Source organism: Pan paniscus, chromosome 6 (assembly GCF_029289425.2).
Source record: "Pan paniscus chromosome 6, NHGRI_mPanPan1-v2.0_pri, whole genome shotgun sequence".
NCBI classification, from domain to species: domain Eukaryota; kingdom Metazoa; phylum Chordata; class Mammalia; order Primates; family Hominidae; genus Pan; species Pan paniscus.
The window spans coordinates 49847920-50130935 of NC_073255.2; the positions used below are offsets into that span (position 1 = coordinate 49847920).

At 49.4% G+C, this 283016-nt stretch overlaps 7 protein-coding genes, 1 long non-coding RNA gene and 4 other non-coding genes across 31 annotated transcripts; 2 read left to right on the plus strand and 10 right to left on the minus strand.

The window, feature by feature from the left end:
* Window positions 1–27638: 27638 nt before the first annotated feature.
* MYO1G (myosin IG) lies at window positions 27639–44082 on the minus strand. 2 transcript variants are annotated; one of them, XM_003805213.6, is made up of 22 exons: window positions 43851–44082; window positions 41844–42052; window positions 41545–41638; window positions 40465–40630; window positions 40155–40208; window positions 37090–37200; window positions 36647–36763; window positions 35809–36033; window positions 35566–35711; window positions 35014–35128; window positions 34679–34849; window positions 34387–34457; window positions 32858–32932; window positions 32579–32711; window positions 31646–31812; window positions 31047–31254; window positions 30611–30834; window positions 29920–30064; window positions 29390–29494; window positions 29024–29137; window positions 27944–28098; window positions 27639–27869 (listed from the first exon to the last, which is right to left on the minus strand). In XM_003805213.6, exons 1-22 carry the CDS (start codon window positions 43943–43945, stop codon window positions 27713–27715), a joined length of 3057 nt encoding a protein of 1018 aa, XP_003805261.3. In that variant the 5' UTR covers window positions 43946–44082; the 3' UTR covers window positions 27639–27712. The 2 variants fall into 2 exon arrangements, with proteins under 2 accessions (XP_003805261.3, XP_034819942.2); XM_034964051.2 differs by lacking the exon at window positions 29390–29494 and having other exon boundaries at window positions 43851–44075.
* Window positions 44083–48010: 3928 nt separating this feature from the next.
* Window positions 48011–65704, minus strand: LOC100972281 (uncharacterized). 7 transcript variants are annotated; one of them, XR_010112752.1, is made up of 9 exons: window positions 65326–65623; window positions 61277–61400; window positions 60323–60438; window positions 57910–58148; window positions 51527–54025; window positions 51020–51096; window positions 49359–49427; window positions 48824–49048; window positions 48011–48307 (listed from the first exon to the last, which is right to left on the minus strand). It is a non-coding gene; the product is annotated as an uncharacterized LOC100972281 (long non-coding RNA). The 7 variants fall into 7 exon arrangements; XR_010112753.1 differs by lacking the exon at window positions 61277–61400 and adding an exon at window positions 64888–64981 and having other exon boundaries at window positions 65326–65622; XR_010112751.1 differs by having other exon boundaries at window positions 51527–58148; window positions 61277–64981; window positions 65326–65704.
* On the minus strand, window positions 50382–50514 carry LOC112440581 (small nucleolar RNA SNORA9). The gene has a single exon (XR_003028611.1). It is a non-coding gene; the product is annotated as a small nucleolar RNA SNORA9 (small nucleolar RNA).
* A 113-nt stretch (window positions 65705–65817) lies between the features above and the next one.
* CCM2 (CCM2 scaffold protein) lies at window positions 65818–142417 on the plus strand. 7 transcript variants are annotated; one of them, XM_034964052.4, is made up of 11 exons: window positions 65818–65981; window positions 104254–104427; window positions 129883–129966; window positions 130428–130611; window positions 134392–134528; window positions 135786–135921; window positions 137720–137842; window positions 138695–138752; window positions 139423–139534; window positions 140233–140371; window positions 141742–142417. In XM_034964052.4, exons 1-11 carry the CDS (start codon window positions 65952–65954, stop codon window positions 142020–142022), a joined length of 1458 nt encoding a protein of 485 aa, XP_034819943.1. In that variant the 5' UTR covers window positions 65818–65951; the 3' UTR covers window positions 142023–142417. The 7 variants fall into 7 exon arrangements, with proteins under 7 accessions (XP_034819943.1, XP_034819945.1, XP_034819946.1 ...); XM_034964054.4 differs by lacking the exon at window positions 137720–137842; XM_034964055.4 differs by lacking the exon at window positions 104254–104427.
* A 1353-nt stretch (window positions 142418–143770) lies between these two features.
* LOC129398307 (uncharacterized) lies at window positions 143771–144721 on the minus strand (the record flags this gene model as incomplete). Its single annotated transcript, XM_055115280.2, has 1 exon — window positions 143771–144721. A coding segment is annotated over one exon (663 nt), but the record flags the coding sequence as incomplete, so codon positions are not given.
* On the minus strand, window positions 143771–145850 carry LOC117981222 (DNA-directed RNA polymerase II subunit RPB1-like; the record flags this gene model as incomplete). Its single annotated transcript, XM_055115281.1, has 1 exon — window positions 143771–145850. A coding segment is annotated over one exon (891 nt), but the record flags the coding sequence as incomplete, so codon positions are not given.
* Window positions 145786–155507, minus strand: NACAD (NAC alpha domain containing). The gene is made up of 8 exons (XM_034964058.2): window positions 153761–155507; window positions 147457–151044; window positions 147104–147216; window positions 146950–147021; window positions 146466–146612; window positions 146225–146371; window positions 145989–146111; window positions 145786–145872 (listed from the first exon to the last, which is right to left on the minus strand). Exons 1-8 carry the CDS (start codon window positions 154482–154484, stop codon window positions 145858–145860), a joined length of 4929 nt encoding a protein of 1642 aa, XP_034819949.2. The 5' UTR covers window positions 154485–155507; the 3' UTR covers window positions 145786–145857.
* Window positions 155508–165052: 9545 nt separating this feature from the next.
* On the minus strand, window positions 165053–177562 carry TBRG4 (transforming growth factor beta regulator 4). 7 transcript variants are annotated; one of them, XM_055115912.2, is made up of 11 exons: window positions 176625–177562; window positions 173781–174241; window positions 170396–170719; window positions 169493–169664; window positions 169052–169209; window positions 168286–168396; window positions 167300–167444; window positions 166778–167023; window positions 166456–166567; window positions 166211–166325; window positions 165053–165379 (listed from the first exon to the last, which is right to left on the minus strand). In XM_055115912.2, exons 2-11 carry the CDS (start codon window positions 174189–174191, stop codon window positions 165278–165280), a joined length of 1896 nt encoding a protein of 631 aa, XP_054971887.1. In that variant the 5' UTR covers window positions 174192–174241; window positions 176625–177562; the 3' UTR covers window positions 165053–165277. The 7 variants fall into 7 exon arrangements, 6 of the variants coding, with proteins under 6 accessions (XP_054971887.1, XP_008967065.1, XP_003805258.1 ...); XM_008968817.4 differs by having other exon boundaries at window positions 169052–169239; XM_003805210.5 differs by having other exon boundaries at window positions 176604–177562.
* LOC112440572 (small nucleolar RNA SNORA5) lies at window positions 169304–169437 on the minus strand. Its single transcript, XR_003028602.1, has one exon. It is a non-coding gene; the product is annotated as a small nucleolar RNA SNORA5 (small nucleolar RNA).
* Window positions 169861–169997, minus strand: LOC112440574 (small nucleolar RNA SNORA5). The gene has a single exon (XR_003028604.1). It is a non-coding gene; the product is annotated as a small nucleolar RNA SNORA5 (small nucleolar RNA).
* Window positions 170923–171054, minus strand: LOC112440573 (small nucleolar RNA SNORA5). Its single transcript, XR_003028603.1, has one exon. It is a non-coding gene; the product is annotated as a small nucleolar RNA SNORA5 (small nucleolar RNA).
* A 45301-nt stretch (window positions 177563–222863) lies between the features above and the next one.
* On the plus strand, window positions 222864–249636 carry RAMP3 (receptor activity modifying protein 3). Its single transcript, XM_057302867.2, has 3 exons — window positions 222864–223259; window positions 242707–242839; window positions 248543–249636. The coding sequence occupies exons 1-3, from the start codon at window positions 223202–223204 to the stop codon at window positions 248796–248798; spliced, it is 447 nt and encodes a 148-aa protein (XP_057158850.1). The 5' UTR covers window positions 222864–223201; the 3' UTR covers window positions 248799–249636.
* The last annotated feature ends 33380 nt before the right edge of the window (window positions 249637–283016 follow it).

Below are 283016 nucleotides of genomic sequence, written 5' to 3' on the forward strand. Positions count from 1 at the left end.
CCTCCAGGACCTACTGGGAGCCACCATTGCAGCCAACCAGAGCCAAGAAGGAGTCATCCTCCTCTCTATAATGACAGGCAAGGGGCATGAGACAGGCTGACCACGGAAGAAGCCTAGTGGTTAGGAAATGGGCATTCTCTGAGGGCAAGGGAGCAGGGAGCCACCAGGAAAACCACTCCTAAAATTGGGGTACCTGTGAGGAGAGAAAATGACATATCTTTCCCTGGGAAGGGGTCTTAACGTGAGACGAAAGGGTCTGGGGCATGGAGGGGGCTGAGGAGAGTGGACAGGGATGTTGAGTGGCAGGGACACTCCATGGAGACCCCTGTCCCCAAGGAGCTAGGAAGATGGACCCACCAGTGCTCGCCCACCCCGGGCTGGTGCTGAGGATGGTTGATGCTTGGGTCTGTGTGCCTTCACGGGAGATGCTCCAGTAAGTGGGGATCCCACTACCACTGTGGGGGTATCCTTGGCGCAGGTCCTTTGGTTGCAGCAACATTGCAGCCTCCACTGTCCCCTCTGAGTCTGCAGGTGTTGAGCTAAACTGGGTGATGGCAGTGGCCTGATTGAGCAAGAAAGCCTGCCATCAACTCCCTAAGGGGCAGGGAAGGAAGGAAGCAAAGAGGATACTGACCACAGACCCCTCCCACAGAGTTCTGGCAGGGCACAGAGAGAGGGAAACATAAGATCCACATTTGAACTCAGCCAATTCGCCAAGAAATTCATGACACCAAGAAGGCTGCTGTCCATAACAGTGAACTGTCTCTGATGGAGGTGATCACAGGTACATGCAAATAGATATCTCTCTGTCTACACCTGGGCCTAGTGTCAAGCCAGTAACTGTTACACGAAATAGTTGTTAATTGTGTTATGCTTTTATTGATAAGATGACAATTATCAATGACTATGATCTCAAACGTGATGTGTGTAGAAACAGGGGCGTGAGTTAAGGAATGGCGATAACTGCTTTTACTCCCATGATATCATTCTCCCAAGGTGAGTCTTTAGAATGGATGCTTTTGTTGGATTGGCTTCTTCCCTGTTTATTTGGGGGGAACCGTTTTAGAAAAGAGGTTATACTTTCTTGTAAGTCCTGGGGCTGGCATCTGTGCTTCGCAGCCCTCTTTGCAGCTTTAGGAATTCTCAGGTTTGACACTGGCACAGCAGCCCTTGCAGAGAGACAGCCCAGGACCGCTTGTCCCCTGTTCTTGGGTCTGGCAGCCTGTGACTGGCCTGGTGTCCCTCATGCAACCTCACAGAACAGAGTCAGGGTCACAGCACTGTCATGGCTGCACCACGACCTGGCAGTCATTCTGAGAATTGTGGGTGACCACAGGAACATGCAGCAGCCTTTTATTTCAAATAAGCTCCAATAAGCTCATTGCTTGGAAAGAGTAAACTGTGGGGTCTGCAGCTCAGAGGAGACATTCTGGGCTCCTTCACTCACTGTCAGAGAGCAGACTATCTGGGAGCATCGAGTTTGATTGCTTTTTGTAGTCTAATTTTTTTTTTTTGAGATGAGGACTCGCTCTTGTCCCCCAGGCTGGAGTGCAATGGTGCAATCTCAGCTTACTGCAACCTCTGCCTCCTGGGTTCAAGTGATTCTCCTGCCTCAGCCTCCTGAGTAGCTGGGATTACAGGCGTAAGACACTGTGCCTGGCCCTAATGTTTTATTATGTTTTAGTATTCAGTGATTTTACTGAAATCTATCATAGTTTAAAAGTTTTGTGAGCATCATCTCTTAACAGACAACTGTCTTGCAAATAGAAAAATAAATAAATGTAAAAAAAATTACTGAATTGATTCTTTGAATAGCCAAGGAAACTTTGTGGTTGTGTTATAAAATTACATGTGACAAAATAAGTTGAAATTCTGAAGGCTGTTTTCTCTGGGCTGGTGCTTGGCAGTCTCCCCAGCACATTCATGAATGCCATGTCAATACTCCAGGCTGTCTCCATATTTTAGAAATTCCAAAATCGATTTGAGATTTGTAACTACATTCTATAAGAAGGCTCCTGTGAGAGTAGAGTCAAAGAAAAGACTTTCTAGAAGCTTGAGAATAATGCCCTTCTCCCAGCCCTCCCCTGCACACCTGTCCCATGAAGTCAGGAGGGTGAGACTTACAGGCATTGATCATCTGGAGACTTCTGAAGGCAGGAGCAGGGTAAGAATTGAGGCAGAGTGCAAAGAGAATGGGAAGTACTGTTCCCTAGAGACAAGGACTCACTCCAATTTGAGTCTTGCATTTCTCACTGGGCACAGGAGAGGCCCTGGTGTTTCTCTGGCCTAAAATGATGGAGCATAGGGTGTAGCCAGCGGAGCAGAGGACCTGCTGCCCCATGGAGGGCCTCCAGGCTGAGCAAAGGGCTCCCCAAACAGAAAAGAGCTGGAGGCACACACGTCTCAAGGGGCCCATGGGCCGTGGCTGCTCTATTCTGGTGAAGGGGGTCCTCCACATGACAGAGGTCAGCCCCCCAAATAAAACTATGCATGGTCACGTAGCAAGCCCCCTGCCAGCTGAGACTGCTGCATCTCCCACCCTCTAACAGCGTCAGTGACAGATGGGGCACAACCAGGCAGGAACCAGAATCATCCCCTCTTCAGCCACAACATTGCTGGGCCCCAGGTGGATGAGAGACCCTGAGGGGGTAAGACATTGGAAAAAAGATAGAGGGGATGAGATGGCATATCACCCCTCACAGACACATGCACATTAACTCTTCTCCAAGACACAAGTCTGAGCTGAACGGCAGTGGGAGCAGAAGTGGGGACCTCTGAATAAGTATAAAAATGGATTTTCTTAATTGTCTGGATTAGTGAAAATGACCAAAAAGCAATGGCCATGACTTATAGATATGTGTGTTCCCATTACCTAATGATACCATCTGCTATAAATTTCTTAGCGGGTATTGTACCAATAAAAGCATTATTAGAAGCCATTAGAACAATGACTAAAATAATTATGGTATCAATCCTAGGACTGAGTGAGTTGGGCAGCCTCCCAGGGTCTTATCTACACTGTAAAAACAAAACCTCTTACCCTGCTCTGAGTTACTAAAATGGAAACTGGAGACTTCTTTCTCCACTCCTGAATCTGAGCCACGTCACAAAGTGGGACCCCTTGAAGCAAGGTGACCCTGGGGCATGTCCACAGAAATGGGCTGTGACTCACTCTCCTAGGTGTTTCCAGAGATGCTTGCAAGACAGCTGTGCTCTGGGGAAAGGGGAATGAGCAAAGACCCAGAGAAACCTCTGTGGACCACAAATCAGAGAGGAGCAGGTGGAGGTTGAGGAAGGTGGTGCTGTAGTGGGCCCAGCGTTCTGCAAACCCACCTTCGGTAATTTCCCAAATTCTTCATAGATGTCTGGAATAGACATACTTAGTTACTTGCCAGAAACTCTGCATTAGGGGCTGATGAGCTAGAGCTCTTCAGCTAAACTGGTTATATGTATGTAACATCTATATCTATGTTGCTATGTATGTCTATATGATCATATATACATGTTGCATGTATATATTTGTGCATGTACATTCATGTGACAAAAGAAATAGAAAGATCAATTTGACCTTTTGAAGACACAAAATTTAAAAATACAATGCATTTGTTGGAAAGAATCTAGTATATAAGAAATGTGTAATGTTCAGGGGAATTAATCAACACAAGCTGTGGTTTGTGTCACGTTTTAAACTTAATGATATCTGTAGACCCAATGGATGGCAGAAATAGAAATGAATATTGTCCATATTTAATGATGAGGAACTTGAAGCTTTCCCACTAAGATCAGGAACAAAGCAAGGATGTTCCCTCTCACCACTATTTTTCAACATTGTACTGGGCAACCTGGCTAATGCAATAAGACAAGGAAAGAAAACAAAAGGTATACAGGGTGACTTTTTTTTTTTTGAGAGTCTTGCTGTGTCACCCAGGCTGGAGTGCAGTGGCGTGATCCAAGCTCACCACAACCTCTGGCTCGCGGATTCAAGCGATTCTCCTGCCTAAGTCTCCCAAGTAGCTGGGACCACAGGTGCCCACCACCATGCCCTGCTAATTTTTTTTTTTTTGTATTTTTAGTAGAGATGGGGTTTCACTATGTTGGCCAGGCTGGTCTTGAACCCCTGATCTCGTGATCCATCCACCTCAGCCTCTCAAAGTGCTGGGAATTACAGGCATGAGCCACCGTGCCCAACCAGGATGACTTTTTAAAAAAGAAATAAGGCCGGGTGCAATGGCTCACGCCTGTAATCCCAGCAATTTGGGAGACCAAGGTGAGCAGATCACCTGAGGTGAGGAGTTCAAGACCAGCCTGGCCAACATGGTGAAACCCCATCTCTATTAAAAACACAAAAATGAGCCAAGCGTGGTGGCGGGCGCCTGTAATCTCAGCTACTCCGGAGGCTGAGGTGGGAGGATTGCTTAAACCTGGCAGGTGGAGGTTGTAGTGAGCTGAGATTGTGCCACTGCACTCCAGCCTGGGCAACAGAGCAAGACTCCATCTCAAAATAAATAATAAAAACTAAAAAAGAGATAAAACTTTTTAAAGATGGCATGATTGTCTATGTAGTGAATAACAAAAACAAAAACAAAAACAAAACCTCCTGAAGCTAATAAACAATTATAGCAAGGTTGTAGGATACCAGGTTAATCTATAAAAGTCAAATTGCTTTCTTATATACCAGTAATGAACAATTGAATTTTTTAAGAGACAGGGTCTTACTTTGTTGTTGCCCAGGCTGGAATGCAGTGGTGTGATCATAGCTCACTGTAACCTCAAACTCCCTGGCTCAACCAGTCCTCCCCTCAGTCTCCCAAGTAGCTAGGACTACAGGTGGATGCCACCATGCCCAATTAAGTTTTAATTTTTTCTGTAGAGACAGGGTCTCGCTATTTGCCCAGGCTGATCTTGAACTCCTGGCCTCAAGCAAGCCTCCCAACTAGGCCTTCCAAAGCACTGGGATTACAGGTGTGAGCCACTGCACTTGGCCTGAAATTTTAAATTAAAAAGACAACATTCATATTAGCACCAAAAAAAAAGGAGGGGGGGGGAGGGGAAATAGGTATAAATCTAAGAAATATGTACAAGTTCTATATGAGAAAAACCATATAACTCTGATGAAAGAAATCAAAGAACTAGATAAATGGAGAGATACCCCATGTTCATGGACAGAAAGAGTCACTATTGTCAGGATGTCAGTCCTTCCCAATTAGATCTATATATTTAATGAAATCCAAATCAAAATCCCAGCAAGTTACTTTTTAGATATAAACAAATTATAAACTTTATGCAGAAAGGCAAAAGACCCAGGATAGCCAACACAGTATTGAAAAAGAAGAACACAGTCAGAAAACCGATACTACCTGACTTCAAGACTTACTATAAAGCTAGGTGGGGCGCAGTGGCTCATGCCTGTAATCCTGTGCTCATGCCTGTAAAGTGCAGTGGCACTTTGGGAGGCCAAGGCAGGTGGATCACCTGAGGTCAGGAGTTCGAGACCAGCCTGGCCAACATGGTGAAACTCTGTATCTACTAAAAATACAAAAGATTAGCTGGGCGTGGTGGCAGATGCCTGTAATCTCAGTTACTCTGGAGGCTGAGGCAGAAGAATCGCTTGAACCTGGGAGGCAGAGGTTGCAGTGAGCCAAGATCGTGCCACCGTACTCCAGCCTGGGTGACACAGCAAGACTGTCTCAAAAAAAAGAGACTTACTATAAAGCTAAAGTATTGGTGAAAGAATAGACAATAGATCAATGGAACAGAATATAGAGCCCAGAAATAGACCCACACAAATATAGTCAACTGATCTTTGACACAGGAGCAAAGACAATATAATGGAGCAAAGATGGTCTTTTAAACAACTGGTGTTGGGGCACGGTGGCTCACCCCTGTAATCCCAGCACTTTGGGAGGCCGAGGCAGGGGGGTCACTTGAGGTCAGGAGTTTGAGACCAGACTGGCCAACATAGCAAAACTCTGTCTCTACTAAAAATGTAAAAATTAGCTGGGCATGGTGGCGAGCACTTGTAATCCCAGCAAGAGGCTAAGGTAGGAGAACCACTTGAAACTGGGGGCTGAGGTTGCAGTGAGCCAAGATTGTGCCACTGCACTCCAGCCTGGGCGACAGAGTGAGACTCTGTTTCAAAAAACAAACAAACAAACAAACAAACAAAAACAAATGGTGTTAGAACAATTGGACATTCATATGCAAAAAAAAAAAAAGAATCTAGACAGATAGATAGATATCTTATACTTTTCACAAAAATTAACTCAAAATGAATCATAGACCTAAATATAAAATACAAAACTATTAAACTCCTAGATGATAACATGGGAGAAAACCTATATGACTTTGGGTATGGTAATGATTCTTTAGATATAACACCAAAAGTATGAACCATGGAAGAAATAATTAATAAGCTGGACTTCATTAAAACTAAAAATATTTGCTGTGTGAAAGACATTATTAAGAGAATGAAAAGACAAGCAACACACTGGGAGAAAATATTTGCAAAACACATATTTGATAGAAGGCTTGTATCCAAAATATAGAAAGAACTTCTATAGAAATAAAATGTAATATAGAAATATAACATAATAGGCTGGGCACGGTGGCTCACGCCTGTAATCCCAGCACTTTGGGACGCCGAGGCCGGCGGATTACCTGAGGTCGGGAGTTTGAGACCAGCCTGACCAACATGGAGAAAATCCATCTCTACTAAAAATACAAAATTAGCCGGGTATGGTGGTGCATGCCTGTAATCCCAGCTACTCAGGAGGCCGAGCAGGAGAATCACTTGAACCTGGGAGGTGGAGGTTGTGGTGAGCCGAGATCCCGCCATTGCACTCCAGCCTGGGCAACAAGAGCAAAACTCTGTCTCAAAAAAAAAAAAAAAAAAGGCAAAAGATCAGGACACCTCACCAAGAAGATGTACAGATGTCAAGTAAGCATATGAAAAGATGCTTAACATGATATACCATTAAGGAGATGCAAATTGAAACAGCAATGATATACCACTTCAACCCTGTTAAAATGGGCAAAATCCAAAACACTGACAATACCAAATGATGGCGAGGATGTGTAGCATCAATAACTCTCATTCATTGCTAGTGGGAATGTGAAATGGGGACAGCCACATGGAAGACAGTTTGGCAGTTTCTTTAAAATCTAAACATATTCTTACCATATGTTTCAGCAATTGTGTTCCTCGGTATTTACCCAAATGAATTGAAAACTATGTCCAGACACAAAAAACCTGCACACAAATGCTCATGGCAGCTTTATTCATAGTTGCCAAAGCCTGCAAGTAACCAAGTTATTCTTCAGCAGGTGAATGAATAAACAAACTGCGATACAGCCATAAAATGAAACATTATTCAACACTTAAAGAAAAAGAAGAGCCACCAAGCCATGGCTCTTAATCAAGATCCATGATCAAGCTCTTGATCACCCAAGAACCTGGGTGATCACGCCACTACACTCCAGCCTGGGTGACAGAGCAAGACCCTGTCCCAAAATTTTTTTTTAAACTTTTTATTTTTTTATTTTTATTTATTTTTGTTTTTGTTTTTTTGAGACAGAGTCTTGCTCTGTCGCTCAGGCTGGAGTGCAGTGGTGCAATCTTGGCTCACTGCAAGCTCTGCCTCCCGGGTTCACGCCATTCTCCTGCCTCAGCCTCCTGAGTAGCTGGGACTACAGGCGCCTGCCACCACGTCCGGCTAATTTTTTGTATTTTTAGTAGAGATGGGGTTTCACCGTGTTAGCCAGGATGGTCTCAATCTCCTGACCTCGTGATCTGCCCGCCTCGGCCTCCCAAAGTGCTGGGATTACAGGTGTGAGCCACCATGCTCGGCTAACTTTTTATTTTGAAATAATTGTAGATTCACATGTAGTTATAAGAAATAACACAAAGCCATGAAAAGACATGGAGGAAACTTAAATGCATTTTGGTAATTGAAATAAACCAGTCTGAAAAGGCTACATATTGTATTATTCCAACAATATGACATTCTGGAAAAGGTAAAATTATGGACATAGTAAAAAGATCAGTCAGTGGTTGCTAGGGGTTTGGAAAGAAGAGGGGAGGGATGAATAGGTGGAGTAAAAGGGATTTTTAGGGAAGTCAAACTATTCTGTATGACACTGTAATGGTAGGTACATGACATTATGTGTTTGTTAAAACCCATAGAACCATACAACACAAAGAGTGAACCTTAAGGTAAATTGTGAACTTTAGTCAATAATGTATCAATATTGGTTTATCAGTTGTAACAAATGTAGCACACTAATGCAAGATGTTAACAATAGGAAGCCATATGCGTAGTAGGGAGAGGGAATACATGGGAAATCTGTACTACCTGTTCAATTTTTCTATAAACTTAAAACAGAAAATCTATTAACAAAACATCAGCTTGCCACTGTAGCTCATTCCTGTAATCTCAGTACTTTCCAAGGCTGAGGCTGGAAGGTTGCTTCAATCCAGGTGTTTGAGGCTGCCATGGGCTATGGTCCCACCACTACACTCCAGCCTGAGTGACAGAGCAAGATCTTGCTAAAAAAAAAAAAAAAAAAATTGTATTCTCACCACCAACATCTGAGAGTGCTTCTTTCCCAACAGCCTCACCAACAGAGTGCGCTGTCATATTTTTACAATTTTTAATCTGATGTGTGAATGTAGTTTTCATTTGCAGTTATTTAATTTTGAGTGACATTGAACATCTTTTCACATATTTATGTCTTTTTATGTATGTGTGAATTGTCTGTTTATAGCTTTTGCTCATTTTTCTATCAGATTTTTGGTCTTATTTTCACCTAATTTTTTCTTTTTTTTTTTTGAGACAGGGTCTCACTCTGTTGCCCAGGCTGGAGTGCAGTGGTGTGATCACAACTTACTGCAGCCTCAACCTCCTGGGCTCAAACAATCCTCCCACCTCAGACTCCTGAGTAGCTGGGACCACGGGCATGCACCACCACACCTGGCTAATTTTTAAATTTTTTGTAGAGGCAGGATCTCCCTGTGTTGCCCAAGCTGGTCTTGAACTCCTGGGCTCAAGTTATCCTCCCTCCTTGGCTTCCTAAAGTACTGGGATTACAGGCCTGAGCCACCATTCCTAGCCCTCCTTTTAAATTTTTAAATTAAGGGTGGGCATAGTGGCTCATGTCTGTAATCCTAGCAATTTGGGAGGCCAAGGTGGGAGAATTGTTTGACCCTAGAAGGTTGAGACCAGCCTGGGCAACATAGGGAGACCCCACCTCTACAAAAATATTTAAAAATTAGCCAGGCATGGTGACGCGTGCCTGTGGTCCCAGTCCCAGCTACTTGAGAGGCAGGGGTGGAAGGATTGCTTGAGCCCATCATGCCACTGCACTCTAGCCTTGGTGACAGAGCGAGACCCTGTCTCAAAAAGAATTTTTTAAATTAAACTTTTTATTTTGAAATAATTGTAGATTCACATGTAATTGTAAGAAATAACACAGAGAGATCCTATGTCCCCTTTACTCTATTTCTGGCATTGGTAACTTTTTACTTTTTGAGATGGAATCTCACTCTGTCACCCAGGCTGGAGTGCAGTGGCATGATCTTTGCTCACTGCAACCTCCACCTCCCAGGTTCAAGCGACTCTTATGCCTCATCCTCCCGAGTCGCTGGGATTACAGGTGCATGTCAACACATCCGGCTAATTTTTGTATTTTTAGTAGAGACGGGGTTTCACTATGTTGGCCAGGCTGGTCTGGAATTCCTGACCTCAAGTGATCCACCCGCTTTGGCATTCCCAAAGTGCTGAGGCGTGAGCCACCACGCCCAGCCCAATGGTTAACATCTTGCAGAGTGAGAGTACAGCATCACACCAGGACACTACAGTGACGCAGTCAAGGTACAGAATGTCCATTTCCACGAGAACAGCTCCTGTTGCCCTCTCCAGGCAATCATAGCCCCTACAGGATATCGGATACAGATTAGTGGTTTCCAGTGAATAGGGACTGGGAGGAGGAATGGGGGTGGGAGGGAGGTGGGTGTGCATATAAATGGGCAACACGAGGGATCTTTATGGTGATGGAACTTTTCAGTATCTTGACCATGATGATGAATACATGGACTTATACAGGTGATAAAATTGTATAGAACTTAATGCACACACAGACACACGCACACAATGCAGAAATAAAATGAGGAAAATCTGAATATGATCAATGGATTCTATCCATATGGATATACTGGTCATGATGTTAGATTATATTTTTGCAAATATTACCCTTGGGGGAAACTGGGCAAAGTGTACAAGAGATTGCTGTATTATTTCTTACAACTGATTGGGAATCTCCTTTTATCTCAAAATAAAAAGTTTAATTAAAATGAGAATTTTCATAGCAGCTTTATTCATAATCACCAAACACTGGAAGCAGTTCATGTAGCCAGAGAATAGATAAACACTCTGTGGTTCATCCCTATAGTGAAATATCACTCAGCAAGAAATATGAATAAACAACTTATAAACATGCTTAATCTCAGAAATATGCTGAATGAAAGAAACCTCAGAAAAGAGTACTTAATGTGTGATTCCATATGTGTGGCATCTAGAATGGCCAAAAATAATCAGTCTATGGTGGAAAAAAAAATAGAACAGTGGTTGCCTGGTGAAGGGGCAGGCACGTTTGGTTTGGGAATGCTCTCTAACCCCCTTGCTAAGGGTTAGGTTACAAAAGTATACACACTTGTCATCAAATAAAAAGTGGGGAAAAAACATAATCAAATGGTACACTTAAAATTTGTGTACTATGTTATATGTAAATTGTACCTCAAAAGAAAAACAAGAGCCACAAACAAATAACAAACTTCAGTTAATAATGTGCAAACAGAAGTATCTGAATAGGGGAAGTATACTGTTGCCTTCAACTTAATTTGAAATGCCCCAGAAAACAAAAGCAAGATGGCTAGTAGAGAGGATAAATGGATACATATGTGATAAAGCAAGTAGAATATAAAATATAAGTCTTTTCAACTTTTCTGTGTGTTTGAGAATGTTCATAATAAGATGATGGAGGAAAAAGTTTTTGATCCAGCAGTTTGAGACACCATCATGATCAGGTACTAAATTTTCATGTGAATTTGGGTCTGTTCCTGTACTTTCTTTTTTTTCAAGACAGAGTCTCACTCTGTCACCCAGGCTGGAGTGCAGTGGTGCAACCTCTGCTCACTACAACCTCTGCCTCCTGGGTTCAAGTGATTCTCCTGTCTCAGCCTCCTGAGTAGCTGGGACCATAGGTGCGCGCCACCACACCCAGCTAATCTTGGTATTTTTAGTAGAAAAGAGAGTTTCACCATGTTGGCCAGGCTGGTCTCAAACTCCAGGCATCAAGTGATCTACCCGCCTTGGCCTCCCAAAGTGCTGGGATTACAGGCATGAGCCACCGCGCCCGTCTCTCTACTTTCTTTTCTATTCCACTGGTAATCATTCTAGTACCATACTTTTCATTTTAAAGGCCTTTGTAGCATGTTTTAACGTTTGATGTGGCTAGCTGGCTCTTGTAGCTTCTCTTTTTCAGTGGTTTCCTGGCTATTGTTTCCTTCTAATTTTTCTATATGAACTTTAAAATAACTTGTTTATATTTGGGGCCGGGCACGGTGGCTCACACCTGTAATCCCAGCACTTTGGGAGGCCGAGGCAGGTGGATCACAGGTCAGGAGATCGAGACCATCCTGGCCAACATGGTGAAATCCTGTCTTTACTAAAAATACAAAAATTAGCTGGGCGTGGTGGTGGGTGCCTGTAATCCCAGCTACTTGGGAGGCTGAGGCAGGAGAATGGCTTGAACCCGGGAGGCGGAGGTTACAGTGAGCCAAGATCATGCCACTGCACTCCAGCCTGGTAACAGAGGAAGACTCTGTCTCAAAAATAAATAAATAAATAAAATAACTTGTTTATATTCATAATTGGTGTTTTTATTGGAATTGTGTTAAATCTGTAAATTTGCTTAGAGAAAACTGACATCATAATGATATTGACTTGTCTGTCCAAGAACAAGGGACAAATGTCTTCCATTTATTCATACCTAGCCTTGTATCTTACAGGCTTATATAGGTTTCGCACATTTTATTTTATTTTTATTTATTTATTTTTTGAGATGGAGTCTTGCTGTGTCACCCAGGCTGGAGTGCAGTGGTACAATCTTGGCTCACTGCAATCTCCACCTTCCAGGTTCAAGTGATTCTCCTGCCTCAGCCTCCTGAGTAGCTGGGATTACAGGTGCCCGCTACCACACCAGGCCAATTTTTGTATTTTTAGTAGGGATGGGTTTTGCCATGTTGGCCAGGCTGATCTCAAACTCCTGACCTCAAGTGATCTGCCAGCCTCAACCTCCCAAAGTGCTGGGATTACAGGCGTGAGCCACTGCACCCAGCCAGGTTTTGCACATTTTAGGTTTATTCCTAAGTATTTGACCTTTTTGGGCTGTTACATATACAGTGTTTGCTACCACTGTATACTCTGACTGGTTGAGATTTGTGTATATGTAGGGCATTATTGATTCCTGTGTGTCAATTTTATGTGTTTATTTATTTTTAATGTTTTCCACTCTGTTTTATGGTACTGAACTGTGTGTTAATTTTATATCCCAGTTATGTTCGTGAATTCTTTTGTCTCAGTAACTTTATCATTGACTCTCCAAACACAATTTTAATCCTAAACCTAACTTTCACTGTAATTCTAGCCTAACAAGACCCTAACTAGCATCAACCCAAAAGCTAGGTCTGTCATTGATTTTAATCCTAACCCTATTTCTATCCCTAATCATAAATCTAACCATAACATTAAGCCTGACTCAAGCCTAATCTTTTACCTTAAACCTAACCCTAGTCAAACCCCAAAGTTACCACCTATATTAAATAAAACATAACCTTACCAGAACAGAACATAAATCTTAATCCAAGAGCTCTCTCTAAGCCTAACTCCTGACCCTAACAACAAATAGCTCTACTAATAAACTTTATCCTAATTATAACAATAACCTACATCCACACTCTAATCCTAATTCTGAATTTAACATAATCTGTCACTAACAATACTCCAACCACACCCAATCCCCAAATTAGCATTAATTCTAAACCCTAACACTAAGCCTAACCCAAATGTAATTTAATCCTAACCTGAACTTCAAACCCAAAACTAACCCTAACCTTAAATCTAACCCTAAACTAACTGTAACCCTAACTCTAACTCCAGCTCTGAGAATCAACTTTACCTCAACTTTACCCCATTAACCTAAACACTAACAATATCCTTAACTCCAACCCTAAGTCTAAAGGTAATCCTCATACCAACCAAATATTAAGCCTAACCATAATCATAAATATAATCATATTGCCAAAACTAATTCAAATTTAACTCTAACACCAAATTTAGCCCTAACCCAGTACTAATTCTAACTCTAATATTTGAACTAACCCCAAATATTACCTTACTATAGTCATGGACTTCATCAAATTGCCAACTCTAACCCTAACTCCAACACTGTCATTAACCTTCAATTTAACTGTTAATAGTATCACTAAACCTCGGCACTAATCTTTACCCTCATATTAACTCTATCATTAAGCAAACCCTGGATTAACAAAACTCCTATGTAAACCCTTACTCTAATTCTAATTCTAACCCCAACTCTACAACTAAAAACAACTCTAGTCCTAATGCTCCTTTTAATAACCCTAAGCCCAGTGCCAACTCTAGCACTAAATTTATCCTGAAACCTAATACCCCAAAACAAGAAACAGAGCTCTAATTTGAATAAATAATCCAATTCGAAATCTGTCACTGTTTTTTTTTCTTTTTTTGAGACAGAGTCTCACCCTGTCACCCAGGCTGGAGGGCAATGGTGTGATCTCGGCTCACTACAAGCTCCAGCTCCCGGGTTCAAATGATTCTCCTGCCTCAGCTTCCTGAATAGCTGAGATTACAGGTGCCCGGCACCACACCCAGCTATTTTTTGTATTTTTAGTAGAGACAGGGTTTCACCATGTTGGCCAGGATGGTCTTGAACAGCTGACCTCGTGATCTGCCCTCCTTGGCCTCCCAAAGTGCTGGGATTACAGGCATGAGCCACTGCACCCGGCCACTGTTTTTATATTTTACTGTCTAATCAGATTCAAAGACCTGTGTCATCTGACAGGCACCTTTCCCCCTAATTTGCTATGAATATTAAAATTCTAAAGAGAAATCATGTGATGGTTTTCAGAGAGATTGGTGTCTATTCCAGTAAGGCCCCTTCTCTGACACCTGGATCTCATTACCAGATCCTAGGCTGTTTCTTGTCATTTCTGGAACTTGTCCTGAGTATTTGCAGAGTTGGTCAGACTTTGGGGGAGTAACTCATACTAACCCAAACCTATCAGACAAATGTATAATGCAAATCACCAATGTATTGTGAGTGTGGAGTTGTATACAAAATGGACAACCAGCCCATTTGTACAACTAGAACTCTGAAGTACAGCCTGCAGCCACCTACCCAGGAAAACAACCTTTTCTTTTTTTTTTTTTGAGACAGAGTCTTACTCTGTTGCCCAGGCTGGAGTTCAGTGGCGTGATCTCGGCTCACTGCAACCTCCGCCTCCCAGGTTCAATCAATTCTCCTGCCTCAGCCTCCTGAGTAGCTGGGATTACAGGCATCCGCCACCATGCCCGGCTAATTTTTGTATTTTTAGTAGAGATGGGGTTTCACCATGTTGGCCAGACTGGTCTTGAACTCCTGGGTTCAAGTGATCCACCTGCCTCGACCTCCCAAAGTTCTGGGATTGCAGGCGTGAGGCACCGAGCCCAGCCACAACCTCTTTTATCTACAGTAACCAGCCTGGGGTGCCAACCTGCTGTAAGTCAAACTTGCAGGAAGCCAGGTGCTATCTCTAGTGACAATCTAGGAAGCTAGTAATTGGCACGGTGGCTCACACCTGTAATCCCAGCCCTTTGGGAGGCCGAGGAGGAGGATCTCTTGAGACCAGGAGTTCAAGGCAAGCCTGGGCAACATAGCGAGACCCCATCTCCACAAAAAATTTAAAAATTAGCCAGGTGTGGTGGTGCTCATCTGTACTCCCAGCTACTGAGAAGGCTGAGGCAGGAGGATCACATGAGCCTGGAAATTCAAGGTTACAATAAGCTATGATTGTGTCACTGCACTCCAGCCTGGGCAACAAGACAAGCCCTGTCTCAAAAAAAAATTAGCATCTTAACAATTTTCAAGTGCACAGTTCAGTGGTGTTAAGTACATTCACATTGATGTGCAATCACTACATCCATCTCCAGAACTTTTTCATCTTCCCAAACTGAATTTCTGTCCCCATTAAACACTAACTCCCCATTTCCCTTCCCCCAGCCCCTGGCAGCCACCATTCTACTTTCTGTCTGTATTAATTTGATGACTCCAGGTTCCTCATATAAGTGGAATCAGACAGGATTTCTTTTTGTGACTGGCTTATTTCACTTAGCATAGTGTCCTCAGGGTTCATCCATATTGTAGCATGTGTCAGAATATTCATCCTTTTTAAGGCTGAATAATATTCCACTGCGTGTATATACCACATTTTGTTGGTCCATTCATCCATCAATGGACACTTGGCTTGCTTCCACTTTTTAACTATTGTGAATAATGCTGCTATACGTATGGATGTACAAATGTCTCCTCAAGATCCCTTTCAACTCTTTTATACATATACCCAGAATTGGGATTGCTGGATCATATGAGAATTTTAAAATTTTTTTTTGAGGAACTGACATACTGTATTCTATAGAGACTACTGCCAAATTTTTATTTTTAACTCCTCTTTTTAAGATCTGTGAAGAGCTTCTGTCTTAGTCCATTTGTGCTGCTATAAAAAATATCACAGACTTCCAAACACAAAGAAAAGATAAATGTTTGGGTGAAGAATATCCCAATTACCCTGATTTGATGATTAATATTGTATACTTGCCTGGATGTGGTGGCTCACGCCTGTAATCTCAGCACTTTGGGAGGTGGAGGCAGGTGGATCACTTGAAGTCAGGAGTTTGAGTCTAGCCTGGCCAACATGGTGAAACCCCATCTCTACTGAAAATACAAAAATTAGCCAAGCATGGTGGTGGGCACCTGTAATCCCAGCTACTCAGGAGGCTGAGGCAGGAGAATCGCCTGAGCCAGGGGGGCGGAAGCTGCAGTGAGCTAAGATAGCACCACTGCATTCCAGCTTGGGTGACACAGTGAGACTTCATCTCAAAAAAAAAATTATATACATGCATCAGAATATCACACGTACCCTCCAAATATGTACAACTATGATATATCAATTTGAAAAAGAATACCACAGACTAAATAATTTATAAAGAAAAGAAATTTATTTGTCACAGTTCTGAAGACTGGGAAGTGCAAGATCAAGTTGCCACCATCGGGTGAGGGCCCTCTGCTGTGTCATCTCATGGCAGAAGGCAGAAAGGCAAGACAGCAAGCTAGCCAAGTACAGCATGAAGCCTCTTTTTTAAAAGCCTTAATCTCATTCATTTATTTATCCCATTTATGTATTCATTCCTTATTAGGAAGGAGCCCTCATGGTGTAATCACCTCTTAAAGGTCCCATCTCTTAATGTCAGCACACTGGTAACATCTGAATTTTGGAGAGGATACATCCAAACCATAGCATTCTGCTCCATACCCTCCCCAAAACTTATGTCCTTCTCACATACAAAATGCATTCATTTCATTCCAATAGCCCCAAAAGTTTTAACTCCTTCCGGAATCAACTCAAAAGTCTAAAATCAAAAGTCTCAGGTAAATCAAATATGAGTGAGACTCAAGGTGTGATTCTTCCTGAGGCAAATTGTTCTCCAGCTGTGAATCTACGGAATCAAACAAGTACTTGTTTCCAAAATACCATAGAGGAACAGGCATAGCATAAACATTCTCATTCCAAAAGGGTGCAATAGGAAAGAAGGAAGGAGTAACAGGTCCCAAGTAAGTCCAAAACCCAACAGAATAAATAACATTAAATCTTAAGACTTAATAATATTTGGCTAGGTGTGACAGCTCACCCCTGTAATCCCAGCACTTTGGAGGCCAAGGTGGGAGGATTGCTTGAGTCCAGGAGTCCAAGACCAGCCTGGACAACACAGCGAGAACCCACCTCTACTTTAAAAATAAATAGGTCGGGTGCAGTGACTCACACCTGTAATCCTAGCACTTTGGGAGGCCAAGGTGGGCAGATCACCTGAGGTTGGGAGTTCGAGCCCAGCCTGACCAACATGGAGAAACCCCGTCTCTACTAAAAATACAAAATTAGCAGGGCGTGGTGGCGCATGCCTGTAATCCCAGCTACTCAGAAGGCTGAGGCAGGAGAATCGCTTGAACCCGGGAGGCGGAGGTTGCGGTGAGCTGAGATCGCACATTGCATCCCAGCCTGGGCAACAAGAGCAAAACTCTGTCTTAAAACAAAACAAAACAAAACAAAATTAGCCAGCCATAGTGGCAGGTGCCTGCAATCCCAGCTACTGGGGAGGCTGAGGCAGGAGAATCGCTTGAGCCCGGGAGGTGGAGGTTGCAGTGAGCCGAGATGGCACCACTGCACTCCAGCCTGGGTGACAGAAGGGAAACTCTGTTTAAAACAATTTTTTTAAATAAATAAATACGTAAATTTTAAGTAAAAAACAAATGTATAATTTAAAAATATTTTTTAAAAATTAAAAAAGAAGAACAATCTTCTTTGACTTCATGTCCTGCCATCTGAACAGAGTGGGGCAGGGGTTGGGCTCCCAAGGCCTTGGGCAGCCCTGACTCCATGGCTTTGTTGGCCACAGACCACGCTCAAGTTTCATGCATTGAATTTTCATGCCCGCTGGTGACTTTACAGGTCTGAGGTCTTAGGGGCAGCCCTACTCCCATGGCTCCATTAAGCATTGCCCTAGTGGATGCTCTCATCTGTGGCTCTCCTCCTGCAGCAAGTCACTACCTGGACCCTGAGGCTGTTTGAGACATCTTTTGGAATGTAGGTGGAGGTAGCTATGCTTCTACAGCTTGTGCACTCTGTGCACGTGCAGAGTTAGCACTATGTTGATACCACCAAGGCTCACTGCTTGTGTCCTCTTGAGTGGGCAGCCCACTTGTGGTATGGCAACTCAGCCACACCCGAGCCCACCTGAGCCACAGCTGGGGTGGCCAAGGACTGCTGTGCGAGAGTGGGGAACAGAGACCTGAGGTGGCCCTGGACAGTAAGCCCCAAGGTCCCTTGGGCATCTTGGACCCCTCCCTTGAAACTGTTCTGCCCTCAAGGCCTTATCACTCTAAGCCTGTGATGGGTATAGCAGCCCTGAAGATATTTGGAATGCCTTCAAAGTCACTCTCCCATTGTCTGGATGAATAGTACCTGGCTTCCTTCTAGCCACAATCTCCCGATTAAAGGTTGTTTGGCCACACCCTTAGTTTTCTTTCTTAAACACACTTTTTTATTCTTTCTATTCTGACCAGGCTGGGAATTTTCCAAATCTTTACATTCTACTTCCCTTTTAATTAAAAACTCTGTCTTTCATCTTTCTCTGTCTTTCTTGCATCTCACTTTACCATAAGCAGGTAAGAGAAGCCATGCACCATCCTAAACATTTTGCTGCCTAGAGATTTATTCTGCCAAATACCCTAGTTCATAGCTCTCAAGTTCTGCGTTCCATACATTAAGTCCTAGGACACAAACACAGTTCTGCAAAGTTCTTAGCAATTGTATAACAAGGATGGCCTTTCCTCTAATTAAAAAAATTTTTTTTATTAAAAAAATTGTTTTTTGAGATGGAGTCTCGCTCTGTCACCCAGGCTGGGGTGCAGTGGCGTGCTCTCAGCTCACTGCAGCCTCCGCCTCCTGGGTTCAAGTGATTCTTCTGCCTCAGCCTCCTGAGTAGCTGGGACTACAGGTGCACACCACCACGCCTGGCTAATTTTTGTATTTTTAGTAGAGACACGGTTTTGCCATGTTGGCCAGGCTGGTCTCAAACTCCTGACCTCAAGTGATCCACCTGCCTCAGCCTCCTGCTCTTGGTACCACCCCACTTCTGGTATCAATTTCTGCCTTTGTTTGTGTTGCTATGACGGAATACCACAGGCTGGGTAACTAATAACGAAAAGAAATTTACTTCTCACAGTTCTGGAGGCTAGGAAGTCCAAGATCAAGTTACCAGCATGTAGTAAGGGGCTTTCTTGCTGTGTCATCTCATGGCAAAAGGTAGAAGGTCAAGAGAGCAAACCAGCCAAATGCTGCATGAAGCCTCTTTTGTAAGGGTCTTAATCCCATTACTACTGAAGAAGTCCTCATAATCATCTCTTTTTTTTGAGACAGAGTTTTGCTCTTGTTGCCCAGGCTAGAGTGAAATGGTGTGATCTTGGCTCACTGTAGCCTCCGCTTCCTGGATTCAAGTGATTCTCCTGCCTCAGCCTCCCGAGTAGCTGGGATTACAGGTACCCACCACCACACCCAGCTAATTTTTTGTATTTTTAGTAGAGATTTTCTCCTTGTTGGCCAGGCTGGTCTCGAACTCCTTGCCTCAAGTAATCCCCCTGCCTTGGCCTCTCAAAGTGCTGGGATTACAGATCCACTGCACCCGGCCAACCTCTTAAACGCCTCACCTCTTAGTACCAGCACATTGGCAACACCTGAATTTCAGAAGGGATACAGTCAAACCATGGCACTATCACTTTCCTAAGAACACATTTTTTCCAGACAAGCCCGGAACAGCTGGGTGGTCACAATCACCTAGACTAGCCTGGCCTTCCCAAGCCTCTGCGCCATTCTCTGGTGCTCAGCCTCTTACTCCACACTTGGTCCTGTCCCATCCACCCATGTGGCTTGTCACCAGCCTCATTCATGAGATTAATGGGTTTTCACACTCAGAGGCTGCTTGCTGGCTCTGCGCTCTCACCTCCACACTCAGCCTGTCCTTGCAGCAGCTGTGGTCAATTCCTTTCTGCTCTGTCTCCCTCTGCTCAGGCTGGGGTCACAGCAATGTGGTGAGGTCAGCCCTGTGTGGGGAGGAACACTCAGCATGGCTTATTGTTAAGGAAGAGCTGGGAGGTTTCTGTCCTGTTTTGTTCACTTGGAAAATGTATTGATTGCTTGGTGGCACATTTTTCTGATAAACAGAGCAGAGTAATGGATGGTGTATGGGAACTGGACCTGGGGAAGCTAACCTCACACTGCTATGATATGGACCTTGTGATGTGCAGCATTTCTCCATCTGCAGGATTATTCTTCTGTTTGCTCAGCTCAGTGAAGATTTAAACTGAACAGATGGTCAAGTTCCTTCAGATTTGCTTTCTAGAATATTCTGACCTTTTGTAGCCTGTAAGGATTTTTTTCTCCAAGCAAAAGTAAAAGCAAGAGCATATCTTGGTTGCATTGAGTGTTACTAAAGTGATTTGTGCAGGCCTCTCAGTGTCAGGACTTCTCCCAGCCCCTGCTCTGTGGGAGCCAGTACCCTTGGACTTCTCTACCAGGTGCTGGAGGTGGAGGCCTCACACCACAGATGAGGCCTATTCCCACCCCATTATATGCATGTTGACCAAAGCCAGGTTGAATTTCCCAGGTCCAGCCTCAAAAAGTACCATCTCCCAACTGACAGGGATGGAGGCAACTGTTTTGGCTAGCTTAAGGGGCAGGTAGGGGTCAACAGAAAGCTGCCTACCCCCACCCTGCTGCTTATCTTGGTCCTGGGTGGCCTTGGTCCAAGGCTGCTTATTTTAGTCCAAGACGGAGCTGGCCTCAACCCCTGATGAAATACTGCCCTCCTGCTGAGAGCTCAGCACATGGGGGAACCATGGGAGCACAGACAACCCCTGGCCTACAGCCACTCTGTACCCTGCCACCTATAAACTGGCATGACTTGGCAGCATTCATTGTAGCAATTTGGGGGAAAATAGGAAAATACCTGCAAAAACAGGATAGAAACTCCCTGCAATCCCACCAGCAGGACACAAGCACTCTCAATGTTATATTCCATCTTTTTTTTTTCTACCTACACAGACAGAGAATGGATTCTACGACAGTTTTGTTTCTGATTACCCTGGCCTGCAGCGCCTCTCTCCAGCCCCTCCCAGCATCTTCCCTAGATCCGTCTCACGCATCAAGATGGGGTCTGGGCTCCTGGGAGGGACAGTGTGTCACAGTGCTCTCTGTGGCCTCCAGTTCAAGTATCTTGTGACCCTGCAGCAGAGTGACAGCAAGCCAGGGGTTACTGCTCCATCTGTTCTTCAGGAGCTCCGGGGGCTGAGCATCACTTTAGGCCGGGACAGAGCTTCCAGAAGACATGGCTGCATTCTAGGGGAGGGGGGCTTGTGGGCAAAGCTCTGACCCTTCTGGGGCTCAGGAGCAGTTTTTGGAGAGGATGAGTTTGTCAATGCCCACCTGCGGTGCTTACGCACCCACATGGCTGTAGAACCTGCTGTCTGGCCAGAGCGCTTGCCCCTCCTCTCCAACCAGGCAGGGAGGGGGTCACAGCAGACAGAGGCTAGAGCAAGCCTTTCCCTGCATGGAAAAGGAGCACCCTGGTGACCACTGGAGAATGGCCTACAGTCCATGAATTAAAAAAAAAAAAAAAAGGGGGGGCGTTGTTGGGGGAGGCCGGGCGTGGTGGCTGATGCCTGTAATCTCAGCATTTTGGGAGGCCGAGGCAGGTGGATTGCTTGAGGCCAGGAGTTCAAGACCAGCCCGGCCAACATGGTGAAACCCCGTCTCTGCAAAAAAATATATAAATTAGCTGGATGTGGTGGCACACACCAGTAGACTCAGATACTTGGGAGGCTGAGGCATGAGAATTGGTTGAACCTGGGAGGCGGAGGTTGCAGGGAGATACAGATTGCAGTGAGCCAAGATCGCACCACTGCACTCCAGCCTGGGTGACAGAGTAAGGTTCTGTCTAAAAAAAAAAAAAAAAGAAAAAGAAAAGAAAAGAAAAAGTGGGGCGGGGGCAAGGAATTTTGAATAAACTGGCCAGGTGCGGTGGCTCATGCCTGTAATCCCAGCACTTTGGGAGGCCGAGGCAGGTGGATCATGAGGTCAGGAGATCGAGACCATCCTGGCTAACACGGTGAAACCCCGTCTCTAGTAAAAGTACAAAAAATTAGCTGGGCGTGGTGGTGGGTGCCTGTAGTCCCAGCTACTTGGGAGGCTGAGCCAGGAGAATGGCGTGAACCCGGGAGGTGGAGCTTGCAGTGAGCCGAGATCGCACCACTGCACTCCAGCCTGGGCAACAGAGTGAGACTCCATCTCAAAAAAAAAAAAAAAAAAGAATTTTGAATAAACATTCCTTCAAAGACAATATATGAATGGCCAATAAGCACATGAAAAGTTGTCCAACATAATTCATTATTAGGGAAACGTGCATCAAAACTGCAATTAGGTAAGACTTCACATCCTTTAGGAAGGCCATTAAAAAAAAAAAAAAAAAAAAGAAACACTTTGGGAGCCTGAGGCAGGCAGATCACCTGAGGTCAGGAGTTCGAGACCAGCCCGGCCAACATGGTGAAACCTTGTCTCTACTGAAAATACAAAAATTAGCCAGGCATGGTGGCGGGCACCTGTAATCCCAGCTACTTGGGAGGCTGAGGCAGGAGGATCACTTGAACCCAGGAGGCAGAAGTTGCAGTGAGCTGATACTGCGCCATTGCACTCCAGCCTGGGCGACAGAGCAAAATTCTGTCTCAGAAAAACAAAATAAAACAAAACAAAAACACCAAAACTTGGCTGGACACGGTGGCTCATGCCTGTAATCCCAGCACTTTGGTAGGCCGAGGTGGGCAGATCACAAGGTCAGGAGATTGAGACCATCCTGGCTAACACGGTGAAACCCCGTCTCTAATAAAAATACAAAAAAATTAGCTGGGCGTGATGGCAGGCGCCTGTAGTCCCAGCTACTCGGGAGACTGAGGCAGGGGAATGGCATGAACCTGGGAGGCAGAGCTTGCAGTGAGCCGAGGTCGTGCCACTGCACTCCAGCCTGGGCCTCAGAGCGAGACTCCATCTCAAGAAAAAACAAAAAACAAAAAACACCAAAACTTCAGAAAATAACATATTGGCATAGATGTAGAGAAGTTGGAACCCCATATATTAGTTGTGGGAATGTAAAATGGTTCAGCCACGTTGAAAAACCATCTGGTGGTTCCCCAGAAAGTCAAACATAGAATTACCATTTGATGGCCGGGCCCAGTGGCTCACGCCTGTAATCCCAGCACTTTGGGAGGCTGAAATGGGCAGATCACCTGAGGTTGGGAGTTTGAGACCAGCCTGACCAACATGGAGAAACCCCATCTCTGCTAAAAATACAAAATTAGCCAGGCATGGTGGCGCATCCCTGTAATCCTAGCTACTTGGGAGGCTGAGGCAGGAGAATCACTTGAACCCAGGAGGTGGAGGTTGCAGTGAGCCGAGATCACGCCATTGCACTCCAGCCTGGGCAACAAGAGCAAAACTCCGTCTCAAAACAAAACAAAACAAAAAACAAACAAAAAAAGAATTACCATCTGACCCAGAGATTCCACTCCTAGATACATACCAAGAGAATTGGAAACGTGTTCACACAAAAACTTATACACAAATGTTCCTAGCACCACTGTTCATAATAGCCAACCCAGATGTCCATCACCTGATGAATGGATAAACAAAATGTGGTGTCTCCATACAGTGCAATATTATTAGTACATAGAAGAGTGAAGTACTGACAGATGCTACGATATGGTTGAGCCTCGAAGACACTATGCTCAGCGAAAGAAGCCAGACAGATGAGGCCATATATTGTATGATCCCATTTATACTAATATCCAAAATAGGCATAACTGAAGAAACAGAAAGTACATTAGTGGTTTCCAAGGGCTGAGGGTAGGGGTAGGTAATTACTACCAGGTAATGAAGAGTGACTGCTGATGGGTATGGGTTTCGTTTTGGGGTGATGAAAATGTTCTAAAATTAGATAATGGTGTTGGTTGGTTGCACAACCTTATGAATATACTAAAGATTACCGAATTGCACGTTTTCAAATGGTAAGTTTTATGGTGTGTAAATTACACTTCAGTAAAGAAGCCGGAGGAGTATATGTGAGGATAATTAAAATAAATTAAGTCTAAGCATTTTTTGAGGGGAGAACAATTTAACTTTAAATGTAAAAAAGAAAAAGAAAAAAGGTCACCTTTATGGTTCTGCTTCCTCATCTGCAAAACGGAGATAGTCACTCCTGCTCCCAGAGCTGCTGGGGGACCGGACACTGCAGTGAGGGAAGCCACCCCCAAGCCCATGTATGGGATCTCTTCCCGCATGCTGGAAAAAGGATCTCCTCTGTGTGTGTGTCATCGCACGCCATGTCATGTAGTCCTTGTACCAATTTGAGGAGAGGGTTCTAGTAAACTCGTTCTGTTGGTGGAAAATGTGGATAGACTGGAACAAGTGGTTAGAAGCTGGGCTCCTATATAGGCACTGTCCAACACAAGCCAATGATGCCATCCCAGTGCTCAGGCATCGCTCCCCATCTGCAAAGTGAGTGCACTGGTGTGACATGGAGGGCGTGTGCCTGCACGTGCGGCCACAAGTCCTGACATCATCCCCCTCAGTGCCTCAGGCACGTCATGGAACCTCTGTTTTCTTACCAGTAACTAGGCAATGATGGTAACTCTCACCTCAAAGGTATTGGGTGGGGGATATTTGCAAAGTGCTGGAACTATGGTGCTTCGTGAGTTTTTCTATTCACTATAGTGAATGCTATGTATGGGTTTGTCAAAGTGGTGTGTGATGCATATGAACCTTCTGTCACCTTCCCCTTCCTAGCATGTCATCCCATCCCTTGGGCTGGATCTCAGGACCCCAGGAACCACCTGTCAATTATGACCTTTTCCCCTCGAGGCTGTGGGCATGAGCAGGGAGTGCCCACCAGCAAGCTGGACCCCAGATGTGTCTCCCACTCTGGACTTCCCTGAAGTTATCACTTGTCACTAAGGCCCTCCACTCAGCCTGACAGTGGGGCTTCCTAAAGATCTGGGGGAGCTTTGGGCTCTCCTCCCACTCCTAGTGCACTAGGGAGGAGAATGTAGACAGGAAATGGGCAGATGCTGCTGGGCTCTCTGATGAGGTCACCTGCAGAGGGCAGAGGACCCACCTAATGTCTAGGACTGTGTAGGATTGCGTGATTGAAAGGTACCCTTCATGTCTGATTGCCCTGTGAGGGAGGTGCCTGGCCCAGTCCTGAAGCCACCTAAGCCAGGGACAGACTCCGGAGCTGGCTGTGTGGAGGCTTCTGGGGGCTTTTGGGTTGGGCTAGGAGACAGCTGCCCTCCCCAGGACAGGAGCAGCAAGACATTGACCTGCAGGCCGGAGGTGACCCTGAGCCCCTACACCTGCAGGTGCCTAGCCATTCAACAGGAGAGGCCCCAGAAAGTACAGAGACTGGACAATCCCAAACTTTCATATGCCACCCAAAGGCCCTGGTGGAAGATGTGAACCTGCCCACACAACAAAGTGGCAAACCAAGCCAGGGTGCTCTCTGAATTTAGGTTGCCCCATAAGAAGGAGAGCACAGCTCTGGGGGCACAGAGAACACCAACTGATGGAAAAAAGGAAGGAGCTAAAGGGCTGAGGGCTGAGGGGATTGAGGGGTCTGAGGGGGCTGAGGGCTGAGGGGCTGAGGGCTGAGGGGCTGAGGGCTAAGGGCTGAGGGGCTGAGGGGGCTGAGGGCTGAGGGGCTGAGGGGGCAGAGGGGCTCAAGGGGCTGAGGGCTGAGGGGCTGAGGGGGCTGAGGGGGCAGAGGGGCTCAAGGAGGCTGAGGGGGTTGAGGGGGCTGAAGGGGCTGAGGGCTGAGGGGCTGAGGGGTTGAGGAGGCTGAGGGGCTGAAGGAGGCTGAGAGATGAGAGGCTGAGAGCTGAGGGGCTGAGGGGTTGAGGGGGCTGAGGGCAGGGGGGCTGAGGGCTGAGGGGGGGTAAGGGCTAAGGGCTGAGGGCTGAGGGAGCTGAGGGTTGAGGGGCTGAAGGGGCTGAGAGGGCTGAGGGGCTGAGGGGGCTGAGAGGGCTGAGAGGGCTGAGGCGCTGAGGGGTTGAGGGGGCTGAGGGCTGGGGGGCTGAGGGCTGAGGGGGGTAAGGGCTGAGGGCTGAGGGAGCTGAGGGTTGAGGGGCTGAGGGGGCTGAGAGGGCTGAGGGGCTGAGTGGTTGAGGGGGTTGAGGGGGCTGGGGGCTGGGGGGCTGAGGGCTGAGGGGGGTAAGGGCTGAGGGCTGAGGGAGCTGAGGGGGCTGAGGGGATGAGGGGTTGAGGGGACTGAGGACTGAGGGTCTGAGGGTTTGAGGGGGCTGAGCACTGAGGGGCTGAGGGATTGAGGGGGCTGAGGGATTGAGGAGGCTGAGGGCTGAGGGGCTGAGGGAGTTGAGGGGTTGAGGGGGCTGAAGGCTGAGGGCTGAGGGGCTGAGGGGCTAAGGAGGCTGAGGGGCTGAGGGGCTGGGGGGCTGGGAGGGCTGAGGGGGCTGAGGGACTGAGTTGTTGAGGGGGTTGAGGGGGCTGGGGGCTGAGGGCTGAGGGGGTTAAGGGCTGAGGGCTGAGGGAGCTGAGGGCTGAGGGGCTGAGGGGGCTGAGAGGGCTGAGGGGCTGAGTGGTTGAGGGGGTTGAGGGGGCTGGGGGTCGGGGGGCTGAGGGCTGAGGGGCTGAGGAGGCTGAGGGGCTGAGGGGCTGGGGAAGCTGAGGGGGCTGAGGGCTGAGGGGCTGAGGGAGCTGAGGGGTTGAGGGAGCTGAGGGCTGAGGAGCTGAGGGGTTGAAGGCTGAGGGGCTGAGGGCTGAGGGGTCTGAGGGTTGAGGGGTTGAAGAGGCTGAGGGGCTAAGGGGCTGAAGTGGCTGAGGGGCTGAGGAGCTGAAGGGGCTGAGGGGCTGAAGGAAGCTGAGGGCTAAGGGGTGAGGGGGATTGAGGGTGCTGAGGGGCTGAGAGAGCTGAGGGCTGAGGGGGCTGAGGGAGGCAGAGGGGCTGAGGGAGGCAGAGGGGCTGAGGGAGGCAGAGGGCTGAGAGGCTGAGGGCCTGGTGCCATGAGGGCCCCTGAGGGGCTGGCGGAGCTGCTGGAGGCTGAGGCTGGGGTAGGCCTGGAGATGGGGTGGTCAGCCCGGGGGCTGCAGGGGTCTCCCAAGGCCTCCCTGTGGGTCTTTCGAGGGCACAGGCCCTGCTCCCGGAGGCTGGGAGTTCTGGCCGCAGGGCCTGTCCTTCAGTTACCAGGCTCCAGAGGTCGGTCCCAGCGCCTCAGACACCCACATCCAGCAGGGACAGGGACAGCTCGCGGCTGGGATAGCGTCAGCCCTGGGCCACGGCGGCTTGGCACCACATCCCGTGACAGCTCTGTCTCCAGGCGTGCTCCCCAGCCCTGCCTGAAGATGAACCCCAAGCCCTGGCCAGTGGCCAGGTAGGAACAAGGCCAGGAGCCCTGTGGAGAGGAGCAGGGGACCACTGCGTGGACGGGGCAGGCTGGGGCACAAAGGGCACTGCTTCCTCTGGATAGCGCTAACTCCGAGAGCTCGGGCTCCTATCCCTAGCCGGGGCGCCTGGCCTCCTGCAGTCGGGTCCCCAGCGGGTGAGCCGGGCGCAGGTGGACCTGACCGAGGAGGCGGCCGGAGCCCCTGCGGGTGAGGCGGGAGCGGCGAGCAGGAGGGCTGACTCAGAAGGTTTATTTGCAGCGCTGGCGGGGCGGACAATTGGCGGCCTCGGGGTGCGGCGGGTGCGGGCGCTCAGCGGCTGGGCCAGAGCAGGGTGAAGGAGCCGCGAGCGCAGCGGAAATCGGGCTCTGGCTGCTCCGGCCTGGGCTCCACGGAGATGAGGCGCCGGACCCCGCGATGGCTTAGAGGGATGCAGTCGGAGACGCGAACCTCCAGGGTGCGGCCCTCCCTGCGGCAGGAGGAGGGGTCAGGGCGGCCACGCGGCCGGGGCTTCGTGCCCGCCACCCCTCAGCCTGCACTCACCCCTGGCAGTGTGCGGCCAAAACGCCCACCAGCTCCCCAACGCGGTTGTCCAATGGCGGCCGGGAGCGGTGCAGGCACACCACGAGGTCGTCCTGGCCGCGGGCGTGCAGCACCACCAGCTGGTCTCCTCCGCTGGTCACGCTCAGCCCCGTCACCTGAGCGGAGCGCGGGGTCAGAGTGCAGCCGCCTCAACCCGCACCCCAGCCTAGCCGGACTCACCCCCTCCCCAGGAAGCCTCTCCCGAACCCCCAACCGCACCCGGGGAGCGCCGCCCTCGCCAGGGCCACCAGCCCCCCACCGCCCCCTCCTCCCTCTCGGGGCCCTGCTGACAGGGGGAAGCTTGGGCCGGACGCTGCACAATACGATTTTCTCCAGGACGGATGGTTCTAGATCCTTGCTGTCCAACAGGGCCGCCACTGCTCACCTGTGGATGCTAAGCCCTTGCATGTGCTACTGCCTGGAGGAGCCGTTTTTAGTTCTAGGTCACTTTCACTGCATTTAAACAACCACGCCGGCTTTGGGCTGTGGCATTACACAGCAAGGCACTCACCGCCCTTTCTATTGGGACAGTCATGGGACCCCTGAAACTGTGGGAGACCCAGAGGTAGCCTGGCCTTGATCCCTACCCCCATCTTGTGGGAAAGAGAATTTATGGGAACAGCAGCTGCTAATGAAGGGAGCAAGTAGGCCACAGAGCTCGGCAGAAGGTTCCGGAGTGGCCGGGACGGTATCCCACAGGAGGCCCAGAACATTGTGGCGGGTACTCAGGTCCCAGAATGCCCAGGTGGGAGAACCCCCAGTTGGGCACAAGTTGGAAGAGGGGACCATTTGGCTTGGCTAGAGTGTGAGAGTGGGGGTGGGGGGTGACTGGGCTGGTGGGGATCACAGGATGGGACCTTTCACTCTGTGGGCGTGGGAAGCCACTGCAGGATTTTCAGCACGGGTGCCACCATCGCTGAGTTTTAGGATGGTCTGGGCCATCTCAGGTAAACAGGGGAGAGAAGACTGAGGCAGGACTCTGAGCAGCCCAGCAGTGCCCCTCACAGATGCTGCACCCTACTCCCAACCCACATTGCTCACCGCCTCAAGGGGCACGGCCCGCATCACCCGGTACTGCCGGTCAGGGTCCAGCTTGTAGAGGTGCTGGTCTGTGAGCAGGAGGGCCCGGTTCCGGATCTTGTGGAAGCGGTTCACCTGTGGGAGAGGTGGCTGGACCCAGGCTGGTGCTGCCCTGTCACCCACCAGGGCCCCAGGCCTCGGCAGTCCCTACTGCCTCCCCTCCCCGCTGGCGACAGTTTCGGGAGTGTCAGGAGCAGCTGGGCCTGGGCTGGGGTTGCCTCCATTTTCTCCCAAGTGCCCCCCCAAAACTCTGCACCAGCTTCTAACCTTGCAGACGTGGCTAGAAAAAGAGCACAGCCCTGAAGCCATCCTTGTCCCTTGTCTAACCTTGCGGACATGGCTTGAAAAGAGCACAGCCCCGAAGCCATCTTTGTCCCGAAGTGTCTTTAGTCGCTGAGCAAACAGGCTTGATGCTGTGGGATTGTCAGTGGGCTGAGGACAGATGGAGGGGAGGGGGCGCTGCTTGGGATTGAGTCATGGGACCAAACTCAATTGATAGCAGCTGTCTGTGAATCAGCATAGCTATCCTTCATCTCGGGAAACTGAGTCACACAGACTTGTGCGTGAGCTGAGCAGCCCTGGATTTCCTGAGGGCACAGAGCCCTCTTGTGTTGACTTCTAGGCTGCATCTGAGCCTGGCCCTCCTGTCATCCACACCCACCCCCGAAGGCCACTGCTCCTGAAGCCCAGGATGAGACCTTGCAGAGCTCTGGTGGGGGCTGAGGTGCAGGGCCACCAGGACAGACAACCCCAGGCCTGGGAGAGGACATCTGAGGGGACCTGGTCACAGCATTAGCCGAGAGCCCTCTTTGGCAGCCCACTTCCCCCTGGCAGCCCTGGACTCGCCTGGCACTTACAGAGGACAGGTAGTCTCGGGCCCAGGCCCGTCGGCAGCCCCAGTCCTGACGAAGCCCTTGCAGGGCCCCCATGGCGGCCACCTTGGCCTTGATCTGGGGCATGTCTGAAGGGGGGATGTTCTTCACCAGCTGCCGGGCCCGCCACCTGGGAGAGGGCATGTAGTCAGACAGATGCTGGCCATGTGTTCATGTGCTCCCTGAGCCCCCTCTCCACAGAGGAAGCTGAGCCCTCAGCCTGGTGCTGCCTGCCTTTCATGTCCCAACCTCTGCCGGCCTCTCTGGCCTTGGCCCCTTGTGCCTAACGCTTGTTCCTGGAAGGTGACCCAGGGACCAGCAGTCGCCCAGTGTCCTCCTGTTCTGAGCATGCTCTGTGCCCCTCCTTCTGGAGAACTCCTACTCAGCCCTCAAGACCCCGCTCAGATGCAGAATCCCCTTACTTCCCAGCCCCGATGGGCCTCCCCTGCAGGCTGCAGCCCTGGACCTTGAATGCCCACCACAGTACCCAAGATGGTCAGGGCTCTGCACCAACTGTGGGACATGAGCAGTCAGCTAATGTGGCATAGCATCCACCTTCCCACCTATCAAGGGGGCTGGTGTATCTCCCATCCAGGCACTGCAGGCCTGGGATGATGGGTTAAGGTATTCAGTGGATGCCAGCTGAATGGAATGTGTGGTGGGCTGAGAGTAGTACCTGCAGAAGAGTGCGTGGCAGGTGTCCTGGAAGGGTTGCAGCACAGCAGGGGGCAGCGGCCACACAAGGTCACGCCCGTAGAGTGGCGGCTGCCTTGCAGCCTGGAATCGCCGCTGCAGCTCAGCCAGGTGAGCCCGCACCTTGTGTCTCCGGAACCAGCGCATGATGGTGTAGATAGCCCTCAGCCTCCGGCAGCGCCACCTCGCCAAGGTGCCCCGCCATGCCTGGGTGGGCCAGGCGGGATGGGATACGCAGTCAAATTCAATCAGGCCCTAACCCTTAGACCCAAACCTGGCCCTGAGCATTTATTGAGCACTCCCTGGCCTGTCTCCATCAAGCAGAGACTCCTGTGAAACTTACAAGTGTGTTTGTGGCCCCTGGGACACAAGCTTTCCCCACCTCCATAGTGGATGTCTTCCTGCCCCACCCACCTCACCTTCTGCAATAGCAGCACAATGATGGGGATGAGGCGGGCTCGGCTCTGCTCCAGTGTGACCAGTGTCCGGGGCGAGCGGATGAACAGCTTGCTGTGGCCAAAGGCCACATCCCCCTGCAGCCCGTGCTGCTCCAGGAGAGCGCTCACGGCTGCCTTGTCGGAGCCCAGCAGGTGGTTGGGCCATGTGTATTCACAGGTCATCTTGTACCTGTCACCACAGGACAGGGCAGTGTGGCCCAGGCCTGGGGGAGAGATGATGGAGCCCACCCTGCCCACCCCACACCTGGGGAGATGGCAGGGATACAGAGTGTGTTCCTGGAGCACTTATGACACCTGTGCACATGTGTCTTCCCATACACATGTCCTCACATACATGTCCTCACACAGCCCTCATACCCATGTTCCCACCTGTATGTCCCCACATGCATGTGCTCACACACATGTCCTCCCAGATATTTTGGTGTCTTGAGGCCAGCAGCGTGCTGGTTCCTGCTTGTATCGATGTTTGCGACGTGCTGTTTGGGGACCCTCTGCTCCTACCCCTTGGACTCCACACAGGGACTATGGCCCATGGAGTGATGGGTGTCAGGTGCCAGTACCTGAGCAGGAATCGAGAGTAGGGCTGGCGGGAAGCGAAGCCAGCCCTGCGGACCCTCACGTTCTCCAGCAGCCCCAGGTATGCGACCTGGTGGCGACAGTGGTTCTCATCCAGCTTCCCAGCTACCTTGTCCTCATTGGGCTTGATGCAGCGGACGTAGAAGGGCTCCTGCGGGGACAGAGGGGACTTGGAGAGGGTCTGCGCCAGCAGCACTGTGCACCCTGGCCCACACCAGGGGCTTCCTAACCCCTCAAGGTCCCAGGCCAGGAGAAGAGTTGGGAACAAAGAAGGGAAATCAGCAGAACAAGGGCCCTGGAAGCCCTAAGTGCTGGACAGAGGCCAGCAAGGCCAGGTTCAGAGCCAGGTTCCAGCCCCTGGTCGGGGGGCGGGGAGGTGGGCGTGGCAGGGGCAGGAGCAGGCCTCGCCCCATCTGCCTTCCTTCTCTCCTTCCAAAAGGGGCTGACATCTCTGGAGGTTCTGTTGTTAAGCTCACCCTAACATGTCCTCTCCCCGACCCTTCACCTGTTCCTCTTCTGACTTTTGACCCAAAGCTCCCCAAGAAAGCTTGTGCCAGTTTCCTGTCTCTCTGGCCCCACCTGCCAGAAGAATCCTGGGTTTTTGCCAAGAGCTGGGCTGGGCCAAGCCAGCCTCTCGGCAGGGTCTCCCCAAACCCCTCCCTGTTCAAGAGACAATGGGGCGAGGAGAAGCCTGGGTTCCCCATGATTGATCAAGCCTCAGCCCAGCCCCTGAGGCCCCACATCTCACCTGTGCAGTGGGTGGGGTCCACTGCTGGAGCAGATGTGGCTCATACAGACAGGACAAGAACCCTCTCCCCACCACTATGATGTACAGAGGTGGTTGGGACCCTACTTGGCACCGAGGGCACAGAGAGAAGGATCCGGAACAGCCAGAGTGGGAGAGGGGTGGAACATACCTTGGAGGCAAGGTTCTCCACCAGGGCCACCATGGAGTTCTTGAAGAGTGTGCCAGCCGTCAGGGGGCGCTTGGTCACCTCTGTGATGTCCTGCTGCCCGTCCGGCCACATGGCCCGTAGAGTGGGGTCCGTGCTGCAGACACAGGCCGAATTCCCAGCCATCCTCTGGGAGAGCAGCCCCGCCCACCCCCGTCCTGACGCTAGTCAATGCCTGACCCCAGAGTCTCTGGGGCCCCAGGGCCCTGGCCCTCCCTATGGTGCCCAGCAAGCCGTGCTCACCTGTTGTACAGCAGCCGCTTGAAGTCCTGGAAGAGGAAATCTCTGTTCTTGTCGATGAAGCCTTCCACGGAGTACCTACCAGAAGCCAGGGCTGGTGAGGGAGCAGGGGCGGGGGCTGCCAGGCCAGAGTGCTAATGACCCCAGCAGCCCCCACTCTCTTCCCATCTGCCTCTGTTCCCATAGGTCAGTCTCTCTTCCTCCCTCTGCCTTGGCTCCTCTCCTCCTTCCCCCTCACACCTGCTTTCTCTTTCATCATGTAAGACTCCCTCCCTCAGGAGACATTTCTCTCCTGGAAGATGAATCGAGTGGTTAAGCCCCCAGCTCTGAAGCCAAATGTCCTAGCACCGAGCCCTGCTTCTACCACATGCATGCTGTGTGACCTTGCCTAAGCCACTCAACCTCTCTGTGCTTCAGTGTACATCAGTTGCTCAGAACAGTGCCTACTGAATTTTGATAAACATCAGCGACTACAACTATGACTAGGAACTCCTGAGTCCTGGGCCTATTTTGATCTGTGGGCACTGAGAGCCTCAGAATCACTGTCTAGTTCTTGGACTGCTAGAAAGGTCAGTGCCAAATCTTGGCTCCAACTGCAGCACCTATGAAGGCTCAGGGAATGGATTTTTTTTTTTTTTTTTTGAGAAATAGTCTCACTCTGCTGCCCAGGCTGGAGTGCAGTGGTGCGACCTCAGTTCGCCACAACCTCCACCTCCCAGGTTCAAGCAATTCTTGTGCCTCAGCGTCCCGAGCAACTGGCATTACAGGCACGCGTCACCATGCCCGGATAATTTTTATATTTTTAGTACAGATGAGGTTTTGCCATGTTGGCCAGGCTGGTCTCGAACTCTTGGCCTCAGGTGATCCACCCACTTTGGCCTCCCAAAGTGCTGGGGTTACAGGCATGAGCGACCTCATGGGTGTAGATTTTGCGAACAGATAAAGGTAGATGATATTGGGCTGCTTTGTCGTCATCATCTATTCTATTCCCTCTCCTTGAGAAGTTCTCATGAAACACTTATACCTCGATGTGAGTCACCTTAAATCGTTTTGGGATGCGGCAAGCAACACATAAGTTAATAGCCATCATGACAACCCCTGAAGACACCTGGGCTTTGGCACTGGGAGCGTGGTCCAAGTATGGTAGCGAGGCCTCACCTGGGAGCTTGTTAGAAATGCAGAATCTTGGCCCCCCTGCACCTTCCACTCCCTCCCCACCCCCACATCACCAGCCTGAAGCCCCCCACCCCACAGATGCTGGTATAGGGTTGGGCCCAGACATGAGACGTGGGTATTTTTTAAAGGCTCCCAGAAGAATGCAGCCATGGCTAACCACTATCCTCAAACCCTGTTTCCTGCTCTTCACTTGTGAATCTGCTGTCCGGCATGTTTCAGTGTCTTAAAGGGGTGGGGGTGGCAGAAGGGGCCATAACACCTGTCTCCCAGCCACTCCCCTGAAGTGCTCCTGCCCCATGACACATGCCATGGTGCCTGTGGGAAAGCTAGGGATGTGGGTGGGAGGGGGCCCTTACGTGACGTCCCCTGCATAGTGCTTGATCCGGAAGTCTCGGCCAAACTCCATGGTCTTGTCTGTGGGGCAGAGCTATGGGGACAGGCTGAGGTCAAGGCACAAAAGGTATGTGGAGGGTCTGTATGAAGGGATAGCCCTGCCTCCCCACCTCCAGGGCAGAGAAGGTTGCCACAGTGACGACAATGGCACCAAAGCTGGGTCCCCAACCAGGCCCCACGAGGCATGGGCAGCGTGGTGCCTGTGGGGCAGGTCCCACCAGCCCACTGTGGTGGCACTGGGACAGCCGGGGGCACCTGGCGGCTGGTGTAGTGTAGGTGATGGCGGTGGTGCGTGTCCAGGGTCTGCAGGAAGATTCGGTCAGTGATGGTGCCAGCAGAGCTGCAGGCCTCGTCCAGCATGGCCAGGATGCCACGGTGGGGCCGCTCCACCAGATCCACAATGGTGGCGTTGTTGAAATACTCAACCTGGGGCAAAGGCAGCCAGCAAGGAAGCTCCCAAGGTCTTTCAGGCCACCTCCCCTCCTCCGCCCCACACTCAGCCACCTGTCAAGCCAGCCTGGGCCCCTCCCCATGGGCTGAGGCCCCTCCACACCCCACTGCCTGGCCTCCCTCCAGGCCACAGTGCTCACGCTCTGCCAGGTGATGCCCTCGCGCTTGTACTCTTCCTGTTCCTGCTTCAGGATGAGCTGGATGAATAGCTGCTGCAGCTTCTCGTTGCAGTAGTTGATGCAGAACTGCTCGAAACTGGGGGTGGGGTGGGCCTTTCAGAGGGGAGGTCGCTGCTTGTGGAGTGCATGGTAATGGGTGGCTGCTCCCCTGAACATCTCTGCTAATGTTCATCGAGGGTTCTGGTGCCAGCACCCTGTGTGGCTTCCCTGTGGCTTATGCATCCCTGCCCTGGACTCCTTTACCCCACCCACACCTCCTGCATGCACGTTCTGGAGTGGACTTGGGAGTCACAACCAGGAATTACTCATGCCCCGTAATTCTGCCTTCCATCAGGACATCAATGGTCAGAGCGTGCAGGTGAGGCAGGTTTGGGAGGCATGAGCCTTGGGCCCAGGGACCAGCCGGGAGAAACCCCAACATTCCTGCTGCCCAGCCCCAGCCGAGCTTTCCAGAACTAAGTGGGCAAAGCTGCTGGGTGTCAGAGGTGGAGATGTGGCTGGCCAGCCACCCACCTGTTGACGGGAAACACCTCGAAGCCATAGATGTCCAGCACGCCAATGACTGTGTCCTTGCCATCACGCCGAGGATCCCGGCCCCGGGGTTCCATGACACTGTTGATCCTGTTCACCACCCACTCAAACAGCCGCTGGTACACTGCCTGGGGGATAGGAACACCCTGCTTCCTGCTGCCTCTGGCCTGGCCTCCCCCATGAAGGCCTCCTGGGCTTCCCTCCCTGTGCCTGCCCCCAAAGTACCTTGGCACAGGCATCCCGGGCATAGCTGGCCTCAGCTGCAGTGTGGCCCTTCTCTATGAGTTCCCTGCCTCCTGAGGCAACTGTGCGAGCCAGCAGGGAGTGGAGCACGAGGTCCCGGGGTGTGGCCGTCAGCTCAGCCACATGGTCCACCAGTGCCTCCTCGGCCACTGCCAGGCCCTCCTTCTGCAGCCCACCCTCCTCCGTCTCCACAAACTCGATGTTTCCCTGGTGATGGGAAAACCATGAACAGTCCGGGCTCCATGTCCCAAAAGAGCCTGGACAACTTTGGACAAGAAGGAGGAAGGAAAGCAGGGGACATGGATGCGGTAGAGTACAGCTCCTTCTCAGACCAGCATGGTCAGCTGCTCACCATGCGCACAGACACAGCCAGAGACTGGGGGAAGGGGGCATGGGCACACCAGAGTCTCTACCAAGGCCTCGAGGCCTCGAGTCCAAATGACATGTGAATGACCCCATCGCATCCTCCCACAGCCAGCAGAGCCCTGCACTACTTACTCCTCATGCCGCTTAGAGAGAACTGAGGCCAAGAGGCACTGAGTAAATGCAACCAAAGCCACACAGCTCATGACTGCACTAAGAGGCAGTCTGCATGATGCTCAGCTTTTACTGTGCTTGGCTGACCTGGCCCTAAGAATGGGGTCTGGACCATGTACCAACTGAGCTCATCACTCAAGCAGCTCAGCTTCTGCAGGAGAGGCAGTCAGCCTAGCACATTGCTGGGGCATCTCCAGCCAGTCTCCTCCTCATCCCTGGGTGCTTCCCAGCCGGGAAACCCTTGTGGGGAGGTAGCCCTCCCAGGCTTCTGAGCCAGGCTCACCAGGTGCAATATGGCAGCCAGGATGCGATGCACAGACTCCACCTCTTTAGGACTGAAGCCGATGACCCTCATGGCCTCGGTCACTGCCTGGTGGCTCTGCTCATCACTGTCCAAGGCCTAGGGTAGAAGGGATTCATCACTCCAAAGCCACACTGGGCCCAGGACACCTGTCCCCCTTGAGGCTTGATTCCTCCATCCTAGGCACCTGCTCACCCCTGTCCCCTGTCCCCTTCCTGAACCCTGATTACTCCAGCCTAAGCACCTGCTCACCCCTGCACTCTGTCCCCTCCATCAGCCATTTTCCCTCCACCCCGAGCACCCTCCCCACTCACCCAAACAGTTCACTTCACCCTGGCCTGTGCTGAGTGCTGCCCATTCCCTACCACCACACTCAGGCCCTGACACTGAGCCCAGTTTGAGCCCTTGGAACCCCTCACACTCACACTGTGCACAGTCATGTTGAGTCCTGCTCCCTGGCGTGTGAAATTGTATACAGCAGGGTTTCTCTCCAAGTGCAGTTCATGCAGCTGCTTGTCCTCACTGCCTCTCAGCAACTAGAGGACACAGGCATCCTTTAGACAAATAAGCTCCCAGGATGTCCCCCTGTACACACACAGAGGCAGGAGAACAAACAGACTTGCGCTTCCTTCCAGTATTGAACGAACAAACGTGGGGGAAGGTCAGACAGTGTGAACAGTTTCTGTGTGCCAGCAAGCTCCCCATTCAGCTGTTCAGTGGGTCAGGGAGCTCCACTTCAGTGGGAGCTATGACTCCACCATGAAGTCACTGTTCTTGTGCCAGACCTCATCTTGGTAGGGAGCTCAGTCCCTGTGGAGACATTGCCCTCGACCCAGGGGGATCCCACCTCAGTGGGTAGCTCAGAGTATGTGGAGACACTACCCGGGTCCCAAAACCTCCCACTGAGTGAGGAGGTAAGAGTTTGTGGAGAAACTGCAGAATCCTAGGGAGCTCCACTTCAGTGGGAGCTCAGAGTTACTGGAGACCCTGCCCCTGTCCCAGGAAGCTCCCACCTCAGTAGGGAGCACAGGTTCCGTGGAGACATTGCTCTCCACCCAGGGAGAGCCCATGTCCTAGGGAGCTCAGCATCTGTGGAGACACAACTGGTGCCACATGAACTCCCACCTCAGCAGGGAGCTCAGAGTCCATGGAGACACTGCCTGTGTCCCAAAAGTTCCCACTTCACTGGAGGTGGTAAGAGTCTGTGGAGATCCTGCTGTTATTCCAGAGAGCTCCACTTCAGTGGGAGCTTAGAGTCTGTGGAGACCCTGCCCTGTGTCCCAAGGGGCTCCCACTAGTGGGAAGCTCAGATTCCACAGAGACAATGGTCATGTCGCAGAGAGCTTCCACCTCATAGGGGAATGGAGAGTTTGTGGAGACACCGCCCATATCCGAGGGAGCTCCCAGCTCCGTGAGGAGCTCAGAGACCATAGAGACACCGCCAGTGTCCCAGACAGCCCTACTTCATGGAAGCTCAGAGTCTGCATGGACACTCCTTGTGTTCCAGAGGGCTCCCACCTCAGGGAAGCTCAGAGTTCTTGGACACTGACTGATTCCCAGGGAGCTCCACTTCAGCGGGAGCTCAGAATCCGTGGAGACGTTGCCACTGTCCCAGTGAGCTCCACTTTGGTGGGAGTTCAAAGTCCAAGGAGATAGTGCCCCTGTCCCACGGGGCTCTTACCTCAGAGCAGAGCCCAAAGTTGATAGAGACACTGCCTGTGTCCAAGACACAGCCCATCTGAGTGGGCAGCCCAGAGTCCGTGGAGACACTGCTTCACATGTCCCACTGAGCTCCCACCTCGGTGGGTAGCTCAGAGTCCTTAAAGACACTGTCCATGCTCCAAAGAGCTCCATTTCATGGGAGTTCAGAGTCTGAAAAAAACTCTCTGTGTCCCAGGGAGCTCCCACCTCAGTGGAGAGTTTATAGTTCATGGAGACCCTGCCCAAATCCTATGGAGCTCCCACCTCATGGGGAGCTCAGAGTCTGTGGAGACCCTGACAACGTCCCAGGGAGCAATCCCCTCAGCCAGGAGCTCAGAGTCATTAGAGACAATGCCCATGTGCCACTGAACTCCCCCTTCAATAGGGGAACTCTGAGTCCATGGAGACCCTGCCCATGTCCCAAAATCTCCCATTTCAGTGGGGAGGTAAGAGTCTGTGGAGATCCTGCCGGAGTCCCAGGGAGCTTCATTTCAGTGAGAGCTCAGAGTCTGTGGAGACGCCCTCTGTGTTCCCAGGGGCTCCCACCAGGGGGAGGCTCAGAGTCTGTGGAGACACTGCCAGTGTCTCAGGGAGCTTTTACCTCAAATAAAGGTCAGAGTCCACAGAGACACTACTGGTTTCCCAGTGAGCTCCCACCTCAGCGCAGACTCACTGGAAAGACAGCCCAGGGGGCTCCCACCTCAGTGGAGTTCAGAGTCCTTACAGACACTGCTGTGTCCCAGAGAGTGTGACTTCAGTGGGAAGTCAGAGTCGTGAAGACACTGCCGTGTCCCAGGGAGCACCACACCATGGAAGCTCAGAGTCCTTAAAGGCACTCCTTGCATCCCAGGAGGCTCCCACCTCAGCGGGCGGTTCATAGACCCTGGAGACCCTGCCCGCTACCCAAGGAGCTCCTGTCTCATGGGGAGCACAGAGTCTGTGAGACACTATGCTTGTCTCAGGGAGCTCCCACCTCAGTAAAGAGCTCAGAATCCATGGAAACACTGCCTGTGTACCAGGGAGAAACTGCTGTGTTCCAGGGAGCCCCCACTGCACTGGGGAGCTGAGAGTTGGTGGGGACCATGTCTGTGCTGCAGGGAACTCCTAACTCAGTGGGGAGCTCCAAGTCCCTAGAGACACTGCTCCAGTCATAGGGTGCTCCCAATTCAGTGGGGGAGTTCGGAGTCTGTGGAAACACTGTCTGTGTCCCAGAGGACACAGTGGGCAGCCCACAGTTTGCAAACACACCGCTGGTGTGCCAGGGAGCTCCACTTCAGTGTCAAGCTCTGAGACTGCAGAGACACTGTTTCCAGGGAGCTCCCACCTCAGTGGGGTGTCAAAGCTTGTGGAGACAGTCCCTGGGCGCGCCTATCTCGCAGAGGTGCTCAGAGTCAATGCCCGTGTCCCCAGGAGCACCACTTCAGTGTTGAGCTCTGATACCACTCTAGTGTCTCTAGACACTGCCTGTAATCCCAGGGGAAGCCCACCTCGTGGGGAGCTTATTGTTCACAGAGACACTTATGGGTCCCAGAGAGCCCTCATCTGGAGGTGTCTCAGATAAAGGGGACATCCTGCTTTTGTTCCCTGCAAGCTCACACCCTCTTGTTTGTGGGGTGTGGGGTACTGGTTGGGGTGAGTGTGGTGGGGAGTGAGGACGATGGGCTAGGTGGGGTTGAGTGGGCAGAGAGGGGGAATTGGGGTAGTGACGGAAGGGTCACAAGCTGGTCCAGCTTGCTGCCCTCCCTTTCCCCACCCCATTTTTCCACCTCCCCTTGCCCTCAGGGCTTACTTGGTAGAAGGCGTGGAAGTTTCTTTCACCCATGTGCTGCTTGAGGACCCGAGACTGAGGAGAGAGGGGCAGATGGACTCAGGCCTGGGAAGGAGTCTGACCCCGGGGACCCCATCTGAACATTCCCAGGTGCAAGGCAGGCTGGGGGTCAGAGAGTCCTGACTATGAGGACACTGAGGCCCAGAGAAGGGCCACAGGGAGAGACAGCCCAGCCCTCCTAAGCTGCACCGTTGGGATGGGTACCTTCCCAGGCCTGGGATGGGTCTCGGCCAGGGCTCCCCATGGAGGTCTCCTCAGCCCACCTGCCCACCTTCTCCAGTAGGTAGCTGTGGATGTGTCCTCCGATCGGGTCCCCCTTGAAGTCAAAGTTGATGTCCATGTACTTGCCAAAGCGGCTGGAGTTGTGATTGCGGTTGGTGCGGGCATTGCCAAAGGCCTCCAGCACACAGGTGGACTTGAGCAGCACGTCCTTGACCCTGTCAGGGCAGAGGGGCTGGGGCTTAAGGCAAAGACTTCCCATCTGGGGAATGCTGTCCCTGCCCCTGAGTCTTCCCAACAGAAATCACAGCATCTCAGGATGAGTTCCTCTGAACTTCTTGAGAGGGAACCAATGGCCTGGCCTCGCCCAGTGTTGCCTCTGAGGTTGTGTGACGGTCACTTCACCTCTGAGAGGCTGGGAAATGCACTTGCCAGGCTGGCTGTGCTCAGCATGGTCTGTGTAGCATTGAAGTCCTTGTTTCTCACAGCCACCTCTTCCCCTGCCAGGCCTCAGCTGCAGCCTGGGGAGGAGGGGCTGTTCTGACCACTGGGCTTTAGACCTCCAGCTGCAGGGGTGGGCAGTGGTGCTGGCCATATGTGCTCAGGAACTGACATTGCTTGTCCCCCCTGAATCCCATCTCGCTGCCTCTTGATAGGAAGAGACAGGCACTGACAGAGGAAGCTGCTTCCACAAGGGACAGGTTTCCTGGTTTCAAGGCTCCTGGCCATCACCCACACAGCCACCTGGCATGCTTGGCCATCTTGGCCAGGGCCTGCCAGCTTCTCCAGGTTTCCATGGAATCCGCCTGCTGCCCTGTCCATGAGCCATTTCAAGCATCTCTGGGCCCTGCTGCACTTCTCCTCATCCTACCTGTGGCTGCTGCCTCCTCCCAGCTGGTAGGCCCAGTACCTTGGCTAGGTCTCACCCACCCAAGGAGAGGTCCTTGGCATGGGTCACCCTGTCTCACCTCCGGGTGTGTTGGCATTATCTGGAAACTTCCCAAGTTCCCACTGAACTTGACCTGAGCTAGACTCCAGTTGCCGTCTCTCACTCCCCAGAGCCAGCCCTTCCTGCCACACTGAGGTCCCTGGCCTGCCATGCTGAGGCCCAGGGCTGCCCATTGCCACTCACCTCTCCACCTCAGCCCTCTGGCTTGGATTGGTGACAGCAGCGATGTACTGCATGATGTGCTTACTGGCTTCTGTCTTCCCTGCCCCACTCTCCCCTGCCGGAAAGACCAGAGTTGAGAGAATCAGCCAGGTTCGCTCTCTTAGCCCAGCTCCTGGTGCCCACTCACACCCCCAAGACTGGCAAGATGGGGTCCTAGGGCCCCCATCAGGACACAGGGCACAGGAGATGCTCTAATGACCCTCCCAAATGTTCACAAATGAAGATGCCGAGGGTGGGGGCCCGGCGGCAGGGACAGGTACCTGAGATGACGATGCAGGTGTCCCTGGACCGGTGCTTCATTGCCTTGTAGGCGGCGTTGGCCACAGCATAGAGATGGGGTGGCCGCTCATAGAGCTCACGGCCCTGGTACCTGGTGATGGCCTCAGGCCCATACAGGGGCAGCTCCTGGTAGGGGTTCACGGACACCAGCACCTCACCGATGTAGGTGTAGATGCGGCCCTTCTCGAACCTGGACACAGCAGGGGTAGGCCTCAGCACTCACAGGCTTACAGGCACCCACAGGCCTTTCGCCAGAGCCCATATCAGGGCCTGGCCCCAGTAGGCCAGCGCTCCCACCCTGATGGGCTGAGAGTGGAGAAGGAAGAAGGGGGCAGGTGTTGACCTTGCGTCTCCCTGGTGCCATCCTGGGTGAGCTGAGCCACTCAGAGACTGTCTCCATTGCGGCATAGAGTTTGGGGTCCACAGTGGTCTCCCCAGGGATCCCAAGGTCACTGGAAACATGACCACTCATTTTGCAAAGGAAACAGACTTGCCCAAGACTGCACTGGGTGCCGTGAGTCAGGGCTGGCTCCTGGGGTGAACCCCGCAGGGCAGATGGGGAGATGGGGTTGAGAAGAAGTGACTGGGCTGGGAGGGGAAGGAGGGGCCTCCTCGGCTGTTTCCTGTCTCAAGGCCTGGGCGGGAACCCAGAGACAAAAGGGGACCCCACCCAGCCCCACCCAGATGACAGGGAGGGGGTTGATGTCGTTGTCTTTACACCCCCCACCCCCCAGCCTGTGGCCAGTGGCTGCTGCCTCTCCCCTGGCACAGCCTCAGACTTCTTGATCCTTTCCTTCACAAACCTGGTCACCAGTGGGGGTGGATGTCTGCCCTTCTCTTGACCTTTCTGCCCCTGGGAGGAGGACTGGCAGGCCTGCCCCTCAGACCCATCTCCCCTTGGTGTGTGGTACCCACCCTTCCCTGGATGGCCCTGTCTTCCGGCAGCCTGTCCTGGGTGGGCCTGTCCTGAGGTTCCTCTTTCTCCACCACCTCTGACATGGGTTTTCCTGGGCCTAGCTCCCATCCTCCTACAAGCTGGGGATGAGGGCACAAGTCACCCACGTCTCCAGGGCTCAGTGTTCTCCTCATCAAAATAGAGAGGACAATGTTTCTTAAGCTCATTTTATAAGAATGAGGTAGAACAATGTGCACAAAGTGCTTAGCTCACGTCCTGGCTAGCCCTCCTCTTTGGGCCAGGCTCGTGGTCTCTTGACTTCGGTGCTTAGTGGGGATCCTGGTCCCCAAGCTCTCCCCAGGGAGCTTCCGGAGCACACAGCAAGTGGCCTTCTGCCCCTCCCTGGGAGTGCTGGCAGGAAGCCCAGCTGCCTGCATGGCCACCCTACTGTGCCATGCCCCTACCTCCCGGGCTTCTCCCTGCCCTCCACCTGCCCTCCTTGATGGTAAATTGGGCTCCAATATCACTTCTACCAACTGTGTCCTGTGATACTCCATGTACCCCAGGAGAATGTCACCTCAACTTGGTGGGAATGTTTGGACCCTAGGGTGGAGCCTGACTGCTTCATCTCAGTGTCCCCAGGGCTCAGGCCAGGCCCCATGGATGAGATGCATCGAGGGAGCATCAATAACTGGCTGGGAAGTGGCTGGAGGGAGGTGCCCCTGGTCCCTCCTGGAAAGATAGTGCCTGGTATGTATCTGTCCAAGAAGTGTCATGCCCTGGCCCCGTCGGGCAGGAAAGAAGGGGCAGAAGATGCCTGGACTGTGTGGGAGGCAGGGGTGGGTTGAGGTGGTGGGCAGCTCCGGTGCTGACTTGCCAGCCCTGACAGGGACAGTTGCCTCCTTGTCTGTTCCTGTCCCCTGGGGCCGTGTTTTGAGGCACTCATTTCAGCCCCATCTGGTCTGGGTGGGTGTGTGCCACTGCCCCCTCCCTTGGACAGCAGCGTGCCTTCCTCTTTCCCTCAGGTCTCTGCGAGGACGCAAGGTGGGAGACCCTGGAGGAGGGGAGCCACTGCCTCCTGCCCTGGGCCTACCTGAGCTGCAGGTTCCTCATGAAGTCCTCCATGGTCACTTGGTCCAAAAGCACAAAGTCAGGTTTGCCATACTCAGGGCCTTCCTCGTCCTCCATCCTGCCGGCTGGAAACACCTTGCCTCACCTTCCTGTGCCTGCTGGAAGGACAGTGAAGGAGAGGGGGAGGGAAGGCTAGGGGAGGCCCCACCGCCCCCGCCCTGTCCCACCAGCCTCCTCCAGTGCTGGTGTAAAGTAGGAAGTGGGTTCTAGTCCTGGGAGGGGCTGCCCTCCGCACTTGCCACTCCTTCCCCCTCGAGGTGCTCTAAACCCTGCTTCCTGTCCCTGCGCCCCACAAGGAGGCTGTGCCTAACGGTCTGACCCGTTTGCACGCCAGGGGTGAGGGGCCGGATGCTGGGTCCTCCCCGCTTTGGAGGGTTCTTCGCTGGCCTCCTTCGGAAGCTCCCCTCCACCCACAAGCAGGAGACAAGACTCCGTGGGTTGGCTTCCAACCCTGGCAGCACGTTAGAGTCACTTGTGGGACTTTAAAGAAAGATTTTTTGACGTGATCTTGGTTACCTGGCTGTGTGTGTCTCTCAAGTCAGAACTGAACACTAGATGCAATATACTGTATGTACACTGTACATTAATACAAAAATGAAAAAGGATCCTAATGCCCAGGCCTTTGGGGTGGGGGCAACAGCCTTCTTTGCAGTGTGAAGGCCACACTGGGGTGTAGACGAGCAAAGCTTCTTGTGTGACCTGCCAAGGGCCAGTGGTCCTAGCACTGCAATTCCCCACCCCAGCCACGGGGGAGGGACAGAGGACCCCAGAGCATCCTCTGCATGGGGCTGGCCTTCAGTGGGACCCCTGTGCCCCTAACTGTCCTCTGCCTTGTACTTGTGTCCAGCCGATCCCCCATAAACTGCAGTGAGGACCAGGAACATGCCTGGAGCCCTGTGGCCTCATCTCAGAGCTGCTGTCTCTGCACTTTGAAGATGAGGCAGCGCATTTGGGGAGCGGCTGCATTTAGGGAGTGGCCAAAATCTCCAGACACTGCATTCCTGACACTTAGTGCTCCTGGAAGAAGTGGGAGGGGTGCAGTTCTCTTAGCTTCCAGGCAGACTGGAAAAAGTTCTTTTTCATCCCAGGACAGACTGGGGCAGGTCACACCCATCCTCTAGGAACACTGGGGCAATTCTCTCATCAAAGGTCAAATGGATGCAGTTCTCTCTCATCCTACAAATAGACTGGTGACATTTCTCTTTCACCCCTTCCCTCATACAGGGAGGTCAAAGGGCAGACTCCAGAATTCCCAAACTTCAGTCATTCATGTGCTGCCTTTGAGATTTGTTGTACTCATAAGCACTAGTTTAACTATTGTCTTTCAGTCATCCCATTTTTTAAACTTTGAAGTAATGGATAGGCAAGTTAAGGTTATTTTTTTCTCTCACATACCTTAAAGCAAATGCATTCCTGATAAAACTGAAAGTACTTATTCAAGTACCTAATAAAACTGAGTCATGCACCACTGCGATAAGGGGCCACTGGCCTGAAAAATCCCCAAATTTGTAAGTGGGCAGCCTCTGGCTCCACCCTGGGCCAGACCTGGGGCTCCTCTTGGGCAAATTCAGTCAGTCCTTCGGAACTCTGACAAGTGTGGCCTCCTCCCCACCCCCAGGCTCTTGGGCTGGTGCTTTTGAAGGGTTTCCCAAACCTACACTCAAGTCTGGGAATTCTCACCCAGACTCTTGCCAGCTCATCTGTCTTTTCAAGTTTCACTTCCCCAACCCCCAGGGAGTCAAGCCAACCAGTGGAACCAAGATGGCTGTGTTCCAGTAAAACGTTAAGGACACTGAAATCTGAACTTCGCAAACTTTTCATCTGTCACGTAATCATACTATTTTGGGTATTTCCCCCACCACTAACCACTTAAAAATGTCAAGACCACTCTTAGCTCAGAGATTTGGCTGGTGGGAGGAGTTTGCCCGCCCTTGCTTTAGCTGCTGCTGGTTGCTGGGACCCTGGGCGTCCTTCCTTGGTAGTTTGCACAAATTTGCCATGCATTGCCTCATTTGATTCTCATGACACATGTAGGAGTTACTGTTATTTTCATTTTACATATATTAAAACCGAGGCTGAGATGACATCACTACAAAGGAAGTTCCCTCCTGGGTCAACAGACCTCTGGGCCCTTATAGCACTGAATTCAGTGGGTCCTACTCAAATCCCAGGGAAAAGTCGGTCAGTCAGAGTCACGGCCTGGTCCTCAGAAGGCAGGACAAATGGTAGCTCTATCTGCAGCTTCCCCAGGGCATGCTCCTTACAGGGTATGACTGGTAGAACAGGTAGATGAACAAAGGCAGAGGCTCCTAATGGAAGGACAGGCTTGAGTTAAGCCTGGCAGGGGCTGAGGAAACCATCCTGGCCCTGGTGAGTTTCACTCTCATTATCTCATCTGGATCAGTTTCACAATGCCTGCCTCCACCAGGGCTCCTACGGCTGCACCTGCAGGTCCCTTGCCCTCACCCTCCTCATTGCAACCTTCAAATCCCAGGCTTGCTCTGTTGGTGCTGACCTTGCAGCAAATCCCCAGCCCCAGAAAAATGTCCCCTTTCAGGGGAGTTGCTTTTTCGGCTCTACACAACTGTACCATAACTTAGTATTTCTATTAAAAAATTTTTTTTTACCTCATCTGAGATGATACCATTGGGCTAATTGTAGGGGAATGGCTCTACCTAGGGGTATACTCTCATAGGCCACAGGCCACACAGCTCAACTGAGCCTCCTGGAACTGAGAGTGGAGGCCTAGGAGGTGCTGCCATAAGGCCAGCTCCATTCCCCGCTTCATCCTCCTGGGAGGCTATCAGGAGTTACTGTCTCCTGGGATTTTTTTCTAAGCAGGGGTGTGAGACTTCCAGTTCGTACCCCACTCCCCCCATGGTATAGCTGCAGACTAGACAATCTGCTCAGCTGCAGTCTAGAATTGGCTCCTCAACAAGGGGAGATGCTGTGCCTCCTGTTGCAGGCCCCTTTGGGTGCTTTTCCATTCACTGTCAGTAGTAAATTGGATGTAAGTCACTGGAGGCTGGGTGTGATGGCTCACGCCTATAATCCCAGCACTTTGGGAGACTGAGACAGGTGGATCACCTGAGGTCAGGGAGTTCGAGACCAGCCTGACCAACATGGTAAAACCCCATGTCTACTAAAAATACAAAAATTAAGGCATGGTGGCATATGCCTGTAATCCCAGCTACTTAAGAGGCTGGGACAGAATCGCTTGAACTCGGGAGGTGGAGGTTATAGTGAGCTATCATGCCACTGCACTCTAGCCTGGGCGACAGAGCAAGACTTCGTCTCAAAAAAAAAAAAAAAAAAACGCTGGGCCTAGTGTCTCACGCCTGTAATCCTAGCACTTTGGGAGGCTGAGGTGGGTGTATCATGAGGTCAGGAGTTCCAAGACCAGCCTGGCCAAGATGGTGAAACCCCGTCTCTACTAAAAATACAAAATTAGCTGGGCATGGTGGTGGGCGCCTGTAATCCTAGCTACTTGGGAGGCTGAGGCAGGAAAATCACTTCATCTGGGAGGCAGACGTTGCAGTGAGCTGAGATCATGCCACTGCACTCCAGCCTGGATGACAGAGACTCCATCTCAAAACAAAACAAAACAAAAGTCACTGGTACTTTAATGGCTCTATTTGTCAGGGCTTGGCCTGGCCTGCTGCAACATTCCTTGACAACATCCCCAACACCAACTTGGGGCACATCACACATATTAAGGGTATTACTTCTGTAACTTGTTTGAATGCTTAGGTGAATACCTAAGACTATCTGATGAGACAGAATGTCTTATCGAGCCAACCATCAAATGTTCCTGGAAACCACTCAGGATCTCAAGGTAAAGCTCCTGATGACAGTGCCTTTGTGCACCATCACCTCACTGTAGAACTCAGCCAGTTGGCCTTGGCTTGTGAACTCTCACCACAGCTTGCCACTGTCAGTTGAAACTGGTGGCACATGCACATAAGATGATCAGAGTTCCAAGTGGCTATCTACAAGCATGAGCATTGAGAATGGTGAAATACTTGGGGATCCCTTGGACTTAGCTGACAACTCCTTCAAGAAGACGCAGGGTCTTCCTATCTTTGCATCTGGCATATGTAAAAAAGAGGCAAGACTAAATCACATATTTAAATCCATATTTATTAAATATCCCTTGTTTTTCAATCAGGAGATACCAGAAGGGCCCAGGTCCTGGTGCACAGCAAAGCTTCTCATTCTGGAAGCAGAGAACCTGGCACCCAAACCTAGGGCCAGAGGTCTGTCTGTCAGACCCACAGCCCAGGCCCAGAACTGGAAATTCCTGACTCCTTCCAGAAGGGCAACAAGCGAGGTTTCAAACTTGCTCAATTAAGGTGCCAAGGCTTGCATTCAAATTCAGCTCCACTCCTCACTAGGTGTATTAACACAGGCAGGCCTCATCTGTAAAAATGAGATGAGAAACACTTCAGAGACCTCTTGTGAAAATTAAGTGACATAATTGACACAACTAGGGATTATTACAAACCCCTGTTGCCATCGGTGGCAACAACAGAACTGAACCCTACTTACCAACTCCTGAACCCACTCCCACCATGAGCTGAGAGGCCTGTGACCAACCTCAGTGGCAGCCCATGCCGTTTCCAGGGGCTGAAACACTGGCCACTGACCTAAGGTAACTCCGGAGAAAAGACTATATATGTTGAAACCAAATCACAAAAGCAGTAAAATACCAACCTCAAGAATCAGGGTTCATGAGTCCAAACACTAGACAACTGTTTGTCCCAAAATAGTATTGTGAGCTTGAAGACAATGAACCTTTCTGGGATTCAATCACCTGACTTACCATATGGGAAGGTCAAAATAAGGTGACGGTTTCTGAACTTTTCCTTAGCCAGGTGACTCTAAATAAAACAGGAGTGAAGTGACTTGCCAGGTCAGACCTTCCTGCACACTTACCCCTGCACAGGTTCCAAGGAACAGCCTGGCAGCCACTGAAGGTATCTTCTCTCAGGTCAGGTCCCCTCTAGCTCCAGCATCTCGGGATTGCTGCTGTAGAAACACTGAGGGATGGCAGGCACTCTTGTGCCATGTGCTGGGTCAGGGACACAGAGTGAAGCCACTGGTGAGAGGTGGCTGTCAGGAACTGGCAGCTAACACGGTCACTTCCCAGTTTCATGGACACTGGTAGAAAATACAAAATTCCTCGATTAGGGACAAGGGACCACTGATTAGTCAAAACAATAGCAATAGCCAGAGCATCAGCATTTTCCACCACCCTCCCAAGCCCCAGTTCCCATAGGGGAGTCAGAGGCACCTGCATGAGCCATTGGACTACTACAAGAAAGGAGCGCAGGACTCTACCCTTTCACAACGCACAGCAAGAATGCCTGCCCTCTGCTCTGGAAGAAGGTACTAACCTCTTACCTTCCAAGGTGGTAGAACATGCTTGAAAAGATAGTAAGTGAAAAGGGGTAGCCAGTGCTTTACTCACAAGACTGCTTGAACATGAGACTCAAGGAGGGACCTCAGCATCCTGGGGTGTTCAGCAACTATTCCTGGCCTGAAAAGACAGAATCAGCTGGAAGCCTCTACCTTTAAGAGAGGTGACCCCACCACCCAGAGGAACACAGGAGCTGTGCTGCTCGTGCTATGCTCAAGCCAGCAACACTCTTCTCATCCCAGCCAGTCCTTTAACACACCTAACACCAAGACAAGAACTTGAAGGCATCCATCTCCTTCCCATCCAAACTTCCCACCGGCTTCTATATTCCACTCAGGCTGCAGGGTTAGAGAGGCCTGGCATCAAACCCTGATCTGCTGGTTTGTGGCTGGGCAACCCTGGACACGTAATTCTGACCTTGGGCCCCTCATCTGTACTGAACTTAAAAACGACCTCATGGTGATACCTCAAAGATTTAAAACAATTAAGAGGTCTGGCGCAAAATAGGTGTTCAACAACATTAGCACCTTCCTCTTCCATGAGTTTTTCCTTTAAGATGAGCATACATTGACCTCATCCTCCACTAGCTCCTGGGGCACTCAGCTCCTCTGCAGAACTGAGACTTGGGTTCTCTTTGCTTTGCCTTGTAAATATCCTATTCCATGAGTCTCTCAGGGCAGGACTCTTCCCTGTTATTCCTCTTCACTGTTTCAACTCCTACCCTTACCACCTCTCTTGGCTTCATCCTCAACTTTTATAAGACTTTTGCTTTAAGTGTATAATAAAATAAAATTTGAACTGAGCCTGGAGCACAGCAAACACTCAGGATTCCCTTCACCTTTCACACCAGCATTGTCCAAAACAACTTCCACAGCGACAGAAATGCCCTCTAATCTGTGCGGTCCAATATGGTAGCCACTGGCCACCTGTGGCTACTGATCATCTGAAATGTGGCTAGTGTGAAAATGAAATACAACTCCAAATTTAATTTAATCATGTGTGCCAAGTGGCTACCACATTAGATGGCACAGATCTATACAAGGCCCAGGACACTAGATCCAGGAGGGAGGAAGTCATTGTCTGAAATTTCTATAACCTTGCTCTGGATGGAGCAGGGCAAGGCCTCAAACCGTTTCAAAACTGTTCTAGCAAGCACTGAAGGAATGCATGGGGTCACCGCAGACCCAAGCACGCTGGAGGCTTGCTAACCTCATTCACCCAAATCCCCCACACTTAAGGAATCTGGCAGTCCACTCTCACTAAGCACCAGTCCCTGCTGGGGGCTGTGGGAAGAGACCAGAGTTCAATTAGGCACCTGAGCTTGGTTCCAGGAGCCCAGAGCTACTGATGACTCTCAGGGAAAGATCCTTTCTGGCTAAGGAAGAAGGGAAGGTGTCTTGGAAGAGATAACCTTATTAAATTATTAAATAGATCAGACAACACGAACTTCCACATTAGTCTATGACACTACAATTCTAGCATGGCTTTTCACTGTGACCAGAAACATCCTTATCATCATGTAGTTAATATAAATACTGCCTTTTCCCCTTCATTTTTTTCTCATGTATCTTATGGCTCAGAAATCACTTCTGAAGGAGTAAGTAGACCAGGCACATGAAGTAGATTTCATTTTCCCCATGAAATAATGGTTCAGAGAAAACGCAGGCCTAGTTCCAGGAAGGCAGAGTTGGGGTCTCTGCAACGTGATTTACCGGGGCATCTTGCAAAGGAGTTGCTGTGACAGTAAGCTCTTCCACTTTGAGACCGTCACCTCAGCCACGGCTCCCACCTAGAAGGGAACAAATGCAGTTAGCTCCAAACGCAGTTAGCTTCAGCTTGTGCCTCTGAACCATTATCCAGCTCTAGCTCCTTGCAACGCCTGGCCCACTCTACAGCCTCTCTTGCGGCAGGTCTACACGCCACCCCATGCCTTCCGGTGAGGTCCCTCCTGACCACACGTCCCACCCCACCTACTGGGGTCCACCCAGGTCATGCAGGAGAAGCCCCACTTCTCTGCTGAAAGAGAAGCACGAGGTTACTCATCACGTAATCCCCGAGTCTCCTCCGGGTAAAATGTTCCGAACGCGCTCAACCGCCTCTTGAGAGGAAGTAGCACGTGTAGTGAAGGCTTGGTCTCCAAGAACCACTGGTGCCCCCACTCACTGCGGCCCAGCCTCCCACGCCGCCCGCCACTGTACCCAATCCCCCAGGACCCCTACCTGGGCTCAGGAATGGTCAGGCAACACGTGGGGCCCAGGATGGCGGTGGATGACTAGACTGCCGAAGACCGCGCCGCTGCGACTACGGAGTACGGAGTACGGAGTACAGGTCTCCCAGCCAAGACTGACGCCGCGCGCTGCGCCGCGCACCTCGACGTCACCGCGTAGTCCCGCCCCGAGGCCGTGCGTGGCCGGGGCCACAGCGTTTGGGGTAGATGACGTCACGCGGCCGCGGGCGCTCGCTTGGTAGGGTGTGCTGGGGTGTAGAGTTTAGGGTCCTGAGGCTGCGTCTGCGTGTCAACTCAGTGGAATCTCTCGACCGCCCTTTGTTACCCTCCTTTAGTGGCCAGAAGGCTGGAGTTACGTAATCTGCCCCTACAGCTAAAAGGACGGAGGCCTGACGGCGTGGCCTGGAGGGACGCGCTGAGCCGCTAATGGGTGGTGCCTTCCTGGTGCGGCGGCACAGGCGGGGCTGGGCGGAATCCAAGCACGATGTGGACACGGAGCCTTGGGAATGAACAGGAGCCTGCCTGTGGGAGCATGTGGGAAAGGTGATGCAGGTGGAAGGGCAAATACAAATTATACATAGGGTTTAATTTTCCCTGAGGAAAATAAGGGACGAGAAACCATCCCCTTCCCCTTTTCTTTCAAAATTTCAGCCTCTCTCCTTTCCAAATGTACTCAAGTCTTTTTCTTATATGGCCAGGTTCAACTCAGGAATGTTTCTTGGGAGCCATCTCCTTGAAGTGTAATTGTTGGCTGGGTGCGGTGGCTCACGCCTGCAATCCCAGCACTTTGGGAGGCTGAGGCGGGCGGATCACAAGATCAAGAGATCGAGACCATCCTGGCCAACATGGTGAAACTCTGTCCCTACTAAAAATACAAAAATTAGCTGGGCATGGTGAAGCGTGCCTGTAGTCCCAGCTACTCGGGAGGCTGAGGCAGGAGAATCGCTTGAACCCGGGAGGCGGAGGTTGCAGTGAGCCGACATAGCGCCACTGCACTCCAGCCTGGAGACAGAGCGAGACTCTGTCTCAAAAACAAAGAAAGAAAAAAATGCAATTGTTAAGGGACGAAAGGGCCAAGAGTCCAGCTTCTTAGGAGGACAAAGGCTTAACTTGGCACCTGACTCCAAATTGCAAAACCTACATAATGTGATGGGCTATCTCTACTTAGCTGCATAGAAAAAGTGAGTTTCTGTCTTTGTGTTGCCTTTAGCAGGTTGCATGTGATGTACGGCATCACAATCTGGTTTAATACTTATTCAATAATGGTTTTCTGTCTCTTCTACCTTTGTGGAGAGGTTTCATGGGTTGGGAGGAAACTACCCTCCACCCCCCACCCACTCCCAGGCAGAGGAAAGCACATTGAAAGGTCCTGAAATTGGGAAGGACATGGTTTGCTGGTGATACAGCTAAGTATTACAAGTTTGTAGTGTTCTGGAAGGGTCTCAATGAGGAGCGGGAGATAAGGACGATGTGTTCAAGGGTCTTGAATGATCAGGCTAGAAAAGTGAGAACGTGGTTCTATAAGTAAAAGCAGAGCAGTGCTTGAAACTCGTATTTTATGTATTGCACCTAGTAAATACATTCAATCACTTTACAGTATACAAATCCCATACTTCACTAAGTGTCAAAACCCTAACAGACAGATAAGGCAGAACTGTTATTTCCAGATTACTAACATGGAAACGAAGCCCCACCCAAACAAGTTAAGTGGTTTGTTCAAGACCTCCTACAACAGGCTGGGCGCGGTGGCTTATGCCTGTCATCCCAGCACTTTGGGAGGCCGAGGCGGGGAGGCGGGTTGATCACCTGAGGTCAGGAATTTGGGGCTAGCCTGACCGACATGGAGAAACCCGGTCTCTACTAAAAATACAAAATGAGCCGGGCGTGGTGGTGCCTGCCTGTAATCCCAGCTACTTGGGAGGCTGAGGCAGGAGAATTGCTTGAACCCAGGGGGCGGAGGTTGCGGTGAGCCGAGATCGCGCCATTGCACTCTAGCCTGGACAACAAGAGTGAAACTCCATCTCAAAAAAAAAAAAAAAAAAAAAAAAAGGACCTCCTACAACAGCCAGGGCCTGGTGCAGGTTGTCCTAGCACAGGGTTCACTGGTCTGTCCATTCTGCCACTGCTATGAGATTGTAATGGCCCAACAGGTTCACCTTGCCTGCTGCCTAGGCAGAACCAATTTATCAAGACAGGTGAATTGCAATAGAGAAAGAATAATTCATGCACAGCCAGCTGTGTAGGAAACTGGGACTTTTTTTTATTACTCAAATGAGTCTCCCCAAGCATTTGGAGGTCACAGTTTTTAAGGATAATTTGGAGGGTGGGTGGCATCCAGTGAGTCAGGAGTGCTGATTGATCGGGTCAGAGATGAAATCATAGGGAATTGAAGCTGTCTTGGGCTTGAGTCAGTTCCTGGGTGGGGGCCACAAGATCTGATGAGCCAGTTTATCGATCTGGGTGGTGCCAGCTGATCCATCCAGTGCGAGGTCTGCAAAATATCTCAAGCACTGATCTTAGACTTCAGTGATGTTATTCCCAGGAGCAATTTGGGGAGGGTCAGAATCCTGTAGCCTCTAGCTACATGACTCCTAAATCATAATTTCTAATCTTTTGGCTAATTTGTTACTCCTACAAAGGCATTCTGGTCCCCAGGCAAGATGGGGGTTTGTTTTGGGAAAGGGCTATTATTGTCTTTCTTTTAAACTATAAACTAAGTTCCTCCCAAAGTTAGTTCAGCCTACACTCAGGAATGAACAAGGACAGCTTGGAAGTTAGAAGCAAGATGGAGTTGGTTCGGTCAGATCTCTGTCACTGTCTCAGTTATAATTTTGCAATGGTGGTTTCAAGATGATGAAAGAGTACTGGAAAAGTAAATAGCTACGAAGGGCCGGAGAAGGTGTGTTACTGAAGAAAGTGGGCTCTCCCAAGGGACTGAAAGAGAAGAGCTTTTTAACACAGTGATAACCCCAAAAAATTCACTAGAGAAGTGGGGGATGCGGCCAGGCGCGGTGGCTCACACCTGTATTCCCAGCACTTTGGGAGGCTGAGGTGAGCGGATCACCTGAGGTCAGGAGTTCAAGACCAGCGTGGCCAACATGGTGAAACCCCATCTCTACTAAAAATACAAAAATTAGCTGGGTGTGGTAGTGCATGCCTGAGGTCCCAGCTACTCAGGAGGCTGAGGCAGGGGAATCGCTTGAACTCAGGAGGCGGAGGTTGCAGTAAGCCGAGATGGCGCCGCTGTACTCCAGCCTGGGTGACACAGCGAGACTCCAGCTCAAAAACAAACAACAAAGAGCCAGGCGTGGTGGCTCACACCTGTAATCCCAATACTTTGGAAGGCAGGTTAGGAGTTCAAGAGCAGGCTGGCCAACATGGTGAAACGCCATCTCTACTAAAAATACAAAAAATTAGCCGGGCGTGGTAGCACACGCCTGTGATCCCAGCTACTTGGGAGGCTGAGGCAGGAGAATTGCTTGAACCTGGGAGGCAGAGGTTGCTTGAACCCAGGAGGCAAAGCCAAGTTTGTGCCATTGCACTCCAGCCTGGGCAATAGAGTGAGACTCTGTCTCAGAAAAAAAAGAGAAGGGGAGATGCTTACTTATTATCAAAGTAATTAGAGGCCAGACATTGTGGCCTGTAATCCCAGCACTTCAGGAGGCTCAGACAGGAGGATTGCTTTAGCCCAGGAGTTCAAGACCAGCTTGAGCAACATCACAAAACCTGTCTCTACAAAAAGTTTAAAAATTAGCCAGTCATGGTGGCGTCCGCTGATAGTCCCAGCTACTCAGGAGGCTGAGGTGGTGGGAAGATCACTTGAGCCCCAGAGGTTGAGGCTGCAATGAGCTGTGATTATGCCAATACATTCCAGCTTGGGTGACACACCCAGACCCCGTCTCAAAAACAAAACAAAAAAAACAAACAAAATCAGAAAGGATGCCAAAACATAAAAATCACATTATCAGTTTAATTGTGATTTTGCTGGGAAACTACATGAGACTGGCACAAAGAGAGAAACATGACAGCAGTATTTTAACTGCTTATCAGAATACTAAAAATAACTTTCTTCAAACCCACATCTCAAATGAGTAATTCCATTGTTCTTCCAGGCCAACTAGTGACGCACGATATTTTTCTTCTTAGTTCAGCTAAAATCTGGGCTCTTGTCTCCCGATCAGGAAAAATTAGGCACATGGACACATTGAAGGGTCAGAATGTATTAAGTGAAAAGAAAGCCCTTAGCAAAGAGGCGGTCCTGCCAACAGGCTCCCACTCCACAGATTGAATATCAGGCCACCATACTGGAGCTGAAGAAGCCTGGCTCCCCTGCATAAAGCATGAATTCCTGGTGGCTCCACCCCATTTCCCCAGTGCACATGTAGGCCTCTAATCTGAGCCACTCCACACTGATTTATTTCCCTTACTGCACATGTGTTAAGGGATAGAATTTTTCACTGTAGGCATGTTTAGGCAAGCCCCCTGTGCATAATGACCTGGATGGCATTTGGCTGTCTCCTGCCTCTATCAGTAGCATATTTAGGGGAGGAAAGATGAATTTTCTTGCTACCCTTCTAAATTCTCAGCTAGAGTCCTTGTAACAAAAGATAGATTTTTTTTTTTGAGACAGGGTCTCACTGTGTCTCCCAGGCTAGAGCACAGTGGTGCTATCATGGCTCACTGCAACCTCCACACCCCCAGGCTCAAGTGATCCTCCCATCTCAGCCTCCCAAGTAACTGGGACTACAGGAGCTTGCCACAACACCTGGCTATTTATTTATTTATTTTTGAGACAGAGTCTTGCTCTGTCACCCAGGCTGGAGTGCAGTGGCATGATCTCAGCTCACTGCAACCTCTGCCACCCGGGTTCAAGCAATTCTCCTGCCTCAGCCACCCGAGTAGCTGGGATTACAGGCGCTTGCCACCATGCCTGGCTAATTTTTGTATTTTTAGTAGAGGCGGGGGTTTCACCATCTTGGCCACGCTGGTCTTGAACTCCTGACCTTGTGATCCACCTGCCTCGGCTTCCCAAAGTGCTGGGATTACAAGTGTGAGCCACTGCGCCTGGCCCTAATTTTTTAATTTTTTATTTCGTAGAGACAGGCTCCTGTCATGTTGCCCAGGCTGATCTCCAGCTCCTGGGTTCAAGCAATCCTCTTGCCTTGGCCTCCCAAGATGTTGGGATTATAGGCGGGAGCCACCATGCTCAGCCCAAAAGATTAACAAGAGAAAAACAAATGGAGCTATATTAACATGTATACTTTGCATATACATGTGAGATGCCCAAGAAAATGAGTAATTCTCAAAGGAGTGGCTTAGAATTCAGGTTTAAGTACCATCTTCAGCTAAAAACAAAGAAGGGAGTGAGGAAGGCCAGTTTTGGGAAAAAGACCCGGAGAAGCACAGAAAACAAGTTGCTGCCTTCTCCATTGATAAGGGTCTCTGGTGATTTAGAGTCAACTTTCTCTTCCTGGTACAGAGAGGGAGACACCCTTACAAAGAGCGATTTCTTTTAAGACTGTGAATTTCTCTTTTTTTTTTTTAGTATTTATTGATCATTCTTGGGTGTTTCTTGGAGAGGGGGATTTGGCAGGGTCATAGGACAATAGTGGAGGGAAGGTCAGCAGATAAACATGTGAACAAGGGTCTCTGGTTTTCCTAGGCAGAGGACCCTGCGGCCTTCCGGTGTTTGTGTCCCTGGGTACTTGAGATTAGGGAGTGGTGATGACTCTTAACGAGCATGCTGCCTTCAAGCATCTGTTTAACAAAGCACATCTTGCACCGCCCTTAATCCATTTAACCCTGAGTGGACACAGCACATGTTTCAGAGAGCATGGGGTTGGGGGTAAGGTTATAGATTAACAGCATCCCAAGGCAGAAGAATTTTTCTTAGTACATAACAAAATGGAGTCTCCTGTGTCTACTTCTCTCCACACAGACACAGCAACAATCTGATCTCTCCTTCTTTTCCCCACATTTCCCCACTTTCTACTCGACAAAACCGCCATCGTCATCATGGCCCGTTCTCAATGAGCTGTTGGGCACACCTCCCAGACGGGGTGGCGGCCGGGCAGAGGGGCTCCTCACTTCCCAGACGGGGCGGCTGGGCAGAGGCACCCCCCCACCTCCTGGACGGGGCGGCGGCCGGGCGGAGGCGCCCCCACCTCCCGGACGGGGCGGCTGCGGGGCGGGGGCTGCCCCCCACCTCCCGAACTGGGCGGCTGGCCAGGCGGGGGCTGCCCCCCACCTCCCTCCTGGACGGGGCGGCTGGCCGGGCGGGGGCTGCCCCCCACCTCCTGGACTGGGTGGCTGGCCGGGCGGGGGCTGCCCCCCACCTCCCGGATGGGGCGGCTGCCAGGGAGAGACGCTCCTCACCTCCCAGACGGGGCGGCTGCCGGGCGGAGGGGCTCCTCATATCCCAGACGATGGGCGGCCAGGCAGAGACGCTCCTCACTTCCCAGACGGGGTGGCGGCCGGGGTGAATTTCTCTTTCAAAGGGGTAGTTTATGCTGTTTTCATAGCTTCTGTTTCTCAAAATTACTAGCTCAAAATAATCCTTATGCCAAGGAGGCATATTTTGGGGTGGCATATTCTGGTCTCCTACAGATGTATGCCTGAAAAGAAAATTAGCAATTTGGCTCTAGAAGAATAAACAGTGTTAGCTAATGAGATGTCAAAATGGAACTTGCAAGGTTGCTTCCGTTGGGGGCCACACAGTGTGGCTGTATTTCTGAGGGGTCATTCTGATCCAGAGTTGATTTGGTCCTTCATGATTTATAGGCCTGGAAACTGGATATTAAAATTCACTGATAGTTCACTCTAATCAACTCTAAAGTGTCTTTCCTTCACTAATGAAGTCTATATGGTTTTATCATGTGCACAACAGTCAAAGTGTTGCATGTCATACGTCAAAGAATAACTCAGAGAAGGCCAGGCGCGGTGGTTCATGCCTGTAATCCCAACACTTTGGGATGCCAAGGCGGGTGGATCATGAATGAGGTCAGGAGTTCGAGACCAGTCAGGCCAATATGATGAAACCCTGTCTCTACTAAAAATACAAAAATTAGCGGGGCATGGTGGCACACGCCTGTAGTCCCAGCTACTCGGGAGGCTGAGGCAGAAGAATCGCTTGAACCCAGGAGGCAGAGGTTGCAGTGAGCCAAGAGTGTGCTACTGCACTCCAGCCTGGGCCACAGAGCAAGACTCTGTCTCAAAACAAACAAACAGAAATCAGAGACATCTAGTTAGTTATTTGCAAGCCAGTTCTCATATGAGGGAGACAATTGATAGACTCAAGGACAGATGGCTGAGAGGCACAATAAGAAAACAACTACAGTCAGTTTCGAGACCAGTGAAAAGATTCACTTAAAAAAATTGGCTGGTTGGCTGGCTGCAGTGGCTCACACCTGTGATCCCGACACTCTGGGAGGCCGAGGCTGCTGGATCACCTGAGGTCAGGAGTTTGAGACCAACCTGGCCAACATGGTGAAACCCTGTCTCTACTAAAAATACAAAAATTGGCTGGGTGTGGTGGCGCATGCCTGTAATCCTAGCTACTCGGGAGGCTGAGGAAGGAGTCACTTGAACCCAGGAGGTGGAGGTTGCGGTGAGCCAAGATCATGCCACTGCACTCCAGCCTGGGCAATAGAGCAAGACTCTGTCTCAAAAAAGAAAAAAAATTGGCTGGAAGGCTGGGCACAGTGGCTCATGCCTGTAATCCCAGCACTTTGGGAGGCCAAGACAGATGGATTGCGTGAGTCCATGCGTTCAAGACCAGCCTGGGCAACATGGTGAAACCCTGTCTCTACAAAAAATACAAAAATTAGCCAGTGTGGTGGCATGCATCTGTAGTCCCAGCTACTTGGGAGGCTGAGGTGGGAGGATAGCTGGAGCCTGGGAGGTTGAGGGTGCAGTGAGTCGAGATGGTTCCACTGCATTCTAGCCTGGGTGACAGAGTGAGACCCTGTCTCAAAAAAAAAAAAAAAAATTGGCTGAAATCTAGCAAAAATGCAAATCTGGGAACACTGTCTTTGAATAGGCCAATTAAGTGTAAATTTTCAGTGTTTAGGGGTTTTCTTAAAACCAGGGAAACATTACCTGAACAGGGCCTAGCTGGGAAGCATCTATGAGAAACTATATTCAGGTAATGTTGCCAGTGCCCCTCCACCTCAGTCTCGCTCAGTGTACATAATTTCCCTTATTAGAGTTTATTTCAGATACAAGGAGGAATCCCACATAGTCCGTACCTTCAAAGGAGCTTATTCTAGTAGAGGAAATGTCCTAAACCTGGTTAACTCTAGCATCACAGACATACAGATACAGTTATCTGGAAACTGGAGGAGGGAAAAATTGCATCCAGAAATTTAGTGGAAGATGTGATTATTGAGCTGGGTCACAAAGCTCAACAGCCAAATTCACCAGCAATCTAAAAGACTTGGGTTTAAGCCAGGCGCGGTGGCTCACACCTGTAACCCCAGCACTCTGGGAGGCCGAAGCAGGCAGATCACGAGGTCAAGAGATCAAAACCATCCTGGCCAACATGGTGAAACCCCGTCTCTACTAAAATACAAAAATTAGTTGGGCAAAAAGATTTGGGTTTATTAACCTACCATGACCAGGGAGAGCACCCCAGAGGAAGAAGGGCTGCTTCTCATTACAAGGGAATAGGAAGGGGACTTTGTAAGGTTTGGGCTGGCCCTGAGTAATTCTGAAGAGGGGACAAGGGGAAGTGAGTATCATGGCTATAAAGTTGCTTTCATGAAGTGTGGGCAGTTTAGTAATTGGGTACCTTGGTCTCTTTTGTTCAAGATGTAGGAGCCACACAACAGGCTGGGGAGGTTATTGGTAAGAAAGCAGTAATCATAAGTAGGTGGCTGTTAGGACACTTTACAGCCAATGTGTGACCTGGAGAGAAAGAAAAGATTGTTTTATGTTACAATTGTCTCATTGGTGTCTGTTATGAGAGACTGAATATACAAATAGACAATGGCTGGACCATTTGTACAACTAGAACTCTGACTGACAACCTGCAGAAACCTCCTCAGGAAACCAATTCGTTATCTACAGCAACCAGCCCAGGAAACAAGCCTGCTGTAAGTCATACTTGCAGGAAGCCAGGTGTTATCTCTAGTGACAATCCAGGAGTAACTTTTCTAACAGCCCCTAAAGCCTAGGACTTAATTAATAACTGGCACCCTCTCACCAGATACAAAAATCAACTCAAAATGGATTAAAGACTTAAACATAAGACCTGAAACTACAAAACTACTAGAAGAAAACAGGGGAAATGCTTCAAGACATTGAACGAGGCAAAGATTTTATGGCTAAAATTTCAAAAGCATAGGCAACAAAACCAAAAATAGACAAATGGGACTATATTAAGCGAAACTAAAAAGCTTCTGCACAGCAATGGAAACAATCAACTGAGTGAAAAGACAACCTTTAGAATGGGAGAAAATATTTGCAAACTATTCATGCGGCAAGGGACTAATATCCAGAATATACAAGGAACTCAAACAACTTGACAGCAAAAAACCACAAATAATCCATTAAAAAGTGGGCGAAGAATCAGAGTAGACATTTCTCAAAAGAAGATGTACAAATAACAAATAGGTACATATAAAAAAATACTCAATATCATGAGTCATCAGGGAAATGCAAATCAAAACCACAATGAGATACCATTTCACCCCATTTAGAATGGTTATTATCAAAACGGCAAAAAATAAGGGTGTTGGCACACCTGCAGTCCCAGCTACTTAGGAGGCTGAGGTGGGAGGATCCATTGAGCCCAGGAGTTCAAGGCTGCGGTGAGCTAAGATCACGCCACTGCACTCCAGCCTGGGTAACAGAGGGAAACCCTGTCTCTAAAAAAAAAAAAAAAGACAAAAAATAAGGTTGAGCGTGGTGACTCAAGCCTATAATCCCAGCACTTTGGGAGGCTAAGGCGCGAGGATTGCTTGAGCCCAGGAATTTGAGAGCAGCCTGGGCAACATAGAGACCTCATCTCTACAAAAAGTAAAAAAATTAGCCAGGTGTGATAGCAGACACCTGTGGTTCCAGCAACTGGGGAGGCTGAGGTGGGAGGATCTCTTGAGTCTATGAGATCAAGGCTGTAGTGAGCAGTGATCATACCACTGCACTCCAGCCTGGGTGACAGAGTGAGCCTCATGTCAAAAAAAATTAGTATATATACACAATAGAATACTATTTGGCCATAGGAAAAAAAATGAAAATGTCATTTGCAGCAACATAAATAGAGCTAGAGGTCACTATGTAAGCCTGTAATCCCAATACTTCGGAGGCTGAGGTGGGAGGATGGCTTGAACCTAGGAGTTGGACACCAGCCTGGGCAACATAGTGACCTCATCCCTGTAAATTTTTTTTTAAACAAAAAAACAAAGACAAGTATTGCATTTACTCACTCATATGTGGGAGCTAAACAAATATTCATCTCATTGAGATAGAGACTGGGATGATAGACACCAGAGGCTGGGAAGGGTGTGTGTTGGGGGAAAGTAGGGGGCTGAAGAGAGGTTGGTTAGCATGTACAAACATACAGCTAAATGGAAGCAATAATTTCTCATGTGGGGTGTGTGTGTGTGTGTGACAGATCTTGCTTGTTGCCCAGGCTGGAGTGCAGTGGTGCAATGACAGCTCACTGCAGCCTCGACCTCCTGGGCTCAAGGACCCCACTTCAGGCCCCTGAGTAGCTGGGACCACAGGTGCACACCACTATGCCCAGCTAATTTTTGTATTTTTTGTAGAAAAAGGATCTTACTATATTGCCCAGGCTGGTCTCCAATTCCTGGGTTCAAGTGATCTTCCCAGCTTAGCCTCTCCAAGTGCTCAGATTACGGGTTTGAACCACCACACCCAGCCTAAATTCTAATGTTCCATAGCAGAGTAAGATGACTATAGTTAACAACAATGTACTGTATATTTCAGAATAGCTAGGAGAGATCTGAAATGTCCCCAACACAAAGAAATAAGTGTTCAGGTGATGAATATCCTAAATACCCTGATTTTATTATTACACATCATATGCATGTATCAAAATATCACATGTATTTTGGCCGGGTGCAGTGGCTCATGCCTGTAATCTCAGCACTTTGGGAGGCTAAGGTGGACAGATCACATGAGGCCAGGAGTTCGAGACCAGCCTGGGCAACATGGTGAAACCCTGTCTCTACTAAAAATACAGAAATTAGCCGGGCGTGGTAGTGGGTGCCTGTTATTCCAGCTACTCCAGAGGCAGGGGAATCGCTTGAAACCGGGGGGTGGATGTTGCAGTGAGCTGAGATTGCACCACTGCACTACAGCCTGGGCAATACAGAGTAAGACTCTGTCGCAAAAAAAAAAAAAAAAAAAAAATTAGCCTGGTGTGGTGGTGCATGCCTGTAATCCCAGCTACTTGGGAAGCTGAGGCAGGAGAATTGCTTGAACCTGGGAGGCAGAGGTTGCAGTGAGCTGAAATCATGACACTGCACTCCAGCCTGGGCGACAGAGTGAGACTCTGTCTCACACACACACACAAATCACATGTACCTCATAAATATGTACAATTATTATGTGTTAGCTGGGTGCGATGGCTCATGCCTATAATCCCAGCACTTTGGGAGGCTGAGGAGGGAGGATTGCTTGAGCCTAGGAGTTTGAGACCAGCCTGGGCAACATAGTGTGACCTTGTCTCAACAAAAATATACTAAAATTAGCCAGGCTTGGTGATGCGTCCTTGTAGTCCCAGCTACTTGGGAGGCTGAGATGGGAGGATTGCTTGAGCCCAGGAGGTTGAAGCTTCAGTGAGCCATGACTGCATCACTGCACTCTAACCTGAAGGACAGAGTGAGACTTTATCTCTAAAAATACAAAAGAAACAAAAAATTATTTGTCAATAAAAAAAAAACTGGCAGCTTTCCTAGTTTTTGGTCCTGCTTCCAGCTTAGGAGCAACCAGAGAAAGACAAATATGTGCCCCTAACCAATCACTTGGGATGCCCTGCCTCTTGCTTCCCCAGGCCAACAGCCTCAAATGAGGACATCCCTGGAGGCTTCCCTTTTTTCACTATAAAGCTTACCCACTCCTCTGCCTGACATTGAGTCTCATCCAAATACAAATGATGGTGGCTGACTCCCTTGTTATAGCAAGCTAACAGCCTTTTTGCTTTTCTCATTTTATTGTCTTTATTCCCAGTTATCACCATCTGATCATTAGCCAGTGGATTTTTACTTGAAGCATGAACCTGTGTATGCAAAGACAGGGCAAAGGTATTCTGATGGATAAGAACAGCCTGAGGAAGTCAGCACATCCAGAGTTAGGCTAAGAGAAGTTTTAGTAGTGTTGTTTACTGTATTATGGAGTGATAAATATGCATTTGTGGAAGACGGTGGAAGACTTTAAATATCAGGCCTGTGTTCTGTGAATGGTGGGAAAATAATGATAACCAGATGCGCTACATCATTTGTGTGTGCAAATGTGGCAAGCTGGATTATTGCAGAAGGCAGATTGAAAGGGTGTTTCCACTATCTCTGCTTTATCTTGCAGAGAATGGAATACTCATGCCTTTGGAGAGGTCTAGAGACCAAGTATTTCTTTTGAATATCAGTATAACATAGGCCCAGTCAGGAGACAGAAACACAGTAAAGAAAAGTTTAATATAAAGAATTATTAGGCCGGGCGCGGTGGCTCACGCCTGTAATCCCAGCATTTTGGGAGGCCGAGGCGGGTGGATCACTTGAGGTCAGGAGTTTGAGACCAGCCTCAACATGGAGAAACCCTGTCTCTACTAAAAATACAAAATTAGCTGGGCGTGGTGGTGCATGCCGGTAATCCCAGCTACTCGGGAGGCTGAGGCAGGAGAATCGCTTGAACCCGGGAGGCAGAGGTTGCAGTGAGCCGAGATCTCACCACTGCACTCCAGCCTGGGCGACAGAGTGAAACTCAGCTCTGTCTCAAAAAAAAAAAAAATTAGTTGAGACAAATACTGGTTCTCTTTGTTAACAGTTTACATTCTGGCCGGGCGCGGTGGCTCACACCTGTAATCCCAGCACTTTGGGAGGCCGAGGTGGGCGGATCACGAGGTCAGGAGATCCAGACCATGGTGAAACCCCGTCTTTACTAAAAATACAAAAATTAGCCAGGTGTGGTGGCTGGCGCCTGTAGTCCCAGCTACTCGGGAGGCTGAGGCAGGAGAACGGCGTGAACCCGCGAGGCAGAGCTTGCAGTGAGCCGAGATCCACGCCACTGGCACTCCAGCCTGGGCGACAGAGCAAGGCTCCGTCTCAAAAAAAAAAAAAAAAAAAAAAACCCAAAAAAAACACAGTTTACATTCTAGCTGTGCTACAAAGTTCTTACCGGCAGATTGGTTTAGTGGCAAAATAGCAGACCTGCTGGTGACTCCAATTTGTAGTGTGCTTTTGGGCGAATCACCTCATTCCCCGGACCTCATCTGGAAAATGTGGAAATTATACCAGATGACTGGTAAGGTTCTACGATTTTATTCTGATAGGGTCTGCACATCCTTGTGGTTGCACTTCTATTTTCCAAATGTGTTTGTCTAAGGCAGGCAGACTTTAGAACAGAGAAGTACTAGAAAACGGATTCCCTGTGGCTCAGGGAATAAAGTGGGACACAAGAAAAAAGAAAACCGCACCGCACCCAGACTCTTGGCGGGACGCCCTGCCCCTCAACAGTGGCCGCCTCCTCGCGCCCCTCCTTCGCCATCTGCCGGCCGCGTCCCCTCCCGCCAGCCCCCGTCCCCCGTCCCCCGCCCCCCGTCCCCTTTTCAGAGACCTGAGCTCCGCCTCCCTGGACGCGAGGCAGGCTGGGAAGTCGGCCGCCGTAAAGATGGCGGCAAATTGAAAAAGTTGGAGCTACTCCCGCGCGCGCTCCCGCGCGCGCTGAGTGGGCGAAGCGAACAGGGGGCTGGACAGGTGCGTTCTCGCGGCCGTGCAGAAGCGAAAAGCGGGTAGGAGCGTTTCCGGCTCTCCTGAAGGACGCGGGGCGGGGTGGGGGTGGTGCAAGGCAGGCGCGTTCTCGGCCGTCCTGAAGGGGCAGGATCTTCAGCCTGTGGGCGGTGCTCTCGCCGTGAGCGGGGCCAACGGGCCGTGTTCTCCCTGAAGGGGCGGGGTCTGATCGCCGCGGGTCCGATTCCCTTGGGCCTGAAAGTGAGGATGAGCGACAACCGTGGGCGGGGCCTGCGCTGGGGAAGGTGGGGCCTGGGCGGGGCGGAGTGGGGGCCTGCTCTCTCGGGCCCGGAAGTGCGGGTGCGGGGCGCGGCCGGGGCGGAGACTTCGGGCCCGGCTGGCGGGCGGCGCCGGGAGCGCGGGGGCGGCGGGCCCGGGTCGAGCATGTAGCGGCTGCTGGCGGCGGGGCTCCCGGGGCGGGCCGGGCGGGCCGCGGGAGCCGCACGCGGCGATATGGAAGAGGAGGGCAAGAAGGGCAAGAAGGTGAGCGTGCGCGGGGGCGTCCTACTGCTGTGGTCGGCGGGCGGCTGGGTTGAGGGGCCAGGGTGGGGTGGGCGGGTGTTCCTTGGGGCCCGGAGGGGGGTGCAGTGGGCCAGCTGGCGGGGCGAGGCGGGGCAGGGCGAGACCCCGGACAATGGTCAGGTGGGCTTTCGCGGCCGGGCGGGCAGGAAGCGCCGCGCCTTTCCTCTGGCCCGGGCAGCGGCTCGCCCCGACCTCGGCCCCAGACGGCCTTCCCTGCGCGTCGGGACCTGGGGCTGCAGAGGAAGTGGGCCCGGCGAGGGGCCAGAAAGCTGTCCAGGGCTGAAACTGGAGCTAGTGGGCTGTGTGGTTAACGTGGAGACGTTTGCTGCTCACTGGACTTCGTTTTTGGATATCCAGTAAAAGCAAGGGTGGCCTTCACCTTATGGCCAGCTCACTCGTCCACTGTCACTCAGACCTAAAACCATTGATTGATTTTAGTGACGCTAGCTACATTTGGCAGTGGGATTTAGGACATAGTTCAATGTTTAGGACATAGTTTAGGACGTAGTTCATAGTCAAACCCCAGTTTATGTAGTTTTACAAAATGTGGCTTTAATTACAGTAAAGGGTTATAGTAGTCGATAAAGAAACATTTTAAGACTGGAAAAACGATGTGGATTGAACTACCATTAAAGTGGAAAATGGATTTTAATAAAATGTATCTTTTTCAAATAAATGCTTTATAATCTTCACGTCTTGGCTATCATTTTCTTTTTGATGTGTGTGTGCGCACTTTTATCCACAAGTTTAAAGCAGACCTCGATAATTCCTAACTATGATTTTACTACCCTGAACTCTGCAGGGCAGTGTCCTTTAATTGACAGCTACTCACCACCTTGTTTGACAGAGTGCCCCATTTAAAAGTCCTGTTTGAAATAGAATGTAGCCAGGTGGCCTTCAGGGAGTCCTGTGGTGCTGGTTCTCTACTTTCTCAACTCATTGTTTCATGTTAGCACCATGCATGTCTAATTTAGGTGCAGTATAATTTGCGGTTATCTACAAAGATGTTTTAAGTCTGGAAAATAGCTCAAGATAGTGATTCAGCCTGCAGGTGTTAGATTAGAGATGCGTGCTGCGCACAGAAGAGGGAGGAGCCAAGCAGTGTAAAGGGAGTTAGCTGGAAAGGAGAGGTGCTAACCCGGTGGCTGCTTAGCAGGGACCATCAGGCCCTAGTGTGGATGATGCTGAGCTTTGCGGAAAGTGAGCCATCTGCTCTGTGGAATGCCGGGATCCAAGAGCGCGCTAAGGACTGATGACCTCATTGTGCACCACTTACAGGAGTACCTGGCCCATCTACCTGTGTGTGATAGGCAAGGATGGAATTGAGTGATTTTTTTTTCTAGAGCTGTCTATCAGCTTTGGTAGAAACATGAAACACCCAGCAATAGAGAGAGAGAGAAGCAGTAAGACTGTTTTTGGGGTACAAGTGAAAAAACAGTAAAATTATCAAGAATTTTCCAGTTGGGTAATGAAAAAATTTAGGCATAAACAGGTTAATTATTAATTTCATTTTCTCACTAGAGGAGATAATCAGTTGTTATGTAGTTGCTTAAGCCAGGGGTTTTGTGTTTTTTCTGTATTCTGCCACTTGTCTTAGCTTGTTTCCTGTAGACAAGCCAGACAAGGAGCTTTGGGGCATGGATTCTTCTCCAGGTCATGACTTAACGCTACCTCGTGTACTCTGCCAGTTGCAAGCTGGCAGAACCTTCCTGCTCAGCTACCACATTCAATGTGAGATCACCTCCAGTTTAATAACTTCGGTGATTAAATCATTCTCATTAAGGTAAATTGCATTGCTCTAAACTTATACACAAATTCAGACATAAGTAGCAGAAGTACTGACAATAGTTTTATGAAGGTACAGTTTGGACGTTTAAATTCTTCTAAGTTAGCTTCTTCAAAAAATGCAGAATTAGGCTGGGTATGGTAGCTACGCCTGTAATCCAGCACTTTGGGAGGCCGAGGCTGGATCACTTTAGCTCAGGAGTTCGAGACCAGCCTGGGCAACATGGCAAAACCCCATCTATACAAAAAATACAGAAATTAGCCAGGCGCGGCAGTGCTCGCCTATAGTCTCAGCTACTTGGGAGGCTGAGGCAGGAGGATCACCTGAGCTCAGGTGGGCCTTTTTTTTTTTTTTTCTTTTTAATCTCAGACACTTGTCTTGGTGTCTGCCAAGCAGTGATTCAGGCTTTTTTTTTTTTACCTCGGCCCATTTTCCTCAGGACACAGGAATCAGTGAGTTGGCAGAGAACCTATGGACCAAAGTGAGTCTCACGGAAACTTGGCCCCAGTGTATCACTGCCCTTTCTCAAGTCACCTCAGCACATGTGGTTATGATGACTGTACACCTGGGTTTCCTCAAGTGGGCCATGGTTCGTTTAACAGATGTCTGTTGAGCCCCTCTTGTGTCCCATGAAACTCACTGGGTGATGGGGATGCAGGAAGAGCTTGTGGCCCCCAGGAGCTGATGGGGAGATGGATCACTCATGGGTCCATCTGAAAGAATGAGTGCATTGACAGAAAAGTCCTCTGGCCACTAAAGGTGTGGGGCCTGGGGAGTAGAAGTGACCACTTGGGGCTGCTCTTCTGTCCTGATGTCTACAGAGTGTCTACTTTTTAGCCTACAAGTTCTGTTTTGGGGTTTGGAGAATAAGGCTCCTACCTACGGTATGGACTCATGTTCTGTGCATTGTGGCACTATGTAATTCCTTTTTTTTTGAGATAGAGTTTCGCTCTTGTTGCCCAGGCTGGAGTGCAATGGCACGATCTCAGCTCACTGCAACCTCCGCCTCCCGGGTTCAGGTGATTCTCTTGCCTCAGCCTCCCGAGTAGCTGGGATTACAGGCGTGTGCCATCATGCCCAGCTAATTTTTGTATTTTTAGTAGAGACGGGGTTTCTCCATGTTGGTCAGGCTAGTCTCAAACTCCCGATCTCAGGTGATCCACCCACCTTGGCCTCCCAAGGTGCTGGGTGGCTGAGCCACCGCACCTGACAGTAATTCCTTTTTATTAGAAACTTGGATGCACTTAAGTTGGGTTGTGTGGATTTTTATACTCAGATCACAGCCCAAAAAAGCTGTCTTGTCAGGGTCGGGTGTAGGTAATCCTAACACTTGGGAGGCCGAAGCAGGCGGATCACTTGACACCAGGAGTTTGAGACCAGCCTGGCCAGCATGGTGAAACCCCGTCTCTACTAAAAATACAGAATTAGCTGGGCGTGGTGGCATGTGCCTATAATCCCAGTTACTCAGGAGGCTGAGGCAGGAGAATCTCTTGAACCCGGGAGGTGGAGGTTGCAGTGAGCTGAGATCATGCCACTGCACTCCAGCCTGGGCAACAGGGCAAGACTCCATCTCCAAAAAAAAAAAAAAAAACCATCTTGTGGCCTTAACCTTGTGGGTCTCAGCTTCTCTGCTGCCTCTGGTCTTCGGTTGCCCCACCAGGTGGCTATGATTTCACACTGATCAAAGTTAAATATTTTTACATTCATCTAGTTTATTTGCATTGTTTAAGGTAGAAAAAGGTTATAGGTTGAGTGTAGTGGCTACGCCTGTAATCCCAGCACTTTGGGAGACTGAGGTGGGAGGATCACTTGAGCCTAGGAGTTTGAGATCAGCCTGGACAATGTAGTGAGACCCTGTCTCTACAAAAAATAAGAAAATTAGCTGAGCATGGTGGTGCATGCCTGTAGTTCCAGCTACTTGGGATGCTGAGAAGGGAAGATCGCTTGAGCCCTGGAGGTCGAGGCTGCAGTGAATGTGATTGTGCCACCACCTGAGTGACAGCAAGACCCTGTCTCAAGAAGAAAAAGAGAAAAAAAGGTTATAAAGTTCCCTAGAAATGTAGGACTAGATATTAAATAATAAATAAGGAATTATTAATTTTGTTGGGTATGATAATTAAGTTCTGATCTGATAGGCATGTATTCTGAGATATTTGTAGGTGAAATAATATGATTTCTGGGATTTGCTTTATTCAAAATAGAAGAAACAAAGGGGATAGCTGAATGCTTTGGTAATGGTTATATATTGTTCTGTCTACTTTTATGTATTTTTGAGAATTTCCATAATAAAAAGTGGAGGGGAAAAGATCCTCTAGGTTACAGGCCCTGAGCTATCAGCTGCTGTAGTCACTGCTGGACCAGTGTCTGTGAGGAACTGAAAGCTTGGATTGGACCAGTACCTTTTAAAATTTGGTCACTGCAGGCACCAGGAAGCCATACCTTCTCCATGCTGACCTGATGCAGACACAAATGTGTGTGTCTGTATAACCGAAGTGAAAGTTTAAAGGAACCACACTTAAACGCTCTGATTTTTTAATTCTATTTTTTTTTCTTTCTATTAAAACTGGTGGTTGGCCAGGTGCGGTGGCTCACACTGGTAATCCCAGCACTTTGGGAGGCTGAGGTGGGTGGATCACCTGTCAGGAGTCCGAGACCAGCCATGGTGAAACCCCATCTCTACTAAAAATACAAAAATTAGCTGAGCGTGGTGGTGGGGCCTGTAATCCTAGCTACTTGTGAGGCTGAGGCAGGAGAATTGCTTGAACTCGGGAGGTGGAGGTTGCGGTGAGCTGAGAATGTGCCATTGCGCTCCAGCCTGGGCGACAAGAGTAAGACTCCATCTCAAAAAAAAAAAAGGCTCATGGTCATGACCCACTAAACCTATTCTATAACTGTCACAAGCCATACTTGGGTTCAGAAGGTGAATTGGGGCTGCTATATTTTGTTTTATTTTTCCTCTTGGGTAGCTATCGCAGTGATTCTTGGATGGCAACTTGGTAACTCAGGGTCAGGAGGCTGGAGAACCAGGCAGGAGGTGCTCAGCAGAGAACCTGAGGCAGCCAGTAGGTGAGGCCAGAATGATCGGCAACATAAGGCTGGTTACTTTTCTGTCTTGAAGAGTTACCATTTACATAGCATGTATTTGTTAATTTTCAACATATTGTCAGATTCTGTCATAATTTAGATTCAGAAAGCACATCAGAACCTTCCAGGGCTGCTCTGAGCATCCTTTCAGAGGAAGATAGTGTAAAGCAAAACGTTTCTCTTAGCAATATTATTGCAGTGAAGGGCTTCCCTGCAGACGAGAAGGGCATCTGCAGTCTGCCCCACTGGGGCGCTTACTCTTGATCTTCCAGTTTTTTCATTTCCGTCAGCAGTGCCCCCTCCTTGTTGTCACTTTGCAGTGTAAGTAAATGGTCATGATTAAGTCCTATAAACCTAACTATTGAGCATTTAAATCACCCTCTATTGTTGGTTTACGTGGTGGCGATACAAGTTTTTAGTGAGATAACTTGGTCATGCCTTGCCTATTATGTGCTTAGCCCACTGAGAAGAGGGTTAGGGACATTGCACTTTGGAAAGTAGGTCACTTACACCTAAAATTAGAGACTAAGGGCAGACCTAGGATGTCAGAAGAGACATGGGGCAGGCAGCAGCCACTTCCAGCCAGGTTGAGACCAGGACTGTGTCCTGCAGTTCAGAAGCAGAGATGAGGTGGAGAGGACCCCCCAGTCCTGGGAAGTCCTTGGGCTGGGAAGTTGGGTGTTGGTTCTGTATGCACTTGAAGCCACTGGAGGTGTTCCACATCATGCATTCACTTGTCCATTAAACTATTGTTTATTAGCACCAATGGTGTCAGACACAGATGCTGGAGACTGAAATGTGTACGGTGAGCCTGTGGCTGCAGAGCAGGAAGTGGAGCCCGGGGATGGATGGTGGGAGCAGGCTTTGGTAAGAGTGATCAGGAACACCTTTATGAAAACTTCAAAAGCAAATGTAAAGAAAAAAAATCATGTAATGAAGTGCCCTGTGCCCATGTGTGGGCAGTCAGTTTCATGTGCACCTTCTCCTCATTCCTGCTTCCTGCCTGTGTGGGCCGAATAGTGTCCCCTCAGAGTCATGTGCTGAAGCCCCTACTTCCAGGACCTCAGGATGTGACTGTATTTGAAGATGGAGTCTTTTTTTTTAATTTGTTTTTATTTTAGATGGAGTCTTGTTGCTCTGTCACCCAGGCTGGAGTGCAGTGGTGCAATCTCGGCTCGCTGCAAGCTCCGCCTCCCAGGTTCCCGCCATTCTCCTGCCTCGGCCTCCTGAGTAGCTAGGACTACAGGTGCCCGCCACCACACCTGGCTAATTTTTTTGTATTTTTAGTAGAGATGGGGTTTCACCGTATTAGCCAGGATGGTCTCAATCTCCTGACCCCGTGATCCACCCACCTCGGCCTCCCAAAGTGCTGGGATTACAGGCTTGAGCCACCATGCCTGGCCTGAAGATGGAGTCTTTAAGGAGGTGATTGAGGTAAAATGAGGTAATTGTGTGGGCCCTAATCCAATCTGATGGATGTCCTTATAGGAAGATATTAGGACACAGAGAGGAATGATCATTTGAGGACTCATGGAGAAGGCAGCCATCTGCAAGCCAAGGAGAGACCTCAGGAGAAACCACCCTGCTAAATTTACCTTGATCTTGGACTTTCAGCATCTAGACTCTAAGAGAATAAGTTTCTATTATTGAAGCCACTCAAGTCTGTAATACTTAGTCCTGGCAGCCCAAGAAGGCTAATGCACCAGGTGATTTTGAAGCAAACCCTAGAGTTCAGTTTGTAGATAGAAGTGCAGTAGTAACTCATCAAGACAGAAGAGTAACAAGCCTTATGTTGCTGGTCATTCTGGCCTCATCTGCTGGCTGCCTTAGGGTCTCTGGGGTGAGTTCTGAGGACCAAGTCTACACTGTCAGCATGGCCACGGACGAGCTGCTCAGAGTGACAGGACAACCCTCACTGTGCTGTATGTAAACCATAAATCACAGCACACTCTTTGTGGTTGGGAGAACATGTATGGTGTTCTGGGAGCTGGCACAGTCAGGGATGTCATTCATTTCATCTGGGACAGGCTTTGTGCTCTGGGATCTGTGGCGGGAGCAGTGAGCCCAGCCATGTCCTCTGCATGCATCGCTGTGTCCTTGTGAACAGTGGATCTTTGTTAGCGCGCTTCACACTCCTTGGCTTTTTTATCTTTCAATCAAGAACAGCAACTGCTCTTCAAATGATTCTACAGGTATGAGGGAGTTTACATTTGGATTTGTCAATGGAACCACTAGGATTTTTTGTTTGTTTGTTTTGTAGAAATAAGAACTTTTTTCCTTAGCCTTGTGTCTGTGCCAAAAATGTGACCTTTTTTTTTCTCCCAAGTGTGCCCAAACAGTAACAATTTTTTGCTTGGATTATGTTAAGAATTAGGGCATTTGACCATAGGCATTAGATGTATGTGCAATGAAAGTGATCCCCTTTAATAAGCATAATAGGAACATGGAATTTGGGCTTTTGTTTGCAGCTTAGGATGATGGCGTGTCTTGTAACCCAAGGAGGTTTTTCACTTTTCTGAAAGTGAGAAGACTGGTCAGCCTAAACCCGTGGTATCACTGTTCTTAAGGGAAACCTAGTTGAGGAGTGGGAGATAACCATTTCACATGTTGTTTTTGTACCTTGGAGAAAAAAAAGAGAGAAGCCTTTATTTAAATCTTTATGTCCATTCTATAGTTTAAAATTCCATGCAGGTTTTTTTCAAAAAATCAAATTTGCTTCCTGTGTGTTGTCACCATGAGCTCTCTGGTCAGGTGTGGAAACTGAAATGTTTCCCTTGTTGGTTTATGTGGTGGGGTACTTTTTTTTTTTTTTTTTTGAGGTGGAGTCTTGCTCTGCTGCCCAGGCTGGAGTGCAGTTGCATGATCTCAGCTCACTGCAGGCTCCGCCTCCCGGGTTCAAGCAATTCTGCCTCAGCCTCCCGAGTAGCTGGGACTATAGGTGCGTGCTGCCATGCCCGGCTAATTTTTTTATTTTTGGTAGAGATGGGGTTTCACCATGTTGGCAAGGATGGTCTTGATCTCTTGACCTCATGATCCACCCGCCTCGCCCTCCCGAAGTCCTGACCAATGTGTGCCACTGTGTGCCACCGTGCCTGGCCAAGGGTACATGTTCTTTTTTTTTTTTTTTTTTTTTTTTTGAGACAGAGTTTTGCTCTTGCCCAGGCTGGAGTGCAGTGGCGCGATCTCGGCTCACCACAACCTCTACCTCCCAGGTTCAAGCGATTCTCCTGCCTCAGCCTTCCCAAGTAGCTGGGATTACAGGCATGCGCCACCAAGTCCGGCTAATTTTGTATTTTTAATAGAGACGGAGTTTCTCCATGTGGGTCAGGCTGGTCTCAAACTCCCAACCTCAGGTGATCCACCTACCTCGGCCTCCCAAAGTGCTGGGATTACAGGCATGAGCCACCGCGCCCGGCCAAGGGTACATGTTCTTAATGAGATGCCTTGGTCAGGTCTATGTGTCAGTTATGGTGCATGTTGACTTTCTGTCAGATGTCTGAAAATGCCCTAGGTATGATTATGTCTAGCTAATTTATTACTGCCATTAGAACATCACCTTTACATAGCTTTTACTTTTCATGTTACTGGGTATAGACAATAACCATAGCCCACCTGCCTGTGCACTTCTAATGTCAGGCTGAGTTCAAGTTCCTTTCTAAGGCTCCCCCCTCACTTAGTATTGTCCATCTTCCTTGAAAGAGGTATGTGCAGCCTCCGTGTTTGCTTTTTCCAGCACATTCTTCCACCCTCAGCATTTTATGATGAAAATTTTTGGGACAGGCACGGTGCTCACGCCTCTAATCCCAGCACTTTAGAAGGCCAAGGCAGGCAGATCACCTGAGGTCAGAAGTTCAAGACCAGCCTGGCCAACATGGCGAAATGCTATCTCTACAAAAATACAAAAATAAGCAGGGCATGGTGGTGTGTGCCTGTAATCCCAGCTACTCCAGAGGCTGAGGCGGGAGAATCGCTTGAACCCGGAGGCAGAGGTTGCTGTGAGCCGAGATTGCGCCATTGCACTACAGCCTGGGCGACAGAGGGAGCCTCTGTCTCAAAAAAAAAAAAAAAAAAAAAAAAATTTTTCAGTACACCAAAGTTGAAAGAATTTTGTAGTGAATACTTGCACCTAGATTCTGCCACTAACGTTGGCTATACTTTTTTTTTTTTTTGAGACGGAGTCTCACTCTGTCATCTAGGATGGAGTGCAGTGGCGTGATTTCGGCTCACTGCAACCTCCGCCTCCTTTGTTCAAGCGATTCTCCTGCCTCAGCCTCCCCAGCAGCTGGGATTACAGGCATGTGCCATCACGCCTGGCTAAGTTTTTGTATTTAGTAGAGATAGGGTTTCACCATGTTGGTGGGGCTGGTCTAGAACTCCTGACCTCAGATGATCCGCCCACCTTGGCCTCCCAAAGTGCTGGGATTACACTCATGAGCCACCCCGCCTGGCCTGGCTATACTTGTTTTATCCCATATCTAGCATTTGTTTATCACTGTACCTGCCCATCAACTCATTTTATTTTTCTGATGCATTCCTCAATAAATTGCAGACATTGTTTCACTTTGATCTAAATACATTAGCATGCATGTCATTAACTAGGGTTCAATATTTGCTTACAGTTTTCTTTTGATGTAAAATTATGTAACAGTGAAATACACACTTTTTTTTTTTTTTTTTTTTAAACAGGGTCTCACTCTGTCACAGAGGCTGGAGTGCCGTGGTGCAATCACGGCACACTGCAGCCTTGACTTCCCAGACTCAAGTGATCCTCCCGCCCCAGTCTCCTCAGTAGCTAGGACTAAATGGGTTTGTCACCATGCCCGGCTAATTTTTTTTATTTTTTGTAGAGACGAGGTCTCACTGTGTTGCCCAGGCTGGTCTTGAATTCCTGGGCTTAAGCAATCCTTCTGTCTCGGCCTGCCAAAGTGTTGGTATTACAGGCGTGAGCCACCGCTCCTGGCCAAATAATACACATCTTCAGTGAATATTAGCTAAATTTTGACAAATGCATACTCCTACGTAACTGGAACCCCTACTAAGAAATAAAACATTACCTACCATCACTGAGAAAATTCCCTTATGCCCCTTAGAAAGTCCTTCCCCCAAGGTACTACTGTTCTGATTTTTTTCCACCATAGGTTAGTTTTGTTCATTCTAGAACTTCATACAGATGGATTCATACAGTATACATTGTGTTGTGCAGGGATCAGTGTACTCAGCATAATGTTTTTGAGATTTGTCCATATATTGCTGCATGTTTCAGTTGCTGAGTAATATTTTGTTGTATGTTTATGCTGTGATTTGTTTATTCATTTGTTGGAGATTTAGTTTCTTTCTAGTTTGTGTATATATATATATATTTTTTGAGACGGAGTTTTGCTCTTGTCGCCCAGACTGGAATGCAATGGTGTGATCTCAGCTCACTGTAACCTCTGCCTCCTGGGTTCAAGCGATTCTCCTGCCTCAGCCTCCTGAGTAGCTGGGATTATAGGTGCCCGCCACGATGCCTGGCTAATTTTTGTATTTTTAGTAGAGATGGGGTTTCACCATGTTGGCCAGGCTGGTCTCGAACCCCTGACCTCAGGTGATACACTTGCCACGGCCTCCCAGTCTACTTTGTATTTTGAAAAAGCTGCTGTGAACATTTGTGAATGAGTCATTATGTGAACATGTTTTCATTTATTTTGGGTAAATACCTAATAATGGAATTGCTGAATTTTATGGGAACTATATGTTTAACTTTATAAGACACTGCCAAACTTTCTGCTAAATTTTTGTCTCCTAATTCTTTGTTTTTTTCTCTTTCCAGAGACAGGGTCTCATTCTGTAACCCAGGCTGGAGTGTAGTGGTGCAATCAGAGCTCAGTATAACCTCAAACTCCTGCAGTTCTCATGCCTCAACCTCCCAAGTAGTTAGGACCATAGGTGTGTGCCACTATGCCCAGCTAAATTTTTTTTTTTTTTGAGACGGAGTCTCACTCTTGTTGCCCAGGTTGGAGTGCAATGGTGCGATCTCAGCTCACTGCAGCCTCTGCCTCCCAAGTTCTAGTGATTCTCATGCCTCAGCCTCCCTGGTAGCTGGGATTACAGGTGCCCGCCACCACACCCGGCTAATTTTTGAATTTTTAGTAGAGACGGGGTTTCACCATGTTGGCCGGGCTCCTCTCGAACTCCTGACCTCAGGTGATCCAGCTGCCTTGGCCTCCCAAAGTGCTGGGATTATAGGTGTGAGCCACTGTACCCAGCCGGGCTAATTTTTAAAAATTTTTATTTTTATGTTTTATTTTTTAATGGTTGCTTTATTTATTCATTTACTGAGATGGAGTCTCACTCTGTTGCCCAGGCTGGGGTGCAGTGGCGTGATCTTGGCTCACTGCAACCTCTGCCTCCTGGTTTCAATCAATTCTCCTACCTCAGCCTCCCAAGTAGCTGAGATTACTGGTGCCCACCACTATGCCTGGCTAATTTTTGTATTTTTAGTAGAGGTGAGGTTTCAATATGTTGGCCAGGATGATCTCAAATTCTTGATCTCAAGTGATCTGCCTGCCTTGGCCTCTCTAAAAGTGCTGAGATTATAGGTGTAAGCCATCGTGCCCTGCCCTGGCTAACTTTTTAAAAAGTTTTTGTAGAGTATCAGTATTTTAGTATGTTGTCCAGGGTGGTCTTGGACACCTGGCCTAAAGCCACCTTGGCCTCCCAAAGTGCTGGGATTACAGGCATGAGCCACTGCATCCAGCTAATCCTGTCAGTTATTGAGAGAGAGGGTGTTAAGTTCTCTAGTTATTATTTTGGATTTGTTTTTCCCTTTAGTTAGTTTTGGCTTCGTATATTTTGAAGCTCTGTTGTTAAGTACATACACATTTAGGATCATAATATCTTTTTTTTTTTTTTTTTTTTTTGAGATGGTAGTCTTTCTCTCTTACCCAGGCTGCAGTGTAGTGGTACGATCTTGGCTAACTGCAACCTCCACCTCCTGGGTTCAAGTGATTCTCCTGTCTCAGCCTTCCGAGTAGCTGGAATTACAGGCATGCACCACCATGCCCAGGTAATTTTTGTATTTTTAGTAGAGACGGGGTTTTGCCATGTTAGCCAGCCTGGTCTTGAACTCCTGACCTCAGGTGATCCACCCGCCTCGGCTTCCCAAAGTGCTGGGATTACAGGTGTGAGCCACTGCTCCCAGCCCATAATGTCTTGTTGAAATGAATCTTTTTCATTATGACATGACCATCTTTATTTCTAGTAAGACTTCTTGTCCCAATCTTTTGTCTGATATTAATATAGCCACACCACGTTCTTTTTTTGCCTTAGGGACTTTAGCAACTGCCGAAGAGTCTCGCTCTGTCGCCGAGGCTGGAGAGCAGTACTATGATCATAACTCACTGCAGCCTTGAACTCCTGGGCTCAAGTGATCTTCTGCCTCAGCCTCCCAGGTAGCTGGGAGTACAGGTGTGCGCCACCATGCCTGGCTAATTTTTTTTTTTTTTTTAGAGATGGGGTCTCACTACGTTGCCCAGGTCGTCTCAAACTCCTGGCCTCAGTGATCCTCCTCAGCCTCCCAAGAAGCTGGGGTTACCGCCTTGAGCCAGCCACACCTGGCTACCCCACTTTCTTATGCTGCATGTTTGCATGGTGTGTGTCTTTCAACAAGTCTGGAGTTTTAAACTGCATGCTTTATAAAGAGCATTTTGTTACAGCTTGCTTTTTTATCTAGTCTGATAGTTTCTGCCTTTTAATTGTGAAGTTTACATAATTGATGTCATTATGTTTATTTTAAGTCTATCATTTTGATATTTGTTTTCTCTTTCCCTTTGTGCTTTCTTCCTTTGTTTCTCCTTTTTGATTATTTTTAACTCTGTTCTATTGCTACTGGCTTTTTTGCTGTAACTCCTCTATATATTGCTATATATATCCATGTCTTGTCACAGATTACCATCCATTAATATCATTTCTTTCATGTACAGTGTAAGAACCTATCAGCAGTATCATTCCATTTGTACTCCCTCCTGTTTTTTGCAAACTTTTTGGCATATATTTTCTTTCTATACGTGTTATAAATCTTACATTAGATTTTTTTTTTGCTTTAAACAATCGACTTTTCACCTTTTTATATTGAAATGATTTAATTATATATACGTAGTAGATTTAAAGCACACAGAGTATATACAGAGTACACAGAGCCCTCATACACCTTCCACCCAGATCCCTCAAGTGTTAACATTTCTGAACCATTAAGAATAAGCTGTAGACATAATGCCCCATTACCCTTTAACACTTCAACTGTACCTTCCTTGGTACAAGGACACTCTAACCACACCATTCTGACATCATTAAAATCAGGAAATTGACATCCATTTGATCTTGCTACGTAATTCATGACCCCACCCAGACTTGCTGATTGTTATGATACTTTCTTTATATAGCTCTAGGATCCATAGATTTTATAGATTCAGGATCATGTGTTGCATTTGGTTTGCATGTCTCTTTAGGCTCTTTGAACTTGAAATGGTTCCTAGTCTTTTCTTGTCTCTGATGATTGATATTTTTGAAGATTACAGATCAGTTAGTAGGATGTCTCTCAGTTGGGTCTGTTTTTTTCTCATGAGTTTATGTGTTTTTGATAGGACTGCCACACAGATGATGTATTCTTCTCATTGCATCATATCAGGGAAAATAATGTCGATTTGTCCCATGTTGGTGATGTTAACTGTGGTTACTTAGTTAAGATAGTCTTGCCGAGTTTCTTCATTTTAAAGTTCTTATTTATTCTTATTTTACTTACAAGACTGTAGTTCTCTAGTATCCTTATTTATTTTGAAGCTCTAATTGTCCCAAACTCAGCCAGTGGGAAGCACTTTAAGCTGGCTCTGGTCTCTTATTTGTATTTTTATTTATTTTAATTATTATTACTTTTTTTGAGATGGTGTCTTACTCTGTTGCCCAGGCCGGAGTGCAGTGGCACAATCTTGGCTCCTTGCAACCTCTGCCTCCCAGGTTCAAGTGATTCTTCTGCCTCAGCCTCCCGAGCAGCTGGGATTTCAGGTGCCTGCCACCCATACCCGGCTAATTTTTGTATTTTTAGTAAAGACGGGGTTTCACCATTTTGGCCAGGCTGGTTTCGAACTCCTGACCTCGTGATCTGCCCACCTCGGCCTCCCAAAGTGCTGGGATTACAGGCATGAACCACCGCGCCTGGCCTATTTTAATTTTTAATTGCAGTAAAAAAGCAAACGCATAACAAAATTTACTATCTTAACCTTTTAATTTTGGCCATGTTGCCCACGCTAGTCTTGAACTCCTGGGCTCAAGCTGTCTTCCCACCTTGGCCTCCCAAAGTGCTGGAATTACAGGGCTGAGCTACAACTCCTGGCCAGTCTTAACCTTTTTTTTTTTTTTTGAGATGGAGTCTTGCTTTATCACCCAGGCTGGAGTGCAATGGCGCCATCTTGGCTCACTCCAACCTCCACCTCCTGGGTTTAAGCGATTCTCCTGCCTCAGCCTCCCCAGTAGCTGGGATCACAGGCGTGCACCACCAAGCCCGTCTAATTTTTGAATTTTTATTAGAGACGGGGTTTCGCCATGTTGGCCAGGCTGACTGTGAACTCCTGACCTCGGCTGATCGGCCCACCTCAGCCTCCCAAAGTGCTGGAATTACAGGCGTGAGCCACCATGCCCGGCCAGTCTTAACCATTTTTAAGTGTACAGTTCAATAGCACCAAGAATATTCATGTTGTGCATCTGGCATCTTTTTGACAAGCCCTTGTCTTTCTTTAAACACTTTCTTACATTTGCTAAAACAAGATGTTTCAGCTAATCTTGTTCTTTCCTGTCCCAGCCCTGGAACCAGACAGTCGTCCAAGGAGTCCTCCTTGCTTTTAGTGGAAATGGTATTTGGAGACCAAATAGCTCTTTTTCTGGATCTATTTATGTATTAAACATTAGAGTTCACACTGATACCTCTAATTCCAGTCCATGACACAGAATTTATTCCAGTCTTACCCCTTTCCACATTTATACCTTGCTTTTCCAACAGTGAGAAATCTGGTTCCTGTTTTCTTCAGTGTATTTGCTTTTTTGCTCAGTCTCCCCAGAGGTTGACACTCCTAGCTGTGCTAGGCAAACTCAGCTGAAGACATGCTGCTGTTCCCTCCCCACAGTTTGCTGTTGGGCATGCTGTCCTAAAGCTGAACTAAGAAATATTCCCTTCCCCTTCCCCTTCCTGGATTCACTGGCCGAAAGCTTGGGTTTGATGAAAGGGAGGGGGAGGTGAGGATGAAAAAAGGGTAAAGGTCAGTTACACAGCTCAGCCCTGACCAACATGTTCCTGTGCCTTGCTGAACACATTGGCTTAAGCTGGGCCCTGGGTATCTCAATTTTCCCCATGTCTTGCATGTTGAGCCAGAGTTGGTCCCAGACATGCCTTCTCTAATCCTATGGCATGTGTGCCAGTCCAGAGCTGGCCCAGGACATCCTGGTTCCTTAAGCGTGGCCCTGATGAAGGGGAAGGGATAGTGAGAAGACACAGGATAAAAAGCCAGTTAGAGAGCTCATCTCTGGACATGCTTCCCGTCTTGTCCTTGACATGCATGCTGACCCACTGCTGGGCCTTGGGCATTCTGCCCTTTTCAGCTTGACAGAGTGATGCTGCCCCCACCCCCCCATCCGAAAGCCACAATTTGACATTTTTAAAAGACCAAAGAAAAGAAAGAAAAATTATCTTTTCTGTTTATCCCTCTGTTTATCATTTTTAGCACTTTTATTTCCTCTGGAAAATTTCCATCTGGAATAATTTACCTTTGGCCTTGTCAACTTAAAAATTCAAGAAATGTACATATTTGGAAAGGATACTTTATTTCTTAAAAGAGTTGCAACCTGTAGGCTGGCCATCCCACAGGCTGGAAAGCGTAGCCTTTGACAGAGCCTGAAAGGTAGGCACTTCAGAGGAGGAGGGGTTGGAACAGGAATTTGTGCTGAATGGGTTTGTGCTGACCAAGTATATATATATTCAACAGGTTATAGGAGGAGTTATGAATATTCATGGAGGGGGTCCTGATGCATGTGTACTGAACAGACATGCAATTTATTTTATTTTATTTATTTTTTTTGAGACAGAGTTTCACTCTTGTTGCCCAGGCTGGAGTGCAATGGCGCGATCTTGGCTCACTGCAACCTCTGCCTCCCGGGTTCAAGCAATTCTCCTGTCTCAGCCTCCTGAGTAGCTGGGATTACTGGCGCATGCCACCAGGCCTGGCTAATTTTTGTATTTTTAGTAGAGACGGGGTTTCATCATATTGGTCAGGCTGGTCTTGAACTCCTGACCTCAGGTGATCCACCCGCCTCAGCCTCCCAAAGTGCTGGATTACAGGCATGAGCCACTGTGCCTGGCCCAAACATGCATCTTTTTTTTTTTTTGAGATGGAGTCTTGCTCTGTTGCCCAGGCTGGAGTGCAGTGGCGCGATCCTGGCTCACTGCAACCTCCGCCTCCCAGGTTCAAGCGATTCTCCTGCCTCAGCCTCCCAAGTAGCTGGGATTACAGGCGCCTACCACCACGCCTGGCTAATTTTTGTATTTTTGGTAGAGACAGGTTTTCACCATGTTGACCAGGCTGATCTCTAACTCCTGGCCTCAAGTGATCTGACTGCCTCGGCCTTCCAAAGTGCTAGGATTACAGGTGTGAGCCACCTCGCTTGGCTAATTTTTTTTGTATTTTTAGGAGAGACGGGGTTTCACCATGTTAGCCAGGATGGTCTCGATCTCCTGACCTCGTGATCCACCTGCCTCGGCCTCCCAAAGTGCTGAGATTACAGGCGTGAGCCACTGCATCTGGCCCAAACATACATTTTTAAAAGAACTTTTAGGTTCAGGGGTACATGTGCAGGTTTGTTATATAGGTAAACATCTGTCATGGGGATTTGGTGTATAGATTATTTCATCACCCAGGTACTAAGCGTAGTATCTGACAGTTATTTTTTCGAGACAGGCATGTTCTTTGCATTCCATGTTCACTTTGAGGTGGAGACAACATTATATTCAGGCCCCATACCTCAAAAGGTGAAGCAAGGAGACAGGGCACTCAAGTGCACAGCCTCTATAAACTGGCTAGAACCAGTCTGTGGCTGGTGGTCTTCTTGTCAGGAGAGAGTTACTGAAGTTAGTCTCTTATACAGTCACAGCTATAGTTTTGGCTTGTGGAACAGGAGGTCAGTTGGCATCTGGTGGTGAGCTGCAGTTGTTTTCCTATTGCTTATCCAGGACAGTGCTTGTTTGGCTGCTAGAGAAAAAGAAGAACCCTGTGGCAGTTAGAACAGAGTTGATCTTGAAGAGTCAGACTGTGTGGCTGAATCCTTACCTGGCACGGTCGTAGGTCTTGTTTATAATTTGGTGTCTTTTTTTCCCCATGATCTTCATGAACACATGTAATTTGGTATTTTATTGCCACAGAGTCCATTCTGTCAGTTTTGTGGTCTCTATTTTAACATTAATGCTGGTCAGTTGTGCCTGAACTACAAAAGGGGGAATATAATGAGGTGTGTCCCAAGGCATCTTGTCATGGCTGGAACCAAAACAGGCTTTGTTCAGTCAGTTGGGGTGCTTAGGATTTTATTTTTAGTTCTTAGCCTGAAGACCTTGCTTAGAATTTTTCATGGTGTAGGTCTGACACATTGTTTCACCTTTTATTATCTGAAAATACCTTCATTTCATCTTCATTTTTGAAGGATAGTTTTACAGCAGCAGTCCCAAACCTTTTTGACACCAGGGACCGGTTTCGTGGGAGACAGTTTTTCCATAGACCAAAGTGGGGAAAAGGTTTTGGGATGAAACTGTTCCATATCAGATCATCAGGCATTAGATTCTCTAAGGAGTGCGTAACCTAGATCCCTCCAACACACAGTTCAGGGTTTGTGCTCTTATGAGAATCTAATGCAGCCACTGATCTCACAGGAGGCGGGGCTCAGGTGGTAATGCTTGCTGGCCCTCCACTCACCTCCTGCTGTGTGCGGCCTGGTTCCTAACAGGCCACGGACCCAGACCAGTCTGTGGCATGGGGGCTGGGGACCTCTGTTTTACAGGATATAGAATTCTAGGTTGACTGTTTTCTTTCAGCATTTTTTATTATTTATTTATTTATTTATTTTGAGACAGAGTCTCGCTTTGTCACCCAGGCTGGAGTGCAGTGGCATGATCTTGCTCACTGCAACCTCCACCTCCTGGGTTCAAGTGATTCTTCTGCCTTAGCCTCCTGGGTAGCTGTGATTATAGGCACATACCACCACGCCCAGCTAATTTTTTTTTGTATTTTTAGCAGAGATGGGGTTTCACCATGTTGATGGGGCTGGTCTTCAACTCCTGACCTCCAGTGATCTGCCCGCCTAAGCCTCCCAAGGCGTGAGCCACCATGCCCAGCTTCTTTTGGCATTTTAAAGATGAAGACTCATTATCTTCTGGCATCCATTTTTTCTCTTGAGAAGTTACCTGTCATTTTTGTTGTACTGAATGTCTTTTCTTTTATTTGACAGTTTTAAGAATTTCTTTTTTTTTTTTTTTTGAGATGGAGTCTTACTCTGTCGCCAGGCTGGAGTGCAGTAGCACAATCTCAGCTTACTGCAACCTCTGCCTCCCAGATTCAAGTGATTCTCCTGCATCAGCCTCCCAAGTAGCTGGGATTACAGGCATGCACCACCATGCCAGGCTAATTTTTGTACTTTTAATAGAAATGTGGTTTTGCCATGTTGACCAGGCTGGTCTCGAACTCCTGACCTCAGATGATCTGCCTGCCTCGGCCTCCCAAAGTGTTGGGATTATAGGCGTGAGCCACTGCGCCTGGCCTTTTTTTTTTTTTTTTTTGAGACAGGGTCTCACTCTGTTGGCCAGGCTGGAGTGCTGTGGCGTGATCTCAGCCCACTGCAACCTTGCAACCTCCGCCTCCCGGGTTCAAGTGATTCTCCTGCCTCAGCCTCCTGAGTAGCCAGGACTACAGGCATGCACCACTGTGCCCGGCTAATGAAAAAAGTTTTTAAAATATAGATGGAATCTCAGTATGTTGCTCAGGCTGGTCTTGAACTCCTGGCCTCAAGCCATCCTCCTGCTTCCGCCTCCTGGGATTACAGGAATGAGCCACCGCACCTGGCTGGGTTTTATACTTTGGTTTGGTAGATCAGTTTTGATCTTTGTCCTTACTCTTAGGGTAAATTTCTTAGTCCTGGAATGTATGTTTTACTCCTAAGATGTGGCCCTTGTGGGGTTTCAAATGGATGGTCTCAAGTGTTTAAGGTACTTATTAAGCCCCTTTAACTTGGCAGGACTTGGACTCCAAACTCTTATCTACCCTGCAGCTAGGGAGAGCTAAAATCTCAGCTTTTTTTTTTGAGACGGATCTTGCTCTGTTACCCAGGTTAGAGTGGAATGGTGTGATCATAGTTTACTGTGACCTTAAACTTCTGGGCTCAAGCAATTCTCCTACCTTAGCCTCCCAAGTAGGTAGGACTACAGGCATGCACTATCTGGCTAATTTTTATTTTTGTAGAAATGGGGTCTCACTATGTTGCCCAGGCTGGTTTCAAACTCCTGAACTCAAGTGATCTTCCTGCCTTGGCCGCCCAAAGTGCTGGGATTATAGGCATGAGCTCCCGCACCCAGCCATCAGCTTGCTCCTTCAACCTTCAAGCTATCGTGTCCTTTCTGGGCTTGTGGGAGTCTCACCTCCGCTTACACAGTTCAGGGTTCAGCCAAAGATTTGAGGGGACCTTATACTCAGACTTTGGGTTCCTTTTTTAGTGGGTTCCTCCTTTCCTATATTTCCCTCTCAATTTCCAGCTTTTTTAGCAGTCTCAAATCCTCCTTTAACCTGTCAGGCCAATAAAATTGCAGCTTTTTTTTCTCTGCTCCACTCCTCTGAGACTGGGGCATACTCTCAGGAGTAAAGCAATATAAAAGTGGATCTTGCCCAGTGATGTTCCCTTCTTTCAAGGGTCATATAAATTCCAAGCTTCTTTTTTATTCCTTGTTTGTCTCCAGTGTCTTTAGAAGATTGTTTTTCACATTTTATCTAGAGTTCATAATCTCGGTCTGTGAGAAAGTTATTTTGATACAGTCTACTTCTCTCTTAAGGGAATAAGAACTTCTTTGGGTTTATTTTTTCTTGACAGTGTGTTTTGGAGCTCTTTCATTATAGATATATAGTTTCTTTACTCTTCTTTAGGGTGGAATGGCATTTTTATCTGTGGGCTACTGTATTTAAACAGCAGCCCTCCTATGGACTTTTAGGTTGTCATTTTGCTTAAAAAATAATGAAGCAATTAATTTTCTAACCTGTCATGTATGTAATGCATCTGTAGGATTAATTCCCGAAAATGCAATTGCTGGGAAACATATGTGCATTTGTAATTTTAGTAGATGTTAACAAATTGTTTTGTATGGTAGAACCAAGGTTTATTCTTTTTTTCTTTACCCGCCTCTCAAGAGAACAGTTTTTATTAGGTGAAAGTGGTATTTGCTAAAAATTTTGAGTATTTTCCAAAATGAACTTGTTAGTTTTCTTACTAAAAAATACATTTGTATCTCAGAAGAAAGTAGCAAAATATATTATATGAAAAAAATCACACCCACTGGAAACAACTGTTATTAGAGTCTTTCATGTTGCTTTCCTGTTTGTGTACGCTTTTCTGTGTTAGCAGTAATAATACAGTCTTATTACCTTGGTGTTTATTTCAAACACTTGCTTAGTGCCCATTGTGTAAAGAGCTTTTTGGGGAGCTGTCACTGCCTGCCTGAATCTCCCTCACTGTCTGAGGGTGGTCTTAGTGCTCATGAGGTCGAGAATATCGAGTGCTGTGTCAGAAGGGCAGAGGTCAGGTGGATTTAAAGCTGTTGCACCAAAGCCAGGTGTGGCGACATGCCTGTATTCCCAACCTACTCATGAGGCTGAGGTGGGAGGATGGCTTGAGCCTAGGAGTTAGAGAATGCAGTGAGCCATGATTGTGCCACTGCACTGCAGCCTGGGTAATAGAGCGAGACCCTGTCTCTAAAAAATAAAAAAAATAATAAATAGGCTGGCACGGTGGCTCACGCCTGTAATCTCAGCACTTTGGGAGGCCGAGGCGGGCGGATCACCTGAGGTCAGGAGTTCAAGACCAGCCTGGCCAACATGGTAAAACCCCCGACTCTACTAAAAATACAAAAATTAGCCAGGCATGGTGACACATGCCTGTAATCCCAGCTACTCAGGAGGCTGAGACAGGGAGAATTGCTTGAACCCGGAAGGTAGAGGTTGCAGTGAGCTGAGATCACGCCACTGCACTCCAATCTGGGTAACAGAGCGAGGCTCTTTCTCAAAAAAATAAAATAAAATAAAATAAATAATAAATAAATAAAACTATGCATCAAGCACCATCTCCCTGTCCCCTGGGTATGCCTTTGGAAGTGCAGTTTGCAGAGTGAGTGAGATGAGGCAGGGGAGTAGGAGGAGGAGCTGAGGAGGAGAATGGGGCAGGGGAAGATGAGCCAGGGAGGAGGAGGAGGGGAGGAAAGGGGAAGGGATGAGAGAGGGAAGGAAGGTGGAGTCGTTGTTCCTGCTGTTGCCTTGCATGGCTGTGACAGCTGTTGAAGCTGTCTTCTCACAGTTTTGCACACTGTGGGTTATGATTCATTAGTGGCATGTGAAATCAACCATGTAGGTAGCAACCTTTTTTTCATGTAAGAATTTAAAGGATACAAGTATAAAGTTAAAGAACTTAAGGAAAAATTTTGCTAGATTCATTTTGAATTAGAGCTGTCATGTATTTCTTAGCTATCTGCATGGAAAACACCTAGAAGCAATGACAGTCCAATAGCAGTGAGCACACCTAGGACTTTATTGTAGTCTGAATTGTATGTCAAGTAATGTGGTTACAGTAAGTGAGGGGATGTAGCTTTTTGCCACAAAATCTGTACTTTGGAAGGTGAATGTGAAGCAATGAGAACAAATGGAGATTATTAATCTGTGCTGTGGTTGGTGTTCAGAATTAGGCCACATTTTAGTATGTTTCATGTGGGGATCATTTTTTTTTGGACCAGCTTTTTTTTTTTTATGATGGAGTCTTGCTCTGTTGCCCGGGCTAGAGTGGAGTGCAGTGGTGCGATCTCGGTTCACTGCAAACTCCGCCTCCCGGGTTCACGCCATTCTCCTGTCTCAGCCTCCCGAGTAGCTGGGACTACAGGCGCCCACCACCGTGCCCGGCTAATTTTTTGTATTTTTAGTAGAGATGGCGTTTCACCGTGTTAGCCAGGATGGTCTCCATCTCCTGACCTCGTGATCCGCCCGCCTCGGCCTCCCAAAGTGCTGGGATTACAGGCATGAGCCACCGCGCCTGGCCTTTTCTTTAGAGTTTCTGATGAATTGCTTTTCTTTTTTCTTTCAAAAGAAACATTAAATTTAAAAAAATTTCAGTAGCTTTTGGGGTACAAGTGGTTTTTGGTTACATGGGTGAATTGTATAGTGATGAAGTCTGGCTTTTATTTTATTTTTTGAGACGGAGTCTCATTCTGTTGGCCAGGCTGGAGTGCAGTGGTGCGATCTCGGCTCACTGCAACCTCTGCCTCCCGACCTCAAGCGATTCTCCTACCTCAGCCTCTCGAGTAGCTGGGATTACAGGTGCCCACCACCACGCCTGGCTAATTTTTATATTTTTAGTAGAGACGGGGTTTCACCATGTTGACCAGGTTGGTCTCGAACTCCTGAGCTCAAGTGATCCACCAGCCTCGGCCTCCCAAAGTGCTGGGATTACAGGCATGAGCCACCGCGCCTGGCCTTTTCTTTAGAGTTTCTGATGAATTGCTTTTCTTTTTTCTTTCAAAAGAAACATTAAATTTAAAAAAATTTCAGTAGCTTTTGGGGTACAAGTGGTTTTTGGTTACATGGGTGAATTGTATAGTGATGAAGTCTGGCTTTTATTTTATTTTTTGAGACGGAGTCTCATTCTGTTGGCCAGGCTGGAGTGCAGTGGTGCGATCTCGGCTCACTGCAACCTCTGCCTCCCGACCTCAAGCGATTCCCCTACCTCAGCCTCTCGAGTAGCTGGGATTACAGGTGCCCACCACCACGCCTGGCTAATTTTTATATTTTTAGTAGAGACGGGGTTTCACCATGTTGACCAGGTTGGTCTCGAACTCCTGAGCTCAAGTGATCCACCAGCCTCGGCCTCCCAAAGTGCTGGGATTACAGGCATGAGCCACCTCACCCAGCAAGTCTGGGCTTTTAGTGTACCCATCACCCAAAAAGCGTACATTGTATCTAGTAGGTAATTTTTCATCTCTCACCTCCCTCCCACTTTCTCCCTTTCTAAGTCTCCAGTGTCCATTATATCACTCTGTATGCCTTTGTGTAGCCATAGTTTAGCTCCCACTTACAAGTGAGAGAACCATGCCCGGCCCAAACTTCTTTTTTTAAATGTTCTAATAAAACCTTATTTACGGCTGGGTGCGGTGGCTCACGCCTGTAATCCCAGCACTTTGGGAGGCTGAGGAGGGTGGATCACCTGAGGTCAGGAGTTCGAGACCAGCCTGGCCAACATGGTGAAGCCCTGTCTCTACTAAAAATACAAAAATTAGCCGGGTGTGGTGGTGCGTGTCTGTAATCCCAGTTACTTGGAAGCCTGAGGCGGGAGAATCGCTTGAACCTGGGAGGTGGAGGTTGCAGTGAGCTGAGATCGTGCCACTGCACTCCAGCCTGGATGACAGAGTGAGACTCCGTCTCAAAAAACAAAACTAAACAACAACAACAAAACACAAGAAAACCCCACTTTATTTACAAAAACAGGTGGCTTGCCTGTGTGGTAGAGTTTACTCAGCCTTTTTCTAGAGAATGCCTTGTTATTGTGAATGAGATTCAGTTTTATTATGTTAGGCAGTGAGATTACTGGGAAATCTTTTTTTTTTTTTGTCCTGTGCATCTTTGTTTAGTCATTATTTTGATAGCTCTGTATCAGTTTTTTTTGTTTTGTTTTGTTTTTTTAATGAGACAGAGTTTTGCTCTTGTTGCCCAGGCTGGAGTGCAATGGCACAATCTTGGCTCACTGCAACCTCCGCCTCCCAGGTTCAAGCGATCCTCCTGCCTCAGTCTCCGTAGTAGCTGGGGTTACAGACATGTGCCACCACGCCCTGCTAATTTTGTATTTTTAGTAGAGTTGGGGGTTTCTCCATGCTGGTCAGGCTGGTCTTGAATTCCCGACATCAGGTGATCCTCCTGCCTCGGCCTCCCAAAGTGCTGGGATTACAGGCATGAGCCACCGCACCCGGCCTCTGTATCAGTTTTGAATTTAGTTCTGGGTGTTTTCCTTACACCTAAAGTGTGGACTTTTTGGATTTCTACTGAGTAGCCAGTTCAGCAAAGTCTCTTCAGCTGATTATAATGTTCAGGAAAGCCTCTTCAGCTGATAATAACTTCTGGCATCACCATTCAGCAGTCAGTCAAACATTAAATGATTACCTGTAGGCATTGTGGAGTTTCATCTCTGCATGTCCAGGCCAGCCCTTAGTCAAGGCCCAAGAAACATGTTTTTATCGTCAAGAACTTCTAGGCTCTTAGTTTACATAATGGAATCTTACAGATTTTCCTTTGTTTGCTTGCTGAACACTGTCATTGTCACCCTGGGATTTCTTTTCTCTGCTTTCTGGGTTGGTTCCACCGTTTCTTGGAGTCCACATCTTTTTCTCTCTTGGATCCTCCACCTTTTGCTGGGAGTAGATCCTCTAGTATGTTTTTCAAAAGAGGGTTTTTAGAGTGTAAAGATCCCAAGGCACTGCAGGTGTGAAAATAACTATTTTGCACCTTGATTGACAGTTTGGTTTTAAATTAACTTCCAGATTTAAATTAATTTCCACACAGAATTTTAAAGGGATTACCATATTCCCATTTATCATGATACATCTGCTGCTGATCTGAGTCTTACTGCTTTTACAGGTACTTTTTTTTGCATTTTCTTATTGGAAACCTAAGATTCTGTTGAAATTCTGCAGTTTTGTGAAGATGAGTCTAAATGTTGAGGGTTTGTCTCTTACATTCAGCCTACTTGTTACTGTGCTTTTTCTGTCCATAAAATTGAGTTCATCGTTGTTGTCTTCTGATATTTGTGTCCCTCTTTGATTCTGCCTGCTCTTATTCTCCTCTTAGGAAACTGTTAGACTCGATGGACCCAGCTTCTGTGGCCTTTAATTTTTCTCACGTTAAACTTTTTACCTTTTCACTTTATGTTCTAAGACAGGGTTGGCAAACTTCATGTAAAGGACCAGATAGTAAATATTTCAGGCTATGTGGGCCAGGGGGCAAAATTGAGGCCATTAAGTAGGTACTTATATAAGAGAGAAAGCAAATTTTCGTAAATTTTTTTATTGATGAAACTCAAGGTATAATAATTGAGTACAATTTTTTGTAATATGGTTCTACTACTGAGAATGGAATTCTTTTGGGGGGCTAACATTTTGCTTAATCAGGGTTCAAAGTTTATCGAATTGATTCCCTTTATCGAATTGGTGGCAAATGTTCATCTGTAAAACATTTGCAGCTGTGGCCATCAGCAGCAGGCAGGCATTGGCCAACCCCGCAGTTCTCCTTCACATCATTCTTTGGGCTCTCCGCTATGTCCTTGTTATTATTCTATGAATTTTTTATTTTGGCAGTCATATTTGTAATTTCTAAGATATATTTCTTGTTCTCTCTTTTTCTTTTTTTTTTTTTTGAGATGGAGTTTCACTCTTGGTGCCCAGGCTGGAGTGCAATGGCGTGATCTCACCTCACCGCAACCTCCGCCTCCTGGGTTCAAGTGATTCTCGTGCTTCAGCCTCCCGAATAGCTGGGATTAACGGGCATGCGCCATCACGCCCACCTAATTTTGTGTTTTTAGCAGAGACGGGATTTCTCCATATTGGTCAGTCTGGTCTCAAACTTCTAACCTCAGGTGATCTGCCCACCTCAGCCTTCCAAAACGCTGGGATTACAGGCGGGAGCCACTGCGCCCGGCCGTTTTCTCTTTTTCATAGCTGTCTAGTCTTATTTTATGGATGCAGTTCTTCTCAAGTGTCTCTAAGTATACTAGCTAGAATGTAGGTTCCTGTGCCTGTCTCTTCCCATTTGTTCTTTGGCTTTTCTCTCTCATGCTGACCGTGGGGATCACTGTGTTCGTGAGGGAAGGTTGGGGTTGACTAGTGTTCAGAGCATGTGGGTTTTCTTTTTAGTCATGTCTATTTCCCTGGAATCCTTCCCCTCCCTGCAGTAGCCAAAATAGAGGTGAGGCTGCTCAGCTGAGTGGCACCTCTTTCTGTATCTCACTCCTGGTTTGCCTTTTTCCCTTTGAGCCTGCCTGAAGGTCAGGGTCAGCTGGTTCTGCCCTGTATAGGCAACTTTTAGAAAGGAGCAATCTGAAATTGTGACCCTACTCTGGTTTTTAAAGACAGAAAGTGACAGTCCAGTTAATACCGGATATTGACTCAACTCTAGTTCTGATGCTGCTTTTCCAACTTTATGACAGTTTCTACATCTGTGGTATGTGGAATAATAATTGAAGCACTAAATTTTATTCTGAAGCAATCAGTCTTTTTGGAATCAGGAAATATTAAACTTTATTTGTTACAGGTTAATGAAATAGAACTGTATGAAAGTACCATTTTTATAGCCAAAACACTGTTGAAAATCAGCACTTTGATTTGGTTCAACCTAATATTTAAAAAATTATATTGTAATTGTTATGTTTATTTATTGATCTGTGAATATAGTCACTCTAACCAGATTTTTTTTTTTTTTTTGAGATGGAGTCTCACTCTGTCACCCAGGCTGGAGTGCAATGGTGCTATCTTGGCTTACTGGAACCTCTGCCTCCCAGGTTCAAGCGATTCTCCTGCCTCAGCCTCCCAAGTAGCTGGGATAACAGGTGCCCATCACCACGCCCGGCTAATTTTTCTACTTTTAGTAGAGATAGGGTTTCACCGTGTTGGCCAGGCTGGTCTCGAACTTCTTACCTCAGATGATCCACCTGCCTCAGCCTTCTAAAGTGCTGGGATTACAGACATGAGCCACCGCACCCAGCCAACCAGAATATTTAATTAAGTAGCCCTCCCTATTTGCAAGCCATTCTGGAATTTTCAGAGTTCTAAGAGCCTTCACCAGCAACAGATCCAACTTCTGCTTTTCTAGATTAGGAAATTTGCCTTGAAGAAGTGAGCTTGGCTAGAGGCACCCTGTTTAATTTCAAAGTGCTGCTGACTCAAACTCATGAGTCCTGGAGGCAGGTAGAGGCACTTGTAGGCTGAGGACCCGTAGAGCCCGGTGTGCCCTGCCCAAGTCCCACCTGGGAATGGAGTTATCTCTGTAAAGATCTTGCTGCCTTTGAGCAAGCACTGCAAACGGGGTAACTAGAACAGCCTTGTCACGTGTTTCCACCCTTCGTATGAGGCAGGTACCATGGGTCTTCACCAACAGCACGGCCTGTTGTCTCCAGGAAATGGTAGCCCCTCACAGTGCTTTCTGTCTGCTTGTTTAGCTTTGGCATTTGAATGTGCAGAATGGTGGACTTTGAAATTAATGTCCTTCCGTTGACTGCAGAGTTTCTGCTGGAAATGCAGGGAGGCTGCCTGTGGGGTTCGCGTGCTGTGGGAAGTAGGGAAAATGAGCTGGTTTACTTTGTGTCTTTTTGTGCATGCAGACTGTTTGGATTTTGCCAACAGTTTCTGGGTGCTGCCTGCTTTTTAAACTTTTAAAAAATTGTAAACAGCTTCAGTGGCTTTGCAGAAGGAAGCTGTGGTTTCTGGTCTTCCTGTTCAGTCATGTTTTTTTCAGAGGGAGGGCTAACATCTGGCCATATTTTTCAACAAATTCAGAAGTGAGTAGAGAATGCATAGTAGCTGTCGGCAGAGGAGGAACCAGAATCTCTCCAAAGAAATTTCCTCAAACAGAATTTCACACAGGGTATTCCATGGAGAATGAGGTAGGTGCAAGTCCAGTGTGGAAAGCGCCATTTAGAATGATGGTGTGAGTCCCTTGTGGGTGGCTTTCATGGCTGCTTCCCAGGGCTTGCCCATTGTGAGCTAGGGTAGCCCAGTCTCCATGACCCCTGCTTTGGGAGGATGGGGTGGGTGGAGGGTTCATTTGCTGGCTTCCTGGTCTGAGACCCTGTGGCAAGGGGCGTGTATGGAGAAGTGCCGTTCCATCCAGGTGGGGAGTATAGGTTGTTGGATTCATCCATCTTGACTCAAGGAAGAAGAAGCCACAGGTTTTACATCTTCCACAGAGAAGTAATTTTCCTATGGATTTGTGGTCAGTTGGGACCCAAGAGCTTGGTTGAAAAATGATGTAGGGAGATGGCCAAGCAAGAGAGCTCCCAAAGCTGGAATTTCATCCACGAAGCCTGCAACACTAGTGGGGTTCTGCTTAAGACTCCACCAGCATGGATCCTGGCCACCGCCAGTGTGGCCTCCTGTGGGCACTAAGGTGCCTATGCCTTTCTCACTGAAGCAAACAGGCAGTAGTGGGCAGAGCTCTGGTTCCCCTTGAAATTCGCTCTGTCAGCCAGGTACAGTGGCTTATGCCTGTAATCCTAGCACTTTGGGAGGTGGAGGTGGGTGGATCAGGAGGTCAGGAGATCAAGACCATTCTGGCTAACATGGTGAAACCCCGTCTATACTAAAAATACAAAAAAATTGCCGGGTGTGGCGGCACGCACCTGTAATCCCAGCTATTTGGGAGGCTGAGGCAGGAGAATCACTTGAACCCGGGAGGTGGAGGTTGCAGTCAGCCGAGATTGCGCCACTGCACTCCAGCCTGGGTGACAGAGTGAAACTCCGACTCAAAAAAAAAAAAGAAAGAAATTAGCCGTGTCCTGAGATGTGGGTGCACACCGGCTGTGTCATACTTATCATTTAGGCCTCTCCAGCACCGAGGAAAGGTCCTTTTTCCATTGGTAGGCACCAAAGCACTTAAAAAAAAAAAAAAAGCTAATCTGTCAACTGACACTGCAGGGAGTGCTAGAAGTTTGTGGAAATTCAGATAGGCAGGGGTGCAATGTGGGTGTCCACAGAGGAGTTCTTTGTCATGGAGCTTGTAGGAGGGGATTTGTCGTAGTGCCTCCGATGTGCCCCTTAGGCAGTGTGATTTATGAGGATGGCAGGTGTCTCTCTGGGACTATAGCCTATCACTGTCCAGCTGGATAGAATCATCGCTCCAGGTTCCACTGTCTTCTCAGACCCAGGCACTGAGTTTGGTGCCTCTTCCAGTCATTTTCCCTCATTCCTGCTGGGCCCTCATGTGGCTGTGCAGTTGCGGTTTGTCTGTCTCCCCTCTTTAGACTGGGGGTTCCCTGGGGGCAGGGACGGTGGCTCCTACAGCCCCAGTGTCTGGCGCATAGTGAATACTCATGAGATGTACTGAATGTTGGCCTTAAGGATACCTAGGCCTTTTTATAATACTTTAAACATCTTTGTTCAGAGGCGGTTTTGTTTTATTAGATAAAACCCACCTTGTAGTTTATTCATAAGGGTTAAATAATTTGCACAAATGAAAATGCCTGAACCCTGTAGCAGAGACATGCTGGGTACTGCTCAGTGTGACTAAGTGTTCTTCTCTTTCTTCCTTCATAGACTTTTTAGCACTTTCTCCAGAGTAATACTGAGCTCAATGTTTTGCATGGAGAATGCAGCTAGAAGGTATAGCCATACTATTTACTTTGGTCCCCAAGTAGAGGTCGCTGTCTCATGAGTCTGCTTTTGCTGGTTCTTTTAGTGGATTCATTTCTCCTTGTAAATTAATAAACAGGTGCCCTGACTTATAAGTTAGTTTCTGAGAATTTGTTGAGTAGACCCAGTTACTCCAGATCCTGTTCACCCAAGTGTGCTGATAATGTTGAGCTTCAGATCTAACAAAACTCAAGACCCGCAGTTGGCATCTGAGGGCCAGCCTTGCCCAGAGCCTGAGCCTTGGCTTTGTGTGAGGAGGGCATTCTCACTAGGTAAGCCCTAGTAGGCCAGATTTAGTTTTAGTTTTTTAACTCAGAAGTACATTTTAGGTTTCCAACTTTAAGAGTTGTTTTAAGCTTAAGACGTAAACTTTGTAAGAATTTGTAAGGATCTAGGCATCTTCCAGAGTGAGTTTAGAAAGTTCTGTATAGTTATCTGAGGTGGCATATATTCCATATGGATGTCTTTGCACAGCGCTGCATGGTGACTCAGAGCCCTGTGTTCCCTCCTCCTGGCTCTGTACTGTGGACTCTGGCAGGTCCCTTCAACCCTCACAGCCTCAGTTTCTTCAGGAGAGACTTAGGCTGGGATAGACCCCACACCTCACTTTGGTGCTGGGACTCCACTCATGGAAGAGAAATAGCACTTAGCCTGGTTTCCTTCTGGGGACTGAATTGGTCCTTTGGTCTCTGAGGTTCAAAGGTGACAAGATCATTTAGTGGTAATGAACAGGCATAATCAAATACATGTTGAATGAAGAATGGTTGCCTGGGCTAATCCCACCTTTTAAATTCTATGTGTCCATCTATAGTACATTCTAGTGAGTTAAAAGAACCCATGATGGTTTACTGGAATCCTGATTCTGTACATTAAAAATATGCTAAACCGTTTAATTATTTCCCTCGTTCCTTCCAGACAGGGTCTCACTCTGTTTCCTAGGCTGGGTGCAGCGGTGTGATCACAACTCACTGAAGCCTCAACCTCCCAAGCTCAAGTGATCCTCCCACCTCAGCCTCCTGAGTACCTGGAACTACAGGCTAATTTTTAATATTTTTTAGAGACAGGTCTCGCTATGTTGTCCAGGCTGGTCTTGAACTCCTGGCCTCAAGCAATCCTCTTGCTTTGGCCTCCCAAAGTGTTGGAATTACAGGTGTGAGCCACTGTGCCTGCCCTCAATTTATTTAATTTATTTTTTTCTTGAGACGGAGTCTCGCTCTGTCACCCAGGCTGGAGTGCAGTGGCGTGATCTTGGCTTACTGCAACTGCTACCTCCCAGGTTCAAGCAATTCTCCTGCTTCAGCCTCCCGAGTAGCTGGGACTACAGGTGTGCACCACCATGCCCGGCTAATTTTTGTATTTTTAGTAGAGATGGGGTTTCACCATGTTGGCCAGGGTGGTCTCGAACATCTGACCTCAGGTGATCCACCTGCCTCAGCCTGCCAAAGTGCTATGATTACAGGCGTGAGTCACTGCACCTGGCCTCGATTTATTTTTTAACTAGAACTTTCCTTTAAATTTATTTTCTTTCTTTTTTTAGATTTAAAGAGAACAGGGCCTTGCCCAGGTGCAGTGGCTTAATCCCAGCACTTTGGGAGGCCGAGGTGGGTAGATCACTTGAGATCAGGAGTTTGAGACCAGCTTGGCCAACATGGTGAAACCCCATCTCTATAAAAATACAAAAATTAGCCAGGTGTGGTCGTGCACACCTGTAATCCCAGATACTCGGGAGGCTGAGGCAGGAGAATTGCTTGAGCCCGGGAGGTGGAGGTTGCAGTGAGCCGAGATCACACCACTGTACTCCAGCCTGAGCTGTATAGTGAGACTCCAGGTCAAAAAAAAAAAAAAAAAGAGGGCCTTGCTTAGTCACTTAGGCTGGAGTGCAGCGGGCAGTCATAGCCCACTGCAGCCTTGAGCTCCTGGGTTCAAGTGATTCTCTCCCCCCAGTCTTTCAGGTAGCTAGGACTACAGATGTATGCCACCACGCTCAGCTTTTTTCTTTTTAATTAATAATTATTATTTGTTTTGAGATGGTCTTGCTCTGTCACCCAGGCTTGAGTGCAGTGGTGTGATCACAGCTCACTGCAGCCTTGACCTCCTAGGCTCAAGTGATCCTCCCACTTCAGCCTCCCAAGTAGCTGTGACTACAGGTGTGTGCCACCATGTCCTGCTAATTTTTATGTTCTAATTTTTGTATTTTTTTTAAAAGATGAGGTCTCACCCTGTTGCCCAGGCTGGTCTTAAAGTCCTGACTCTAGTGATCCTCCCATCTTGGCCTCCCAAAGTGTTGGGATTACAGGTGTGAGCCACTGCACCCAGCCATCAGCTTAAATTTTGTGTTCAAAAGCAACTTTTCCAAAAATCTGAGGTGGCTTCTTGTTCAGTTTTGTATCTGGAATAGCAGAGAGCTCTTCCCCAGCACCGGCTGTCCCTCCTACCACCCCCTGCAGCTGAGAGCTGAGCAAACACTACCTCTGAAAAGCCCCATCATCCTCAGCGAGAACAGCAGCTACCCTGCATTCCGTGCTGAATGGATAGGAGTGGCAGAGGGAGGCTGCAGCAGATGTGCAAAGATGCATTTCTTTACTTAATAGTGTTAATATTCCACTTTCTCGGAAGGCTTACCCATCAATTAAAATTATTTGAGACATTAAAAAAAGAAACTTAGGGTAGCTGCTATTGAAGACTAAGGACTAGGGCCAGAGAGACGCCTGCCTCCAAGTAGTCCACAGAAGCTGCTTGTTAAAATGTTCATGATTTGGAGGCCCAGGTAGAAGGGGCAGGTTCCTCTGAAGCACCTTGGCATGCCCTATCTTTGGTGTTCCGGGGTCGCCCTCCTCTGCTAGTCTGTGAGCAGTCAGAAGGTTGTATCTCCTGTTCATTCCTTTCCTTGTCTCTTGCTGCTCAGAACAGCAGCTTTAAGAACAGGGTGGCTGAGCCCTAAGTGTACCTTTGGAGCATCCTGTGTGTCTTCAGCATTGATTGGCTGTTTTTACTGTGGATTTAATTTCAGTTACTTTACTCTGGTCTTACTACTTCTGCTTGACTGTGACATCGTTGAGGGCAGGGGCTGTGTCACCTCTAACCAAAGGGCCTCTGCAGATGCCTAGCCTGGTCCAAGCGTTCCATCAAGAGTCAGTACCAGCATTTATTGCTGTCCAGTCTGTGCAAGCTCCATGCTGGCTGCTGGGTAAGAGCCAAGGGCAGCCAGGCCTAATGGCTCATGCCTGTAATTCCAGCACTTTGGGAGGCTGAGGCTGGTGGATCACCTGAGGCTGGGAGTTTGAGACCAGCCTGGCCAACATGTTGAAACCCCATCTCTACTAAAAATACTAAAATTAGCCAGGCATGGTGGTGGGTGCCTGTAACCCAAGTACTCCAGAGGCTGAGGCAGGAGAATTGCTTGAACCGGGGAGGCAGAAGTTGCAGTGAACCAAGATGATGCCATTGCACTCCATCCAGCCTTGGTGACAACAAAACTCCGTCTCAAAAAAAAAAAAAAAAAAGAGCAAAGGCCAGAGGAGGAAAGAGCTGGGCTCGATGTAGGGAAGAATTGATGTGATGCTTGGGCAATAAGAGGCATCTACAGATGGCCGTCCTGGTTTCCTTGCCCTGCAAGAGTTCCTACTGTTTCTCACTGCCTAACTGCAGAGGGTCTCTCTTTAGGGGTGGGATTGTAGGATGGGGGAGCCCCAGAGTCCTTCCCAGTGCAGACTGTAATTCTGTGTGGAGACTATAATTTTATGACCTGTACATCAATATTAAAATAACAGTGTAGGTTGCATGTGGTTTGTGGGACCTGTTGATTTGGTGTGGGCTTCTTGGTTAGAGGTTGATCTTGGCAAATCTCCTGTCTCAGAGTTGGTTTCCTGTTGCTCCCATAGGTAGATTAGTAACTAGTTTGGCTAACAGGCAGCTTTCAGAAGAGCCAACAAATGGAGCCAGGCTGCTTGCCCACACTGTCAGATTCAGAGCTCAGTCACTGTCCATGACACAGCTAGTTATCATTTAGGAAGAATGAGCTTTGGGGGCTAGCAGGCAGAAATGGTTTAGGGACAGCCATTTTCCTGTGGCTGATGTGAGATTATCCATGTCTGTGGAGATGCAAGCTTCCGAAAAGCTGGGCTCATGGGCCACATGCCTCTGTATTTCCATAACCTCCAGGCCAGGGTCTTGCACATCATAGGGCCTGGGAGAATAAGTGAGTGGTCAAGCATACACATTTGAAAAGTAATTCATGTGCCATCTGGTCACTTGAGAGTGCCAGAAGAGAGGAAATCACAGGCAAGCAAAGCCTGGTGTGTTTTTAGTGAGGCTAGAGAAACATGATTTTTTGCATGGCTAAAATTGCATCACTAAATTTTGAGGGCCGTTTTTAACTTACAGTTTACCATGATTTCTTGGCTGACAAATCATAGGTGACCATTTCCCACCATTCTCCCATGAGAACCCCGCACTGCAAACTACCTGTCATGTCCAAACTTGTCCTGGGGCTCAAAGCTTGTCAGGGATTAAGGAGAATGAAGCCCGAAAGTGCCTTAGGGACATCCTGTCCTCACTGCTGTCATAGAGCCAGGGCCTGGGCAGCACAAGGCCACGTGCTTTCTGAGCCCAGGCCAGTCCCAGCAAGCTCTTCTGGAAGCACTTTTTTTTTGTTTTGTTTTGAGACGTAGTTTCTCTCTTGTTGCCCAGGCTGGAGTGCAATGGTGCGATCTCAGCTCACTGCAACCTCTGCCTCCCGGATTCAAGCGATTCTCCTTTCTCAGCCTCCTGAGTAGCTGGGATTACAGGCATCTGCCACTACACCCAGCTAATTTTTGGTATTTTAAGTAGAGACGGGGTTTCACCATCTTGGCCAGGCTGGTCTCAAACTCTTGACCTCAAGTGATTTGCCAGTCTTGGCCTCCCAAAGTGCTGGGATTATAAGCATGTGCCACCATGCCTGGACTTTTTTTTTTTTTTTTTTTTTGAGATGGAGTTTCACTCTTGTTGCCCAGGCTGGGGTGCAATAGCACAATCTTGGCTCACTGCAACCTCCGCTTCTCCGGTTCAAGCAATTCTCCTGCCTCAGCCTCCCAAGTAGCTGGGATTACAGGTGCCCGCCACCACACCCAGCTAATTTTTGTTATTTTTAGTAGAGACGGAGTTTCACCATCTTGGCCAGGCTGGTCTCTAACTCCTGACCTCAAGTGATCTGCCTGCCTCACCCTCCCAAAGTGCTGGGATTACAGGTGTGAGTCACTGCACCCAGCTTCTGGAAGCATTTTTAAAAAGTTTTTATTTTTCTTGAGACAAGGTCTCACTCTGTTGCCCAGGCTGGAGTGCAATGGCATGATCACAGCTCACTGCAGCCTTGACCTACCGGGCTCAAGCAACCTCCTGCCTCAGCCTCCCAAGTAGCTGGTATTACATGCGTGAACCACCACACCTGGCTAATTTTTGTAGTTTTTGTAGAGATGGGGTCCCACCAGGTTGCTGGGCTGGTCTTGAATCCCTGAGCTCAACAATCTACCCACCTCAGCCTCCCAAAAGTGTTGGGATTACAGGCGTGAGCCGCTGCACCCAGCCTGGGAGCACTTTCTGTCCCCTCTGTGGTTCGTCTTAGAGCGGATCATCTTGTAAGCATATTGGTGATCTTAATTTTTTATGCTTCTATATTTTGCCTCAGTTTAAGTGTAATCAGCAGGAAGCAGAAAATATATTCATCCTTTTCAAAAAATATTTAAAAATTCAAATATTAAAAAAATACAGAGAAAAGTTAACAAAGCTACTGTATACATCATCTGGCTCCAACTGTTACCAACTCTGAGGACCTTTAGTCATCCTTACTCCATACTCTCCCCTACCACCGGATGTACTGAACAGCAGAGAATGGGACCTGGGAGGGGGCCTATTCCAGGTCAAAGGGGAGAGACTACTCCTGGTCAACGGGGAACTACTCTGGGTCTATGAGAGGACTAGTTCAGGTAGATGAGGGACTATTTCAGGTCAATGGGGAACCACTCTGGGTCAAGGGAAGACTATTCCAGGTCGGGCAAGGGGAGCTATTCCAGGTGAAGAAGGCGGATGCAGGGGTGGGTCCAGTCAGCCCAAGTGAGAGAGGAAGCATTTTAGCAGATTATAGGGCTTTAAGCCTGGGTCACAGGTGTGTCACCTGTTGGGGGCATGAATGAAGAGCTTAGGCTGTGATGCTGCTCCAACTTTATTATAGTCTGTGGTAGTGATGAGTAGGAGACAGTCTGATTATATACATATATACATATATATATATGTATAGACAGCAGTGGAAGAAGATAAATTTTAACTTATTGTCAAGGTAAATACAGTCATAAAATTAACTGGTATATATTTTGCTTGTTCACAACATATCAGACATGTGCTCAGAACTTTATGTAGATTATTGTATTGATTGCCTGTGGCACTTCTCTAAGGATTGTTAGCCTGTTGTGCAGATGGTGAGAGCTCATCCAACCAGTTTGCTTAGTAAGTGGTGCAGCCCAATGCATGCTGGAGCGGAGATCATGCCTAGGACCTGAGGAACATCTATCTTTACTGGTAGAAGAAAGAGAGCTGGCAAAGGGTGCATGAGATGCAGGAAACACAGGGGACAGAGTGACAGAGGCGTGGTGGCAGTGTTAGTGCACTTCTCTGGAAGCAAGACTTTCTGTTGTGTTTTTTGTTTTCGTTTTTATTGAAAGAGCTTCCTGATTCCATATCTGTTTTAGTGGGTGAATGGAATAAAAACCCAGCTATGAAAGGGTGAAATAAAGGTAAGGAGGAAGCTGAGGAGCAGAAAGCTCAGCCTTGGCTGTCAGGAGGCAGCAGGGTCAGGAAAAATGTTGGGTTTTGCTCTTTGAGGATTTGTTTTATTTGGGGTGGCTTTTGTTTGCTTATTTACTTTTCCCGCTAATGCTGGAGAGCTGAGCATGATGGTGGTGGTGGGGAGGGGCTCATACAGGGCAGGGTCCAACCCCAGCCTCATTAGGGAGGCAGCTGTAGGGCCTGCTGGGAGCCACTGGACGACCAATTTCTGCTTTTGTCAGGAGTGGTTACTGAATAGTGTAGTCCTTGGCTGCAATTGTCTGTGAAATTGGTGGGTTTGAGGAGGTGTCCTTATAGGACCACAGGTTCTGCTACACTGTTTTATATTGGATTTTGCATATGGGTGAATTTCCCATATGCTGGAGAGAGACAGAAATGAGAGCTTTTAATGAAAGTTTGGTGGTTTATTGTATATATGTTTTGTTAGTTTCTGTGTTTGGTGATAAGGGGGGTCTGAGCTTGGCCTACTGTGGGGGTTTCGGCTGCCATCTGTGCACTGGGTCACCCTATCCTGGCAGGCACCTGCAAAAGGAGTGTTGTCATCTCCTGCGTTTCCTCTGTTGAGAGTTATGGAGGAGATGGTGGGGAATAAGTTCTCACTCTTAGTCACGGCTCTGGTTTTTGCAGGCCTGTGTGATGTTTCCTTGCTGCGGCTGCACATCAGTGTCTTGTTTTCTCGGGTTTATGTTCCTTTGGGTGACTGTAGATAGGGATTGTAGCATGATCTCTCAGCACAATTTGGGATTGCTTCCCCCCAGACCCCCACCCCCGCCGCCATTGTCAAAGATGGTGATGAAAAGCTTTCTTACGGAGTTATTGTGAATGAAGTGTCAGGTCTTTTCCTGGGTTCTGCAGGCGAGGCTTGCTGTAATCCTCTCTTGCTCTCTCACGGATTCTCACTCTTTAAGGTGACTTTGATTGCAGGATTAGCCTTCAGAACCCTCATGAAATGCTGGATAGGGTGTGAGGTCATCAGAGTTAGGGGCTGGCCAGCTGCTGATCAGGGCTTCTCCCCCTACTTTTTTTTTTTTTTTTTTTTTTGAGACAGTATCTTGCTCTGTTGCCCAGGCTGGAGTGCAGCAGTGGCATCTCGGCGCACTGCAACCTCCGCCTCCTGGGTTCAAGCAATTCTCCTGCCTTAGCCTCCCGAGTAGCTGGGATTACAGACATGTGCCACCACACCTGGCTAATTTTTGTATTTTTAGTAGAGATGGGGTTTCACCATGTTGGCCAGGCTGGTCTCGAACTCCTGACCTTAAGTGATGTACCCGCCTCAGCCTCCCAAAGTGCTGGGATTACAGGTGTGAGCCACCGTGCCTCGCCTGGTTTCTCCCTTGTTGATCTGCGTTGGAGCTCAACACACTCAGTGTCCCCACTTGGAGTGTTCCCCATTGGGGAAAGAATTGCATAAAAAACATATGCTCCACTTGTTGATGCTAGCACTGGCCACACCTTCCACCTGCCTTCCTGGAGTTCTCAGAAATGAAGTGTCCCAGCTGAGCTGGAAAGAGTTGGAGTGATGTTATGTTTTATCTTATGTGGGGAATCTCCCCCTTCTATCATTGTCTTGCCAGATAAGGTTACCTGCCTTCTATGTGTTGTAGGAACAGGTGAAGAACAAGGTGCCAGAGGCTGCATGGCAGCCCAGCCCCACCCTGCCGGCCTGCGTGCTGGCTGTGGTCCCTCAGGCTTGTGTGCTGTTGGTACCTTTCTCACCAGTCTGGCAGTCAGTGATCCCTGTTGCATGGGGGCCATGGTAGTAGTTTTGGCTACTTCTGTTTGTTAACCATAGGTACAACACAAAGCATTTGTAAATAATGAACTCCAATCATTGCCGTTTCTGCCTGCAGCCTGGAATTGTCTCGCCATTTAAACGAGTATTCCTAAAAGGTGAAAAGAGTAGAGATAAGAAAGCCCATGAGAAGGTGACAGAGAGGCGCCCTCTGCACACTGTGGTGTTGTCATTGCCTGAGCGCGTCGAGCCAGACAGACTGCTGAGCGACTATATTGAGAAGGAGGTAAAGGTAAGTCGTCATGGGCCACAGGACGTGCCTGCCAAACGACAGTGACGGTCATGCTTGTATCCACCAGACACTCTTGAGTTTATAAGACACAGCCACACAAACACCTTAGTAGTTGATTATCCCACCCATTGTCTTGTCTATGCTGATAAATTTAATAATTGGATAACTGAAAACCCAGATTCTGTCTGCTGACCCCAGTTTATTTTTTTCTGTAGTAGCAATGCCACCTTCTTTCTCTCGAAGACTTGGCTGTGTGAGTAGTATGTGCTGCTCCACCAGAAGAGGGTTAAAGAGCTGGGAGAAAACTCACATCTCCTGTAGTTCGCAGTTGAAAAGAGTTACCTGGTCAAGGCCATGACCTTGCAGGTCTAACAGTCACCGCCTAGAATTCAGACCATGTGTTTGAGGCTCATCATTGGGTCTCAAAGGCCTGAGGCCAAAATACTGTGCATAAACCATGTGACGTGCATAAGTTGATTTTTAATCCCTCCCCTAAAATGAAAATATATGAATAAAAAGGTATAAAGCCATGAGGTCAGAGAGAATAGGAAAGGAGACAACAGTGGATGAGGTGGTCCATAAACATGGAAGAAGGAAACCGCTGAGGGTGAGATGAGTTAGAGCTAACGCAGCCAGACCCGAGTTCCTGCAGAGGACCCGGAGTCCAGGGGGCTCAGGAGGGGCATGGGGCAGTTCGAATGTCCATGGGAGGGATTTCCACTCTCACCTGGCCCAGCCAGGTGATTAACTCATCCCCACCCACTGGAAGATGGGGCTTTGGACGTGCAGAAACCTGGTACAGGAGCAGGTGGGGAGAGACCAAGATAGAAGATAAGGAAGTCAAGTCAAAGCCTGTATGTGGAATGGAGAGAATTCCCAATTCCTTTTTCTTTCAAGCTTCTAGAATGCCTGCAACCAGGCCTTTCCCACAAAGGAATTCTTGGAAGGGTGCTCACTGGGGAAGTTAAGCAGCCCATACTGGCCCTTGGGGTTACCCACCCAACCAGCCTGAATAAACTCCAACAGTCAGGACTCCCGCCAGGCATCCGACGTCTGTCAGCTTTTTGGAGCCTCATTTCAAACACAGGCAGCTGAGTATAAGTACACATTTGAGGACAACTTTCAACCTAAAGGCAGAGCTCAAGACAAATACACAAAATAAACATGAATAAACAGCAACAATGCAGAAAATAGGGGAAGAAATGTAAAAGTATATAATATTTTCAGAAAGATAAGAGGAAATGTTGTTGACAGTGACAACAGGATTCTACTTTTAAATAAAAAGGTGAGAGGAAGAGCTTCTGGAATTAAAACTGTTAATTAGGCCAGGTGCGGTGGCTCACGCCTGTAATCCCAGCACTTTAGGAGGCCAAGGTGTGCGGATCACTTGAGGTCAGGAGTTCGAGAGCAGCCTGGCCAACATGGAGAAACCCCGTCTCTACTAAAAATACAAAAATTAGCCGGGCGTGGTGGCAGGCGCCTGTAATCCCAGCTACTTGGGAGGCTGAGGCAGGAGAATTGCTTGAACCCGGGAGGTGGAGGTTGCAGTGAGCCAAGATCACACCACTGCACTCCAGCTTGGGTGAAAGAGTGAGACTGTATGTCAAAAGAAAACAAAACAAAACAACTATGTTATTTATATATCTTTAAAAAATTCAATAGAGGTGTTGAAAGATAAAAGTAAAAAAAAAGGCCAGGTGCTGTGGCTCATGCCTGTAATCCCAGCACTTTGGGAGGCCAATCACGAGGTCAGGAGATTGAGACCATCCTGGCTAACACAGTGAAACCCTGTCTCTACTAAAAATACAAAAAATTAGCCGGGCACGGTGGCAGGCACCTGTAGTCCCAGCTACTCAGGAGGCTGACATAGGAGAATGGCGTGAACCCAGGAGGTGGAGCTTGCAGTGATCCCAGATTGTGCCACTCCAGCCTGGGCAATAGAGCGAGACTCCGTCTCAAAAAAAAAAAAGTAAAAAAAAGTCCCAGAAAGAATATTCAAAAAACAAAGAAGGTTAATAAACAAAAGATGAGAAAGAGAAATGAAATTAGATGACCAATTCAGGAAGTTCAACATCTGACTCCCAAGAAAAAAGAATGAAGGGAAGAGTGAGAAGAAGTTATTAAGACAGTAAAGGAAGAACATTTTGAAGAATTGACTGATGGACATGACTCCCCCCATTGAAAGAATCCTGTCATGATGACTAGACAGGTCTCTAAAACCTCAGCTCACAGAAGCCTGTTCTTAGAAGTTACTGGAGGATGTGCTGCATCAAAACATAAGGGGAGGCCAGGCATGGTGGCTCACGCCTGTAATCCCAGCACTTTGGGAGGCCAAGGGGGGCAGATCAGATGAGGCCAGGAGTTTGAGATCAGCCTGGCCAACATGGCGAAACCCTGTCTCTATTAAAAATGCCAGAAAAATTAGCCGGGTGTAGTGGCACACGCCTGTAATTCCAGCTACTTGGGAGGCTGAGGCACGAGAATAGCTTGAACCCGGGAGGCGGAGGTTGCAGTGAGCCGAGATCGCACCCCTGCACTCCAGCGTAGGCGACAGCGTGAGACGCGGTCTTCAAAAACAAAACAAAACAAAACAAAACACAACACAAGGGCAAACCAAGAATAGGAAGACATGGATTCATAGCCCAAGGGGTCTGCCAGGGAAAGGAACAAAGATAATTCCCAGGATGACAGGAAAGTGAAGTCCCAGGAAATTAATCTAAGAAACAGGCCACAGAAGCTCTGGGATAAGTAAGTATAGACTATATGTTTGGGTAGAATAATGTATTGAGAAGTTGCTGAAGAAATAGAATAGTACATAGAAACAAAGCAAATAGAGGTGTGGAGGAATTGATAATAAATCATTAAAAATGAAAACTTAAATGTTGGAAACTCCTGTTTCTGGGAAGATGAAGTAGACATTCTTTTCCCTATTCTTCTAGTTAAGTGCATCTAAAATCTAAAATCCTTGGACACTATATGCAATAACATAAGAACACTCTGAAAGGTAAAGAGAACGCAGACCACCCAGGACCCAGAAAATGACCCAGTAGTGATTTCTTCAGGTTGTCTTTTTGCCTCATGTAGCCCAGACTATGAGCCAAAGAAGCTGGCAGCCCAGAAACACCAACAGGTACAGACAGAACCCCCTGCCGAAGCCAGCTCCTTCTGACCAAAGGACCAGGAAAGGGGCAGCCTAGCACAAAACAGAGAATATTTAGACAACTGCTCAGTGCAAACCAAACATGACAGAAAGGACTGTGGTCCTACCTCTGTGCCTGCTACCAAAGGCTAAGTGAGGGCCACTTACTCCTCCAGAGAAAGTTGAATAGGGACCATGGACTTTTATCCCTGTTGGGCAGTAACAAACCCCTAAGGAACCTTGTGTGGTTCTGGAATGTTAGTGGAGACCACATTGGGTGGGGCAGTAATGAGGCCCTCCTTTTCCTTCCAACCAGGGAAGAATCAGTGGAAGCCACATGGGGAACCAGAACTCTTATCATACCCAGCAGTAACGAGGAAGGAGCCCTCCACGCAGGAGGCCAAGTAGGGAATCTGACCTTTGACCCCTACTTGGTGGTAACAAAGGTGGTGTTGCCGAGCGCCGTGGCCCATGCGTGTAATCCCAGTACTTTGGGAGACTGAGGCGGACGGATCACGAGGTCAGGAGTTCAAGATCAGCCTGACCAACATGGTGAAACCCCATCTCTACTAAAAATACAAAAATTAGCCAGTTGTGGTGGCACACACCTGTAATCTCAGGAGGCTGAGGCAGGAGTATTGCTTGACTCCGGAAGGTGGAGATTGCAGTGAGCTGAGATCTCACCACTGCACTCCAGCCTGGGTAACAGAGCGAGATTCCATCTCCAAAAAAAAAAAAAAAAAGGTGCCGTTCCCTTCCCTTCTGAGGGCCTAGGTTAAATTTTCTAGCATTTGTATTGTTGAAGTCCTGAAAAGAGAGGAGAAAGAGGGAAGGGCTGAAAAACTTTTCAAAGATCTTATGGGTTGAAACGTTTGGCAAAGGACAAACTTAAAAGATTCAGAAAGCTGAGCAAACGCCAAACAAGGTAAATCCACTACTAAAGCCCATCATAGTAGAATTTCTGAAAAGTAAAGACAACAACAACAAAAAATCTTGAAAGTGGCAAGAAAGAAACACTTTACTCATAGGGGAAAACAGAAAGCAGATTTCTTGTTACACATAATGAGGACCAGTGGCACAACATTCTTCAAGTTCTGAGAGACCCTGAGAATCAAAAGGATAATGAGAGAACACAAGCAACTCCACACACAGTGGGCCAAAAAATAGACCAATTCCTTGAAAAGCACAAACTCCTCCCACAGTCATCCAATATGAAATAGATCATTTGAATACCCCTATAATTATTAAAGAAATTCAGTATCTAATTCGAAAACTCCCATTAAAAAAAGTCTTCAGGCCCAAATGGTTTCACTGGAGAATTCTATCAAACATTTAAAGAATTAATGTCAATTCTACATACTCTTCCAGAAAAACAGAAAGGAAGGGACCTCTTCTGTTCTCTCTTCTCTTCTCTGCTTTCTCTTCTCCTCTTCTTCTTTTTTTTTTTTTCCTTGAGATAGGGTCTGTCTCTGTTGCCCATGTTAGAGTGCAGTGGCATGATCTTGGTTCACTGCAGCCTTGACCTTCCAAGCTCAAGCAGCCCTCCCACCTTAGCCTCCTGAGTAGCTGAGACTACAGGTGCCTGCCACCATGCCCAGCTAATTTTTTATTTTGTAGAGATGAGGTCTCACTGTGTTGACCAGGCTGTCTTGAACTCCTAGACTCAAGCAATCCTCCCACCTCAGCCTCCCAAAGTCCTGGAATTATAGGCGTGAACCACTGCACTTGGAATATTTTCTGACTCATTTTGTAAGGGCAGTATTGCCCTGATACCAAACCAGACAAAAAACAGTGCAAAATTAAAAGAAATAACAGACACCAATACAAACATAAAATTCCTCAGGAAACTATTAGGTAACATATTCAGCAATATAGAAAAAATTATACCTACTGTGGCTGTGAGAATAAACAACAAAAAAATTATACACCATGAACAAGTGGAGTTTGTTCTGAGGATGCAAGGCTGGTTTGATACTTGAAAATGTAATCCATTGGCAGGAGAATCACTTGAACCCAAGGAGGCGGAGGTTGCAGTGAGCTGGGATTGTGCCACTCCACTCCAGCCTGGGTGATGGGGTGAGACTCCATCCCAAAAAAAAAAAAAAATTGTGGAGAAATTTTAATTAACAGTTCTTCAAATATTTAACTTTATTTTTTTCTTTCCTTCTAGGGCTCCCATTAATCACATATTGATATTTATTTTATTTTTCATGCCCTTTCATTTTTCTCTCATTTTTCCTATTCTTTACTCTTCCCGATGCCTTCTGGGAATGTTTCAAACCACTCTCCGTCTTATGAATTCATTCCTCAGCTGTATTCATTCAACCCTGAATTAAATTGTTTGTTTCTACTATATCTGATTGGTCCTTTTTTATAACTCCTTGTCCCTATTTGTTTCCAGTGCCCTCCTACATGCCCTTTAGAATATTTATTAGGATCATTGTAAATTCTTGTTTTCTCTGGCTTATCAGTTCTTCTCCCTCCAGAATTAGTTGTTTAGTTTGTGGTCTTGCCTTTCCAGTGCTTGAGGTCTATGTTCCACAGATCTGTCTTTATTTTTTCCATTCCCTCCAGAATATCAGCTATAGTTTTTTTGTTTTGTTTTGTTTTGTTTTGGGATGGAGTCTCGCTCTGTTGCCCAGGCTGGAGTGCAGTGGCGCAGGCTCCGCTCACTGCAAGCTCCGCCTCCCGGGTTCATGCCGTTCTCCTGCTTCAGCCTCCCGAGTGGCTGGGACTGCAGAGGCCTGCCACCATGCCTAGCTAATCTTTTTTTGTATTTTTAGTAGAGATGGGGTTTCACCGTGTTGGTCAGGATGGTCTCGATCTTCTGACCTTGTGATCCTCCCGCCTCGGCCTCCAAAGGTGCTGGGATTACAGGTGTAAGCCACCACGTCTGGCCCAGCTGTAGTTTTTATATTACATTCTGAGTTCCATCTATAGCCCACTTGCTTCTGAGGCATCTCCAGGATGAGATTCAAAGGAGGGAAACCCCAATTGCTGTAAGTTCCCCATCTTGACTCTTGACTTCCTTACAGCATAAACTACACTTATGGTCCTCAAGATTTAGCCCAATTTGACTGGGCTGTCTTTTTATGTTCAGTAGAATTAGACTATATCACAGAACCACCAAACATTTTTTACTAGTTTATGGAGAGAATTACCATTTTCTAGAGATAGGGAAGAGACATTAGTGACCTCATATGGCAAATAACTATGGAGAATATAATTATTTCCAAATTTTCCTAGAACCATAATACTTTGTGATTGTTACAGTGATTCTTATTTTCCTTCCTTCCTTAGACCTCTTAAGTATACCCTATATAATTTGATTTTTAATTCAAAAGTTATTAAAATTTTGTTTTGAAGATTTCATAACTAAACTCTAACCGATCCCCAAGATGACTAGAAAAGCCTCTTGGTTTTACAAAACTAGTTTGGATAGTGCTGTTCTGAAAGTATAATAGAAATTGGTGAAATTATTTGTGGCCTGTCTTTGTGTTCTTGCTGTATCAATATTTGTATCTTATCAGATACCTTTACATATGTCTAGCCTTTTCTTTCTATCTGACATTAACTTATTCAACAAATATATGTTGAACACTTGCTCCACTATCGTTATAGCTGCTAGGTGCAGCTAGAAGTGACAGCTGATAGAGCAATTTCTTTAGAGTAGTTTGTGCAGTTTCAGTTGAAAAATCAGCGCCTGGTTTCCATTCAGGCCCTGCTATTGTGCATGGGAACTTGAATCACCTTGGAACTTTTGTATTGATTTCCATAAATGAGAAGTTAGATGAATTGCTTAATAATACCATATGTTTGCAGAAATAAAAGAAAAATCACCGCTTAAAAAAAAAGGTAATCCATCATATTAACAAGCTAAAGAAGAAAAATCACATAATTATATCAGTCAGTGGCAGAAAGTTAATTTGACAAAATTCAGCACCCATTCTTGATTAAAAACTCAGACAAATGGGGCTGGGTGCGGTGGCTCACGCCTGTAATCCCAGCACTTTGGGAGGCCGAGGCAGGTGGATCACAAGGTCAGGAGATCAAGACCATCCTGGCTAACATGGTGAAACACCGTCTCTACTAAAAATACAAAAAATTAGCCGGACGTGGTGGCGGGTGCCTGTAGTCCCAGCTACTCGGGAGGCTGAGGCAGGAGAACAGCATGAACCCGGGAGGCGGAGCTTGCAGTGAGCCAAGATCACGCCACTGCACTCCAGCCTGGGTGACAGAGTGAGACTTTGCCTCAAAAAAACAAAACAAAACAAAACAAAACAAACTCAGACAAACAAGATATGTTTTTGAACAATGAATATGTGGATATCAAAATTAAATCAATACCATTCACAATCACTTAAAAAATGAAACACGGGTATAAATCTTACAAAATATGAATAAGATTTGTATGCTGAAAACTATAGAACACTGATGAAAGAAATCAAAGATCTGAATAAGTGGAGAGACACACTGAATTCATGGATTGGAAGACTCAACCTAGTTAGTATGTTACTTGTCCCTAAGTTGATATAAATGGACCAACTCCTTGAAAAGCACAAACTACTACTACAAGTCATCCAATATGAAATAATTTGAATAGCTTATAACTATTAAAAGTGAATTCTACAATTCCTATCAAAATTTCAGCAAGAATTTTTTGTAGATACAAACAAGACTATTCTTAAAGTGCAGTGGCACGATCTTAAATTTCAAGCTATTCTTGAAATTTAAATGGAGAGGCAAAATAAGTAGAATAGCTAAAAATAATTTTGAAAAAGAAGAAAATGAGAGGAGTCAGCCTCCCTGATTTCAAGATAGATCATACTGCTATCACAATCAAGACTGTGTGGTATCTGCAGAGGGACTGACACAGAGATCAGGGGAGCAAAATGAACTAGAAACAGATCCATACATATATGCCCAGCTGATTCTTGACAAAGGTTCACAAGCAATTCAGTGGAGAAAGGATAGGGTAGCCTTTTAACAAGTGGTGCTGGAGCAGTCGGACATTTGTAGGCAAAAATTGAACCTTGCCCTGAATTTCACAACTTAAACACAAAAATTAACTCAAAATGGATCATAGGCTTAAATATAAAATACAACTTCTAGGATAAAACATAGAAAATCTTCAGGATGCAGGGCTACGCAGAGTTCTGAGACTTGATACCTAAAGCACAATTCATAAAAGAAAAAACTGATAAACTGGACTTCAAAATTTAAAACTTTTGCTCTATAAAAGACAAAAGATATGCTACAGACTGAGAGGAGATATTTTTAAACCACATATCTGACAGAGGGTTGGTATCTACAGTATATAAAGAACTCTCAAAACTCAACAGTAAAACAAACAATCCAATTAAGACATAAGCAAAAGACAGGAGGAGATACTTCAATGAAGAGGATATACAGATGGCAGTAAGCACACGAAAATATGCTCAGCATCATTAGCCATCAGGGAAATGCACATTAAAACCATAATGAGCTGCCAATACACACCTAACAGAATGTTTAAAAAAAGTAGAACACAAGATGCTGGAGAAGATGTGGAGGAACTGGACCCCTCATTCATTGCTGGTAGGGATGTAAAATGGTACCGCCACTCTAGAAAGCAGTCTGGCAGTTTCTTTAAATCTCCACGTGCAACTACGAACAACTTGGCAATTGCAGCCCTAGGCATTTATCCCAGGGAAATGAAAATTTATGTTCACATGAAAACCTGCCTACTAATATTCAAAACAGTTGTATTCATAGTAGCCCAAAACTGGAAACAACTCCATGTCCTTTGGTGGATAAATGGTTAAACAAAATGAGGTCCATCCATGCCACGGAAGACTATTCAATAATACAAAGGGCTGGGCATGGTGGCACCTGCCTGTAGTCCCACCTACTGGGGAGGCTGAGGCTGGAGGATTGCTTGAGCCCAGGAAGTCCAGGCTGCAGTGAGCCGTGATCACGCCACTGTGCTCCATCCTGGATGACAGTGAGACCCTGTCTTAAAGCAACAACAAAGGAACAAACTACACAGCAACCTGGATGGGCCTCCAGAGAATTATGCTGAGTGGAAAAAGCCGTTCCGAAAGGTTTCACACTGTATGTTCCTGTCTGTAACATCTTTGAAATGACACAGTTGCTGAGGTGGAGAACAGATTAGGGTTTGCTAGGGGTGGAGAGAAGTAGGTGTGCCTATAAAGGGCAACAGGAGGGGTCCTCACAGTGATGGGTGCTCTGGCTGTGTTTACATCCGTGTCCTGGTGTGATGTGCTGTAGTTCTGCAAGATGTCACTGCTGGGGGCAATAGGGTAAAGGGAGCGATGGAGCTCCCTGTATCATTTCTTATAATAAGAGAATTTACAATTACCTTAAAATAAAAGTTTAATTATAAAGAAATTGCAACTTGACTATTACTTGGCATGTCAGTGAGAGAATGTAGATAATAAAATGATGTAAAAACTAAGTAATGATTAAGAAAAATTATCTAAGTTGTAAGAAAAGAGAGGGAAAGTGGGAATGGTGATACAATTGGAAGTCAATAAATAATATCTTAAATTGATAAGCAATAGCAATATAAGCCCATTATTTAGAAAAATGGCTCTAGATCCTAGAAGAATCAGAAGACTTCAGTGTGGCTGCCTCTTGGAAGTGGTTTGTGGATGGGGTTGTCCCAGTTAGTAAAGGAGATTGTTGTTTTTTTGTTTTACAGTTTTTTGAACTTTATTTGCCTTTTTAAACTGTATACATTTCATAAAATAAAAACAATCACAATAATAAAATCCACCAGTGATAGGAGACATTTAATCCCACATACTCTAGTGTGGTGTTTATGGGAAGTATTTTGTTTTTAGAATGAACATTAATGAACAAGTTGAGAGGAATTTAATAGTAGCTTCTGTTTTGGAATGCTTACTGTGTGCAGCAACACTATTTAACATTTTAAATATTTTTTCTCATTTAATCTTCACAAAACCTTCATAAAGTAGAAACATTCCTCTGGGAGGCCGAGACAGGCGGATCACGAGGTCAAGAGATCTAGACTATCCTGGCCAACATGGTGAAACCCCATCTCTACTAAAAATACAAAGATTAGCTGGATGTGGTGGTGTGCACCTGTAGTCCCAGGTGCTTGGGAGGCTGAGGCAGGAGATTCGCTTGAACCCAGGAGGCGAAGGTTGCAGTGAGCCGAGATTGTGCCACTGCACTCCAGCCTGGTGACAGAGCAAGACTGTCTAAAAAAAAAAAAAAACTTTCTGTAGTTTCCATCACAAGCTGACATTTTCCCCAGTAGGATTTGGTGCAGTGCAAGGCTCACGTGGGCTCACCTAGTGACTATGAATGGACTCATAGCAGGCTTGCTGTGTGGTTTTAATAATGGGACGGGGTAATTAATCACATTTGTGATAACAAACCCAAGGAGCTCTTCTCAGATTTGTTATTATTTTTTGAGACAGGGTCTCACTCTGTCACCCAGGCTGGAATGTAGTGACACAGTCATGACTCACTGCAGCCTCAACTTCCCTGGGCTCAGGTGATCCTCTCACCTCAGCTTCCTGAGTAGCTGGGACCACATGTTGCACCATCACACCTGGCTAATTTTTGTGTTTTTTTTGTGGTGATGGGGTCTTGCCATGTTGCCCAGGCTGGTCTCGAACTCCTGTGCTCAAGCGATCCTCCTGCCTCGGCTTCTCAAAGTGATAGATTACAAGTGTGAGCCACCATGTCCGGCCTATTGTTTATTTTTATCTAATTGAATATGTAATTTATGTACATGGTTCAAAATTCAAATGATAACAGAGATTCTTGGTGAAAAGAAATCATGTGCGCCCTCCGTGGGAGGAATTGCTGACACCAGCTTCTTGTGTCTTTACAGTCTGTCCATATATGAGCATACACATGCATTTGTTTCCCAAATGATTACACGGTATACACTGTTTGCACCTTGCTTTTTACACTGAACAGTGTATCTTGATTTATCGCAGAGTGTTCACATTAGCACACATAAAACTGCCTCGTCCATTTTAATGGTTGCATGATATTCCATTAGATAGCTGTGTCATATTCTATTTAACCGGTGATTTATTAATACATATTTAATTTATTTTCAACTGTTATATATGTTTTACTGTACCTATAGGATAAATTACAAAAGTGGAGTTTCGAGATCTAAGCCTAGGTTACTTTTTAATTTGACAGACATTTCCAAATTGCTCTTCATAAAGGGTTGAAGTCGGTGCATACGTGAGGACTCTGAGTGTGCAGGCGGCCCTCTACCTCTGCAGGTTCTTCACCTGAGTCAAGCAACTGTGGGTTGAAAGTATTCAAAAAAAGAACAATAAAAAAACCACTACAACAATAAAAAATAATACAAATTTAAAAAATACAGTGTAACAACTATTTACATAACATTTACATTGTATTAGGTATAAGTAATCTAGAGATAATTTGAAGTACAGTCTTGGCCATATAACAACATATTGGTCAACGACAGACCACACATATGACAATGGTCCCATGAGATTATAAGGGAGCTAAAAAATTTCCATTGCCTAGTGACATAGCTGTCTTAACATTGTAGCACAACGCATCACCTTTTCTGTGTTTGAATGTTTTTAGAGTCACAAATACTTACTATTGTGTTACAGTTGCCTGCCTGCAGTATTCATACAGTAACATGCTGTACAGGTTGTAGCCTGGGAGCAATACCATATAGCCTAGGTGTGTAGTGGGCTATATGTACCATCTGGGTTTGTGTAATTACTCTCTGTGATGTTCACTCAATGATGAAATTGCCTAATGACATATTTCTCAGAATGTATCTCTGTTGTCGAGTGATGCATGACTGTTACACAGGAGGAGTGTAGGTTATGTGCAAATAATACGGCCATATTGTATGAGGAACTTGAACATCTGCAGATTTTGGTATCCCAAGAGGCTCCTGGAACCAAGCCCCAGCAGATACTGAGGGACGACTGTACCTGTTTCTCCACCCTCTGAGGAACGCAGTGTTTATTCAAACTTTTTGGTCTTTGCCAGTCTGATATTCTTAAAATGTTTTCTCATTATAGTTTGTACTTATAAGTGAGGTTGAGTGTCTTTCAAATGGTCAAAAGTCAGGTCTCTTTCAGACTACCTTTCTAGATCCATTGCCCATTTTTTCTGTTGGGTTATTGCTTCTTTTCTTATATCTTTGCAGTAGCTCTCAGTGTGTCGGGTAAGTTAGTCCTCTGCTGTAAAGTTAGTTTTAAATGTTTTCCCCTAGTTTGTCATTTGTCTTTGTTCATCATTGTCTTCAATTGGTTCTCTTGCAGCAGAGCCTGAAACTGGGGATCATGTTCCACTGATCTGTTAAGGGCATGCTCAAGAGAAAGAGTGAAGGGGGTAGGGTAGGGCAGAGGGGAAAGATGCCTGAAAATCAGACTCAGGGGTTAATTTCAACCTGATCAGGCTCTAAAGCCTAGAATGCCACAGCTCGGTGAAGACAGAAGTAGCTCAGGGTGTTACCCATCCACACTCAGAGCAGTGGGGGGATCCTGGGTGAGACACCACTGCCTGTACTACACTCTACCCTGCACTCCCTCATCCACATATTTCTCACGTTAAGTTCATTCCATCCAGACTCAGCTTCTCCAGAGGCATTTGGTCATGATTTCTGGAAACCTTTCCAGATGAACTACAGCCCTGACTACTTCAGTGGGTCCCAAGGCCTCATTCCACCCACTGGGGACATAGCACCATGTAGCAACTATTGGTTTAGATGTATACTGCATCCTAAAGGAGAGGGGGCATCCTTTCAGGGTGTCATCTCCCAGCTGGCCACAGCTCTATCAGGATTACAGCTCCAGGATGCTTGGGTATTTATTTATTTATTTATTTATTTATTTTTTGAGACATAGTCTCGTTCTGTCGCCCAGCCTGGAGTGCAGTGGCGTGGTCTCGGCTCACTGCAAGCTCCACCTCCCGGGTTCATGCCATTCTCCTGCCTCAGCCTCCCGAGTAGCCGGGACTACAGGCGCCCGTCACCACGCCTGGCTAATTTATTTATTTATTGTGAGACGGAGTCTTGCTCTGTCTCCCAGGCTGTAGTGGTGGCATGATCTCAGCTCACTGCAAGCTCCGCCTCCCGGGTTCATGCCGTTCTCCTGCCTCAGCCTCCCAAGTAGCTGGGACCACAGGCGCGTGCCACCACGCATGGCTAGTATTTTTGTATTTTTAGTAGAGACGGGGTTTCACTGTTAGCCAGGATGGTCTCGATCTCCTGACCTCGTGATCCACCCACCTCGGCCCCCCAAAGTGCTGGGATTATAGGCATGAGCCACTGCGCCTGGCCACGCCTGGCTAATTTTTTGTATTTTTAGTAGAGACGGGGTTTCACTGTGTTAGCCAGGATGGTCTTGATCTCCTGACCTTGTGATCCACCCGCCTCGGCCTCCCAAAGTGCTGGGGTTACAGGCGTGAGGGTATTTTTATAGGACATTGAATTCCATGATCATGTGCCTACTGCTGTACCTCCTTTAGCACTAAGTCAGTCCCTTGATCCAAGGTGATGATGGTACTTGCTGTCCCACATCGGAAACCACATGCTCCACAAGCCCTTGGAGAGTAGATTGGCAGCTGCTGCAGGCAGGAGAGGCAAACCCTTATGTGGAGGACATGCTAATTTTTGCCAGAACGAGTGTTTCTTATTGCAGGATCAAAGGAGTTCTGAAGTATTCAGCTGGCCAGCAGACAGGACAACTGGTTGGTCTCTTTGAGGGGATGATGCCTTATCAGGGCTGCAGAATTGGTATCCTGCTGGCAGGTCTGCCACGGTGAAGGGCTGTAGTGTATTTGCTTGTGCCTAAGTATGTGAACCACGCTTGGGGTTTTCTTTCTGTCAGCTGTGTATTGGGAACCCTTTCTGAGGCTATGGGTGTAATTTAAGGGAGAGGCTTCAGAACAGGTCCGCTGGGAAGTGTTTAGGTTTGGGCCACCTGTTCCTGCAGCTGGCACTGTTAGCACAGTCCTGCAGTAAGAACGTGAACATGTACTGTTGTCCATCCCACATGAACATCAGCAGTTCCTGATAGGTTTGAGGAAGAAGTGTTTACCGCATCAGTAGCTACAAACCATGTACCCAAGATTGTTTATCCACTTGAATAAAGATTCCATTTAGCTCAGTTTGTGGCAGTCTACAGTCATCTACCACAATTTATCCACCATAATTTCTATAGGAGCCATACTGGGCATGAGATGGGGGTCCCTACCCTGTATCATTTATGTTTTCAAGAGCAGCATTAATCTCTGCTTTTCCCACTGGGAAATGATACTGTTTTTGATTTACTATGGCCAGGGGTCAGGGGCCAGATAAATTTCAGGGGCTTCCAAATGGCCTTTTCTACTTATAGCTCTTATTCTTTAGACAAAGGACCAATGGAAGGATTCTGCAAAGTGCTAAGTATGTCCGTTCCTCTTGTATTACGTCTCTTATATTCAGGGAAGTGGGCAGATGGCCACCAGTGGAGTCTTTACCCAGTGGATGCACTTTCAGGTGGAACTGGCTGGGCTTCATGGTATTATCTGACTCCCATATGTTCCTACTCTGCAGAGGACCTTTTTGACAGTTTGGGTCCCTAAGTATATGCATTGTCTCAGACCCTCTATTTCAAAAACCTCTGAAGACTTTCAGTTCCTATGGTACTTTTACCCAGGTGAATGAAGTCCCTTTGGGAAGAGCTGGGGAAATCACTGTGGTGTGTTCTTGCCTTGGTGTTGCAGGTCGACTCCCATGCAGGCTTGGTCTCTCGTTCAGTCAGTGTTTCTGAGTCTGAGAGCTGCTCCAGATCTAGAAACGGAGTCAGGGATTGATACTTTGCATTGTAGAAGCTCACCTTAGCCTTCTGCTTATTCCGTTTTGATTTTCTTCTTTATATATAGTAAGCAGCACCCTTGTTGGCTTCCTATCTGTCCTGCCCATGGAAACTCCAGCATTCTGTGAGCCATCTCCATAGATCCCTGCATGGATCCCAGGCTCCCCTGGCTGCTATTTTGACTTTGCTGCCTATTACCGGCTGACACCTACACCTGCTCTATGCGAGTCAGTGCTGCTCCCTGGCTTCTGCTAGGGAAGGTCTTATTACCCCCTTGCTCCTGGGGAGCCCAGTTCTGTACACGCACACCTGATGGTTAGCTTCCCCTTCGGAGGCTGGCCAGCACAGAGCTTCCCAGTGATGCCTGTAGACCTTCTGCACACTCATTAGTGCCATGGTTGATGGAATGCCATCATGTTCTCCTGAGGGACATGGGCCACTGGTGGGCTTTCCTGTCATTTTGTATGTCGATTATAGTATGTCTACTTCCCCGAGCCTTTCGATACCTGGATCCACTTTGCCACAGCAGTCCCACAATCTCTGCTTTAATATGAGCCATCACTTTGGCTGAACTTTGAAGAGCCTGCCAGCAGTGTCTGAGAATGGCCTCTGGACCCCTTCTCAGGGTGTTAAATGCTGTGTTATAGTACATGCCCTAGTAGAGAAGATCTCTCATTCAGCTTAATATTCTGTCCCCCTGGATCCAGCACCTTGAGGTCCTCTCCCAGGTGCATTCCCCAGCTCTGTCAGAACTCGTTAGACACATCCCGTAGCCGGTCTCAGCCATGGAGGAGGACAGGGCAGATTCTGGGGAGAGCAAGTAGTATCTCATGAGATTCCCATTTCATTTGAGGCCTATGTGTTATATTCAAGCAAGGAGTGTGTGGGGGGCTTCTGTTGTACAACAAAAGGGGATAGGTCACTTCTGTAGGCACAGTGTTAAGAAGAATTTGAGGACTAAGGTTCTCAAAGGCATTTACCCAGCTATCCCCATCCCAAATCTCAGAATCCTGTTCCTTCCCTGTTAGGGCCCAGACCCTGCCACGGGAACTTTATCAATCAAGGCCAATAAAGAGAAGTTATGGGGAGACTGATTTAGGATCAATATTAAAAAAAAAAAAAACATATCTTGTCAGAAGTTATTTTTAGAAGAACTTTCTGTTTAGAGCCAACTCCCCTACCCCACCCCCTAGACAAGGTGCTTGAGGAGGTGGTGAGCCTGCCAGCGTGGAGCCGTGTGGTTGGCAGTCAGGCAAGGGTGTGTGAGAGGCCACCTGGCCATACCGTCTTCTTTCACTAATCCCAGAACTGATGGAGCTGATGGCTGGCTGGTCAGATGTCCCCTTGCTCTCTCACTGCTTCACCGTAGCTGTGCTCTTGGCTTGCTGGGACAGTGGGTGTGGGCTGGGCATGGCATTGCCATAGGGGCACTGGGTGTTGGCCAGGGGACACCCAGGAGACAGGGTTCCCCAGGGCAGATGGGGAGCCCATTTTGAGAACTGTCCAGGAGGCATACATACCGTATCCTATTCAGATATTAGAACAAGGATTAGAGCTGTACTTTTTCTTTATTGATAAAAGTTGTTTTCCTACTATAAATATTTCACAGTGAAAAAAATCTCAAATGAGTAAAGATTCATCCCTATACGAAGAAAGTAGAATCGTGAATCCTCTTTAGAGATCTGTGAGCCTGAGTTTTTGAAGCATCATGGCCAGATTTTGGATAACACCAAAGAAAAGCAAGATAATGATGGTGATGTCATGTCACCCCAGCCACAGGGAGGCCAGGGAGAATTCCTGTACAATTCTGTAAACATAATTCCGGGGTACTTTTGTTTCAGCAAAGCACTTGACATATGACCCCATCTTAGTCAATATTTTTTATTACCCTTTTGAGAACAGAGAATAATATTTGTGGATGATACAAAACTAGGAGGGATAGCAAATGAAATTGAATAAAGCTAATAAGATGAAATTTTTTATTGTAGTAAAATATACATAAGATTTATTATTGGCTGGGCCCAGTGGCTCATGCCTGTAATCCCAGCACTTTGGGAGGCTAAGGCGGGTGGATCACGAGGTCAGGAGTTCAAGACCAGCCTGGCCAAGATGGTGAAACCCCGTCTCTACTAAAAATACAAAAAAATTAGCTGGGTGTGGTGACGGGTGCCCGTAATCCGAGCTATTTGGGAGGCTGAGGCAGATAACTGCTTGAACCCAGGAGGCGGAGGTTGCAGTGAGCTGAGATCGCACCACTGCACTCCAGCCTAGGTGGCAGAGCGAGACTCCATCTCAAAAAAAAGATTTACTGTCTTAATCATTTTGAAGTGTAGAGTTCAATGGCATAAAATCAATTCACATTGTTGTGCAACCATCAGCACTATCCATCTCCAGAGCTTCCCACCAGCCCTTACTGAAACCATGTTCCTGTTAGACAATGCCTCTCCATCCCCCTCCCACAGCCCCTGGCAACCACTGCTTTACTTTTGTCTCTATGATTTGACTACTCTAGGTATCTTATGTAAGTGGAATCATACAATATTTGTCCTTTTGTGACTGGCTTATTTCGCTTAGCACAGTGCCCTCAAGGTTCTTCCATGTTGTAGCATGTGTCAGCATTTCCATTGCTTTTAAGGCTGAATAATATTTCATTGTATGTATAGATCACATTTGGTTTATTCATTTATCTGTCAATGAACATTTGAGTTGTTTCTTGCTTTAGTTGATTGTGAATCATGCTGCTATGAACATGGGTGTACAAATGTCTTTTCAAGCCCCTGCTTTTATTTCTTTTGTATATATACCCAGAAGTGGAATTACTGAATCATATGCTAATTCCATGTTTAATTTTTTGAGGAACCACCATATTGCTTTTCACAGGAGTATCATTTTACATTCCCATCAGTAACGCACAGGGTTTCAATATCTCCATATCTTTGCCAACAATTGTAATTTTCCCTTTTTTAAATAGCCATCTAGGCTGGGTGTGGTGGCTCACGTCTGTAATCCTAGCACTTTGGGAGGCTGAGGCAGGAGGATCAGTTGAGCTCAGGAGTTCAAGACCAGCCTAGGCAACATAGTGAGACCCCACCCCCGTCACTATTAAAAGAAAAAAGTAGCCATCCTAGTGGGTGTGAAGTGGTATTTCATTACAGTTTTGATTTGCATTTCCCTAATAACTATTGATGTTGAAAATCTTTTCTCATGCTTGGCTTATTGGCCATCTGTGTATCTTTAGAGAAATGTCAAGTCATTTGCCCAGTTTTTAATTGGGTTGTTTGGTTTTTGGTTGTTGAGTTCTAGGACTTCTTTATATATTTTAGATATTAATCCCTTATCAGATATGATTGGAAACATTTTCTCCCATACTGTGGGTTTTTTCACCTTGTTGATTGTATGCTTTGGCACACAAAAGTGTTTAATTTTGGTGAAGTCCAGATTTGTTTTTCTTTTGTTGCCTGTGCTTTTGGCGTGATAGCCAAGAAATCATTGATAAATCCAATATCATGAAGCTTTTCCTGTGTTTTCTTCTAAGAATTTTATAGTTTTAGGTCTTACATTTATATATTTGACCCATTTTGAGTTAATCTTTGTAAATATTGTTAGGTAAAGGGTCTAAACTTCATTCTTTTGCCTGTGGATATCCAGTTTTCCCAGCACCATTTGTTGAAAAGACTGTCTTTTCCCCATTGAATGCTCATCATGGCACCCTTGTTGAAAATAATCTGACCATATACACAAGGGTCTTTCTTGGGCTCTCTTTTTTTCTTTCTTTCTTTCTTTCTTTTCTTTTTTTTTTTTTTTTGAGATGGAGTCTCACTCTGTTACCCAGGCTGGAGTGCAGTGGTATGATCTCGACTCATTGCAGCCTCTGCCTCTTGGGTTCAAGCAGCTCCCCTGCCTCAGCCTCCCAAGTAGCTGGGACTACAGGTGTGCGCCGCCACACCCGGCTAAGTTTTGTATTGTTAGTAGAGACGGGGTTTCACCATGTTGGCCAGGATGGTCTTGATATACTGACCTCGTGATCCACCCGCCTCGGCCTCCCAAAGTGCTAGGATTACAGGTGTGAGCCACCGCGCCTGGCCTTGGGCTCTCTTTTCCAATCCATTGGTCAGTGTCTGTCTTTATATCACACTCTTTCCATGACTGTGGTGGTGTAGTAAGTTTTGAAATCAGGAAGTATGAAAATAGTTGAAATTTATTACTGATAAATGTAAGCAGTATCTACATTTGGTTTATATGAGCAGATAGGAAGAGGATGGAAAGGCCTCAGCTAAGGGCAGGTCTGTGGAAACATTCCAAAATGTTCACTGATGACAAGCTAAGGATGAGCCAGTACTTGGATGTGCTGCTTATTTGTTCTGAAACTGCTCTAATTATCAGAAGGGTCTTACCAGCACTATAGAGATTGGGGAAGCCAATACATACTTTTGCATTCTTCCCTCCCCACTTCCATCCTCACCTTATGAAATATAAAACTTCTTGGAATAACTATACATTTCCTTATGGAGCTGCCCAGCACACGCAGTTCTGAAGTTTAGGTTGCCCATCTGACTAAGCCCAAGATGAACTTGTATTTGCTAGCGTGCCCTGAGTGTGCTTCAGCCAGTAACTCTTCTGCCTGTTTCCTGCTCCATCCAGTGAGAAGGCTACATTGCATAGCAGCAGGTAGACTGACTCATGTCACCGTGTTTACGTTGCTTGGATTCGGAAATCTCCAGAGTGACCTCCTTGCTTGGTTCCCAGTCAGAGAGGTCATCTGTCAGCAATTTAACTTCTATATGATGTTAAATCATAGTGATAAGAGGGTACATCTTTGCCTTGTTCCTGATCTTAGGGGGAAGATATCTAACTTTTTTGCCATTAAGTATGATGTTCGCTTTAGGGTGTTTTTTTTTTTTTTTTATACTTTAAGTTTTAGGGTACATGTGCACAACGTGCAGGTTTGTTACATATGTATACATGTGCCATGTTGGTGTGCTGCACCCATTAACTCATCATTTAGCATTAGGTATATCTTCTAATGCTATCCCTCCCCCTTCCCCCCACCCCACAACAGTCCCCGGTGTGTGATGTTCCCTTTCCTGTGTCCATGTGTTGTCATTGTTCAATTCCCACCTATGAGTGAGAACATGCGGTGTTTGTTTTTTTGTCCTTGCAATAGTTTGTTGAGAATGATGGTTTCCAGTTTCATAAATAGATGTTTTTAATTAGTTCAGGAAGTCTCTATTCCTGGTTTGCTGAGAGTTTTTGTCATGAATGGGTGTTAGATTTGTCAAATGCTTTTTCTACATCTATTGCTACGATCATATGATTTTTCTTTAGCCAGTTGATGTGATGGATTACAACGATTTTTTTTTTTTTGAGACAGAGTTTTGTTCTGTCACCCAGGCTGGAAAGCAGTGGCACGATCTTGCCTCAGCCTCCTGAGTAGCTGGGATTACAGGCACCTGCCACCACGCCCAGCTAATTTTTTTTTTTTTTTTTTTTTGTATTTTTAGTGTAAACGGGGTTTTGCCATGTTGGCCAGGCTGGTCTCAAACTCCTGACCTCAGATGATCCACCTACCTTGGCCTCTCAAAGTGCTGGGATTACAGGTGTGAGCTACCATGACCAGCCTAATTTTCTTATTTTTAGTAGAGATGGGGTTTCACCATGTTGGCCACACTAGTCTTGAACTCCTGACCTCAGGTGATCCACCCATCTTGGCTTCCCTAAATGCTGGGATTATAGGCATGAGTCACTGCCCCCGCTACGATTGATATTTGAACATTGAATCAGCCTTGCACACCTGGGATAAATCCTGCTTGGTCGTGGTGTATAATTATTAATACATTATTGGATTCAGTTTGCTGATTTTTTGTTTAAAAGTTTTGGCCAGGCATGGTGGCTCATGCTTGTAATCCCAGCACTTTGGGAGGCCAAGGCAGGAGGATCACTTGAGCCTAGGAGTTTGAGACTAGCCTAGGCAATGTGGCGAAACCCTGTCTGTTAAAAAAAAAAAAGAAAGAAAGAAAGAAAAAAAATACAGGCTGGGTGCGGTGGCTCATGCCTGTATTCCCAGCACTTTTGAAGGCCGAGGTGGGCAGATTGATTGAGCTCAGGAGTTCGAGACCAGCCTGGGCAACATGGCAAAACCCTGTCTGTCTCTACAAAAAATACAAAAATTAGCTGGGCCTGGTGGCATGTGCGTGTAGTCTCATCTACTAGTGGGAGGATCGCTTCAGCCTGGGAGGTTGAGGCTGCAGTGAGCTGTGATTGTGCCACTGCACTCCAGCCTGGGCAACAGAGCAAGACCCTGTCTCAAAAATGTGTATGTGTGTATATATATATATATCTATTTTAGTGGTTGCCTTAGGGTTTGCAATATACATTCACAACTAATCAAAATCCACTTTCAAATAATGCTGTGCTGCTTCACAGGTAGTACAAATACCTTGTAACCAAGTATTCCCAATTCACTCCTCCCACTGCTTATAACATTGCTGTCATTTATTTCATTTATCCTTAGGCTACAGTCACCCAATACACAAATTTTATTTTGAACAAACTGTTAATGTGTTAGAGCAATTAAAATAAGAAAAATAAAAGATTAATTTTACCTACATTTATTTCTTCTCTGATGCTTTTCCCCTTCTTGACATAGATCAGAGTTTCTGACCAAATCATTTTCATTCTCTCTGAAGAAGTTCTTTTAACTTTTCTTGAAATGTTAAATCCCTGAGTTTTTGTTTTTCTGATAAAAATCCTTATTTCTCTTTCACTTTTGAAGGATAATTTCACTGGATACAGAATCAAATAGTTCCCTCCTCTCTCTTCTTGCTTGGATGGTTCCTGAAGAGAAATCCAGTGTCATTCTTGTTCTTGCCATTTTATAGGTAGGATTTTTTTTCCTGTGGAAAAAATTCCCAGATTTCTGCAAAGAGATAATCTTCCTTTCTAATTTTCTTTTTGTCTTTGATTTCTGCAGTTTGATGTGATTTGCCTCAGTGTAGATTACTGCTTTTTACCGTTTCGTGTTCTCTGACCTTATTGGATCTGTGGATGGGTGTCTGACATTAGTTTGGGGAACTTCTCAGCTCTCATTACTCCAAATAGTTATTGTGTTCTTTTCTTTCTCTTGATGTCCTCATTGCACATATGTTACACTTTTTGTAACTGTCCCACAGTTCTTGCATATTCTGTTTTCTTTCTTTCGTTCTTTTTTCCCTTTGCTTTTCACGTTTGGAAGTTTCTGTTGACGTATTCTTAAGCTCAGAGAGTCTCTCCTTGGCTGTGTCCAGCCTCTTGAGCCTGTTGAAGGCAGTCCCCATTGCTGTTACAGGACTTTTGCTTTCTGGCATTTCCTACTGATTGTTGCTTAGGGTTTCCATCTCTGCTTATGCTGCCTATCTGTTCTTACATGATGTCTACTTTTTCCGTTAGAGCCATTACCATATTAATCGTAGTTGTTTTAAATTCCCAATCTGGTAGTTCCAAAATCTCCACCATGTCTGAGTCTGGTTCTGATATGAGGAACTTAGGTGTCAGGTTAATAGGCCTTAGTGTGAGGTATGTTTGTCTGGCTGGGAGTTGGGCTGTGTTTACTGTTTGCTGCCCTTGTGATGCTGGGGGATAAAAATCTCCTGTGTGTCCTTGTTTTTGTCTTCCATTGTTTTTGGGTTTTCTTCAAGATTCCTTCTTAAATAGAGTCTGAGGCCTGCAGTTCTTATAGGTGTGCATCCCTGTTATTACACAGGGGTCCTGTTGATGTGGCTTTCAGGGGAGAGGAAGTGTTCTGTAGTCCTGGGATTAGGTCTCAGTGTTTTAGTGAGCCTGTGTCCCTGGGCCGTGGCCTTCACATGTGCTTCTCAGTTTTGTTTTTTTCCTCCCCCTTAGGAGAGACATAAACGATAGAGGAGGCAGGAATTGGGTGTTGCCTTACCCCTAGGTGGTTAGGCTCTGATAAAATAGTTTTCCTTGAGGAAAGCCCTTTGTTAAGGATAACAGAATGCTCTGGTCATGCCTTTTTCTTTCTTTCTTTCTTTTTTTTTTTTTTTTGAGATGACCTCTGAGCCCTTTATATATTGGTTGGGAAACTGGAGTGCAGTGGCACCATCATGACTCACTGCAGCCTCAACCTCCTGGGCTCAAATGATCCTCCCACCTCAGCCTCCTGAGTAGCTGGCACCACAGGCACACTGCCATGCCCAACTATTTTGTTGTTGTTGTTGCTGTTGTTGTTCTTGTTGTAGAGATAGGGTCTCACCATGTTTCCCAGGTTGGTCTCAAACTCCTGGCCTCAAGCAAACCTCCCGCCTTGGCCATCCAAAGTCCTGGGATTATGGGCATGAGCCACCACACCTGGCCTGGTTATACTTTTAAATGATGTATTTTTCCCTCCTCCTACCAGAGTATGAGGAGATGTTTCTCCAGTCTCACCCTGAGAGCCTGGTGGGGCTCCTGGAGGTAAAACTCAGACTGGTATGGGGACCTCCCCAGTGACTATTCCCCTGGAGTTTTTGTCTCATACTGGTCCATGCTCAGTCTCTGCCATTTGTCAGTTCCCCTTTCCTCTCTGCTGGTGCTGGCTCTAGGATTTCTGCCCCGCAATGAGCTGTGATTCTTAGCATTGCACATCTGTCTCTCCATCTTTGGGGTTATTGTTTTTTCATGTGACCTCAATTATCTGATGGATCTGAGAACAGTCATTGATTTTAAGTTTGCCAGCTTTCTTGTTGTGAGGATGGGAGTGATGACTTCTGAGCCTTTACAAGCTGGACAGGAAATTGGAAAGTCCCATTTCATTCTTTTTTAATAGAGAACTTAACTGTGTGAGGGAATGAACAACTGAGAAATGTTGAGTGCAAGAAGCCTGTTCTTGGGAAGAATCAGCAACCCATTTTAAAAAACAGAAACATTGAAAATGTTATGGTGGTTGGTAAGATGCAGGCAGGAGCACAGCAGGTACAGTGCTGCCGCCCACAGCCTTCTACACCTGAGGCCCTGCATTATGGAGTTTTGCTAAGCCAAGTGCCTCATGGCCATGTGTGACCAAAAAAACCTGTTTACTAAATGTTTTGTGCTGCTATAACAGATACCACAGACTGGGAAATTTATAATGAATAGAAATTTCTAGGCTGGGCATGGTGCCTCACACCTGTAATCCCAGCACTTTGGGAAGCTGCAGTGAGCAGATTGCTTAAGTCCAAGAGTTCGAGACCAGCCTGGGCTACATGGCAAAACCCTGTCTCTACAAAAATTAGCCAGGCGTGGTGGCACACACCTGTAGTACCAGCTACTCAGGAGGCTAAGGTGGGACAATTGCTTTGAGCCTGGGAGGCAGAGGTTGCAGTGAGCCAAGATCACGCCTCTGCACCCCAGCCTGTGTGATAGAGTGAGACCCTGTCTCAAAAAAAAAAAAAATCGTATCGTTCTGGAGGCTAGGAGGTTTAAGGTTGAAGGGCACAGCTGGTGAGGGGCTGCATCTGCATCTTATGTTATCCCAGGGCGAAAGGTGGAAGGGCAGGAGAGGGAAGGGGGTCAAATTCATCCTTTCATCAGGAACCTGCTCCTGAGATAACAAACCCTCTCCCAGGATAACAGCATTAATCAGCTCACAAGGGCAGAGCTCTCGTGGCCTAATCAGCTCTTTTCTTTTTTTTTTTTGAGTTGGAGTTTTGCTCTTGTTGCCCAGGCTGGAGTATAATGGAGCAATCTTGGCTCACCACAACCTCCGCCTCCCAGGTTCAAGCAATTATCCTGCCTCAGCCTCCTGAGTAGCTGAGATTACAGGCGTGCACCACCACGTCCAGCTAATTTTGTATTTTTAGTAGAGATGGGGTTTCTCCATGTTGGTCAGGCTGGTTTCGATCTCCCAGCCTCAGGTGATCTGCCCACCTTAGCCTCCCAAAGTGCTGGGATTACAGGCGTGAGCCACCGCACCTGGCCTAATCACCTCTTAAAGACCCCACCCTTAGCACTGTTGCATGTGGGGACTAAGTTTCCAGCACATGCTTTTTGGGGGACACATTGAAACCATAGCACTTCATTTCTCTATTTATGCTCATTTCTCAGCTATGTTGACCTTTGCAATTGAGGAAGTTTATTTTTTAGTGAAGTTGTGCATGATGCCATTGTTTTCAGTTTCCCCAGCAGTGACGAGAAAACACTGACCATCCCTGTTTTAGAATACAGATTCTACCAAAACTAGTAGTTTTGGTCCTAGTAGTTTGGGATACTCATTGCAGGACTTTTGATGATGACCTTCACTGTAGAATAGTAGGAGATGGGGCAGCACTGTCCTCAGCCAGTAGAGATTTCTGTAAGAACCCAGGACTCTCTTCCTAGAGTTGGGCCTCCACGCGAGCCGGAATGGAGACCCATGGGCCTGGTGGCCTGAGTATGAAGCACTTGGTTTGTGCTCTCGGTGGTAGTGATGGTGGTGTTGGCTCAGCTCCCATTTCTCATGGCATTTTTTTCACTTTCTTTCAGTATTTAGGTCAGTTAACGTCCATACCAGGATACCTGAATCCCTCCAGTAGGACTGAAATCCTGCATTTCATAGACAATGCAAAGGTAACCCTATCCTCTTAACCCTGTGCGCTAGCCCTGAGCCCCCACCAGCCCTTGGTCCCTGTACTCTTGGCCTCGTGGCTGTGAGGAATGAGCCACTCCCATCACATTATGGGTACACTTGGCTCTTGACCATAAAGACTATTCCTTAGTATGGACATTAACTTGATTCTCGACACTTGCTCCATGTGATTTTGGGCTGTTTCCAAAATTTACACTTTCAAGATATTTCAAGCCACGTGCCGTAAGTCTGAATCTGAAGGCAGTTCCAGAAGAATCTCCCAAATGGTTTGAACACATTGGTGTCCCTGGAATAAGCACTGTTCTGAGGGGAATAACACTGACCTTATTCACTCAGCATTTGTCACATGTGTGACATCGGCCAGCACAATATTCTCAGGAGAAGCGCCCCATGCCGGTTGACAGCTGAGTCTGTATTTCTGACACCCTGTGATTCCTTCCAGAGAGCCCACCAGCTTCCGGGACACTTGACTCAGGAGCACGATGCTGTGCTCAGCCTGTCTGCGTACAACGTCAAGCTGGCCTGGAGGGACGGGGAGGATATCATCCTCAGGGTGCCCATCCATGACATCGCCGCCGTCTCCTATGTTCGGGATGACGCTGCACACCTGGTGGTCCTGAAGACAGGTACAGGAGGTCAGGGGTCAGGAGGGTCCTTGTCCTAAGGAGTACATGTGTGAATTTTATGAAGTTCTGGAGACAGTTTTTGCAGCTTCGTGTTGGGTGCTGCTGTTTGTCACGACCAATAATTGTCTTTCCTGTCTCTGAGATCAGCCAGAAGAGGGCTTGAGATCAGTTACCAGACACTGGGGGTGACTGTCACACTAAGAGCCTTTGGGGACTCAATAATACTGGGATACAGTATTTAGGACTAGTATCCTGTTCCTCTGCCCGGCAGGGCTCCTATTGACTCCCTCTGGGTACAGTGGAGTTGCCCCTCTGCCCAGGTGTGGTGGAGCCTAGAGAGAGTGCAGTGGATAGGGACCTCACCTCAGCTTGACTGACATTTTGAGCTCTGCACAGTGTCCTCAAACCTGGGACAGAAAAGATGAGACCCAGACCTCCCAGGAGCTCTTGGTCATAGAGGTTACTCTTTGTGTGTCCTTGCCGTCTGCTGCTTTCACAATGGGATAGAATTGGGCAGAATTGGGCAGAATGTTATTTTTGGCTGTGGTGAGTACAGTGCTGCCTCACTGGACCCAAGCCCAAGCTGCCCATTAATTTCCAGCAGCTTCCAGCCCAGGCATTCAGGCCACTGAGGATGAGGGGAGAGACCATGGTTCACCCTCCCTGTATTTTGCCCCTCCCGGTCCTGAGTTTCGAGGCTGGTGTTGCAGTGGGGACAGTATCCTGGGCTCCTTGGATCTCTGCTGGTGACTGGGTTGATCCCAAAGCCTTTCATTTCCAGAGGGCCAGTGGCAGGGTGTGAAGGGGTCACAGTGGGTCTGCCTAGACCACACACTGTGTTTTAGGTAGCAGAGAGGGGAAGTTGTTGTTCCACTTAAGGTCAGTAGTTCATTGAGAATCTGGCAAGTGTGTTCATTATTGACCCCTTGAGCCATGAAGCTGCCAGCTTGAGTGCGCTCTTGAGAGCAGTCCACTGAAAGCCTGTGAGTCTAGATGCTTGGGGTTGCTGTGGTCATAAACTACACAGGGAACACTGGCGGGGTTTATGAAGGTGGCTGTTGCTCTGTTTTGTTCTCTGTGTAGCAGTAGCTTAGACTTCCGTACACCCTCCCCAACGCAGGCACACACCACACCTACACACATGTACATTACTCACCCTATCTGGCCTAGAAGGCTGGGTTGGTGGCTCCTTCCAGCCATACTGTCCGACACCATGGTGACCCTCCTGTTTTTCTACCTTTGGACCCTGCGGGAGGCCTTAGGCCTGGGACATCCTTAGGGACAAGGAGTGAGGAGACTGGTTTCTGACTGGCTTCTTGCAGGTGTTTCAAGCTGGTAGGGAGGGGAGATAGGCTCCTCCCTTTATTTCTTCTGCTGCATGACAGTTTCTCAGCTTTAATTATTAGAACACATTGCTAAATGAAATGGATGACAGATTTTTTTTTAATGGAGAGAGAATGAGTGCCATAGGAGAAACTTTCCAAAAATAGATGAAAAACAGGACTTCTGGTCTTTGAGAGAACTTTTGATTTAAAGGAAGAGAGTGAATCCCTGTGTCCTGGGGGCCATCTTCCTTGTTTTTGTGGATGCACCAGAGCAGTTGTGTGTCCCCTGCATTACATAAGGCATGCTGTGTTTATTTTTTAATTTTCAAAATATTTTAAAATTTTTTGTAAGGATGAGATCTCTCTATGTTGCCCACGCTGGTCTTGAACTCCTGGCCTCAAGCGATCCTCCTACCTTAGCCTCCCAAAGTGTTGGGACTATGGGCATGAGCCACTGCACTGGGCCGCCCTGCTGTATTTAGGATTAGGCATCCAGAGTTCTCAGCATAAGAGACTAGCAGGTGAATATCTAACGTTTACTTGGTGCCTGCTATGTGCAAGCAAGTCTCTGTGCCTCTTTGGACCAAAAGTATGCTGGTATTTGGGATAGCACAGGAGTGGGGAAGTTGGGGGCCAGGTCTAGCTGCAATAGGATCCATGTGGCAGGAGCTGCTTGGAGGGTGGTGACTTGAGTTGGTGCCAGATGGGGCAGGGTCACCCGTGCACCCGTGGTAGCACTTCCTGGATGATACAGGAGAGGTACACAACTCGCTGCCCGCATCCTTAGGCTGCCCACCCTGCTTCCTTGAGAACTACCACAGGCACACACCAGGGAGCCAACATTTAAAAATGTTTAAAAGGTAGAGATTTCTTACCAAACTCATACCAAAAAAAGAAAAAAAGTAAAGGGAAACAAGTAAATTTTTTTTTTTTTTTTGAGACGGAGTCTCGCTGTGTTGCCCAGGCTGGAGTGTAGTGCCGTGATCTCAGCAAGCTCTGCCTCCCAGGTTCACGCCATTCTCCTGCCTCAGCCTCCTGAGTAGCTGGGAGTACAGGCTCCCGCCACCATGCCTGGCTAATTTTTTGTATTTTTAGTAGAGATAGTATTTCACCGTGTTAGCCAGGATGATCTTGATCTCCTGACCCTGTGATCCGCCCACCTTGGCCTCCCAAAGTGCTGGGATTACAGGCATGAGCCACTGTGCCCGCCTTTTTTTTTTTTTGAGACAAGTTTGGTTCTTGTTGCCCAGGCTAGAGTGCAATGGTGTGGTCTTGGTTCACTGCAATCTCCGCCCCCCGAGTAGCTGGGATTACAGGCATGAGCCACCACGCCCAGCTAATTTTTTTGTATTTTTAGTAGAGATGGGGTTTCACCATGTTGGCCAGGCTGGTCTTGAACTCCTGACCTCAGGTGATCCACCCGCCTTGGCCTCCCAATGTGCTGGGATTACAGCCATGAGCCACTGCGCCTGGCCAATTATTTTCAATAATATATTTTATTTACCCCTCCGTACCCAAAACATTATTACATCAGTATATAATCAATATAAAAATCGTTGAGCTACATAGCATTCTTTCTTTGCCTACCTCTGAAACCCTGTGTATAGTTTGCACTCACACGTTTCAATGTGGACTCATCACATTTTGCATACTCAGTAGTCCTGTGGCCAGTGGCTGCCATAGGGACAGAGCAGCCCCAGGAGTCTCACTGTGGGGTTTGAGGTACAGTTTCTTATGGAGCCCTTGTCTCTGTGCATGCGCTAACTTTGCATCTGGCCTGGTACGGCCTTCTTCTCCCTCCTGAGGCTGGCCTGCCCTCCGACACCCTGGCACTAGTGGCACTTCTAGGTTTTGTTTTCAGTCTTGAAGTCCTCCCAGGGTGGTCCGAACTGATGGTGAGAGCCCTGCTTCCTGGGGATTGGCCTCACTTCTGCCATCAGGAAAACCACTGAGTTACTCCATGTATTTCAGGAGAACCTCATTTGTCTAGGGAGGCGATGGGTAGGATGTTAGAAACAAGGGCACTGGGGTCTGACCGTCTAGATTGCCACGTGGACAGTGCAACTCACACGCCCTCAGGCCAGGCCTTTCACTTTCCCATGCCTCAGTTTACCCATCTGTAAGAAGGGAACTCCCCAGAACACATGGAAACCTCCTGGAGGTGACTGTTCTCAGGGTTGTATATGTGGTCTGTTGTATATGAACTTGAAGCGTGTGAAACTGCAGGATGACATGCAGCTCTGGTGCCCTTGGAGCTCAGGGGTCGCATGTTCCCACCCTTGTTTAGAGAAGCGAAGTGTGTCTGGTGCAGGCCCTTCACCTGGGTCGTTCTGTGGGTGCCTGAGCCAGGTAAAGGTCCTCTCAGCCTGTTTCCATGGTGGCCTCAGCTGTTGCCTCAAGTGCCCCCATGCCTGCCCTTCCACTGCACTAAACTGAGATGGTGTTGACTTCTCAGCCCAGGACCCAGGGATCTCCCCCAGCCAGAGTCTGTGTGCGGAAAGTTCCAGAGGCCTCAGTGCAGGCTCCCTGTCGGAGAGTGCAGTTGGGCCCGTGGAGGCATGCTGCCTGGTCATCCTGGCTGCAGAGAGCAAGGTGAGACTTTCTCGCCCCACTTACTCAGAACTGGCTCCTCCCAGACCCTGCTCATGGCCAGCCCCACCCCGGCCACACCCAGCACAGTGCTGGGCACTGCTGGGTGCCCCAGCTACTTCCTCTGCCATTGCCTGTCCCTGCCTCACCCTAGTCCCCACCCAGCCCCACCTCTCTCTGCTCAACCCTGCCCCAGGCATTGCCCCCATCCTGGCCCTGCCCACAGCTCCTCTACGCATGGCTGCATCCCAGGTCCTGCCCCAGGCCCGGGCTCCCCACCGGTTCCCACCCCTGTGCCTTCTGACCCTCCTATCTCCAACCCCCAGCAACTTCTCTGAGACCACCTGGCCACTGAGCTTTTTGCTTATCATTCTTCAAGGTGCCCCCACGCTGATGGGCGGGCATTGGCGGTCACCTGCCTGGGGGCTGCATCCTAGACCTGCCTGGTGTTAAGGACTGTGCTTGCAGATTCCTCACAACCTGGAAGAGCCAAGGGCTGGGCCCTTGTAGGCTAGGATTTGGGGCCCCCTCAGCCACCCAATAGCTGTGGGGCCTTGGCAGTCACTTAACACCTTTCTGTTTAATTTCCATATCTGTAAAATGGATACTAGTGACCACCCACCTTAAATATCCTCTAATGAGCATTTCTCAGTGTTGGTGCTACTGTCATTTTTAGCCGGATAATTTTCCATTGTGGGAGGCTGCCCTGTGCATTGTAGGGTGTTGAGCAGCATCCCAGCTTCTCCCCTTGTGACAGCTGAAAATGTCTCCAGATATTGCTACATGTCCCCTGGGAGGGGTACAAAAATTGCCCCAGTTGAGAGCCTCTGCTTTAGACAGCACACTGTTATAAAACTGTTTTATAGCTGTTAGAAACGCCTCCAGGTGGGCTGTGATACTGATGGTATCTCCTCTCACCTCTTTCCTGGGCTGGGATAGGGTTATGAGGGTGTTGATAGGTCAGGTTAATGGAAAGAGGACGTTGGGCTGGCAGCTAACACTTTTGCCCTGCACAGTCCCCTCACACTTGGAATACCACCACTGGGCCACATGGCAGTCCTAGATAGAGTCCTGGGGCAGTTGGCTGGGTCTCTCTTTTGACACCCCTTTGGGTCAGTGAAAGGCAGAGGGACACATTCTGGTATCCACTCTTCATTCATGTTTATTGAGCATCTGGGCTGCCCCAGGTATCCTGGAAGCCGCCTGGGAAGGTGCAGTCTCCAGCCAGACTGACCGAGCAGCTGCTGTCCCCCACTGCAGGTCGCTGCGGAGGAGCTTTGCTGTCTGCTAGGCCAGGTCTTCCAGGTTGTTTACACGGAGTCCACCATCGACTTTCTGGACAGAGCGATATTTGATGGGGCCTCTACCCCCACCCACCACCTGTCCCTGCACAGCGGTATGTTGAGTGAGAGTGGGCAGCGGGTGGGAGCAGGGACAGGAGGGGCTACTGCAGTGGCCCCCAGCTCCCCATGAGTTACTCCTGGAATAGCGCAGTTACTGCTGTGACATGGTGGCCTTTTGTTTCCAGACTTTGCTATTCACATTAGCCCATAGGGTTTCATGAAGGCAGAAGTGTCACCTGTCCTTGAGCGAGTTGCACCAGGTCAGCACTATGGCTTCCTGGAATAAATTTGGGGTCTGTGAACACTTTTTTGGAACCACTTGTGGCTAAAGTCACTTCACTTAACTCGGAACAAAGAGCCTGGAGAAGGCTCCTAGCACTGGGGCCTGTGATGGAATTGGGGAGGCTGAGAGTGGGTCTGGGGAGCCTCCTTTTCAGTGTGCCCAGACTATGGCTGCTCTTAATGTGAAACTCCTTCCAGGACCATGGCCAGACCCATGGGAAGCTGCTCAGGCTGCCCTGGGAGGCCAGCTGGCAGTGGTGGAGCAGTGGCAGATGGGGAAGAATGGAAGGTACCCCAGAGCTGTCTCTTCCTGCATGGCCCACACAGCATTTTCAGGAGTCTGTTAGTCCATTGAAAACACTTCATCAGCAAGCTCACTTGAGTTAAGTCTTCAAAAACATCATCTGTTTTTCAGATGTATTACTTATTGAGGATTAATGGGTTACATAAATTGAGGTGCATAAAAAGCTGTTGGAGGCTGGGTGTGGTGGCTCACGCCTGTAATCCCAGCACTTTGGGAGGCTGAGGCGGGCGGATCACCTGAGGTCGGGAGTTCAAGACCAGCCTGACCAACATGGAGAAACCCTGTCTCTACTAAAAAATACCAAGAAAAAAAAAAGGCTGTTGGAAACAGTGCGGCTTGTTGAGTACAATTTCTTCTTTTTACGGAGATAAGTCCCAGCCCTCTGCCCTTTCCCCAGTAACTCGCACATCTCAGTGAAGAGAGTAAATGGTGGAGAAGCCTGTGCTGGTGTGAGGGCTGCTCCTCAGTGCCTCCTTCTTCCCTTTCTTGCTGCTGGTGCCAGAGCCCTTTGTGGGCACCACACGCCTTGTGTTGGCCCAGCAGCTGCAGAGAGACAGCTGCTGAGCTCTCAGGCATCCTCTCTATCTCATTTAGTCCTCGGTGGCCCAGCGAGATAGGTGCAATCTTCATCCCCATTTTAGAGATGGGGAAGTGGAGGCTTAGAAGTCAACAGCTTATCCAGAGGAATGTACCATATGAGTAGCAGATGATTTATAGAGCTGTAATTAAACATTCAGTTTTAGTGTGACTGGTTTGGCCCTTGTGCTTTAAAATTCCCAAAGGGCCTTTTTTTCTTTAATAATTTTTTTTTACTGAGAAGTACACAAGTCATACATGTACAGCTGAATGAATTTTCATAAAGTAAACACATCATGTAACACCACTACTGGGGGTTGCTGAAGTGGGCTTCTTCCCCTGCCAGCCTTTCCCAAGACCTCCCCGTGGGATCCACACACAGATGTGCACACGTTACACACACCCATATGCACATGCATGCATTCTCTGCTTATTTCTGCCTTGGAGTTTTGCTTGCCGTGTTCTCTCTACTACAGCTATGCCGAAACATAGCAGCATAAACAGCAGAAATATATTCTCTTACAATTCTATACGTTAAGAGTCCATTGTGGGTCCCACTGGGCTAAAGTTGAGGTGTCCACAGGGCTGGTTCCTTCTGGAGGCTCCAGAGAAGAAGCCATTTCCTTGTCTTTCCAGCTCCTAAAGGCGGCTGCATGCCTTGGCTCATGGCCCTTCCTCTGTCTTCACAGCCAGCCACGTGACCTCTTCCACAGTCACATCTTCCTTTGACTGTCAGCTTCCTCTGCATTTCAGGACTCTTGCAATCACATTGAGCCCACCCAAATTCTCCAGGGTCATCTCCCTATTTCAAGGTCAGCTGATTAGCATCCTTTACTCCCCTTTGAAATTGGTAACATATTCACCAATTCCAGGGATTAGGATGTGGACGTCTTTGGGGGGTCATTATTCTGCCCTCCATACTTACCTTGTTCCTAGTGCCAGAAATGTCCCTTTTATCTCCCAGCCTCTCCCTCTGCTTCATTTAAAATCTTACCCCTCTCTGCAACACTCACCTGCCTCGCTCACAAAGCTTTCACTCACTGTCTGTGCTGGTGTGAAACGTGCCTTCCTCAGGTTTGAAATAGCAAATTACAGTCTGTGTCACACGGACCTAATGTCATTTGTTGAATATAGCTGCTCAGTGCCAGACCCTTTGCTGGTCTGAGGGTCTTGGGAATCCTGTGGCCTCGCTGGGTTCAGATGGGGAGTCAGACTGCCCGGCTGTGACTGTGGTTTCTGCTGTGTGACCTGGGCCAAGTTGCGTAACTCTCTGACTTACTTCCTCATCTACAAGTGAAGACAGGGGTGATAGGTGCCTGGGTTAAAGGAGACAAAGCCCCAGTAACCCTGCCTGGCACATGAGTGATACCTCAAAGACAGCTTTTGTTGGCTCTGGCCATGGGTGAATGTGGACTTCAGCCCAGCCTGCAGCAGGATTTGCATTTGCCAGGATCCCCAGGAGGGGTGTATGTGGGCTCAAGTCTGGGAAGCCCTGCCCTGAGGCACACAGCACATTCCAGAGTGCGGGCAGCTTGATGAAGGACAGCAGGGTCCCTGAAGACCAGGGGCCACTGTCTCCTGTAAATACAGCAGTGGGCTGGACTCAAAATGCCTCCCCACTATGTCCCTGAAAGTCATCTTAGTTTTCTGCATCTTCCTTACAGATGACTCTTCTACAAAAGTGGACATTAAGGAGACCTACGAGGTGGAAGCCAGCACTTTGTGAGTGCACATGCCACCAAGCCCTGTGGTGGGACACGCACCAAATGCATTGTCTGGTGTTGTCCAGGCTGCAGCCAGTCAGCTCCCCCATCTCAGCTCACCCTCGCTAAGCCATCCCCAGACCCACTGTCCCCAGCTTAGTGAATGGCTGAGGCCTGGCTCGCCGCCCTCTCCTCATAGACTTCTAGAGCCCTTGCTGTCCCTCTTGTCTCTCCCTGCCTACCTTCCCATGGCCTCCCAAGAGTGAGCTTGTAATAGGCATGTTGGATGGAGCTGTTCCCCTGCCCGAGCCTGCGGAGGCGCTGGCCTTCCAGCCCATCTCTGCCACCGCCTGGGGCTCTGTAGTAGTTCACCCACTCGCGCTCTCCATTCCTGCCACCTCCCCAACCCCGGCTCCTTCCCCTGCCCAACAATGCTGCCCACTGCCTTGACCTGTGTACTCCCTCCCTTCACTCAGAGCCCAACTCAGAGCCACGCCCCCGGGGAGCCCCAGGACCAGGCCAAGCTGACCACCCTGCACACCTGGTCAGCTCTCCTCTCATCATCATCACTTACATTCCTCTGTTCAAGGACAGGGACCCACACACACGGCATGGACTAGGTTTCCTGAAACGTGTGTGGGATAGAGGGTCGGAGAAGCCACCCGCTCACATACCACATTCTTTCGCAGCTGCTTCCCTGAATCTGTGGATGTGGGTGGTGCGTCACCCCACGGCAAGACCATCAGTGAGAGCGAGCTGAGCGCCAGCGCCACTGAGCTGCTGCAGGACTACATGCTGACGGTAGGCCTCCGCCGCAGGGACGCTGGGCTGCATGAGGGAGGGGGTACCCCAGGGAGGATGGGGGGAAGGGGAGGAGGAGGAGGAGCAGTGCAGGGCAGGCTGAAGTGAATGAGGTCACCTAGAGCACTCTTGGTCAATTTTGCTGACATCACTGCCTTTTCCTGGTGATAGTCTAGGAGAGCATCAGTCAGTGGGGCTGAGTTGGGAGTGCTGTGGCCATCAGGGCTGGACTGTGGGCCTGTGCTTGGGTCCTGGGGGAGGGGAGGGAACGGTGGCCCCTGCAAGGCCACATGGCCAGACATTTTTATCCTCCCCATCTTATATAGTTCTGTCATTGCAAACTCAAGTCTTCCTGATCTGCCTGTGTGCCTGTGTGTAGCCTAAGGGCACAGGCATTGGCCCCGGGCCAGGTTGCCAACTTCCACCCTGCCCTGCTGGCTCCTGTCCCTCCCATGCACTCTGTGTTCCAGCTCAGGAGAGTGGAGCTGCCCAGGTGCCTTGGTCTCCTCTGGGTGGCCCCGTGCCAGGTCTGGTAGGATGGGGACACATTGTGGGCATTCTGATGCCCCAGCCTGTGCAGAGGTGAAGCCAGAGACAGCTGGTGCTCCGGCTGGGGTTAGTGGCTGTGGCAAGGTGGGCCCAACTGCCGACTCTTGCCTACTGTGCCCAGCCCCCCATCTGGCTCTGCTCTCTTGCAGCTGCGCACCAAGCTGTCATCACAGGAGATCCAGCAGTTTGCAGCGCTGCTGCACGAGTACCGCAATGGGGCCTCTATCCACGAGTTCTGCATCAACCTGCGGCAGCTCTACGGGGACAGCCGCAAGTTCCTGCTGCTTGGTGAGTGGGCCCTGGAAAGAGGGTGGCTTGTCCAAACCTGGCTTGGAGAGGCTGATCCCTCCTGGGAATGTGCACACGGACCCCTCAGTGGGTGCAGCAGGGGCTCCATCAGGGATGGGAGATTTGAACCAGAGATGGCATGAGAGCAGAGTCCAGAGATCGGGGAGTCTGCCGTGATTAGTCAGAAGGGCTTTTCCCAGGTACTGTTGGGGGCCTACCGACAGGCCTTCATTCTCCTGGGAACTCAAGCTGAGCTGGGTGGGCCCTGCCAGGAAGTAGCAGAGATCCCCCAGGAGCAGGGCTGGGAGTGAACACAACCCTGAGATTTAGGAGAACAGTGCTGGAGGAGCCAGAGAGGCATGGGTTTTGGTGAATGTGTAGGACTTCAAGGCGGAAGGACCAGTGTTTGCCAAGACCCCTAAAATGCTCGGCACATTAGGTCAGTGCGGCTAGAGGGCTGTGTGGTCTGAGCAGCAGAGTTGGATGTTGGCCCCACACCTCTCAGGGGCGGTGACTTAGCTGTGGTTTCCCTCTGCCGACACTTAGAACACAGCAAGTTTGCGGTAATGTGTTGCTAGTAGCCAGTTGAAGGCTTCTGGGTCCTGGCCTGTTTTCCCTGCAGACCAAGGAAGGTGAGTTTGTTAACCGTCGTACCGACCTGGCAGTGGCAAACGTGGATTGCCTGCCCAGGGCTCCCCGCTCTTAGGAGCGTGAAGGGCTGGAGGCTGGGGCAGCCTGTCTATACAATAGGTTCTGTCTAAGCAGTGCCTGCCCCTTCTGTGCTGGGTCCTGCGTTGCCTCCTGGCATGGGACTCTGTCTGCCCCTCCACAGCGGGGAGTAGAGATTCTGAGAGACACACTAGGCTTCCCAAATAAGAGGGCAGCCCTCTGAGTTGGGACAGTCACCTAGGTCATGGCAGGGAAACAGTGGACTTTGGCATGAGGCCTGCCTCTGAGGACTGCACCCTTGTTGCCGGGTGCCAGCAGGTGGCTTTGAGCACTGCTCTGGGCCTCAGCTTTCCCCACTGTAAAATGGGGACTTTGTGAGGACTAATAGAGAATGAGAGGAGGTCACAGGTTCTTGGCCTGTGCTGGTGCCTTGAGGCCAGGGAGTGTGCATGTGGCAGAGGCAGTAAGCTGTCAGGGCCAGCAGCAGTGTCTGTCAAGAGTTGAGGTTTTAGCCAAACTGTCTGGCCCCAGGAAGCATGATTTCAACCAGGATGCTAGATGCAGTGAGCATGGCATCAGGGTCCCCAAGGCCATGCACCAGGGGCAGCTGTGGCCCTGTCAGGGGGCTTTGAGCCCTGAGAGAAGAGTTGAGTGGGCTGAGTCGAACTGGAGGTGCCATGCTGGGTGTTGTGTGTCTGCAGGTCTGAGGCCCTTCATCCCTGAGAAGGACAGCCAGCACTTCGAGAACTTCCTGGAGACCATTGGCGTGAAGGATGGCCGCGGGATCATCACCGACAGCTTTGGCAGGCACCGGCGGGCCCTGAGCACCACATCCAGTTCCACCACCAATGGGAACAGGGCCACGGGCAGCTCTGATGACCGGTCGGCACCCTCAGAGGGGGATGAGTGGGACCGCATGATCTCGGACATCAGCAGCGACATTGAGGCGCTGGGCTGCAGCATGGACCAGGACTCAGCATGATGGACAGTGGATGGGGGGCACCCACACCTTCCGCGCAGTCGTCGTAGGCCTTCCCAGAAGGAGCTGCCCAGACCTGCGTGTCAGCCCTTGGTGGTGGCCAGGGAGAGGCTCCCGGCGCAGATGGCCCCGGGCGGCCCAGGTCCTCTACTGTGAAGGAGCAGGGAGCTGCCGAGGGACACGAGCCTCAGTGCGGGGTGGAAGGCTCTTTGCCTTGTCCACCAGGGCTCAGCCAAGCCCTGCAGCGTGTCCCTGCTCGGGGAGGGCCCGGCCGAGCGGGCAGGGAGAGCCAGTCCTGTCGGCTGGGCCCTTGGACGGCTGTCAGTTTTGCACATGATGTTCCTATTGTAACTCTCAGAGACCTTAAAAAGAAGTTTACTGCAATGTGAATAATTTAATCTCTGGTTGCCAAGCATGTTTCTGATCCAGTTGGGTGAAAGCCATCGGTGCCAGGAGGGGTGTCCGCTCTAGCCTCTGTCCCTGGGTCCCCGTCTGCCCTGCAGCACCTGGGACTCGGCAGTGGTCCCTGGGGGCTGGGGTGGAGGAGGCAACAGGCTCTTGTGCCACAGGAAGGACTTGATTTGGACTTGAGCAGTGTGCATGTGGGGCAGGAGCGAGTGTTCTGAGGCCTTTCGTGGGCAGCGTGTGTGAGGGTAGCGTGTGTGGCATGTGTTGGGGGCACCTTGATCTTTACATCCTGTGCACTGAATCCTTCAAGGTCACTGGCTGTGCCCCGCACCCCCCCTCCCCCCAACCCCATGCTGCAGGTTTTTTCCTCAAACAGCCTGCACTACCCCGTGGAACAGAAATGCTATCTAAGATCTCGTCACCTTGGAGCCTGGGGGCTGGGTCTTCAGAGGCCAGTGTGCAACTCTGCCGACCCTCCCTGTGCCCTCATTGTGGGCCTGTCTCCATCCTTGTCCCGTGAGCTCTTCTCCCCAAACCCTGTTGGCCTTGGTCTTGCCTATACCCTTTGGGCCCTTACAAAGCTTCCTTGGATATGGGAAGGGGAGAAGAGGTGACCTGGGTCAGGTTGTCCGGAGCCTCTCCCTCCACCGGAGAGCAGCCACAACCCTGCGGAGACCCCCAAGGGGACAGACATCTAGGAAGGAGACTGGCTGTCACATCTCCCTCCTGCCCAGGCTGGGGGCCTAGCCTTGCTGGATGGAGGGGCTGCATGTCAGGCCCCAGGGCTTCTCTGGCCCAGGCTTGGGGAAGCAGGGAGAGCCTCTGGGGCTCCATGGACACCCTGATTGTGTCCAGGCCAAGCCAGAGGATCTGGAGTATCTCAGGCACCTTCCTGAATAAGGTAGACGGGTTTGTATGGTATCACAACTTCTGGACAGGAAGGGGCCTGGTCGGTGTTTTTTTGTTTGTTTGTTTTGTTTTGTTTTTCTCAAGACGGAGTCTCACTCTGTTGCCCAGGTTGGAGTGCAGTGGTGCGGTTTTGGCTCACTGCAACCTACACCTCCTGGGTTCAAGCGATTCTCCTGTCTCAGCCTCCCGAGTAGCTGGGACTACAGGCACCTCCCACCACGCCCGGCTAATTTTTGTATTTTTAGTAGAGATGGGGTTTCACCATATTGGCCAGGCTGGTCTCAAACTCCTGACTTTGTGATCCACCTGCCTCCCAAAGTGTTGGGATTACAGGCGTGAGCCACCGTGGCTGGCCCTGGTCAGTGTTTTATGGGCGAGTTTTCCCACTGTACTGGGCTGTTGTAGAGCTGCTTAGCACTCATGGGACCCCAGGCCAGGGCAGGCAGCAGGCTCTTTACTGTTGACACTGTCTCTTAAGTTTACATGAAAATGGACATGCCCTGGAAGCATCAGGAGAGGCTGAGGACAAACCACACAGTCTCCTGGGCTCTTGCCCCCTACCAGAGCCCACCCTGTGCCAGAAGATTCAGTGTCCCCCTTCCATCCCACTGGTTGAACATGGCCTTGCATGGGCCTTCTGTGTGGAGTGTCAAAGGAACCACATGCCTGCCCCTCCAGGGTCCATCCCAGGTGTGGCCCCATGCTGCAGTCACTGGTCTTTGCTAGCAGAAAGAGTAGAGGACATGGAGCAGATGAAGGGACACCAGAGGGTAATGAGGGGACACCAGAGAGTAATGAAGGGACATCAGAGGGTGGTGACAGGACACCAGAGGGCAGTGAGGGGACACCAGGGAGTAATGAGGGGACATCAGGGAGTGATGAGGGGACATCAGAGGGTGATAAGGGGACACCAGAGGGTGGTGAGGGGACACCAGAGGGTGGTGAGGGGACACCAGAGAGTAATGAGGGGACACCAGGTGAGGGGACACCAGAGGGCGGTGAAGGGACACCAGAGAGTAATGAGGGGCATGAGAGGGTGGTGAGGGGACACCAGAGGGCGATGGGACACCAGAGGGCGATGAGGGGACACCGGAGAGTATTGAGGGGACACCGGAGAGTATTGAGGGGACACCGGAGAGTATTGAGGGGACACCGGAGAGTATTGAGGGGACACCAGAGAGTAATGAGGGGACACCAGAGGGCAGTGAAGGGACACTGGCGAGTATTGAGGGGACACCAGAGGGCGGTGAGGGGACACCAGAGGGCGGTGAGGGGACACCAGAGGGCGATGAGGGGAAACCAGTAATGGGGACACCAGAAGGTGAGGGGACACCAGAGGGCAGTGAAGGGACACCGGAGAGTATTGAGAGGACACCAGAAGGCGGTTAGGGGACACCAGAGAGTAATGGGACATCAGAAGGTGGTGAGGGGACATCAGAAGGCAGTGAGGGGACACCAGAGAGTAATGAGGGGACATCAGAAGGCGGTGAGGGGACATCAGAAGGCAGTGAGGGGACACCAGAGAGTAATGAGGGGACATCAGAAGGCGGTGAGGGGACACCAGAGAGTAATGAGGGGACATCAGAAGGCGGTGAGGGGACATCAGAGGGTAATGAGGGGACATCAGAAGGCAGTGAGGGGACACCAGAGAGTATTAAGACACCAGAGGGCGGTGAGGGGACACCAGAGAGTATTGAGGGGACACCAGAGGGCGGTGAGGGGACACCAGAGAGTAATGAGGGGACACCAGAGAGTATTGAGGGGACACCAGAGGGCGGTGAGGGGACACCAGAGAGTAATGAGGGGACACCAGAGAGTATTGGGACACCAGAGAGTAGGGGACACCAGAGGGTGGTGAAGGGACACCAGGGAGTATTGAGGGGACACCAGAGGGCGGTGAGGGGACACTGGAGAGTAATGAGGGGACACCAGAGAGTATTGGGACACCAGAGAGTAGGGGACACCAGAGGGTGGTGAAGGGACACCAGGGAGTATTGAGGGGACACCAGAGGGCGGTGAGGGGACACTGGAGAGTAATGAGGGGACACCAGAGGGCGGTGAGGGGACACCAGGGAGTAATGACACCAGAGGGCAGTGAGGGGACACTGGTGAGTATTGAGGTGACACCAGAGAGTAATGAGGGGACATCAGAGGGCGGTGAGGGGACACCAGAGGGAAGTGAGGGGACACAGGGTGATGAAGGGACACAAGAGGGTGATGAGGGGACACCAGAGGGAAGTGAGGGGACACAAGAGGGTGATGAAGGGACACCAGAGGGTGATGAGGGGGCACCAGAGGGCAGTGAGGGGACACCACAGAGTAATGAGTGGACACCACAGGGCAGTAAGGGGACACCAGAGGGTGGTGAAGGGACACCAGAGGGAAGTGAAGGGATGCCAGATGGTGATGATGGGACTCCAGAGGGCGAGGAGGAGACACCAGAGGGCAATGAAGGGACACCGATTTATTGAGTAGCAGAGCTGAGGGAAGGCGTAGGATGGCTCCAGCTTCCGGTCAGTGGCTACATGGTCAGTTCCTGCAGAAAGAGATGGTCATGTTGGGGGAAGCACCCCGCAGTGGAGCCAACATCAGGACCCCTCGAGGCCCTTGGGGACAGCTCAGGAGTAGGGAAAGGGGCCAGTGCTCACTCACCATGATGGCGTTGACGATGTCACTGTGGTTGTCTCTCAGAGCCCGCACGGCCTTGGCCCTGGACACATTGGCCTGCGCCATCACCAGCTCAATGTCACGCAGTTCCAGCCCCGCCTCGTCCACCTGGGGTTGGGGGAGCAGGGAAGTGGCTTGAGCTGCTTGAGGTCCCTGGGGCAGAGCCCCCATGTAGCACCTCCCACCACCCCCTGCGAGGTCCTGGAGCCCCTGCACTTCACCTCTTCCTCCTCCTCCTCTTCCTCTTCCTTGCACTCCAGCCTCACCCGGGGCCTGGGTGCTGACTCAGGAACCAAGGCTGAGGGCTCTGAGGGCACCTTAAACTTCTCAGCTGCGGCTTTGTGCACTTGCTGGGACAGGTCCTCAATCTGCAAAATGGAAGACAGCTGTGTCAGTAGAGCCTGTCCCCTCCTTGTCCCCTATCCCTCGGATCCCCTGTTCCACCACAGCCGCCACCCAGACCTTGGCCTCGCCAAAGACCACGTAAGTGTCTGAGGCTGGGCTCTTGAAGACATCAGGCTTGGCGATGACAAAGAGGATGTTCTTGGACTTCTGGATGGTGATCCTGGTGACTCCCTGAATCTGCCGCAAGCCCAGCTTTGACATTGCCTGGGAGTAGAGGGCAGAGGGGGGCTCAGACCTGGTGTTCACCCACGTCGGGGAAGGAGAGCAGCACAGTGCCCAGGAAGGCAAAGTCTCCACCGCCAACTTCCCCAAGACCTTGGGCTGGTGGTTGGTCCTTCCCCATGAGCCTCAGTCTATAAGGGCCCTCTCATGACATTCCAGCCTCAGCTGTTTAGGGGAAGGTGTGTGGGTTACTGGCATGGACCCAAAGGTCCCCTGATGGATGGGATTTCATTAGCCATGGAGTGTGAGGGTCTTGGTAAGGACGTTCCCCACACAGATGGTCCCAGGCCTGAGGTCCCAGGGGGAGCCACCAGCCCACCTTTCGGGCCTTCTTCTCACTGCGACTCTGCTTGGCTTTGGCGATGGTCTCCTCACTGCCGCCTGCTGAGGCCTGGGAAAAGGTGAGGGCTGAGCATCCATGGGTGGGGTGTGGGGCCCTCCCAGAGGCCCACCCTCTTCCCTCGACTGGGCACCTGGGCTGGACACTGCACGGTCTGAGGAGCCAAGATGTCCTGCTCGTCCAGCTCGGCTGACGACTCCCCGTGGCTATCCGAATGCTGGCCCGAGCCCAGGGCCCGAGGCGAGTCTGGGGAAGGGGAGAGGTGTGAGGATGGCCTTTTGCTTCTAGGTGGCGGGGAAGGGGGTTCAGGACCCTGGCCCTGCTGCCACATCAGGGCCAGAGGAAGCAGTGCCAACTCTCCATGGTGGCTGTGGGGTCTGGGCCCCCCACCTCGCCACCTCAGAGGCCCTCCAGCTCAGGACAGCTCTAAGGAGGAGTCCAGTTGACCCAAGCCCCAGGGCACTTCACTCCCACCCTCTGCCTTACCTTCCTCCAGGCTGTCCTCATCCTCTTGCTGCTTGGGGGCCGAGAGCCCTTGAGGGCCAGCTGGGCTCTGGGGCCCAGAGGGAGGAGGCACTTGGCAAGGCGGCAAGATCTGCAAGGCCAGGTCTTTGGCATCCATGGAGGCCACCTTGGGGCTGAGGAGTGGGGAGTGAGGCGAGAGGCTGACTCGCGGCCCAGTCCCCAGAGGCTGTGTGGTTCCTGAGACAGCAGCAGCGGCAGGCTGGGCTCCTGCCTGGGGCGGTGGGAGGCCCAGAGAGCCTGGGGGCTCCTCGTCTTCCACAGAGTCTTCCTGGGGGTCCTGGCACAGGCAGGGGGCTGGGGGCTCCAGTGGGGGTAGGGCTGCCCCAGCAAGGGTACCAGGAGCAGAAGGGTCAGGGCCCAGGGGCCTGTCCGCGGGCGTGCTGGGCTGACCCTTGGCAAGGTTTTCTGGGGGCTGCAGCAAGGGGGTGCCAAGGACACTGAGTACTTCGTGGGGTTGCTCAACACTGCTCAGACCCAGTACAGGCTCCGGCTGCTGGGAGGTTGGTGCAGACGTGGGGGCAGGTGCATCAGGGCAGCCTCCCAGCACAGGCTCCAGCTGCTGGGAGGTTGGTGCAGATGTAAGGGCAGGCGCATCAGGGCAGCCTCTGTCCAGCCTGGCCACAGCCCCTACTGAAGACTCTGGGCAGGAGTCCAGACTGGCCTCTGTGGCCACAGCTGAGGGAAGCGTGGGCTCCGGGGTGGACTTGCCACTCAGGCCTCTTTCCTCCCTGGCTGGGCTCAGGAGCCGGGCCTGGCTGACCTCAGGGCAGGCAGCAGGAGGCGCCTCGGGGACCTCCCCTGCACCTCCAAGTGCTGACCTGGGTCCATGTTCCTGTGCCAGTGGCTTCAGGCCTCCTTCCTGCTGGTTCTCAACCTCCAGGGCCTCCTTTTGGGGTGAGTCAGGCTTAGCCCCATCACCTGTGTGCGCTCGCACTTCCAGACATGCTTCCCGTCCAGGCCTAGAAAGGGCTTCTGCTATTTCCTCCCCAGCACCAGAGGCCGGCTCAGGGAGACTCAGGGCCTCCATGCCCAAAGTGGAATCCGCATCTTCCTGTGCGGCCCAAGGTGTCCCAGCTTCTGCAGCTGGCTGTGGGTCATCCTGTTGGACCTGGTCCAAGGCTGCAGGCTCCGGGACTGTAGGGAGGGCTGCATTCTTCTCCTCAGGTGCTGGCCTGGGGCCTAAGGCCGCACCTACTTCCTGCTGAGCCATGGTGGCCACAGGCTCTGTCCCTGGGGCACAGCCTGCTTCTGCCTGCCAGCTTTGAGGGGTGGCCACAGCCAGAGGCTCTGGACCTGAGGTGGGGCCTGTGTCTTGCAGAGGCAGAGGCGGTGTCATAGCAGAGTCCTGGGGTAAGGTGAGGCCCTCTTCAGCCTGCTGGGGTACAAGCGTGGCTGCAGCCAGAGGCTTTGGGGCTGATGAGAGATCTGTGTCTTGTAGGGGCAGAGGCGGTGTCATAGCGGAGTCCTGGGGTAAGGTGAGGCCCTCTTCAGCCTGCTGGGGCACAAGCGTGGCTGCAGCCACAGGTTTTGGGGCTGACGAGAGATCTGTGTCTTGTAGGGGCAGAGGCGGTGTCATAGCGGAGTCCTGGGGTAAGGTGAGGCCCTCTTCAGCCTGCTGGGGCACAAGCGTGGCTGCAGCCACAGGTTTTGGGGCTGACGAGAGATCTGTGTCTTGTAGGGGCAGAGGCGGTGTCATAGCGGAGTCCTGGGGTAAGGTGAGGCCCTCTTCAGCCTGCTGGGGCACAAGCGTGGCTGCAGCCACAGGTTTTGGGGCTGACGAGAGATCTGTGTCTTGTAGGGGCAAAGGCGGTGTCATAGCGGAGTCCTGGGGTAAGGTGAGGTCCTCTTCAGCCTGCCTGGGGACAATCGTGGCTGCAGCTACAGGCTTTCCGCCAGAGGGGAGGTTCAGCCCTTCTTCCTTCAAGTTCTGAGGAGAGTCTGGACACAATGTGAGGCTTGTTTCTTCCTGTGGAGTTGGAAGTTTTTCTGCAGTGACAGACTCTTGGCCTAAGATCTCGCTGATGCCCTCCTGGGAGGGCTGAGGCATTGCCATGGCAGCAGATTCTTGTCCAGCGGTGGAGTCTGCTTCTTCCTCCCCAGCCTGTGGGGTCACTCTGGTAGCCGCCTCCACCTGGAGGCCTGGGGCTACCTGCAGAATGTGAGGGGTCACAGTGGCAGTGGACTCCTGGCCTAAAGCAAGGCCCTCTTCTGTTACTTCTGAGATCGATTCCTGTCTCTGGGACAGATAGGCCCCTCTGTCTGAGGTCTGAGGAGCAGCCTCCAGGGCCCAGGACACAGTCCCTTCCTGAGCCTGCAGGCCCTTGGCCCCACCTCCACTCTCCTCCTCTGTCTTCTGGACACTGTCCTGGAGCAAGGTGGCCTGGGCATGGGGCTCCCCGCTGTACAGCCTCTCATCATCTGCCTCTGCGTAGGAGGCTGAGTCTGAATCAGAGGAGGCTGCAGAGGTGTCGTCCCGGAAGGCAAAAGCCTCGTCCATGCCCTCCGTGATGGACAGGTCAGACAGTGACTGCAGGAAGGAGGCGGATGTGCTGTCCTCCTCACCCTCCCCAGCCAGGTCCCCACCTGCATCGGGATCCGCCACAGCCTCCTCTTCTTCTTCCTCTGGGGATAGCGGTGTCACCTCCACTGCCTCCACCTGAAAGATGAGGCTGCCCTGGAAGGGTAGGAGGGCTGCAGGGATCATCGGGTCATTGGCCAGGAAGTCCAGGTCGAAGAAGTGGCCCTCCTGGCCCCAGGAGGAGCTGCTGTCTGCAGAGAGGCTGGACTCAGAGGACGGGGGCTCTGGGGTCCCTGCAGGGTGCAGCTCTCGTTCATCCACCATGGACCCCCGCGGGGACAGGCCCCAGCCTGAGGGGAAGTCCAGCCCTTCAGCTGGAGCCAGCAGGCTGAGGGAACAGGAGGGTGAAGAGGCCCAGCTGTCCCCATCGGCTGTAATGTAGGAACCCGAGGGTGAGGCGGGGGGCGAGTCCAGCAGCTCATCCCGCAGCTCAGCCTCTGAGTCCCTGGCGTCCCCGTGGGGCCCACAGCCAGGAAGCAGGGCATAGGTGGTCTTGGTGGGGGTGGAGGGAGGCGTGAAGAAGGAATCAGGGTCTGGGGGAGGGGAAGGCACAGAAAGATCACCCTGAGAACACAGCTCGGGGGGTGGGTCTGGGCTTGTGTGCCCACCCTCCCGGTCCCTGAGCGCTGTCCGGGCAGCCCTGGGTGACAGGAGGGCCTGGCACGTCTCCTCTCCCATCACAATCCGGGGCTCCAGGGTGGCCGGGAGAGGAGCCTCCGTGGACAGAACCTGGGAAGACAGGCCCTCAGGGAGGAGCATGGGGCTTGGGCCGCCCTCCCCTGGGTCCGCCCAGGCCGAGGGTGCCCCACCAGGCCCTGCATCCCAGCTGGCTCCCTCGGGCTGGGGCCGGGCACCCGGCTTGCTGGGCAGGAACGTGAGGGCCAGGTGGCTGGGCCCTGGGGTCAGAGCACAGGGATCCCGCCGGTCCCCTCCCAGGATGGTGGTGGCAGCGGCCGCATCGCAGGACAGATCTGTGGAGATAGAGAAGATCATGAGGTGCCCCTGGATGCATCTCCCAGGCAAGGGCCAGGCCCGGGGAGATGAATTCCGGCTGCATAGGGCCCAGAGGAAAGTGGATCCAGGAAGGCAGGAGAGAAAAGAGAAGACCCTCTGCACGCTGCGTTTGAGGGAGAACTTCCAGGAGTTTTGACAGCAGAGAGCAGCTGCTAGTGGTTTCCTTGAGAGGGGTTTTGAGGGAAGTGTTGCTGGGAGTCATGAACAGACCTGCCCGGCGGCTTTTCTCAAGGACACCTCAGCAAAGAACTAGCATTTCAGCCTCTCTGGGGAGACTGGATTGCAGTTTCCATTCCACAGAATCAGTGTGGTTCAGCTGGGCTCAGTGGGAGGGGCTGGTGGTGGGAATCTGCCGGGCAGTGCCAGCCCCATCCCATGACCTCCCAATAGATGCGCCACATGAGGCAGGCAGCACCAGCACGACGCGCGCAGCTCGAACACTCTGGGCTTCATGCCTCGCTCTGCCTCCTCTCTCTGCTGTCCTTGCTACCTACACTTGAGGCCAACATGTCACAGTTTCACCTGGCCCCTCTGACCCTGCTCCCCTCCTGCAGCCAGGGAGATGGGGAAGCCAGGGGCCACCACATGCAGCCAAGTTTCTGGAGAACAGAGATGAAGTGTCCCGTGGAGGCTTTGCTGGAGCATCTGGCCACAAGGGCAGTGGTGGGCAGGAACGGAGACCATGGAGCCCAGCAAGAGCACAGGACAGCTTCAGAGGGCCAACAGCAGCCTCTGGCTGAGTCCTCTCCTTGGTGGCAGCCACCCCATGGGTGACCACCAGTTCCTTCCCGGGTGCTGGGAGTTCCCACCCTGCCCTGTGGGCCTTCTCTGGGTCCCATGATGCACTCCCCCAACCCCCTGGGCAGGCTTCAGTATGAGGAGGCTCTGGTACTCAGTAAACGTCTGTGAGCTAACACACCTCCAGCTGAGAAAGGAGTCCATAGGAAGTAGCCCTCATGGGTCAGAAAGGACTTAGGGGACTCAGGAAGATGGAAGAAAACCCCTCCGAGGTTGCGGCACACCAGACCGCTATGGTTTTCTGCCTCCTGGACTCTTACTGGCCTGTATTTTATCACAGGCGAGATCACATTGCACATTCAGTTTTGAATCTAGCTGTTTTCACCCAACCTAATCTCATAAGCATTTTCCTGTGTGCTCTAAATGCTCATAAGCCTCATTTTAAATGTCTCCATTATGTCCACTCCCTCACTTGGACCTAGGCCAAAGGCACCTCTGTTTGAAGCATCCAATGAAGGCCCTTCAGAGCCCAGGCCAGGTCTTGCCCAAGGTGGGGGAGCGGCAGCACACAGGGGCCAGCTCTCCAGGCTGCAGATGCCTGCCTGGTGGCTCCTGCTCTCCCACACTCACTGGTGACCAGGACAACATCTCTTGCACCTCAGCTTTCTCATCTGCAAAGCAGAGCCAGGATTAGAGTTGAAGCTGAAAGAAGGGGGACCCTGTTGCCAGGCTGCTCCAGCTCCCCTCAGCAGCATCAGAGCCCTGAGCCCTGAGCCACCAGCCAAAACTCGTCACCCGAGGGCTTTGCTGCTGGGGTGATGGGACATCCAGGGGGTCCTGAGACAAGGGGGTCCTTTGGGTTCTTGCATGCCTGACACCCAACATCAGGAGTGGGCGTGGCTGGTGGGGCATCACTGGGTGCCCTGAAGCTGGGCTCTTGGTTCTGGCCCCTGGTGTGGCCCCCAGGGCAGGGGAACGGCTGAGCTGTTGGGATGGAACAGAAACCAAAGGCCAAAGGTTTTTATAACTCATTCAAGGTCACCAAGCAAGCCAGAACAGAGCCAGCACAAGACCCTGGGGCTGGGAAGTCTGGGCCTGCACTCCCTGCCTCCCACCTAGAGCAGAGGCAGCAGCCTGTGTCACCCCAAACCAGGCCCCAGGCCCCAGCAGTGGTCCCATCTCTGGGTGACTTCTTGCCCACAGCAAGGTGCCCTTGGCCCTACCCACACATGGCTGACCTCCACGCCAGGACTGTCCAGGCTCGGCTCTTTCCAGGCCCCGGTAGACCCCATCAGCCTCCACCAGCATTTGTTGACCCAGCCTAAGGACAGGTGGTCTGCACACCCAGGGCCATTGCTAATCAGGCCACCTCCCCCAAGGCCTTCCACCTTCCAGACCCAACTTAGGCTTTCTTCCACCACCTGGCCCTCCATCCGGGCTTCCTAGGCTCTGGCCGGTCCTGCTCCTCCCTCCAGAGCCATGACCAGTCGCCGGCCCAGGACAGACCGGGTGCAACTGAGGACCCTCCCGGTGGTCACCTGATCGTACTGGGGGTATCAGCCGGACACCCCGCCTCCAGAACCCGCCGCCTCTGTCCAGAGCGGCCCAGCCCCAGCAGGCTGGCAGCTCGGTGCAAACAACGGGATGCAGCGGGCGGGATGCGAGCCCCACGATCCCTGGGTCGGAAGCCAAGGGCTTAAGCCCCCACGTCCTTTCTGGCTCGCGGCGGGCACTTCGTGCGCCCCACCTTCCCCGCAGTTCTGAGAGAGGCGGTAGCAGGGTTCAGATGGAGGGAAGGACAGGGCGCGGAAAGGGGAGGGGACTCGAAGGGGGCCAGGGGGATGGGGGAGAGGGGTGAAAGGTGAGCGATGGAAAGAGAATCCGGGCTGGAGAGGGGAGAGGCTGGAGGCAGGGAAAGAGTGGCCACGGCCTCACCTGTGCGGGGCCCGGGTCGGTCCGCCTCGGGCAGCAGCAGCTCGGCGCGGGCAGCCTCCCCAGGCATGGCCTGGCCGTGCGCCCGCCCGTTCCTCAGTCCTTCCGACCCTCCGTCAGTCCGTGCCGCCTCCCCGCCGAGCCTGCGCGGCCACCGCCCCTCGGCCGGGCGGTGGGGGCAGTGGGTGACGTCAGGCCGCCCCGCCCGCCTGTCCCAGCGAGTGAGCGTGCGCGGGCTCGCCAGGCACTGCGGAGGGCGTGGGGGGGGGGGGGGGGGGAGCTCCCTCCCCGCCCCCACCCCACCCGGCTGTGGCCTCCCTCTCGCTGTGGGTCGTTTCGAGGGGGAGCGGGGGTGGGCGCCTGCGCCCAGTCCCACCCTTTCCACAGCATTTACGAGGGAGGGTTTCAGGGCCAATTGGAAGCTGGGTTGCCCCAGGGTGGCATTAGCCCGTGGCCGGGAAGAGGCGGGGACGCCCCTAGAACCCTGGTTGTGGGAGACTGGGGAGGTGGTTGGGATTCTGGGATGCTCGGAGCGCTTTGGGTGGAGTTGGCGGCGCAGCCTCCTTCCCCGCTGACCAAGCAGAGGGTGCAGGGCCTGGGGAGGGAGGGAGGGGGCCCCGCCCAGCCCGATGCCTCCATCCAAAAGGTGAGCTGGAGCTGCAGCTCTGGAGTGATTGGCTGGTCCTGGCAGTCGTCGGTCTCCGTGGCAACCGCCTCCTGTCTCCATGGCAACCAGGGATGGAGCCGACGAGAGCGCACCAGGGAAGGCGGCCCGGATGGGTCGGTCTCCAGGTCTCTTGGCAACTCGGTGATCTGTCCCATCATCTCCCCTCCACCCCCACACTAGGCAGTAGAAGGAAAAGGGAAGAAAGTGTTTCCCTCTATTCCTGGCAGCACCCTCTGCCACACCTCCCAGGAGGAAGCCCGCCCCGTGAATTTCCTGAAATGCCTCTTGCTTTCACACAGGCTACTGCGCCACCCAGATTCACTGAGCACCCCTCCTCCCCCGTGCCAGGCACCAGGGAGACAGATGAATGAGACATTGTCATCACCCCTGACTGGGGTGGGGGGAATCAGAGTAGCCATTGTCACAGGCAGGGAGGGAGGTTTCAACATCCTCAGTCTTCTGTGGGTTCTAACTTTGAGCTCATGAAGCCAGGGGCTGCCCTCTGACTCCCCCAGACCTGCCTCAAGGCTCAGTGCTACACACCTGGCTGCCTGCTGGGCATCTCTCCCCGCTGTACCCCAGGAATCAGACACACCACACCATTAGAATTAACATCAACTTTAAACAATCTCTTCCAGAAAACAAAAGAGAAGGGGACACTTCCTAACTCATTTTATAAGGCAAGAAATATCCTGATGTCAAAACTAACAATGTGTCGCCAGGCGCGGAGGCTCACGCCTGTAATCCCAGCACTTTGGGAGGCCGAGGCTGGCGGATCACGAGGTCAGGAGATCGAGGCCATTCTGGCTAACGTGGTGAAACCCCGTCTCTACTATAAAAATACAGAAAATGAGCCGGGCGTGGTAGCGGGCTCCTATAGTCCCAGCTACTCAGGAGGCTGAGGCAGGAGAATGGCGTTAACCCGGGAAGCGGAGGTTGCAGTGAGCCGAGATCGCGCCACTGCACTCCAGCCTGGGCGACAGAGCAAGACTCCGTCTCAAAAAAAAAAAACAAACAAAAAACTAACAAAGTGTCAATACACCCCAAGACCCCCAAAACGAAAACTGCAGACCAGCATCTCTCATGAATTCAGGCACAAAAATTCTCAATATTGGCAAATCAAATATAATGATGTATAAAGAAATACACCATGACCAAGTGGAATTTATTCCACGTATGCAAGGCTGGTTTGACAGTTGATAATCAATCAACAATAATCCAGAACACCAACAGGCTAAAGAAGAAAAATTATGGTATCAGTTGACACAGAAAATGTGTTTGACATAACCAACATCATTCATGATTAAAAAAAAACACTTTCAGCAAGTTAAAAATAAACTTGATAAAGATCTTACATAAAAAACTTATACAGCTAACATCATACTTAATGGTGAAAGACTGAATGCTTTTTAAGATTGGGAACAAGGCAAGGGTGTCCACACTCACCACTCTTTTCAATATATTATTGGAATTTCTAACCCTTGCAATAAAGCAAGAAGAAATAAAAGGCAGATTGACTTCCAGAATGAAAGCATGGGGAGTTCTGCTGAGCAGCTCCCCAGTGAAACTGGTAAAAATTATTATTATTAAATTTAATTTTTTAATTTGAGATGGAGTCTCGCTCTTTTGACCAGTCTGTAGTGCAGTGGCATGATCTCGGCTCACTGCAACCTCTGTCTTCCGGGTTCAAGCGATCCTACTGCCTCAGCCTCCCGAGTAGCTGGGACTACAGGTCCCACCATGCCTGGCTAATTTTTGTATTTTTAGTAGAGACGGGGTTTCACCCTGTTGGCCAGGCTGGTCTTGAACTCCTGACCTCGTGATCCACCCACCTTGGCCTCCCAAAGTGTTGGGATTACAGGTGTGAGCCACCATGCCCAGCCTGGTAAAAATTATTAAAACAAAAACAAAAACAAAAAAAACTGAGTTGAAAGGTCAGCAAGCCAGGCTTGATGGCTCATGCCTGTAATCCCAGCACTTCAGGAGGCAGAGGTGGGCAGATCATGAGGTCAAGAAATCAAGACCTTCCTGGCCAACATGGTGAAACCCTGTCTCTACTAAAAATACAAAAATTAGCCGGGCGTGGTGGTGCATGCCTGTAGTCCCAGCTACTCGGGAGGCTGAGGCAGGATAATTGCTTGAACCTGGGAGGCGTAGGTTGCAGTGAGCCGAGATCGTGCCACTGCACTCCAGCCTGGTGACAGAGTGAGATTCCGTCTTGGGGAAAAAAAAAAAAAAGAAAGGGCCCAACAAAATAAATGTGAAAGAGAGAACAAATTAAAGCTTCTGGAAATGGTCTGAAGGGCAAACAGCAAATGAAGAAACATCTATTCAAGGCTGGATGTGGTGGCTCACGCCTGTAATCCCAGCATTTTGGGAGGCCAAGGTGGGCGGATCACTTGAGATCAGGAGTTCGAGACCAGCCTGGCCAACATGGTGAAAACCCATCTCTACTTAAAAAAAATACAAAAATTAGTTGGGTATGGTGATGCACGCCTGTAATCCTACCTACTAGGGAGGCTGAGGCAGGAGAATTGCTTGAACCCTGGAGGCGGAGGTTCGTTGCAGTGAGCCGAGATCCTGCCACTGCACTCCAGCCTGGGTGATGGAGTGAGACTCTGTTTCAAAAAAAAAAGAAACATCTATTCAAGAAAATATATGAGAATTTAGTAAGAAAGGCGAGAGTCTGTGGTATTTGAATCAAGACAACTCACTCCAGCAAAGGGAGGTGGACTCCATACCAGACTGGTGTCGCCAAGAACACAGGCTTCTTTTCTTCCATCTCCCGGTCAGAGGGCTTTCTTACTGGGAGGACGGAGTACTTCAGCGTATCTCATCCTGCTCCCAGCTGCCTGTTGTGGAAGTAAGTCCTGGGTGAGTCTGGTTGAGGTGGGGCTTCCTTCTTACACTTAGCCCCCACTTGTGGAAAGTGGACTCTACTTCGGGTGTGGCATGCTGAGAATACTGGGGTCCTGACAGCCCTTCTCACGGCTTATGAGGTGAGAGTTCCATGCCAGGAGAGGCTGCTGCCTCCCTTCCACTGACTGCTCAGCTCCTAGAGTGGGAGTGTGACTCAGAAGTTTGCCACTGAGCTAAGAGATTTTGCCTGGAGGGGAGAGGCAGGTTGTAAAACAGATAGCCCATGATCTCTTCCCAGAGGAAATGACCTTACTTGCAAGGCAACACAAGGAAGTTTAAACCCAAGGGTATTCTCAACAGCAGTAGAGGTTATGGTGAAAGGCAACTGGAAGGAGATTCATGGATCTAATGTAGATACAGCCTAGGCTGGAGGTTGGCTAGTTTGCAGGAGAAAATGGGGTAATAAGACACCTGGGTGGAGCCCTACTGGGATTAAAGAAAATGTTAAACACTGGCCTCTGAAACTATTCTAGCTAAGAGGCCACAATTTGGATGAGTTTGCAGAGGAATTTCTGCCCAGAGTATTGTCGAAAACAATAGAGCAATCAGTGGAGTTCAGGAGTGGCAATTTGTGGAGTTTAACAGCTGGGCATGGTTAGGAAAAGAGAGTAGGAGAGCCTTACTAGAACCACTGTCATTCCAGGGTGACTGTGGGCATACACATAGCTGCACCTCCCTGAAGAGGACCATCAGAGGTGGAACATTGTAGGGAGCGGGAAAGACCTCACCAAAATAATCCAGCTAGTCACTAAGCAAATAAACAAGCAAACAGCAATACAAGCTCCAGAAGGGAGGGGGTTTGGACCTGTACCCAGAGTTGCTATTGGGTACTGTTCAATTATTTATTTAATGTTATTAAAATGTCCACTTTCCAACAAAAAATTGGCAAAGAAATGAAAGTATGACTTGTATACCAGAAAAATAAAAAAGGCAGGAACAGAACCTGCCTGTGTAAGCAACAAGATTTTAACAGAAAAATATTTCAAAATAACCACTACGAATATGTTTGTAGAATAAGGGAAAACATGATTAAAGAAGTAATGGAAGGTATATGATGATATTCCATCAAATAGAGAATATCAGCAAAGATATAGAAATTATTTTTTTAATTAAAAAAAATTTTTTTTTGAGACAGGCTGTCACTCTGTCGCCCCAGCCGGAGTGCGGTGGTGTGATCATGGCTCATTGCAGCCTCCACCTCTGGGGCTCAGGTGATCTTCCCACTTCAGCCTCCTTATGTGCCACCACACCCAGCTAATTTTAAAATTTTTTTTGTAGAGACGAGGTCTCACCATGTTGCCCAGGCTGGATATAAATTTTTTAAAAATGCAAATTATGGAGTTGAAAAGTAAAATATCTGAAAGAAAAAATTCACAAGAGGGCTGAACAGTAGATTTCAGTGGGCGAAGAAAGAATTAGTGAACTTGATAGAGATTAGAGATTGATGGAGATTATACAAACTGAATAACAGAAAAAAAGGAAAAATGAACAGAAACTCCAGAGAATGTGAACACTATTAAGCACACCCACATACACATAATGGGAATACCAAAAGGAGAGAAAAGAAAAAGGAGAAAGAAAAATATATGAAATAGTAATGACTGAAGACTTCTCAAATTTACTGAAGAACAATAATCTACACAGCCACAAAGTTCAATGAACTAAAAAAGAATATATGAAAATAGACCCACATGCCTGTAATCCCAGCATTTTGGGAAGCTGAGGTGGGTGGATCACCTGAGGTCAGGAGTTCAAGACCAGCCTGGCCAACATGGCAAAACCCCATCTCTACTAAAAAATACAAAAATTAGCCAAGCGTGGTGGTGGGTGCCTGTAATCCCATCTACTCAGGAGGCTGAGGCAGGGAGAATTGCTTGAACCCAGGCGGCAGAGGTTGCAGTGAGCCAAGATCAGGCAACTGCACTCCAGCCTGGGTGACACAGCAAGACTCCATCTCAAAAAAAGAAAAAGAAAATAGACCCACAGACACATTATAATCAGACACATTATAATAGTTCAGCAAGGTTGCAGGATTCAAAATCCATATATAAAAATCAATTGTTTTTCTGTAAACTTGCAATGAAAATCCAACATTGAGATTATGAAAATTCCAGGAGCCAGGCATGATGGTGCACACCTGTAGTCCCAGCTACTTGGGTGGTTGAGGCAGAAGGATTGCTTGAGCCCAGGAGTTTGAGGCCACCCTGGCCAACACAGCAAGGCCCTGTTTCTAAAACTAAAAAAATAAGCAAACAATTCCATTCAAACTGGCATTAAAAAAATAACATACTCAGGAATAAATTTAACAAAAGTAGTTCAAAACTAATACTCTGGAAACTCCAAAACAATGTTGAAAGAATTAAGGAATATCTAAATAAATATGAAAGTATCCCATGTTCATGGATCAGAAGACTTAACATTCACATGGTAAAAATCCCCAAGATCTAAAGATCCAACCCAATCCCTATCAGAGTCCCAACTAACTTCATTGTAGAAATGGATGAGTTAATTCTAAAAATCACATGGAATTGCAAGGGACCTAGAGTAGCCAAACAATCTTGAAAACAAAAACCACCTCCCAATTTCAGTACTTAGTACAAAGCAACAGCAATCAAGAGATAGTGTGCTACTGGCAGAAGTATAGACATAAACATAAATGGAATAGAACTGAGAGCCCAGAAGCAGACTGATTTTTGACAAGGCTATCAAGATCATTGAAAGGGGTAGGGGGAAAGAACAGTCTTTTCAACAAATGGTGCTGGGACAAAAGGATAGCCACATGCAAAATAAAGTTGACACTTACTTCACACCATGCTACCGTTTGAATATGCCCTCTTAAACTCATGTTGAAATTTAACTGCATTGCAACAGTATTAAGAGGTAGGACACCTTTAAGAGGCATTTAGACCATGAGGTCTTGGCTATCATTAATGCTGTTAACATGGGATGGTTTAGATTCTGAAGGGTGGGCCCCTGATAAAAGAATAAATTTGGCTTCATTTTCTCTGTCTTGTGCATGCTATCTCACTGTGTGATGCCTTCTGCTATAGGATGACACTCACCAGATGCTGGTGCCATGCTCTTAGACTTCCCAGCCTCCAGAACCATGAACCACATAAAATTCTTTTCTGTTTTTTTTTGAGACACAGTCTCACTCTGTCACCCAGGCTGGAGTGCAGTGGCGTGATCCTGGCTCACTGCAACCTCCACCTCCTGGGTTCAAGCGATTCTCCTGCCTCACTGCAACCTCCACCTCCTGGGTTCAAGCGATTCTCCTGCCTCATCCTCCTGAGTAGCTGGGATTACAGGCACTTGCCACCATGCCTGGCTAATTTTCGTACTTTTAATAGAGACAGGGTTTCACCATGTTGGTCAGGCTGGTCTTGAACTCCTGACCTCATGATCTGCCCGACTTGGTCTCCCAAAGTGCTGGGATTACAGGCATGAGCCACCATGCCTGGCCAAGTTCTGTTCTTTATAAATTACTCAGTTTGCAGTATTCTGTTGTAGCAGCATGATATAGTCTGGTATTTGTCTCCACCCAAATCTCATGTTGAATTGTAATCCCCAATGCTGGAGGTGGGGCCTGGTGGGAGGTGTTTGGATCATGGGGACGGACCCCTCATGGTTTGGTGCTGTCTTTGAGACAGTGAGTTCTCCTGAGATTTGGTCTTTTTTGGGACTGAGTCTTGCTCTGTTGCCAGGCTGGAGTGCAGTGGTGTGACCTTGGCTCACTGCAACCTCTGCCTCCCAGATTCGAGCAATTCCCATGCCTCAGGCTCCTGAGTAGCTGAGACTACAGGCATGCGCCACTAGGCCCAGCTAATTTTTTTTTTTTTTTTTGTATTTTAGTAGAGATGGGGTTTCACCATGTTGGCCAGGATGGTCTTGATCTCTTGACCTCGTGATCCGCCCACCTCGGCCTCCCAAAGTGCTGGGATTACAGGCATAAGCCACCGCGCCCGACCAAGATTTGGTCATTTAAAAGTGTGTGGCATCTCCCCACTCTACACACTCTCTCTCTTGCTCCTGCTTCACCATGTGACATGCCTGTTCCCCCTTTGCCTTCTACCACGATTGGGAGCCTCCTGAGGCCTCCCCAGAAACAGATGCCACTATGCTTCGTGTACAGCTTGCAGAACCCCATGCCAATTAAACCTCTTTTCTTATAAATTACCCAGTGCACACACATACACACACACCTTTGCAGCAAGATGAATGGAGCTAGAGGCCATTATCTTGTGAAATAACTGAGAAACTGAAAATCAAATATCGCATGTTCTCACTTATAAATGAGAGCTAAACAATGGATAGGTACACATGGACATAAAGATGGAAATAATAGACACTGGAGACTCCAAATGTGGGGACGGTGGGAGACAAGGGTTGAAAAACTACCACTGGGTACTATGTTCATTACGTGGGTAATAGGTTCATTAGAAGCCCAAACCTCAGCATGATACAGTATACCCATGTAACAAACCTGCACCTAGTGTACTCCCTAAATCTATTTTTTTTTTTGAGACAGTCTGGTTCTGTTGCCCAGGCTGGAGTGCAGTGGCACGATCTCAGCTCACTGCAAGCTCCACCTCCCAGGTTCATGCCATTCTCCTGCCTCAGCCTCCCAAGCAGTTGGGACTACGGGCACCCGCCACCACGCCCGGCCAATTTTTTTGTATTTTTAGTAGAGATGGTGTTTCACTGTGTTGGCCAGGATGGTCTCAATCTCCTGACCTCATGACCCGCCCACCTTGGCCTCCCAAAGTGCTGGGATTACAGGTGTGAGCCCCCGTGCCCGGCCACTCCCTGAATCTTAAAAAAGATATTCTTGCAAAAGACATGCAAATGGCCAAATAAGTAAATGAAAAATGCTGAAAACCATTAGTTATTAGGGAAATAACAAAAACCACAATGAGAAATCACTTTATACCCACTCACATGGCTAAAATAAAACTCAAATTACAAGTGTCATTGAGGATGTAGAGAGATCTGAAACCTTACACACTGCCGGTGGGAATGTAAAACAGTCTAGCAGTTCCTTAAACGACTAAACATAGTTACCATAGACCCAGCAATTCCACTCCTAGGTATATAACCAAGAGAAAAATGAAAACATACATTTATACTCAAACTTGTACAGGAATATTTATAGCAGCATTATTCATGTATTAGTCCATTTTGCATTGCTATAGAAGAATATCTGAGATGGTAATTTATAAAGAAATTTGGCTCACAGTTCTGCAGGCTGTACAAGCATGGTACCGACATCTGCTTGGCTCCTGGGAAGGCCTTAGGAAGCTTTTACTCATGACAGAAGGTGAACAAGGAGCAGGCATGTCACATGACGAGAGAGGGCAGAAGAGATAGGGCAGGAGTTCCCAGTCTCTTTTAAACAACCAGCTTTCAAGTGAACTAATATAGAGCAAGAACTCACTCATTACAAGGATGGCACCAAGCCATTTATGACAGATGTTCCTAACAGGCCCCATTCTCCAACACTGGTGATCCTATTTCATGAGATTTGGAGGGGACAAAATATCCAAACTGTATCAGTTCATATTATCCAGAAGGTGGAAACAATCCACATGTCCATCAATGGATGAATGGATAAACAAAATGTGGCACAAACTATAATGGAATATTATTCAGCCAAATAAAGGAATGAATACTCATACATGCGACATGAATGAAACATGAAAACAATATGCTAAGTAAATGAAGCCAGTCACAAAACACCAAAATATCACATCAGTATATGAGGCTTAGAAAATGTTCAAATTGTGGTGATGGTTGCATGTATCTGCAAAGAGACTAAAAACCACTGAATTATACATTTTTGTTTTCGAGATGGGGTCTCATTCTGTCGCCCAGGCTGGACTGCAGTGGTGCTATCACGGTTCACTGCAGGCTTGACTTTCCAGGCTTAAGTGATCCTCCTACCTCAGCCTCCTGGGTTGCTGGGACGACAGGTGCGTGCCACTGCGGCTAATTCTTGTATTTTAAAAAATAGAGACAGGGTTTTGCCTGTTGCCCAGGGTGGTCTTGAACTCCTGGGCTCAAGATCTGAGGGCCTTGGCCTCCCAAACTGCTGGGATTACAGGCGTGAGCCACCACACCTTGCCTAATTATACATTTTAAATGGGTGAAGTGTATGGCATGTGAATTATATTTTAATGAAGTGGTCATAAATGACAAAATAAAAAGCATATTGATTTGAAAGGATAAATATATTCCTGTTTTCAGGACATAAATATCTACATAGGAAATCCAAAGGAATTTAAAAAATGCATAAAGTTTAGCAAGATCACATAAAAATCAATCCCATTTCTATATGCTAACAATCAGTGTGTGAATGCCAAAATTAAGCACTACACCACTTACAATTGCTCCAAAATCATGACTTAGCGGTGTGTGTGTATATACGTGTATATATACATATATACACACATATATACTTATATACACATGTACATACATACACACACACACACACACATATATATTTTTTGAGACAGAGTCTTGCTCTGTTACCCAGGCTGGAGTGCAGTGGCACAATCTTAACTGCAGCCTCCACCTCCCGGGTTCAAGTGATTCACCTGCCTCAGCCTCCTGAGTAGCTGGGATTACAGGTGCCTGTCGTCATGCCCGACTAATTTTTATATTTTTAGTAGAGACAGGGTTTCACAATGTTGGCCAGGTTGGTCTTGAATTCCTGGCCTCAGGTGATTCGCCCGCCCCAGCCTCCCTAAGTGCTGGGATTACAGGCGTGATCCCACCACACCTGGCTGACTTAGGTAATATAAAACAAAAACTACAGGCTGGGTGTGCCTGATGGTGCCCAGTGAAGCCAGCACAAACTACCCCAATGCTTGGGTGAGTGGCCAAGCATCAGAGCAGTGACTAGACTTGTTCTTTTTGGGGAAACAGCCTAGGGTGGGGAGCCTACAGTGCTGAGGGCTGTGGGCCTCTCCACTCTCAGCTCCACCCCACTGTCCTACTCTCTGTTCTGTATGGCTGGAGGCAACTCAGTTCCCTGACTGCTATTTAGTCAGGTTCTGCCAATAGGTGTCTCTAAGGAGAGGCTGGAAGGTAGAAAGCTTGTTGCCTCCCAGCACCTGGTAATCCCCGCAGCAGCAGGGAGGCTGCCAGGGTCCTGTTTGGGCAGCCAGTGCCTAGATGACAGCACAAGGCTCTGGTCAGGGTGGTGAAGACAACAATGGAGTTTGGCTCTTGGTGCCGTGGTGTCAACCAAGTGGGATCTTCTCCTCTCCCAGAGCCAGCGCCTCCCAAGTGCTCACCCAGCCCTCACATCACCTGTCACCACATGCTGTCAGGGTGCCTTTCACTCAGCTAAGTGTGAGACAACTGATGGGAGAAAGCCTCCCAGGATGGCTGTGGTTCAGTAGCCACAGCTCCATCAGAACCCCCAGCCATGCACTGAATCTCCAATCAGCTTCCCTGGGAAGCTCCTCTGCCCTGGAGGTTCAGAATTCTAGGACTCCACCTGTCTGCTGGGGCTGATACAGACCCCTACGCAAGAGGCCGGCATATGTGAATAAGCACTCATGGAGGGAAGAAGCTGGGAGAGACAGGCAGGTAACAACCCAGGTCTGTCCCTAAAGCAGCCCTCTTGGGTTGGGCGTGGCGGGGGAGTGCACAGGGCAGACTGGAGAACCACGCCCTGCTCAACAAAGCAGACAGACAAGTGCTGACAGTGCAGAGGGTGACCAAGCCTGGGAAGGCCCCAGGGGTCCAACACCAAAATTAAAGGTTTATTATACACAAGAGGACGTTCTGTCCCTCAGAGTGGCTGGCCACCCTCCCCACTCTGGCCAAGGTCCTGCACAGAGGTTTGTCCTCAAGGGTGACCCTTCTTGCCCGCCCACAGCTAGACCTCCGGCGGAGAGGCACGCAGTCCATGCTGCTGGCACAAGTCACTTGGCCAGCTCCTCAGCCACCGCTTTGCGCATCTTGTCCTTGAGGTAGGCGCCTTTCTGCCATTCAGACTTGAGTTCCAGCCACTCATAGAATGGGACCTAGAAGGAGGCAGGGGAGAGAGGTCACATGGGCAAGGAGATCCCTTCCAGCCAGTGGCTCTCCCTGCTTGCCTGCTGTCCTCACATTGACCCCTCACCCAACACCTCTGGTGACCAACAGCTCTGCACACCTGCCCCTTGGCCTCCAAGTCTTCAAGGCAGAGCCCATGAACTGCAGGCAGTGCGGGCGGGGAGAGGTGCTAGCACTGTCAGTGCTGGAGGGGTCTGCAAACTACTCGGAGGCCCAAGAAGGGCTTCTGAATTTTAAACAGTTAAAAAACTCACAACAACCCAAAGAAGCAAACAGAACCCTTGTGTGGCTCATGAAGCCACATGTTCATTCACTGGCCCTTCCCAGGGAAGGTGACCCCCTTTGATCTTAACCAAGGTCTCCCAGGTGTGAAACCAGAGTCAGGCCCAAGACCTGCATCTTTCTGCTCCTGCCAGTTCCACTGGTCCTACTTTTCCTGACAACAGGCGCTGACCAAGGGGGCAGAGCAGCTGCACTCAGAGCCCCAACAGCTGTGCAGCCTCTTGGGCTTCGAGCTGCTCATCTGTGAATGGGCCCTACCCTGCCCACCTCTTAAGCTGAATAAGCAGGCTTGGTTGGCTTTTTGGGTTCACCCACGGGGTGAGATGCTGGGAAGGTTAGAGGGGAGGCTGGAGCAGCTAGGATCCACAGTAAACTCCCTCCCTGGGCTCCTGGGAGAGGCCCGGGGCCACGGCCAGGGCATGTGTCTATACCTGCTGGCTCAGTTCCACCTGATCCCCTCTCTAGCGTGGGTTGGGGATTCTCCCTGTGCAGTGACCACCTGCCCAAGAGGTACTCACGTCCACTATCAGGAAGCCTGCAGCCACTATGTGTCGCCGGGCCAGAACAAAGCGACCCAGCAAGTCCTTGCTTCGGCTGTTGAAGTTGGGGAACTCCCACCGCAAGAACGCTAGCCTGGAAGGAAGAAGGGGTGGCTGACATGCTTCCACTCTCCCAGCCCCTCGGAGGGGAAAGATGGAAAGCAAAGAATATGCAGTCCAACAGCCATGGTGCTCCCATGGCCAACAGGTCCCTGGCCACCTACCTCTTAGACCCTGGAGGTGGTGACTGGCTCCCAGTTGGCTGGGCAAGGTGAGGTGCCACAAAGTCCCTTACGGGCAGAAACTCGCCGTCACTGTCCAGCAGCACCTCAGCATCTGGGGAAGGGGTGTGGGATGAGAACATGTTGGGGGACATCCCTCAGAAACCCCCCCACAGGAAAGATGAACAAAGATGGGACTGTGGGGAGCCCAGGCTGACACCCTGCAGCTCCCTAGGTCAGTACTTGCTGCAGACGGGGTGGGTTAGAAGAGTCCCGTTAGACTCAGGCAATGCCAGGCCCTGTGCCAACCAGGGGGAGCCCTCACCCAGCACCCAGCCATACTGCGTGGCCACCTCGAGGCTGCCCTTGTCGGCGCTCCCCAGCAGCCCCTTCAGCGTCTCCTGCAGCTCCTTTTGCAGGGGGGTCACCTTCCTGTCAAGGGCTGAGGGCCCAGGGGCCACAGCTGAGGCAGGCAGAAGGGGACCCGAGTACTCGGGGTACTCCAGCAGGGCAGTGGCGTTGATGTGGAGCAGCTTCTGGAAGGTGTTCTGATCCTTCTGAGACTTGCCCCCTAGGAGACAAGGAGAAAGAAGAGGGAGGTGGGCCTACGGCCAGAGATGGGGAGACCCTGATGAGAGGGCAGTGCACCCCTACACCCAGTCCCAGCCCAGTTTTCTGGGTCAGGAGGCAGCAGAGTCACGGTCTGCTGGCCACCTACAGGGAGAGGATGGAGAACGAGGGGGAGGGAGAGCCCTGGCCTCCATCTGCCCCAAATTCTCACCTGGCACTAGGCAGACAAGACCAGGCAGTTTCCCAGTTCCAGTAGTACTAGGGGCAGGGGGCTCACCTAGAAATTGGATGTGAAATTCAGGGTGGAGGACAGCTTGCAGCTCTGCTTCCCGTGCCTGCTGCAGCACACACAGGGCCCACACCAGGTCCACCTGCAGGGCTGGCTCCAGGCCTGGCAGCTCTGACCCCAGCTTCTCATGTACCTGGGCAAGGATAGGGTGTGGTGGAGAAAGCAGGCTCTCCTTAGGGGCTGCAAATAGCCATGAGTGAGACACAATCCATGATGTGGTCTTGGCTTGGTTGGGATGAGGCCAGAGGAGGCTACTAGGTAATAAGAGGCAGAACCCTGGCCCTTGGTGAGGCCTGGAGCAATCCTGGGCTTGAAGGTACCAGGAATCTTCCTCATGCCCCAAGACCACTCTGAACAGCAGAAGAGTGCTGCTGAATGCTGGCATTTGATTAGGTTTACTACAACCAACCTACTGGCAGGGAACAAGATCCCTTCTCCCATAATGTCTCCAAGTGAGCACCTGGGACAAGGGAGGAGGAATCTCTGGTCCTCTGAGAGATGAGAGCATCCAAGAGGTGAAGCAGCACTCCCCAGCCCCTGGCTAATTGTTCTCAGGACTGTGCCAGACAAACCCCTGATGGAATCCCAGGGAGCCTGGGGTCACACCTGGCCTGCTGGCCTCTGTGGCTGTCCTAAGGTCTTCATAAAGAAGGCTCCCCCTCCTGCCCTGAGCTGGCGCACATAGCACGAAGGCCCACTGGAGCTTCTGAGCATCAACAGGGCATTAAAAGGAGCACCAGAGGCAGGACCCCCCAGCGCTGCCTGGCAGGGCAGTCAACCAGACAGCAGGATTTCATGTGTTCTCAGTAATCCCTAGGATGCCTGGCTCCAATCAGCTCCCCCTGCCCTCCCATGCCACACGTAGTGGCCCCTCCCACCTCCGCCTAGCCCGAGCTGATCTTGGGAGGACGGTTCATGAGCCATTAGCGGAAGGGGAGGATAAAGGTCGAGCAGTGGGAGCCCAGAGGCCGTACCAGGCTGAAGAACTGATCCTCTTGGTCTGGATGGAAGTTCAGACGCGCAAAAGCCAGAAGTACGCTGCACAGGTGGGGCAGGGTGATGTCCTGCGCTCTGTTCAGGATGTGCTGGGTGGGTCAGAAATAGCAGAGGGACAGAATAAGCTCTCTGCCCAGCACGCTGTCCTCCTGCCCGGCTCTGAGTCTGAGGAGAGCCTGCATGGCCAGGGGCAATGGCAGGACCCTCCATCCAGGGCCCATGAGCTGTGCCAGGCACAGAGAAGGACTTACACAGGCCCAGACACTCCTTCGCCTGGCAGCAACTACCCACAGAGGCTGGGGACACCTAGAAGCTGCTTCTTTCTGATAAGGGATTTAGAAATATTCTCCAGCCAGTAAACTTAGTTTAGACTGGTCACACATAAACGTAACTGCAGGTGTCATCTTTCTGTACAGTTCCACTTTGCGAGGGGGATCAGTGATTCAGTAGACAGTTCTCAGTGGATTCTCAGTCTCATCAGCCATGCTGCTACCTGCTACAGCTACCCCAAAATGGATGGAAGCACTTATAATGGTCAGTGAAAGAACAGAGGAAACAGTTCTCAAACACTTTTTTGAGAACTGAATAGCAGCCCTTTCAAAATAAGCCAAAATGCAAGAAATATGTATTTGCCCCCACAAGTGAGCATTTTCAGACTGGCTTTACTTTCCCGACTAAGGCAATGGTTCCCAGCAGATGGCCAGGAAGCCAGCTTCTCTGAGTTGGGGCCAGGCCCTGGCTCACCTGGGCAAAGGCCTCAAACAGGGGCAGGCTGAGCCACTTGAGTAAGGCGAAGGACTTGGCACAGTGGGCCACCTCACCAGAAGTCAGGCTGGGCATGAGGGATAGCAGGTCGGTGGCCAGGCGCTGGGACACCTGGGTCTGGTGAAAGCTGAGTTTGCCTTCAGGACAGAGCAGATCACAGGGTTTAGCTGGAGAGAGAGTCAGCAATCACCCAGCAGCTCCACCCCACCTCAGCCTCGAGGTCTAGATGTTTGATGTCTGTAACCAAATTTATCCCTGAGCCTGGGACACAGGAACAGGGCCCATGAGTCACAGTGTTTCTGTGGCAGCCTTCTGGGCCAGTGCCTACCATGCATAGGACAGGTACTGAATTTGACACGGCTGCAGGCATCTGCAGGGCCAGCGCTCCCCTCTCTCCACCGTTCTGTCCAAAGGGCTCACCATAGGCATAGGCCACGTCCAAGAGCACATCTTTCGTCAGAGAGAAGGGCTTCTGCACCAGGTGGTAGGAGATGGCCCGCAGCAAGGGCACGGACCGCCGGCTCTGAGCTGCCAGCATCACCAGCACCTTCCGCAGCTCATTGGGGCCAAAGTGTTCCACCAACTCCAGGCACTGTCAACCACAGCCGCGCAGAGGTCAGCTCAATGGCCTGGGGTGGCAGAGATGAGCTGGGGGCAGGGGTCCCATGGTCCCATCCAGTGCAGCCCCTGCGACAGCCCCTGTCAGACTGGGCCTGAGCTGACTAACCACAGGACCACTGTGCAGGGCCTGCCTCCTCGTCCACCCCAGGGAACCCCCGGACCTGGAGCACTGTCCACAGCCAAACTTATCCCCAGGTCCCAGGGTAGGTGACCCAGGGCCCATGAGCTGTGGAGCTTGTTGTGGCAGCCATCTGGGCCAGCCCCCGCTATGACAGAAACGGGCACTGAATTTGACTTGACTGCAAGGCTACAGCCGATAGGGGTTAGCACATCTCCAGGAGAGTTCTAGCCAGAAGCCAGGCCTGGGCAGTAGCTGTGTTACTTCAGGAGCTGCCTGCCATGCCCCCTTCTCAAGATCGTGCTGTGATGGGGTTTGGGGGAAAGATAAAGGTGCAATCAGGGAAGCGCCTGTGTTGGGAGGAGCAAGTGGTGCTTGATGAATGCAGCCACAGGGCAACCACCTGTTGCAGCTCCGAGCCCTCTGGTCCTGCCCCATGTGATGCCTGAGGCTCCAGACAGAAGCTCCCGGGGCTCTGATCCCAGTGCACACAACACAACCCTCTGCAGACAACTGTCACCCAAAGAACAAGCCCAAAGCCCAGGGGAGGCAGGCTGGGTGCCACCTGCTTTCAGGCCCAGTACCTTGTCTTCCAGGCGGTTCATTAGTGGCTCCGAGAGGTGTCCCACCTTCATCATGACGGTCACTAATGTGTGGGAATCTTCAATTTCTGTCCAACGCCTTTCCAGGTGCATGAGCAGCTCAGCCAGCAGCTCCTGCGAGTGCTGCTCCTGTGAGAGGGTGGCACAGGACTCTGCCAGGAAGGCCAGGTGCTTGTACTTGAGCTTCCGCATGCGCCAGCGGACCTCCTGCTCCACCGACTGCAGCTCCTTGGAGGCCTTGGGGATGCCCAGAGCATACAGGCTTCCCAGCAGCTTCGAGAGGGTACCATGCCAGACCGAGGCTATCTAGGCAGAGAAAGGACACAGGAGAAATGATGTGGCACTGTCAGTCCTGTGTGTGAGCTGGAGGCTACCTCTCTGAACCTTGTTTCATGAGCATTTACTACAACTCTTCAGAGAAGACAGTATCAGTTCCCCACTCCATTGTAACAGGGCCCCAGTGCCTGGCTGCTCCTCACAGCCTTGCTCAGCCTCGAGGCCTAGATGCTTGGTGTCTGTAACCAAATTTATCCCTGAGCCTGGGACACAGGAACAGGGCCCGTGAGTCACTGTTTCTGTGGCAGTCTTCTGGGCCAGTGCCTACCATAGACAGGGCAGGCACTGAATTTGACATGGCTGCCAAGCACCTGCAGAGCCAGAGCACCGCTCAGGCACAGGCCAGATCCAAGGGTACACCTCTAAGCCTGATCCTCTAGGCTACAATAAATAGCACATTTCTGCTCAAGGTGGCTGAGGTCATTTGCAATTGCTTGCAAGCAAGAACTCTAGAGTGGCAAGGGAAATTCTCCAAGTTTCCCCAATGAAGTTTTGACCTAATGTAGTTGATTAAAGAGAGACCACACTCTTTTACATGGTCCTGGCTACAGCTCTGGGTAGTGAGCACGTAGATTTCAGCTGCAAGTAAAGCTGTCAAGTCAATACAAGAGGTCAGAGAAAAAGTTGAGCCTGATGGATGTCACCTGATGGCAGAGAAGGTGGCACTTACGCTTGCTAAGATCAGTTTTGTTATCATTCGTGACTTTTACTTGCAATGACATTAAAAGTTTTAGGTATTAAAAACTTGGGCCGGGCAGACCACCTGAGGTCAGGAGTTCGAGACTAGCCTGGTGAATGTGGTGAAACCCTGTGCCTATTAAAATTACAAAAATTAGCCAGGTGTGGTGGCACATGCCTGTAGTCCCAGCTACTTGGGAGGCTGAGGTGGGAAGATCACTTGAACCTGGAAGGTGGAGGCTGCAGTGAGCTGAGATTGTGCCACTGCACTCCAGCCTGGGTGACAGAGTGAGACTCTGTCTCAAACAACAAAACAAAAAACACTGGCTTTTCTCCAGGAAAATAATTTGTTTTTGAGTCAGAGAAGCTCCAACCCCTAAACTGTTCTCTAACAAACCAACCTCGCAGTTTCTGGCAACGTGAAAGTTTCTTAGGAATGCAACTGCTGCAATAAGCAGGAGTCCCTGCAGAGCGTTAGGCAGTGAACCACCACCTTTACCCTCCAGGGACGCGGCACCCAAGCATGCCAGACCCTCAACTGCCTGCAAAGGGAGGAGCACCCCAGGCACAAAGGTTTGCAGGAAAGCTTTTGACATATGGGTAAAAAGACCCCCGGTATCACTAAGCCCTGCCCACTCCCAAATGCAGAGGCCTCCTGGGGATGACCAAGCTGCTGCTGCTACCAGCAGCACCTCTGAACAGGCTCTTACTAAATGCCAGGCATCCTTCTGTGTGCGTACCCCTATGAGACACCAACATCCTATGAGAACCATCAGTCCCACTATACAGGTAAACGAAGGTGAACTTATTTCTACATAGTTCTGGGTCCGGAACCTGCACCACAGCCCGTCCTCTCTGCTGGTGCCTGCTTTGTTTCTGAAGAGGGTAACTGCTATTCAGGTACTGTGTCCACAGGGCCCACAGTGTCAACATGGGTGGCTCTAGAGCCCTTTGGCCCTGAATCCAGCCTTGCAGAAGAGAGCAGATGGTAAAACAAGTATGGCTCTGTCCTTTCCTGGGCCAAGTCTCTCAACACTGAACCCTCAGGTTCAGTCTCTTCGCTTATGAATGAGAAGCAGAAACCACACCTTCAAGGAAGTGAGCTGCGAACAGAGAAGCTGCTGTCTGAAGGGCTGGGGAGGAGGGAGAAAGTACTGGAGTAAATTCTAATCTTACAGAAGATCTGGGTGTCTACCTTCCGGTTTCATGGACAGCAGGAAAATCTTTGAAAAGAAAGCTGTTATTACATTACAGATACTTGCCTTATAATTTTGTTACAATGTTCAGTCTTGCATCATAAGACTTTCTTAAATCACATGTGAGTAAAAAGAGTCAATAAACAGCAATTAGAATTGTAGCCAAATATCAAGGGGGCCTAACTAAGTTCATTTTATGAATTATATCCCCAGCAAGAAATAATTATGTACTGTAACCCCAGTCCACACAACACATGCATATATATACATACTTAACTAGAACAAAAGTTCCATGAGACATTAGTGAATCCCCTTACTATATGTGATGAATTCTGGTATTTTTTATACTACTCTACCTCATTAAGAATCAGCTGGCCACATCCCACTACACTGATTTTATAACCTGCAGTTTGAAAAGCACTCAGTTAGTGCAACTCCTTCCTTGGATAGTGCCTTTCTCTTCATTACACCTGACAACTGGAAACATGGTTTCAGTGCCCCAGCACTTCCCTTCCAAAGCAGTCCAGGGATTTAGGGCCAGTTCAGCCACAGCAGGAGTCTGTACTCCTTTTTTGTACATGGAGCCCAGGGGAAGACTCTCTAAGAAGGGAGTCCCTCACAGTGAGCAGGAACTGGCTTCTGTAGTCTGAGTTCTGCCCTGTTCAGTGCCACACAAATGGGTCTTGTTGCTTCTCTCCATGGTCATCCTTGGAGGGTCTGAACATGGCTAGATCATGCCCACGTCTGTCTCAAGTTTCAAGGACCTTCCATCAGTCATGCTGCATCTCCTTTGGCTTCAAAAACAGTGCCTTGCCATCAGCCAGACACTGGCAGAGAGCAATACAAGTCAAGACTATATGGTGAGGGGGAAAGCACCCAAAGAACTGAGAAGAACCAGGCTCACTTCCCATGCTTCTATCACTATGCGTCTTGGCTGTCTGTAAGACGAGAATAGCAATATTTACCTAACAGGGCTCTTGTAAGGATAAACAAAGAGAAAGCACGATAAAGCACTTTGAAATTTATAAAAAAATAAAAAATATCACAAGAGATGCAGGGCCCCTGTCTATGCTTGGTAAGCACTGGCTGCTGTGGACCCCAGCATTTCTGGCTGTTTTCCTCTTGTCTATGCTCTCAGACCACACTCCGGCACCCACCTGACTGTTGAGCAGACAGAGAAGTTGATGAAAGTGGGCATCCTGTATGAGCAAGCCTTTATCTTCTGGCTTCTCAGACAGCAAGTGAGAGAGCCGGATAAGTACCATTGCTGCTTGATTGCTGTCCAAGTCGTGACTGCCACCAAGTAGCTCCAGGAGCTCCTCTGGCCTTGTGGCCTTCTTGATGAGGTGGTCCACCTGCTTCTCTACGTAGGGAGTAGATGCTCGTTCCTTCTCCACCGGCTCCATCAAGGAACCTGGGAGGTGGGAAATGGGTGAGGTGGCTGAGGAAGTCAGAGTCTTATGGGCTACCCAGGCAAGTCTCAGTCGGCCAACTGGAGCCATGGCAGGGGCCTGACGAGCAGCTTCTCTCAGGAGGCACGTGCATCGCTTTACCAGGTGAGCTGCCATGATGTCCTGGGTGGCAGAGAGACAAGACTCCTAGCAAGTGATTCCAAACCCTGAAGAGAAAAAGGAGAGAGAAGGGGCTACTACAGGGGCAGTTCCTGACTCACAAACTTGAGAGATGAAATAGTCAAAGCCACCCTATCTGTAAAATCAGACTAAGTCTTTCTTGACAATCCATAGGTATGTGATAGTATTTTCTAAAGCAAAAGTCTCACAGGATTTTTGTTTCAGTACAGAATGCCATCAAATATCAAAACTCAGGAACATTACAGCCTGGGTGGGAGGGTTTTCATCCTGCTTGTAATTTGAAATCACCTAGGATGTGGTTCAATAATTCAGATTCCCAGGTCCTGCCCAAGGCCTCCTAAGTGATGGCATCTCTGCAGACACGACCTACACAGCATTAATTTTTTTTTATTTTTTTATTTCAAGGGTAACCAGAATTAAAAATTACGGGCTTGACCAGGCGTGGTGGCTCATGCCTGTAATCCCAGCACTTTGGGAGGCCTAGGCGGGTGGATCACTTGAGGTCAGGAGTTTGAGACCAGCCTGGCCAACATGGTGAAACCCCATCTCTACTAAAAATACAAAAATTAGCTGGGCATCATGGTGCATGCCTGTAATCCCAGCTACTTGGGAGGCTAAGGCACGAGAATTGCTTGAACCTGAGAGGTGGAGATTGCAGTGAGCTGAGATTGCACCACTGGACTCCAGCCTGGGTGAGAGACTCCATCTCAAAAAAAAAAAAAAAAAATTCACATTCCCAAAGCCTCTGTGGATATATTTTAACACTGTAGACATAGGTGTGAGCCTCTCGAAACCAAGGTAGATTACATCACTAGCCTACTAAAACCCCCCCCACCAAATTTCTAACAGCAAAAATTCTGAACCAATAATAAGAAGCACTTCATAACATGGCCCAGAATGATTTTCTCAGTCTTGGCTTTTTCTGCCTCCCAGCAACACAAGGCCCCATTTTAAACAGGCCTTGCACTTCCACTTCACCTTACAGGGCTTGTTATCCGGGTCTCCTCCTCCCCCTATAAGACCCTTTAAAATACATCTCATCCTTCCAAGGCCAAACTCAATGTTGCCATCTCCAGCAATGTGTTACATATAGCCTTGATGTTGCTTTTAACAATTCTATCGGCCAGGCGCGGTGGCTCACGCCTGTAATCCCAGTACTTTGGGAGGCTGAGGCGGGCAGATCACGAGGTCAGGAGATCGAGACCATCCTGGCTAACACAGTGAAACACCGTCTCTACTAAAAATACAAAAAAATTAGCCGGGCGTGGTGGCGGGCACCTGTAGTCCCAGCTACTAGGGAGGGTGAGGCAGAGCTTGAAGTGAGCCGAGATCGCGCCACTGCACTCCAGCCTGGGTGGCAGAGCGAGACTCTGTCACAAAAAAAAAAAAAAGAAAGAAAAAAAATTCTATCAGCTTGTCTAGCTCCCTACGGTGATTACATGATCCAGGGAAGACATGCGACAAGGGCAAGCTAAAACGTTCACCTAGGCCTCATTTCTGCCAAAGCAGAATGTGCGTTTGATCTTTCTCCACTTCCTGGAACTTGGTATATGGCCAGCACATTTTCTTTTTATATGAGGGGATTAAAGCAGCTGTAAAAAGCTTAGTCTAACTCCACTTAAAGAAAAAAAAAAAAGAGAGAGAGATCAGAGAGTCGGAGTATTTGCCCAAACGCAACATCTACCACTTCCTGAGCCTAAGCACAGTGGAGAAATCTTTCCGACTTATTTTATTTTTTTGAGACGAAGTCTCGCTCTGTCGCCCAGACTGGAGTGCAATGCTGCGATCTCGACTCACTACAACCTCAGCCTCCCGGATTCAAGCGATTCTCCTGCCTCAGCCTCCCAAATAGCTGGGACTACAGGCCCGCGCCACCACACCTGGCTAATTTTTGTATTTTTAGTAGAGACAGGGTTTCACCATGACCTCAAGTGATCCACCCGTCTCGGCCTCCCAAAGTGCTGGGATTACCGGAGTGAGCCACCGCGCCCGGCCGCCTTTCCAATTTTTTAAGAGCCCTAAGAGCAATTTAGCCGAGTAAACGGAAGCCCAGGAGCCAGACTTGGGTTTAGGCAAACAGCAATCCAAAACTTTAGTTTTAAAATGCAGAGAGAAAACAACTTGCACTAAGTCACGAAAACTGGCTCGCTGGGGTCATGGACGGTCAACAGGGGCGGCGTCTTCCAGGCCTGGCCGCGCGGGCTAGAGGGGAAGCGTGCGCACTGGCAAGCCAGCACGGAACGAGCAGACGGCCAGGCCCACCGCATCCCACCGCGTCCCAGCCTGCTCCCCAGTTTCACCGCATCCCAGGACCTTCCCAGCCACGCCTGTGTTGTGCACTCGAAACCCACGATCAGCCGCCCCTTCTCCCCGTGCCACAAGACCTACGCAGCGAGCACCACCGCTGACCTCCATCCGCCGCCCTAACTGTCCCCGGAACCATGAGGTGCGCGGCGCGCTTCTCTACGTCACTCGGAGCGCCGCCGGAAACGAGACGAGCCTCGCCCCGCACGTCCGGAAGCCACGCCTCCAGCTTCCGGCCACACCTTTCGGCGGGTGACATCTTTGCTGAGGGCTCAAGCGGAGCGTTAGGTCATGGGAAACTTAGAAAAGATAAAGAACCTAGGAAGAAAGGCTTCGGTTGCCCCCCGACCAGTACCCCATCCTCATACGGAGTGCGGGAGACGACCCTTTGTTGTCGGTGCTGTCACCCCATCCCTCCCTGCTTGCGTAGGCGTAGGAGAGTTCCTAGGGCGGTGGAAGACTGGGCTGGTGGAGTGGGATAGGCGACGTTGAGGCCTGTGGGGGCTGGGAGGACGAGCGAGTGGAGACTGGGGAACTCCAGAGCGCCCACTTGCAGCTGGATTTTTATGTGCAATTTTCCTGATTTTAAAATAGTGGTGTTTAATTACAAAATAAAGTGCAGGATGGCCCAAACGAAATGTATCTGAGGTCTACATATGGACTTGATTAATTTTTACTTCCTGCACAGCCTTTTATTTTCTGTGGAGTTAATAATTACTTTGGCTACGCACGGTGGCTCACGCCTGTAATCCCAGGCCGCGGTGGGCGGATCACTTGAGTTCAGGAGTTCGAGACCAGCTTGGCCAACATGGCGAAACCCCGTCTCTACTAAAAATACAAAAAAATTAGCCGGGCGTGGTAGGGCGCACCTGTAGTCCCAGCTACTAGGAAGGCTGAGGCATGAGAATCGCTTGAATCCGGGAGGTGGAGGTTGCAGTGAGCAGCGATCTTGCCACTGCACTCAGCCTGGTTGACAGAGCAAGACTCTGTCGCAAAAAACAAAACAAACATAAAAATAAATAATTACGTTTGTTTGTGTTTGTAAACTAAAAATAAAATTGTAAGCCCCCCAAGCACTGAACGGACCTCCTCTTAGCCAAGGAGACCCCAGAGAAACCTTAAAAACTGAGTTCCCAGCCATTCTGGAAAGGGAGGTTGAACACCCCTTGTTATAGTCCCTCCCTTTTGGCATTTAGACAACTGACCAACATTAATGTTAAAGTAGAGATCATAAGACTAACAGACTTTGTGGTAGTAAGATACCAAATTATAAACAAGACCTAAGGCTGTGCAAGGCAAGGGTTAAGTCAAGCTTGCAGACCATCAATCTTGCTGAAGAGGTCTTTTTTGACCCAGTGTATTGTGGCTGATTCTGGCATACTATCTTAAACATTCTTTTCTGCTGACTCCAAATTTTACACAGAGCCTCACTCTTTTAACCAATTGCAAATTAAAAAATCTCTTGGTCAAGCTGGCTGAGGTGGGAGGATCACTTGAGGCCAAGAGTTCAAGACTAGCCTGGGCAACATAGGGAGACCCTGTCTAGCCCTACCAAGAGATCTATATATCTATCTATCTATCAATCAATCATATATCGTGTATATATCTATGTATTTGAGTCCACATATAACTTGTAAACCCCCTACATCAAGACATCCTGTCTTTTGGAGCCAAACCAGTGTATACCTTCCACACATTGATTTATGTCTTTGCCTGTAACCCCTGGCTCCCTGAAATGTATAAAACCAAACTATAATCTGACTGCCTCGGGAACACTTAAGGCTTTTTGGGTTTGTATTTTCCTGGGGCTGTGGTCACTCATTGGCTCTGAATAAACCTCTTTAAGTAATTTACAGAGTTTGATTTTTCTGTTAACAGTTAATTAAGATTCCATGTATTTATCACAAATTCTACTCCAAATCTTTCACAAGTTGTCTGTCAAAAGACAATATTACAACAGATTTATAGATCTGTTAAAAGAAAAGCTTTAGACAAACTAATGGAGTTTTGTTGAGGAAAGAACCTTGAAAACATGCTAAGGGAAAGAAGTTAGACACATGAGGCCACATATTGTATAGTTCCATTTATATTTGCAATGTCCAGAGTAGGTGAATTGATAGAGTCACCTATGTGATGTTGAGGTGGGGAGAATAGGGAGTGACTTCTGATGGGTTTGAGGTTTCTTTTTGAGATGGTAAAAGTGTCCTGGAATTGGATAATAGGGATGGTTGCACAACACTGAGTATATTAAAAGCCACCTGTGACTTAAGAAATATATATGTGGTCTCTGCATAGAGCTTCTAAAACCCTTGTAACTTTTTTTTAGGTTTTCATTAAGGCATTTTATAAAGATAATATCATTTGTGTTTATAAAATGTTTGCTACATATACATAATATATATAGTGTATATATAAATTTAAATATGCTCAAGTTACAAAGCAGAATTATGAAAAGAAACCCGTGAACCCATTACTCCACTTAAGAAATAGAATATTACCAATATTGTTGCAATTTTCTGAGAGTTTCCTCTTCTTTCTTATCCCTTCACCCCAGCTAATTGCTATCCTGATGTTTTTCATTTGTGTATGTGTATTTTAATTTAATTTAAAGTTCCAGGATACATGTGCAGGATGTGCAGGTTTGTTATATAGGTAAACGTGTGCCGTGGTGGTTTGCTGCACCTATCAACTCATCACCTAGGTATTAAGCCCTGCATGTATTGGCTACTTATCCTGGTGCTCTCCCTTCCCCCCGTCCCATGGACAGACCCCAGTGTGTGTTGTACCCCTCCCTGTGTCCATGTGTTCTCATTGTTCAGCTCCCACCTATAAGTGAGAACATGCAGTGTTTGGTTTTCTGTTCCTGTGTTAGTTTGCCAAGGATAATGGCTTTCAGCGCCATCCGTGTCCCTGCAAAGGACATGATCTCGTTCCTTTTTATGGTTGCATAGTAGTCCATGGTGTATATGTACCACATTTTCTTTATCCAGGCTATCATTGATGGGCATTTGTAAAACACTTGTAACTTCTTGAATGATAGTGACATCTTTCGTTATTCATCATAAGCCCCTTTTAACCATACCTGAGTTTATGCCACTAATGAAGTGGCTTTTGGAAGATGGGAGCTGGTTATCAGAGAAACCAACCATGTGATTAGAGGGCTGAAACTTTTAGCCCCACCTCTCAACCTCCAGAGAGAGGAGAGAGGCTGGAGATTGATTTGATTACAGTTTATCTAAAAGAAGAAACTGAGGCAAAATTAATAAAAGTGGAGAGTTTACATTTGAACCAAAATGAAGACAGCTGCCCAGAAGACTCACATGCAAGTAACCTGGGATATGAGCTTCATTAAGCCTTTGTTACAAGCAGGTTTTTAAAGGTAAAAAAGGGGACTAGGCAAGGGGCTGATAAAAAGTTGTTTGTCAGGAATTCTCATTGGTTTACAGAAATAACATTGATTAGTGATGGCTATACATTGTTGAATGATAGGGTATGAGTTATGTTGTGCAGCATGCAGTATTGTTAGGTTAATTTATAGCTATTTGGGGGGCAGTCCCTCTAGAGTCCACATAGCAAGCAGCTTCAAGAGATGATTATTCAGCAAGAGGGAGGAAGTGAGATGTGACTGCTGTCTCTTTCTCATGCCTTTTTTTGGGCCTGATAATTTAGAGGAAGCTCATATTCCTCATATAAAAACATTTCTTTTGACTGTCATTACTAATGGCCAATGATTTTATCAATTATACCTAGGTAATGAAACTTCATAAAAACTTATTAAACAGTGGGGTTCAGAGAGCTTCCAAGTTGGTGAATGCATCCACATGCTGGGAAGGTGTCACCTCCCAAACTCCATGGAAACAGAAGCTCTGATGCTTGAGATTCTTCCAGAAGTGTTGTGATTAGAGGAACAGTTTCCTTTGGAACCTGGCCCTAAGACTTTTTTTTTTTTTTTTTTTTTTTTTGAGATGGAGATTCGCTCTGTCGCCCAGGCTGGAGTGCAGTGGTGCGATCTCGGCTCACTGCAAGCTCCGCTTCCTGGGTTCATGCCGTTCTCCTGCCTCAGCCTCCCGAGTAGCTGGGACTATAGGCACACGCCACCATGCCTGGCTAATTTTTTGTATTTTTAGTAGAGACAGGGTTTCACCGTGGTAGCCAGGATGGTCTTGATCTCCTCATCTCGTGATCCGCCCGCCTCGGCCTCCCAAAGTGCTGGGATTACAGGTGTGAGCCACCGTGCCCGGCCCCTAAGACCCTTTTAATCTAGATGTTCATCTGTATCCTTTAAAATATGCTTTGTAATAAACTGGTAAACATAGATGTTATGATCTGATTGTGTCCCTCCGAAATTTGTATGTTCAAGTCTAATCTGCAAAGTGTTGATATTAAGAGGTGGGGCCTTTGGGAGGTAATTAGGTCATGAGGATGGAGCCCTCGTGAATGGAATTAGTGCCCTTATAAAAGAGGCCCGAGGGAGCATGTTTGTCCCTTTCTCCTTCTGCCATGTGAGGACACAGTGAGAAGTTACCTTCTATGAGGGAGAGAGCCCTTACCAGACACTGAAGCTGCTGGTGTCTTGATCTTGGACTTCCCAATCTCCAGAACTGTGAGCAATACATTTCTAGGGTTTATAAATTACTCAGTCTATGGTATTTTGTTCCAGCAGCCCAGATGGAATAAGGCAGTAGATAAAATGTTTCTCTGACTTCTGTGAGCTCTTATAGCAAATTACTAAACCTGAAGAGCAGGTCATGGGAAACCTTGCTTTGTAGCCAAGTCAAACAGAAGTGTGGATAGTCTGGGACCCACTACTTGTGACTGGCACCTGAAGTGAGGGCAGTGTTGTGGGACTGAGCCCTTAACCTGTGAGGTCTGTGCTAACTCTAAGTAGTTAGCGTCTGTTGTGGTTTGAATACTTGACCCCTCCAAAACACATGTTGAAACTTCTCCACTTGCCATGCTGGTTTTAGCATAGAAAGTCTCATGTCCTGGGAAGCTCCCTTACCCTTCTTCGCGTCAGGTCCCAGGCAAACTGGGATGCTTGACCACCCTGTTTCTGTCCGCTCCTGTCTATTCACCTTCCCTCCAGTTGGAATCAAACCACAGTTGATATGAGCTCTGGAGTGCAGAAGCTGATACAGCACCTGAGGCTGGCTTCTGACTGGCATCTGGAAACTTGGCTGGCAAACAGTTTCTTATACTGATAATAACTTCCTATAAAGGGTAGGGGTCTTCCCTGCATCTAAACTGTTTGTACAACAACATGGCTTATGCTAAGCACCTGCCTTTCTTCTGGGAGTTTGGAATTTTGGTGTATGCTAGGCAGACACCAGCTCCTGATAAAAACCCTGAGCACCAAGTCTCTATGAGCTTCCCTGGTAGACAGCATTCTACACGTGTCATCACAACTAATTGTTGAGGGAATCCAGTAGTGACTCCCTCTTGTTTCTGCTGGAAGAGAACTCTTGGAAGCTCATGCCTGGTTTCTTCCAACTTCACCTCATGTACCTTTCCCCTTTGGAGATTTTGCTCTGTATCCTTTTCTTATAAGTCTTAGCCAAGGGTATGACTGTGTACTGAGTCCTGTGAGTTCCTCTGGAGAGTCACAGAACCTTGGGGTGGTCTTGGGGACCCCTGACAAACCTGTTGAGGGACTTTCTCAGAGAAGGGCCCTTCTTCAGGGCCTGACGGAATCGATGTCTCTTCAGATTCCTGCATAAGAGGAGGAATCAGACCCAAAGGCTAGTCTAAGGTCAGCCTGGCTCCCTGCTCTGGCCATACACAGCCTGTCCTACCCTGCTATCTATGTGGCAAACTGAGGCCCAGGGAGGGCAGGACTTGCCTAAGGACACATGGAGAGTGAGTGTCCAGGTCTTCTGCCACCAGCCCCAGGCCTCCCCCTGCTTCTGTGCCTGCCCGGGGCTCTGTCCCAGCTGGACTCAGAGTGGTGGGTCTTTTGCACCCCCAGCAGGAAACCCTCAGCAGGGCCAACAGTCCTGACCTCTGCCAACCCTTCCAGAAATCCACAGAACATCTCATCCATCCTTCCTTCTCATCCACCAAGAAGGCCACAGCACCCTCCTCATGCAGTGTGGTGAGAGGTGTGGTACAGTGTGCAGAGTGGGTCGTGACAGCCACAGCCCAGTGGACCCAGCCCTGTCCTGCACCAGTAGGGCCCAGCTCATAGCCATTCCTGGCTTTCAGTCAACCTGGGCTCCTGCTCTGGAGGCCATTGACATTGAGTACCTGTGCTAACAGATGTGCAGGTGAGAAGGCCTCTGGGGGTACGGGTGATGGAGCTGGGAAGGGGCCAAGGTGGTCCACCTTATCAGAGTCCTGGGAGCTCCGGTGGCAGCTACCATGAGAATGCAGTGGGAGATGGTAGAGTGGCCCCATGGATCTCTCTGGCACAGATGCTCAGCCTCTAAAGGGGGCTGTTTTACCAGCTTGTAAAATCTACCCAAGTAGGGTACAGGCTGGGCTGTCTTGGGGGAAAAAACATTAAAACTTAAAGCAGTGTTTTATATGGAAAAATATGAAAGGGTTTTTTTTTTTTTTTTGAGACAGTCTCACTCTGTTGTCCAGGCTGGAATGCAGTGGTGCGATCTTGGCTCACTGCAACCTCCGCCTCCCAGGTTCAAGCGATTCTCCTGCCTCACCCTCCCAAGTAGCTGGTATTACAGGTGTGTGCCACCATGCCCGGCTCATTTTTTGTATTTTTAGTAGAGACAGGGTTTCGCCATGTTGGCCAGGCTGGTCTTGAACTCCTGACCTCAGGTGATCCACCCGCCTTGGCGGCCTCCCAAAGTGTTGGGATTACAGGCGTGAACCACTGTGCCCGGCTGGGACTATTTTAAAATATCATGTATTAATAAAGAATTTGAGGTTCATGAAGACTGATGGATCAGGAGATGATTGCCATTGAGAAGCTAGTTTATTACTCTCAGTTCTGGAGAGAAGGGCACATGCCACACCACAGGGGCCACATGGGAAAACACTGGGGTTGGCCCCGAGGCAGAGGAATGGGGCAGGGAGTGGTGGGCAAGAGCCTTTACTGTGGTTTCTGTGGGAAAGAACAGGTAAGGCAGGGTGACAGTTTAGGATTGGGTGGTTTGAGTAACTTCAGGGCCTGGAGCAGAAGGGCTGTCCCTCATTGTCTGATACCTGGCCCTGGAGTGATTAGAGCAAGTCCATAGTGGCCAGAGTGTGAGAGCCCCATAGAGGAGGTGTTTGAGGGTGTGAGCATTGGATTGGTTGGTTTGTGTTTGAAAAGTGTACCCTGCCCAGGAGGAGGACTCTTCCTGAGAGGTGAGGAGCTGATGAGGGAGGCAGAAGGCCAAGGCAAGGTGATTCAGGCCCATCATCAGGGTGCAGAACCAAGTCTGTCCAGCATATACATACAAGGCAGATGTTAAAGCATTGTTTGCAGAAGCTGGAAACATAGTCAATACAGGGGCCAGGGCAGGGCAAGACTTCTCTGTAGGGGAGGAGCCTCCAGCATCAGGGGATAGATGTGTCTCCTGCAGCCTAACTCTGAGCTGCAGGCTAGACAAGGTTGGGTGGTTCCAGCTGCCCAGGCTGGCCTCAGGGCCCCAGCATGAGCAGCAGTGCATGGAGGTGGTACGGCTCCATTTCAGCCCTGCCTCTCCCCAGCACCTGACCAGCATGGGAGGCTGAGCGCTGGGCCTTGGTGGGCAGGGACAGACGGGGATGGGGAAAGGGTATGTCCGCTGGCCTCCAGCCTGCAGGACCTCCTGGTAGCTTCTCCTTGAGATGGGGAGGGGCAGGCCTGGTGCAGCAGTATGCAGGGGTCCTGGCCTGGGAGAGCAGGCTGCTGGCTTCCCACCAACACAGTGCATCATTGACAGGGCCTCCACGGGACCTGTTGACCCACCTTTCCCATACCTGTGTCTCAGGCTGCTGGGCCAGGTGCCAGAAGGTGACCATGTTACCTGCTGGTCCTCCTTCCACATAGATCTGGCCTCCTTGTGGCGCCCCCTCAGCCCACCCAAGTCATTCCTCTGATGAGAAGTTCTCTTCTGTGCTACACTCCCACCTTGTGCTTTACCAAATTCAGGGCCTGCCCCTCTCCCACCAATCCTGGTCCCCAAACACTCCCTGGCCTGGAGGGCCAGCCCACAGGCCCTTTCTGGTTCCCCTCTTTTTATTTAGAGAATTTGCAAATTTTTTGAAAAGCTAAGAGCATGGTACGGTGACTATCCATAAATCTGTCATCTAGATTCAGCAAGAATTTGGCCATATTTCTGTCTTCCTTCTTTATCCCTACCCCTGCCTCACCCCTGCTTGTTCTCACTGTACATATGTGTGTATGTATTTGTGTGTATGTGTGCATGCATGTATATGTGTGTTGTGCATACATGTACATACATGTGTGGGTATATGTATGTCTTGTGTGTACATGTATGTATGTGCATGTGTGTGTGTGTGTATGTATATCACAGTCTGCTCAGGCTGCTATGACAGAATATTATAGACTGCATGGCTTAAATGACAGAAATTTATTTCTCACATTCCTAGAGGCTGGAAGTCCAAGATCAAGGTGGCAGTAGATGTGGTGTCTGGTAGAGGCTGTCTGGGCTGTCTTCCTGGTGTGCATGTGACCATCTTCTTGTTGTATTCTCACATGGCCAAGAGCAGAGAGAGAGCTCTCTGTGGTCCCTTTCCACTCGTGAGGGCTCCACTCTCATGATCTAATTATCCCCCAAAGGCCCCACCTCCGAATGTTATACCTTCACCTCACCTTAGTGGTGAAGATTTCAACATATGAATTTTGGAAGAGGAAGGATGAACATTCAGACCATGCAATGTAAGTGTTTATATTTGTGTATGTTTATAAGCATATGAATATAGGCATGCATATGTGTGTGTGTATGTACTGTATATATACAATTCAAAAGTTTTCTTGGTTTGTTTGCTTGCTGAATCCTTTGAAAGTGAGCTGTAGGCTGGCCGGACACAGCGGTTCATGCCTGTAATTCCAGCACTTTGGGAGGCCGAGGCAGGCGGATCACGAGGTCAGAAGATCGAGACCATCCTGGCTAACACGGTGAAACCCTGCCTCTACTAAAATTACAAACAAAAAAAATTAGCTGGGCATGGTGGTGCATGCCTGTAGTCCCAGCTACTCAGGAGGCTGAGGCAGGAGAATTGCTTGAAGCCAAGAGACGGAGGTTGCAGTGAGCCAAGATCGTGCCACTGCGCTGCAGCCTGGGTGACAGAGGGAGACTCCATCTCAAAAAAAAAAAAAAAAAGAAAGAAAGAAAGTGAGCTGTAGACATCACAGACTTCTCCCTTAAGCACTTTAGCAGCAAACATTGTCCATGTGACCCCACTGTAATTATCCTACTAGGGAAATTAACATTGATCCAATAAGGCCATCTGATTCAGGTCCATATCCGAATGTCCCCAATTGACCTTTGTCTCCTTAATCTCTATGATTGTTGTTGTTGTTATTTGTTTGTTTTTGAGACAGGGTCTTGTTTGGTAGCCCAGGCTGAGTGCAGTGGTGCAAACACAGCTCACTGCAGCCTTGAACTCCTGGGCTCAAGCTATCCTCCCACCTCAGCCCCCCCAGGTAGCTGGGTCCACGGGCATGCACCACCACACCTGGCTAATTTTTGTATTTTTGATAGAGATGGGTTTTGCCATGTTGCCAAGACTGGTCTCAAACTCCTGAGCTCGAGGCCTGCCTCAGCCCCCAAAAGTGCTAGGATTACAGGTGTGAGCCGCCGTGCCTGGCCTATTTTTAATTTTTTTCACATGTAAGCCTTCCTGCACCACATTTCTTCCATGTCTTAGTATCACTCTCAACTCTGGGGCTTTTAGAAATTCAGCGTGCTGTACTCTGTCCTCGTCAGTACCCTCACGGCGCTCATGTGTGGCAGGCTCATGTGTCCCTCCAGCAGATCATCATTGGTCAGGCGGACGCCAGCACTCCCCTTGTGCCTTCTTTGCCCATCTATTTCTCCAAGGAATCCTGCTGCCTTTCAGTGGAGGATTGTTCACGAACAAAATCCAGGCACTAGTTGAACCCCTTCATGTGTGGGATGGTTCATCCCATCTCCCAAGCCCCTGACATGTCATGTGAACTCAAAGATGTATTGAGTTATTGAGTGAACACAGAGAGGCAATGATGGAGACAGCAAAGCTGAAGATGATGCAAAGACCTAGCATCTCAAACAGTCCTTGCACTTCTGGTCCCTGGCCCCTGACACCAGTGTCTTCTGAGATGGCCCCTGGTGCCCCAGACTCCCCACTTCACTGGTTGGGCCCTGCCTTCACGACAGCTCTGGGTGCTCTGTTTTAGGGGGACCCTTCTTGTCCTTCTGCACATGGCTCTGGGGAGCTCTTTTTGGGGGCCTTCCTCTCTTCCTGTACACATCAGCAGTGAGCAGGCTCTTTCTTCTGGGAGGCCCCTGTGCACCTCAAGGGCAGCAGCTTGGCCAGGACAGCCTGGTCCCTCTGTGTGCAACACCCAGGAAGGCCTGGCACTTATGGGTTAAAGGTCAGTCCTGCCTTCCTCCTCCATTCACTGACAGAGCATGATGATGGAGGTCTCTGTGGGCACTGAAGCCGTAGGGAAGTGACCTTACCAGGTCACATAACCAGTGAGCGTGGCTCTCATGGATGTGGGCTCCTCATGAGTGTGGGCTCCCGGAGAATCTAGGCTTGCTGTGAGTGTGGCTTGCTTGGGCCGGCCCTGTTGTTCTCCCTTGCAAGCTCTGAGGAGGCAGGGATGGAGGAAGCTGAGCAATATCTCCAGGTCCCACCTTCATCTCAGCCAGCCTGATGGTATGGGTCGTCTCCTTGACCTTATGTGCTGGGTCAGTGAGTCAAATGGGGCTGACCTCAGGTCAGGCCTGGGCCTGTGGCCCCTGGGCTCCTGCAGAAACCTAGGCAGGTGAGGTAGTGGACCCCTCCCTCTGGCTTGACCAGGGCCCAGCCTGCCTCCTATGTCCTGCCGGAGCACACACAGAGAGGACCCCCATTCGAAATGTCTCTGCTTTATCATGGACTCTCCCAAGGCTGTGGCCTCGTGTTTTCGAGGCTCTCATCTGGACTTGATCCAATTCGAGCCACTCCTCAAATGCAGCCACAGAACACGGGGAGGCTGGTGGTTTTTTGAGTACAGCTCCTTTCTTCTTGCTGCTTAAGCTCAATCATTTGATTTTCTTCTTTCTGCTGAGACCCTTGGTCCCTGGTGAGCTAACTGGATTCCTCTCGACCCCCAAGCCAGGAGCACAGCCAGGGTGTAGAAAGTGTTTGGAGAAAGAAAATCCCACTAGAGGCGTTTTAGACAAATTTTCTCAAACATGTGAAAAAGCAGCCTAGAGTTGAGGAGAATAAAAACCCCTTCTTTCAAGTTGCCTTGTGTACCGTGTTCAGCTTTTTTGTTGCTAAAAGATAATTTTCAAAAAAGGGAAAAATCATGACTCTTCTATACAATAGATACAAAGTGAACAAGGGACAGGAGATTTAATTTAACTCTAGAGGGATCAGGCTCAAACCAAAGAGCAGACACAGGTACAGGTTAGGACGATGAAACTGCTATACGAATGGAGACAGAACTGTTTCCTCTGTGTCAGAGTAAGTGTGCATCCTGTGTGCGACAGAGGGGCTGGAGCTGGGTGCCAACAGGCGCTGGCCATTAGCGATCCTCCCAGCCGCTGAACAGGCCTGTGTCACCGCACAAGTCAAGTGCAGTTCCCTGGGGCCGCGGGGATCTGGCCAGGTGTGAGTTCCCACACAGCCATCTTCTTGGGTGCCTGATGGCCAACACTGTGGACCCTGAAATGACCAGCAGAGCTGCATGTCCTGTTGTGTGAGGCAGCCGTGTGTGGACACAGAGCTCAGTGTCTCTGTGGGGTGGCGACTGTCTTCCAGGGACATAATATTCTAAACACCCCTGACCTAGAGCAGCATCCACACTCACCCCACCCCTTCCTCTCACTTCCTTTGCACTTCCTGTAACCACACCTTTGCCCTTGCCATGCCACCGAAACTGGCCCAGGCCTAGGCAACCTCTGAGCTACCAGACACCCACAGGCTCAGCTCCTGATCTTGTCCCCATGAGCAGGGCTAGCAACACCTCTGAAGGGGGTCAGCCCCGGGAGATCTGGGCAGTGTCTCCAGAACCTAGTGGAGAGGCCTTTCCAGGCACAGAGATGCCACCATGGCTGTGTATTCTCACCAGAGGTCAGCCTCCTGTTGAGTGCACCTGGCTGGACTCCCCCACCCACCTGGACATGCTTATCACCACGGGGTTTCCCTGTTCCCGGCCAGCTGCCTTGTCTGCCTGGAGCACCCAGGGATGAGGCCTGCGTTTGCTTCGTTCCTCCCTCAGGAGCCCGGGACAGATACACAGAAAGACAAACACATGAAGCTGAGTGGATTTTTAAATTAGCAGCCGTAGAAGGCATCATGCACTCTCTGGATCCAAGAGAGATGGTTTCTGTCGAGCAGACTTGGGTGGGTCACTCCTGGCAGCAGGGGCTCCCAGGGGAAGGTCTCTCACTGAGAGGTGTTCTCTGCAGGGGGGCACGGGGAACTCAGAGGCAGTACAGAGCCCGGCCAGGGGGGTGGTGGGGAGGAGGGAGGTCATCCGCTGTCCATTGTTCATGTGCTAATGTGTTCACGCCCACAGGCCCAGGGACCTGCGCTGCTGGCCCCTTTGCTGTTGTGCAGGGGAGCAAGCAGAGCCCTGCACCCCACTGGCTTTCCCCTAGCCCTCACCTCGCCTGCAGACAGGTGGATGAGGCCACCCTCATATGCCAGAAAGGGAGTCCAGGTCATAGGTGGGCTAGGACGTTTAGCCCAGAACCCATGTTTGGAACCCCTGACCTAGAGCTCTCCCAATATTTGGGAGGCAAGCTGCTCTCTGCAGTGAAGTGGGAGAGGCACAGGCTTTGCACACAGGTTGAGCAGCACTGGGCCTGCCAGTCATTTGCCTCCCTGGGCCACTTTCACTCACTGACGCTCACTCCCAGCCTGAGTGGCTTCCTTGAGTGCCTGGGGGCCTGCAGCTGGCATAGTCTGGGTTGGTGTGCCGAGCCCTATCTGCCCCCAGGGCCTGCTCATGGACTGCACCCACTTTCAAGGCCCCACTGAAGGCCCAAGTTGGCCAGGGGAAGCTCAGGGAGAAAGGGAACTCATACCTAGGACAGGGGCCAGACACTTCATGGCACAGCGGCTGAAGCAGCACTTCTTTTCTCCCTAACACCCGCCGTCCATGGAGCACTCACTCTGCTCCTCGCAGAGCTCTGTGCTCACTGCGGGCTGCACCCAGGGGCAGCTGCCAATCTTTGGGGCTGATACTAGGGGAGAGATGGGCCAGCCCTTCATCACCCAAAGCCCTTTTATGCTTCCCAGCCTTGCTGGGCCCAACTCCCAGGGCTCCCCATGCCAAAAATACCCATTTTATAAATGAGGAAGTTGGGCTGGGCGCTGTGGCTCATGCCTGTAATCCCAGCACTTTGGGAAGCCAAGGAAGGAGGATCACAAGGTCAGCAGTTCGAGACCAGCCTGGCCAACATGGTGAAACCCTGTCTCTACTAAAAAAAAAAAAAATACAAAAATTAGCTGGGTGTGGCAGATACTTGGGAGGCTGAGGCACAAGCATTGCTTGAACCTGGATGGCAGAGGTTGCAGTGAGCCGAGATTGCTCCACTGCACTCCAGCCTGGGCAGCACAGCGAGACTCAGTCTCAAAAACATAAAAAAAAAAAAAAAAAAAAAAAAAAAAAAAAAAAAAAAAAATGGGGAAGTTGAGCCTCTGTTCTGCTCTGGGGTCAGATGTGTCCCCGGGGCCTCCTTTCTGCTGATCTCATGGCAGGAACCTCCACACCATCCTTGGAGGCCTGGACCACAGGACAGAGGTGGATGAGGGTGGGTCAGCCTCAGGCAGGTTCTGGCAAATGAAGGGGGCTCACATGTAGGGCCGAGTGTGTGGAGCAGTTGTGTGGGCACTAAGAGGGTGGTCCCAAGTGTCCAGCTCAGGAAGATCCTTGAGAAAGCTGGTTCCTCCCTCCCCCAACAGATGGGAGCCAGGCTGTCACCATGGGGCACAGGGCCAGGTGGAGTGTTACCAATGGTGGGGTTTTGCAGGAGCGGCCGCAGGCGCTGGGGCAGCACTTGCTGTTGCCAAGACAGTCATTGTCGGTGAGGTAGGTTTTGACGCAGGGCACCTCCTCGGAGGAGCTGGCCTCGGGGCACACGGCCTGCTCTGCACACAGGATGGGCAGGTGGGTGGGGGTCCAGGCCCCATCCCCAGGCTCCTCAAGGGAAAGCAAGGTAGGGGCAATGAGGAACGCAGCCCTTAACAGCTTAACACGCTGTTTCTTAGAAGGCCAAAAAAATCTACCAGGAATGTGACAGCCTTGACAAAAGCATGGGAAGTCAGCTGAGAAAATTAGGAAGCAAGACCACAGGCCCACTGCAGGTGGTGGGATGTTAAGATACTGACCAGACTGGCTAGGGCCTGAGGATAGCCCCCATCCTCCGCTGCCACTTCCCCATCTCCCAGCTGCACTGCTCGCTCTTAGGCCCAGGCGCTTCTCATCTGGGGACAGCTGACTCCACGTGGAGATACAGCCCTGCTTTTCTGCCATCCCCGGACTCCCCACCACCCACCTCCAGGAGTGAGTCTCCTCCGTTTCTCTCTTCCCCATTCCTGTCACCAAACCACCAGGACCTGCGGTGCCTTGGGTTCCACCAGAAGCAGAGATCAGGCAGGAGGACCCTCTTGGGAGTGTCCCCTAGAGAGGTTACCTGGTGAGATGAACGCTGGGGCCACAGCAAGGGTCACTTTCAGGGCAAGCAGGGCCAGGGCCAGGCTGAAGAGATAGCGTATGGTGGCGGGTGGTAGGCAGGTGGCAGGTGGTGGCCTGAGGACATGGGTTACATTTAAAGGACCTGGGTGGGAGGAGGGCCTCGGGGCGGGGGGCAGGGGGCAGGCTGGCATGGCCCCAACTGGACTGAGGCACTTCCTCCTTGAATGCCTCGAGAGGCCAGGCCCAGTCCTGGGGAAATGGCTGAGGGGTCTGGGGCGGCTGCTATAATCAGAGTCATGTTTCAAAAAAAAAAAGTCCTTAGTTAGGTTGACCAGTTTTTCCCCATTTTGAAAGTAATGCATGTTTATTATGAGAATTGATAAAATTAAGGACAGGGGAAGGAAGAAATAGGACCTATCCCAAACACTGCTATAGCAGCTATTTTAAAATGGTTGCATAGGGGCCCCCAGGGACAAAAGAAATGATGTGTCCCAAAGTTGTACGTTACCTAGGAAACAAAATAGGAGGGAGACAGCAGGCGCAGGGGCTCTCTCAGACGGTGTTTTGCTTCTTTTTTTTTTTGTAGTTTTTGGGCTTTCGACAAGAAGGAGATGCCTTCTGCTTATGAGCTGCAAGCTCCCTGTGGAGAATGCCGGTCACTGGATGAGGGACGAGCCAGGCTCTACGTTAGGGGCTGTCTGTGTGGGGCAAACGCCAGGAAGGCCTCTTCCCAGAAGGGACCCTTCTGTGCCAAGTGAGCGGGTGCCACGGAGCAGGGGCGGGTGCTGCCAGTGCGCTGTGCCTCCTCTGCTCTGGGGCATTTTCTTGATCCTCTTGCCTGGAGGGCTTGGACAGGGAAGGGGCCCTGGGGATTGTGGAACCTGGACATCTGCCTTGAAGACCCCGGGGTGACCATGTGCTGGCTGACAGCTGGTGCTTAGTCCCAGGTCCAGGCTGCACTCCTATCCAGCTGGGGACCCTCATTGCAGGCCTATGGCCTCTGGGCTTTGGACACAGAGTCCCTTAAAGCTTCCCCTGGGACCCTCTGCTGCTGAACATCGGGATGTTCCAGCCCAGAATGTCCTGCTACTTTGGCGGAGCTGTAATGTGCCTCCTCTATGTGCCCATGGCATGACATGGCTCCATCACGGCCCTTATAGCCCCTCTGCAAAGCAGTGGGCCTCAACCCAGGCCCTTCCTGGGGTGGCCAGCATGGACACTCTGGCCATGGTGACTTGCCACCTCTTGTGCCTCTCCATGGCTTGAAGTTTACCCAATGCTTCACGTAGGCTGTTCCACCTTCCCAGGAAGGGAGCTACGCACACACCAGAGACCTGGTGGAGTCCAGGGCTTGGGGAAGTGAAGGTGGCAAGGCCGTGATTGTTTACTGGCAGGCCTTGGTGGCCCTTTTCTCTGTCTCTGTCAGTTCCTATCTACATCATGAGTGGATTTGGCTAGAAGATCTGAGTCCTTCTGTCGCCAATGCTGGGTCTGAGGTGAGAGCTGACCCATCCATCCCAAGAACTCAGATCCCTGGCCACAGACTCACACTGTGAGCACCCTCCCCCTGCCCCCCCCACCCCACACCTAGTCCCTTCTTCCTTGACAGCTCAGAGGGGCACTTCCTTCACCAGCATCTCCCATCTCCACAGGGTGCCCCCAGAGCTAGCTATGCCATTTTCAGGGCACCTTGTTCAACAAATGGGAAAAAAGTACTGGTAAAGGTACTAGAATAAAAAAGTGTTTTTCTCTTCCACAGTCTCTCTGTACTTGTCATGATGCTTCTCACAATGTGTCAATTTAAGTAAATGAAAATAAAAATTTCTTATTATGAACATGAGTATCACCAGTCATTTTTATGTTGTACAATGCCAATTCAAAGGCAAACACAAGAGCATTGAGCTCTTAGGCAGAATCACCCAATCACACAATTCTTACCTTGTAGCTCACATGGGCACACGTATACAACAGTGCAAACGCTGCACAGAACTAACTCAACTGGTTTTGTTCCACTTATTTTTTTCTCATTTCTTTTTATTTAATATTTTTGGATCCATCTCTTGTTCTGAGGAAACAGCTTCCTCTTAAGCAGTTTTACTCTTCTGACACAAGGAACTGGTTGACTGAATGTGTCAGATTAAACTTTCCCTCCATTACATCAAAACTGCTGTAACCAATGTTGTGGCCAGACACTCTTAGCACCCCAGGTCTGCTTTGCTTCTTATGGCCATTCATAGCTATATGAACTTGTATATTAATAAGGATAAAAAGTTGCATTCTTTATTTTTATCTTATTTTAATAAGATAAAAATATTTAATTTAATTTAATTTTTTTTTTTTTTGAGACAGAGTCTTGCTCTGTCACCCAGGCTGGAGTGCTGTGGCACAACTCCAGCTCACTGCAACCTCTGCCTCCTGGGTTCAAGCGATTCTCATGCCTCAGTCTCCTGAGTAGTGGGACTACAGGTGCTTGCCACCAAGCCCGGCTGATTTTTTTTTGTATTTTTAGTAGAGATGGGGCTTCGCCATGTTGGCCAGGCTAGTCTTGAACTCCTGACCTCAAGTGATCTGCCTACCTCGGCCTCCCAAAGTGTTGGGATTACAGGCATGAGCCACCGCACCCAGCCCTATTTTAATTTTTTATTGAGATGTAATTCACATGCCGTAAGATTCACCCCCAATTGTAAAGTGTACAACTGAGTGTTTTTTAGTACATCCAAAACGTCATACAACCTCCACCTCTAATTCCAGAACATTCCATCACCCTAAAAAGAAACCCAGTACCCACTATCAGTTACTTTCTATTTCCCTCCGTCCCCAGCCTCTGGCAACTGCCAATTGACTTTCTGTCTCTGTGGATTTGCCTATTCTGGACGTTTCATGGAGATGAAATCATAGAACGTGTGACCTGCTGTGCCTGACTTATCTCACGGAGCGTGGCTGCTGAGGTTCATCATGTTGTAGCACGTGTTGGTGCTTCACCCTGTTTATGTACCATAGTATTGCTTGGTGTGCATGCACACACTCTGTTGGTCCATTCATCTATTGATGGACATTGGGCTGTCTCCACCTTTTGGCCTCCGTGAGGAGTACCGCTGTGAGCACTGGTGATTTCACCTGTTGACATGTACATGCCAAGGCTCTCCTTCTCTGGCTACCGGACAAGCAAGGAAGGCACTTGGCTACTGTCTTCCCCTTTCCTGCTGTGCTGTCCTTTTCAGAATAACTGGCTGGCTCCTACGGGAATAAGGCAGGCAGGAAAGGGCCGGAAGGGCTCCTGGGCTGCTCGTGTTTCTCAGAGGCCTGTCGCATCCTTCTGTGGCTCCAGCCTGTCGGGAAGCCAGGGCCCCACTCCGTCTGTGCCTTGCTGGGACCTGTGCACATGGGATGGCCAGGCTTGCTGCACATGTGGGTCACATGTGTGTTCCATTGTCCCACCAGACTTCACTTACTAGCACATGTTGAGAGGTGAAATTAAGGATTTCAAGGCATAAGAGCAGAAAGTTGAACCAAGCTTAGGGACACGTGGTTGTGTGGGCTGCTGGCATGAAGTGGCACACACCTGGAGCCCCTGATTTACCCGCTGTCTTGGCTGCCCCCAGGGGTCCCAAAGACCCTCTGTCCCTGGCCCCTACTCCCCAGCTCTGCTCTAACTCTGACGTCTCAAGTCCCACAGAGGCTAGGCCCTGCCACAGCCTGACCCCCTTCCAGCTGGCTCAGCCCCTCCTGATCCACACCTCTGCCCTCACACCTCTCGGGGCTCCAGGCTCCCGCCTTCCCCTTTTCTCCCCAGCCACCCTCTGCCTGGCCAGTGGCCGTCTTCTGATGAGTTCACTCTGTGGAGCCCCAAAGCTGTTGCGTTCAGAGTCTGCCTGGGCCCGGGGGCACGACTCCCATCACACACCCACCGACCCCTCCCCGCTTCCCCCAGGGACTCTTCCACGACCTTCACCTGCTCTCAGGGCCCTGGAGTCCCCACCTCCCACTCCCAGCAGCAAATGGCCTACTTCGACTTCAGAGAGGAGGGCGAGGCTGTCAGCAAGGCTGTGCCCATCCTCTGGAAGACTTAGTCTTCTTCATCACTAAGTCTTCTTAAGTCTAAGAAGACTTAGGGATGACCTTTCTCCTGCCTGTCATCTGGGTTCAGGGGATGACCTTTCTCCTGCCTGGGCCAGGCGGCCAGTTCAAGGCTGCTTCCAACACCACTAGCACCCCCAGTCATGTCAGGCCCAGTTCCATCCCCCTTTCTGGGCTCCTTTATTCCCTTCATTACTACTATTTCTGGAAGAAAAGCCACAGGCATGCAAGGATGACAACACACACGGTGCAGGGCAGGGGGCAGTGGCGTTCCCACTCGGCCCTGGCCCCCGTTCTCGTTTCTGGAGGCTGATTTCCTACTCTCTTCAGAGATGATCAAGCCTGTTCAAGTATGGATGTGCAGATCCGTTCTCCTTAGAAATGTGACTTATGTGCACACTGTCTCCCCCTCCTTTTTTTTTTTTTTTTTTCCCATTTGGAGAACATCCATTTAGCTCAGCCAAACTGAGCTAGTTCTGTGAGCTCAGTTTGGCTGGGTTTTAATGACACACGTCTGCTTCTGAGTGGCGGCTTAGTCCCCTCGGTATGGATGTGTCCACATAATTGCTAGTCTCCTATTGATGGACATTTAGGTTGTTTCTGATTCTTTTCTACCACAGAAGACCCCAGCTTTGGGCATGTGGGCAGGGAGCTCTGCAGGGTACCAGTGTAGAGGCGGAGATGCTGGGCCAAAGGGTCCATGTTTTGCCCACATGGGAGGCCCCGCCCAAGTGTCCTCCAAGCATCTGGCCCGATTCCCAGTCCCTGCTGGCACACCTGGGTATGCAGGGCTGGTCCCCGACACCTCATGAGCAGACACGCTCATCCTGCCCACTGGGTAGATAGGTCGATGGGTAATGGTGGAGGCTTTTATTTTTACTTTTTATTATGATAATTTTAAACATTCAGCAAAGTAAAAATAATAGTTCAATAGGTACTCACAGACCGATGGTCTAGATTAACCTTGTCAACATTTTGACGGACTCATGTTACTATTGTTTGTGTTGTTGTTGGAGTTTAAATCTGAAACATCGTGTTGTTTCAACCCCAACTACTTTCTTTTTTGTTTGAGACAGAGTCTCACTGTCACCCGGTTTGGAGTGCAGTGGTGCAATCTCAGATCACTGCAACCTCTGCCTCCTGGGTTCAAGCAATTCTCCCTGCCTCAGACTCCCGAGTAGCTGGGATTACAGGCTCCCACCACCACACCCGGCTAATTTTTGTATTTTTTAGTACAGACGGGGTTTTGCCATGTTGGCCAGGCTGGTCTTGAACTCCTGACCTCAGGTGGTCCACTTGCCTCAGCCTCCCAAAGTGCTGGGATTACAGGCGTGAGCCACCACGCCTGGCCAATCCCCTACTACTTTCATATGAAGTTGGAAATCCCAGGGCTGTTTTCCTACAGATAAAATTATTCTATGTGGAAAGTAACTGCTAGTTCCGTGAGCTCAGGTTGGCTGGGTCTTTCCTTCTCAGTGGCGTCCAGCCTCTGCAGTCCTCCTTCAAACTGCCCCTGCATCCCAGCTCCCCCAGCCTCCCTCCTGTTTCTTGTCCCTCTATAGTCCTCACTCCTCAGGGAATGTCTATGGCACCGCCACTATCCCCTTTCTCTGCTCTCCCCTCCCCTCATCCTGTGGGAAGCATCCGCCCACGCTCCCTGAGCCCCCGCCCTGGCCCCCACCCCTGCATCCCCGGCAGCAGCTCCCAGGCATAACCAGGGCCCTGCCTGGTCCGGAGCACGCCCATCTGTTCAGCCTTCAGAGGCCTTGGACCCACATCTGCCCACTGTTGCCAATGCAGAACTTGGCCTCCTCCCACATCTCCTTTCCCTGGGAATGGTTCCCCACAGCCAGAGACTTGGAGGGCCTCCCTTTTGTGTCTCTCCATCCAATCAGTCACCAAGAGGTTGGGCCACTGGTGGATGCCCCTCCAAAACCCTCTTGAGTGTGTTCCTGTCAGCTCTTCTGGGCTGCTGCCCTGGGATGGGCTGTTGTGGCACTGGCCACTGCAACAACCGCCTTAACACACTTGTCTGACTACAGACGATCTGATTTGTTCATGAGATGTCCTGTATACTGTCCTCCTCCAGAGCACAGGACCTCTCTCATCTTCTTGTTGAACAGCACGTTTGCAGCATCTGGGGCATTAGCCTTTAATGGGAAGGAAGGGAGGGAAAAAAGGAGGAAGGGAGGGAGGAAGGGGGAGAGGGAGGGAGGGAGGGAAGGAGAGAGGGGAGGAGGGAGGGAGGAGGTGGGAGAGGGAGGGAAGGAGGCAGGGACGGAGGGAGGGAAGACTATATCAGGCCTCCCCACTTTCCAGTTAGTTGTCAATGCTCTGTCCAGCATGGCCTTTCACGCCTGGGCATGATCCTATCACAACCTCATCTGAAACTCTTTGGTGGTTTCCCATTACCTGGGGGGAGAAGTCCAAATGCTGGGGTGTGGCATTCATGCCCTTCATGACCTTGAATGAAGTGGCCTAGAGGAAGCGTTTGAGTGCATGCCTGTGTGAATCTAGTCTTGGCTGTGCTAGTTGTGTGACCTTGAGCAGCTTACTCCTTCCTCATTTGTAAAATGGGGTAATAATGAGACCTATTCCAACTACCAGAGGGAGCTGGGGCCCGGGGGGCCAGAAGGGAACACATGTTCTGTGTGGCTGGTGTGGGGCAGTGGGGAGGAGTGAGAGGTGTTGGCAGGACAAGGAGTTCAGGGTAGGTGCACAGCTGCCCTTAGAGCCCTCAGGGCCAAATGGAGAAGCCAGAGGGTTCCAGGAATGCTGTTCCTCCAGGCTCACCAGCCCCAGTGGCAAGGAATGTAGGGTTCTTCTTGCGCCCAGGGGAAGGTTGTTGGCCCCTGGCTTGCCTGGCTCCAGCCTATCATCTTCTAAGATGCACAGGCTCTTTCACTCCCCAGCAGCTCCTGTGTGCCCAGGATTGATGGGGAACTGAGGCCCCGGGTTGTGGTCATCTGGAGCACACTGTCCCCACTCCTGGTCCTATGGGGTCAGCTGGGTCAGGATTTTCTCCAAAACTCTGAGTAAAGACAGGGATGGAGGAGGCCATGCTATTCCACAGGTGTGTCCTGGTCTTGTAGTGACTGCCACAGGCCCTGGGTACATGACCTGCCTTCAGCCCTTGCAATCAGGGTCACGGCCTCTGATCACGTGAAGGTCTCATGCTTGTCATCAGGGTCACAACCCTGGTGCAGGTCCTCAGCCCTTGTCATCAGAGTCAGGACTCCTGGGTGAATGTCCTGTCCTTGTCATTGGGGTCATGACCCTTCGGTGAAGGTCTCACTCTCATCATAGGGGTCACGACCCTGGGTGCAGGTCCTGCCCTCCGCCCTGTGCCCTCATCATGGTCTGTCTGCTCTGACACCCTTCCTACATCTCCTGTCTCACCAAGTCATGTCCCTGCATACAGTGGCTGCACCTCCTGCGTCTAGCTCCTGCTTAGAAAGTTCTCTCCTCCCATCTTTCAAAGCTCTACTGCCACCTCCTACTCCAGGGCTGCAAGGCTGTGAGGCTGCAGTGGGCCCTCTGCCCCTTCTATTGTACCTAGCAGAACCGTGGGCCTCATGGGCCTGCGGTCATTGGCAGGTGGGTTGGATGCCCCACTGGCTCTGTTTCTGCCCTGGACCACAGCAGGTAGAGCAGGGCTGCAGAGGATGCTGGGCGCAGCCCTCGTGGCTAAGGCCTCATGGTGTCATCTCTGTCCAGCTTGTTCACTTGTGGTCCATTTGCTAACACTTGTGTGTGGCCAGGGGCACAGGCGCATGAAATGCAGACCCCAGGTGCGTACCCACAGAGGCTCCTCCCCAGCTGCGAGGCTTCTGACAGGGAGTCGCCCCCGAGCTTTCAGAAGAGTCCAGCGCTACACAAGGACGCAAGGAGCATGGATGGTCCTAGGCTGAGACATCATGCAGCCTGGCAGGTGCAGAGAAACAGGGTCTTTTTGGGGAGTCATTTTCTCCAACACTGAGGTGGGAGAGGGCTGGGGAGGCTGGCAGGGCTGGACCATGGAGAGCCATGGGGGCCAGGCCAGGGGTCAGGGTGGCAAGGCAGGATCAGACACGTTTTAGAAAGGCCCTTTGCCAGTTGACAGGGAGGTGGGAGGAGAGGAGAGGGGGGGCCTGGACAAAGGTAGGCACTGGGCCTGGGAGGAAGGTATGTGGGACCGGGGCCTGGGTCTCCTGGGCTGAGAAGGGAAAGTCCAGCAGGGGTGGGGTTGTAGAACGGAGGGCAGCAGGCCTGGCCTCTACATCTCCATAAACTCTTGATTCCCAGCTGATGCCCCTACTCTGCAGAAACACTGACCCTGGGGAGATTCTGAGGCTCAGGTCAATGCCTTGGGTAGAGAATGAGGAGGTAATGAGCTCTGAATGGAGTGGCTTTTCACTGTTCCAGCCAAGGGGGCCCCTTCTTTACAGCTGGGGGCCTTGAAGCTCAGCTTGGTCAGGGACTTGCCAGTATCACACTGGGATTGGGGAGTGGCCCTGGGACTACCCTTGGCCTCTGGAGCCCCAGGGCCAGGCTGGGGGTCAGAGCACCACCCTGCTCTGTCTTCTTAGAAAAGTGGCCCAGACTGCTGTCCCACACTACTCATGTCGTACAGGGTCAGAGACCCACAGCGGGCCTAAGGCCCTACTGAGGCCTGGTTCTGAGATGAGGTTTCTGGGAGAAGCCCCCTTGGCCGTCCTTTCTCTAGCGGTGGCAGAGCTGGGTGCTCTAGCCTACTAGAAAGATTTCAGTGGCTCCCACCATGCTCAGCAGACATGGCGGTCCTTCAGCCTACTTACCCCCATGACATTTTGCAATTTTATTTTCTTTGCTAACATTAGAGGACCATTAAAAGCTAGCTTTCTGGTGTGGGAATACAGAAAGACCACCCACATGAGAACAGGCAAAACCTCTTCATCTAGAGCTGCTCTAGCAAGGGGGCTGGCCGCCATCACTGCATTTGGCCAAGACTCACAGGCAGGCAGAGGGAAAGGGAGGGAAAGCTTCACAGTGGAAAAGGGAGGCTCAGGTGAGCCCTGATGGAGGCAGCCGGCCCGGGGAAGCTGGGGCAGCTCACTAGAAAGGGGGCTGCCTATGTGATTGGTTAGAAGAGCATATTTGTTTTTTTTCTGGCTGGTCCTAAGTTGGAAGCAGGGACAAAAATTAGGGAAGCTGCCAGTTATTAATCAAGTTCTGGCCATTTGGGGCCGATTGTTAGAGGGGTTATTGTTTGGCCTTCCAGGATCGTTGCTAGAGAGAGTGGTCTGACTTCCTATGCATTTGGCTGCATAGGAATAGCAGGCTGGCATCCCGGCTGGTTGCTACAGACTATGGGACAAGTTCTACTCATATGTATGGCCTGGCTATTGTCCTATTTGATATTCAGTCTCTCCCTGGTTTCTCCTGAGGAATCAGAAGAAAGACCTTTGGCAGCTAGGCAATCCAGATCAACTTTCCCTCTGAGGATGACTCAAGAAGCTGAACAATAATAGCCCCCAAAAGTCTTACTGAAAGCATCAAAAAGCTAGCAAGATCTGGAAGAAGACAAGAACCCAGCGGGGTGAGCCTAGACGTTCCAAGCTGCTTTTGCTCTGGAGGCATTTCCAGTTCCAGGGAATTAGCCTGAAGATGAGCTTTGTTTCTGGCCCTGTCCTTGGACTGGAGGTCTAGACGCCAAAGCCCAGTAAGATGTAAGAGGACAACATTTCACCCGATTTTTAATGCAGCTCTGCCAGTTTTCTTTTGGCAATGTCTATTGGTGATATTAATCTTGACCAATTTTTGCCGAGCGTCTCCACTGCTCAGAAAGAGACAAGCAGCCCTGACATCCAGGGGCCATGCCTTAGGGTGCTCCTTCTGAACACAAACAATTACCCAAAACATCGACCTCAGAGAAAGAAGCCTGCTCCGTAATCAAGTGTAACTCAGGAGAACATCAACTAACCACAAAATGGCCCAACAGCTCCCTCTCCTGGGTCATGTGAACAATTGCTGCTTCTTTACCAACCATAACTTTAGCTGAAGACATTTCATCACAGAATTAATTACTCCTGCTGCCTGACAGCCTCCCACCCAGAAAAAAACCCTGTTTTCTTAAACCCTCCCCCAAAATCAAGGCCCAATCTCATGAGGCCTTTATAACACCCTCTCCCCAAGTCGCCTTATGGTCCTCCAAAGCCTGTGTTCTCCCTTGTTACTGCAGCAAGAAATAAACCCAACTTGTTCAACCTGGTGGCCTTCGCCTGGAAGTCTTAACACTGAAAAGTGACTCTGCGTATCTCTCCCTTTGTAGTTAATAAATATCTTGGGGATTGAATTTGAGATTATACTAATAACTTGTTCTTTTCAAACTTGTGCCCGCTAATTTTAACATTCGTTGGTGGATCTTGTCTGTACCACTTATTACTGTGGTGTTTGCCTGATGGTAGTTTGTCTTCATTCTTCTACACTTATTAACTGGAATTATTCTGTAAGGAAGGGCTGCCCTTTGCCCCATCATTTATTAGATTACTTAGCACTTTGTTCCAGCTTTGGCCATTGGGAGTGCCTTGAGATTGGCTCCCATGTTCTTTTGACAACTGTTCTTTTTTTTGGGCATTTTCTCACTTTCTGGCATGAGAAGATGCTCCAAACTCATCTTGTAGCCTCCCTGCCTCAACCTGGGAATGAGCCATTTTTCTAAGGATCATGGTGCCTTTTTACTGGAGAATGGTGCTTAGAAGCCGAGATCCTAGCAGAGCTGTCCATGCTCCTGGGGTGTCCCTTGTTGAGGCTCTCTCATCAGCAGACAGGCTAGGAAATATACGCATGTCTGCTAACCCACGCGTGGACATGCATGTGTATTTCTGTGTCTATCTGTTTGTATGCAGATTAAAGTCCTGAGTTTATACTGATACCTCTGGTTCCAAACCAACACAATGGGGCTCACTTTAGCCTTTCCTCACTTGTAACTTCTTTTTCCAACAGTGAGAAACCCAGCTGTCATTATTATGATATTCTTACTAATTTTTTCAGTTCTAGTCCATGCCTCAAGTAGTTTCAGAATTGCTTGCCACACCCTTGGAGGAAATACATTCACCGGCTACATTACAGCATTTCTTTTTTTTTTTTTTTGAGACATAGTCTCGCTCTGTCTCCCAGGCTGGAGTGCAGTGGCACGATCTCGGCTCATTGCAACCTCCGCCTCCTGGGTTCAAGTGATTCTCCTGCCTCAGCCTTCTGAGTAGCTGGGATTACAGGCACGTGCCACCATGCACAGCTAATTTTTGTATTTTTAGTAGAGACAGGGTTTCACCATGTTGGTCAGGCTCGTCTTGAACTCCTGACCTCAGGTGATCCACCCTCGTCAGCCTCCCAAAGTGCTGGGATTACAGGCGTGAGCCACCGTGCCTGGCCCATCGCAGGATTTCTGTGCGGTTCTTTTTGCCTTTAGCCATACAGGATCCAGTCCCGGTACTGTTTTCCACAATGACTTAGGTGAGCTCTTTTCCTCCCTGCTCCCTTCAATGCAGCTGTGCTGTTCATTTGCAGTGCTGTGAAGCTCAAGTGCTACTGTCTGCATTCCATTTTGGGTTTTGCTTGTTTTTTGAGTGTGTGAACTCTACTTTAACTCTAAGAGTCACACAAAAGGCTAGAGACGCAGAGTGTACCCCTCCCCATCCTATCACTTTGTTCTCATCCCCCTGGGTACCCTTTTTCCACCCTTCTCTTAGGTGACCAATCTCTTTAGCTCCTCATTTATCCTTTTCTATATTTCTTTGGCACAAATGAGCACGTACATGACTATTTTCTTCTCTCTTTTTGAGACAGAGTTTTGCTCTTGTCACCCAGGCTGGAGTGCAATGGCACTATCTCGGCTCACTGCAATCTCCACCTCCTGTGTTCAATGATTCTCCTGCCTCAGCCTCTCGAGTAGCTGGGACTACAGGCATGCGCCACCATGCCCAGCTAATTTTTGTATCTTTAGTAGATGCGGGGTTTCACCGTGTTGGCCAGGCTGGTCTGGAACTCCTGACCTCAGGTGATCCGCCTGCCTCGGCCTCCCAAAATGCTGGGATTACAGGCATGAGCCACCACACTGGCCCATAATCCACAAGTTTAATATGTGGTAGTTTCATTATTTTTCAGTTCAAATATTTTATCATTTCCATTTTTATTTCTTCTTTTGCTCATGGTTTATTAGAAGCATATTTCTTTAGCTGTTAAAAAGGAGGAAGAGGCGACAGAGCGAGACTCCGTCTCAACAAAACAAAACAAAAAAAAAACAAAAAAAAAAAAAAGGAGGAAGAGCTCCACAATTGAGGTGAGGGTATTTCTAAGACATACTTTAAGTGAAAAAGGCAAAACACAAACAAGTATCCATAAAATGTTGTCCTTCAGGTAGGAAAGAAGGGGATGTAAGAAAATAGACATGTCAACTGGGCGTGGAGGAGGAGCATTTCTTCCTTTGCTCTTTCCAGCGGCCATATGAGCAGTGTCATCTACGTTCTGCGGATAAGGAAATGGACTGAGAATTCATTTGCTCTTTCCAGCAGCCCTATGAACAGAGTCATCTATGTTCTGCAGATAAGGAAATGGACTGAGAACTTAGACAGGGAGTGTGTCTTCTTTCTCTCTGCACCCCGATGCCTGAAAATGTTGACTGGAAGACACCTAGGCCTGCAAGGCTGTGAGGGAAGTCAGGGAGTCCCAAGGGCTGCCTGCGGCCACCCTGACTTGGATCTGGAACACCTGCTCCTCCTTACTCATTGCTGCCTGGCATGGCTCCACACTTACCCACTCCTCCAAAAAATGGCTCTGGCTAGGTTGGGTTTACAGTGGATTATTAATGCTTTGATAACCCTGCCTGCCCTCTCCCTCTGCCCTCTCTCTGTCTCCCCAGCCTCCTGCTCCTCCTCTGGTCTTCCTGTCCAGTCATGCTGCCACTGTCCTGCCTTTATTCTGTAGGCGGAAACATTCCTGCCTCCTGCTTCTAGTCTTCAAGTAAACTTTCAAGTAGCGTATGTTCCTCAAACATGGCTCTCAGGGAGCAGATCTTACCAGGAGTGGAAAAGGCTCCCCATTGCCTGTCATGTGGTATATACACTTCTAGAAAGCCCTCCATAAATCCATTTCAGTAAAAGGGACATTTACCACTGCTAAGAAGGGATGGCTGAGCACACTAGTTCTTCACTTAACAACCAGAGTTATTTACAGAATCTCCTTCCTACACATGCTTTTGGGATTTCAAGTTTGAATTGTGACTTGAGTCTTACTCTGTCACCCAGACTGGAGTGCAGTGGTCCAATCATGGTGCACTGCGGCCTCATCCCCCTGGGCTCGAGCAATCCCCTTAGTTCAGCCTCCCAAATATCTGGGACTACAGGTGCACATGACCATGCCCATCCAATTTCTAAAATTTTTTTTGTAGGGATGGGGTCTCACTGTGTTGCCCAGGCTGGTTTCGAATTCCTGGCCTCCCAAATGAACTCTGAAAATTTTTTACTTGTATTTTTTATTTTTTTATAGAGACAGTCTCACTGTGTTGCCCAGGCTGGTCTCAAACTCTTGGCCTCAAGTGATCCTCCTGCCTTGGCCTCTCAAAGTGTTGGCATTACAGCTGTGAGCCACCGTGCCTGGCTTGACTTAATTTTTAATGAAATGTGTGTTTCAGTAGGGTTTCCTTTGTTCTGCATGGCTAATTATTGTACTGAGCCACGTCTTCCCTGCCCAGAGGACATCTGTGTTTCAGTCAATGGACCCCATTGCTCCCCATCCTTGCCCACAGGTGCTTAGGCTGCTCCTCCTCTCAAGCTCTTAGACTCATGCATCAAAACATCCAAACAAGGTCCCTCTTCTCCAGATATCTACCTCTTCTCCTACAGTGTCTCTTCCTGCCTGAGTCCACCCTGTCTCACTCTGTCCTCTGCTTGCCTATGTGTATAAACCATACTCCTCAGAAGCACGAAAAACTGCAGGCTGAGATCTTATTAGGCTGGGCCAACGTGGAGCGCAGTGGGACTGCCCTGCAGTAGTGGGAGTTGTGGGGCGGCCACTGTTCCTGCCAGCTCAGGGGTGGAAGAGGAGCATTTCTTCATTTGCTCTTTCCAGCAGCCCTATGAGCAGGGTCATCTATGTTCTGCAGATAAGGAAATGGACTGAGAACTTTAGAAAAGGACCTGGGAGCCAGGGTCTGAAACAAAGTCTGTTTGACACCAGAGTGAGGACAATCATTCTGCCCCAGCTTTGATTGCATTTTATGGTTAGGCTCAAAAGAGAAAATGGGAAAACTTCCTATGGGCTGTGACATGCTGTATAACGTTGGGCATAGTGGTTACTAGAAGTCCTTGTAAGCACTGTGAGCCAAGAAGGCCAGCAGGGTTGAGTGCTACTAGAAGGTCAACAGGCTGTCTTCTAAGAGGCCTCACGAGGTGGGGATACCTCAGTGGTACTGTAGTATCGCCACAGCATCCAGGCTTAGGGCCTTAACCTCACAGGCCCAGAAATGCACAGAAAACTTCATACACAAGGAAGGACTATGTGTTAGTTTATTCTCACATTGCTATAAAGAACTACCTGCGACTGGATAATTTATGAAGAAAAGAGGTTTAATTGACTCACAGTTCCACAGGCTGTTCAGGAGGCATGGTTGGGGAGGCCTCAGGAAACCTACAATCATACCGGAAGGGGAAGTGAGTACCTTCTTCTCATAGTGGCAGGAGAGAAGAGTTCTCGAGAGAGTGTGAGAGAAGGGGGAGGTGCTACACACTTTTAAATGATCAAGTCTTGTGAAAGCTCACTCACTATCACGAGAACAACAAGGGAGAAATCTGCCCCCATGACCCAATCACCTTCTACCAGGCCCCTCCTCTGACACATGGAATCTCAGGTGTGAACATACTCCTCTGGCCTCCCGGGCTTTCTTGTTCCACCTATCTTCTGTTTCACCCAGAGTATGGCCATTCTCCAGGTCCTATGTCTGTCCTGATTGCTACACAGGTGACTCTTTAGCCATTTTAGGTGCTACTTGGGTCATTGGAAGAGATGATCCAAGGGAAGTTTGGGAAAGGCAGTGCTATGGGATGAAAAGAGCCAACAATTGACTGAGTCAAAAAACTGGACCCCACGCTAGCTCTTTTGTGTGTGTGTGTGTTTCTTTTTTTTTAAATTATTATACTTTAAGTTCTAGGGTACATGTGCACAACGTGCAGGTTTGTTACATATGTATACATGTGCCATGTTGGTGTGCTGCACCCATTAACTCATCATTTACATTAGGTATTTCTCTTAATGCGATTCCTCCCCCCTCCCCCCACCTCACGACAGGCGCCGGTGTGTGGTGTTCCCCACCCTGTGTCCAAGTGTTCTAATTGTTCAATTCCCACCCATGAGTGAGAACATGCGGTGTTTGGTTTTCTGTCCTTGCGATAGTTTGTTCAGAATGATGGTTTCCAGCTTCATCCATGTCCCTACAAAGGACATGAACTCATCCTTTTTTATGGCTGCATAGTATTCCATGGTGTATATGTGCCACATTTTCTTAATCCAGTCTATCATTGATGGACATTTGGGTTGGTTCCAAGTCTTTGCTATTGTGAATAGTGCCACAATAAACATACATGTGCATGTGTCTTTATAGTAGCATGATTTATAATCCTTTGGGTATATACCCAGTAATGGGATCACTGGACCCCATGCTAGCTTAACCACCGTCCCCTCTCTGGGTCTCAGATTTGCAACAGGTGGCAGGAGTGTGGGAACTATGGGCCTCACCCCAGAGTGGCTTCCAAGAAAGAACTTCCTGAAGCTGTGTGTGTGGCTGCCTTTGCACTCTGCAGCCATTTTATTCCAGGAATGTAACACATAGGCCTGTGCAAAGATTTTACCATGAAATCACATTGTTATTTGTTGTACAGAAAATCTAACACTAGAAAGTTGGTGATGTCCATTGTGATATCCACACAAAGGAATATTATTCAGCCATCAGAAGCCTTCTTTTTACAGTAGGGCTGAAAAGGGGAGGAGAAAATAATTTTCACTTTATGTATTACTGTGTTGCACAAGGTTTAAATTGATATATTTCTGTCTTCTTTACTGCTACCACCATGTACTCCTTTAACTTTATAGAAGGTTTTATTATTACCAAATAGTAAAATGGTCATAACAAACTAAGAAAAAACATCAGTATCTTCCCTGTTGTAAAATCTAATGAAGACAGATAAAGGATTTCCAATCACGGCAGACACAGTACTGGCAGAATGGTCATACTCAGGACACGAGAAAGCCGGGGAAGCCAAAGAGCACATTCACACCTGGCATTCCAGGTGCCCAGTGCATGTTCTCAGAGCAGCAGCAGGGGAGCCTGGAGGGTTATGATTTCACATGAATCTAACTAAAAAACGTAAAAAGTAGGCTGGAAGGTATTATGATTTTTTTTCTAAAGTCAATATGCCACAGATGATTTTTATTTCCTTTTGTTTCACTTCATTTTTTATTTCTTCCCCCAAAACGACATGTACCACTTCTGTAAAGTGCAGAAAATGCAAACACAAAAACCCGGAAGGTGCCTTCCAAGTCTGCGAACTGCACAGGGGCCTGTGCCCCCCACCTCTCCAGAAGCCTGCCTTTCCCCAACTACCAACACCAGTTTCAGATCTTTCGCTATCATGAGGGTTCAGGACAGCTCTGCTCTGACATCCAGAAAGGAGGAGAGTCCCAGGTCAGCCATTTGGCCCTGGACAAATAGCCCTTTATTTACTTCTTTCTCCCTGTAATATTGGGACAGACAAAAATGAAGTTATTAAGTGCCTATGCACTAAGAGCTTCTGGCATACTTCATTTTTTTTTTTTTTAGACAGAATCTTGCTCTGTCACCCAGGGTGGAGTGCAGTGGCGTGATCTTGGCTCACTGCAAACTCCACCTCCTGGGTTCAAGCGATTCTCATGCCTCAGCCTCCTGAGTAGCTGGGATTACAGGCACCTGACACCACGCCTGGCTAATTTTTGTATTTTTAGTAGAGATGGAGTTTCGCCATATTGGCCAGGCTGGTCTCAAACTCCTGACCTCAGGTGATCTGCCCGCCTCGGCCTCCCAATATGCTAGGATTACAGGTGTGAGCCACCGCACCTGGCCTACTTCTTCTTCTTCTTCTTCTTCTTCTTCTTCTTCTTCTTCTTCTTCTTCTTCTTCTTCTTCTTCTTCTTCTTCTTCTTCTTCTTCTTCCTCTTTTAAAAGATTCCCAGGCCGGGCGCGGTGGCTCACGCCTGTAATCCCAGCACTTTGGGAGGCCGAGGCGGGCGGATCACGAGGTCAGGAGATCGAGACCATCCTGGCTAACACGGTGAAACCCCGTCTCTACTAAAAATACAAAAAATTAGCCGGGCGTGGTAGCGGGCGCCTGTAGTCCCAGCTACTCGGGAGGCTGAGGCAGGAGAATGGCGTGAACCTGGGAGGCGGAGCTTGCAGTGAGCCGAGATCGCGCCACTGCACTCCAGCCTGGGCGACAGAGCGAGACTCCGTCTCAAAAAAAAAAAAAAAAAAAAAAGATTCCCAAAGCAAAATCCTGGCATCCAAGAAAATCTGGAAGGGCCATCTTCAGTTTCATGGCCCATGTCTCTTGCATTTCTCCTCAACACTTCTTGTGCCAAATGCTCACCTCCCTGACAGGGACCATCTTTGGTATTCACCAAGTCCTCCAGATCTCTGATGAAGGCCTCCCCCCTTTTCAGTTCAGGATATCAAGTCTGGCTTCGGGTAAGCACAGTCAGCACTGAGAGGCTACCCCATTAGGCTAGTGTCCTTGAGCTCTTAGTCAGAAAGCCCATTCACAGCCACAGCATTTACTTTGACTCATTAGAGGTGTAACCTATTGAGAAAGATAAAGGAATAAGCAGAGGACTCAGGGATTCATTCATCCCACAAAATCTGAGTCTCTACTATGTGCGAGGCTCTCTACTGGGCATTGGAGGCTTGAAGACAGGATTGCCGCTCTCATACGGCTGAGGAATACTATCTGCAGTTTTGCCCCATCTCCTGCTCACACCCTCCCTGGCTCTGTATTTTATGTTACTATATTTCCCCTGCCTTTGCATCTGCCATGACTATGACTGTAGCTATCCTGAGAGCCAGGGTGAGCATTTTCCAAGTTGTAGACTCACCATTCTTCTCAGCTTTTTGTCCTGTTTTTGACTTAATGAAACAGGAACTTGGGCTCTTGTGAGCAGGATTAGGGGAAAGAGCGATGAGTGGCTATAAGGCATCAAGGACTTGATTCTATTCCGAGACCAGGAGGTCAGCGAGAATGAACCATTCCAAAGGGATCTTGCCTTGAATCCATGCCCCAGCCTTGTGTGAGGGAGAGTGTGTGTGTGCCCATCCTATTGCTGGGGTGGTGTGTCTAGTGTGTGTCTAGTGTAAATTGGATCACAGTGGTGTGTTGAATGTGGGAAGGATCTGGCAGAGTGATCCAGTCCTCAGATGAGGGTATCTGGAGGGTGGGGTTCAGGGAGCTGTCCCTTGTTTGCTTTTCTGCTTGTTGAGTTTGAGGCACAGGTAGAGGACAGACTGGGGGCAGAGAGGTCAGGGTCATTTCAGATTTGTCTGCACAGGGTGCAGAATGCACGGTCTTAATGGTCATGGATTATATTGCCAAGAGGTGCTGAGAGAAGAGAGAGACTGCCAAGGGCCAGTCTTGGAGAAAGCCTGTGTTCTTAGGGCAAGGGAGGGAGAGAAAGACACTGAGAGGAGTGACTGAAGAATACCAGGAAGGAGAAAGTATGGGGGGTGGGGTGGAGGGAGTAGGGAGATGGGGGAGGGGAGGTAAGGGGGCTGCAAGTGCCAAATGCTGCCAAAGTTGGAGAAAATGAGGTCTGGCAGTGTTCACAGGGGTTGGGAACCAGGAGCGTACTTTGGAGCTTTCAGTGGCGCCTTTTCAGGAAATATCAAGACTAGAGGGAAAGGTTAAGATGAAAGGTGGCGAGTAGCGGGAAAGATGGTTGGAGGGTAGATACTCCAAGAGTTGGTTTGTAAGGCAAACGTGGCAGAATTGGCTTTGGAAACAGAACCCCATATACCATCCCTGGAGTGGAGGGAGGGTGAAGATGAGGCGTGTAAAGATGAAACGGGGGAGCAGAGAGCACATCAACTTTTACCCAGTATAGGAGACCACAGGGCCATCCACAGAAAGTGATAGGGACAGGAATGCAGCTGATGCTCTGGGGGACTGGGAGGTCTCGGTTGATAGCAGGCAGCTGTCCTTCTTTGAGCTTCGGGCTGAGCTTTGTGCTCAGGGCCTTAGACTTCATCATTATCTTAGCTATCTCCACAAAACCCTTCCAGACCAGACATTACCCTCATTTTACAGACCAGGAAACTGGGGCTTAGAAAGGCCAAGTAATTTTCTCCATGTGACATAGTTGGGAGGTGATGAAGCCAAGACGTGAACACTTAACCCCATACCTAGGAGGGGATCAGCTGTGGGGCGATGCTGAGCCCTCCTACAAGGCTGCCCACGCAGCAGGACTGCTGGGCTGCTGCAGGCGTGGGGAGACGCCATTTTAATAATGAAATGGAGAGACCCATAAGGCAGGCATAAGTATTGCTGAGACTTTTATTTTTGATTCTAGAGAGTCCAGAATACATGATTTGATGCAAGGAGGGCTGCCTTATCTTGGAGAATCAGATCAGGAATGTCCTGGGCCCCCCAGTTCTGCCGGGTAAGGGCAGCAAGGGCCGCATGGGTAGGCAGGGCTTGTCAGCCACATTCTCAAGAAAATCTTTTCCAATCTGGGCAACATAGTGAGACCCCATCTTTAGAAAAAACAAATTAGGTGGGCATGGTGGCATGTGCCCTTAGTCCCAGCTACTCAGGAGGCTGAGGCAAGAGGATGGGTTGAGCCTGGGAGATTGAGGCTGCAGTGAGCAATGATGGCGCCACTGCACTGCAGCCTGGGTGACAGCATGAGACCCTGTGTCAAAAAAAAAAAAAAAAAGCTCTGTGCTCCAAGGTGATGGGAGCTACTTTGGCATTTGTGGCCACCCACCGAAAACCAGAGGATGGGAAAAGTTTGCCAGGGAATGCTGATGGGGGGGTGGCCACCGTCTCTGGGACAGTGGGAGAGGCTGCTGTGCTGGGGATCGCTCCAGCACTGGTCTGGGGCTTGGGGCTCCTCAGCTGTGCCTCTGCACCCGGGGCCCTTGGATTTGGTTTCCTCCTCCGTGGCTGTAGGGACCCTACAGAAGTGTCCTCTCAGCCTCTGTTCTTCTGGAAGGCTTGGGACAACCTGATGCAGACCTGGGGACTATGGCTAATGAGCGTGGGAGCCCCAGACAGAAAGCCAAATGGGAGGGGTGGGGGGTGTGGAGGCTGTAGGCTGGGCCCCTGTGGTTGGAGAGGAAGGTTTAAGACACAGTCAGGAAGGCTCTGAGGGCTGCCCAGACATAGTCTCTGAGGGGCCCTTTTGAACAGCATTAGGATGGGGCTAGCCTAGGAATCTCTAGGAAAGGAGCCAGGCTCACCCAGGGCTGGAACTTGTAGTTGAGGTGTCCTCTTCAGCATTGTCTGTTCCGTAAGCATAAGGCTGGGGGGCTGGCGGACATCAGGCAGTGTACCCAACATGGGGCAAAAGGGCTTTTACAGCCAGCAGAGCCAGGTGCTGTGAGCAGTATGAACGAAGGCAGGCCGGGAGCAGGGCCGTGGGCCTGGGCTCGGGAGGAAACTGCAGAGTAAGGTGGGCTGTATCCCCAAGTAAGGAGTCCCTGCAGGGGGTGGACGGGAGTTGACAGGCTCAGGCTGAGCTCCACTGGGCTACACTGAGTTTCTCAGGCCTCTCCATCTCAGGCCACGATTGTCCTGGGGCCAGCTGGGGTGGAGGTGGCAGCAAGGTCAAAGGGCAAGAGAGGTAGACAAGGCTAGAAGCACTAAATGCTCTGGGAACCCCAGGTGTGACTTAGGGATGACTGTGGAAGGGAGGGCAAGTGGGCCACCTACTGGGCAATAGGCCAGGGGGCAGCGGTCACACAGTCACTGGCTTCTGAGACCAGACATGAGCAAGAGTTGGGCCTTAGGCACGGAATAGCACACCCTGTTGCTGCCCCCGAATACCCCCTAGGCTGTCCTAAAGCAGACTTTGCCTAAAGCCCAACGAGAAATGGTGCATGCCTCGGATGAGGGCTGGCCCCACAGCTGGATCTGAAGAAGGACTGGAGCACGGGAGTACATGGGCACTGGAGTTCTCTCTGCCTCTCCTCTCTGGCTGCATCTCTCGGCAGTGCCAGGGTTCTCTCCTCCTGAGTTTCGGGAAATGGTCCCAGGCTGAACTGAAGTCTCAGCCCAATTTCAGATTCCCAGCAAGGAGACTTTGAGCAGGAGCTTGGGTATTATGTCCATCTGACCATGCAGAAGGGGTGGAGACACCATGTGACTAGCTTACACTCAGCTGGGGGGTTGGAGGTGATTGGTTTGCACACTGGGCAGTGGTCCCAGGAAGCTCCTAGGCAGGTGGGGAATGTCATGTGTCCAGAAGATGCATGTGCAGATGTGTATATACATGTATGCCCTACCTGTGTGTGGGGATGCCCTGAAAACTTAAAAAATTATGTAATAAAAATAAATTTTGCAATAGAAATATTGTTAAAACTTCAGAAAAGACACAAAAGAAACTTAACTGATATCTCTGGACAAGTGGGACTGAGGCGTTAACATTTAGCACTTTCGTAACTAAAAAATTATTTTGTAATAAAACATTTTGTAATAAAATAATTTTAAATAAAATATCAAAAAGATATTGTAATTGAAATTAATAAAATATATATTAAATATTTTTATAATAAATATGTAAAAAAGTGACAAACACTCTACAGTATATCAATGTTTAAAACAAGAAAATGAAGACACACATAAGTATAAAAAATGCAAAACTGCAAAAAGGTACAGAGTGTTTGGGTGAGGGAAAGTTCATTTAGTTCTGTTCCAGGCATTTGATGGTGAAACCCAGTTCCTGAGCTGGGGATTGTGGGCGAGCGCAGGAGGGCACCCAGCCCAGAGATCAGATGTGAGAAAAGAGTCAAGGAAGGCTCCTCGGAGGAGGTGACCCTGCAGCTCCATCTTGACAGGTGAAGTTGAGCCAGGAGGAGACTGAGCTGGGGGAGCTGACCTGGAGGAGGAGGGTCTCAGAGCGAAATGAGGAGCCGGTTAATTCCAGCAGAAGGCAGAAGTGAGCCGCTGAGAGCTCAGAGAGGGTACATGGGCATCCTGGATGGAGGACACACGCGGCTCACCTCCTCCAGGCTATGAGCTGTGCAGAGAAGCGGGCCAGGCTCAGCCCGTACTCGGCTCCTCGGCGGCAACCGCACTCACGCATGAGAAGAGCAGCGTTCCTGTAGGTCAGACACCGCAGAGCTCGCCCCTTAGCCTGGCTGGCTTCTCCTCCTGTCCTGGCCTTTGAATGTCGAGCCTGCCAAGCCCCGTGCTTTTGCAGGGTTTTTGCACAGGTCCAGCCCGGCAGCCCGCCTCTCTCTGAGCTCAGGTCAGCCTCACAGCACCGCCCGTCAGGCCTGGCTCCTTCCCTCCACTACTGCTCCTTGTCTGCAGCCGGCCCCGGCCACCATCCAGGGCCTAGGCAGACCAGCGGAGACTTCGGCCTGGGCCTGCTATTCCCCAAACTCACCGGCTCACCATCTCCCCATCTCTTTCCCTGCGGAGGCATGTGTCCTTGTGCTTCCGGTGGATCCTCCGCACTGCTTCTCAAAGTGCCATGTGATGTCACACTCCTGATGCACGTGCGCAACTTGCAGAGGGCATTTGTTCATTCGCTCATTACACAAGTATGCATCAGGCGCACACGTTGTACTAAGCATTGTTCTGGGCGCTGTATTACAATCATAAACAAGACAGATGTGGACCCTGCCCCAGGTAGCATGCATTCCACAGGAAGGCATACAATAAACTTGAACATCATTCATTCCTCTCAGTCTTTTCATTTCCCCGGTGAAGGGGAAAAGGAGTGCAATATGAAGTCAGCACTGGAGTGCAAGAGGGGCTCCCCAACTACTACCTGAGGGACTTCAAGTAAAGCAAATCAGGCAATTAATCAGAAAATCACATTATTTAAAAAAATTTATTTATTTAGACAGGGTATCACTGTGTCACCCAGGCTGGAGTGCAGTGGCGCGATCACGGCTCAACACAGCCTTGACCTCCTACGCTCAAGTGATTCTTCCATCCCAGACTCCCAAGTAGCTAGACTACAGGTGCTTGCCACCATGCCTGGCTAATTTTTTTTTTTTTTTTTAGTGATAGGGTTTTGCCATGTGGCCTAGGCTGGTCTCTAACTGATTTATTTATTTGAGACAGAGTCTCACTGTTTCACCCAGGCTGGAGCTCAGTGGTGCGAACACAGCTAACTGCAGCCTTAGTCTCCTGAGTAGCTGGGACCACAAGCGCATGCCACCATGCCTGCCTGATTTAAAATTTTTTTTTTTGTAGAGACAGAGTCTTGCTTTATTGCCCAGGTTGGTCTTGAACTCCTGGGCTCAAGTGATCCTCCCACCTCAGCCTCCCAAAGTACTGGGATTACAGGTGTGAGCCACTGCTCCCAGCCATGACATTACTTTTTATTGAAGGATCAGGTCTATTGTCACAAATGTGGAGTTCAGATGGTAGGTCAGTCAGCGTGCTAGCTGGAGATGGGACATACTCTCCAAAGAGCAGATTGAAGCAGGGAATGTTTGTGTACTGTGGTGTCCAGGGAGCCAGCGCTGTATGGGGAAGCACACCTAACATCTGCCAACCAGAAAGGGAGCCATCCAGCCGCAGCCCCAGGCCTGAGGGAGCAGGGGAAAGGGGCTGGGTCTAGAAGCCACTGGCAGGGCTACATCGAGCACTTTCATCTGCCACTGGTGCTTCCTATTGGCCAGAAAAGCAAAGGTAGAGGATCTGTGATGTGTCTGAAGGTTAGTGTGGGTGGAAGATCAAGTGTGGCACCGACCCAGGGGGCAGACATGAGTGCCCAGCATGGACAGAAACTTTCTCTCCATCCTTCTTGCCAGCTAACAGAGAGGACCTCACCTCGTCCTCCTCTGTAACAGTGGGGTGTGGAGAAAGATGGTGTTGAGTGGAGAGTGGTAGCAGGAGAAGTCACTGGCAGTAGTTTTAGGCTGACAGAATCTCTTTGAGGAGAATTACTAAAAAATGAAAAAGGGGTTTCCACCTAGGAAAAGGTGACTTGGGGTTTTTGTTGTGTGACTCTTTTGCAACCAGAGGGATTCTCCTCTCTCTTGGCTTTGAAGGTTTTTCACCTTAAGTCTGGGCTCCATAGACCTTTTGAAATTTGAAAATCACAGAGCCTGATCATCGGCTGACAACGGCCAGCACCATCCATTGTTGCACTGCCTTCCCGTCCCCTGTGGCTTCCGTGTGGCTTTGTGGGAACCAAGCTGTTTGTGGAGAAAGCACACGGTCGAGCGTTCATTGGAGAGGGACCTGGTGGGTGGGCGATTGTCATCCAGGATCCAGGCATGAATAAAGGGTGACCAATGAGAATAAATAATAGCGCACATGAGGGGAGGACGGACTTGAGGACTGTCCAGCCGGGTTCCCTGGGGCAAAGCCTTCTCTCTGAGCCTCCATTTCCTTGGTATTACACATTAAAATCCTGAGTCCTGGGGATGGGTTTTGAGGTTTGGAATTCAACATGAAGTGACTCAGGCAATAATTTAAACTCTTTTTCCATTATTGAGTATCCATCTCCTCTTTTAAGATACATTCTAATCCGATCCGTCATTCGCTGGATGATGCTGTTATCATCCCGCTTTAATCAGGTTTGAGGCTGGATGGTAAACTGAGTATCTGAAGTAGTCACACATTAAGACCAGTGAGGCCTAATTTCAAGGATGCAGTGCAGCACAAGAGGGGTTTCGGGCTGTTCTAAGGGAGTTGATGGTTTCAGAATGTGTCCTTTGTAGTGGGGCATGCAGGACCCAGGGAGAGGATTCTATTGTCCTCTTCCCTGGGGAAGCTCAGAAGAGGAAGATCTTGGGGTCATCTACAGCTCTCGCCACTGCTCTCATATCATTGCCCTCTACTCTCCCTCCTGGGTTCCCCTGACTCTTGGCTAGCATGTTGGACAGTCTCTCCCTGGTCTCACCAGCCCCTCCCAGGCCGTAGCTGCAGCTCTTGCACATTTACTGTCAAAGCACTGCCAGGAAGGGCCCGGAGACCCCTAAGTGGACTGACTGCCTGGGTTTTCCATCTTCCTTTCTGGCCCAGGTGTGAAGCCGCAGTCCTTCCTTCCCCCAATGATCAGGGTCAGCTCCTCCTATCAGAGTGGTCACTCTGTTCTCCCCCTGGTAGGATCAGGATGTCCAACCTGCAGAGTCAGAGTTATGGGCATGGGCAACACGACTTCCCCACGTGGGCCACTGGAGTGATGGCGTGGGGCCTCCTGCTTCTTCTTTGATATCCATCCCTGTGGAGTCTGCACAGCAACATGGCAAATGTACACTGCATTGTGGAGGATGGGACCTCACTCTCACAGGGCATCATCTCCAAGCTGGCTTTTCAACAGGGTGACCCTGTACTCCAGCAGGAGGGCGGCTTCTGGGTGGAGCCGTGTGTGATGTGAGTAGGGCTGCCAGGGCTGGGTGTACCTCCCACACTGCGGGATTTTCCTGTGTGCTTTTCCCACCTCCATTCCCGGTGTCAGGGGTTGCTCTGGGGGAGGCCCAACTAAGACGTGAAGTGTGTTAGTTGTATGAGTTTTAGGTTATATTAGGTGGTACAGTTTTCTAGGGCTGCCACAACATTTTATCACAAACTTAGCACCTTAAGCTACACGAATGTATTATCCTACAGTTCTGACGTGGGTCTCCCGGGCTAAAGTCGAGGTTTTGGCAGGCTGTGCTCCTTCCTGGGGGCTCCAGGGCAGTCTGTGTTCTTGCTTTTTCAGGCAGTTGGCGGAGAGGAATTCTTTGTGGCTGTAGGCCCTGGGCCCCTGCTTCCTTGCTGGCCGTCAGTGGGGGCTGTTCCCAGCTCTAGAGGCCACCCCATTTTTTGACTGGTGACTCCTTCCTCCATCTTCAAAGCCAGCCATGGGAGGTCGAATCCTGTGACATCTCACTTCTCTTCCCCAGTCTCAACTCTCTGATCCAGCCAGGAAAGGTTCTCTGATTTGAAGGGCTCACGTGATTAAATTGGCCTACCCCCACCCCCCACCAGATAATCCAGGATCATCTCTTTGCCTCAAGGTCTGTGAGCTTCATCACCTCTGTGTTCATATCAGTCAGGGTTCTCTAAAACAGAGCCAACAGGATGTGTGGATCTACAGAAAGAGATTTATTTTAAGGAATTGGCTCATGGGGTTATGCAGGCTGGCAAGTCCAAAATCTGCAGGGCTGGCTGGCAGGCTGGGGACACAGGGGAGAGCCCACGCTTAAGTCCAGTGCCCAACTGTGGGGGGACTCCTTCCTTGGGGGAGGTCAGTCTTTTCATTACCTTCGCGTCTTTACCTGACTGGATGAGGGTCACCCACATTAAAGAGGGCAATCTGCTTTGCTCAGAGGCCACCGATTTAAGTGTTAATCTCATCCAAAATACCCTCACAGCACACCCAGCATAGTGTCTGAGCACGTATGTGGGCACCGTGGCCCAGCCAAGTTGACACATGAAATTAACTAATCCATTCACAAAGACCCTTTGACCAAGTAAGGTGACAAAGGTTCTGGAGATTAGGTACGCACATCTTTGGGGGCCGTTATTCTATGAACCATACTGATCTTTCCCTTTCTCTCTTCTACTGAAATCCAGAGCTTCATCTTTTCCTCAGGGATTCATGACACACAATCAAACCAATGGAGTGCGTGGCCCCGAGCTTTCCAAACCAACAGGGAGCACATGGTACTGAGCTCTCTGGGGTAAGTGCTTCCTTAGGCCTCACCCTGAGACAGTGATCCTGGGCACAGAGCTGGCACCTTGGGGCTTCATGGTTTCTTGCTTCACCATGTCACGTGGGAAGGGGCTTCCTGCCTCCCTCCCTCTGTCACTGTGCTGTACTCCCTCGGAGGAGACGGCAAACACGTTCTTAAGAGAATGACCCTTAACATGTACTGTGCTCTCCAGTCTCCACAGTACTTTTCCTTCTTAGCAACCCAGGAACCCCGCTCCTAAATGACATTGTTTTTATTGTCAAGTGCAGGCAATAAAACTCATAACTCACACCCCAAATAATCATAACAGGTGTTTTAAATTGCTGCAGTTAACTTTGAGCTCACCAAGGTTCAAAGAAGCCAAGAGGTATGCTCACGGCCCCAAACTTGCCCTGGCACCAGCTCTGAGTCTTTGCTTATGTTGCCTGGTGGGAGCAGGGCGGAGGGGGATGGGGTCAGCATGCTTAGGGTCAGATGATGTGGTGGGAGAGGGGAGGTTGTGCTCCAGGAAATGACTGTGCTTATTTTGTCCAGCAGGGGCCAACAATGTTCTGCCTGAACACACTCACACATTCCTCACGTGTGCACACACTTATGCCCCACACCACAGTCACAATCATGAGACACATAGATTCATATATGCTCCACACACAACACACATGAACACCCATTCATACACCACACACACACACCGTCACCTCACAGCATGAACACACACATCCCATACACACACGCCACACATTCGTGAACTGCACGACACACCCACACAGGTACGTATACTCATCAGTGCACACACATAAACTCTCACAACACACGCATTATATAAAACCCACCCCATGCCACAAAAAGCACTGTAGGAAAATGAGAAAGCAGAGACCAGCAGAAGGTAATGTAAATTAAACACCACTTTAAATCTTTCCAGAGCCAGAAATGACCACAGATAACATTTTAATGTATTTTCCTCAAGACATTTTCTGATAGGTTTTTCAAAAATAAAATAAAATGAAAGTAAACTTGCTTCATTGACTTAAAAAAGGAAATGAATGGCAGATGAATGGATAAATGAAATGTGGTCTATCCACACAACAGAATATTATTCAGCCTTAAGAAGGAAGGAGGCCGGGCGTGGTGGTTCACACCTGTAATCCCAGCACTTCGGAAGGCTGAGGTGGGCGCATCACCTGAGGTCAGGAGTTCGAGACCAGCCTGGCAAACATGGTGAAACCCCATCTCTACCAAAAATACAAAATGTAGCTGGGCGTGGTGGGAGGGCCTGTAATCCCAGCTACTTGTGAGGCTGAGGCAGGAGAATCGCTTGAATCCAGGAGGTGGAGGTTGCAGTGAGCCGGGATGACACCATTGCACTCCTGGGTGACAAGAGCAAAACTATGTCTCAAAAAAAAAGGAAGGAAATTCATCTCAGCCTCCACAGTATCTGGGACTACAGGCGCACCTCACCACACACGGCTAATTTTTGTATTTTTTTTGTAGAGGCGGGGTTTCACCATGTTGCCCAGGCTGGTCTAGAACTCCTAAGCTCAAGCAATTAGCCCACCTCGGCATCTCAAAGTGCTGGGATTACAGGCATAAGTCACCACACCCATCCTAAAATGCTTGATTTGACGTTAAGTGTTTTTTATTGCAATTAAACAAATGAGCAAACAAATGCAACAGGAGATGGAAGGCTGTGTCTTGATCCGTGGGAAGGTGGAAAACAGCTGAGGGTCAGAGGCACCCCTTCCTGGAATCTCCTTCATCACCCTTCTTTGAAGACAGGTCCTCTGTGTCCCTGGAGAGGGGTCACCGAGGCGTTGCTGCTGCCTCAGGGACAGAGGCGGCTCATTGACAATGATACCGTTATTTCAGTGTCTGTCCAGCAGGGGGAGCCAGGTGCCCGGGAATGGCTTCCCTTGGCTCCTTCTCAACCCCCACCCTCCTGAAGTCTAGCCCCAGAACAAGCAGAACCAGATCCCAAACCTCACCTGGTTCTGTGCTCAGGCCCTTGCCTGGACACGTGGACACCGGGCAGAAGCATTACTTCAAGGGAGAGTGAAGGCCCAGCAGCCATGTGTTCCCCTGATCTGGTAGAAACACCAGGATGTTATTTCTTCCTCTTAGAAGAGGCCACTTGAGTGTCAAGAAAATGTTCTCTTACAACTATTTAAGAGTAAGAGGAATCACAGAATAAATATCATGATAATGGTGAATCAGGGCTTGATCAGGAGAGAGACTCCACCGCAACCTGAATGGGGAAGTTTGGTGTAAAGAATTATGAACCGGCCGGGCGCGGTGGCTCACGCCTGTAATCCCAGCACTGTGGGAGGACGAGGCAGGAGGATCACCTGAGGTCGGGAGTTCGCGACCAGCCTGACCAACATGGAGAAACCCCGTCTCTACTAGAAATACAAAAATTAGCCGGGCGTGGTAGCACAAGCCTGTAATCCCAGCTACTCGGGAGGCTGAGGCAAGATAATTTCTTGAGCCCCAGAGGCAGAGGTTGCAGTGAGCCAAGATCATGCCATTGCACTCCAGCCTGGGCAATAACAATGAAACTCCTTCTAAAAAAAAAAATAAATAAAAAAATAAAATAAATAAAGAATTATGAACGCTAAGAGGGGATTCCTGAGAGGACCCCAGTGTACACAGGATCACAGACACAGGGAATGGTGCCGGGGCCAGCACCCACTGAGAGACAAGCAGGGAGACAGGTGCTGTCCAGGGCACACCCCATGGTCAATCTCATTTATGGCAGCAGCCTTTCCACACTGAGGGTCGGGGAGATGCACCGTGGAAGGGGCAGGTCCCTCTCTCCCATGGCTCAGCTCCTCACAGCCTGTGTTAAACCCACCTGCCCTGCAGAGGCCATGGGCACCACTGGGCACAGAGAGGAGAAGTGAGGGCCCTGCCTTAGAGGGACCTAGGGGCAGTAGACACAACTCCCTGGGAGTTTGTCGGGGCATGGTTGGTTCCATGGAGGAGAGGTGTTGGAACCCAACTCTGTAGAATGGCCAGGGCTTCCCCACTGCAGAGCCAGGGTGGGGAGTCCAGGAAAGGGAGCATTGCTCCCTGGTGCAGGCTTGGGGGAACTGGCTGCCCCCCTCCCACCTGACAACTCCATCCTACTGTTCCAGCCTGCAAGCTATGTGCAACCGTCTTTGGGGCTGTGGGACTGAGTGGAGACTAAGACTCTCCTGGAGAGAGCTGTAGGGCTGAGTCTGTGTGGGATGTGGGTGGACACCTGGGCCTGGACCATCCTCTTGGTTTGTCTTGGCTGGTGTAGGGTGTGCGTGTGTGTGAGCCAGCCCCCTGCTGCCCTGGTCAGCTTGTTTTATGACCCCTGGCCTGTGGGCAGAAGGCCTGGCTGTGGGCACCATCAGTCTCACTAGAGGCTCTGTGGCCACCCCTGCACCTGCTGCCCACCCCTCAGGCAGAAGGCAGGACAAATGATCAATTTTAATTTGTTTTGACTCCTTGAATTAATTCTGGCTGTAATCAGAATTTCTTCAGTAAAAAAGCACAGAAAGTTCTGCTCCCGAATAAGGGTCTTGTTAAATAAAGTGGGTCTTTCTAAGCCAGGAGAAGGTCAGCTCAGCTCCTGGGAAGGTAGCAGTACCTACGGCTCAGAGGAGTGGAGGGCCCATCCATGTAGGAGTCTGGGCCTGTGCCCCAACCTCAGACCAGCATGTGCCCCCAGGGGTGGTGGGTGGGCCCTGGAGGGCAGAGAGGTGCCTCTAGCTGGCTCTCGGAAGTCCTGACCAGTGACAATTCTGAAGACACCATTAAGTGTCCACTGGAGCCAGGGCCTGTGCTAGGGGCTGAGGGTGACAGAGGTGACCCATCTGGCCAAGTGACCTGTGGCTGGAGAAACTGAGGCCCTCCTTCGCCTCAGGGACCCTGACAGTCTTCAAGGCCAGGTCTTTGGTGGTGCCAGATACTCTCCTGTCCCTTGGTTTGCTTGTGGCTTGGTTCTTGGTGTGTGATACGTCTCTGTGTGTGTAGTTGCCACACCCTCCAGTCTCTCTCATACACACTGTTTCCCAAGCATACACTCACAAACACACCTTGTCTCAGACTCAAACACACACATGCCACACACACACCATACATCACACACTCCATGCACACACATGCATCTACACACACCCCACATGCACATCACACACACGTACTCCATGAACAACACACACACGCACACACACAGACGCACACACACACACACACACCCCAACCTCTTTTATGCACTTTCCTGACCTTTGGAGACCTGGCTCCTAGATGTATCTCTGCTCAAAGTTCCCCTCCCTGCCTGGGGGCAGCTCTGGACTCTGGTCTACTTTCGGCCAGGGCATACCTAGCCCACCCCCAGGTCCACCTTCCTCCAGTCTACCCCCAGCCTCCTCTAGGCCATCATCAGCCAGCGCTTCATCCTCACCTCAGCTCCCTCCCCGGTCTACCCCCACCCTCTGCCCCCCAGCCTGGACGGAAGTTCCCCAAGTCTCTCCAGCCTGCATCCCAGCCCACCGTCAGCCGGCCCCCACGCTCACCCCAGCTCACCTCCCAGTCTGCCCCTACAATCTGCTCCCAAAAAGCTCCTTTGCAGCTCAGCACCCCAGCCCCGCCCTCAGAGCCCATCAGCCGGCACCCCACCTTACCCCAGCTTGTCCCCAGCTCGAAACCCAGCCCTCGCCCCCCTCTCACCGCTGAGATTCCAGCCCAAATTCCAGCCGCCCCTATCCCTCCCACCCGGCGCGCCTGCAGGGACTGCACCCCACATCTGGAGGCAACGGGGCACGGCCGCAGGCGTGGTCTGGGGGTGCGGCCTGAGGGCGGACCCCCTGAGGCCCCGCCCCACCCCAACCCCAACCGGGCGTCCCCCAGCCGCGCCCCCAGCGGGACCGAGCGTGACCCAGCTGCGGCCGGCCAGCCATGGAGACTGGAGCGCTGCGGCGCCCGCAACTTCTCCTGTTGCTGCTGCTGCTCTGCGGTAAGGGGGCGTCGGCCCGCACCGGGGGCGCCCCCACTCCTGGGGGTTCACCGGACCCGGGTGGACCCGCGCCTTCCCGCACCTGCGCCGCGGTCCTTCCCTTGCCCCGGAGCTCGGGAGGGGCGCACAGTGACCCTGGCGGGATTCCCAGGCTCTGCGGGAGGGTTCCACCCGGGAGAAGCTGAAGGCGAAGGACTCTGGCGGGCAAGGGAGGCACAGGGCCCCCTCCGGGGTCTTCTGACGGCAGGGTCCGGCAGCCCCCGGTCCTCCTAGTTGTGATGTCCCCCCACGCCCCGGTTCTGGGGTCGCCTCAGGGTGGGCGAGAAGAGGTGGACCAGGTCTGGCTCTTTACCCCTTATCCCCCAGGGTGGGCTGTCTGTAAGGTAGTGAGCTCTCTGTCCTGGCATTGAGTGCCTGCCCACCACTCACAGGGGCGTGGGCGGGTGGACTCCGGACCGGGTAGCTGGTCCTCCCAGGGCCCCTCAGTGTGTGGACGCCTGTGTGTGTCCTGGAACTGGCTGAGAGGGGAAGCGGGGCGACTCTCTGAGCCATCCTCTCCTAATGCCTTCTTCGGCAAGAAATCAGGACTCTAGGAAGAGCCATTGCTCACAAAATGGAAATAGATGAAACTAAAACTTGTTTTGAAGTACCTTGCTAAAGAAATTATCCAAGAAAAAGTAAGAGAGAGAGAGAGAGAGAGAGAGAACGTGTGTAAAGGCTGTTGGGGAAGAGTGCTTGCTGAGGGCTGGGGTCCACTAAGTGGTGACTGAGCCTGGCCAGTTCTGGGGGGGACACTGGTGATGGAGGGCCCTGGCCTGGTGGTCCCCAGTTTCCCTGGCTGTAAGATGCAGAGTTGGGCCTGTTTTGATGATTTGGGATTTGGTACGGGAGGTGGGAAAAGGGTGGACCAAACTCAGTGGTCATTTTCCTTCCATTGAAGAGGTCTTGGTGTGCAGAACATGTGTGGCTTCATTGGGTGTTCCAGGGCTGGAGCCTAGGAGGTGGTGGATTTTGTGTTGAAGTGCAAAGGTGCATGGCAGCTTCTGAAATCAGGTGCATGGCAGCTTCTGAAATCAGGAGCATGCTGATTTGGGATTTCAGCAAACTTCCAGTGAGCGCCCCTTAGGTGGAGATCTTGGTCGCTATAGTGGAAGGAAGGTCCTCTCAATTCATTCCGGGAGAAGCTGAGGCTTTCCTGACCATCTCCAGTATCAAATTGAGAAGGACCACAGGCTTCCGCCTGCACAGAATCCCCCCTTAATAATCCTGTCTCTCGTGGACCCAGTTCCTGAGGGCCACTTCTTTGTCCTGTTGTGTTGGTCCTGACTGTCCCCCTCCAATGGGACATGGGTTCACGCTCCCTGGCCAGAATAGGGACCAGGTCCAGCTTCTCAGCAGACCCTCCCAGTGTTCGACTGGCCAGAGTGAGATTCAGAGAGAGGTAAAACTTGCTCATGGTCCCAGGCCGATGTGTCAGAGGTATCCGGGACTGGAGCCCACATCTGCCCTGGATGCTGCTGTGTCTGGAAGGAAGGAGCTGGGTGGGTTCCTCTTGACTGAGGACTGGCTCAGGAGGACCAGCAGGGAGGGTGCAGGCCTCTGGGGCTTCTTTGAGAATTCCAGACCTTTTTCCAGAAAGCATTTGAGGCTGTGTGGGGCTGTGGGGATGTGAAGTCCAGCAGTTGTCTACTCAGCAGGACGCTTTGCTGTGGTGCCCAGCTCTTGACTGGACTCTTCTGGTCTGGGTGAAAATCCTGATCATGATCCCAAGATTATAAAGCACTCACTGGCCTCAGTTTCCCAGCTGCAATGTAGATGTAATAATAGCAACCTGTAAAGGGCTGCTGAGACCGTCAGTTTGATTCCATTCAGTTTAGTCCCTATCACCTTGTGTTGGGCGTGGGATTGTGGGGTGGAAGGGTTCATGCTTAAACAAGGGGAGGTATGGGAAGGCACCCACCAGTGACTGCACTGGGCCTCATGAGGCTCATTCACAGCACCCAAAGATGGAGCACCATAGTGTGTGTGCCTGTGTGTGCAAGCATATGAACATGGTACCATCGTTTTTATCATTAAATGATGTCCTGCTACCATGTTACCTGCGGTCATATTGATTCTACTGAATCAAGTGGGCCCAAGGGCGGTGGTTGGATAGCAGTAACTCTGGTGAATTAAAGACTTGGAGGTGGTCGGCCGGGTGTGGTGGCTCACGCCTGTAATCCCAGCACTTTGGGAGGCCAAGGCGGGCAGATCTCGAGGTCAGGAGATCGAGACCATCCTGGCCAACATGGTGAAACTCCGTCTCTACTAAAAATACAAAATATTAGCCGGGTGTGGTGGTGCATACCTGTAGTCTCAGCTACTCAGGAGGCTGAGGCAGGGGAATCGCTTGAACCTGGGAGGCGGAGATTGCAATGAGCCGAGATCGTGCTATTGCACTCCAGCCTGGTGACAAAGCGAGACTCTGCCTAAAAAAAAAAAAAAAAAAAAAAAAAAAAGACTTGAAGGTGGTGATTGGCCAAGAAGAGGCCCATAGATTTTTGGCACTGGAGGTTCCTTGGAGGTTATCTGACCTCCATGCTCTTACCTATTCTTCATAAGGAAACAGAAATCTGGAGGGTAGAGAGGAAGTTGCCCAACCACAGAGACCAGGGGCAGAACCGCCCAGAATCCACAGCCTCCCAAGGTCGACTGACCGTGGCCCATGGCAGCCACTTGCTAGTCTCATCGATGCTCTTTCTGTCAAGGAGGGGGAGAGCGCCTGTGTTTCATTTCCAAATGACTAGCCACAAAAGCCCTTTCGGGCGGAAATGCATCTGTTTGGCTGTTTATCATCTCTCAGTGGCGTCTGGAAGTCCCTGAGACAAAAGAAACACAGGCCGGCATGTTCTTTGTTTCCCAATGAAACCAACCAAAATGGATTTCTATTTTGATTCAGTTCCTGCGACCTTTACTAATGCAGCCAGTAGCTTGATTGGCAATGGCCCTCTTTTGTGGTGTTGCCAGGAATCTGTCTTTACACCATTGTTCTAACATTGGGTGGGTTGTCAGGTTTTGCTGGGAGCCCCTCAAGCCTCATGTGCACTAGAAATGAGCTCCCTGGGGAGGGCACTTGGTTTCTCAGGGTGCCGGCCTTGTGCAGGCCCAGGGCTGGTGCTGTCACAGGCATCCTCATAGCACCTCCGTGGGCAGAGAAGTTATCCCAGAACACCTGCCTGAGGATGGCATGTGGTCCTCAAAGGCACATTTACAATCTGCCTGGGCCAGGTCCTTGCGATGGGGCATGTGAAGATTATGGAGTATGTAGAGATTTGGGGCATGCAGAGATTCAGGGAGGGGCATGTTGTCAGGGACCCCTCCTTCTCTTTTTAGATAGCTGTGCGACCTGGGTGGGTATTTGTAGAGCCGTGGGGGAGGGGCTGGGCAATGCCCTGGCACTGGGGGTGGTGGGGAATTGATGCTGTCTTTGCCTGGCTCAGTGAGGGAGATCAGGGGCTCAGGGAGAATAATAGTTGCCTGAGGGTAATGAATACTTATCAGGACCTTGTCCCAGAGCTGTGTTTCAGAGCATCATAGTTAATGTGAAAATGTGGCAGACACAGGCCCTGTGTAGGGAGGTGGGCTGTAGGAACAGCCATGACTTGGGCTGGCTGCGGCAAATACCTCCTAGGAAAGGGCTGGGGAGGAGAAGGCAGTGGTTCAGATTCATTCTGACTTCCAAGACGAGGAGGAAGGAAGGAGAGGAGAGGAAACAGGGGAGGGGGAGGAGGGTAATGAAGGACAGGGGAAGGAGGAAGAGAGGAAGAAGGGGAAGGAGGGGGAGGCGGAGGAGGAAGAAGAACTGGGCTGGGTCTTGGTGGTCTGATAGGTGACAGTCAGAGCAGGCTGAGGGGGGACCAGGCCAAGTGGTCCAGGTCTAGGGGTTCAGATTCAGACCTAGGGGTCCAGGTGGACCAGGCTGCAGGTGTGGGCACTGGCCAGGAGGGACAGGGTGGGGCTAGCCTGGCTTGTGCCCATTGGGATGGTGGGCGGAGCTCACCTTGGGAGACCCACCCAAGGGTGCTGAGAGAATCTGTTAGGGAATGATGCCAGACCCAGGGATGAGGACAGGAGCTGGATGTGGAGAGCAGCTAGGCGAACCTTCAGAGTCCAAGGCAGGGGCAGCTTTAGGGTGAAGGTGCACAGGCCGCCTTAGTGTGACTCCACGTGGTCCCTGGGGCTTGAACCCTTTGGTCACTTATGCCAGGGCTGTCTTTTCACCTGCAGGCAGGTGCAGTTGAGCAGGGTGGCAGAGGGAGGCCTTGGGAAAGTTGCTTTCTTTTGGGCCTCCATCGCCCCATCTCTAAACTGAGGGAGGTGGTGAAGGAGGCATGATGTTTTTCAGGCCCTTCCCAGGATCAATGCCGACCTGTACTCCAGAATCTGTTGCAGAGCCCAGGCTTGACATGGAGCTTGGAAGTGCCCACTGGGAGAGAAGGAAAGGAAGGTGGGGATCGGGGACCAGGGCTAAGTGGGCCACTCCAGCCAGGAGCCCTCAGGGCAAGGAGGTGAGCCTTGGATGCAGCCCTGCTTGGCAGACCAAGGGTGGGAATTGGAGTGAGGGTGTCAGTCTGAGGCAATGGTGACATGCCACCTGGAGACAGCTCTGTGGGCAGGTGGCCTGGCTTTGAACCTTGACTCCCCTGCCTTGTCTAATTGAGGAAGCAGCTGACCCACCCTGCCACAGGGTTTCAGTCTTTAAGTACCTGCCCTGTCTGGCTGTTGTAGGGCTTGGCGGGTTGGGCCACACTTAGAACAGGGCATTCAGGGAGCACTGGTCAGTACTGAGGGAGGTGGAGAGCCTGGCTGAAGGGAAAGAGAAATGGGGCAAGGGTCTGCCAGGTAGGTGCCACTGGTTCCGTTTCTGAATGGGGACATTGAGGCTCAGAGGGGCAAGTGAGTGAGTGTCAGGGTCAGGGGCAGAGCCGAGGTGAGCACCTAGAGCCTTCTGGCTCCTGCTTGCTGCTCTTCTATCCCCCATGCCCTTACTCCTTGGAGTGTGGTCCTTGGACCTGCAGAAGGGGCTTGCCTGGAGCTTGCAGAGATGAGTGCCTTGGCCTCCAAGCCTGCTGGACTGGAATCTACATTGCTTGAGGTCTTCAGGTGATGGCCTGCACATCTGAGTGGAGACACATTGCTTTCTATCTCTCAGTCTCAGCCTTGACCCCATGTCTGAATCACTTGGAGGTTTTAACAAACATGAATTCTTGGTTTCACACCCCAGAGGCTCCCATGCAATAGGCCTGGGCTGTGGCCTGGGTAAGCCTATTGTGCAGTTGACTCTGCTGGGTCTGTCCTATCTCTGGTGGCTGCCCTGAAAGATGACAGTGCCCAGAGGAACTAGGGATAGAGCCCCCAAGCCTCAGGGCTTTCTGGGTGGGTTCATGAATGGTGGTCCCTACCAGCCTTATAGAAGAATGGCTTCACTTTTGAGTCTCTTATTACTTTTTGGTTCCTTCAAAGCACTTCAGAGTCTAGAGCTGTGCTACAAGAGAACCTGGGGTCAGCAGCTTGGGACACACAGAAATGGGAGCTGCTGGTGTCCAGGAAGGAGGCTGTGGTAATGGGGGACAGTCTGATTGTGGAGGAGGAGGGGCAGGTGCTGCCAGCAGCCAGAGAGTCGTGGAGCAGCAGCTCATGGGTGGGACAAGCTGGAGGCTGGGGTCAGCAGTGGTGGGAATAGGAAGTTGGGGCCCGATGGAGGCTAACCTTGACAGAGATTTTGTAGTTGCACAATTATTAACCAATGGAAACACACAGAATCAGAATCATTCTTTTTTACAGATGGGGAGACAAAGGACCAGAAAGGTGAAGGGCACTGCTTGGAGTCACACAGCAAATCAGGAACTAAACGAGATGAGGTCTCTGTCTTCTGGCTCCATGCTATTGGGGCATCTGGAGGGTGGCACGGTCAGGCTTCAGAAGGACATGGGCCTCCATTCCTGCAGAGATGGTATGGCTTCTCTTGAAGGGACGCCAGCTTCAGTCCTGGCTGGTGCTTGCCCAGGATTCCATGATGTGAAGGTTCAGAGGGCCTATTTGGGTTAAGTGGGAGAGTACTGTAGCTGAAAACCCACTTCTGCCTTTCTATTAGACTTTAAATAAACTCTGAAGACCTGTAAATCCTGCTCCAACCTTGCCCTGGGTCTACCTTTCCAAAGTCACTTCTTCCTTCCTTTACACCCACAATGGTGTGTACCCCACCCCTCCACACACAGTATACCCAGCTCCACTGTGCTCCTGCCTGTGCCCTGGACACCTCTGTTCCTCCTCTGTTCACGTTTTCTAATAGCTTCCTGATTTTTATCTACTTGTTCTGTAAATTATTGAGAGAGGAGTATTCTCCAATTATCTGCTGGGTGCGGTGGCTCATGCCTGTAATTCCAGCACTTTGGGAGGCCAAGGCGAGAGGATCACTGGAGCCTAGCCTGGGTAATATGAGATCTTGTCTCTACAAATAACAAAAAAAAATTAGCTGAGTGTGGTGGCACATGCCTGTGGTCCCAGCTACTCAGGAGGCTGGGGTGGGAGGATTGCTCAAGCTCAGGCAGTGAAGGGTGCAGTGAGTCATGATCGCACCACTGTACTCCAGCCTCGGTGACAGAGTGAGACTTTGTCTCAAAAGAAAAAAAAAAAAGAATTCTCCAATTGTAATTGTGAAATTGTGGATTTGTCATTTTCTTCTTGGAGTTCTGTTTTTGCCTTGTGTGTTTTGATGCTGTTATTAGGTGCATACATATTTAGGATTGCTACGTCATCTTGATGAATTGAGCCCTTTATTGTATTGAAAAGACCCTCTTTATCTCTAGTAATATTTTTTGCTCCAAAACATACTTTGTCTGATATTAATATAGCCACTCCATCTTTCTTTTGATTAGTGGTAGCAAGATGTGTCTTTTCCCGCTCTTTTATTTTGAACCTATTTGAGTCTTTTCATTTAAAGTTGGATTCTTGTTGGCAGCCTACTGTTGGACCTTACTTTTTGTTCTTATTTGACAATATTTGCTTCTTAGTTGAAGTGCTTAGACCATTTACTTTCAATCTGATTATTGATATGGTTAGATTTAAATCTACCATTGTACCATCAATTCTTTTCCTCTCTTTTCTCCTTTTCTGCCTTCTTTTGGACTCAGTATTTATTATTATTACTCCATTTCTTCTTCCTCTTGCCCTTCTCCTCCTCCATCCTTGCTAATTGGGTGTAATTCTTTTTTTTTTGTTTTGTTACTCCAGTGGTTGGTTCAGGGTTTATGGTATACATCTTTAACTTATCAATCTGTCTTCAGGTGACATTACACTGATTCATGGATAGCCTAAGAACCTTCCATTTCTCTCCTCCTGAACTTTATGCCATTGCTGTCATATATTTTACTTAAATCAAAGTTATAAATCTCACAATACATGATTATTATCTTTTACAGAATTTAGACATTGAGAAAAATTCTATATATTTACTTGCATAGTTAAAATTTCTGATGTCCTCCATTCCTTTGCATAGGTCCATATTGGCTTCTGATAGGCTTTCCTAAACATTACTTATAGTTTGGGTGTGTGGGTGATATTTCCTTTCACCTTTTGTATGTTTGAAAAAGTTTTTATTATGCCTTAAAAAGCCAGCATTATTGAGATATAATTCACATGCCACACAATTCACCCATTTAAAGTATACATCAATATTTTTTAGTACATTCCTGGAATTTTGCAACCATCACTATACTCAATTATGGAATGTTGTTGTCACCACAAAAATAAACCCCCTATCCATTAGCAGTCACTCCCTATTTCCTCCAACCCCCTTAGCCTTAAGGAATCACTAATATGTTTTCTGTCTCTAGATTTGCTTGTTCTGCACATTTAGTGTAAATGGCATCATATAATATGTGAGATTTTGTGACTGGCTTCTCTCACAGCAGAATGTTTTTAAGGTTCATTCATAGAGTGGTATGTTTTAGCACTTCACTCTTTTATGTACAAATAATATTCTATCGCATGGATATACCACATTCTAGCCATTCATCAGCTGATGGACATTATTTCATCTTTTGGCTATTATGAATAATGCTGTTATGAATCTTCATGTAAAAATCTGTGTGTGAACATGTGTGGTATAAATTTAGGAGTGGAATTGTGTAGTCATATGGTAACTCTACGTTTAACATTTTGAGAAACTGCTAGACTAGTTTCCAACGTGGCTGCTTCATTTTACATTCCAATCAGCAGTAGTATATAAAGGTTCCAATTTCTGCATGTCCTCACTAACACTTTTTTTTTTTTTTTTTTCTGAGAGAGGGTCTCATTCTGTTGCCCAGTCTGGAGTGCAGTGGTGCAATCATAGCTCACTGCAACCCCGGACTCCTCAAGCCATCCTCCCACTTCAACCTCCCAAATGTCTGGGGTTACAAGTGTGTGCTATCATGTCTGACTGCCTTTTTGATGATAGCCATTCTGGTGGGTGTGAGTGGTATGTGATTGTGGTTTGATTTGCATTTCCCTGATGGTTAATGATGTTGATTGTCTTTCATGTGCTTATTGATCATTTATATATATTTTTGTAGAAATGACTATTCATATCCTTTGCCCATTTTTAATTGGTTTATTTTTCCCTTTATTATGGAGTTGTAAGAATTCTTTATGTAACCTGGGTACAAGTCTTTTATCAGATATACGACCTGCATATATTTTCTTTCATTTAGTGGGTTGTCTTTTCACTCTCTTGATGCTATCCTTTGAAGTACAGAAGTTTTAAAATTTGATTTGTCTAATTTATCTATTTTTCTTTTGTTTCTTGGGTTTTTGGTGTCATGTATAAGAAGGCTTTTTCTCACACAAGGGCACAAAGATTTTCTCCTGTATTTTTCTAAAAGTTTTATTTATTTATTTATTTATATTTTTATTTATTTATTTTTTGAGACAGAGGCTTGCTTTGTTGCCCAGACTGGAGTGCAGTGGCGCAATCTCAGCTCACTGCAACCTCGGCCTCCCAGGTTCAAGCTATTCTTGTGCCTCAGCCTCCCGAATAGCTGGGTAATCTAAGAGTTTTATAATTTAGCTCTACATGTAGGTCTTTGATCCTTTTTTTTTTTTTTGAGACAGAGTCTTGCCTTGCTGCCCAGGCTGGAGTGCAGTGGTATGATCTCCGCTCACTGCAAGCTCCGCCTCCTGGGTTCACGCCATTCTCCTGCCTCAGCCTCCCCAGTAGCTGGGACTACAGGTGCCCGCTACCACGCCCCGCTAATTTTTTGTACTTTTAGTAGAGACGCGGTTTCACCGTGTTAGCCAGGATGGTCTCGATCTCCTGACCTCGTGATCCGCCCGCCACGGCCTCCCAAAGTGCTGGGATTACAGGCGTGAGCCACGGCGCCCGGCCTGTGATCCATTTTGAGTTAATTTTCGTGTATGAGGTGAGAAGGGTCCGACTTTATTTTTTGGCAAGTGTATATCCAGTTGTCGGAGTACCATTTGTTGAAAAGAGTATTCTTTCTCTGGTGAATTGTCTTGGTACCTTTGTAGAAAATCAATTTATCATAAGTGTGAGGGTGTATTCCTGGACTCTGAATTCTATTCCACTGGTCTATTTATTTAACCTTATGCCAGTACCATGCTATCTTGATTACTGTTGCCATGCTGTAAGTTGTAAGATTGGGATGTGTGAGTCCTACAACTTTGTTCTTTTTTTTTTTTTTTGAGACGGAGTTTCATTCTTGTTGCCCAGGCTGGAGTGCAATGGCGCGATCTCGGCTCACCGCAACCTCTGCCTCCCGGGTTCAAGCGATTCTCCTGCCTCCTGCCTTGGGAAGCCTCTCCTGAGGCTTCCCAAGTAGCTGGGATTACAGGCATGCGCCACCACGCCCGGCTAATTTTGTATTTTTAGTAGAGACGGGGTTTCTCCATGTTGGTCAGGCTGGTCTCCAACTCCCGACCTCAGGTGATCCACCCGCCTTGGCCTCCGAAAGTGCTGGGATTACAGGCGTGAGCCACCTCGCCTGGCCAACTTTGTTCTTTTTCATGATTGTTTTGGCTATTTTGTGTCCCTCGCTTTTCCATAGAAACTTTAGGATCAGCTCATCAATTACTGCAATGGGCCAGCTGCGATTTTGATAGGGATTGCATTGAGTTTGTATATCACTTTAGGTAGTACTGACATCTTAGCAATTAAGTGTTCCAATGTGTTAACATAGGATGTCTTTCTATTTATGTAGATCTTTTAAAATTTCTTTCAACAGGCCTGGCATGGTGGTTCAGGCCTGTAATCCCAGCACTTTGGGAGGCTGAGGCTGGTGGATCACCTGAGGTCAGGAGTTCGAGACCAGCCTGGCCTACGTGGTGAAACCCCGTCTCTACTAAAAATACAAAAAATTAGCTGGGCGTGGTGGCAGGTGCCTGTAATCCCAACTACTCAGGAGGCTGAGTGAGGCATGAGAATCCCTTGAACCTGGGAGGCAGAGGTTCCAGTGAGCCGAAATGGTGCCACTGTACTCCAGCTTGGGTGACAGAGTGAGACTCTGTTTCCAAAAAAAAAAAAAAAAAAAATTCTTTCAACAGTGTTTTATACTTTTCGGAGTACAAGTTTTGTACTTTTTAATTATACTTATTACTAAGAATTTTATTATTTTTGATTGTATTGGAATTGGAATTGTTTTCTTTGTTTCCTTTTTGGATTATTCATTGCTAGTGCACAGAAATACAACTTTTTTTGTGTGTTAATTTTGTATCCTGCAACTTTGCTGAGTTAGTTTATTACCTGTAACAGTCTCTCTCTCTGTGTGTGTGCCTGTATGTTGATTCTTTCAGATTTTCTACGTATAAAATCGTGTCATCTGTGATAGAGATAGTTTTACTTCTTCCTATCTAACTTGGATGTCTTTTATTTCACTTCTTGCTTAATTGCTCTGGCTAGAACTTCCAGTACTTATGTTGAATAGAAGTGGTGAAACTTGGCATCCTTGTTTTGTTCCTGATCTTAAAGGATAGCTTTATCTTTCATCATTGGTTATGTTAACTCTGGGCATTTCATATATGGTCATTATCATGTTGAGGAAATTCCATTCCATTCCATTCCTAATATATTGAGTGTTTTTAAATCATGAAAAGACATTGGATTTTGTCAAATGCTTTTTCTGCATCAATTGAGATGATCATGTGGTTCCCCCCTTCATTTATTAATGTGATATATTACATGAATTGACGTTCTTATGTTGAACCACCCTTGCATTCCTGAGATAAAACCTTCTTGGTCATGGTGTATAATCCTTTTTATATGTTGCTGGATTAAGTTTGCTAGTATCGAAGGTTTTTACATATATATTCAGAAGCAATATTGGCCTATAGATTTCTTTTCTTATGATGTCTTCGGTTTTGCTGTCAAGATTATATTGGCTTCAGAGAATGAGTTGGAAGATGGGGAAGTGCTGCTTGTTCTATTTTCTGGAAGAGTTTGTGAATGATTTCTGTTAATTCTTCTTTCAGTGTTTGGTAGAATTTGCCAGAGAAGCCTCTATACCTGGGATTATCTTTGGGAGAAATTTTAAAATTAAGAATTCAGTCTCTTTATTTAGTATAGACCTATTTAGATTTTTGATGTCTTCTTGAACCAATTTCAGTAGTTTATGTCTTTAATAGTTTCCTAGGTTGTAACAAAGTACCATAATCTGGGTGACTTAAAACCCGTTCTGGAGGCTGGGAGAACCCAGGTGCTGAGCACTCCTTCCCAGCCTTTCCCAAACTTCTGGTGACCCCAGGTGTTCCTTGCCTTGCAGTAGCATCACTCCCACCTCTGCCTCCATCTTCACACTGTTGTCTTCTCCCTGAATGTCTTCACCTCATCTTCTTTCTGTGTGTGTCTTTCTCTGTGTTCATATTTCTCCTTTTTGTAAGAATATACCAGTCATGTTGGATTAGGTCTACCCAAATGACCTAGTTTTAACTTGATTACCTCAGTTGAGACCCTATTTCCAAGTAAGGTCAGAATCTGAGGTGTACTAGGGGTTAGGACTTCAATATATCTTTTTTAGGGGAGATGCAATTCATTCCATAACAATGCCTTATTAGGAATTTGTCCATTTCATTGACATTATCTAATTTGTTGGCATACAGCAGTTCATAGTATTTGCATATAATCTTTTTTATTTCTCTAACACAGGTAGTGATATAGTGATATCTCCTCTTTCATCCCTGATTTAGTAATTTGAGTCTCTCTCTTTTCTTCCTGGTAAGTCTAGTTAAAGGTTTGTCAATTTGTTGATCTTTTAAAAGCTTTTTTTTTTTAAATGAGCTTTTGATTTTGTTGATTTTTTTTTCTATTTTGTAGTTCATTAATTTCTCCTCTAATCTTAATTTCTTCCTTTCTTTTGCTGTCTTTAAGCTTAGTTTGATCTTCTTTGTCTGGTGCCTTAGGGTGGAAGGCTGGGTAATTGATTTGAGATCTTTCTTCTTTATTATTTTATTTTTTATTTATTTATTTTTGAGACGGAGTCTTGCTCTGTCACCTAGGCTGGAGTGCAATGGTGCAATCTTGGCTACTGCAACCTCTGCCTCCTGGGTTCAAGCGATTCTCCTGCCTCAGCCTCTCGAGTAGCTAGGACTACAGGTGCATGCCACCATGCTTGGCTAATTTTTTGTATTTTTACTAGAGATGGGGTTTCACTGTGTTAGCCAGGATGATCTTGATCTCCTGACCTCATGATCTGCTCGCCTCGGCCTTCCAAAGTGCTGGGATTACAGGCGTGAGCCTCTGCGCCCGGCCTTATTTTATTTATTTATTTATTTTTTAGAGACAGAGTCTTGCTGTGTCACCCAGGCTGGAGTGCAATGGTGTGATCATGGTTCATTTCAGCCTTGAACTCTTAGGCTCAAGTGTTCCTCCCACCTCAGTCTCCCTGTTGGCTGGGACTGCAGGTGTGCCACTATGCCTGGCTAATTAAAAAAATTTTGTTTTGTAGAGATGAAGGTTTCACAATGGTGCCCAGGCTGGTCAGGAACTCCCAGCAACAAGCCATCCCACCTGGGATTCTAAGAGTGAGTCACCATGTCCAGCCTTTTTTTTTTAATATAAGTTTTTACAACTAAAAATTTTTCTCCAAGTACTGTTTTAGCTGCATCTCTCTAAGTTTTGGTATGTTGTGTCTTTTATTTTTATTTATCTCAAAACCATATCTAATTTCCCTTGTGAAATTTTCTTTGGCCTATTGGTTATTTAGGAATGCTGTTTATTTTCTACATATTTGTGAATTTCCCCAAATTCTTTCCATCTTTGATTTCCTTCTTTCTTTTTTTTTTTTTTCGAGACAGAGTTTCACTCTGTTGCCCAGGCTGGAGTACAATGGTGTGATTTCGGCTCACTGCAACCTCTGCCTCCTGGGTTCAAGCGATTCTCCTGCCTCAGCCTCCTGAGTAGCTGGGTCTACAGGTGTGCACCACTGTGCCCTGCTAATTTTTGTATTTTTAGTAGAGATGGGGTTTTGCCATGTTGTCCAGGTTGGTCTCGAACTCTGGATCTCAGGTGACCTGCCCACCTCGGCCTCTGAAAGTTCTGGGATTACAGGCGTGAGCCACCACGCTCAGCCCTGTCTTTGATTTCTAATTTTATTCCATTGTGGTCAGAGGACATTTATATAATCCTTTAAAATCTATTCAGGCTTTAACAAAGTCTCATGTCTTTTTTGATTTTTTTTCTTTTTTTAAAAATTATTTTAGTCTAATAAAAAATTATTTTATTTATTGTTATTATTTTTTGAGACAAGGTCTTGCTCTGTCACCCAGGCTGTAGTGCAGTGGCATGATCATGGCTCACTGTAGCCTCAAACTCCTGGGTTTGAGCAATCCTTCCACCTCAGCCTCCCAAAGTGATGGGATTACAGGTGTGGGATGCCACGCCTGCCTCCATTGTTTTTGACAACACCCTCAGGCATGGACTTCTGTTCTGTTCCAAATATAGTCAATCCCTTCTGCAACAGCTATGGAAATATCTGTCTCTTCTTACAGCCTGCCTCTTCCCCTGGGCAGGACCTGGCACTGTATTGGACTGGGGGATAGGACAATGGCCTGCTTCTACCAGAATGACATCTCTGCTCCACAAGCAGGCACCCATGAGGGACACTGTAGTTCCTGATTTTGGCTTGCTCCTCCCAGTGTGGAGCCTCCACCCTACCAGTGAGCTGGGGTGGGGTGGTTGGGGCCCCAGTACTCTTGGCCTGCCATGCCTGGTGCAGAACCTCCACCTTAGAAGTGGGGACTGGGCGGGGCAGGGAGCCTCAGTTCTCTAGGCCTCATCTGCCCAGAAAGAAGAGACCTCCTGTAACATGGAGCTGGGAGGGACATGCCTGCTTGTCCCAGGGTGAAACTGTAGCCCAGGACTGGGAGCTGGGGTAGAGAGAACCTCCATTTGTGGTTGCACCCAGTGGAGTACAGGCTCTACAGCCAGAGGTAGGGTGTGGAGTGGGAACAGGTTGTAGCTCAAATGTCACAGATTCTCACTATTCTTCCTGAGATGTGGTAGATTTTCTTGAATAACCTTCTTCATTTGATGTGTGCCCTTAGGATGAGCTTCTCATACCACCATCCCAGAAGTCTGTACCCCCTTGTTGAGTTTCTTTTCTTTTCTTTCAACAGAGTCTCACTCTGTCACCCAGGCTAGAGTGCAGTGGCACGATCTTGGCTCACTGCAACCTCTGCCTCTTTGGTTCAAGCGATTCTCATACCTCAGCTTCCCGAGTAGGTGGGACCACAGGTGCACGCCTCCTTGTCTGGCTAATTTTTGTATTTTTAGTAGAGACAGGGTTTCACCTTGTTGGGTCTTTCTATTGAGGTTATACTTAGTTGATTTTTGATTGTGAGCTGCTTGTTTTCCTTGGGAAGTTAATTATGGCAGCTTTCTGAGGGCTGCAATGATGATGCCTCCTTCTGAGAGGGTTTGGGTTTATTTGCTCCTGCGGGGGCCTGTCCATGATGATCAGTTTAAACTTGGGGTTTCCCTGGGTCCATCCAGGTCATGTGAATTTGGGCTGTGAATCCACAAGAAGGTCAGCCTTGCTTATGACTTCTCAGAGAGGGGTCCCCCTCCCTGCTCAGTGCCAGGTCCCATTCCTCCTACTTGGCCGAGGGTGAAGAATTATTTCTGGTTCACCTACCTCTGAATGTCAGTTTATGGGGCCTTTCATTAGACTTCTCATCTTGGCCTTTATCCACCCCCAGTTTTCCAGGCTGGGAAGATGCCTCCAGGGCAACAAATCCATGGCCCTCTGGGTTCCACTCCATCTAGTCTTTAGCTTGATAATTTCTTGCCATCTTGTCAGCTCCTTGATGATTTTATGAATGTATGGTTTATATTTTATCCAGGCTTTCAGTTGTTTTCAGTAGAAAGTTTGTCCAGACATCTGCCATATGACTGGACATGGAAGTGTGTCTGCTTATCTTCTCTACAAGGATATAGTGAGGCTTGTATAAGCCTTTTACAAAATCCACACTATAGCTGCAAGTGGTGTCCATCAGAAGCTGTGGGTGGTGCCCAGGTGTCAGGACCCTGGGCTATTGTCCAGGCTGCCGCTAACAAACTGGGATTTTGGGTGAAAGATGTGGCCTCTCTAATATTGCTTTTGTGGAAGGAAGGACACATGCCTTGAGGTGCCTGTGGGGACCAAGTGGGCTTCTCCCTATGAAGGTCCCAGCTGTGTCTGTGGACAGCTGAGCAGGAGGTGGTGGGCAGTGGTTTTTACGTCCAAGTTTCCCAGTGCCCAGTGAGCCCTGATGGGCTTTGGGAAGTGGAGGAAACCCCAGCATGGAGCTGACTGCCCACTGGGGGAAAGCTGTAGCTTTCCCTGTAGCCTCTGTAGGCTTCTGCCACTTCTGATAGTGTGGGGAGGACTGCAAGGAGCAGGGCTGATCGTCCAGGGCACCTGCTTTCCCTTGGGGACTGTCAGCAGCTTTGCCCACAGCTCACACTGCTTCAACTGCTACCATCCTGGGGTCCTCACATTCATGGCGCAAATGCTGCTGTGGACCTCCTGACACCAGGCCTGAGCTGGGAGGAGGGCAGACACACATAGCAGAGCCTCGACAGCAGGGGAGCAGTGGGGCCCAGTTGCCAAGGAGAGGGGTGAGGTGGGGGTGTTGGTGGGGGCTGTGGATTTCCTCCTAGGGAGATGGGAGTGGGCACTCCCAGCTGAGGAAATGGACAAGGCCCAGTGAGAGCAGACAGGATGGGGAGCACCGTGCTTTGGCTGGAGGAGTGAGCCAGGAGGGTCTTGGGTACTGTGGGTGAAGACAGCAGGCCCGGCATGCACAGATGACTACCCCAAAGCTGTGTGACCCTGGGAGACACTTAACCTTTCTGGGCATCAGCCTCTCCATCTGTGTAGTGGGTGTTATAGTGCCCTTGGGGTCTGCTGTGATGTCTGGGACAGATGACAGGGGCCTAAGGGCCAGGGAAAGTACAGGCTGGGTCCTCAGGTACCTCCTGACTCCCATGGCCTCAGCAAGCCCTCATGTGTGCGGCTGGCCACTGTCCCCACACTGGCTGCTGTTCTTGGTCCATCTCTGGGCCATTGACTGGTATTTGCTGAAGCCATGTTGCTTTGGGCACCTGGACCCATCTTGCTCCACGCTCCTCCTGCTACCCGGGCAGCTCAAGTCCTCTTAGGTGATCCCGATGGGGCCTGTGCACTTTTTAGCCCCCTATAGCCACTGCACCATCCCTTTCAGTGGTCCTGATGCAGCCCTGGTCATGCCCCCTTCCCGCCACTGACATCGGAGCTCAGGTCTCCTTCTGACTGTGGCTGCCTGTATGCGCAGCCCCTATATGGCCTGTGCATCTTGGTGAGACTTCCTGACACTCTGTCGTGGGTTCTGCCCCATCTATTATATGCTCTATCTTTAGTCACTCCCCTAGTTGGACTGAGATCCCTGTGTCTTCCTCTTGCCCCCTGGAACCCAGATGGCAGGTCCTGAAGACAGGAACCAGACCCTCTCTCTCTCCCCTCGTCCAAGGATCCAACACAGTCCGCAACACATGATAGTGGTGGTCCAGGATGTTTTGCTAAATCTTTGGATAAATTTCACTGGGGTGACAGTGGGTACTGAGCCACCATCTCCATGTGCAGACCCTGTGGGACCATGTGGGGGACCTGTGCTACATGCAGGGATGGGACAGACACAGAATGAGCACATGGCCTTTCTGTGAAGAGAGGTGAGCACCCCAGAGGCTCACTCAGGGGTCAGGGCCCTAAGTGGGATGTGTGGCCTTTCAGAGAATCCAGGCCTGCAGCTGTGCTGTTGAGACAAGCGAACGTGGGGGTCAGGGACATTCCAGGTGCTGGAAACCATGCACAGTGACCAGAAGGCCCTGAAACACCTGTTCTGAGAGAGCCAGTCACTGACCCTGTGTCCAGGGGCCATGGTGGTGACTTCACCCAGCCTGTGTCCTTGCCATCTGCTTACACATGGCAGCAGGCTGACCACTGAGCCACAGCCTGTGTGCTTCCCATCTCCAGGGTTCCCTGGGGCCTCAAGATGCCCTGGATCCTGGGGAAGCTTGCATGGACAGAAGGGGAGATGTGAGTGCCTACACAGGCTTCTCAGACCACCTGCTGGGACCTGCGAGTCCCCTGTCCAACTTTACCAGCTGTGACCCCTAGGGGCCCTTCTCAGTGCTGTCAGCCTGGATTCTGAGGTATAGGTTTGGGCAGTCACAAAGGGAAGAAGGTGCCTTGAGTCTGGGAACCCACGACCCTGAACAGCTGGCAAGCCCTTTTGTGTTCTCCTCTGTGGGGTTCCAGCTAACACCTGTCCTCTGTATGTGCTCCAGGTGTTCTGCTGCAGGTGGGGGTGGGCTGAGCATGCCAGTTCCCTTAACCCTGGGATCTGGACCCCTCCAGCCTTCCTTTGGCCTTAGGCAAGCCACTCCCTTTTGCTGGCATCAGGCCCTTGTTCAACCAAGGGGCTTCCAGGGTCTTCCCTAATGTTAGGATTAAGCAGGCTATGACTCTTGAGGAGTGTCTGGGGTGCTGTGTTCTGGTGGAGCAGGTCCCTGCACCAGAAAGTGGTCCTGTCTAAACCTGCCATTTCCATATTAAAGTGACTTATTCAGCACTTGCTCAGTGCCCAGGGTGAGCCACACATGGAAGAAGATCAGACTCTGAAATGCTCACTGCTTTCTCTATCATTCAGCCAAGACTTATTGAGGGAATGAATGAATGATACATTCCTGGAGGTGGCACTGAGCATTTCAGACTAAGTTAGCCAGCTCAACCTCCTTGTGAGGTGGGGCCTGTATCCCTCATCTTGCGGATGGGGAAACTGAGGTTGAGCTGGTAACCAGTGAAGTGTGGGTGTGAGCCAGGTCTCTCCCATGTCAATCTGGAACCATTTTCTTATCTGCTTCTTCATGGTATTTCCTCTAGCCCAGCACCAGCCGCCGGAACACAGATGACAGGGCTGTGTTCACACATGCTCATGTATGCATACACATACGCACTAAGATATAGATGGCAGGGCTGTGTACCTACACACACACACACACACACACCAAGACACAGACAGCAGGGCTGTGCGTGCGCACACACACACACCCGAGACACATATGCCTGGGGTCTCTCTTGAGTATATGATGAGCACCAAAGCAGAGGTCAGGTGAGGGAAGTTTAGGAGCAGGGAGGTCCTGTCGTCTGGAAATGGGATGACCGTGGAGACAGGCCCTGAAGGACAGGGGGCATTGCTCAGTGGGAGGGAGGATGTTCCCCATGGGGAAATGTGTGGAGCAAAGGCATGAGGAAGAAGGGGAGGGGATGTTTTGGTGGGCAGAGGTTGGGAAGGGCAGTGGGGAAATCCTGGGACAAGCAGCTTGTGTCAGACCCTGAGAAAGTCCAAAGGACTCATTCCCATTGCTGGGAACATGAGTCCCTGCAGTGGCCTCAGCCCCTGGTTTCCCAGAATCGGAGGGGGTCTTTGACCGGGAGGGGTTGGTCTTTACTGGCCTGGAGCCCTCCTCTGCCACCCCTGCAGGCAGTGGGATGGTCCCCAGGTCTTAGAGTCCTCAGGATGTTCCCAGGCCCCTGGGACTCCTAAGCTGGAACTGGAGCCTCTTTGCCAGCCCTGATCTGCCTGAGACCTTCTCACCACCTCCCAAGGAGTTTGGCCCAGGGTCTCACTGCCTGATCCCTCCCTGTGCCACTGCCTGTGAGGCGGTGAAGTGAAAAGGTGGACTTGTCCTGTCTTGGGGACAGGTCCCTGTGTGGAGCCTCCTTTCTGCACTGACAGGTAGGTCAGGGTGGAGGGTGAAGGACTCCGCTGGAACGGTCTCAGGCTGGCAAACGGAGCCTTGCTAGTGAGTACTCAAGTTATGGCTCCTCGGGCCTCCCCTGTCCTGGCATCCCCAGTGTGAACTGTAGTGGAATTCTTATGGCTGTCCCCTCTCCAGGTGGGTGTCCCAGAGCAGGTGGCTGCAACGAGACAGGCATGTTGGAGAGGCTGCCCCTGTGTGGGAAGGCTTTCGCAGACAAGATGGGCAAGGTGGACGTCTGGAAGCGGTGCAACCTGTCCGAGTTCATCGTGTGAGTGCCACTGCTGGGCGTGGGATTTGCTCTGACCACAGCGCTGCCCACTGCCCAACCACTGCCTGACCACAGCCTGACCGCACTCTACCCAAGGCCTCACCCATGCCTCACCCACAACCCACCGTAGGCCACCCACAGCCCTTTCATGTGCTGCCCCACACTTTGCCCAGGGCCCCAACCACGCTCCTATTCACACTCTGCTCTTGGCTCTGGCCACCCCACCCACATCCCCCTGGCACATCACTCACGGCCCCGCCCATGCCGTGCCCCTGCCCATGGCATTTGTGCTCCCCACGTCCACAGCGGGTTCCCAGCTTCCTACCCCCCATTCCGCATCCTCACTCTGATGTTCTAGCAGTTCTACACTGTGCCTCTGCTTCTCCCTCTCCTCTGTTATTTAGGAATCCTCCCCATGCCTGCTTTTCCTCCTGATCCAGATTAGTGCCCTGCCCTGGGAGTGTCCGGTTCGGGGGTTCCCTGGCCTGGGGGTGCCCTGTCTGGGAGGTGCTCTGCCTGGAGGGTGCCCTGCCCGGGGAGTGTCCAGTTTGCGGGTGGCCTGGCCTGGGGGGTGCACTCTCCCAGGGGCGGGTGCTGCCCTACCCCAGGGGGTGCCCTGGCCTGGGGGATGCCTTGCCTGGAGGGTGCTCCACCTCTCCTTACAGCTGGAGCTGGGTGGACATTGTCATGTGTCTTTCTTACAGCACCAGTCATGGCTGGGTCTGTCCTCAGTGGTCAGAGGACTTAGAGGAATTGGGTTCCAAATATCAGGTGTAATTGTGGACAACACCTCATAGTGAAGGGAGGGCCCCTTGTTCTAGAAGCTTCCCAAGCTTTTCATCTCCTTACCTCCTTGGAAATTGCTCATGGCCTCACAGTCCTCTGCCTCACCCCACTCTACCTCTGGCTTTGCAGTCTTGTGCCACCCCCTGGTGGCTGCTGCCAGACCCTAAATGTGCTGGCCTCTTGCTTTTGCATGTTAGCACCCCAGCCCCTGTCTTCTGTAGAGACACTGACCATGGCCCTGCCCCAGGAAGCCTCCCCGGCCCTGGCCATTCTAGTGGCCCAGCAGATGGGGGCTCCTTGAGGCTGTCACATCTGCAGCCCCACCGTGTGGGGGAACTGCTTGCTGAACCAAGTGGAATGGAATTCTGAGTCTGCGGGGAAGGGGTGCTGGGATTCAGGAAGGGGTTTTGCAGGCTCCTCCTGGTCCTCAGTGAGCCTGGACACAGGCCTGGAATGGACCCACTGGTGGGGGTGGAGTCAGGGAAGAGGAGGTCATAGCTTCATAGCTTCTGGTCTTGCTCCTCTCTGTAACCTGCTAAAGCCTTGGTAAAGAGACTAAATAGAGATGTCCAGCCGTGGGTTGGGAGGATAGGAGTGGAGGCAACCCGATGGGCATTTAGGAGCCAGTAAGTGAGTGGGCAAGAGCCACTGACTGAGTGCCCTTGGTGAAGTCAGACCTGATGCTGGAAAAGGGGAGCTGGGAACAGCCAGGTTGACATTGCGGAGCCCTCCCACGACCCGGTCGGCAGCACCAGCTCCCAAGAGAGTGAAACAGTGGCTGAGAAGCAGTGAGGTGTCCAGAGCCCTCCTCCACCCCAGCTGGACACTGGAGGTGTATTCTTGGAGCTGGTGACACCAGGGTTTCTGGGCCTTCCCATGTAATTGAGAACGTGGCACAGTGTCCCAGAGAGGGAGGCTGGAGAAAGCGGCTGATACGCATTATCTTTTGCCACTGGGTCCAGGAGGGTGGTCTAGGGTAGGATTGGAGCTGTCCTTTCTGAGGAGTAAGACCAGCCAAGAGGAAGGACCTAGAAGCAGTGACCCCCCCAACCCCTGGAAGCTCTGGGGACAAGCTCTTCTGCAGGGTCCCAGTGTCTCATCAGCTCTCAGTCCCCACTCCCAGTCACGAGTGTCCAAGCAGGGTCCCTGGAAATCTGATCTAAGGCTCTGACTCTGAAGGACAGAGACCAGAGAGATGGAACCAAGCAACCCCGGGGGCCAAGCACCAAGAAGAAAACTGCAAACGTCACGACTGATATCTTCAGAGGGCAACAACTATCTCTCATGTGATGAATGAGAACAAAGAAAGAGCTTTAGAAATGGAGCATGCAATAGAAGTGAAATGGAATAGAAAGGTTGGAAGGGAGATGTTGAGGAAATCTCCCAGGAATAGGAGACAGAGACAGAGAAGATGATCAGGAGGTCAGTGGTCAGTCCAGGCGTAACACCAAGATAGTAGGAATTCTAGAAAGAGAACAGGAGAATGGAAGGATAAAGGGCCCTTGCCAGGGGCTGAGGGCATGAGGTTGCAGCCGGTGAGGGCTTGCCCGGTACTGGCACGAGGGAGGAAAATGTCCCACATGGACCCTGGAATATCAGAGCTGTGGAAACAAAGGAAAACTTCTGCACCTATCCAGAAGGAGGAAAAAAATGAGCTCTAGGTTGGAGATGAGGGGATCAGAGGCCTTCAGGCTCCCCCACCGCAGCCGTGGAAACCGAGGACTGTGGGATGCAAGGACCTGAGAATTTCGGACTGATTTCTCAGCTAGTGTGCTATTTCCCGCCAATTTGTCCACTAATTAGGGAGAAACGAAAATACTGTCAGACGTGTGGCACCTCCAGCATCTGATTCCCACATACCTTTCTCAAGCTCTGGCGGCTGTGCACCAAGGTGTGGAGCAAACCACGACAAAAGAAGCTATGAGATTTGGGGAGCGGAGCCAAGGCAGGAGAGGGAAGCCCCAGGGAGGGCGGTGCCCCAGCATGGCAGTACACCCCGGGTGGAGGCAGCCTGGCCCAGGTGGAGGGCACTTGATGCTTACCTGACATGGTGACTGCCTGCCCATGCCCTGCAGCCCAGCTCAGTCAAGAATGAAGGACACTCCTCTCTTTCCCCTGAATGTTCATTCTGCTTTGGTCCCCACTGAAGCAGGGCGGGCCTTGGTTAGCTTAGAGGAGAGGTGGCTTGCTCCCCTCAATAGGACTGGTCCACATGACGACCCCATCAGTAGTCAAGTCATGGCTGGGAAGACCCTATTCCCCAAACTCGCCCATGGCCTGCCTGTGGCCTTCCCTGGGGAGGAGTCTCATTGCCCCTCGGGGCAACCAGAGTGTGTCCTCTCCTGGGAACCTCCCTCCAATAGCAGCAATGGGCTCCTTCTGTACCCAGTTAAGGAGCATTGCTATGGGATTTCCAAATGCAACACTATATTGCCTGGGAACACACTCAGGTGGTGAAACATAAAGGAAGGTGGGCAAACACCCCAGAGGTGGGTGGGGGGAGAGGGAGTCTGACTGGGGGGTTTGCCCGGCTTCCAGCCTGCTGGGCTCCTCTCCTTCCCATCCTGGGTTGTGGTGCATCTTTTTTAGGGAGAGTGCTCTGGGGAGCCTGACTGAAGGAGGAGTGGGGAGGCCCCAGATTATCCAGGGGATGAATAAATCATAAGTAGTTCCCGGTTTTCTAGAGAAGCACTGAATGTGGACCTCTCTAGATATGTGACAAAAATGCAGATTTTGTGGATCCACAGAGATGGGTGCTGTGCTCAGCTCTGCCCCAAACCTAACAGCTGGGGTGGGCTCACCCCATGACCTTCTGTGTGCCAGGCACTTGCTGGGGCACATGGACCTCAACTCATTTGGTTCTCTCAACCACCTGATAGGATAAGTGTTATTAAACCCACTTACAGATGAGGAAACTGAGGTCCAGGGAGGATAAATGACATGGCCCATACCACAAAGATGGTGAGTGGCCGAGCTGGAGTTGGAGAGGCCCTGCCATGTTGGCTCTGCAACCTGAGCCTGAAGCCACTGTCCATGCTGTCTTCTGGGATTACCTCTGCTCCGTGGGCTTCTCCATGTGGCCTAGCTTTGGCTGGGAGTGGGGTTTGGGAACAGCAGAGGCTTTCAGCCCTGCCTCACCTCCTCTTGGGACGGTTCTGGGGCTGCACATCACTCCTCTTGCCCTGTAGACTCGCTGTCCACAGAGGGTCTTCTCCAGGGTCTGTCTGGCTCATCTCAGCCCTGGGGATGGTTGTTGGGGGGTGGCATTCCTGGGTAGCAGTTCAGTGGAATGACTTTGGAGGCACAGAGGTTACCGCATGTGATTCTCATCACACACATAGATGCTGGGAACTTCTGAAGGTGAAGGCTGTTGCAGAGTGTTGTTAGACGACTCCCCAGCTCCTGGATCAGCTGGCGGGGGGTTGGGGTGGACAGCAGGCTACTGAATCTGAGGCCCTGTGGGAGAAGCAGGTCAGGGAAGATGAGGGTTTGTCCATGGACCTAGCTGTTGAGGTGTCTCTAATGCCTGGGCATGTCTCAGGTGCTGCATTGTGGCTGAGGCCCAGGAGAGCCAACAGCTCTGTACTTGGATTCGAGGCGGTTTCTTTTGCTCTGGCTGTTCTCTGCTGACACTACCTGGAAAGGCACAGGTGTGTGTCTGACCTACATTCCAAGGTGCTGAGAGCCAGCCTTGGATCAGTCAGGAGCTGGGCTGAGTGACTGTACCTGGGCTTCCCAGACCCTTCCTGGGGCATGGGGTTGGGAGACCAGGAGAACCCTGGGTGGAGTAGGTCAGAGTCCCTGTTTCCTACCCCTTTCTGATGCTTTGGGAAATCTACGCCCAGATGATGTTCCATGCAGGAGGCAGCTCTTTCCTGTTGATGGGCCAGATCAGCGGCTCCCTCCTGGGACAGCGTGGGAAGGAGGAGATGGGCTACTTTCCCATGGGGAAGCCGAGGCAGGACCCTTCACACTCCTGCATCTGTACTCATGCAGCACAGACGTGGGGAAGTCCTAGCCCTGCACAGAGGGGGTGGCATCTGGGCTGGAGTCCATCTAGCTTCGTCTAGAACATCCTGAATGAGTGGCTGCCACTCTAGGCCTTGCAGACCCCAATGACAGGGAGGTCATCACCTCCACAGGCTGCCCATTGGAACAGGTGGTGGCTGGGAAGTCCTTTATGCTGAGTTGACCTCTGGGTCTTGGTGGCTATAGCCTTTGGTCAGCATGAGGACTGTCCAGAGCCTGTGCTGGGCGGTCATGGAGCATCATGGGTGGTTTGCTGAGTGCCCTTCCCATCTTTGATCTCATGGACAGGGGGACCCACAGGAGGGGGCTCCACATGTCCTGCTAGATGGGGCCGAAGGAAGCAACTTCTGAGTAGGAGATGAAGAGGCAGGGACTGGGGCTCACAGGTCTGACTCCCACTTGGCCACCACCTGGCACATGAGGGCAGGCTGACTTGATTAGGAGGTGGCTGGCCCCTGGCCTCAGAGAGACCCTCCTCTCAGGCTCTTAGGGTATCCTGGATGATGAAGGCTTTGCAGGTCCAAGCGGCCGTGATCCAGGCACCCTTTGGCCCTGGAGAAGCATGGCTTGGTGTGTCCTCTGGGCAGACCTGCGTAGTGCTTAGAGGTCCAGGGAAGCTGGGCTGAGACCCTGGATCCTGGGAACTCATGGCCTCAAAGGCAGCAAGTCATGGTCATTGTGATGCAAATGTGGGCAGGGGACACAGGGAGTGGGTCATGGGCACAGATGACCCTGTGGCCAGAATGGGGATTTTCCAAGGCTGGGCTGTGAATAGGTGGCCAAATGGGACTGTACCCAAGCCACCCCACCCATCTTCCTGGCCTCAGGTCAGGGCAGGTGTGAGGGGGGATGGCGAGAGCCTGGCTTTCACCCCCTCTGCTTTTGCAGGTACTATGAGAGTTTCACCAACTGCACCGAGATGGAGGCCAACGTCGTGGGCTGCTACTGGCCCAACCCCCTGGCCCAGGGCTTCATCACCGGCATCCACAGGCAGTTCTTCTCCAACTGCACCGTGGACAGGGTCCACTTGGAGGACCCCCCAGACGAGGTTCTCATCCCGCTGATCGTTATACCCGTCGTTCTGACTGTCGCCATGGCTGGCCTGGTGGTGTGGCGCAGCAAACGCACCGACACGCTGCTGTGAGGGTCCGGGTGAGATGGAGTGGGTCACACCTGGCAAGCTGGAAGAAAGTTCCCTGGGGATGGGAGAGCGGGTGGGTGCTGCCAATCTCCAGCTACTGTGGCCATACCCCACCTGGTCATGGGCAGACCCCTCCCTTCCTGGGCTGACCTGCTCCCTCGAGGCCAGCCTGCTCCCTGGCTGAGGCTCAGGCTATCCGCCCAAGCTCTTTGCTCATTCTAGGGCCAGTGGAGGAAAATGTGATAAGGCCAGAGCTTGTGTGCTGGGCACAGAAATCACCTGCTGCATCCTGTGCTCCGCAGGCTGGGCCGGAGCCTCTGCCCGCAGGTTTCTATGCTGTTTCTTAGCACAGAATCCAGCCTAGCCTTAGCCGCAGTCTAGGCCCTGCTTGGACTAGGACTCCTTGCTTGACCCCATCTCTGGTTCCTGCCCTGGCTCCTGCACCACCCCCAGCTCCTGCCTACATCCAGGCAGAAAGATAGGCAGGGGCTCTTGGAAGACGTTCTGTGCTGTGACCTCCGAGCCCTCCTGGTGGGAAGACAGCTGGAAAGGCTGGGAGGAGAAGGGAGGGGCTGGGGGTTCCCAGGAGCCATGCGTGGCCTGCAGAGTCCATTCCATCATGATGCTGTGCCCGCTATGGGCTGTGTCCATGACCAGAGGCTGGAGTGGGGGTGTCTTAGAGCCCCTCACCGGGGCTTGCTGTGCGGATGGGGCCTGGGCCTCCTTCCTACAGGGGCTCCTCTGTGGGTGAGGGGCCCTCTGGAATGGCATCCCATGAGCTTGTGGCCTCTATCTGCTACCATCTGTGTTTTATCTGAGTAAAGTTACCTTACTTCTGGAATTTCCTGTTTTGTTTCATGTTATTCAGAGAGACGGTGTATCTCTTGGGACTGATGAGTCCCCTGTACATATTGTACAGATAGGGAACAACTGAGGTTCCGGAATCCCAGAATGTCAGCGCTTAGGGGGCTCAGAGAGTGTTACAATAGGAGAGGGGCCTGACAGGAGGAGGGACTTGCCTAGCTACTCGCAGCCCCTTGGGCACTTCCCATCTCTGACCCATTGGTTTGAGGATGACAGGGAAGATTTCTCTCTCTTCTGTTTTCCCTTTGCAGCTGCCTTGGGCTTGCTAGGACCCCTGCCTGGGTTTTCTGGGGACCGAGAGGCCCTGGTCAGGTCTGGCTGGAGGCAGATGCTGGTCCTGGGGGGTCCCTAGAGCAGGTGGAGGGGCTTTATCTCCAGGCCTCTGGCCAGGCCCTTGTCCAGGCTCCAGTTCTGTGGACCTGCGTCTTTTGCATGTGGGCTGTTGGATCCAGGATCTTCTTGCTGGATCCCAGGACCCCTGTGAGTGGAGGCAGGCACGACCCTGGTAGTTCCTCTGCCTTTAGAGGCCCAGCTCCCCTTCGATGCCCAGGCAGGCAGGTTCTGGCACTGGGGATCTGCATGGTGGATGCCACTGGACCGGAGGTCTGGGTGGGTGGCCTGAGCCTGACCCCATTGGGGGCACAGTGTAGGGGACAGAATCTGAGTCTACTCCATGTTCTTGGGGCAGCCTTGGCCGGGCATGAAAGGTTGCGATCCCCATCACCTGAGCCTTGGCCAGCTATCTCTGAGATGGGACACCATCTGCCCGATGAGGTGACTGTGTGGAGACAGGGAGGTCAGCGTGCCCACAGGTGTCAGGCCATCTGGCCTGCAGTGGTGGCTCTGTGTTCAGTGGATCCTGGGGTCTCTCATGGGGCCTCTGTGTAACTTGCTCCCTCCAGCCCATTCCAATTCCAGAACCACTCTGCACTGGGTTCCTGGCTGCTATGGTAGAGGTGCAGCCCTGCCCCTTGGCTAGTGTTAGGCACCCCCTGGTTGTGCATCTCTGAAGAAATGCTTGAAATGTGCTGAGGGAACCCCCCAACAAGGGGCTGGGACACCTGCAGCTACCTCCTGGGTCCCCTGGAACCCAAGCCCTGGAAGCTGCTCTGAGTAGGGAGTGAGCCTGGAGTCATGCTCTGGCCTCCTCCCAAGCTCTTGGGCACTGTCTTCTGATCTGCTACCTCCTCCCTGCGGACAGAGGTCCTGGGGGGCCTGGTGAGATTTACGTGAGGGTTTGGATTCCTGGGGATGGGGTCCAATGAGGGGTGTTCTGGAGGCTGGGAGGTCCCAGGGCAGGGCCCTCAAACACTGTTTCCAGGCTAGGTAAAGCATCAGGCTCTAATTCAGCCAGATGCTGCTCTTGCTGAGTGCACTCTGGAGACAGCTTGAGTTTTTCTGCGATGCAAACTCCAAACTCGGTAGGAGTTTCGAGCTCCCTCACCAGGGACAGGGCCAGTGGGTGCAGCTACACTGCTGTGTGGGCAGATTGAGGAGTTGGGTAGGGAGCCAGGAGGCCTGTCCACATAACCCTGCAGAGGCTCACAAGGCAGGAAGGGACATCAACATTTACTCAGCCTTGATCAGGTGAAAGAGAAGTAATTATTCAGGGAGTAAGAGGATATCTATTCATGTTTCCTATTGGAATCTTCTTTCAATTTTTACTTCTCCATGTGTTTTCTCCAGGGCACCAAGGGTCTAAGGTGCCAGGCCCACAAAGGGAATGTGCTTGTGTGGGTGTATGTGTGTATGTGTGTATGTGTGTGAGCGTGTGTGTGAGGGTGTATGTGTGTTGGTGTGTACGTGTGAGTGTGCGTTGGAGGCAGCGATAGTGTGTGTATTCTAGGAGCTTCCTTATCTAAAAGTCTCTTACATTTCATCAGTTTACGCAATCATTATTAATGTCCCATTTTGCAGATGTGGAAATTGAGGCTCAGAAATGTAAGGGGACTTGCTGACGAGTGGTCTTTTATGCTTTCCCGGCCTGCTGCCCTACTGAATCCAGCCCTGAGAGGTGACAACTGCCTTGAGGAGCCCCTCTGGATCCTGGACCTGCATGGGTTTCCTCTGGCCAGAGCGGGTTCCTTCCTGACTGTGGCAAGTTTCGGGCATGCAGAAGGCTGCCGGGGTCCTCTAATAGGGTGACTGGCCCAAGCGGTCATTCTGGTGCAGCCTCAGTACTCAGGTCACCATGGTGGTTGTGGTGGAGTGCAGCCACAGCCCTGCCTCATAGGGGTGGAGGACTCATCCCCGAGTCTGTTCTCTGGGCAAACCCAGCTGTGGTCCACAGGTCTTCCTTTCTGGACACACCCAGAAGACCCCACCTGCTTCACTCCTTGAAGAAGGAATCAACCCTTAGCCCTGAAAGGCCCCCTGTGGCTCAGCTTCAGGACTGGACTGGCATCACAGGTGATTAGAATTAACGTGGGAATGACCGCTCATAGGAAGCAGCCACCATGAGTATGCGTGTGTGTATAAGTGTGTGTGGATGTGTATATTTGTGTGTATATGTGTGAGCATATGTTCACGAGCGTGCATGTGTGTACATGTGAGTGTATATTCCTGAGTGTGTGTGTGACTGTGTGTACAAAGTGTTGGCAACTACAGCAAGATGATGGCTGAGCCCTGTGTGGGTTGTACACATTTGCCACAGTCCATGCCCCTTGTCATGTGAAAATACTACTACTCGTAAGTGAGAAGAGTGAATGCCAGCAACTCTTGGGGACTGTTGTGGCTGGGGTGTGTCTTTAATCATTTCATCCACCAAGGTTTTTGCACCACTGTGTTGAGAGCTATGGGGATCACAGAGACATACAGGGCATAGCCTGACCCCCAAGGGTTCCCCGACTTGTTGGAGAGGCAGATATGCAAGGCCCAAATGCAGTGTGCACAGTGAGTGAGGCAGCTGAGAGGTAGGTTCCTCCGGGGATTCTGAGGAAGGTTGATGGTTGATGGAGAGGGTTTTTAAGCTGGATCTTTAAGGGTGAGTAGGAGTTTTCCACTGCAGGAGAAGAGTGTCATGAACAAAAGCCCAGAGATGTGCAAGAACATGGTGTGGGTGGAGCCCAGGCTGTGTGGGTCAGGTGGGACTGAAAGTGTGAGCAGGGCCCAATTTGAGGAGGCAGGAGGGGACGGTTTGGGGATGAAGGTCTCTGCAAATGCACATTATTTAAGTCATTGATGGCTTCTCTCATGGGGCCTCTGTGTAACTTGCTCCCTCCAGCCCATTCTGATTCCAGAACCGCTCTGCACTGGGCGCCATGCAAGGCTCTGGGAGACAGTGGGAAGGGAGCCGCTGTTTCTGCCCTGTAGGGAAAGGGAGAGACTCTCCATATCAAAACACAACACGGAACAAGACAGCTACTGTTTGTACAGTGGCCTTAGCAGGGGCACTTCAGTGGGTTGCAACGGGTCGTCAATGGAAGTGTGAATTCTTTTTGTCCACCTCACCCCTGACTACTCAGCAAACAAAACCTGGGAGTACACAGGGTTTGTAGTGAGGGCAGCTATTAGAGTGTAGCCATCTTTATCCTTGGCAGAGGATATCCTGCACCGGTCTATGGGACCTGCCACTGAGGTCACTGTGGTGGCAGCTGTTGACCTCATTCACTGGAGGCTGAGCCTATGGGAGCATCTTGTTAAGGAGCAGGTGACCTTTATTCCCTGAAATTGCCCCATGTGTGGTCTGCAAGCCAGTTCTCATGACTGAGGAGTGGACTTGCCAGACTGCAGAAATCCAGGCCTGAAGAAGTTATGTTGCCAAAAGGGGAGATCTCTAGAACACAGACCTGCATCTCCATCAGGCCTGGCAATTACTGATGGTACCTGGGGCAGTCCAGGCAACGTGGGGGCCGAGCAGCTGCATCATGAACGGGGTCCTTGAGGACTCTGACTTCCATCTGAAGAGTGGTTGTGCGGAATTAAGAAGGAAATTTCCTGACCCTGTCTGGCAGGTTTCTGAAGGCCTGAGTACAGCATGCTCTAAAACAGGCTTCAAGTCCACGCCGAGACTCAGCCCCGAGGATGTGGCCAGTGATGCTCACTCAGGGTGCTCCTGTCCTTACTCACTGGGGGAGGCATTTATTGATGAAATAGATTTGAATTTTTCAACTGATGGGATTTTGTTCACTTTTAAGACCCCAGTGGGTTGGAAAGGCTTTAAGAGCCCATGGAATTTCTTCTGATATATATAAAGTGAAAAAGTAGAATATAAAACAATGTAGAGGAACTGCTTCCGAAATGACATGAGAACTTCATGGACCAAACAACCATAACTAGTGCAAATCATAAAAAAACCCCAGACAACCGTTTAAAGTCTCTGGAAATTGTCTTAAGGCTACACAGCAAATGAAACATTTATTAAAGAAAATGTGTCAAAGCTGGGTAAGAACAGGAGCATCTGTAGCACTGGAGCTGTGACTGGTTCACCTGCCCCCTACCCCGCCCCCATCCCAGAGTCCAAGAAGACAGGGTTCTCTCTCTCTAGCTCCCAATCAAGGCATCTTGACATGATGCCCCTGGGAGGAGCAGGTTGCCAGCACTGCTCACCCCCACTGCAGCTCTGCACTGCAGGGGCCGAGCTCCAGGCAGGAGCGAGGGGTTGGCTTCCAACATGGTCCTTGAGAAGGCGAGGCACTACTTGTCCACAGCCTCATCCCTGCCTGCTGAGAGCCACGCACTGGGCAGCTCCTGGCCCTCTCGATGCCCACTGGCACAGCAGACCATGAGCTCCAGGGCACACTCAAATCCCCCACCTCCGTGAGACTACTGGATAAGGTTCCAGGAAGCGAGAGAGTCCACGGGTGAGAGGAGTGGGCCGGAGGGTGGGGGCCTGGATTTTCCTGAGGGGTGCTGAGGAGTGAAGTGGACTGGCCAGAGGCTGCTGGCCCAGGCCGTTTTATAGAGAGCAATGGGAGATATGGGAAGGGTGTGTTAGAGGTGCAGGTCACGTGATGGGAGCAGCACATGGCAGAAGCGAGGGATCTTGAGGGGTCTTGGGCAGGAGGACCAGCCCCACCTCACCCCATGGGTGGGGACAGTGGAGGGGAGCTGGGGGCATCCACTTCAACTCTAGCTTCCTGTTGACAGGGAAGGATGGTCTGTCAGGGGACGGAGGGCCCCTCCCTCACACAGGCATCTCTATTTCCTTCAGGGCCTGGGCCAGCCTCCGTTTCCCTCAGGGTGGTTTCTGCTCTATTGGCCGTTGAGGCAGTGTGACCCTTCCTCCCTGAGCGGGAGAATGTTCCGTCCTGACCCCTTGCTGCCAGGGCTGTGAGCTCTGTGTCCATCTCTGTTCACACAGAGAGGCCGGCTGGCATTTCAAGGCACTATCTTAACACCCTGGTGCCCCCTTCCCTGCAAGCCCCTACAGCCCTTCCCTCAGTGTCCTTGCTCGGACTGGCCTGGGCTCGTGCATCACAGGCATTGCGGCCAGGAGGCCTGTGATGCATGTGTCAGCTCTGGTTACACGCCTGGCATATGTGTAGACACAGCGATGGAGCAGCCACCCAGGAGGGCGCACAAGACCTGGTACCAGGGAGCAGAAGTGGGGACCGAATATGTAGAGCCTGCTTTGGGGTAACTGAAGGGAAGAAGGAAAGCAGGACCGCAGGAGCATGGGGCCTGCACTGTTACCCACCAGAAAACCGCCTGACGTCCAGGAGGCCCACTCCTGGCCATGGTTACCAAGGAAGCAAGGTCGAGGAGAGAGCTGGTTGAAAATAACTTCCAGGTGGGCGTGGTGGCTCACGCCTATAATCCCAGCACTTTGGGAGGCCGAGGCAGGCGGATCATGAGGTCAGGAGATTGAGCCCATCCTGACTAACAGGGTAAAACCCCGTCTCTAATAAAAATACAAAAAAATTAGCCAGGCATGGTGGTGAGCGCCTGTAGTCCCAGCTACTCGGGAGGCTGAGGCAGGAGAACTGCTTGAATCCAGGAGGCAGAGGTTGCAGTGAGCCAAGATCACACTACTGCACTCCAGCCTGGGTGACACAGTGAGACTCCTTCTCAAAGAAAACAAAAAACAAAAACAAACCAAAAAAAACCTTCCTGTCCTTTTTTTTTTTTTTAAATCAAATTCAGTTAAAATTGGATTAACTCAACTTGAAATATAGTTGAAATCATTCTGGCAAATGGAGGGTGATCAGTCAGCACCAGGCGGCGAGGACAGGCCACTGGGAGGAAGAAGCCTCCTGAAGGTGCAGGCCTTAGTCAAGGAGCTGACCAGGAAAGTGGAAGAGATGACCGGAAAAGACCAGTCTTGGCACCTCTGACCTACCTGTACCAAGCATGTCGTTGGCCACATGTGGACCCCACCGGCCTGAACCTCCTGACAGGAGCCTGCCTTAGGCCACCAGCCATTCGCAGGACTGGGAGGCCGTGCACTGGGCTGGCTTCAGCACTGGGGCCTGGCTCCTTTCCTGATTTGCTGAGGAGCTGCAGGAAATCCCCCCACACCCCTATCCCATCTCAGTTTCCTCTGTCAGTCATGCAGTGGATCTGCGAGGGGGCCTCAGTGCATCCTGGGACCCCACCCTTCTTCTCCTTCCCTGAGTCACCCTCATTCTGTCTGGAATCCTCTGTGGCTGCTTTTCCACAAACTACACTCACTGGCAGAGTGACCCCTGGGGCTTTGGACCTCCGGGTATTATCAACATGGTAATGAGCCGGCAGACCTGTCATGGACACCTGGGGGGTGATCATGCTTGTCCACAGTTAGGTTTTCTAATGTATTTCTCTGTCCCTGGCTGTGACAGCCTGTGGAACTCAGAATGGAAGACAGGAAGGGGCCTGGATGCTTTGTTCCCACCTTGACCGGAGGCAACAATCTTCCTCTTGCATGCCAATGTCATTGTATACCTTGCTTCTGGCGCTGCTGACCCCAAGTGGCCCAGAACATTCCTTTGGTTCTCCTCAGTGAATCAAACATGTCCCTATTCCAGTACATTTCTATTAAAATCTGCTGAGCCCCACAAAGAACCAGGCACTGCTAGGAGCTTCCTGTAGGTGTGTAAACTTCCATGCACTCAAGCCGCTTGCCCCCAGGCACTGTGTTGGATTCAGCCTGCAGCCACTCATCCTCACTCAACCCTCCTGCTCTACCCACCAATGCCTTCCATGGGTTTGCCTAAAATTAAACATTAGTAAATGTTGAATGGATCCAACTGGAGAGAAAGATGTTCCTTTGCCTTAAGCATCTATGCTCCATATGTTTTGTTTCCAAGCAGTTTCATTCAGAAGGATGTGAAAGGGACTCTGTTCCACAGCTGTACTGGTTCATGGTGGCGGAATAATCACAAGATGAAACAATCGTATCATTGCTTTTCCAGCAAAGTCAGGCACTGTGCTCACAATACACTACATTCATGGAAGCCTCTTTGTTATAGGAATTTGCTTTGCTCTAGGGGCACTCTTTTAATTTTACAGTTGGAGGATTGAGTTCTCAATTAAGGGATCAGCAACAAATAGATATTAGGTATGATCAATTAGCTATCTGGGAAGTATGAATGTTCTTTCAGTTACCTAGCACTAATTAAACAAGTGTCTTGCCTTGTGAGGGGGAGAGGCTCATAAAGACACCCTCTTTTCTCTCAAGGGCTATCTGTCTTGGAGCCTTGGAGATGAGACTTGTACACAGACCGCTCCCTAAAGAGCAGAATGAGGCCAGTCCCTCGGAGAGGTAGGTGGAGAGAGGGCGTCCATGGAGGATTAGTTTAGGCTCAGCTCCACGCCCTCGAGGAGCCCACAAAGGAAGTGGCATTGAAGCCAGGTCTTAGATGATAGGTAGGACTGTAGGATGCAGAGAAGCAGCTGCATATAACATCATAGCTTCAAAGGATTCAGAGCAGGATTGTTGGAGACAGGAGGAGAAATTCACCAGTTCATAATCACCATGGGAGATTTGCAACAGATCTCTTTCAGGAATCAAAAGATCAAGGAATTAAGTAAACACACATGAAAAAGTAAGTATATACAAGTTTTGAATAATAAGCTTCATATAATATATATCTAATATTTATCATCTATCTCTCCATTTATCTGTCAATACACCCCCAAAGGAAAATATTCATTCTTTTTGAATATCCATGAGAAACTGACAAAAAATTAAAATGATGCTGGCCACATTCTTGGACAAATAGGCAAAAGAAAACAATCTTTTTGTTACTGAAACACCAGGGGTTTGGTCTAGGTCCTACCGCTCGCCTGCACAGAAAGCCCATTACTGAGACAATGGAGTATTGCCAAGGAAGAAGGCTTTACCTGGGTGCTGCAGCTGATGAGGACGAGAGAGCAGTCTCCAATCTGTCTCCTCAACTGGCTAAAATTCGGGGTTTATAGAGCAGGGAAGAAATGTGACTATGTGTGGGAAAACAGGAATTAGCGAGGGTTAAGGAAGAGGAGTTGGTCAACAGGAAGCAGGTGGTCAGTTAGGCAATTATATTAGTCCGTTTTCATCTTGCTATAAAGAACTGTCAGAGACTGGGTAATTTATAAAGGAAAGAGGTTTAATTGACTCACAGTTTAATGTGAGACATGGCTGGGGAGGCCTCAAGAAACTTAACGATCATGGTGGAAGGTGAAGAGGAGGCAAGGCACGTTCTTTACAAGGCGGCAGGAAGGAGAAATGCTGAGTGAACGGGGAAGATCCCCTTATAAAACTGTCAGATCTCGTGAGAACTCACTGTCACGAGAACGGTATGGGGGAAACCACCCCCATGATTCAATTACCTCGACTTGGTCTCTCCCTTGACACGTGGTGTGTATGGGGATTATGAAGATTACAATTCAAGATGAGATTTGGGTGGGGACACAAAGCCTAACCATATCAACAATCAGGATGGGTGAGGGGTCTGGTGTCTCATCATCCAGATGCAGTGATCTGGTGAGTTTCAGGTCCTTGATACTATCTGGGAAGCCTGATGTTTGGAACTCAGGAAAGACAAATGTACATTTCTCAAATTTTTAAGACTGGGACAGTCAATTTCTATTTTAATTCAAAAAAACAAAAACATCAGTTCTATGGGACAATTGGACTGGTTTCATTTTCACTTGGAAATTTAAAAAAGCCTTCTATATAATCTTGGATTCAATAAGAAATAAAAATGGAAACCACAAACTATTTACAAATTAATTATAAGAAAAGTACCAGCCTTATATCAAACTACATGAGATATGTTTATACACACACAATGGGGATTAGTATGTGAAGTATCTAGCACCCAGCATGACCACGACAAGGGCTCTGACCAGTCAATGGGGAGATAGTTGTTTAAAAGCATGTGGCACCTCCCACCTCTCTCTTTTGTTCTCTTGCTCCAGCCATGTAAGATGTTCCTGCTTCCCCTTCGCCTTCTGCCATAATTGAAAGTTTCCTGTGGCTTCCCCAGAAGCAGAAGCCACTTTGCTTTCCTATACAGCCTGCAGAACCATGAGCCCATTAAACTTCTTTTCTTTGTAAATTACCCAGTCTCAGGTATTTCTCTACAGCAGTGTGAGAACAGGCTAATACAGTAGGGGTGTGTTGAAACGGTCCTGGTTTGATTATAAATTAATTAACTTTTTGGTGAATCTTTCGGCAGTCTCCATGGAAAAAGAGAGGCATTCTGTTTAAACCAGCAGCCCTAGAGAAATATTCCAGTGTAAGAAACATGTATGAGGATGTTCCCTTCAGCATTGCTGCTGTAGCAACAGATTGGAAACTAAACCAATGTTCAGCTAAGGTGGCCGGGCCTTTCTGAGAAGCTCAAGTGTGAGCCGCAGCCTGAACGGGAAAGGTCTGGGCAACACTTCTCAAAGTAGGGGGTCTGTGGACCAGCAGCATTGCTGCGGAGCTTGTTAGAAACACAGATTCTTGGCTCCACCCGGACCACTGGACCACAAACTCTGGGGCAGGCCCAGCACTTGTCATTTTAACAGTGCTCCAGGGGGTTCTGAGGCTTGGGTTTGGGAACCAGTGGTCGAGAGCAGTGAGGTTCTCAGCCCTGGTTGCATATTAGAGTCACGGGCAGAGCTTGTAAAAGTTCCAGTCTGGGGCCCTATCCCCAAAGACCAACTACGTCAAAATCTCAGGTGTGGTGCCCCTGAGGTGACTTTAGCAGGACTAAGACTGAGGACCCTTAGACCCTCAGGCCCTCAGGGCCTCGGACCAGGCTCCATGACTGCAGGTATCAAGCTCAGCTGGGTGTCCAGTTTCCACCTGGCTGGTGCCCACTTTTCTGGTCTGGGGCAGAGCCACCCAGAAGTTGGTATTTTTTACAAGCTCCCCAGGTGATTCTTAAGTTTGAGAACTACTGCAGACTTATGATTCTCACCCTGGACTTAGTGTCCCCAAAAGGAGGGCGAGGGTTAAGACTTTGAAGGAGGAATGGGTGAGGGGTGTGCGAGTGATGGGGTGGGGCGGGCAAGATTTTTTCTGGTGTGGGGAGAAGCATTTGCAAGTTTCAGCCTCTGTGATTTGCACCTTAGAAGACCACTGTGACCCCTGTGGAGAATGCAGGATGCAATGCAGGGCAAGGAGGTTGGGGGGATCTCAGGGAGTCCAAGGGAGACCCCAGCAGGTGTGCTGGTGTCACAGTGCGGGGTGCAGAGGGGTGGGTTGATGGTGGAGGAGGGAGGGATGAAGGTTATCTCCTGGGCCTTACTGTTTTCTGAGATGGTGAAGACCAGACAGGAAGTCTTCCAGTCCAGAAGGTGCTCCAGCCACAGGATGCGATGACATAGGGCAGTGAGGGAAGCCAGCAGGGCAGGTGGACCGCTGAGTCTGGACCTCGGGAAGGTTTGGGCTGGATGTGGACATTTAAAGCCATGGGCTTTAAAGAGCACAGAGCTCACTTGGGGCCGAGGCCCGAGGCTGGGAAGAGGAGATGCAGCCAGCAGGACAGGAGGGGCTGAGGCCCTTGTTCTTGAGTGGAGGCTGAAGTGGGTGAATCTGGGGGCTTGGCTTAGAGGGAGGGGGCAGAAGAGCTGCACAATTTCTGAGAGATCCTTTCTCCCTTGAGGATGTCAGTTGGCTGTCATTTTGCATGGAATGCTTGGCTGCAGCCCGCTGGACTCGTGTGTGCGCAATGGACCGGCAGCCTCCTCTTAGGGTTGACTGCTCCGGTGAAAAGGCAGGTGACCCACAGTGAGCTCACAGGGTGCTATGACTTCTGGTCTGGGTGGACAGTCTATGGAGGGTGAGATGCCTTCCCTCTGCCAGGACCAGCAGAATTAGAGAGCACCTGCTGGATGCCTTCGCAGAGTCTGTGCTGCAGATGAGGACATGGCCCCTGAATGGGAGGGAGATGACTCACCCTACTTCTAACTTTGCAACAATAAAAATGATGAGAGGGGGACATGACAGAGATGACGTTAACAGCTTCAGATTCCACATTTGGGCATCCATAGTTTGGACATTTATCTGTACCTTTAAATTTAATAGTGGGTCCTCAGACTCCAGAGTGCTGTTTAGGGTAACATGGTTGATTGACTGTTCTAGGGTTAATCAAAAATAAAACTATCTCCAAGGCGGTATTTTCATACCATTTTTTGAATCATAATAAAAGTAGTCAGGGCATCTAGTTTTGAAGCTTCTGGAACCCATTTGTGCATTTGTAAGGGTCTTGAGAATTTTATAACAATGTTGAAGAATGTTTTATTGTGTTGCAGCTTTTCAGAAATGATTTTTTTTCTGGGACAAAGCTTGGTTTAGGAACAATGTTCCAGCAAGTCCTATTCAGCAGTAGTCATGGATCTAAGGTACCATTTATTGTAAAAAGTATTCAAGTACAAAAGGGACAAAAAGATGGTTTAAGGTTAGTTCTCTTAAATCATAAAGATGTCATCTTCTTGGCCCCTGGGTAAGGATGACCCAGCAGGATTTACTGCTATCTCTGATGATCAGGTAATGTTGAACTTGTTGGGAGAATGCAGCGTTTCTGGGGGTTTTGTCTGTGAAGATGTTCTGCTGGAATTAAGCTCCTTGGTAAACAGCTCCAAATGGTGAAGCAGGGTCTGAAGGTCAGATCATGGCTTGAAGGTCAAGGTAGTGGTTTATCATATGCCAGCTGGTACCTGCCCTCAGCTGTATTACCTAAGAGTGTGAGAGGACTTTTCCTAAAAAGCCACTACCTCTTCATTGTCATTTATCCATCTGTCTACCATTTGCAAGTGGCTCACATCCGGCAGGGGAAACAGTGATGTCCACTCATAACTGAACTGTGCTGTGGTAGGAACTAGGTGGAGGGGTGAGCAGGGCTGTATGACACAAGAGGACTTTCTCAGGCTGGCTTCTGTTCATTCTTGGGTTTCCATGTGGGTGGAACTGAGTCAGTTTCAATCACTGTGTTGGGTGATATTTACTGGGTGCCCACGTTGTGCTGGTTCTGGGAGGACATCTCGGTTATTGTCATCGTGGTTATTGAGGAGCGGCTTTCCATGCAGGTTCCCTTCCTCTGAGGAGTTGGGCTTCGTCCAGCTGGACCCATTAAAAGAATGTACATCCCTGTGAACTGGGTGCACAGTGAGGTCCTAAGGTGCATTCCTGTTCCTCTTGACATTGTAAATTCTTGGATACAGCTTCCAAGAAAAGGACCAATAGCAGGAGGGACCACACATTCTGGCTTGTAAAACAACAACAACAACAACAAAACAAAAAACTACAATCAACCTAAAATATTAAAAAAATGGAGGCCAGGTGCGGTGGCTCATGCCTGTAATCCCAGCAGTTTGGGAGGCTGACGCAGGTGGACCACCTGAGGTCAGGAGTTCGAGACCAGCCTGACCAATATGGTGAAACCCTGTCCCTACTAAAAATACAAAATTAGTTGGGTGTGGTGGTGCATGCCTGTAATCCCAGCTACTCGAGAGGCTGAGGCAGAATCGCGTGAGCCCAGAGGGTGGAGGTTGCAGTGAGCTGAGATTGCACCGTTGCACTCTAGCCAGGGCAACAAGAGCAAAACTGCATCTCAAAAAAGAAAAAAGAAAAAAGAAAAAAAAAAAAAAGAAATGGGGAAGGCTGTGGGGGGCTGGATGACCACGGCAGGGACTTGGCTTTGGTCTGAGTGGAGCTTAGTACATTCTTAAAAGCAAGTAACTACAGAACAAAACCACTAAATTAACTGAAGCCAGTACCACCAATGATGAGAGTGTTCCATGAGATCAGAATGATGAGTCCAGTTCTGGAGGTGTTATTGAACTGAACTGGGTCTGTTCACCCAGTGCAGTGAGGCCAAACTTTCACATCAAGGTTTGCAGTGGGAGAAAGGACGGTATTTGTTTTCAGGGTGCCCAGCAAAGAGAATCAGGCAGCTCATGTTTAAGACCTCACTTCCCCTGTCTGCAGGTTTCTTGGCATGAGGAGGGGGACTGTCCTCACCATGTGTGACTGTCTCGCACTGGCTGCAAGACATAAGCTTGACCAACTGTCTGGGATATGGCTCCCTGATTGACCAGCAATCTTGAACTGACTGTAGCTCCAGATCTATCCACTTGTAGCTGAGAGATGCAATATTTATAAAGAATTGCTGGAAGGCAACATCTATGCCTCTTGATATCCAAAGATCTACCTTCATTACGCCAGACCAGCAAGACTGTCTGGTATTATTAATAGCATCTCTGGGGCTGATTTGTGTTTTGGTATGAAGACATTTGCTTCTTTTTAGAGACATATAAGAAAGAGCCCTTGTTTACTTATTGCTATGTCTCTAGTAAGGATAAAGATATTGATTTTGATAATCACTCAACACCCTCTATCTAAAGATCTGTAGTCCCAGCACTTTGGGAGACCGAGGCAAGCAGATCACCTGAGGTCAGGAGTTTGAGACCAGCCTACCAGCCTGGCTAGCATGGTGAAACCCCATCTCTATTAAAAATACAAAAATTAGCTGGTCATGGTGGTACACTTGTAGTCCCGGCTACTTGGGAGGCTGAAGCAGGAGAATCTCTTGAATCTGGGAGGTGGAGGTTGCTGTGAACTGAGATTGCGCCACTGTACTCCATCCTGGGAGACAGAGTGAGACTCTGTCTCAAAAAAAAAGAAGAAGTAATAGTAGATCTGAATGGTGCTGGTATTAAAGAAATCGAATTAATAAAAAGCTTTCCTAGAAAGAAAACTCCAGAGCCAGATGGTTTCACTGGTAAATTCTGTCAAACATTTAAGAAAGAAATAACACCATTATTTAACTAATACAGCAGAAGAGGAAATAATGTTTTTGTATCTTATTATTATTATTATTATTATTATTATTATTATTATTATTTTGGATGCTTTGTCATCCCAAAGTGCTGGGATTACAGGCATGAACCACTGTGGCCTGCCGAGGAATTTTTTAAAAATTCACTTTATGGGTCCAGCATAACTTTGATACCAAAACCTGACAAGGAAATTATAAGAAAAGAAAATTATAGACCAATGTTTTTCATGAACATAGATGTGAAAGTCTTTAACAAAATATTAACAAATTGCATCTAGTAATATATAGGAAGGATAATACACCTTAACCAAGTGGGTTTGATCCCAGGAATGAAAAGTTGGTTTTATCTTAAAAGTCAATCAGTGTCAATCACCACATTCAGAGAATTTCAGATAAATATCAGACAGATGTGGCAACTAAACTCAACATTCATTTATGATAAACTCTCAGCAAAGTAGAAACAGAAAGGAATGCCCTTATGATTAACAGTAAAGGGAGTCGTCTCCATTGGGTTTTAGGGTAGGAGGCCTCGGGGTGAGCCAGCCTGTAGGAACTAGTGGACGGCTGATTACTTGCAGGCCCATCCCCATGGTGGAGCTCTCCAGGATTGGGCAGCCACTCAAGGACCCTGGCTGTGGCCATGCCCCCCCCTATTCCCTGGACTTGGCTTTGCATTCTCCAATCAGCTTGAGTTGGGAAGCGTTGGCTTCCACCTAGACTTTCCCTTAGGATGGGCTGCACTGGCCTGAGGTCTGGCATGACGGCCATTTGGCAGCCCCATTTGTCACTGTGAATAAACCCACTGGCCCTGGTTCAGGCACCTGTCTCTGTGGGCTGGTCAAGTGTCTGCACTGGCTGACCTGGGCCCCAGTGATGTCAATGAGCATTCTACAAACCCACCCAGCCACCCACCCACAAGTTGAGTCTTCACAGGTAGAAAAAATCCGGTTGTCTTTTTAGGGACTTCCTGCCCACTCCCCGCATACCACAAATGAAAATGTTCTGGGAGGTTTTCAGAGAGTGTCCCACCTGAGTGTAACTCAGATTCCACTTCCTAACTCATCTCCTGCTCTGAGATCTGCATCTTGTACGTATCTTTCACCTGCAACTGATGCTGGCTTCCTAAAACTCAAGTCTCAGAATGTCACAACCCTGTGTAGAGGTTCCCTCCGGCTCCTCAGTGGCCTCCAAAGAGAAGTCCATAGCCTGAGCATGGTCCAGAGTCCTCCATGACCTGCCCAGTCTTCCTCTCCACACCACCCTGGCCAACTCCAGCCTTACGACCCTTCTCACCTCATACACTTGGGTGCTCTCTCAGGCCTGGTCTCCACACATGGTATCTATTCCCCTCTCTTGTTTTAACTCCTCAAAGTGTCCCCCTCAAACTGTCCCCTGTGCCCTCCATGGAGACCCCTCCTTCTTCTCAGGGCTCTCAGCTCCATCTCAACACATTCTGTCGGCCCTTGTAAGGACCTGTTGATAACATCTGTCATTCCCACTGATGGTCATAGCGGCCAGCGGTGAGCTCGTGGCATGCTGTGCAAACTTTCACTCCCTAAATCCTCACAGAACTTTAGAAGGTAGGTTTCTACTCTTACCTCCATTTCTATGATGAGGCTGCCATTTGCCCAAGGCCACTCAACTCTTAAGAGGCAAAGGCAGAGCCTGCTAGAGGGTGAGCTTCTGGAGGGATTAATTTCTGTATTTCCAGCAATGAGTATAATACACAAAGTAGGTGTTCAGTAAACGTTTGTGGGTAGAAAGCTGCATGAGTTTTCTGTTTGTGATCCCTTCTCCCAACCCTGTGAGATAGTGTCAGAGCCCGATGGGTCCTTCTTGCCTGCTGTCCTGAAAAAACCAATGAGAACAGCAGGGGTTGCAGCAAAGAAAGAGTTTAATAATCTCAGGGCCAGCCAAGCGAAGAGAATGGGAGAAACTTCTCAAACCTGCCTCTCTGAGAATTCAGAGGCTAGGGTTTTTTAAGGGTACTTTGGCAGGCAGAGGGCTGGAGAACTGAGACAATTGATTGGCTGGGGATGAAATCACAGGGGCAGCTAAAACTGTCTTTGTGCAGCTGAGTCATTTCCCAGGAGGGAAGGTGGTCTCTGGACCAGGAGGTGTCTCTTTGTCTACTGAAATGCTAAATCTGAAAACTATCTCAAAGAGCAATTTTTTTTTTTTGAGACAGAGTCTTGCTCTGTTGCCCAGGCTGGAGTGCAGTGGGGCAATCTTGGCCCACTGCAACCTCTGTCTCCTGGGTTCAAGTGATTCTCCTGCCTCAGCCTCCTGAGTAGCTGGGATTACAGGCTTGTGCCACCACACCCAACTAATTTTTGTATTTTTAGTAGAGGCGGGGTTTCACTGTGTTGGCCAGGCTGGTCTCGACCTCCTGACCTCCGGTGCTCCACCTGTCTTGGTCTCCCAAAGTGCTGGGATTACAAGTATGAGCCACAGCTCCCGGCTTAAGAGTGATTCTTTAGGTTTCACAATAGTGATGTTCTCTATAGGAGTACCTGGAGAAGTTAGAAATCTTGCAGCCCCTCGTTGTGTGACTCTGGGGCAGGAAGCAACCTGTAGAAAAACAAACTAAGCAATGGCAGGTCATTGTTAATGATGACTATTCTTTAGCAAAGTTCAATCCCCTACCATAATTCTAATCTTGTCATAGGGATGCAGCTTCAGTCTCTAAACAAGGAGGGGGATCAGTTTCCCTTGCCTCAAAGTTTAACTATAAACGAAATTCTTCTCATAGTTATCTTGGCCTCTGCATGACAAGAAGCAAAACAAGCAAACAAACAATCAAACAAACCAGTTTAGCCTGTGAGGTTAGAAGCAAGATGGAGTCATTCGTGTTAGATTTCTCTCTTTACTTACAATTCTGCAAAGGTGGTTTCAATAGGCAGGGCTCTCTCCACTTTAGGCCCAGGCAGATTTGAACTTTGCTCCTGGTGCCCTATCTTCCAGGGCAGGACTATTTCTCTAAAACACCTGGCCTCTTTTCTCATATCATTTAAGTCTTCTAGGTTAGCTTTTCCCAACCATGGACTGGAGTGCAGTGGCACAATCACTGCTCACTGCAGCCTTGACCTCCTGGCTAAGGTGATCCTCCCATCTCAGCCTCTGGAGTAGCTTGGACTACAGGTGCATGCCACCATGCCCAGCTAATTTTTCTATATTTAGTAGAGATGGAGTTTCACCATGTTGGCCAGGCTGGTCTCAAACTCCTGGGCTTAACCAATCCACTAGCCTCGGCTTCCCAAAGTGCTGGGATTAGAGGTGGGAGCCACTGTGCCTGGTCTGGTATTCAGTTTAGAGCAGAATATTCATCTCCATCACCAGTTCAAAGGTGAATATCTGCGTGGCTACTGTACTTGGCTCTTGTTACTGAGTGGAAGCCTGGACTTGTGACCCTCTTCAGGGACCCTCTTTCTCTCAGGAGGGCAGTGGGCAGCCCTCAGTCTCCCTGGCTTATTGGGGACATGCTGCCTCTCATCCTGTGAGCTCCAGTTGGAACCCTTGAGTTGTCTGAGAGGTAAGATGGGCTGGGCCCCATCTAAAAAGACAATCTGCTGCTTCCTCAACACCTATGAATCCCAAATTGTCAGAGCTGGAAGGACATTTTTTGATTACTGGTAGATTCCACCCTACTTCTAAGGATGCTATAGATGGGGAGGTGGAAACTGGGGCCGAGGGAAGTCCAGGGACTTACCAACACCATTTCTTTAAATCTATTATGATTTTTTAAAAAGTCCCTGTTTGGGATGGAAAGGCATGGTCTAAATAAGCCCTCAAAGAAAAGCCATTTTAGGACATTTTTGTACTTCAGGACATTGGCTTATGGTGGGTCAGGGGAGCGGGGAGTGTGGTGTCCAGTCTCTGCTGGGTGATGCCTTAGATGTTGATATCAGGGGGGTATATGAGCTCAGGTGTCATGGGGTGCATGGGGCAGTGTCCTGGAAGGAGGATGGGCAGCAGTGGTGTAAGGAGTTCTCCAGCCCCACAGGTCCAGGGCCTGGCTCCTTGCCTGTGCCTTTGGCTGAAGCAGGGAACGGCCCCAGCAGCTCACCCACATATCATGGGGGTGGCCAAGGCACTCCTGTGCTTAGATGTCCTGGATTTATGGCGTCAACTGGACAAGGTGCTGGTGCCTGTGCCTTCTGTCTCTGCTCTCCCAGCCCCAGCAGCTCCAGCTCCTCCGGCTACCTGGTGCTTCTGGTCACCCAGGCCCTGCAGGCCCCAGGCCTCCTCCTCCCCAGAGCCTTCACTCAAGCCTTCCCCCTCCCTGCAGCCCCACCTGCTGTTTCCCCACCAGGGGGACCCTCCCCCGACATCCCGCACAGCCTCCAGCCAGGCAGGGACTCCTGTGATGAGCTGCCTGTGAGGAAGATGCCTGGAGACTGTGTCTGATCCATCTCTGAACCTGGACAAGCTTGGCTTGTGGGCGGTCGATGAGCATCTGAGGAATACATGAAAGTGACTTTCAGAGGCAATGTGGACGTCCCCATCTGCTCCCATCTGTTCTTCTTAAGTAAGTTATTTTTAAATTTTAAAGCAATATATAGACATGGTAAAATGATAAGGAAGCTGTAGTTCTCCCTAAACTTCTGTCACCTAATCTTGTTCTCTGGGGGATGAATAATCAGCAAGTGGCATTTTGGGCCTCGGCACAAAACAGCCTTTTCAGGTGTCAGCAGGTCAGGCTTTGGTGCTTACAGAAAACTCGGCGCCACTGCGGTGTAAACGCTCTAAGTGGTCTGCAGACCATGAGGAGCTGATGAAAGGAGACCCAAACATAGCACCGACAAGCAAGGAATGAGAACACACAAGAAGGAGGGGAGGCCAGAAGAGGAATTCCCACTGGATTGGACCCACGCAGTTCTGTAGTCATGGCTGGTGTCGTGTTCCAGTGACTCTGATAGGGGAGAAATCTCACTCTACCTTTCCTGTGGTTTTTGAAAATAATCTTGGTTACGTTAACTGTGTGTGGTAAACTGCATAGAGCTCAGTTCACAGCATGGATTTGTACGGGGAACATTTTTGTTGTTTTCATTTGAGCCAAATTAAAGAGCTCTTCCAGGAAGTGTCTGGAAGCTTGGTCAGGAAGGATGGGTCCTGTCTGATGGCTACAGGCGAGATTCTGGTGCCCAGATTGGGCGGGCAATATCAGTGTTCCCGCCCTTTATTGATTGGCACTCCATAATGCTTGTTCCAGAGCAACTTCTGGCCAAGGCGTGCCGCTCTGGCTTGGCTGCTGTCATTCCTAGTGTCTGGGGTCTGCCCATGTAGGGCCAGGTGCCGCAACCCAGAGCTCTCTCAAAGCCCCACTGTCCAGGGGCAGCAGCAGCCCACTCATGGGAACAGGGATCCACATAGGTCTCAGGAGGAGAGGAAAATCTTGGCTAGGGACCCTAGTCTGACACTCTATTCCAAAAGAGGCAGCAGGAGAACACTGATGTGTCTGTCCCTGAAGGTCCCAGCTCTGGTTCAGGGTATACTTTTCTCCCCAGGGATAGGGAGGTTGAGGCTCAGGACAGTATAGAGTGGCCAAAGCTGTTATAAGAACTCTCTGTCCAATATTTGGCTTGAGAAAGAAGGAAACTTGGAAAGCAAGGGGAGTGGTTTCACAAATAATCAAACTGAATTCCAAGCCTTGTGTCTTTTCCAACTAAGGAAAGACGGTTGAAGATTGCATCATCAGACTTTCCAGTTCAGGATGAAGTGTACTTATGAACAGCAACAATATGCAGAAACTAAAGACTCAGAAAGTTCTGCAGGCTTTCTTGGAAACTAGACTCTATACAAGAGAAATAGAAACTAAAAGCAGCACTCAGAATATTACCCAAGGATAATAAAAGCAAATGTCTCTCCCCAGACCCATCAAGAGGTAAATGTGTATGAAGCCTCAGGGCATGCCTGGTGGGGCAGAGGCTCCTCAGGGCTCTTGGGAGTTAAAATGGCCAGAGAAAACCAAACTGCACCCAGCCCCTGCTCCTCCCTGACTCGGTCTCTCTGCTTTTCGTTCTTCAATGTTACTGTTGATATGATAGGTTTTATCTCCGCCTTTTGGCTCTTTGCTTTCTTCTGTCTCATTACTGCATTATTTCTTTTTCCTCCTCTGCTACCTCCTTTTGTCTTAAATGGATGTTTTAAATATAATATTGTAACTTCTTTACTCATTTAAAAAAGTGTATTTTTGAGTTATTTTCTTTTTGGTTCTCTAGGACTTATATATATACCTTAATGTGGAATCTATTTCAGATTTATACTAGCTTAATTCCAATAAGATATAGAAACTTACTCCTATATTGCTCCCTTCTCTCCCCTCTTTTTTTGTGCTATTACTGTTATACATATGACATCTACGTATGTTACAAACCCAACAATACACTGATGTAATGATTGCTTTATATGATCTCATGTCTTTTAAAGAAGCCAAGAGACCAAAGAACACAAATGGATTTATTGGGTTTTAAAAATAGTAACATTATTATTTACCATTTCTGATTCTTTTCATTTCCTCCTATGGCTCTGAGTTACTAACTATCTGCTCTCTTTTTCTTATGCCACTTGCTTTTCTACCCCTTTTGCCACTTTTGTTTCCACTCCTTCTGTTGTATTGTTATTGTAAAATATATTACATTCTTGTCCCTACAGGCCCAATAATGCAATTTTGTAGATACTATTTTATGCAATTTTTTTTACGTTAGCTAAGAGGAGGCATACAGAAAAACCTAATTAGTTTTTGTTTTATCATTACCTATATCATTACCTTTACTGGAGCTCTTTGATTTTTCCTGTTTATTCAGATCACTTTCTGGTGTCACTTACTTTTAGCCTGAAGAACTTCCTTTCATACTACTTGTAAGGTGGGTCTGCCAGTGATGAATTCCCTTAGCTTTATCAGTAAGAACAGTAAAATACAATGGCGCTCAACTCCAGAGTTTCCATTTGGCTCTTTTTAGCTTTACAAATTATTTCTAATTTCTATGTCTTCATTAATGTTCTCTATTTGGTGAGTCATCGTTATTGTACCTTCTTTTAATTCTTTAAACATGGCTCCTTTTGGTTTTTGACCACATTTATGATAGCTGCTTTGAGTTTATGTCTGTTAAATTCCAACACCTGGAAGCCCTTAAAGGCAAAGGCAGTTTCTGTTGCCTGCATCTTCCCCCACCCTCACTGGGTGTGCATTACACTCCTTTCTTTAAGTTTCATATTTCTTTTGTGAAAAATTGGACATTTTAGGTAATAGTAGATCTGGGTACTGATCTCTACTCCTCAGGAGTTTGTTATTGTTTTCTTGTCTGCTAGGTCATTTATTTAATGGCTTAGCTGTATTATCCAGTGAAGTCTACATCCCCCAAAGTGTGCAGTCCCCGAATGCTCCCCTGAAGGCACAGGACATCACCTGAACTCTCCTCCTCTAGGGTTAACCATGTTTTTGGTGGAGGTCTCTGACTGTCTGTTTCTCTGATATCACTGTTGAACTTCTACCTGCCCTGCCTCTGGTATTCCATCCAGGTGTTATCCTCCACTAATTGCCAGCTGATTGCTGTTTTTATTGTCAAGTCCTGAAGAATAAATTGTCCCCTAGTCTGATCCAATTAATGTGTTTCTGCTTAGCAGGACTTTCTTTGAAGCTGTCTTTGAGACTTACTGACAGCCTCAGGAGAACTCTTCTTAGCTCTCTCTCTCTTTTTCTCTCTGTTAAATTTCTAGCTGATCCCATTTCACTTGTTGCCATCATGGAGCTACCAGCTTACTTTTTTTTTTTTTTTCCTGAGATGGAGTCTCGCTCTGTCACCCAGGCTGGAGTAGAGTGGCGCGATCTCGGCTCACTGCAACCTCTGCCTTCTGGGTTCAAGCAATTCTCCTGCCTCAGCCTCCTGAGTAGCTGGGATTACATCCACCACCACACCCAGCTAATTTTTGTATTTTTAGTAGAAACTGAGTTTCACCCTGTTGGCCAGGCTGGTCTCGAACTCCTGACGTCAGGTGATCCACCCACCGCGGCCTCCCAAAGTGCCGGGATTACTGTTAATTGCTGATCATGAAAATCTCAACTGTCTTTGATCATGCCCTTAGGCATTTCCCTATGCTCTATTCTAAATGAAGTCAGTTCCACTGGGGAGAGCTATAGAGCTCTCTGTCCTTACTGATTTTCTCTCCCTCTGAGAAGAAGCTCTGTGCCACTGCTCTGAAGCTGGGGGTCAGGATGGTAGCTTGCTTCTCTTGGAGTAACACCCTGCTCCACCCTTGGGGTGATGAGCACAGTCAGTAGACTCTGGTCTTCTTGGCTTGCCTATCCTGGCATTGAATCTCCATCCTATAAGCAAGCTGGTTTGAGGACAGTTGGGCCCAGAATTTTCACCCTGCTGTACCTGTGTAGAGCTTCTGCCCTATGAATGGGGTTGGGTGGAAGAAGAGATCCCAAGAGTTCTCAGCCACATTTGCCAGAATTAGAGATTCTTCAACACAGAGCTGAGGTGGGGGAATGAGAAATGTTGGTGTCTTGCTTCTCCTAGCGAATAATTATAATTCTAGATCAGAAAGTAGGGGGAGAAGGAGCCTCATCTTCTTGACTCCACCTGCCCAGAGTACAGGTTTCATCACACTGAGCTCTGGCAAGCGGTTTGTTGAAAGAGTAGGTTGGTCCTCAGATGCCATAGTATGTTACCGTTCTTTTTGAGATTATTCAGATTCTCCTGAATAGTGTTTCTCCATTTGCTGTATGCCTTTGGGACAATTTCCAGAAATTTTAAATGATTGTTTTTGTTAAACAATTTTTTTCCTCCACCAATTATTGTCATTTTGCCGAGAATAAGGTTTGCAGAGCTCCTCATGCCACCATTCCAGAAGTGCTTGCCTTTGTTTTTGAAAGATATTTTTGTTGGGCATGGGAGTCTAAGTTTATGCTTTTTGTATGGTACTTTAAAGGTTTTGCTTCACTATCTTCTTGCTTGCCTTGTTTCTGCTGTCATCCTTGTCTTGTTTCCTTTCTGTGTTTCATGCCATTTTCCTCTGGCTAATTTCAAGATTTTCTAGTTGCAAGTATTTTGGTTATAATATGCCTTTGTGTATTTTTTCATGTTTCTTTGGAGCTTGTTGAGTTTCTTGGATCTGTGATCTTATAGCTTTCATTAAATTTGGAAAAATATTTGGCCCTGTTTTTTTTCAGACCTTTTTTTTCCTGTTAACCCTCCTACATGATCTTGATTTAGCAACTCCAACTCCATGTTTATTAGGTCGCTTGAAGTTATTCCTCAGCTCACTGGTGTTTTTTATGTTTTTGAGTGAAAACTTCACTTTTACTTCACTTCATTTTCAATAGTTTCTATGGCTATGTCTTCAAATTCACTATTCTTTTTCTACTTCAGCGTCTAACCTGTTGTTAATCTCATCCAGTGCATATTTCATATCAGTTATTACAGTTTTCACCTCTAGAAGTTTACCTTGGGATTTTAAAAGTACTTCTGTGTTACTATTTTAAAGTATTAAATCTTCCCTTTAGCTTTTTGAATATAGTTATAGTAATTATTTATATGTTTTTATGTCCTTGTGTGCTAATTTTGGTCCGTTCTGGGTCACTTTTGATTGATTGATTTTACACCTTATTATAAATTGTATTATCCTGCTTCTTTGCCTGCCTTATAATTTTTGATTAAATACCATGTATTGTGAATTTTTTCTTGTTTGTGCTGGGTACTTTTGTGTTGATAGAAATATCCCGAGTCCTGTTCTTGGATGCAGTGATCTTCACAGAAATCATTTGAATCTTTCAGGTCCTGCTATTAAAGTTTGCTAGGCTGTACCAGAACAATGTGTAGTCTAGGGCTAATTATTCCCCTCTGCCAAAGTTAGACCCTATGAGTACTTGATTCAGTGAACTGTGAATTATAAGGTTTTCCAATTTGGCTGGTGGGAATAGGTACTGTTACCAGCTCTGTGGTACTGGGGTAGTGTAAATACTGGATCCTATTTTCTCTAACCCTTTGAAATGGCTCTTTTCCTGGCTTTGGGTAGTTTCTTCATGCATGTACTGATCATTTTTAACAGAAGACTCAAGGAGAACCCTCTGCATATCTTCAGAACTCTCTCTCTCTCTGTGCAGCTTGTATCATATCTTGTAACATGTCCTGAAAACTCTAGTCCCCTGAGTCTCTCAGCTCCGTATTCTCAACTCCCCCTCTCTATTCTACAACCTGAAAATTCTCCTAAGACAGGAAGCTGGGGCATCCTAGGGCTCATCTTGCTTGTTTTCCAGCTCTCAGGGACCATTGTCCTTCATTATTTGATGTCCAATATTTTGAAAACGGTTGTATTTTATAAATTGTCTCTCCTTTCCTTCCTCCCTCCCTCCTTCCTTCCTTTCCTTTCTTGCTTTTTCAGACTGGCAGGTAACTACATTTCCTGTCACTGCACCTTGACTTGCAGCATATATCCTAGTCTTATAATCTCCTCTTCAATGCCTGCATTTCCTATTGTGTTTCTTTCTCAGGAAATGGATCCATCTTTTATTAAACTCTGTAACCCAGAGCTGAAGAATAATACATGACTCCTCCCTCTCCCAGATTCCACACCCATGTAGTCCCCAAAGTTTATTCTTTCTACGGCTTTAATCCTTTCTTTCTGTGTTCCTTCTGCCACGGGGCTAGTTTAGACCAGTGTATTTTCTCACCTGGACTATTACATCTTCCTGTTCTCTCTTCTCAACCCCTTCACATCTCTACTGAGATTCTGCCTCTTCTTGTATTCAGTGAGTGACATAGTCATCCACCAAGTTAGCTAAGGCAGAAACAGGAGTCGTTCTGATTTTTGTCCTTTCTACTAAGCCCAATACCTAGGATATAGTAGGTGTCAATGGGATTATTTTATTGAAATAACTTTTACACATGTGAAGAGATGTTCAACCTCATTAAAATAAGAAATAACACAATTTAAACTGTATGAAGTTGTCATTATTCTTTATCCGACTGGCAAAAGTCTAAAGGTGGCTGGGTGTGGTAGCTCATGCCTGTAATCCCAGCACTTTGGGAGGCTGAGGCGGGTGGATCACCTGAGGTCAGGAGTTGGAGACCAGCCTGACCAACATGGAGAAACCCCGTCTCCACTAAAAATACAAAATTAGCCGGGCGTGGTGGTGCATGCCTGTAATCCCAGCTACTCTGGAGGCTGAGGCAGGAGAATGGCTTGAACCTGGGAGGCGGAAGTTGCTGTGAGCCGAGATCGTGCCATTGCACTAAATCTTGGGCAACAAGAGCGAAACTCTGTCTAAAGAAAAAAAAAAAGTCTAAAGGTGTGATAATACACTGTGTCAGGGAAGGTGCAAGGAAAAAGGTACTCTCATATGTTGCTGCTGGGGGTATAAATTGGGACACTGTTTGTGGAGGGCAATTTGGCAGTATCTATCACACAACATTGGAGGCCAGGCATAGTAGCTCATGCCTGTAATCCCAGCACTCTGGGAGACAGAGACAGGAGGATTGCTTAAACTCAGGAGTTTGAGACCAGCCTGGGCAACGTAGGGAGACCACAACTCTACAAGAAAAATTTAGCTGGGCATGGTGGTACATGCCTGTAGTCCCAGCTACTCAGGAGGCTGAGGTGGGAGGATGGCTTGAGCCTGGGAGGTTGAAGCTGCAGTGAGCTGTGATCGCGCCACTGTTGCCTGGGCAACAGAGTGAGACGCTGTCTCAAGAAAACCCAAAATCCAAAACCAAAAAACAAAAACCACTGGAAATGCATATACCTTTGACTCATCAATTTCACTTGAAGAAATTCATCTTACTGATATACTTGCACATATATATCTGTAAGGATATTTATTGCAGCAAAAGCTAGAGAGCAACCTAAATGTTCAGGAACCGAATTCTAGTTAAGTACAAATGCAATGTGGTCCATCTGATGCGTGTTGAGTGGGGATAGTCTTCCCTGTGTGTTATCGGGTGAAAAGACCCAGGTGCAGAGAAGTTATGCTTCATGGCCCCTCCTAGACCCACTCAGTGAGGGGACAGATGCCTGGGGTATGGGCGTGGAAAGAATACCCACTCTTCATGATATGCCTTTTTGTAGTCCTTGAATATTAAACCATGTACATGTATTATCTATTTCAAAAATGAGTATTTAAAAATGTGTTGCTGAAACCTATTGAATTCCCCTAATAGCCCTCCCCCAATGCCACATCCAATCAGTCTTCAAACCCTATTGATTCTACCATCTAAATTTTTCTCAAATGTGTTCCCACCTTCTCTCCATCCTCTTTCCCATCTCTGCCTCCTACTCTGCTGCAAGGCCCAATTTAAAGACTTCCTCATCTGTAAAGTCTCCCTGACCTCCTCCCACCAGTATGAGTTCTGTTCTAAACACATTAGGTTTGAGGTATGTTGGGTTCACATCTAGATCTGGAGCTTAGGTGAGAGATTTAGGCCAAGAGCTAGATGTGGGAGTCATTAGGTACATTTTGTGACTGCATTCTTGAGCGCTTGAGTTAATGGGTGGCTACCAGAAATGACAGGATTTTTGTCTGGGACTGCAGAGTGGAAGCTGTTGTTTCTGGGACAGAGTCTCATTGTTAGGTGTAGTTGCTCCCAGACCTTCAATTTGATATTGGTCTCTCAAACAGTTGCAGGAGCTATAAAACACACCAAGTTATATCTAGCAGGATTTCCTCTTCCTGCCCATGGGGCCACACTACATGTGATTCCCCTAAAATTAAAGGATATTATCCTGGAAGCCCCACCTATGCCTGGCACCATGCAGGACTTGACAGAAAGGAAGCTCATTAGAAGAAGGTGGGTTTCCCTCCATTGTCTCCTGAGACGTTCCCAAGAGCTTTCATTTGAAAAGTGTCCACTCATGATGCAACTGCTGTGTGATCCCCACTAAGGTCAGCTTGGGCTGTGTGGGCAGCAGCTTTGAGGGAAAGCTCAGATGATCGTCTGACCTGGTGCCTTCACTCTGTGTGGCTCTGATGTCTGGATGTAGGAGAAAGCTTGGCACTGCCCGGGGATTGACTGAGGGCCTGAGAGGGTAGTGACTTTTAAACATTGGTGTTTACAAGTCAAGGTGGAGCCATTCTGGGACATGAATTTTGAATGGAAAATCCTCAGATTTGTCCTGGATGCCTACCATTGCTTCATGTGATGGCCATACTTTCTGCCCTGGGAATGAGTAGAAGCCCTGAGATCTGACACATCAGACTGAGGACTGGCATGGGAAGGGCTGCTGCTGTGGGAGTGCTGAGAAGTCACCTGTCTTGGGCCATTTGCTCATTTGGTTTCCTCCTTCCTTCTCCTCTGGCCTAATTAACATCTCATCCTCCCGTTCTGAGCTCCTCACCTCCCCAGAAAAGCTGATAGGCCCAAAGTCTCCTGTTTCACATGCCCCCTGTAGCATGAAGTATACTGGTGGCCATTCAAAACATTAAACCAATGAATTTTTATTTCTCCCCAGATCATGTAGTCCTGTGGCTCCCACCTACTGATTTAATAACACTCAGATAGTGGGTAGGACACCAATGCCATTGCTTGGCTTTGAGTTTTGAGACTGACTAGGATTTCTAGTGAGGCAAGAGTCTAGCAGGCCAGGCTCCATTGTGCTAGGACAGGGAGGTAGAAATTTCACACCTCCCATTTTGTGCGGAGCTTGGAGGTCTGAGGACACAGGGCATGATACGAAGAAGGGGAAATAGGAACGGAGGGTGCAGACATGGGCAGATTCTGGCAGATTGCCCTGTATGACCCCAGTCCTTCTCCCCTTTCTTCCCCAGTTGGGAGAGAACCCCAGGCGGGTGGTAGAAACTCATGGACGGGACTTTTGTTAAGTGTGGTGGAGTAACATTCATTTCCCCAAATTCCACTCAATGAACAGAGAAGGAACATACAAGGACAAAGAGAATAAAAAAGGGAATGACAGCCAAGGAGAGATGTCAGCAAGATTTTGGGAGACAGAAAGTGGCTGAACTTTGCAGAGTGAGGGAAGGTGAGACCTACAAACCTGGGTGGGCCAGTGGGGAGCGAGCCATGGGGCCCCAGACCCCAGAGAGGCTCAGAACTGGAGGGAAGTGAGGACGCTGGCCCAGGTGGGCTGTGGGCTGGTTAAGTCCCTGAGCCTTGTCCCACCCTACAGGAGACCTGCTGGGGTGGAAGGTGAATAAGTGAGACTGTGAAAGGTGAGCTCCAGCTGCTTTTCTTGCTGGGCTTCTAGAATGTTCCATTCCTCCATATGCAGACTGGAAAATCCCCCTTCCTACGCTGAGAAAACTGATCAACTCAGAGGACAGAGCTGTGGATGCTGCCCTCTGGGGCTCCCCTGGGAGGTTGTGGGGCAGGATGTGATTGTCCCATCCATGGCACCTCAGTGCCCAGGCCCCGCCCTCTCCTCGGGAGCTTCCAGCCAGTGTTCTAATGTTCTCCCCTTAAATATTCACATTCAGCCAAGAATCGGCTGACTTCAAGGAGAGCCTCCAAACTGAACAACAGAGACTGAAGCAGACAAAGCAGACAGCAGTAGCAGCACTAGAAGGGCTATTCTAGGCGGGGCAGGAGCAGACGTCACATCCAAATGAGCAGGATGCCTGTGAACAGGCGTTCAGAGGACGAGAAAGAGATCATAAAAATGAAATGCCAGGGAGAGCAAAAACATCCAGTTGAAGGGTTGAACGCGAACGCTGTCCCTTTTGTGGCTGTCCCCAGTGCCCGGGACCCCGTCTCGCTGCTCCTGTGTGTGTGGTGAAGGGGGTGCTGTCAGCCACTGGAGGAAGCAGAGGTTCCCCACACTTCTCAGCAGGCTCGGCAGCCGCCCCACCCTCATGGGCATTTGGAAAGAGGGGATATTTATGTTTTCCAGGTGCCACAATGGAGGTAGATAAGGGGATGGGAGTGAGTGTTGGGTCCATCAACCAGTCCTGTCGCACAGGCCTAGAGTGCCTTTTCTTGGCCATTCTCCTCCTTTTATCATCATTGACCTGGGCTGTGCTCAGTGCCCTAGGGCAGTTAATCCTGTGATGAGCAGCATCCTCTATGGGCATTTGAGTGAAGCTCTCTGAGAGTCTCTTTAGGATGTATACCCAGAAGCTGAATTCCTTAATTTGCTGAATGCCACCATATTGCTTTCCCAGATGGCTGAAACCAGTTCCCTCTCCTCTTGATGGGGAGGAGGATTCCTGCTTCTTCACATCTTAGCCAACACTTGGTATTATACATGTTTCTAGTTTTTTTGTGTGTGGGATTCTGTTGGGTATAAAGTGGCACCTCACTAAAAGTTATTCTTTATCATATTACTAGTAACTGTGATTATTTCTTCATATACTTGTTACCATTTGGGCTTCCTTTTCAGCAGGTGCCTGTTCATCACCTGGCTTTTTATTATTCATTTATAGGAATTACTAATATAGTCCAGATAGTCCAGATTTTACTCTTTTGTCAGTTTTAGATAAGGCTGTCATCTGTTAATTTACAAATGATGTTTTTCACTGAACCATACTCCTTAATTTTTTTCTTCTTGAGGCAAGATCTCACTCTGTTGCCCAGACTGGAGTGCAGTGGTGCAATCATGGCTCACTGCAGACTCACCCGACCTGGGCTCAAGTGATCCTCCTGCCTCAGCCTCCCAAGTAGCTGGGACTATAGGCACATGCCACCATGCCTAATTTTTGTATTTTTTGTAGAGATGGGGTTTCACCATGTTGCCTAGGCTGGTCTTAAGCTCAAGCAATACACTCACCCCTTACAGTATTACAGGTGTGAGCCACCATGCCTGGCCCATAGTCCGTAATTTGAATGTTGTCAAATCCATTTGTCTCTCACCTTATGGTGTGTGCCTTGATGATTTTATTTAAGAAGACTTTATCCCTAGTCACAAAGACAGGCTCTTCTCATGGTTTTGTAAGCCAAAAAGTGACTGAGGCAGGTGTCTCAATTGATAGAGGTTTATTTAGCCAAAGTTTAAGGATGTGCACAAGAAAAACACAGGTCATAGGAGCATCTGTGCCCTTTGCTTTCCAAAGAGAGTTTGGGAGTATTTCAAGAGGAAAGAGCAAGCAGGAGGAAAAAATGGAGGGACGGTAGAAGTGAGGCAAATGGTTATTTCTTGTGAGGCTCCCATTAGTTCTCAGTAACTCCACATTTCACACATGAAAGGAGGGAGTAGAGGAAAAAGTCAATTATGCCTTCCTCTCAGGGTAGGTAGAGGGATGATTTCTGGTCTTTCTTCGCACCTGTGAAGATAAGCTGGTAACTGATATTGTCAGGGTGAGATTCAACAGAATTCAGCTTTAGGGCTAATTTACAGGAAAGGGGCATATATCCCGAAAGACTGAGGGGTTCACGAGGAATTTACTTGTGAGCAATTTGTGAGGGAGGCCACCTGGGGAGATATGTGGCCTTCCATCTGGTGGGAACCTGGCTTATGGATGAGGCTATGACACAGGGTTGTGAAATTACAGCGATCTGTTTGGGAACAAAAGGAAGACTGTATCGTGTGACTCAGATCCCAAGCTTAACTCTCCTTTTGGCATAGTGACTTTGGGCTCCTGAGATTCGATTTTCTTTCTCAGTTTTGTAATTATACCTCTCCATTTTCAGTCTTGAATTCGTATGACATCCACCTCTGTAAGTGGTGTCATGTATAGAGTCAGGCTTTGCTTGTCTCAGGAGTGATTTCCCCAGTGCCACCTCTGGAGCTGTCCTCTCCCCTCTGCTCACGGTGTCTCTGTCTTACTCCAAGCTCCCCATCCACCTGGGTCTTCTGCTTGTCTGTCCTGAACCCCAGAGAAGCTGCTGTCACTAAAGGGTTGAAGCGGTTGAGTGCCTGGAGGAGTAAGTCCTCCCTGCTCTTCCTTTTCAAAAGTGTGGTGAGCTCTCTGCAGAGCTTTCTTGCCCCATATCAACTACAGAAAAAGATTGTTCAAATTATTCACAAATCCCTGCTGGAATTTTGCGAAGGTTGGTATGAATTTGTGGTTTATACAATTGCAGGTTTACATGTGCTCGTGTGATGGTTTGATGGGGTCTTATCTTCTGTAGTGGACTGAGCCCAGGAGGGCAGGGGATGTGTCTGCTTCCTACATCCTTGGCTCCCCAGCATTCACGCAGCATGTGGGTTGCAAAAGTAGCTCAACAACGATTTCTCTCTGAAAGCTGCTGAACTGAGTGTGAAATGGTATGTCTGTGACAGTACTCAGCAAACCAGGAGGTGGCTCAGTGAGCGGTCCAAACCACCTGCTTCAGCACCAACTTGGGTTCACTTCTGTTTCTCTGGCTTCCTGGGAGGTGGGGGCTGGGCTCCCTCATCCACATCAGGAGCCTTTGGGAGGGCGAACATGGTGATGCCAGCACACAGGGAGCACTGTGTGTGTCGCTCCCAGTGCTATTGCTGAAGCCTGCCTGGGAGTAGGGGATGCTAATTCCACTTAGAAAACCACCTCCTTGATGGCTGATGCACATCTGCTGGCAGGGCCACCCCAGGCACACTCCACGTGCTTTGCCATCTGTGTTAGCTCAGGCTGCCTTCTCCGTGTGTTTTCACATGGGCGGGGAGGGAAGAGGGAGAGAGAGAAAGAAGGGGAGGGAGGGAGAGAGAGAAAGAAGGGGGAGAGAGAGAGAGAGTGCGCGATCTTCCTCTTTCTCTTCTGATAAGGGCACTTATTCTATCAGATTAGCACCCTGCCCTTATGACCTCGTAATTTAACCTTACTTAGCTCCTGAAAGCTCTATCTCCAATACAATCACACTAGGGGTTAGGGCTTCAATGCCAGAATTTTGGGGGACATTCTTCAGTCCACAGCACTATCCTACAGCACAGGACACGGGAATGGAAATGTGTCCCTGTCAGTTTTGCCAAGGGAGGTGAGGGACTGGATGCACAGCAGAGGGTCAGAGCCAGTGGTGCTCCTCGCTCTCTCACACTCACGGAGAGCCTGATGAGCTCCTCCTGCTGTTTGAGGATGCTGTGCTCAGGGAGGACCTGGGGAGCATCCTCACTTGCTTCAGGCACTGCCTGGCCAGAGGAGAGCAAGGCAGTGCCTGTCCCACACCCTCCACCTGCATGCCTGCTGGCTGCAGCCTGGAGAAGCTGGCGGCTCCGGGAAGGAAGAAGGAAGCCGAGCGCCAGCCTTCTCGCTGCAGGTGGTCCCCACACAGGGCCACTCAGGGCATGTTTTGGTTATTTTGATGGACCGGCCATTTTCACGACTATGGACTGTTTAGGACCAGTGTGACTTTTGTTATCTGAGAGTGACCGGAAAAGTGAGGACCTGCCTCAGTGGGCCTCTGAGGGTGAGGCAGGGATCCCACTGCAGGGGATGCAGGGCAGTGGGGCAGAGAGAGGCTGAGTTTCCATCGTGCCCACACACCTACCACCCCAAATGACTGCATCCTTGGCTCCTCGGTGGGAAGTGCTTGGTGCCAGGGAGCCGGGCACTGAGGGCTCTTTCCTGGCAGCTTTAAAAGGGTCTGAGCCACAGAGTTCCCGGGAGCCAAAAAGTCTGGTCATTCCATCGTGTGTGGGCACGATGGAAACTCAGCTTCTCTCTGCCCCTCCAGCATCTGGCCAGCATCTCACAGCCCTTGGAGGGCTCAGCACACTCCTTCACACCTGGCTCATGATGAGCAACACCTGGGAGCCTCTAAGCTACGCCAGCAAGTGCTTCCAGGCTCAGAGAGGGGATCTGGGCTCACGCCCGAACCCCAGGAAGGAGTGATCAAGTGCCTTTCAGTGAGGGTTCCCTGTGGAGGGAGCAAAGGAGGAGCTGTTGGCATCCTAGAAAACCACAGCAGAAATGGGCGCACCCTCCTCTCGTGGCAGAGGTGGGGAGGCTAAGGCCCAGAGAACAACGTATTTAGGTTGGTGCAAAAGTAATTGTGGTTTTGATATTACTGCCAAGGGCAAAAACTGCAAGTATGTTTGCACCGACATAATAGCTTTTCCCCAAGTCTCTTAGTGAGCTGGCGGCAGAGTTGGGACCAAAACTCCTACCCTCTGGGGCCAGCTCGCCTTGAGCCCACTGCCCTGACGGGGCCTGGCGGGCTCTCACTGGACATTCTCCTTGTGCCCAGCAGGGGAGCAGCACCCGTCCACGCTGGGAGACTGTCTGGCCAATTGGTTTGCTGGGCCCCCTCCCATGGCCAGTCCTGATTGCCCGGCTGCACTGAGATTCAGAGTTCCCTGGCTTCTGCCTCTTGTC

Coding starts and splice junctions, on each gene's coding strand:
- MYO1G (XM_003805213.6), bottom strand. CDS start 43,945: ATGGAGGACGAGGAAGGCCCTGAGTATGGCAAACCTGACTTTGTGCTT. Junction 36,764..37,089: donor TCAACATGACTGTGCACAGT/GTGAGTGTGAGG, acceptor CTTCTACCCTAG/GCCTTGGACAGTGATGAGCA. Junction 30,835..31,046: donor TTGTGCTGCTATTGCAGAAG/GTGAGGTGGGTG, acceptor TGGCCCACCCAG/GCATGGCGGGGCACCTTGGC.
- CCM2 (XM_034964052.4), top strand. CDS start 65,952: ATGGAAGAGGAGGGCAAGAAGGGCAAGAAG. Junction 65,982..104,253: donor AGGGCAAGAAGGGCAAGAAG/GTGAGCGTGCGC, acceptor TTCTGCCTGCAG/CCTGGAATTGTCTCGCCATT. Junction 139,535..140,232: donor TGCAGGACTACATGCTGACG/GTAGGCCTCCGC, acceptor GCTCTCTTGCAG/CTGCGCACCAAGCTGTCATC.
- NACAD (XM_034964058.2), bottom strand. CDS start 154,484: ATGGAGACAGGAGGCGGTTGCCACGGAGACCGACGACTGCCAGGACCA. Junction 147,022..147,103: donor CCGTGCAGTGTCCAGCCCAG/GTGCCCAGTCGA, acceptor ACCTTTTCCCAG/GCCTCAGCAGGCGGCAGTGA. Junction 146,613..146,949: donor GTGAGAAGAAGGCCCGAAAG/GTGGGCTGGTGG, acceptor CTCTACTCCCAG/GCAATGTCAAAGCTGGGCTT.
- TBRG4 (XM_008968817.4), bottom strand. CDS start 174,191: ATGGCAGCTCACCTGGTAAAGCGATGCACGTGCCTCCTGAGAGAAGCT. Junction 170,720..173,780: donor TCTGTCTGCTCAACAGTCAG/GTGGGTGCCGGA, acceptor TTCTCTGCCTAG/ATAGCCTCGGTCTGGCATGG. Junction 168,397..169,051: donor TGTTTGAGGCCTTTGCCCAG/GTGAGCCAGGGC, acceptor TGACCCACCCAG/CACATCCTGAACAGAGCGCA.
- RAMP3 (XM_057302867.2), top strand. CDS start 223,202: ATGGAGACTGGAGCGCTGCGGCGCCCGCAACTTCTCCTGTTGCTGCTG. Junction 223,260..242,706: donor GTTGCTGCTGCTGCTCTGCG/GTAAGGGGGCGT, acceptor TCCCCTCTCCAG/GTGGGTGTCCCAGAGCAGGT. Junction 242,840..248,542: donor AACCTGTCCGAGTTCATCGT/GTGAGTGCCACT, acceptor CTGCTTTTGCAG/GTACTATGAGAGTTTCACCA.